Source organism: Emys orbicularis, chromosome 8, assembly GCF_028017835.1.
Source record: "Emys orbicularis isolate rEmyOrb1 chromosome 8, rEmyOrb1.hap1, whole genome shotgun sequence".
NCBI classification, from domain to species: domain Eukaryota; kingdom Metazoa; phylum Chordata; order Testudines; family Emydidae; genus Emys; species Emys orbicularis.
The window spans coordinates 64,109,656-64,398,013 of record NC_088690.1 but is presented as its reverse complement, the minus strand read 5'-3'; the positions used below and the strand labels follow the sequence as shown (position 1 = coordinate 64,398,013).

Genomic DNA, 288,358 nt, shown 5'->3' with positions numbered 1-288,358 from the left:
AATAGCCTGGGTGCTGATTACGCCCAGCCAGACAGCCGTGCGATTAGAAGAGCCCAGTGGGACGCGCTGTGAATCCAGGAGGCTTTGAAAGCTAGGTTCCTGAGTGAGCAGGGTAACCTGTGACTATTAAGTTTGTTTACAGAGAAGCTGAACCTGCCCCCGTTTCTTTACCCAGTGAATGTTCACTATCCTCTCCAGTTACATACCCCGTTCACCCCGTTCTCCCCCTTCCAACACACGTTTAAAAATAAAATCACTTGAAATTTGTTAATGAACACCGTTTTCTTTATTACTGTTTTCGCGGTAAAGTGTTGAACCTGGGAGGCAGACTGTGGTGGGGAGCGGGTGTAGTGTAGTGATGCAAAGAACGCTTCTAAACTCGAGGAATGACAGGCTCCGCACTGGTGGACTGGTTGTTTCAACGGAGCCTGCCACCCCTCCTGTTCGGGACTCTGTGTGTGGGGGCTATGTGACTTTGTGGCAGGGGGAGGACGGTTACAGATCCCCTGCTGCGTGGCTCTGTGATCCAGGATAAGGACCGCTGCATAAGATCTCTAACCGCCCTCCCCCGCCACAAAGTCACATAGCCCCCCCCACACACACAACATGAAAACCACCTCCCAGACTGACCAGGGTAACTAGTGAATGCAATGTGTGTGTGCCCTGCTGCTGAACCTGCCCCCGCGTCTGTACCCTGGTAAAGGTGACTGTCCTGTCCAATTACCAACCCCCTTCCCCCCCTTCAAACAGACTCTCCTCTAAAAGAACATGATGGAAACAGTAATTAACAGAAACGTATTTTTTATTAGCAACTACACATGAAACTGGGGGATGAAACTGGGACGGGGGCTTGGGTGAGGCGGGAAGGAAAGGACTTATCAAATTTTGGGGAATGAGAGCCTTCTGGTACTTGAGCAGTCTGCAGGGGTGGAGTGAGAGTTTTCACGGACTCTGCCGCCCCTCCTTCTTGGGACTTTGGGTGAGGGGGGTATGGGACTTTGTGGCAGGGGAGGGCGGTTAGAGATAGACTGCAGCGGGGCTCTGTCCTCCTGCCTCCGGTTCTGCAGAACATCCACAAGGCGCCAGAGCGTGTCCGTTTGCTCCCTCATTAGTCCAAGCAGCGTTTGAGTCGCCTGCTGGTCTTCCTGCCGCCACCTCTCCTCCCGTTCCATGTGTGATCGGTGCATTTGGGACAAGTTCTCCCTCCACTGGGTCTGCTGGGCTGCCTGGGCTCGGGAGCAGCCCATAAGTTCCGAGAACATGTCCTCCCGTGTCCTCTTCTTCCTACGCCTAATCTGCGCTAGCCTCTGGGAGTGTGATGCCAGGGTAGGTCGGGAGACAGTCGCAGCTGTGGGATGGGGAAAAGGGAGTGAATTCCTCAGAAAGATAAATTTTTTTGTGAACAAAGAACATATCTTTCTCTGTGAACAAGACCATGCACAGCACCTATCACATGCGCACTCAGGACAAGGTCGAATTTTCGGCCCTCAGTGCCTGGGGTCTTGCAGTGCAGATCAGACAAGCGGGACAGGACAGCGGAATTTGGGTAACAGGCTGACATGGTAAGCCGTAGACTTGTGGCTGCTTAAAACTTTAATAATAGCACTGGCCTCCTTTCACGTTCAAAGCAATGCCAGTCCCTGCCTTGCCAGCAATCCGGCAAGCATGAACTCTGCCCCTGTCCCACTCCCTCGCGGCTGTCCCAGGGAAAGATCCCTGTATGCTGCTCCTCTCCCGCCTCCACCGCGTGGCTGTAAACCGCCAGTTACAGTTCTGTAAAGGAACAGGCAAGCAGTCCCAATACTAACATTCCCCTACCTAATTCAAAGCAGGTCACCATGAGCGACATCACTCTGATGAGGATTTCAGAGACCGAGAAAGAAAGGATGCGTCGGGAAAGCCTGCAAAGACCAGGGCCGTATGCCGCCATGCTCTGCAAGGCAATGATCCCCGAGTACTTGATTGTCTCCTGGCGTGGAAACGTTTCCTACCACGGAGGACCCAATAAGGCCGTTCTCCCCAGGAACCTGATGCAAAGGCTTTCCAACTACCTCCAGGAGAGCTTCGTGGAGATGTCCCAGGAGGATTTCTGCTCTATCCCCGGACATATAGACCGGATTTTACTGTAGCTGCACTGGCAGGGACTAAACAGTAGAGCGCCTAGGGCAAACCAATCATGCTAAACCGGACATTGTTAGATTTTTTTCCAGTAGTTGCACTGCCAAGGACTGAAACCTTAAGCGCCTAGGGCAAACTAATCATGAAAAACCCATTGTTAATATTGTTAATATTCCTGTTCTGTTAAAAATAAATGTTTACATGTTTAAAACACTTACTGACTGATCCTTCCCCTGATTCTGTGTCCGGGTTAACGCCTGGGGATGGTTGGTAGGGGATCTCTGTAAGGGTGATGAAGAGATCCTGGCTGTCGGGGAAATCAGCGTTGTAAGCGCTGTCGACTGCCTCGTCCTCCTCATCTCCTTCCTCATCTTCCCCATCTGCTAACATCTCCGAGGAACCGGCCGTCGACAATATCCCATCCTCAGAGTCCACGGTCAGTGGTGGGGTAGTGGTGGCGGCCGCACCTAGGATGGAATGCAGTGCCTCGTAGAAACGGGATGTCTGGGGCTGGGATCCGGAGCGTCCGTTTGCCTCTTTGGTCTTCTGGTAGCCTTGTCTCAGCTCCTTGATTTTCACGCGGCACTGCGTTGCATCCCGGCTGTATCCTCTCTCTGCCATGGCTTTTGAGATCTTCTCGTAGATCTTTGCATTCCATCTTTTCGATCGCAGCTCGGAAAGCACGGACTCATCGCCCCACACAGCGATCAGATCCAAGACTTCCCGATCAGTCCATGCTGGGGCCCTCTTTCTATTCTGAGATTGCATGGCCATCTCTGCTGGAGAGCTCTGCATCGTTGCCAGTGCTGCTGAGCTCGCCACGATGTCCAAACAGGAAATGAGATTCAAACTGGCCAGACAGGAAAAGGAATTCAAATTTTCCCGGGGCTTTTCCTGTGTGGCTGGTCAGAGCATCCGAGCTCGGACTGCTGTCCAGAGCGTCAACAGAGTGGTGCACTGTGGGATAGCTCCCGGAGCTATTACCGTCGATTTCCATCCACACCTAGCCTAATTCGATATGGCCATGTCGAATTTAGCGCTACTCCCCTCATTGGGGAGGAGTACAGAAGTCGAATTTAAGAGAGCTCTATGTCGAACTAAATAGCTTCGTTGTGTGGACAGGTGCAGAGTTAATTCGATGTAACGGTGCTAAATTCGACATAAACTCCTAGTGTAGACCAGGCCTAAGTTGTAAGTCCACAGTCCAGAGAATCAGGGCAGGAAAGGGGCAACATGGGGATGTTTCAAGGGTCTTTATACCCTCTGCCATGTCCTTGGAATTTTACTGTCCCAAAACAAAGCTCACAGCACAGTTTATGGAAAATTACTGGCACAAGATGCAGTCCAGGGTCACATGAGCAAGTCACCTGCCCTTACATGACTTGCTGACTCACAGGGGCAGCCATTGGCCAGTTGGAAGCTAAGGTGTCCATAGAAAGAGCCATCTGGGTGGAATGAGTTTCTTCTATGGGCCATTGTGAGAGTTAATTGCCTTTGATGGGCCATCAACACCTAGCTGTCTGGCTTCAATGCAGTTATTACCTTGTGGGTGTTACCCCAGGAACAAACAAGTTTGGGATACAGATCTATATAGCCAATATTAATAACTTCAGATACAGTGATGATACATGGATTTAAAAAGGATAGTCATCTTTAGCAAATCATAACTCTTCCATTGACGCCTTACATGATATACTTTATACAACTTTTGTTCCAATTGTAGATCAGTGGCAATATCAATGATATACATGGTCACATTTCAATCATACAGCACCACACTGTGTCACCTTAACTCAGTGGTCCCCAAACTGGGGGGTACACCCCCTAGGGGGGTATAGAGGAACATTCTGGGGGAGAGTGCCAGGGCCTGTGCTACCCCCCATGGGGGGAGAGGAGGGAGCGCCATCCAACCCTGCTCTGCCCCTAGCTCCGCTCCAACCCAGCCAAAGTCTTAAGCCCTGGCTGTGGCTCCTGGCTACAGTCCTGCTCCCAGCCCTGACCGCGGCCCTGCTCCGAGCCCTAGCCTTGCCCCCCGCCGTGCCCTGGCATCGGCTCCTGGCCCATCTTCTGCCCTAGCCCCGACCACAGCCCCACTCCTGGCCCCAGCTGCAGCTCAGGTCCTGACCTTGGCCCCTGGCCCTGACCGCGACCCTGGTCCTGGCCCTGGCTCCTGACTCCGGCTCCCAGTGGGGTTGGGCAGATCGCATTATAGGTGTGGGGTGGGGGGGCACAACATAAAAAGTTTGGGGACCACTGCCTTAACTCCTCATTTCTTGCTTTTCAGTGGTTTCAGTTTAACCACAAAAAAACCACCACAAAACAAACACATTTTCACGGTTCCCGAAAACAATTTGGATGAAAAACAAAATATTTTTGTCATTTATAAAACTAAGTTTGTGACTTATTCTTTCACAGCTGTAGTACGCAGTCATCCACTTGGGCTAGAACCCTGTCATTTGGCGAAGGAGTACCATTCCCAGACCTAAAGATGAGCTCTGTATAGCTCGAAAGCTTGCCTCTCTCACCAACAGAAGTTGGTCCAATAAAAGATATTACCTTCCCCGCCTTGTCTCTCTACATGAGTTGATAGTTTCAAAGCTGACTAAGTCTTTGTCTACACTACCACTTTTGTCGGTAAAACTTTTGTTGGTCAGGGGTGTGAATCCCCCCCTCCCGACAGTCTTAAGTGTTATAGACAAAAGCGCCAGTGTGGATAGCACTATGTCTGCAGGAGATCCTCTCCTGCTGACAGCTACTGCCGCTCGCTGGGGGTGCCAGCAAAGAGCGGCTACGCGGGAGACCTTATAATGGCACAACTGCAGTGGTACAGCTATGTCGCCGTAAGGTCCGTAGCGTAGACATAGCCTTAGCCACCCAACTCCTGATGCTTTCAGCAGGAGCAGTGTGGTTGAAACTCCTAGTCAGCGTTGAACATCTCCAGCACAAATGCCTTTCAGTGTCCCACTGAAGGTAGATGTGATTGAGTTATGGGCCTTGAGAAGCAACCATTGTGTGAGTGCAGTAGAGCGTGTCGAAGGGTTAGCTGGATTAGGCAATCTTCCAAGCATCAGCAGGTAGCACTCGGCATGTGGCTGAACTCCACACAGGTGAATACCCAAATCCTAACTCCCTGAATGGCTGCAGATGGGTTTCAAAATTATTGAAAAATTATTAAATTATTCAAAATTATTGTGAAGGGCCTGATAAAACTGTACCTGCTACAGCACAGGGGACGTGCAATATTCAGGGAACCAGAGGCTGGGACTTCTAGGCTCATCTCTTCTAGTGATTGGTCTTAAATAATACCATGTACTTCACACTGTCCTATCTTGCTCTGAAGGAGGGAGATGACAAGCATTACACTTTTTCAGAAAGGAAAGCTGAGGCCCAGCAAAGTTTCATGACTAGCTCAAGGTCACCTCCCTTATTGGCAAGTCCTATAGAATGTGATCAAATGTAATGCTATCAAATGTAATAGGGAATCAGATCTCTATGCAATGACCCAGAAGCCTAAAGAAAGGATCACATTTCCTATTCCGATCTAGGGATTTTTAGAGTAATTTTTTTGCTATGCTTTCCATTTACCTTCCTAAATCTCACTTCAGGATTGTGTGTTTCTGCATGAGTTGATGGCAATAAAGCTATTAAGAAAAAGGCAGTACCGGGAATGCAGGGAAAGCCTTTCCATTCAGATTTAGGGATGTTATCTTGCTGGAGAAACAGACTCTCTGAGATTTGGCAGGGGAATTGATTTTCAGATTTTTTGTTTTAAAAATACCCAAGCATTTGTAAGATTCAAGTCAATATATCTTTATAAAAAGCTTTTTTTGGTTGCTCGCTTCTGTTTGAACTTAAACTGAGTGGCAGTCTTAGAAACGATGTTTTGCATCGCTCCAAGTGTAGTGATATATTTAACTAACCGCTTCCCATCTATCAGGTATTGTAGCAACAGCAATTGCTACAACGAAAACAGTTTGTACAACCTCATTGAATGTTAGGCCCCTTTGGGACTGGATCTGATTCCATTCATCCTTGGGTATGTCTCCTTTCAATGTGTGGGCCTCTGGCACTTAGCAAAAGGGCAGGTCCTCATTGATAAATGCGTTTACAGTTCTTCCACTGTTCTAGTTCGATTGAATGAATGAAGATCTTTTGCAACCTAAAGTCATGGAGGCACAGACTGCAAAGCCCAGGGCAAAACCAGATTGTTTGTCAGTCTAAGACATTGGCACTATCAGTGGGTGAATTTCAGACTGTTCTGCGGTACAGTTGGGTAACATCTGATATGTTTACAATGCAAAAAGACCCTGGCAGCAGAGTATCTCAAAGTCAACTGATTTAGGCTCACTGCGCTCATGCTGCAGGGCTAAAAATAGTAGTGTAGATATTCCTACTCGGGCTGCGGCCCACCCCTCTCGCTGGGTTTCAGAACCATGGCTCCAGCTTCTCTGAGCCTCTTGGGGCTGCTCAGTTGAGTCAGAAAACTCATGAGAACAGTAAAGCCAGCTGAGAAACCAGTAAAAAAAAAAACCTTGTGCTATTTTTTCAAAATGTTGATTAAATTGTTCAAAAATTGTAAAGCTTCAACCAGCTGCAGAGCAGCCTCAATCATTTCAATGAACATTTCCATTGCAACTATTTGTTTGGGTGCTGATTTTTTTTGGCCAACATTAAAACTTTAGACAAAAAAAAAAAACACTATAGAAAAATAACATTTTTTGAAATTGTTGACCAGTTCAAGTACAGGCGTTTTAACCTACCACTCAGATCGGAGCACCATGGTGCAGAGAGGTGCATGGAGGAAAAAAAGATAACAAAGCTTCTTACAAACGGGTTGGAGACTCAATCAAAGGTTGGAGCTTAGAGCAATGATTCATGTGGATCCTTGATTTTTTTGAGCTGGTTTGGCCATTTTTGATTCTACGTTAAACAGGAGGCAGGTCTATTGAAATTATACATTCAGCAGAAGATGGGGAATTCAAGATGGGCTCCATATCACCGACATCGCTCAAGAGTGAGGAAAAGTGCAAATCACAAAACGCCTCCTGAAGCCACTTCTGACATAAAAGAAATCCCGGTAAAGATACTGGCTATGAAGGGGAAGGAGCGGCGCTGGGGGTGGGGCCACAGTTCAGGCGCCGGTGGCCCCCCCCCCACACACACACACTTTTAGAGAGCGTCCACCGCTCCTGATGCTTAGGCTGAGCTTTCTTGTGTTCCTTTTATTTCAGGCACCAATAAAAGACAAACGGCAGCACGGAAGAGGGCTGAGTATGTGTATTAGCCCAGAGCCTGTGGTGTGAGATAGGGGAAGGGAAGGACTGGGCTAATTCACACATGCATAGAACTGAGACTAGAGTCTGGCATCTATAAAGATCAGGCCGAGAAAAGGTCATGGCTCAGGAAGGTTGGTTTGTCACACCCTGAGCCAGGACCCTTCTTCCTCATAGCCTTCTGCATGGCAGTCTACCTCATTTTGTCCTTTGAAGGGGGCAGTAAGGAAAATCCACTATCCCTTTCTCCCAAGGCCTGGGAACCATCTTCAGAGAATGAGGCCTGTTCACTTCACCCCCCAAATAACTTCTCACCCCACCGGGTAACAGCAGGACGGGGAAACCTTTCAGATCAGTGAGATTATTGGCCTGACAAGCGCTACAGGTGTTTATCAATTCCAAAGCTAGAAGGGATGACTGTGATCATCTCATCTGACCTCCTGCATAGCACAGACCAGAGATCTTCTCCAAAATAACTCCCAGAGCAGATCTGTTAGGAAACAGCCAATCTTGATTTACAAATTGTCAGTGATGGAGAACCCACCATGATCCTTGGTATGTTGTTCCAATGGGTAATCACTCTCACTATTAAAACTGTGCCTTTTTTCCAGTCTGAATTTGTCTCGCTTCAACTTACAGTCACTGGGTCACGTTAGACCTTTCTCTGCTAGATTGAAGAGCCATTGTAGGTACTTATAGACTGATCAAGTCACCCCTCAACTTTCTCCTTGTTAAGCAAATTAGATAGACTCAAGGAATTCAACCACTATATGGCAGGTTTGCTAATCCTTTAATAATTCTCATGGATCTTCTCGGAACCCTCTCCAATTTATCACCATCCTTCTTGAATTGTGGGCATCAGAACTGGGCACAGGATTCCAGTAGTGGTCACATCAGTGCCCAATGCAGAGGTAAAATAACTTCTGTACTCCTTCCCGGTGATCCTTGGCTGTATAAACAGGCATATCTCATTAGCCCTTTTGGCCACAGCATTACACTGGGAGCTCCTGTTCTGCTGATTATCCACCAGGACCCCCACATCTTTTTCAGAGTCACTGCCTCCCAGGATAGACTCCCCCATCATGTAAGCATGTTGCCAGTCTGTCAGAGACAGGTAGGACCTATCCAGGACAAGGTCACGCACCATGTTTGGGATTTGATCCCCTGTGTCCATTTATTGATACTCTCTGTTCCTGACGCAGGGGCAGGTGCCTCCATAGTGCAATTTCATCTCTCTCCTTTCTCCCAGGGTTGGGCAGAGTTTTTCCTCTTTGCTTTTCGATGAGACATCTTTTGTGGTTCCTGATGTTTGAGGAAGATACTCTTTCTCGCATGCATGCCCTCGTGTTTGGGACATTTGAGTAAAAAAAGCATCTCTCTGTCTCCCTTCCATCACACTGGAGACACAGTTGCTCCTGTCCTCCCGATGACCACCTGTAGTCTGTGGTCACAGATCCTGTATTTGACAAGAGCTCACCTTAGCATGGCACATGTCACTGGGGTGAGGTATCTGCTAGGGTGGTAGTTCTGTGCAGGGAGCTGTACTGGCCCAACTGTTGCTGGCTTTGATTTGTTGCTCCCAATGCCTGATAAATTGGTTGGTCTAGTGGCTGGAAACACTTAGCCTTGCTGCTCCGGCCATTTAAGTGCTGTAGGTCAGCGATGCCTGTTAGGGCATTTAGAGCAGGGGAAACACATTAGGATCCACCAGGACTCAAGGGAAATCCCCTCAGTGGGAAGACCATGGTCATTATGCAAATATACAAGACATTATTCATTAGGTAAGACAGCAAAGCATTGTGGGAAGACTGTGTGCCCAACACTCTCCTCCCTCCTTCCCCCCCCCCCCAACACACACACTTTAATTCTGGTCTTTGAGTGGCATTTACTTCCTCCTTCTTCCTGCGCCCCAGCCAGCAGCGGTAAAGGGCAAGCGGAGTGGTGCTGAAGAAAGAATGTAGGGCATCCGGCTGGGGAAGTGGAGCAGGATAACACCTGGAGGAGTGGGAGGGAGCCTAGAAAAGTGTGTGTGAGAGAGAGACCGAGTGAAAAGAGTGGGGAGGGTAAGCTACTGTCCCCACAGTTCTTTGCATTTTTCTCCTCTATATGTGGCACACTCTGAAGAAGAGATGGTCCCAACAGACTTGTGAGTTTTCTTCTCCACACAACTTCCTCCTGGGCCAAGCCCATCAGCACATGATGACAGGTCACACAGACGTCTGTGATGTGCTGCCCAGAACCAGAGCTCCCTTCTTGTTTCTAGAAGCTGTAACTTGCCTTTGGTTGTTTCAGACCCTTAGAACCATGCAATGCTTCACTGGATGGCAGGTCTCAACTGCTGTTGGCCGTGACTGAATAATTGACAGCCTGGCAGCAGGGCAGCTACTCCAGTTGGCTTTCCTCCACTCTTGGTTCCCCTGAGAGGGAAGAGGTAGCCATTCAAACCATAAATAACTCCTCTTACCTTGAATTCCCAGATCCACACTCATCTATTCGGTATAAATAGAACTTTTGAGGCAGATGGATGTGATGGGAAATGACAGGTTGTCTCTGGAGTTTTGCACTCACCGGATTGCAGAGGAATCTAAAAGCAGTGACTGACAGCAGCAAGCAAATGGCTTGCATCTAAACTGGGTGCATCAGGGCCACCAAATGGCATCAGAAGGACTGAAGGCCCAGAGGAGTTTCTGGCGACATTGTAGGATACTGTGCCCCTCAGGTTCCCTTTCTTGCTTTGAGTCCGAGACTGCTGCACGGTTATAAACGCAGGGAGAGACCTGCCAAGACAGAATTTGCGTAGGTCTGGTGAATATTTTGTACCAAAATCCAGGCCCTGCCGTACATTCGACTCTACCAAGCCCCCTCACCAACATTAGGAGCTTGGTCTGGTAGACAGGCCCGGAAGTTTTCACAAGAACATGTCTGGGTTTTGTCAAGCTTTTTTAGGTTTTCACTGAAAGAGTGTTGGTTTTTGACAAACGGGAAATGCTTGGTTTGTTTTTTTGATGAAAATCTGAAAATTTCCATGAAAACCCTTTCGTTGTCTTCAATTTGTTTTTGTGGAAAATTATTTTTCACCAGCTTTAAGGCTCTGTTCATGGATCACTCGCCACTGGAGGAGGATTAAAATGGGACACTGGAGCAACCCGCTGACACTCAGGATAGGAACGTCTGTTTGCAAAGCGATGTCAGAGAGGTCATAGGCCAATATTTTCTAACTTGGATGGCTAAAGAACCCAAATCCATGCATGAAATGGCCTGATTTTCCAAAGTGCTGAGCACTTGACCCGAGTTCCCACTGAAGTTGCCACTAGAAACCAGGCCCCTTTATTTAGATTCCTGCATATGGATTTCGGTGCTTTAGGCACCCGAGTTTGAAAATGCTGGCCTTACTGCATCCTCATTCCAACTCAGGATTTTAGCTTCAGGGGTGGCCATGGGCAGTAGGTGCCGACTCCATGGGTGCTCCGGGGCTGGAGCACCCACAGAAAAAAAGTAGTAGCACCAGCAGCCCCCCAATTAGCTCTTCTCCCTCCTCCCAGCACTTCCTGTCCATCGGTGGGCCGCGCCAATCAGCTCCCTCCCAGCACCTCCCGCTCACTCTGGATCAGCTGTTCAGCAGTGTGCAGGAGGCACTGGAGGGGAGGAGGAGGAGGAGCGAGAGCGGTGTGTGCTCAAGGGAGGGGATGTAATAGCGCGGGGTGGGGGAGGGAAGAGGCGGGGCAGGGTGGGGCTTGGGAGAAGGGGTGGAGTGGGGGCGGAGCCTGAGGTGGAGCGGACGGTCAAACACCCCCTGGCAATTTAGAAAGACGGCACCTCTGCCATGGGCTCTTGGCGAAAGTGCAGTCCAGGCGCTTATCTGAACAGCTGTTCTGCATCTTACCTATCTAAGGTATTTACATGGGCCCCCTCACCCTAGTATCTGAGCACCTCTCAGCCTTTTTTTAATGCATTTATCCTCACAACAGGCAGGGAAGTGCATTGCACAGATGGGGAACCGAGGCACAGGGACGCTAAGTGACTTATCCAAACTCACACGGGGAGCTTGTGGCAGAGACAGCTCCCAATTCCTAGGCTAGTGCCCCAATCAGTGAATCATCCTCATGCTTTGCCCTCAATCTCAGTGCATTCGATTTCCAGGCTACCCAGCACAGCCTGGTCACCCCAATGCACAGCCTGGGTTCTTTGGCCATATGCCCAGAGCCCTGTGCATGGATGTTTGGAAAACGAGAGGCATTTTCTACAGTGCCCATGTGGCTATTTCTGATTCACCTTCCCAGGGAACATTTTTTTCCCCTGCATGTTTTCCCATGACGGTTCTGTTGCTGACCTTTCTGCTCTGGCAAAGAGGAGTCACCAGAGAAGCACATAGGCTGCGATTCTTCTGCTCTCACAAAGGCTGGGATTGTTGGCAGCTCTGCGCTGGAGAAAGTGTCTGACTCAGATCTCTCTAGCTGGGCTCCGAATGGCTTTTCTGCCTCAGGCTATCTCGGCGTCATAGTGGGCCTGTTGTTTTTGCCCCTCCAGTATATTAAAAAGTGCATTGTTGAAGCAGAGCGTGAGTCAAAAGGGGTGTGCTGGGGGCCCCCCGGACGAGCCTTGCCACGGAGCTGGGAAACTGAAAGGGTGAGCACATTAACGGCTGCTTGCTGTAGGGAGAAGAGGAAAACGTTGGCGCGTCAGAGGCCATCAGAACGATGGTGCATGGGACAGTAGCTCCATGAGTGCCGTCGTTAATTTCAACAGCGCACAGAATAGCAGCAGACTCAAAGAGCCACCCCCCTTCACCTAACACGGAATTATTTTGTTGGGTTGTTTTTAAATGAAAATATCTGTAGTTGAATCCTCTGACAGCAAACTTGTCCCCCCCCCCCCCAGTCATTTTTTATCATCAGCGTTTCACTATGATCAAAGAGGGTTTACCTGGGAAATGAACCCATTCCTCTTCAGGTTGGTGTGGGGGGGAGGGGGGGCAGCAGGGTAGGAGGGGGGGCCTGGAGGCTGGGAGTGGGGAATCTCTGGGGCTTTATCTCCACTAACAAACTTCATCTTGGTAAGTCACCACTGGCCCTGGCTATGACATTGTGGCTGCCACCAGCTGAGCTGCACCTGTGGTGAGTTAGGATTGAAGGCTGCTAATGGTGGCCCACTACACCTTCCCCCTTCCCTCAGTTCCCCTCCCCTGAGAGATTAGTTCAGCGGTGCTCCAGCCAAGCCTCCTCCCCTCTAGGTTAAATCAAAGTCCAACCAAATTGATGTCCCTTATTTATATCCCCACCCCTTTCCCCAGCATTCCTTGCCTGTGATCTTTGGGAACCAGAATTCCCACCATGTCTCCTGCCTTGGCTGCAACCAGAATATTGCAGAGGTGAACGTGAACCCACGATGTGTAAACTCCCAGTGTGAAGCAGTCGTAGCAAGACAAGGAGCAAGGAGATAGAGGGTGCTGGCGATTCCTTTTTTCCTCTCCTGATGGGAGAGCAGAGGAGGGGATGGTTTTGTGGGAGCACTGCACTAAACACCTGCCTGGCAGGCGATAATTGCGGCGTTCCAGAAGAACGCCAGCGGAGCCCACTGTCAGCCTGGTGAAAGTTTGCTATGGCCTGGTGAAATTGCTAGAAGTGCTAGACCATGAATCACTGAGGTCCCTGGCCAGCCCCGTTTGGAAAAATCAGGCCACCTTTATTTAGGTGCCTAGAGACAAATTGAAGAGCTGAACCTTAGGCATCCAGGTTTGAAAACTTTGGCCTTTACAGTGCTCTGAAGCAGAGAAACATTAGTAGAAATGTTGCTGCTGTGGAAATTGGGACACAACGTGCCACGGGAATTCTGAGAGAACACGGATTTCCTGATTCCTTGGCCTGTGCTTTAACCACAAGACCATCTTTCCTCTCCAGGGGGCTCTTAAATATCACACCAAGGTGTGGCGGGGCGTCGACTCACTGGCGCGGTGCCTCCTGCTGGTTGTCCAGGGAATTCGCTCTTTTCCAGCTCCTTAACGCCCTCTGCCGGCTGATGGCCTCGCCTGCCACTGGCCCCGGGTCCCTCCCAGACCCCGGTGCCCTTTGCTCGGGGGTTCTGCCCACCGCAGTACCCCCTCTCTCTGGGTCTCCCCTCCCCGGGGAACCCCCAGCCCCCTATCCCCACCTTGCCTCAGTGGCTACTGCCAGTCTCCATCTAGCCCCCGCTCACTGGGGCAGACTGCAGTCTGTAAACCACTCATCATCGGCAAGGGGGGTTGGACCAGCTGCCTCTGCTTATCTCTGGGCTGCCCCTCTGCAGCCCTAGTACCCTTCTGTGGGCCCTTAACTCGGCCTGAAGCCTGGGGCTTTGCTAGGCTGGAGCTCCTCAGCTCCCTCTGCCCTTCCCCAGCACTGCTCCACCCTAGGTACCCTCCTCAGCTTCCCAGGCAGCCAGGTCCTTCTCTCTCAAGAGGCGAGAGAGTGTCCTCTTGAGCTCCTGGCTCACAGCCCTTTTACAGGGCCAGCTGTGGCCTGATTGGGGTGTGGCCTCAGCTGTGGCTGCTTCCCCAATCAGTGTTTCCCCAGCCAGAGCCCTCTCCAGGGCTGCTTTTAACCCCTCTAGGCAGGAGCAGGGTGACCACCTCACGACACCAGGATTTGATGGGTCTCTGCTGGCATGAATGTAGTTCATCTGTTCTGAATTTATGGATGATGGGACGTGAATTCCTCCTGTACTGTTGGGAATTCAAGGTCACACCATGCCTTAGTGGCAAGGTAATTGCCCTCAGATTTTCAGAAGGCCATGGGGCTGATCTATTGCCACACCATCGTGAGTTATTAATGGTCTCCCGTCCGGACATGTGCAGGCCAGAAAATGAACAGGTTTTCCTTTTCCTGTAGATTTGCTAGAGTTTTACTAACTTAGAAGGATAAATGCAATTCACTGATTTCATTCACTGCTCCATCGTAATTTATTTAGACTGACTCTACTGGATGATGATCCCTGCTAGCAGGCAGGGAATCCAGGGCAGGGACCCATGTGGTACCGGGGTCCCAATGGCTGTGCTCCCCAGCGGGAGTCCTAGCTGGGCTGTCCACCCCATCTGCTCATGCTGCACCAGTTCAGCAGCTTGTCTTGCTTGAGAGCCTCTAACCATGCAACACAGTCATAGAGTTGAAGGCCAGAAGGGACCACCAAATCATCTAGTCTGACCTCTTGCATATCACAGGCCACCAGCACCACCCAGCACCCACACACTAAACTCAACAACCTAAAAGAGACTAAAGTATTCCAGCCCCATGGAGACTAGACTACTACATGCCCCCAGGCAGAGAACAGGCAGGACCGAGGTGTGCCAGTGCCCGAGGCATCCCGCAATGACAGAGGAATGACTGAGGGCTGGCCTACACAAGGAAACTAGGCTGGTATAACAACATCGCTCAGGAGTGTGAAAAATCCACACTGCCAAGCAACACAGTTAAGCCGACCTAACCCCCAGTGTAGACCGCGCTAGGAGAATTCTCCTGTCAACCTAGCTACCTTCTCCCAGGAGGTGGATTATTTATGCTGGCCCGAGAACCCCTCCCATTGGCATAGGTAGCATCTTCATCCATAGGCTACAGCAGCTGTGCTGCTGTAGCGTTTTAAGTGTAGACAAGCCCTAAGTGCATGATACCAGAGCAACCCACACACTACAGAGGAAAGCGACCCTCCCCCCCCAAGGTCACTGCCAATCTGACATGGGGGAAAATCCCTTTCCCCACCCCACACGTAGCTACCAGTTAGACCCTGAGCATGTGAGCAAGAATCAGCCAGCCAAGCACCCAAGAGAAAGGACGCTTGGTGCCACCTCAGAGCCCCGGCCCTCCCTGCCCTGTGTCCCATCTCTAGCTGTGGCACATCCCTGAGGCTTCAGATGGAGACGTAAAAAAACCAGCTAGGGTGTCCCTTAGCTGAGTGTGTGTCAAAATAACCTCCTACCGCCAACTGTGTCTCATTGAGTAGGTAATTCCCTGGCAGCTGGACACACAATGGGTAAAGCTGCTGGAGATACTTAGGCAGACATAAGAGGATTCAGTGACACTGCTGATTAGTGTCCAGGGCCTCATTATGAAGGGAGGAATTGAAGGTCCTGTGATGTTTAAATGGACTTGGAATTATCTCCCCTCAGTGTCCGCTTCTGCCTGCATGGGCTGGTGCGTTCTGCAAGGTAGGAACTGCCCAGGGTCTCTCCTGGGCCTTGTTTTTAGTTCAGTGCTTCTAGTGGGTCCTTGGCTCTGCGTACTTAGGAGGAGCTTTGTGTCGCAGGATTACCAGGCCCAGTGTGGGCTTGCGGTGGAGGTGGACAGGGAGGTGGGGTGAGGGTACTGGGAGGAAGGGGGCGGCTTTGTTTACAGGTATATTTGTGAGGCCGTTGTTTGAACATGTTGTGGTTGGTAATTGCATTAGCTGGGGGGGGCTAATTTCATTAGCTTGATGTCAACAGTTATCTCTCTCAATGAGGCAGTGGTGAGGTAAAGGGCAAGCCTGGGTTGAGGAGTCGAGGAGCGGGTAGCATGCTGGCTTCCTTTCCTCCCCCATCTTCCTGGGGGCAGTAATTACAGCTTTGGCTTTTATAATTTCCCCTCCCCACTCCCAAGGGTGCAGCAGGGTGAGCTCTGAATGGGAAAGCAACAGAACAAAGAGAGAAGGTTGAGTGAGGGGAAGGATGGTCCAGTGGTTAGCTCACTGCCTGGGACTTGGGTGACGGGTTCATTTCCTTTGTGACCTTGGGCATGTCACTTACTTGCTGTGTGCCTCAGTTCCCCATTTGTACATTGGGGATCAGAGCACTGCCCTCCCTCACAGGGGTGTTGCGAGGATAAACCCGTTAAAGATTGTGAGGGGCTATGACGAGGGTTGGGGGTGCTATAACTGTCTAAGATAGAGCCCACTTATAAAAATAAGCAATATGTTCCACGCCACATTTCCTCCCAAAGGCTCTTGTAACTGGCCAGCTGCCTGGAAGGGTATTTGCATTTATGAGGAATCTGGTAGAGCCACTGATGGGATGTGATATTTCTCACCAAAGACACTAGAAAAGCTCTATGAACTCACACAGGACCACTCTCTCTTTAAGAAGAGATGGGATGGGGAGGTCAGATCTTTTTTTTTTTTTTGAATTCTTCAGAAACTCCTCAATTAGATTCTGGTTTTGGGAAACCAAACCCAGGTTGGATGGCATACGGATGACACTTTATCCGAATGCCTAGCTTTCAAGGCAGTGGGATAGGATGTTTGTCTCTGTTTTTAAAGGTCTTGTCCCAAGGTCTTTAAAGGTCTTGCTTGAATAACTTCGTGGAACTCATTGGGTCTAATGTTCTGCTCAATTACACTGACTTACAACTGGTAGAGTTGAGTGGAGAATCAGACACTCTATATCTGCCTCAAAATTACAGGGCCTTGAGCATCCCCTGGATCGGAGCTAGACATGGGCCCGAGCTGCAAACTTCAGAGCCAGATTTCTTACAGATCCTCAGCTGATGCTAATCAGCATTGCTGCTCTGAAGTCAGTGGACTCTTGTGGCCACAAGACTGGAAGAGCAAGCTTCACTGGCTGCAGGTTGGGATCAGTGTTTTGGTTTTGCTTTTCCTGGATGTTGATGATGGAGCCTGAATCTTCGTCTTTACTAAAAAAACAAACAAACGAACAAAACTGACACTATTCTGCAGCAATAGCTCTTTGTGCTGTTTCTTCGAGAAGTGTCACTACGGCATTTGGGGCTATCTCTGCAGAATACTGGAGTATTTGTTATTTAATGCAGAGAGACCAGGTGGGGGAGGTAAGATCTTTTATTGGACCAACTTCTGTTGGGGAGAGAGACAAGCTTCCCAGCTTATACAAAGCTCTTCTTTGGGTCTGGGAAATGTACTCAGTGTCACAGCTAAATAGCAGGTGGAACAGATTGTTTAGCATAAGTAGTTAACTCATATCTCAATGGACCATCCAAGGTGAAATGGCCCGTTAACACCCCTTTGTCATAGGGGGCAAGGAAAAGCAGGGGAAGGCAGCTGTGGGGGGCGGGAGGGGGCAGTGTTAGCGGGCTATTTAATGCAGGTCAGGCCAACTTAGATTAGATCACCCATGCTGCTGTTCTCAAAACCTCCACTGACTGATGTAGGCCAGTCTGTTCAAACTTGCTCAAGCACCTAAATAAGTGGCCCGATTATTTCGTGGTGCTGATAATCTGCAGCTTCCATTGAACTAACTGGTACCTAAATATGAACTGACAGGCGGCTTTGAGCACTAAAGACTGAAAATATTGGCCTTAGTATATAATAATATCTTGAGATGCATTTCTCCTGGCTTTCGTGTGTGTGTGTGTGTGTGGGAGAGAGAATGTGTGTAACTAAGCAGACAGATGCTAACCTAGATCCACTAAAAATCAATAAAGTAATCCACTTACTACTTTGGTCCTTCCGCCTTTTTAAGGAGCTCAGAGTTGTTTTGTTTTCTTCTCTCTCTCCTTCTTTCCAGACTCTGAGCAAAAGAAAGGCTTGGCTAGATCAGCCTCTTTGCTCAAGGCTGGTCAATAATGTAATTCCCCACTAAAGCTTCATTAACTTAAGTTAAGGTTGCCCAGATCTCATGCAAGCACTAAAAATCAATTTGACTACTAAAAATTGGCACAGATCTCGTGCAACCTCTCCAAAGCAAGGTAACCCCGTTCAAGTCCTGTTAAAATCCAACCTCGACTTGCACTCTTCACCACCTAGACTTTGCAGTAGCCAAGTGCCCTCACATGCTTCCCAGTTTCACAGCAGACTTGTTTCCAGTTCTAACACAGAGCCATTCACATAGCACACACCCAGTTCTCCGAGTCACAGGCAGATGTACAAAATTAACTTGGACCTTAGCAAGGTTAAATTCTCTCACCCACAGAAGCATTTGTGGTGTTATTTGTACAGGAGAAATATGAGGCTAGAAGCCTTCCGGTGGTGCAGCAGGAAGTGCATCGGCACTGTAGCTAACTGCCCCCGTGCCCATTAGATGGGTTCTGTGCAGAAATCAGTAGGTGGAATTGTATGGTCCCTAAATCAGTGGCAGTCTGATGTATTTCCTATGGCATGTCAGACACAGGCTGCGTTCTGACAAACCATAGCAGCTTTGGCAGAGGGAGCGCCTGCCTCTAGAGCAGACCTGAAAGTAGAGCTGGTTGGAAAATAGGTTGGTTAGTTGTTTTCCCACGGAAAATGTTAACTTTTTTGTTGAACCCCCTCTCCCCCCACTAATTTTTGTTTCTGTTTTCAGCAAGTGAACACCCACATTTTTTGCTTTTGGCTGAGAATTGGATGTTCAGGTTTGATGAAAAATGGAAATTTTTCAGAGAGCAGGTGCTTTTCAGCCCCCCCAAAATAGTTTCAGTTGAAAAACCCAAATTTCTGTGCAAATAAAGTTTAGCTGGAAGATTTTTCAACCAGCCCCACCTTCAACCTCCATTTCTTTGGCAACTTGGCCAACAACTCTCTCTGTCTCCTTCTACCCATTTCTCCCAGCCTAGCCCCTCCTAGTAAGAAAGGGCCATTGAAATAGGGGGGAGAGGGAAAGAGTTGGAGGCCAAGTTGCCAAAGAAGTAGAGCTTGCTGGTCTGCTACGAAGGCTTCCTCTGTACAAGCCTGGACTGGCACTTACCAGACAGAGAACAGGGTCAATGCTCAGCATGGAAAGCGGCGGTAAATGCTGAAGAACAACCCTGGGGGTGTCTAAGGTTCTGCACTAGGACCAGTGGTGTTTAAGATACTTGTCAATGATGTGGACAAAAGGATGAGCAATAAGGTAGCGAAACTTGCTGATGACTATGGAGATGATTTTGTCACGGTAAAACTAGGCAAAATTCACAGAACAGTCATGGTAAAAATGTACAAAAATCAGGATATGGTCACAGCAGCAAACAAATGTGTAACAATTTAACAATAAAGTATTCCAGTGTAACGCGGAGCCGTTGACGCTGACCCATGGGCTGGGTGGCCCATTGAGGTGAGTCAAGGGGTGGAGGTGGTGCTTCCTCCCTAAGCCCCGCTGCCCAGGGCTGAAGCCTGAACTCGCGGACCTGTGACCTCCATGACAGAATCGTATCCTCACTGATGACCCAACATCAGTTAGGTTAGTCAAAACTGGAGAAGATGCAGGGACTCCAAAGCACCGAACCATGCTAGGAAATAGTGCATCATGATAGCAGATAAAATTCAGTAGAGACAAGGCAAAGCAGTACATACCAAAATAGAATAATGACATATCCATGTTCCTGGGTGCTTTACAAGCGATAGGCGTTCAGGAGAAAGACCTTTCTTGTGAGCAGCTTGGTGCTGGTTAAAAACATCACAATGTTAGTTTCTGTATAGAATGGGATAGAATATAATGCTGTCATATAAACAGATGTACTCTCTTCTGGAATATTGAACCTTTACTTGTCTGCATTTCACACAAGTGGCACTTTATAGCCCCGATACAGCAAAGCACTTAAGCAGGCCTATACTTGTGTTTCCCCCCCCCTACTGAAAGCTAACCGTATTATATTGTCATTTATGTTGCTACATACATACAATAAAATAAACAGGCTGTAGAAGGAGGCCATAGGACTGCTGATGTATTGTTGAAAATTTTGATTTTTAAAAAATGTTCTGTCTGTCTCTGTGTGTGTTTTTCTCAGATTTAATGTTGGAATGACATGTTTTTGCATTCAATAGAACCTGTGCAGAATACAATTTTCTATTCCATAGCATAGACTCCACTCAGCTAGAATAGATCTAGTAGGATTAGTATTTTGCACGGATTCTATCTTCAGCTACACCTTTTGCTCCAAATGCTCATCTCAGTAGCCCTTTGTTGTTCTGCAACACAGTGGCACACTTGCAAACACAGACACACCTGCACTTCCAGACACACACAGTTACGTACAGGCATTGGCTGATACCCGCTGAAATGCACACACCGCCACATACCCAAAGAGACACACCAATAGATGCTGCCGCGCACAGAGTACACAGGGCCAGGATGCCAGTGTTTTCTTTTTAAAAAGGGTTTCTCTAAACTCTCTGGTTAAGGCTAAAGGAGACACTGGGGCCTGGGGCTGTCTGCAGGCTGTGGAAGAACTAGAACTGCAAAGAGTAACCTTTCCCTCTCCTGCCTGCAGAACGCCTCAGGGCTGACAGCACCAGGTCTGCCCGAGTCTAGTTTGCATATTATTAACTTCTCCCTCACTATTGCTTGCATGTCATGTGTTCCTTCCTCCGCAGTCTCCCCGCGCAGCAGCCGCAGGGTCAAGCAGTGTAGCTACTAGCTCTCCTGGCTGAGCCCTGGTGAGGTGAACCCATAGCACTGGACTGTGAGCTGCACCCAGGTCACTCAAGGCTTCCCTTCCCTCCCATTGTTCTCTTCCTCTTTCTGTCCGTCTGGAATCATAACAACCCCTTCTCCAGTCAGGCAGGGCTGTGCCCATCACCGCTGATTACAGAGCTGGCCAAAGGGTGTCACATTAGGTGGGGTTCATTTCTTCCTGACTACCAGAGGGCCTCGGGCCCTGGTGCACCTCAGTCCCTCCTGTTCTCTGGCCGTGACTCACCATAGTTTAGTCTCCTGAGGATTCTAATCCTTTGATCTTCTTCCGGTGGTTGGCTGGGTGGCCTATGAAACACAGGAGGTCAGACCAGACAAGCTGGGGGTGCCTCCTGGCTTGGAACTCTATGTGACCAAAGATGTGTTTCCCTGATGGGGGCAGTGCTGTTTGCTGACCCGCCTGGCTTGCCTGTACTATGCTTGTTTTTAGAAGTAGGTACGTGGGTCCAGATTCATCATGCCCCTATCAACACTTGCGCTCATCCTACATTCTGTTCTACTAAGGTACCGCACACAAGTCAGCTTGTCTCAGTACCTCAGCCCACCTATAAATCCCCCAATAGCTAACGTCCTGTTACCTCTCTTCCCTTGTCAGGATTTGAACAAGGGCCACCAGTGATCAGAAGCCAGTGCATTAGTCCACTGCACCCCCTTGCCTCCCTCCCTCTGCCAGGGCTACCTTCATAGGGATCTCATCCTTCATCCAAGAATTAGATCCGTTCTGCCCATCTCTAGAATCCAAGGAGCGAGAGAAGCCAGGGACTCCTGGAGTGCCGAGCCATTGAAGTCAACGAGCTGAGGAGCTGGCTCCTTGTGTTCCTTTCTATTGTACACGGTTCATTTACTCTCTGGGGAGGGGAAAGGTAGACTGATGAGCTGAATATGTCTGTAATCGTGTTGCAGCCCTACGGCTGCTGGCAAGTAGCCAGCATGGTCCATGATGTCCGAAAGGTCATGCAACTTTGATTTAATCCATTTGCTCATTGATTTATCCCACCAGGCTCTGTTCTTGGCCCCCTCTTCTTTCTTTCTTTCCATTCCTTGGGTGATCTCATCTGCTTGCAGCTTCAGCTACCATCCTTGTACTGAAACCCTGCAAATCTACTTCCCCACCCTCCGTGCAATCCTGCTGCCCAGCCTGTCTTTGACATTTGTCAGATCACTTGCTAGCAACATGGCCTGAACTGAATTATCCCAAGCCCTCTTCTCTCCCGCACAGTTCCTGCCACTACAAACAACTCTGCCATCACTCAGACCTATAGCCTGAGAGCCATCTTTGATGCCTTGCTTGACCCATGCATCCAAGCTACCTTTAGAGCTTACTGCTGCTTCTTCCATAATAGTCCCAGCATCTGAGCTTCTCCTCCTAGCCATACAGTTAAAACACGTGCCCAATCTCTTCCTCAACCTCCTCATCATATCCAGCCCTTCTCCCCTCTGGCCTGCCCTGCACCCACCCCACCTCTAGTTCATTTGCACCACCATCTAAGATCCCCTTCCTATCCCATCACTCTGGCCAGTTCACACGCCACCCCTACCCTGTCTTAGAATCTCTCCACTGGCACTTTCTTGTATCATTGCCTCAAATTCCAACTTCTTGCCTTTGCCTTCACAGCCCTCCACAGCTCTATCCCTCCTTGCTTATGTCTCCTAACACATCACCCTGGCCTGCTCCACTCTGCCAGCCATGACTGCTCGCTCATCTGCTGCTTCTACTACCTCCTGCTCCTTCAGATCCCGTCTTCAGCACCCTCCGCTGGGATGCCTACTAGAATTTGGAAATGGCTATGCTAAGGGGCAGTTGGGTATAGCAGATATAGACTTAACACATGCTGTATAATATGTATAAATAGGGCCCTACCAAATTCACGGCCATGAAAAATGCATCACGGGCTGTGAAATCTGGTCTTTTGTGTGCTTTCACCCTATACTATACAGATTTCATGGGAGAGACCAGCATTTCTCAAATTGGGGGTCTTGACCCAAAAGGGAGTTGCAAAGTTATTTTAGGGGGGTCATGGTATTGCCACCCTTACTTCTGCACTGCCTTCAGAGATGGGTGGCCAGAGAGCGGTGGCTGGTGGCTGGAGAGCGGTGGCTCACCAGCAGCAGCACAGAAGTAAGGGTGGCAATACCATACCAGGCCATCCTTACTTCTGCGCTGCTGCTGCTGGTGGCTCTGCCTTCAGAGCTGGGCTCCTGGCCAACAGCCACCCCTCTCCAGCTGCCCAGCTCTGAAGGCAGCACTGCCGCCAGCAGCAGTGCAGAAGTAAGGGTAGCAGTACCGCAATCCCCTCCCCCCACACATAATAATCTTGTGACCCCCTCACAACTCCTTTTTGGGTCAGGATCCCTACTATTACAACACTGTGAAATTTCAGATTTAAATTGCTGAAATCATAAAATTTATGATTTTTAAAATCCCATGACTGTGAAATTGACCCAAATGGACCGTGAATTTGGTAGGGCCCTACATATAAATATTGCATCACTCACTCTTTCTGTGTTGCTTGGCTTCTTAGATTGTAAGCACGTTGAGGCAGGGTCCGTGAATGGGCAGAGCTTTGCACAGTGTCGGAGCCACTGATTGCAAATAAACAAGGCCAGGGTTTTCAAAGGTGTGTAAAGGAGTTACCCACCCAAATTCCATTGAATTTCAGTAGGAGTTGGATTCCTAACATCATTAGGCCCCTATGAAAACCCCATCCAAAATAAATAAATAATTGCTTTGTAAAACCTGTTTGAAAAACCTTACAGTGCTACATAAAACCAAATTCTAGCATTCTAGTGTCTAGCACCTTGAGGCCATTATGATGGGCACCCAATGGATGGATGGACTGTAGGAACTTTAGTTTCCTATACCGTGAGTGTGACCTTTTCCCTGTCACAATTATAATCCTATATGTATCAAACTGTTTGAAATTTTGGGGGAGGAAATGCATTATTCCCCATCCCCTAACCTGTGTGTACTTGTCTGTCCATCTGTCTGCGGAGTGCAATCTCGTTAAAGCAGGGATTGTTCCTTCCCAAGTGTTTTGAAAGCATCTTCCACAAAGCAGGTGCTACTGTAAATAAATAATAATAATAGTAGTTACAATAACCTTCATCACATTTTTATTGGTGCAAAAAACCACAACCCCCCAAACAATTTCATTCCCCTTCCCCTTGAATTTCTGACCTATACCGGTGCTGTCATACATCGATTGTTCTCTTAGCTGGTAGATTATGCCACCAGGATAGTGCAGTGTGAATTTGCAGGGAGCTGTAACAGCTGAGTGCGGAAGCCCAGCCCTGAGCTGAATCGGAAAGCAGCAGAACAACAGTATGCCAAATTACAGACGGCAGCTGCTACTGTCTTGAAGATACTATGAAGTCTCTCGTCTCGAGGATCTCTTCTAGTCTCGAGGAGGCAGCTGCCCTGGCATTGTCAGAGATTCCATGGTATCACAGAGCACTGCCCCAAGCTTGCCAGACCGTGCTGAATATTAAGGATCTTTGAAGTCGGAGGAGAGGCAGTTGTATTAAAAAAAAGAAAGGGATGAACTGAAGATTAAACATGTATGGGAATTATCCTCACTTCATTAAGTTTCCTGCTGGCTTTGGCAGTAAGTATTACACTTGCACTTGCAATCTTAGCCTTCTGGGTTAGATAGACAGACCGTTTAAATTGCCAGAGTACGTGAATGGGAAGTATTAAAGCATTTACCTAGCTTCTAGATAGCCATAACCTTACAATGGTCTCTACATGCTTGAGAGTGAAACTGTCTTATTATTATGAACCCCATCAACTGCACCACAACTGAACTAGTCTGCCTAGAAATTATGCATGCTTCATCCAAGCCAGAGAGGAATTTTTCTCTAAAGTTTGGCATAGGTTGGACAAGACATTTGAAAGATGCATGTACTTATTTGTGTGTTCTGTGAATGGTGGATATTAATCAAAACAATAGGATAATATCACATAATTATCTTTCCAATTGGACTTCTTTACCTGTTTGTGTTTTTGGAGGAAACAAATGATTTTAATACAGCAGTTTTTCTTCAAAAAACCCCGCAGAGAACATTCTCTTTTCTGTCCAGCACAACTGCCCCCACCCCCTGGACACTGATAAATAATAGTCTGACACATTGACAAATGTAGCAAAATGGGACTTCAAGCGAAGTGAGGCAGGCGTCTGCAATGGACTTTGGTTATAATTTGTGATGCACCGTGATATGCCTCATGCCAATGGGAAACTCTGAGCTGCAGGAATCAGAACTCTTGCAGGGACTATAGGCTTTGAATTTCTTGAGGTTGATCATTTTTGTTATTCTGTGTGTGTGAGCGAAGGAGACGAAGGACAGCTTTCAGCTGTAGCCGCTCAGTTTGGGTGCCAAACGTAAGACACAATGGGCCCAATTCATTTTTGCCCTGCAGTTGGTGCAGGCACTTATACTAGTGCAGAGTGGGTATAAAATGCTGCCAGATCAGTATATTTGTGTGTTACACCTGCTTCGCATTAGAATAAATGACCATACGCAGAGCAGAGTAATAGTGGATCAGATCCATTGTGACTCAAATTGGGCACTCAAGTGTATGCGTGAATGAATGTTTTTGGGGGTTATTTTTGTGACACCCACAAAAATCAATGCAGCAGGCATCTCAAATTGGGCATGTGCCCAAAAATATTGGGCACTTTTTGAAGATATTGCCATTAATGGGTTGAATGTACTGATATGTTGTACCATGGATTCTCAGCCTGGCATCTGAGTTTCATAGAGACATTGGGAAGAGGTGTCTGAGGCTTTGTCTTCACTACCCGCCGATCCGGCGGGTAGCAATCGGTTTTTCGGGGATCGACTTACCGCGTCTAGTCAAGACGCGGTAAAATCGATCCCTGATCGCTCTGCCGTCGACTCCGGAAATCCACCTCGGCAGGAGGCGGCAGCGGAGTCGGCGGCAGCGCGGCAGCGGTCGACTTTCCCGCGTCCTCACCGCTAGGTAAGCCGACCTAAAATACGCAACTTCAGCTACGGTATTCACGTAGCTGAAGTTGCGTATCTTAGGTCGGAACCCCGCTGCAGTGTAGACCTAGCCTGAGGCTACGTCTTCACTACAGGGGGGGGGGGGGGTCGATTTAAGATACACAAATTCAGCTACGCGAATAGCATAGCTGAATTCGACATATCGCAGCTGACTTACCCCGCTGTAGGGACGGTGGCAAAATCGACCTCTGCGGCTTCCCGTTGACGGCGCTTACTCTCACCTTCGCTGGTGGAGTAAGAGCGTCGATTCGGGGATCGATTGTCGCGTCCCGATGGGACGCAATAAATCGATCCCCGAGAGGTTGATTTCTACCCACCGATTCAGGCGGGTAGTGTAGACCTAGCCTGAGTTAAATGGGAGAGGGTCTTGGCTAGATGGGAGGTGGTTAGGGGGCCGGGGACCACTGTGTTCCATTATACAAAGCTCTGGAGAGGTTTTCATTTGGCTCTTCCAATATTTATATTTAGCATTTCTCACACTTAAACTTTCCTAGTGACTGCTTAAAAAAAATCAGCAATTAAGTGACAAAGTGAAAGTGTAGATTGTGTTGTGAACATTTAACGTAAGTATGCAAATTATTGCTAATGCAGGGTAATTCTCCAAACATGTACCTTAAGTCTGTAAATGAGTCCAAACCATACTTTGAGGGCACCTATGAGGTGTCTATATAGCAATGCATAGCATCGATTTCTCAGCTAGCAGAGTTATATGAGCTAGTGTCAAGGCTCGCAAGTTGAAGTAGCAAACCTTTTTTTGTCTTCTCGGGCCAGCTTACAGCTCCACTGAAGTCAATAGCTTCATATCACTTTACACTAGCTGATGATGATGTCTCCTTGTTTTCACGCACCCTTAACTTGTCCAAAACATTCCCCTTTCAGTCTGAATTTTTCTATGATTTGGTTTTGGCAGAAAGGGGAAATTTGTTTGGAAAATCAGAATAAAATCCATTTCTGAGTTGTGGGAGGGGGAACCCATACTTTTCCCATTATTAAAAAAAAAATCACACCCTTGTTTTTGAACAGTGACACAGCCAAATAAATGAATAAAACAAATGCTGAAGTTTAAAACGGGGTAGGGCCCTACTCCTGAAGTGAGTTCCACCAGGGCATCGCTTTCTGCTGCCAAGGAGTTTGGGGCGACAGTTGTTAGTGAGGTTTAAAGGTGAATGAAATTGTTTGAGGAAGAAGAGAGATATTTTTGCTCCACCCACGAAGATCAATGCAGCTTTTATTATAATGGTGTTTTGCACCCTACCAACAGCTCAATACTTTAGGGAATTTAATTGTGATAGGGAAAAGGTAGCACTAGCATTGTCTGAAACCAGTTTATTTCATCTGTTTGTCCACTTTGAGAGGCGCCTGTCGATTGAGGCATGATAAACTGTGATGCCAACTCAGCAGTGGTTGAAGGATAGAATAGAAATTGGCCTTTATAACACCTTAATTTAACTCAATGGGTTTGACAGCGCTCAATATCATTATTAATAATTATTAATTTCTTTGTATTCTAGCAGCTCTCACAATGTGTTAGGCACTCTACACTGACATAGAGAGAGACCCACACAAAGATAAATGCTTTTGGGATTGGGGATTGAATGGAAAGCTTTATAAGTGACTGCAAATTCACTTCAGAGAATACTCAATGAGCCGTGCGTGTTGTTTGACAGCATATTCTCCCTGCCTGTGAGCGGATGGTTGGGTAGGAGCCTGGACGGCTGCTGGGACAATTTGTGAATGAGAGACTGTGTCTGACTTGAATTGCCAATCCTGAGCACTCAAAAACTCTTAGTCAGCTCCGCAGAATCATGATTGTCTTTAAAATGATGATTTTAAAGAAACAATACATTGGGAATTCTTTTTATTTACCCTCTTCTTTATTTTTTTGGAACCTGTGGGGTCCATTTGAGCCATATTTTTAAGCTCTTCTCTGCCACTCTGAAGATTAGAAACTTTTATTATGAAAGCTGAGATTTTTATGTATTCACGTGACTCCAGGAGTTGGGGGCTTTAAGAAACACACCAAATATTGCAAAGCATGATCAAATCACAAGAGCTGGCAATATTGCTTATTTAAACACACATAGCAAAGTTCTCCAAAACCCTGTCTCAGCTTCAGGACCAAGAGGAAGCAATGGCTTTGTGTGTGCAGGGGAATCGTAAAAGCTGCAATTTTAGGATCTGTCAGCAATGTTTGTTGTATTCTACATATTTTGCACACCCTTATGGGAAAGCCCTATGGAATTTAATAGGGAGGAAATCAATAGGGATGTATAGAAATTAAATAAGGCTTTAGGATTTATTAGAAAACAATATTCTCTCTCTTCAATTGTATCACCCAATAGCATTTAGTAGACAATTATATTGCTGCTGTAGGAATCTGTAAGGAAGGACTCCCTGATCTGGTCATCAGCAGAGATCAAACTTTGGCCCTCTAGTTCTTCAGTAAAGACTACTATCAGTTGAGCTAAGGGACCAAGTTGATTAGCTGGGCCAAGCAGCGAACTGCTGTGGATCAGCCGCACAGGGATACAAACACACATGGTCAATGTGTTATGTATGGGTTGCTTTAGTAAGTTGTTATTGTTTATTAAATTCTATAGGACTTGCACATAATGGTTAACTCTAAACTTTCCTTTAAATTAAGGGGGGGCCAGTGTCACATGGGAGCTTAATCAATCATGGTCCTTCTTCCCTAACTAATTTGCATGCTTCATTTCCATTAGTGGTAATGAGTCGGCGTGAGGGGGTCTGTAGATGTGTCAGGGGTTCTCATTGGCAGATTGCTCAATCCCCATTGTCACAGCTTTTTAAAGGTTCCATGGCCATACTCTGGCTCTTGGGCTCCATCAGAGGGGAGCCCTGCTCTGAATGAGCTGTTGGGCTGACAGGTGTGGGACCCCTGCTGGGCTCTGCTTCCTCTGAAGCATGTGGCCGTCAAATGGGGGATAGGGATGATGCCCCACACTTCCCCGCTTATCTACCCTGCGCCTTCACAGCCCTGCTCCTCTGCTCTGCCCTGCTCCTCACATCCCTAGTCGTCCCCCCTCCCTGCAGTATCCCCACATGGCTGCTTCCCCGCTCCTCTTGGCTCCCCACAGTGCTGCTTTCTGGTACTGGGGGAGCAAGGAGAGTGTTGTGGGGATGGGGGGAGAATAAAGCAGCTGTATTGGATGCAGTGGGGAGATGGAATGGGGACGCAGGGATGTATGTGGGCCTAGCGGATAGGGGGGCTCTGATAGGGGTACTGGCGTTATGTGAAGTGGGGGCCTAGGGAGTCCAGTGCCTGAGTGCCGATGTCTTTGCATTCTGAGGGCTCCTCCAGGAACGTTGTCCCCATCCCTGCATACTGTATAGCCCCGTTCTCCCCGCAACACACAACCCTCTTCCCCTCTAGACCTCATGCACATTTTTGGTCTCCACCCACTGCCCTTGGCATTGCTACTAGCCCCTTCCTCCCACGCATATCCCCTACCTGCACCGACACCATGAGAGAAAATATGGGAAAAAAAACACCCTAATTTATTTCTAAAAATTGGTTTAATCTGCGATCACAAGCACTAAAATGTCTTCCTCATGATTGCACGGTATCACTACAAGGCAAAGGTCTGGTGGTTTGGGGGCCCTAATTGGCCATTTCCAGACCTTAACATGGTTGGATTTCTTGTGGCTCTGAATTTCCTGGGTTACTAATGCTTGTTTTGGGGATAATTCCCACCTCCCTGTAATGTTTTTTTTTAACCCTCAGGTTACTGATATGTACTTTCACCCTTAATATCACCTGTATTCCATTCACACTAGCAAGGCACAAATTTTTAACAATGAGTGTCATTAACCAGTGGAACAGCTGACCCAGCGATGTGATGCATTCTTCATCGCTTGGACTCTTTAACTCAAGATTGGAGGTCTTTCTAAAAGAGAGGGTCCAGCTCAACCTGGGGTTGATGCAGGAATCACTGGGTGAAATTGTACAGCCTGTGTTATGCAGGAGGTCAGACTATATTATCACCATATTGCCCCTGCTGGCCTGAAATCTCTTTGTTTTAATGTCATTTTTTGCTTACATACATAAGCAAATCAATCACTGTCTTTGAAGGCGAAACGCACTGCAAGTGTGAAATATTATGAATGATTTATCATTAGGTATTTTATTGTGAACATTTTCTGTTTAATAATAAAATAGCCACTTACAAACCACTTGTAATCCAGAGTTAGTTAGCACACCTTTCCCCCCAGGCAGCATACGCAATTGTTTGGCCACCATAAGCAGAGTTTTTTCTGGCTGTGAGTTAATTCATTTATTGTGCAATTCCACTTATTGGGTGTGAAAGGCTAATTGCAAAGTGGCTAAGCAGAAAAAGAAGGTAATCCTGATATATTTAGGGCATGTGTAACTAGGATATCATGGCAATTATGTACTGCTGTTGTCCTCTCCTGAACTTTTGTTTCACCCTTTGCTAAGCCCAGGCAGTTTTGTCCTTTCTGAAAAAAATCCACAGCAACACTATCAAATCGGGACTATTGTTATTAAACCACGAACTTTAGATCTTATTCGTAGCTGCCGGTCACCCTGAGAGTCAATACCATAAAACTGCTTAGCGTACAAATATTTACATTAATACCAAAGACTGAAGGACAATAGTGAGCATGTCCCATGAGGAGCCAGATTTTCAAAACTAATCTGCCAGAAATTGGGACTGTGAAGAGGTGGCTGGATATGTGGCTGGACACCTCCATTAATGGCTGATTTCCAGAGGCAGATTGGGCAAGTACATCCAGAGGTAGCTAGTTCAAAAGCTGGCAGGTGGTAGCAATGCAGAGAGAGCTGCAGTGGTCAGAATTGCTGCATGTGCTGCTGTTGGATAGAACCCCACAGAGTCTGTCTAATCTACCTCCAGTCTGCCTAGAGAGTGGCAGGAAAAAGCCAGAAACAGTGTACAGCTTTTACCAATCCCATTTGCACAAATTGTGCATGCAATCTGCATACATTATGGAGTAGATGCCTTACTGTACAGCCTGCCTCAAATCCATGAGTTTCTGTCTGCCAAAATCTGCCAATACCCATCTCATCTCTCAGTCCCTCAACTCCTCTTCCCTGTCTAGACCCCTCACTCTGGGTCAGCCTCTTTGCAGCTTCTGCTACATCAGCAGCCCTGCCAGAGGCTAAGCACTCTCTCCCCTGGGGCCTTTGAGTTGTTTCTCATTGGAGTAGGGAGAAGGCGCTGAGGGTCGGCAATGTGCTGGTTGACTGGCAGGCGAGAGTGGAAATGGGGTCTCAAAAGCTGGCCGTTTCCATGCTAGCCATTGGGTAAAACCCAGCAACACCACCTGGCAGACAGGGGAGTCAGGAAACCAGAGGTGTCTGTCTACCCAGTCACTACCAGCTGTAGGTGAGATGTAGTTGGCCCCCCTGAACCTCCCAGTGATGTTGCCCTTAGGAGCAGTGTTTGATGAGTTGAGGGCCCCTATCAGCTGGTTTCAGAGTCTCCCGACCAAGGCTGAGGAGCAAAAGTGGTAACCCCTTTGCTCCCTGCCTGTCCCCTTCCCACCAGGCTATCAACGTCTTCCTCAGATCTGCAGGATGCCTCCTCAGCTCTTTCTTGCCTGCCCCTGTCTCTCTGAAGCTTAGCTGCCTGCCTGTGAGATGAGGATGGTGACACTTGCCTACCAGGGGGTTGGGAGGCTGAATGTGTCAATGTTGGTAATGTACGTTGAGATTCTCTGGTAAACTTGCTTTATTCCATGCAGACCCTCGGGCCTTCACCCAGGCCTTCCGTTCTTTGCCGGTTTCTTGCTGCGGTCTTAGAGCTTGTCTATACTTGTGGTAGCATGTAGGGTTCATGTAGCTACATGACACAGTGAAAGTCAGATTGCATCCAAACTCACTATGATGTGTAGTTACATGCGGCAGTAAGAGGTTCCGGTAGCCAGGAGGCAGCGGGACGCTATACTGCTAAAAATAGCACAGAGGTGGGCGCTGCTTGGGCATGTAGAGAGCTGTGTGGAGTATGTACCCAGGGGGTTCAGGCCTGTAGGGCCTTCTGCTCTACTCTACTTGCCTAAGCTGTGCCTCACCGTCTATACTGTTCTTTATACCCCTGCTATATGGGCATGCCGTGTCTGTACCCTACACACCACCATAAGCGTAGACCTACTCGTAGCTTCTTCCCTAGTCATGTTGATAGGTTTCCTTTCTGCTTCTGTTGTATGTTTCCAAGTTGTCCTGGGTCTACCCTGTCACCTCTTGCTCTGGAGAACCCAGTCCAATGCCTGTCTTGTTACGTTGTTTGGTTCTTTCCTCCAGGGGTGTCCTAGCCACCACCTTTGTCTTTCCATAATTTCCTGGCTTATCAGTTGTTTTTGTCCTCTTCCAAAGCCCTTAATCTGTGATCTTTTTTATGGCCAGCTGATGTGGAGGATTTGTCTAAGGCAGCTGTTTGTGAAAACTTGCAGTTCAGGTAGTAAAGGTACTGGGGGAGGTGAGAAATCCTTCCTGACCATTGCAGGAGCCAAGATGTGACATTTGATTGCCCTAATTTCTCTAAACCAAAGATACTGTGGGCCCATTCTTCTCTAAGTGGGAATAACCAACACAGAGGAGAGGAGATGTTCCAATTCGTGACATGTCCTTGAACTCTGTTTGGGGAGGGACAGAATTCCCTGCCTCAGGGAAGAAGTGAGGGTTGACTTGGTGGATGCTCTGGGGTTTCACTATGGAATCACTGAAGCCCAGCTAAAACCCAGAAGAAACCTGTCCATTGTTGAGCTTGGTAACAAAACAGTTTTTTTCTACTTCAGCGATCCGGTACAGCCTCAGAGGCTCTTATCACAACGATTCCTGCAATATTGTGGGAATTTGCCTTATTTGCAAACAACGCCTCAAAGAATCATCAGCCACGTGGGTCGCTCCATTAGCTGTCCTGCTGCAACGTGTCCTCCTAGACACAAGGTGTCGTCTCATGTGATAAGGATGTTCCATGGACTCATCCATTCTCACTGTATAGGCTGGGAGGATCGGAAAAGTTTTTTAAATGTACACGTTTTTATTTGTTAAAAGGATACATGTGATAAAGAATATGGCTCCAAGGGGTGCTGCAGTGGCTGTCTCATTTGCCGCTGATGCTCGTTGGCATACTCGCTCGGAGATGAGAACTATTTGGCTTTGCCACAAAGTCCCCTTTATAAGTACTCATCTAGCTTGGCCTGCAGCCATGCCGCCTCAGTCTGAAATCTTGTCAGCTCTCCCAAGTTAAATAGGGTTAGGCCAGGTCAATCTTTGACTAGGAAAACTCCCAGGAAAACCCAGGCGCTGCAAGCAGCGGTGCTGCAAACGATTCAGTAGGGGGCATTGTGGTGCTGGAGGTGCACATGCCAATAAAAGTCTCTAAAAAAATCAATGCTTTAACATGGGATTTCCATAGCGTATACCTCCAGTGGCCATAGATATACGTTCAAATGCTACAGCCACAGGAGAGATTCTCTTGTACCTTGTGTGCTAGAGGGTTGTGGTGTTTGGAACAGAAGGACAAGAATTCTCTGGTCTCTGCAGCTCGAAGTGGTGGTGGCCACACATTTGTAACGGAACAGTGGATGCCTCTTGTAACTAGCAGGCCAGGACATAACAAGAAGCAGTGGCTGGACAGATTCAGATTGGAAATAAGGTGCAATGGAGTAATTAACCATTCAAATGATTTACCCAGGGATGTGGTAGACTCGTGAGCATGTGTGAAAGCCTTTAAATCAAGACTGGAGTTCTTTCTAGAAAAGATGCTCCTGCCCAACCAGAAGCGACGGGCCTGATGCAGGAATTGCTAAGTGAGGTTCTCTGGCCTGTTTTCTGGAGGAGGTCTCACTCGATGATCAGAGCGGTCCCCTCTGGCCTTAAAATCTCTGAGTTCCACTCTTTTGTGTGGGAAATTGCTGCCCCCACACAGTGCAATGGTAGCCAAGGCATAGCACACGTCCTCTGAAAACTGCCAAGGGCAGTGCTCAAAATGTCAGTTCAGGTTCACGCTCCACAGGATGTCACCTTGAGCCACACAGTTACTGGCACAACAGACTGCCTGCAAAGCCTCTGGCTTCAAGAGAGCCCAGTCCTGCTGCTCATAAGCATTTCAGTCGTCTAGGTGCATCGGTTCAGCTCATGCCGACTTGGAGTTACAATCTTTACCCTTTGACTTTTCCAGTATTGCTTCTCCAAAAGGGCAGTGGGTGCCATGCACTGGCTGAGATCAGTCCCCAATTGGGATCAAATTTGGGAAAAATTTGAGCCACAGTTTGTGCCCCTGGTGCATGCAATAAATAAATAAATAGAAGAACCAGGTGATTTTGTAAACAGCTGATTTGGGGAGAGGGCTGTTTCTTGGAAACCCCCAGCTTAAATTATCCCAAACGTGGTCTGCTATTCCTACTCTGCACCAAGATGAGACACAGCAAATTTCAAGACAATCCCAGTAAGAATGTGGACTTCAGAGTGCTTAGAACGGGCGACCTTTACAAAAAGCGATGCTCAACCTGAACTCCAACAGAGCTGGCACTGTGCTATAATTCACAGGCGGGCTCAGCCTCCTACATTTTTCTGGGACGAAGCCCAAATGTGTTACTGCTGCCTGCAGGATTCCTGAATTTTATTCTCCACCCACTTCAGCCAATGAATAAAAGGCAGCTACTGTATAGCGTCAGGGAGAGGAGACCTTTGGGACTGTGAAAAACAGGGAAGGAAGAGAGAGGCCAGGAAATCCTTGATTTGCTGATCGTTCTGATTGGCTGCATGGCTGCTCTTATGGTATAGCCTGAGTCACAGCTGGAGATGCCATGTCCGCACTGCTAGCTTGAGTGACGCTAGCACAAATCCAGCTACCCGTGATGGGAGACACATGCCCAGCTGCAGTGTAGACATCCTCAGAGTGCCGGAGAGACGTGGCTGAGCAGGGCAGCTCCTGTGATGCTGCAGAGTGGATCTGAACTTTAGAGTGGAATGGGCTGGAGGGGACCAGGTCTTTTCAATGGGACAGTGCAGATCTGAGCCTGGAGAAAGGAACACTATGGGAAATGAGAGGAACTCTGGCCTGAGCAGAGGAAGATGGCAAAAGACGGAGGCAACTCAGCAAATAGGGTTAGCATGGTTTGAGCTGGGAAACCCAGCAGAGAAGGAGTTGGGAACACATAAGAGCTGCTGTGAGCTCCTCTATATTCTTATCACAACAGTGCACCATATTTTACTTCTAATGGTGCCAAAGGAGAATGCAGATATCTCCACAACTCAAACAGGCACGACCACCTGGGGAAACTGTCTTCCTTTCCTCAAGCTTATTTTATTTTTTCTTCTAACCATTGCACGATCTACTCAGATTTCCAGGGTGTGTGAAAGAAGGTGCTGTATAACATCGCTTTCCCCCTGCGATGGTCATCTGTCATGGGAAGTATGCATTATTTATTGAATAGTAGAGCTGATGCATAGAGATTGATGCTGCCCTTAGTCCTGTAGGATTGTGTAAAAAACAATAACCTTTCTATAGGATTGTTTTAAAACCATCCTGTAGAATTTAATAGAGAATTTTCTCTCTTCTATAGAATTTTGTTGGATGGCTATAAAAACGTATAGAAAATGTCTTGTTTTCTGTTAATTTCTATGAATGAAATCCTGGCCATTTTGAGGCCAATGGCAAAACTCCTCTTGGATTGCAGTTAGCTTTTAGAGTCCTTTCAATAGAACTGTATTACATTTTGATAGCACCCTATTGGTTTTATCCTGGTTATTTTTTCTACAAGACTTTCCCATAAGGGTGGATGCCTGTCAAGCAGTATCAGAGGGGTAGCCGTGTTAGTCTGAATCTGTAAAAAGCAACAGAGGGTCCTGTGGCACCTTTAAGACTAACAGAAGTATTGGAGCATAAGCTTTCGTGGGTGAATGCCCACTTCATCAGACGCGTCTGATGAAGTGGGCATTCACCCATGAAAGCTTATGCTCCAATACTTCTGTTAGTCTTAAAGGTGCCACAGGACCCTCTGTTGCTTTTGTTAAGCAGTAGACTCAGTGGAAGGTTCCCACACTTCCTGCGTCTGAGAAGCTCTCTCTTCTTGTTTTGACCTTCCCACTGTGTTCTTCTGTGCACACCTCCAAGGATTTTCTTAGTACTTTCTGGTCCTTTGAGAATCAAGACCTGCTGTAAATATTTTCTAGTTATGTGTCAGATAAGGCACAGTTGTCTTGGGAAGCAAAGTCTTGGATCTCTTTCTCCATAGAAATTAACCATTTCCAAGATATATAGTCTCTTAGAAGCAAGCTACAAATGATTTTTTAAAAAGAGCTTGTGCCCTTTTTGCTTCATTATGATACATAAAGAAAGCCCGAAAAGATCCTTAGAAATATCAGGACTGGCAAATCTGGTCACCCCTAGACCTACTGGTGGACTTCTAGAAAGTCTCAGAGATGTTCCTTATGGGCTTTTACAACTTAATTGAAGGGACAGTCGAATCTTTAACACAGCCATCCTTTCTCCCAAGAGTATATTAGGTATTGGACATTAAATGGTTAAATAGACATTAGCAAAAGCAAACTTGACAACAACAGCCTGACTAAAAAAGTCTTGTTTCTCTGGTCAAGTGCTCAGCTTTCAGTGACTTGTCACTTGTAGTGCTGTAATTTCCCTAGTTTCCCATTTACTATAGACTCTTCTGGGATAGAGAAGACATACCATCCCCCACTCACACACTGGCATGCACTTATATCAAGACCCTCACACTTACATGTACTTTTGAATCCCTGAGCACACATATGCATATGCTCATGTATTTGACTGAATCTGTCTCCTTTAGCAGCTTCACTCCTTTGAAGGTGTCTGGGAAGCAATCCCCATTTATGTTTCTGGTCCCTAGATAACAACAAGGATTAGAATTTACAAACTCAGCGTCTGGGAGAGGCATCTGATATTTTTACACATGTCAAGAAGCAGGCAGGTGTGCAAACCCTGCCAGTTTAATCGGTTCTAACTCAGGTCCCTGCATTATATGCTTGTTTTGGTGCACGGTGCGTTTGATATTTGTGTGAGTGAGCGTGCACATGTGACTGCCCTCTGATGGGTGGAATGTGGCTTGTGAATAAGGGCTGCTCTTTTAGCTCACTGAATTTGGACACCTTTGCTTTGTCCATATGGAGGATTAGTCACCTGTGTAGCACACCTATGTTGCGGCAAACTCCCGGCGTAGAGTGCATTGGTGTAAATCGTGACTTGCACTGGTGCAGCCTAAATTGGGTTCAAACGGTTTACATGGGTGCACCAGCACCACACCAATAGCTAAACCCGCCCCCTCCCCTCCGACAAAACCTGAGAATCAAAGCTTTTTGTTCTTTTCCTGTGTCTCAGTAGCTGGCTGGTAAAGGTGGTACCATAGGTCATGCTGGCCTTAAGCTGTAATGTTATTAAAATGTTTAAAATCAAGTATTTATTGGCTTTCCTGTCAGGTATTTTTCTGCCAGTAGGGCAGATTTTAGCCATCGCTAATCTCCTCCCCTAGCCCCTATCTTTTTGCTGTAGCAATGTATTTAATCTACACATGAATTTCAAAACCAACTGTTGCTGTCTGAGGCAGACAAATGTGCTGTAATTGCCAAGACAGGCAAAGTACTCACTCAACACCTCCCTTTAACTTCAGCATTTAAACATTTGATCAATGACTGAAAATAAATAAACAAACAGACCCAGTCCTGGATCTGGAACTTATTGGAGCTGCATTTACAAAGGGCTGGATACTTTTATGCTCGCGCTAACCACATTTGTAGTTATCCATGCTCAGACAGGATCACCAGACTGCGTGCTGCAGAGTGTCAGCTAATCTCTGCAGGAGATGGGAAGAAATGTTGTGCACTATTGCACCGTTGGCTCTCCTTCATCAGGTATCGGCCACTGCCAGAGGCAGGATACCAGAATATCTGTGGTCTCTTCCAGCATGGAAATACCTGGCTGTGTTCCTGCAGAGTATTCAGACGCTAAAGAGTTAACATCATTGTATTGCTCTTGTAACTTGTGTCCAGCCATTCCTGAGCTAATAAATGCTACAGAAGGATAAGGGCTCAGTTCATCTTTTTCTGATGCTGGTGTGAATCAGGAGGCACCCCACTGAAGTCAGCGGAGTTACACCAGCGTGAAACCAACGTGCGTCAGGGAAAATCAGGCCTTATGTTTGGTGAGTGGCTGCAAATCTAATCTGGAGTCCAGTAAATATGAAAATTAAGCCAGGCTTTCCTGTAGGAGGGTGAGAGCTGGGGCAGGTAGATCTGAGCTCTTTCCCCTCCCTGAAACTGCAATGGGGCTGGGATTCTTGTTTTGCTCAGCCAATGGCCTGCCCTTCCCCTTCACACTGATACATTGCAGTCGGGCAGAATTTCCAGGATTCACTTGTCATGTTTCATTACCTGACGGACAGACTCTGGGACCACGTTAGCCTATTTTAAATGTCATGTGTACCAAAGTCGTCGGGAAAGGCTGAGATTTCAATCCCTGCAGGCTGCTGCTGGTGCAGAGGATTTTTTCCCCTGGATTTAGTGTCTATTCACCTCCACAATAACATCATAGTCTCTACAGCAAGTCATCTTCTTGCTGGGCCACTTGACTCTCCCCATCCCCTCTAGGCTGAAATTTTCTCTTTGCTAACTGAAGGATAAGAATAATCCTGCTGTCCCTCTGTGGAGCTGTTACAAGTGTCAGGGCCTTGTTGATCAGTTTCCTGTTGGAAAAATCAGGGATGTGGAGCCTGAGTACTTTGCTAGTGTAATTTGTTTTATTTACGCTACATACACCTGTCTTGGAAGAGGGGTGGTCGCAAACTGCACACAGACCATCCCCTCATTCAGGATTCTCACCCAAACCCCATTGCTCAGGTCCCAGCAAAGAAATCTGCACCAAAAATTGACTCTAGCGAGAGAGGTTAAGGCTAATGACAAACACTCTTGCTGTTTGCAACAGCTCCCCCAAACCAACCACATCAGCAAACCAACTACAGTGTTTTGTCAAAGAAGGTACACTGCTTGCCTGCTAACAAAAAGAACGTGTAAAACTATGTGTTACAGCACCATCTAGTGATTGCCACCATAACAATGCTATACACGCTATACTTGCATAGCAAGATGGTTGGGCTGTGATGCTGGAGACTTAGGTTCAATTCCTGGTTCTGCCACCCACTTGTTGTGTGATCTTGGGTATGTCATTTAGTCTCGCTGTGCCTTAGCTCCTTGTTTGTAAAATGGTGGCAATAATGCTTCCTGTGTCTGTTTAGACTGTCAGCTCTTCAGAGCAGGGACTATCTCCTACCATGTGTCTGTACAGCACCTAGCACAGTGGGGCCCTGATCTTGATTGGGGCCTCTAGGCCTTACTGTGATACAAATTACGACATTTTCACTTGAGAATCTTAAAGCACCTTACAGATGCTAAAGCCAAACACCTCAGGAGTATTGTCTCCATTTTACGGATGAGGAAGCTGAGGCACAGGGAGGTGAAGTGACTTGCCCTGGGTCACACAGTGAGTCAGCGGTATTGCTGGGACTAGATCTTAGGCGTGCCCCTGACTCCTAAGTGTGAGACTACTCTCTTAATTTGTGACTGGGCAAAACTCCCATTGATTTCAGTGGGGTAAGGATCTCATCCCTATGCTTCAGTGTGGTGCCACTGAAGAGGCTAATAGATAGCAGCAGCTTTTGATTGCTGCTAACCCCATGCTGATGAGAACCAGTGGGTCACAGGGTTTTGGGTGCCAATGGTAGTTCCTTGAGCCATCCGTTCTTCAGGTTCCTATAAGTCATTGTGCATTAACAGTAACTCAAACAATGCAGCTGGAGTCCAAACAAACCTTTCTTTTTGCCGTGTGCTCCACAGAAGCCTGTCCGAGCAGCCACAAAGTTCCGTGAAGGGTAGTTCCTTGCTCAGTGTCTAGAGCTCTCTCACGTGTGGTTGATCCCCATCATTTTCCTTTTGACCAACCAGCAGTGATAGTCTCCAGCCATGTAGACAACCGGGAGCTCTTGCTTAGTCTGATTTCTTCACTGACAATGTCTTGCCTGACACAGCCAAACCGTTTGCAGTGTTGTTGTAGGCGTGTCGGTCCCAGGATATGAGAGAGACAAGGCGGGGGAGGTAATATCTTTCATTGGAACAACTTCTGTTGGTGAGAGAGTCAAGCTTTCCAGCTTACACAGAGCTCTTCTTCAGCTAAATACACTTGGCCTTGAACGACTGTTTCATAGTGTCAAACCCTGACACAAACCATCTGCCATATCCGTTCTTGCTCTGTGTTTAACCACAGTGTCATACTTCTGCAAGCGCAATACCATTCTTTGGCGAGCTGGTGGTTTTCTGTACTTTTTTTTGTCCATGATTGCTTTGAAAGGCTTGTGCTAAAACTCCACTGTGAATTTTCTACCCGACAGCGCTATCTCTCCCTGCCCAGCAGACCGCTGTTTCACGCTGCTCTTTTCAATCTGTGCAGAGTTGTATTTCCATGGATGGGAGAGACTTGGACATAAGCAGAAAGCCAGTGGTGTTTTGCAGTACAGTAGTAGCAGCCACCAGTTCTCTCTTAGATGTGTCCACCAGAACGATTGCCTCTTTATTTAGATCATATTACGCCAGTGTTTGCCTGCATTGGCAATCAGTTTTTTCATTTGGGTCAAAGTAATGTCTTGCTGGGTGTCTGATTGAAACACTGACACTTTCAGAAGGAGATTTTAGTGGTGACAAAACTCCTCCAAGGTGCGATGTGAATGTGGAGAGGTAAAATCAACATCCTTGACATCTTATCTAGCTCTACACGATTCCCTGGTGGCCTCTTCTTAGTGATTGCTGCTATCTCTGCAGGGTTGGGCTTGATAGCCACTGCTGAGTCACGTGACCAACATATTTCTCCTCAGTTGCTCTGCTGATGCTTTGGCTGGATCTCACTTGATCCCCTTTTCTCTTGTTCTCTGAAGCCAGTCACCTATATGGGTGCTCACTCATACACACATGCACACACGCACGGAGACATTTAATGGCATGCAGTATTGCCAGCCCAAAAGTCATGAGTCAGTCCCCCAAACTCATGAGATTTTTAAAACTTTTTTTTTTATTTGCCGTCTGGATTTTGAATCTTTAGGGTTCATGTTTTCAAGCTTTTCTCTATAGTCAGGAGAGCTAGAAAGTTACTTTTTTAAGCAATGCAAGTGGAGATTCTCACATATTAACATGACTCCATGAGCTGGAATTTAAAAAACAACCCACAAATGTTGTAATAATTTTTTTGGTCTTTCATAAAAACTGAGATTCCCCCATACCCACAGAACTCTGAGAGACTTCAAAAAAAAAGTGACATCCTTGATAAATTTGCGAGAGGTGGCAACACTGTCTGCAAAATATCTCATGACCACAGATGCACAGTGGGGTCTGTGCTGCTGTTATGCGCTTCTGCCGATAAGCGTTACAAAAAGTGCATGCTTGAAAAGGTGCACAAAGTACCGGGGGCAGTTCTTCCCTTTTGTCACTCCGCAGCATTTCCTCTGCCACAGCTCTCAACACCAATGTATGTCATCACCAATGGCTGTAGCCCACAGAGCTCAGTGTGTCTTTAGTCCATTTTCTTTTTGAAACACTTCTTAGGATGAATGAATACTGAGGAATGAGCAGGTGCATCCATACCGCCCTTGTGGGTAGAGATGATCTAAATGGTTTCTGTTTTTAATTTTGTAATTTTTTTTAATTGTTTCCATTTCACTGGGTTCAAAAACTAAAAATAAAAAATGCTATAAAAACAGTTACCGAAATGCTTATAAATGCTTCTTTTTTATTTTCTGAAAACCAGTTTTTTTGATAAATGCAAAATTTCAATAACATTTTGGATAAAAATTATTGCAGAAAATTTTAGGGGAGACCAAAAAATGTAGATGACGTTAACAATTTTTTCACCGTTTTTATTCTTTGGGTGGAAAAAACAGCCTTTTTCTATAAAAATTCAGCCCATTTACTTTGAACAAGTACAGCCAGCTCTACATGTGGAGTATTAACTGTGGTTAGCAGTGTGCTTTCTTTGTCCAGTTTTATCTGCCATCTGGCACACAGGATGCATCAGCCAATTTTGTTACCTTATCAAATGTAATCCCGTTGCTTGACAGTTCTGTTCCGGTCTTGTGGATTTAGGCACTGTCATAGTTCTAATGTGCATGGTTTCTGCATGACCACCAGGAAGTTTATCCCCTTGGTAGGGTCATCTAACTTGACAATTACCCCTAAATTTTCTATCTTCAATTTCTTCAGCCAATAGAGTGAGGTCCACTTTAATCTCGTTTTCCCCAGGAATCCTCCCTGATCCATGAAATACGTATTTGTATTCTGTCTTCTGTCTTAGCAGGCGTTAGCGACATTGGACCTGGGATCTTCCCCATTGTCATTATCAGTTTGATTCATGTCAGATCTAGGCATAGGGGGGAGGGATAGCTCAGTGGTTTGAGCATTGGCCTGCTAAACCTAGGGTTGTGAGTTCAATCCTTGAGGGGGCCATTTAGGGAACTGGGGTAAAAAAATCTGTCTGGGGATTGGTCCTGCTTTGAGCTGGGGGTTGGACTAGATGATCTCCTGAGGTCCTTTCCAACCCTGATATTCTATGATTCTATGCTTAGAGACTAGAACAGTGGCAGTGCATCTGTGTTTGTAGTGTAGGATATTAGATATTTTGTCCCCTCACTGTCCTCATACCTGGCACATCCCATGGCTCACTTACCTAATAAAACAATTTATGGGTGGGTGTTGTGAAGGATGTTCAGAGCTTTACTGTGTATAAACTGATTTGTAATTTTTTTGGACGAAAGGGAGGAAGCTTGGTCTTGAGGTTAAGGCACTGGACTGGCATTCTGGAGGCCTGGATTCAATTCATGGCTTTCCTAGAGCCTTCCTATGTGACCTTAGGGCTCGTCTACATGGGGAAATGGACTGGAATAAGCTATGGTAGAAGAGATGCTTGTATGACCACTCTATTCCAGAATAGAAGTGATTTTATTCCAAAATAATTACTCCCCTTTGGAAGCACACTAATTATTTTGGAATAAAGTGACTTTTATTCAGAAATAAAGAGTCCACAAAGGGAGCTATTCCAGAATAGCTGTTCCAGTCAGTTTCCCTATGTGGACAAGCCATTAGTCATTTAATCTTCCTGTGCCTCAGTTTGTTATATATGCATAAGGAACAATAATACTTCCCTAGCTGACAGGAACAATGTGAAGATAAATTCACTGGTGTTTGCAAGGGGTTCAGATACTGCAATGATGGTGACTGTGTAAGTACCTGGATAGATAGATAGATTTCATCATTTTATCAGACCAAGGTACTCATTTCCTATAGCAGCGAGACTCTCAAAACTTTTAACACACATTAATGAATTAAGCCTCCCAGTAACCCTGTAAGGCACAGGTAAACATTATTGTCCCCATCTGCCAACTGGGGATAACAAGGCCCAGAGAGGTGAAATGAGCTTGCCCGAGGTCACTCAGGAAATCTGTAGCAAGGCTTGGGACTGAACTCTTATTTCACAATGTATGGTCATTTCTCTTCACCGCACGAGCAGCCTTAGATTTGCTGTCTGATTTTCCATCTTTAATGTTTTCTGATCTAGCTGGCCCATCTGTGGTCTGCATTACCTACCATTAACCTTTCAGTGGAGTGGTATTTCTTCTGTTGGTTTCTCAAAGCAGAACCTTCATGCCTAGAGTATTCCACTCTGAGTGGAGAGATGAGGGTGCATAGAGGAAAGGTCATCACAACTGATTTTCCATGGCTGGCATTGTGGTTCTCAACCGGGGTCTGTGTACCCTCGGGGGTACGCAGAGGTCTTCCAGGGGGTACATCAGCTCATCTAGATATTTGCCTAGTTTTACAACAGGCTACATAAACAGCACTAGCGAAGTCAGTACAAACTAAAATTTCATACAATTACTTGTTTATACTGCTTTATATACTATACACCAAAATGTAAGTACAATGTTTATATTCCAGGTGATTTATTTTATAATTATATGGTAAAAATGAGAAAGTCAGCAATTTGTCAGTAATAGTGTGCTGTGACACTTTCATATTTTTATGTCTGATTTTGTCAGCAAGTTGTTTTCAAGTGAGGTGAAAATTGGGGTATGCAAGACAAATCAGCTTCCTGAAAGGGGTACAGTCGTCTGGAAAGGTTGAGAGCCACTGGCTTAGAGCATGACTGTTGGTTTCTGTTGGCTTTGCGAGTAAGGCAGCTTTTCTTCTTTTAACATTGCTGCAAAGTTGTTTATGTGACAGTGTTTGTTATTTTACCTGAAGTAACAATCAAATCTGATTCAGAGGGAAGCTGCACAATAAAGACGGGAAAAGGTCAGCTTCCTGAATAACATTAAAGACATTTGTCAGAGTCAAGGAGGACTGGATTTTGCCGTTATCAACCCATTTCAGATTTAATTCTGCACAGGGAGGGGAAAAGGTCTTTGTCAATTCTTACTTTTGCTTTTTGGATCAATTCTCCCGGTGGGAAAGGAACACATACCAAAAGGATACAATGACAACCACAGAAGCCTTCAAGACAAAGAGAGGTGGTCTTGATTAATAGGTAGAGCAAAGGCATGAAAAGCAGGATTTCTGTGTTCTCATCGGAGCTCTGCTACCAAAGTCCTATGTGACCTTAAGGGAGTCACTTCACTTGTTTCTTCCTCAGTATCCTCAGCGGGGGATATAGTGATTCTTCAGCTGGAAGAGAAATTATAAGGAAAATGTCCTGTTCCCTAATGGTTTCCAAGTAAGAACACTTTCCCCTCAGGAGACAGGCCCTTGACTGTTATCTAACTCATTCCTTCTGTCCTCCAATCAATCAGCCTGTTCCAAACATGGCACACTTTCCAAAAATGTTCAGCTCAGAGAGATCCATTTATTGTTTTTTGTGTTGTTCAGTTGGATTTAGAGGAACACGGCTGACTTGTTCTAGTTTTAAATGCAGAAAAATGAAGGTACTTTTCAGACTCTGTGTATCTCGGTACTGTAAGTACTGTAACTTGAAATCTTACCCAGAATCCATTGCACTGATTTAGCTTGAGATGTCAACCAAAGAGCTTTTATCAGTACCACATTCATTCAGCAGAAGAGGATAATGATATATGATTTGCAAACTGGCGTGAGTTTTCAATTCCGGCTTTTTTGGCACTGATTATCTTAGCATATCTTCCAACATGATAGTCAAAGCAAAGGTCATAATAAGAGTCTGAAATAACTCTTGAAACTGGAGCATTTTGATACCAAACTAAATGGACAAATGACCCAAACAGTATCATGGGAGGCAAGATACGGACTAGATGGGTCAAGGGTCTGATATACGGCAGGAGGTGAGATACCAGTGATCTGATGTGGAATTGCAGGGGGAAAGATGCTGATTAGAAGGTTCAACAATCTGCTCTTGGTTGAGGAGGGGTGAAATGCAAGACTAGATGGGTCAGTGGTGTGGTCTGGTATGGCTGGAGGCCAGACGAGGTACCAGACAAAATGCCCCAATGGTCTCAACCAGTGCAGCTCCTCCTTCCTTTCTGTATACACTGCCATGGGTGTGTGATGCTAGCAGACCAGGTGCCAGCTCATGCATAGGCCTCATTAAACACTGACAAATGCATAGCTGGAAACCAGTCTGGTTCACCTGTGTGTTAGCGTTTTTAAAATGGGCATTGGCTTTATAGAAATGTGTTTAGTGTTCGGACTTTCTGAACGGTTTGTGAGTTGCTGCCTGCATTAATCTCACTTGGAATATCTGTATCCCATGCTCTAAGGTAATATTTAAGTGTTTTGCTCTGTAACTACAAAAGTGTTTGCTTTGAAACTGCAAACCCCTCCAGTCAGACGAGAAGCCTTACCGAGTGTGAGATACTAGCTTACCACAAGAGGTGTCGCCTCCTGCCCAGCAAAAGAAGGCCCACAGACATCAGACAAGTCATCCTGGAACAGTGGACAAAATACTTTGTTGATTGCTCCACCAACACCCAAGAAGTGGAGACCTGCACAAACCCTTGTCCCATCAGGTTGAGCTCTGGGGGAAGGGGATAAAAATCCCTGGAAAGAAAAATTACTACCCTTCTGCTGTTTGGACTCTGAGGGGCAAAGATTCCTAACATAGGCAAAGACCCCTGTGCACCTTGGACTTCTAGGGAGAGGGCAGGACTTCTAAGGAGAAGCAAGGGATCCCCAGCTGGGCAGCTTGGGTCAGCTCTAAAGAACATAGAGAGCTCGCGCATTACAGCAGCTTCTATCATTGTTTGAAACCTAAGACTGTAACTCATTTGTGAGTATATATTTACCTGCTTTAACCTTGTAAATAACTGTCTTGTTTCTTTTCTTCGGGCAGGTCGACACTAGAAATTTACAGCTGCAGCTGCACTGCTGTAGCGCATCTAATGAAGACGCTCTAAGCTGACGGGAGAGAGCTCTCCCATTGGCTTAATAACTCCACCTCTGCAAGAGGTGGTAGCTATGTTGGTGGGAGAAGCTCTCCCACTGACCTAGCGCTGTCTACACGGGCGCTTAGGTCGGTATAACTACCTCGCTAGGGGGTGGATTATTCACACCCCTGAGCGATGCAGTAATACTGAAGTAATTTTGTAGTGTAGACCAGGGTTTAGTTAATAAATCTTTAGTTAGCTTACTATCGGATTGGCTACAAGTATTGTCTTTGGCATGAGATCTGAGGTAAATTGACCCGGGGTAAGTGACTGATCCTGAATATTTTTGTGATTTTTGGTGTAAGGGTCCATCTATGACAAAGGCAGGCTCACCTGGGTGACAAGGCAGATCGGCGTACCCAAGGGGGCTGTCTGTGACTCCATTATAAAGGCTGTTAGAGTGCTTGAGGAGTTCACCCTTGATACCTGGTTGGTGAAATCGAAGTATAGAACTCACAACCAATTTGGGGGTTGCGGCCTGGTTTGTAGCAGTTTGCCCTGAGGTTGGCACTCACGCTCATGAGCCACTCCTACAGGGTGATCCAGAGTATGACTGATATGGAGAAGATATTGGTCTGTTTTCCCTTCCCCCTCCCTTTACTAAGGCTTTTCTCCTGTGCTTTTAGATTCCCCCGTTCACACCAGTTCTACATCGGTGAGCTCATCATCAAGCTTTTCCCCAGGGAATTCAGTGGATGGCCATCCCAGCTACATGGAGGCTCCAGTGAGTGCTTCGAGGACTCTTGCGTCTCCAATGAACACGATAGGGTCGCCTGCAAGTGCGCTAGGCTCGCCATACAGAGTCATCGCTTCGTCCATTGGATCTCATTCTGTTTCCCTGTCTTCAGCTCCTGGCATGAATTTTGTGGCGCACACCAGCCCTCAGGTGGGTACCAGCGACTCTGTGCTTTTGCTACAGCTCATTGTGTTTCTGGGATGAATGACTGAGTTTGAACACTTAGTTTTCAGCTGTGCATGTTTAGCCATTTACAAGGATCTGACCTAAAGAGGCCCTCTGATTGTTCCTGAATAACTCCCATTAATATGGACAGGGAGAATAGGCCCTTTTCTATTTAATTTAGAGCTGGGTGAATAATTGATTTTTCAGTTTGGTGGCAATTCCAAAAAAATGAAAGAAAAACAAAGTTTGGGTTGAATCAAATCTGAATTCTTTTGGAATTTTTTGGGGAATCAGGTTTGTTCCAGCTGGGGGCTGAGAATCTGGGTCGCCTACACCCCGGCTGAGAGCGCTAACCCCTGGGCTTCAGGGGAGGGGTAAAAGATTAACAGAATCTCCTCCTCCTCTGGCCATTTTGGGGCCGGGCAAAACTATTTGTGTCAAATTCGCGACTCGTTTTGGGTTGACCAAAACTGCATTTTTGGTTTGATAAAGTATTTGTTCGAAAACTTTCACCCAGCTTTAATTTAATTACATACTGCATACTTCTTCAGCTTGTGTTTGAGTTTAATAATACTGTTCAGAGAGTGACAGTCAAAAATATTCACAATTTGCAACACTGATGAAAAATTGTCTTCGAAATTTCAAATTCAAATAAAAAAATAGGAATTTTATTTTGCAAAGTTTTTTTTCCAACTTTTTCAACCCGTTTTAGTTATGTGCCTATAATTGGCCCTGGCAGGATCAAACCGTAGAACAGTGGTTCTCAAACTTTTTTTTCGCGGACCACTTGAAAATTGCTGAGGGTCTCAGTGGACCACTTAATGATCTTTCTGAATGTTGTTTGTACTGTTAGCTAATTATTGTAAATAATAATTAATGTTTTTTTGTTCTACATATAAAAGCACACAACTCATATTTTAATATCAGTAGTCTTAGCTTTCTAATGCAATGGGTGTGCTCTCTCCCCCCCGCTGTGGCAGCCCTCGAACAGGGGCTGGGAAGGAGGGGGTTCTCTCCCCCACCACAGAGCTGAGGCTAGGAAGGAGGGCCGTCTCTCCCTGGTAGCTGCAGCCCTGGAGCTGGGGAAGTTTCCTCTTTCTCTGGCTGCCACAGCCCTGCACATCCCAAATTCCCCCACCCCCTCTTATCACCTCACTGCCCCCTCCCACCTACCCCCTATTCCCCCCAAGGCCACCACCTGACCTTACATGTGCGTCTTCTCCAGGGTCCAGGCTCGTAATTAGTGGAGCCATCCCTGCGCGCACCTTAGAGGGAACCACCTGAATGGAGCTTGCAGCCCAATGGTGGTCCATGGACCACAGTTTGAGAACCTCTGCCCTACAGCATGCTTGTGATTGCTTTGTTCAGTCCATTGTTAAATACATGCCCTGGCTAAAACTGGCAGGTGAGAGGCTTAATGGCAGCCATGAAGAAGTATGTAGGTGTTGCTGATTTGTTATCATACTAAGCTTCGTGTGAACCCTATTATTTAAAAACCAATTGTCCATTTCCGGCCTACACTCCTTGATGGCATCCCTGTAACTGTGCTGAGATGATGAGAGATGCTTTCTGGTGTGACCAGGGGCACTTTGTATTGGCTTGGAAGATGTTTCGATGCCAGTGAAGACAGCTCAAGAGTGGACTGAAATACCCCATGTGGTAACTGGGCTTCCCAACTTAATGCCAACAATGGTGGGTCTGATTCCCAGTTACACTAAGGCCCCATTAGGCCACTCTGGCCGTATAAAGGGACTATCAACACCCCCCCCAGAAAATCCCAGTGCAGGGAACCTCCCTGGTCTAAGGGCTCCCGATCCTCAGAGCTGGCCTAAGGGATCCACACCAGCGCTGACTCCTGGCCCCTGGCGTAGATTGGTCGTGCAGTGGCCATGCAGTGCTCTGTGGTTATTCTCTGCTTCCCAGGGCTTATAGGGAGTCATGGGAAATAGTTTAAATTCCAGCAGCCCTGAGGTACCTCTAATTTACGCCAGGGATCAAATGTGCACATAGTTCCAGAATATGAGGTGGCTTAGAGACCCTCCATCTCTGCCCCAAGTGCAGGAACAGAGTAACTGAGAACCGGGTCCAGGGTATTTTGCATAAGTGAAAATGACTGGCTGGAGTTAGCCTGGGGTTAATATTCAGCACCAGGGACAGGTCATGAAGGAGCAATCCCAGAGAGCCAGGCACAGCAGAGGGAGAGAAATGCTGCTGAGTGACACAAGTGAGCATTAAATTTACCTGCCCGTTGCACATTCTCCCAGGCAAGCAGCTACTATGAGGCTTCTGTACACAAATTATCAGCAGTAGGAAAGGCACAGCTGGGCACAAGTGGCCTTGTACTGGGCTATACGCTTAGGTTCCTCTCTTTTTGCCCCACCCGCCTAATCTCTGGTTAAGCACGTGCTTAAGTGCTTTTCTGGATCAAGGCCTGGGGGGGGGAGGGGGGCGAGGACATGGCCTGGGCACGGTTTATGCATTTTATTAGCCTGTGTTTGGAGCAGCTGTGTCACTCACAAGTGGTGAGTTGTGCACGCCATCCCGAAGGAGCACCAGTAACACCTCATTCATCTCCACGCATCATGTATCCCCAGTAGATGCAGGGGGGGATTCTGCGCTCACAACAGGGGAAATGAGGATTAACGCCACTGAAGAGACTGGGCCTTGTTCTCCAAGCACTACCCTGGTGACACGCTGGTGTTACTCCGTTGATCTTGACAGCATGACATCAGTGTGCTAGAGCAGTGCTGTGGAGAATCAGGCCCAGTGGCCTTACACTAAGGGGGCTGCACCTTTGGCTGTTTTGTGCCCCCCCCCCCCCCCGATAGCTAGGAAAGAGCTGCTTCTGCTGTCTTTTGCATTCAGAGACTGCAGCTGCTCTTGGCTCTGGGGCATGGCTCCTTGCCTACCCTCCTTAAGACACACCTGTCCCAGGGCCAAGGACAATCTAGCACAGAGCAGTCCCCAGAGGGCCCCTAACACCTTGGGGGAAGGAATTTGCTAAGCCGTTGGGGTTTTCCATGCACCCACCATTTCCACAGCCCTTTCACCTACACACCGAACAGCCCCACAGTTCATAACAGAGAAGGTTTAAGTCCTCTGGTGTCTTTCAGCGATATACTTCTTTATCCCTGACTCCAGCCTGTCCTGGGTCACTTTCTGCAGCACAATGCAAGTGCTGCCAGCTCTGACTCTGTAGTTACGCAGCTGCACCCTGCTCCGTCTCTTCAGCCTGGCAAAGGGAGTATTGTTAAGTTGTTAGTGCAGGGGTGGGGAGGCAGGACTCTCGGGTCACAGTGCTGGTTGGGCCACTGATGCACTGTGTGACTTTAGGCAAGTCACTCCTGTCACTGAAAGAAGGATCATAACTGTAACCTTCTTCCCAGGGTGTTATCTGAACTCCCACTGCATTCTTGGCTGTATAATCATACTGTAAGCATGCAGACTCACCCCTGTGGCACCTCCTACTGGTCTCTCAGGGAATTAGCTCAATTTCCAGCCCAGAGCGTCCTCTGCAGGCCAGTGTCCCGCTGCTGCTTGGCCCCCGTGTCCCTCCCAGGATTCGGGTGCCCCATTATCTAGGATGCTGCCCCCTGGCAGTACACCCCTCAGTCTCAGGGTCTTCCCTCCCCAGGGAACCCCCACCCCCTATCCCCACCTCGCCTCAGTCGTAGGCTACTGCCAGTCACCAACTAGCCCCCACTCCCTGGGGCAGACTGCAATATAAGCCACTCATCACAGGCAAGGGGTTTTTGGACCTGCTGCCTTTCTCTATAACCCAGTACCTCTATGGGGCCTTGGACAAGGCCCTGCAGCCTGGGGAGTTGCCAGCCGAGAGCTCCCCATCCCCTCTGGCCTTTCCCCAGTCCTGCCTTACTCTAGGTACCCTGAGCTTCTCGGCAGCCAGGCCCTGCTCTCTCCCAGCCTGGAGAGAGGCTTCTCTTGGGCCTTTTGCTCACAGCCTTTTTATAAGGGCCAGCTGGGCCCTCATTAAGCCAGCCACAGCTGTGGCTACTTTCCAATCAGCCCAGCCTTTCCCCTGCCACAGCCCTCTCCCAGGGCTGTTTTAAGCCCTTAAGGGCAGGAGTGGGGTAACCACCCCGCTACACATAGCTAGATCCTGTACTGTATTTTTCATCCATAGATCTCAAAGCACTTGACGAAGGAAGTTGGTATCATTGTCCCCATTTTACAGATGGGGAAACTGAGGCCCACAGCAATAAAGTGACATGTCTAAGGTTACTCAATGGCAGAGCCAGGATTAGAACTCAGGTCTCCTAAGTCTCAGCATCCTAGCCACGAGGCCACAGTAGAATCACATGTAAAAATTGGGAGGGCGGTAGTGTCTCTCGCCTCATCCTTGGTGGGACCACTGCTAGAATATTGTGTGTGTGGAGCAACTAAAAATAAGGGCATGGAAAATAATATAAAGATTCAAGAGGCTAAGACTGACTAAGCTATATTTGTATAGTCCAGAAAAGAGAGGGCTCTGGGACAGGACAGGATAACAGTGTATAAATAGCTTCAAGGTAACATAAATGGAAGAAGAGAATTATGCTCAGATGATGACAGGACAAAGGCTAATGGCCTGAAACTAAAAGGGAAGCTTAGGCTGCATATTAGGTAAATGTCTGTAAGTGTAAGGCTAGGTCTACACTACCCGCCTGAATCGGCGGGTAGAAATCGATCTCTCGGGGATCGAATTATCGCGTCTCGTCGGGACGCGACAATCGATCCCCGAATCGACGCTCTTACTCCACCAGCGAAGGTGGGAGTAAGCGCCGTCGACTGGGAGCCGCGGAGGTCGATTTTGCCGCCGTCCTCACAGCGGGGTAAGTCGGCTCCGTTACGTCAAATTCAGCTACGCTATTCGCGTAGCTGAATTTGCGTATCTTAAATCGACCCCCCCCCCATAGTGAAGACCTGCCCTAAGAGAAAGCAGGTGGTAGAAAGGCTTCCCGGGGGAGGTGGTACAGGGAACATGACTACAGAGAAACAAGGACAAGTTGGATTAGATTGTTCTATAGTGTTTTGAGATCCTCAAATGCAAATTACTACAGAAATGCAAAATTTTACGTCGCTTCTAACATGAGCTACTTGGAATCTTTTATGTCAAAACTCTCCCCCCCCTCACCCCCCATGAAAAATGGCCATTTTCCAAACCCCAAACTTTAGTTTTATTTTAAATGTTGTTAATCAAAATGTAAAAATGTGAAATATGTTCTTTCCCCCTTTTCTCCTGTGGAATGCAGTGGGGTGAATTATATCTGGGGTTCTTTTTTCCTTTTGCGCCTCTGTCGCTTTTTCAAAATGGCCTCAATTTGTGACCAGCAAGAGAATGGCAAGAGAACAAATGAAAAAGTGGGGAAAAAGAAGCGAACCTGGATATTATTAATTCGATTATATTCAGTGGGATGGGGAGGCAAAAAGATGAGGGGAAAGGGAATATTAGGAATTTAGTCCATATTAAAATAAAAAAAAAATCAGAAAAAATGAAATTGTTCTGTCAAGCCTGGAAAGGGACCCAATGGTGACATTTCTGCATTTTCCTTTTTTTTTAAAAACTAGCTCTATTCCTAACAATAGCATCCAAGTGTTAGAGTATAAACATCTGGGGCCAGATCCTTGACCCTGCTGAGCCAGCTCGGTGCCATTCCTATGGCAGCAATGCTGATTTACAGCTGCTGAAGGTTTCCATACACCTTTGGGATGAGCTGTGAATGAAGGTCCTGATGGCTTGAGGTTCTTGGAAGTCCCATGGTGCCTTTCAGAAGGGTAGTGGCATCCAGGGATGCTTCCAGACCTACTCTACAGTAGGGGGGAGAATCCCACCTAAGGGGTTTGTTGGCATGAGGAGGTACAGGCAGAGAATGCATCAGAGGGACAGCAAGTAGTGGGGAAAGCTGTCACATCTCTTCTTGAACTTCAGCTTGCTCCAGCTACTGCCAAGGAATGGGGGGAAGTGACTGGACACTGCTTTGGATCTGCACACACAGCTGCCTGCCTGATGCGTGGCCCAGGGCGAAACATGTTGGAAGAACCAGGAGAGTCATTTTTGACAGTTACGGCCATGAAAGGCCAGACATCCAGCTGGGAGTGGAGGTGGAGTTGTGGGGAGGGGAAGAGTCATCAGGGACCTTGGGGAAAGCAACACGGTGGTGTGGGTTAAGGTGGACACTTTGTGTGAGTGGAAACCAGTGTATAGGAATGGGGACACTCCAGACCTGTTTCCTACTGCCCCACACTTTGAATTTGGAAGCCCATGAGAATATTGTTCCACCCATAAGTGTGTTAGCCATAGTGTCTTGGTCAAATTGCATCCTGGTTAATTTCATCCTGCCCAGGGCCGGCTCCAGGCACCAGGCAACCAAGCACATGCTTGGGGCGGCACCTGGTAAGGGGCGGCCAATCTTGGGGTGGCGTGGGGCAGCGCGGTGCTCGGGGGGTGGGGGGGGTTCCGGCAGCGCGGCGCTCGGCGGGGGGTGTTTGGCGGCGTGGTGCTCCACAGGGGGCGGAGGGTGTTCGGTGGTGCGGTGCTCATTGGGGGGTGTTTGGCGGTGCTCCGCGCGGGGGGGGCTTCAGCAGTGCAGCGCTCCACAGGGGGCAGAGGTGTTCGGCAGCGCGGCGCTCGGCGGGGGTTTCGGCGGCGCGGCACTCCACGGGGGGCGGGGGTGTTCGGCAGCGGGGCGGGGGCTGTTCTGCGGCGCAGCGCTCGCGGGGGTTTCGGCGGCGCAGCGCTCGGCGGGGGGTGTTCGGCGGCACTCTGCGCGGGGGAGTTCAGCAGCGCAGCGGGGGGTGGGGGGTGTTCAGCAGCGCGGCGGAGGCGGCGGTTGTTCGGCGGCGCGGCGCTCGGTGGGGGGTGTTCGGCGGCACTCTGCGCGGGGGAGTTCAGCAGCGCAGCGGGGGGTGGGGGGTGTTCAGCAGCGCGGCGGGGGCGGCGGTTGTTCGGCGGCGCGGCGCTCGGTGGGGGGTGTTCGGCGGCACTCTGCGCAGGGGAGTTCAGCAGCGCAGCGGGGGGTGGGGGGTGTTCAGCAGCGCGGCAGGGGCGGCGGTTGTTCGGCGGCGCGGCGCTCGGTGGGGGGGGGGTGTTACGGCGGGGCGGCGCGCTTTTTTGCTGCTTGGGGCGGCAAAAAAGTTAGAGCCGGCCCTGATCCTGCCTGCCTAAATTTCTTCTGTAATTTCAAGTAGAAGAGTCTTCTGCACTTCCTGGCCTAAATACTTGTATAGCCTTGCGTTCTTAACCAGCTGCTGGCCTGCACCCCAGATGTGGCTGCATTTCAGTGACGGGTGAATGATTATATTTGTACAGTAGGATATTTCAGGATGAAAGTTGCTGCTGTTACTTTACTGGGGCAGAACTACGGTCAAACGTTATTGCACAGGGGGGAAAAGGGGAGTTTGAGTCCTTTCTTCAGTGCCTAGGATAAATCCAGAAGCAGCTTCTCTGATCAGGGCAGCAGATCTAAGCTGTCATGTTGAGTTAGCAACTCTGAAGAGTGCACTTCACTTGTGTTCCCTCTAACGGAATGAGACAGCTGGACTTCAGGGATTCAGCAGGCAGGCTGCTAATGGATTTGGGTTCAAGCAGTTGTCCCAAATATCACACATCATTGCACTTAACATGCAGGAACCAAGCTCCAAAGACACTGATGGCTAAAACCTACCCCGCCCTTTGCTGCTGTTGTGATCTATGAGTGCAGCCAAAGAGAGGAAAAAATCGGGATACCAATCCCCACATAACATTTAAAACCATAAAGAATTCCTCTCTGTTCAGTGTCCTGGTGGGAGAAAGCCACCCAGAGAGGGGGGGCTGCTGGAATTTCTCTTGTTCTTTCCACTTTTTGAATGAGGTTAGGGCTCAGCACACTTGGGTTTATTACCGTCCATTCATGGGGGCGAGTCCTCTGTCAGGCAGAATGTTTCTTGGGAACAGGGGTGGTCAAAGAATTTCAGCCAAACTTTTTCCAGTCTTCTCCTTCATTCCTTAAAAACAGCAATGTCAGATTGTCAAGTCTAGGTTGGCGATAATTAACTGCCTCGGGTGACATGGATTGGATGGCAAAAGTATCGCAGGGCTATCACTGCTTGAAACATTGGTTGATGAGGTGTTCAAAAGTTTACAGACCATTTCCACAGTCACAAGCAGGATTGTACTTCAATCCTCATTATGGTGGGGGCGGGCACATCTGCCAATGCAATGTGCAGCGATGGTTCAAAATTGACCATGGGCATGAAAAGCCCATTTTTTTCCAGTGAAAAATGTCTTTTTCACAACACAGAAATTTTCATGAGAAACGTTCCATTTTTAATCTTTTTTTGGTTGTTTTTTGTTGAAAAACCAAAACCCTGGAAAACTTTTGGTTTTCAAAAACGAGGGGAAATTATTTTCAATTTTTCAATGAAAACCGGAAAAGTTTTGACAAAACCGAAAAATGTTCTTCATCTTTGACATTTTTCATGGAATATAAAATAGATTTTTCAAGCAATTTTTGAAAACCAGTAAAAAAAAAATTGGGATTTGAAAATGTTTTTGTTTTAAGAAGGGAACTTTCATGGAAAGGGCATTTTATTCACAAATCACCATCACTGTGGACTGGAACTCCACCAGCCACTGAGCAATTAATGCTCGGATTGTCTGATGGACAGGGCCGGCTCCAGGGTTTGGGCCACCCCAAGCAGCCAAAAAAAAAAAAAGCCGTGATCGCCATTGCGATCTGCGGCGGCAATTCGGCGGAAGGTCCTTCACTCCGAGCGGGAGTGAGGGACCGTCCGCTGAATTGCTGGACCTGCCGCCCCTCTCCGGAGTGGCCGCCCCAAGCACCTGCTTGCCAAGCTGGTGCCTGGAGCCGGCCTTGCTGATGGATAAAATGCTTCATTGCTAAGCAGTTAGCACTTCAAGCTGTAAGCAGCAAACTCTTAGCCAGTTTCCTAAATGCTAAGATGCTCTTGGAGTTGGGATTTAAATTCCAGCTATAGAACGGTGTCCATGCTGCTGTTCTATGTGTAGTGTTAGAAACAGGGGAATTCCCTTGCCTCTGGTATGTCGGATTATCACCAATGTCTGCACGCTTGCCTGGAGCTTGCACACGCACTGATCTGCTCCTGTGGCAGCTTGTCATTTTCCTCATTGAATCCTGCCTGGAATGTGCACTCTGACCTGCACAAAGGAAAGCTCTCTAGCCGCAGCAGGCAGTGCACTCTGAAGAGAGCAGGCCGGCTGCGCCAAGCTCCCTTTGTAAAGCCCCAGAGGGATGCGAGAGACACCTGTGTCTCTGAACAAGTCCTGCAGATGTTGCAAGAGGAGGGGTTGACGTTTGGAGCATACACGTCTGCCATTCGCCCGTGCTTGGGTCTCGTGGATACGGAGGCTATGGATGCTTGACACATTTTACACAGACGACCTGCCAGCCTGGGGGGTGCATTCCACAAACTCATCTGCTGCAAGCTGAAGCAATGCCATAGTCACCAATTCAGGTTTAGAGCACAGTCAGAGAACACAGGGACATCACAAATGACAGAACACATGCTAGAGCTTTATCCTGTGTTAATTCATGGATTCAAAGTGTCCCCATCCACTGAAGGATGTAAACTGGCTGTCATGCGCCTATGTTCTCAGTATGAAAGAGCTACGGCTCTGCAGGCTGGAAAAGGGCTTCCCTTCTACTGGTGTTCCAAACTGAGCTGAGCCATAACAAGAGGAGGATTCAGACATGCTCAAAGCATTTTCTGTAAAAGAAGAAAAGTCAATTTCAGCAGCTCTAGATTTAAAAGCAGCCCTACAATAACAAACCTCACAGGAACTGGGAAAAAAATGACTGAGATAGAAAGCAGAGCTGGGCACGATCAGAAATCAAACCTGCACATCCAAACACTCTAGGGGTATTTGAATTTGGAGCTAAATTTTGCAAATGGCCCTTCATTTCTATAATGGACCAAACCAAAACCATGGGTCCAAAGACTCCCATGCTTTGGAGTTATCCATTGCCTGCATGTTGTTTCTGACCACCTCTGTTCCAGGATTGGTGTATATACATAAATAAAGCAAGTTACAATTAGGCTAGGCCTGAATTCCATTTGCCAATTTCTCCTCCACTGGAAGCTGACCTGCAAGACCCCAGATCCCTCACCACTTGGCAGGTGGGGCAACATTGACAAGATCATTAACTTCTTAAAGTGGGGTGCATGTGTAAATGTGTGTTTTTGCTTTTATTTCTTCAAGGTGCAGGCCAGAGTGGGTCAAAAAATGAACTAATTTCATGAAAAAATTCAAAGGGTTGTTTTTTTTTCTAGCATTGTTCAAACTGGAGCCATGTTTCAATTTTTTAAAGAAATTATTCACAACACTTTTTTAATCAAATATTATTTCCATTTTTTGTATGAGAAAACAGCATTAAAATGGCTAAAAAATTTATATATCAAAAATCTTGTTGTCGATGAATGAAAAAGTTTGAAATTTTGTTAAATTTAAAAATGTCAATAAAAAGGAGAGCTGGAACATTTTTGACCCAATTTCATTTGGTCGAAATACACTATTACATTGAAGCTGAAAACATTCCCTGGAGAGGAATTTGTTTCTGCTAAGTTTTCCTCTGGAAGGTTTTTTGGGTCCCGGGCAATCTGGTGAGTGTGGTCATTTCTGAGTGGAAAGACAGAGGCTACGTCTACACTACCGAGGGATCGATGCTGCTGCGATCGATGTACCAAGGGTCGATTTAGTGGGTCTAGTGAAGATCCGCTAAATCTATGGCAGAGCGCTCTCCGGTCGACTCCAGTACTCCACTGGGAATGAGAAGATGAAGGTAAGTCGACGGGAGAGCATCTCCCGTCGACCCAGTGCGGTGTAGACACGTAGCTGGAGTAACTTAGGTCGACTTACCGTGGTAGTGTAGACGTAGCCAGAGTCTCACTCTATAACCCAGAGGCTGGGGTATGGGCAGATCAGATTCAGATGTTTGAGTTAGAGTGATCCAGGATGTAGGCTCTGAATCAGGCAGAGCAGCGGCTTGGAACCTGGGTCTCCCCCAGGCCCATGTCCCAACCACCCGTTTGTGCTGTGCTGGGATTGGAGCCCTTAACCCAAAAATCTTTCCTGAACTGAAAATGTCCAGAAGGTTTTGTTTTTGTTCCCAGTGAGGAACAAACGACATTTTGAAACCTTGAAAATTGCCGCCAAATGGAATTGGTGCCCTCCAGACAGCTCTCATCAAAAATCACGAAACTTTTCATGAAAAATTGCAACAATGATCTTTTTCTTTTTAAACCTTTTTATTAAACAAAAGACTGTTTTGTAACAAAAACACTTTTTCAGGAAAAATGCCAACCAGGTCTAACCAAAAATATGTCCCGATGTGTATCTGGACAGCCCCTAGCACAATGTTTAGATCTTTGGACACTACTGCAATGTGAATCTTAAATAACCATAAATCAGGCTTGTCTCTTGTAAATTCCTCTTTTTCTAGCTCAATGTCATGAACAATGCCAGCAGCTCTGAAGACATTAAGCCCCTGCCAGGCCTCCCAGGGATTGGAAACGTGAATTATCCCTCCACTAGCCCAGGGTCCCTGGCCAAACACATCTGTGCAATCTGCGGGGACAGATCATCAGGTACATGATTCCGATTAGCTATTTCAGTGGAGCAGCTTTAAGCAAAGGGAGCCTTCCCTGGGCCGTGACATGAAATTTGCATAGGAAGCAACACTAACGAGGTTTGTTGAGGGATCTTGCTAGAAAATACTGATGCCACAATGACACGACCGGGTTTATTTTGCAAATTTCCTGCACACAGCTCTGTCAATGCACCTTGCCCCTGAGCAGTAGCATTATCGTTTTACCAATGCACATCTCTACCGAGCCCTCTAGCACATGCTGCTCTTCCTGTCTGGGCCCCTAGCGAGCATTGTACCAATGCACCTCAATCCTGGCGGGAATATCCCAGACCATTTCTGCCCCAAGTCCTGTCTCCCCCCCACCCATCCCTGTCACTGCACCTCAATCTTGGCCTGCAGCACTCACTGTTTTTCCAGTATGACACTCTGTACAATTTGTACTAATGCACCTCCACTGCAATCTGCAATAGCCCGACTATTCCAATCCAGGGTCTCTCTTGGCCTTGCTAAGTATGCTGAATGCTGCCTATTTCTGTGCTGATTTTGTGATGTGCACAAACAGGGACTAGGCCGAGACCAGCAAAAAGCATTTCTGCTGCCACCCAAAGTCAGGACTAAAAAGCAAGGCTCCAAAACTGCATCAGTAGAGCCATTCCAAACTCCTCCCTCATCGGTCTTATTTAAAGGGAACCTCTGACTAAGGGAAAAACACAGTACGTTGATCTGTGACTTCTTCTCCTCGTGTTCTCAGGGAAGCACTACGGGGTGTACAGCTGTGAAGGCTGTAAAGGGTTCTTCAAGAGGACAATAAGAAAGGACCTTATCTACACATGCCGCGATAACAAAGACTGTCTAATAGACAAGCGTCAGCGCAACCGCTGCCAGTACTGCCGCTATCAGAAGTGCCTGGCTATGGGTATGAAGAGAGAAGGTAGGTAGTAATATACACCGGGGTGGGTATATAAATACACATGCTGGGTGTTAGTTTGAGGAAGAAGTGGACTCCTCATTACGTTCCAGGACTGGTGGGATTCCAGACAGTGGCAGGTGGTATTTCAGGAGAGCTTTATAGACAGTCTGAGGACACACCCTTTCCTCAGCCCCTAGCTGCGCAGGCACCCAAAGCGCAGCCTCATCTCGGATTTGGAGCTACGGGTCCCAGTTCTGCTCCAAAGGTTCTACTGTCCAGGCAGAGCATCCTCGCGTACTGCTCCGCTGCTGCGTCAGCCCTTGGCTGGTTCTGATTCTCATAGCAACCCAAGCCCTCTCCTTTCCGGAAAGGTAGATGGTGGCCTCCCAGAGGTGTCTAAAATCTATAACGAAGTTCATCACAGCTTCATGCTCTGAGGGATTCCTCTTGGCAGACCCACACACAGTGGAAACCCATGACCGAGGTTTCCTCCCCTAGTATGTGTCTGCAACAACCATCAGTTTAGTCATTACCAGGGAGCATTAGAGCTAAAGCAGGAGTCGCTGCAGCTTGTGCTAAAGGACTAAAGCCCAGAGCCTGAAAGGTGTTTAGGTGCCTAACTCCCATGGGGACATCCCTTGGGAGTTAGGAGCCTAAATACCTTTGAGGATCTGGACCTATGTCCACAAGGTCGGAACTGTAGCAAGATGACTTGCATCCTCTGTGGATCAGGCACTGAGCACATGCCACATAAGTTGCACCGGCTCTGCGTGGCCCAGCCATTTCTCAGAGGCCTATGTTAGATCAGCCCTTAGGCTGCTCTACATGTAGAAATTGGCTTGCAGGTAATGAGACTGTGCTAGGCCCAGGAGCGGCGCCAGGGTTTTTGCTGCCCCAGGCGGCAGCGCTCCTCCTCAGAGCATTCGGCGGCGGGGGTTCTTCCGCTCCGCGTCTTCGGGGCGCTTCCGCAGCAGGTCCCAGAGCAAGTGAAGGACCCGCCACCGAAGCGCCCCAAAGACGCGGAGCGGAAGGACCCCCGCCGCCAAATTGCCGCCGAGTACGGCAAAATGCCGCCCCTCAAATCCTGCCGCCCTAGGCAACTGCCTAGGGTCGCCTAGTGGAAGCGCCGGCCCTGGCTAGGCCTTTCCTTTCGCACACTGCACTGATGTCTCAGGTTCAAGCGCCCTGTGACTTTCCCAATGTCCCTCTTGTCCTCCAGGCCTGGTTCTCATTATCAGAGAGGGAGGGAGTGGCGTTTAATGAGGACAAGGTCAGGAGGGGCCATTTTAGGGAGGGGGGAAGGTAATCCATTTGGACGGTCCCAGGGTGAGGAGGCAGGTGGGCTAAGGGGTCAGATGGGACAGCATCATGGAGGGTGTGGTCACTGAGGGAGATGGTGAGGAGGGGAGGGGAAGAGCTAAGTGGTGGGAAAGAATTGGGGGTGGGGAAGGAGAGTCCAATGGAGTTCAGATGAGGAGGAGTGGGAAGGGGTTAGAATATCATGATTGGGAGAGAAGCCCACCGTTCTTGGGGGGCAACTTGGGATGTGAGAAAAGGAGGGGTCATGGCTGGAGACCCTGGCTGCAGGGCTTCGGCAAGTACCAAGGAGCAGGAGATGAAAAGCTCATGGGTGACCCTGATCTCATCTGAGATGGAACGAGCGTTCCAGAGGGGGCAGGAGGGATGGAGGGAGGCGGGGATGCGGGTGAGGATGTCAAGGCAGGCACCAGTGGGGCAGAGGAAAAGCGTGTGAGAGGTGGGAACGACTGGAGGGGGCAGCGAGGCTGAGTCAGGCGATACCGAAGGTGAAGGAGGGTGTGGAGGTGGGATAGGGAGTGGTAGGGAAGGGGAATGAGACGGGGAGATAGGACCCAAGGGAGGAATAAAGCTGGGAAGAGGGTGGGAGGAGAAGTGGGCAGTGCAGCAGAGGATGAGAGAGTCAGGGGCATTGTGGACATTGCTCAGATTGGTTCATCGCCCCTATGACTCAGCACCAATCACTTAGGTAGAGAAACCATGAAGCGGTGGCTTCCTGTCAATCAAGCAGGCTGAAAATCAGTTATGCAGAATCAGGCAGGCAGGCAGAGCTTCGCTAATACGGGGCATGATCGGTGAGTTAATCAAGTAATTAGACAGGGAATTAATTATGCAAAGACCAGCTCAAATAGGCAGGAAAGGGGAAATGTGCAAAGCAGAAATCCAGCTGCAGGGTGCTGAATGATTGGGGCAGGGAGTTACCCAGCCAGGCCGTCTGGGAGATTAGTGAGTGTCCCGTGGCTGATTGGAGCAGTTTCGGAGAGAAGCAGGCAGCCAGTGGGTGCAGTGATGGTGGCTGTGTCTCATGCAAGCCCTGTAAAGGGAGGTGCAGCTAGGCCAGCCGCAGGTTTGTGCAGGGGCAGCATGGCCATTGCTCCACCCCTCCAGGAGGTGCCACATCCCCTCCCCATGTGTGCTGAGCCAGCCCTCCCTTCTCTCCTCCTCAGGGGGAGCCTTGTGCTGCAGGCAGAGCTAGGAGGGAGCAGCCCCTGTGCCCCAAGCAGGGCTGGAATCACTGGGCTAGGGCGCTGGGCAGGAGCGCAAGACGGAGGAGAATTCATGCACCTGCTTCTCCACCCTTGCACGGCCATGCAAGCAGCTGGGCACAATCTGGCCATGAGTCAGGAATGTTAATAGAGAGCTTGATCCAAAGCCCGTTGAAGTCAGTGCAAAGATTCCCATAGATTTCACTGGGCTTTGGATCAGGCCCTTAGCCAGTCGCAATGTCCTTTCAGCCAGCATTGCAGCCTTGTACAGGTGCAATTTGGGGATGAGGCCCTTACCTGCAAAGCTAGGGGGGCTGTATTTGTGCTCACAAGTACGTACGGTTACTCTCTGCTGCACACTCTAAGCAAATGGCGGTTGCAGACTGTTGGGCGTCTGAGCACGGGGCGAAAGGAGCATGCTGCCCTTTCCCGCTTCTCCACACTGAGAGCACAAATGTCTGATGACTCTTCATGCTCTAGCTACAAAAATAGCTGCCTTCAGAGCACCGAGCTGAGCCCCTTCCAGCTGGAACGACGCAATGAGCCATACAGCTCAGTCCAGCTGAGATCTGACCCCGTGAGAGCCTGCACGTTGTTCTCCTTGTCCCTTTCCATTGTTTTTGGTGAGAACCCTGTTGCTATAGTTTCAAAGGACTCCCTTTCTTCTCCAGCCCAGAGCGCGTGTCTGGAGATACTTGGGGATGCACAAATAGCTCAGGAGCAGCATCCTTCCACTTCAGCAAAGCGACTGAGTCCGCCTGCACTTCCCCAGCTCTGCTGAGCCGCCAGAGCAGAGTTCTGCTCCAGTGACTCTCCTTTCAAAGGAGATTTGCCCTCCACCCCCACCTTCAGAAGCATTTATTCCCTTTTAAAGTAGGCATGAACAGCCAGCCAGCTTCACAGGTGTCTCCTGGTGTAGGGAAAAGACAGAGCCAGCTGGTATTTATACAACACCGCACAAGTAGGTGGGTGCCGTACAATCCTGGCCGTTTCAAACCTGTTGTTATCCTCCCTGTGGCAGGCAGGGCTGCTCGGTAGTGCCTCCTTCAGGGCCACATGTGGTATTGCAGCCGTTCCTCACCTTAGTTGGCAAACTCTGGCCACCGGCTTGGCGCAGGGGACGCTTGGCGTCAGTCTATGGACAGAAACAGCCATTCAGGATTCGTCTGTCTGCACCTTTAAACAAAGAGGGAAAAAACTATCCTTCAAAATACAAGAGCTTAGCTGCAGTACTTAGGGCAAGGCCCTAGCCTGGACCTGGGTTCTGGGTTAACTGAGGAGAAAATCCTCTCACCCAGCCCTGCCACTACCTTCTTATCTGGCCTGCTGGTTCTGGACTGGTCAGTATTTACTCCTCTGGAACATTGTGTTGCTGGTCACTTGGTCTGAGTGGATTTTCCTTGGGTGGGATGTGTGAGGGCACTGATGGCTCCAGCCTGGGGGCGGAGAAGGCCTGATAGACCCTGTGACACTCACCTCTTCTCTTGCTTTGACTGAGCAGAAGGATAGAGCAACCTTCCACCACTGACCAGCTGTACCACTTTGGTCTCATTTCAGTTGTGGGGTGTAGTGTGCGGGGGCAGGTGGTGTTGGCGGCCTGTGATATACAGGAGGTCAGAGCACATGATCCGGTCATCCCTGCTGGCCTTGATTGCTGTGACTCTGTGACACTGGTGTCAAGGGCAATTGTGCCTTACAGCATAGCCCGTTTCCTGCTCAGGGCATGATCAGGCATGTTAGAACTGGATACTGCTGTAGCAGGGACTATGCAGGCCTCACAACGGCAGTTATACACTCGCCAAGAGCATGGTTGGTTGGTTAGGATTATCCCTACTGCCCTTCAGAGCCAATCGGGGCTGATCCTAAACCAGCCAGCGGGAATGGGGGCACTGATGGGACAAACTACGAGAGACAGGATGCTCCTGTCCTTCTGGGGATGAGTATTCTGCCACTGCACTTCTCCCAGCTGCTGTTGTCATGGTAAGTGAGAGGCTGGGGCATGGATGCAGCCTGCTGTGTGTGAGGGCAGGCCCACACCCCTGACCACCTCCTCTCTCTAGTACCCCCTGTGATTCTTTACGCTGGAGGATGCCTGTGCTGAAAATCAGTGTAGCCAGCTGAGCTAGCACAAGGGAGCACACAGAAGAGTCCCCGCTCTCGCCCCACTTTCCTCTGCAAGGGGAGGGACAATCTAGCCCTTGGCGAGGTGGCCTCAGAGCCAGACGGAGGGTAAGGCTGAACTGGAGCTTTGCCCTCTATCTTTAGGCCACTCCTCTAGTGGCAGGGTGATTAATGATGCTCTGTCTCAGCGGCTTAGTGCAGCCACTGCCAGCGGGCGGTTACGCTGCCAGTTGTGAACCAAAACCTAATTCCAAGCACAGCTCTCCGCACCAGCCAGGTGCCAAGTGATTTCAAGGAGTTAGAAATTGCTGCTGCTTTCTTTTAAAGTAATTATAATGCTAACAGCAGGCTGCGTGCTGGGGGAATAAACTCCACAGACAGACAGCATGAGAAGGACCCTCTGGAGGATCTGTGAGATTGCCCGGGGTTTGCTGCAATAGTCACTGGGGCTTCAGACAGGTTCCAGGACTTACGGGACAGGAAGAAGTTGAATATGGGATCCCAAAGTGTCGGTGTTCATGGGGCAACGGCAGCTTCCCATGAGACAGAGACAAGTGCTGCCTAGCAGAACTGGAAGATATTGATGGGTGAACCTCAGGAAGGTCAGAGTTTGGCCAAGCATCCAAAAGATCAGAAGCTGATCAGAACCTTTCCCAAACTCTCTCAGGAGTCAGGGCCCCGCTGTGCTAGCCGCTGGGTACACACGGCCCCGCTCCAGAGAGTTTACAACCTAGGACCACAGGTGGATGGGCCAAGCAAGCAGATGGGGGAAGCACAAGGGAAGAGGGAGACCATTATGACTAGAGTAATAAGCAGCAATCACAGCAAATCAGGAGTGAAAGCTTGACCTGAGTGAGGAAGGATGGTTCAATGGTTAGAGTGGTTGTGGCCAGAGCCATGTGATTAGCTAGCACACCTGCCAATTATGCATAGGAGAAGGTCAGGGCAGAGCTGATTCCAAGTGACAGCACCGCTTCTGTTGGAACCCGTGCCATGCAGATTAGCGGTTACATCTCATTTGTTCCCCCCAAACGGGGTGAGGAATGGGTACTATGCATCACCACCTCGCCCATGAGTGCTGGAGGGGACCTCACTAAAGCCCATTGCAGGAAATCTCCTCATTAGCTTCATCTCTGCAGAAAAGTAATTGTGCAGAAAAATGTGGTATGTTAACATAAAAATCTGGTCATAACATGACAGCTACCCAGATCCCCAGCCCAGCCCTGCTCCGCCCCACACCGATGCTCTTGCTACAACTGCCTACAGGGTCACGTGTGAAAAGATCTCATCTTCCAGTGCACACACATCAAAATCAAAGCCAGGGCGCCATTTAATTATCATTAACATTGTTTTATGTCACACCGATTGTCATTCTCCTTTAGAGTAAAGGCGTTCGTGTCCCTGCCCAACGGACATTGAGATTAGACTGCTCAAGAGAAATACTTTAGCTGGGCAAGTCAGTCTGTCTGTCTGTAAAACAGGAATATAATACAATGGGTGTTGGGAGAAAAAGTACATTAAAGATTGTGAGGTGCTCAGGTACTGTGGAGATGAGGGTCATCTAAATATCTAAGATAGAACTGATTTGGATAAATAAGAACTGAAGCAAACCTTTGCCTCAATCTTTCGCCAAATCTTAGACCATAGGTTTTCCATGGCCGTCCTCATTGTAATCATGTCAATTTACACAGGCTGAATATCTAGCTTTAAAGATTTTTTAAAAGATTTCATACATTTGATTTTAAAAATGCCTTTAATAAAAATATTTGTGCATTTCTGAATGTTCAGCTGAGCTGGAAAAGGGTTATCTCAGAAAGACATCTCTTATGAAATTCCCAGCCCAATTATGCAGACCCAGGAGAGGCAAAGAGTTTGAATAATGCTTGGCTGAGCACCCAGATTTTTTCAGGTATTTTTCAAAACCATCCTGGTCCAATGAACGTTTTGAGGGTCATCCATTATCAGGCACTTTATTGGAAATATCCTTGGGCAACATTTCCCTTTACACACAGAGAGACCTTCAGATGCTTCCAAGGAGATCTTTCCTGACACACCGGACCACGTGGTGTCAGGTTTAAGCCATGTTTAGAGCTGATACATCAGGACAGATGTGATGGAAATTAACACTGAGTGACAACCGTAGAAACAGACCAGACTCTGCGATAGTCCTTGGGAAGCCCATCTCTTAGCATTTCCTAGAGTGGGGTGGGGGAATATCAGAAAAGAGAACCCCCACTTCCCATGTTTGGATTCTGTGGTGCTTTTATGTTAAGAATAAAATAGACATGCATAGGAAGTGCGGTGGGAGTAACTTATATCTGTGGCATTACACTGTTATCAGACCCCGCAAGAGAAGGCGAGTAGGTCTGTAGAGGAAGACTGTCTTTGTTGGTTGAATTCACAGAGTAGTTCAGCCTGGACATACCCTAATCAGGAGGGAGTGAGATGCCTGTCTCCGCCCAAGAGAGCTGACAGCCAAAGGAGCCAGAAACCTGAGAGTGGGTTCCCTTGCTGAACCACTAGGGGGAAATACATGTGCAGTTGCCCTCAACTGAGAGATGGAATTCATTTTTCATAAGATGGACATTCATGGAGCACCTCCTTTCCCACTCTTCTTCACAAGCCCCACCTTCTCCTTGGCAGTTACTCCTGGGATTTCTGGTGGCCCTGTGAATGGGATCCCTGGAGAGCCGTTTGAGAACCGCTGCTGTCCGTGCTAATGCTCACTCAGTACAATGTTTGTGAGATGATATAATTATCTAGAAATAAATTTTCCTATTTTCTGCCAGTTTCATTTATAGATTCCAAGGCCAGCAGGGGCCATTGTGATCATCTGGTCTGACCACCTGTGTAACACAGGCCAGAGACCTGCCCCCGCAATATCCTAGAGCAGATCTTTTAGAAAAAACATCCAATCTTGATTTAAAAATTGTCAGTGATGGAGAATCCACCACAACCCTCAGTAAATTGTCCCAGTGGTAAATTACTCTCAGCGTTAAAAATGTACACCGCATTTCCAATCTGGATGACACTGGTCCTAGCAGAGGGTCTCCCTGCATCACACATTTTGGAGCTAAGGCCCCAAATTTCAGGGATGTTCAGTGCAGCTCACTAGAGAGAGGGGCCATTAGCAAAATTTGAACCTGGATCTGCTCTTCTCTAAAGCTCTGGGTTGTTCAGTATTGGGGCTCATCCTTAGCTGTTGTGTAAATCAGTGTGTAATGGCAGGTGTGGCAATTTAAATCCAGAAAGAGAGACACGTAGACAGGCGGGTTGAATGTGTATTAGCATCAGCGGCTAAATTAAGTGAAAAGTGCTGTGTTGCTTAGCTCATGCTGTCACCTTTACTTGGCAGGTTTGATGAGTGTATTGTTTGCTGAGCTACAATAAACACATAACGTACGTTTGTGGGTTGCAGTCTCAACCTGCTTCACTCTCTTGTACTTCCCCAGGGTCTATTCAGTGACCAAGTTGCTCTTTGACTGCTAAAGGCTGAGCCGCACTCTTTTAAATGATGGATTCCAAGTGCCTGACATACTGCAACCAACTGAGGCAGCTGCCCTGACAAACTTCCCCATTGGATCCTTGACATTTGCAAATGCATCCTCTTCTGCTTTTGCTCCATGGAGGGTTGCCGGCTGTTGCTCTCATACTGCCCCGCAGGAATAACAGCATGTCACTTCTCGAACAATTGCTTCTCTGTGACTTTTGCGGGCTGCTTTTCCAATGCAACGTTCTAGTGAACAGCGATGGCCCCAAGCGAGAGTCATTTAGCTGAACTCTCCCGTATCCTCACAACCCCCAACAACTTTGAGGTTTTAGATAAAAGTGGGCCTTTCGTTCAAATCATGCCTGGCTTGGGGTTTGCAAAACCAAATCCGGACATGACGCAGGCTTGCCAAATTAAAACCTCTCCTGGTTCTGTTCACCAAAAGAGTTTGATTGAGTGGTGCCCGGCACATTTCACAGTCATTCTAAACCCACTGCCAGGCATGTGTAACACACCAGCCTTGTACGAATGGTCATATTTTGCAGTTGTGTTGCACTGGTGTTAATGATCATAGAATCATAGAATATCAGGGTTGGAAGGGACCTCAGGAGGTCATCTAGTCAACCCCCCTGGTCAAAGCAGGACCAATTCCCAACTAAATCATCCCAGCAAGGGCTTTGTCAAGCCTGACCTTAAAAAACTGTAAGGAAGGAGATTCCACCACCTCCCTAGGTAACACATTCCAGTGCTTTACCACCCTGATGACACAAGGTGTGTGGTAATGATCAATCAAGCCCATAAAGTCTGCTTCCAGTATTACTATGTCAATGGAGCCTTGCATCTTGCTGCCTCTGTTTTGTTTCCTATCCTCCTCACCAAGCTCTTCAGTCGTGGGTGGGGTTTTATCCGAGGGATCAATCCCGCTGCTGTTGCTGAGTTAGAAAGATGGGAAGCAATGCCAAGCTCCCGTATGGTACAGAGGACTGTTCTGTGTTCCAGCTGTGCAAGAGGAGAGACAGAGAAGCCGAGAGCGCAGCGAGAATGAAGCCGAGTCCACGAGCAACGGCAATGAGGATATGCCTGTGGAGAGGATTTTAGAAGCTGAACTGGCTGTTGAACCAAAGACGGAATCGTACAGCGACGTGAATGCTGAGAACTCGGTAAGTGTCTGCTTAAGTCAGGGCTTTGCATGCGGGTCAGGTTCAATGAAGCCACTTGCAGCTTGTGATGGCAACGTTCTACCCTGTATTTACAACTGACAGCAGGTAACTGATTGATGGGGCTATATATCCAGGAAGGAACCACCGCTGGGAGTGAGACGGGCGTCTTGCTTGTGGCAGCTCCAGATCAAAGCAACGTGATTGTTAACTAATTCCAGGATCTGCAGCAGAGTCACTTTCCAATGGCCATTAGTGAGTTGCTGTGGCTGACAGACTGTTTAGTAGGACTGGCCAAAAATTAAAGTTTCTCAATGGAAGTTTTCATTAAAAATTTGAATTCTGATTTAAAAAAAAAGGCAGAAATTTCCCAAGAAAGTTTTTACAGAATCATCAACAGTCATCGACCAGCTATTTACAAAAAATCATGTGGAAAGAAAGTCGCAAACCACGGGTGTGAATTTCCCCCCCTGTTTTTTCAACCAACTCAGCGTTTAATAATGAGTAAGGCCGATCTTGAAGTCTACCGTGCTCTGGTGCGCCCTGCTGATCTGGGCACTGCAGTGTCTGGAGCACAGGTGTTCTGTTAAATTGGCATCTGTGAGATGGCGGGTGGAATTTGGATGAAAGGTGTCTGATTTTATTAACTCATTTTTCTGAGTAGAACAGGACTGTTGAGCTTGTTCAGCCACTGGCCAGGACTGCCAATGGTGGAGTGATGTGGACGGTATAGTGAGAACTAGACTGAGACTCAGTGTCTTATTTCACAGAGGACACTGAACAAACAGGGAACAGTTTGTAATCAGCTACTAACTTTGGCTGGATTTGAACTGGCACCCTAGAAGTGTAGGTAATAAAGAGGCTTGGAAGGATTCAATTTTTATCAATGTCAGTTAAGGTTAATTTTGCCGTACACACACACACACAGACTGATGAAAAAATATTTCCATCGATGATGATCAAAATTTCAGATCGGCAAAGGAAGGAAAAAGCTGCTTGAAAACTTTAGAGTTTCATTTAAGGATATTTGCATAGTATATTTTGACATGTGATGTTGACAATTTGTGTTTTAACAGTTATAAAGCTTTACCTTTTTATATCAATGTCGACTATATTAAATAATTGTCTAACCCCCCCCATTGTCTGATGCCCCATAATTTACTGCAACTGTGAAAATTTAAATAGATAAAAATAATAAAAAATGCTTACAAATAAACCGATATTATGAGTCAAAATTATAAAAAATATAAATCTCATTCTGCCAAACCTAGTAATAAACCAGAATGTTAAATGCACATTTTGAATTGTAGCTGGCAAAGGATTTGATCATCTTGATGGTGATTCTGAGTAATATTAACCTGACACAATATTGGCTGCAGGGAACAAGATTATTGTCACTGATTTGCTGAAATTCTCAGTGGCACATTCTCTTTCTTTATATCTTTCCTTCCTTAGACAAATGACCCTGTCACCAATATATGTCATGCAGCAGACAAGCAGCTCTTCACCTTAGTTGAATGGGCCAAGCGAATCCCCCACTTCTCAGAGCTGACGCTGGAAGACCAAGTGATTCTTCTGCGGGCAGGTAAAATTCCTTGGTTCCCAGCATCCCCAAATGCTCCTGTTTATCTGAATCTTGCATTATTCCTTTGTTTCTTCCTACAGCATCCTGGAGATGTCTGCTGATTTCTTGGCCCCTTGGGGTGCTTTAGTATGTCACAATGTTATCCTCGGGCTGCCACCTAATGGCTTTGTCCTGGGGAACAAAATAATTGTGGTAAGACACAGCACCAAACACCATGGTGACAGTATCCTCATGTTCTGTTGTCTGTGGCCTCATGTATTGGTGCTACATAGCAATGTTGCAAGGTCCATAATAAAACAGGGGCTCTTTAATTGTGCCATGAGCCAAACTGGCAGAGCTTGGAAAACTGGGCCTTAGCAATAAACTACCAGCCTTGGGGCTAGTGGTGCAGGCATTGTGAGGTGCTAAAGGGGTGTGCAAAGGGTCTGATCCAAAGCCCATTGGAGTCTTCCCATTGATTTCAAGGGGCTTTGGATTGGGCCCCAGTAACTTACTAATGTCATCTGGGCAAGACTGGCTGCTAACAGAATATGGCTCAGTCTTTCTCTTTCCTTGTTCATGAAAGTGTATTTTGTTTGGTTAATGGAGCTACGGAATGTGTCCTTCCCCTGTACGAAAAAACAGCTTCTAGTATAAGGATAAGAGAAAATTGTAGGGACACGATTTTAGGAAGAAGCAGATTTTTTTCCCCAAACATTTTTTGTTGTTGCTTCTCCTGTGTTTTCTGGGCTCTTGGGAAACCTGCCCCTGTCCCCTCCTGGCTGTCCTTTCGCCAGCCGTTGGGCTCAGAAATCATGAGTCAGATTCCTCCCGCCCCGTCACCCTGAAAGCCATTAGTTTCACCTGGGTTCTGAGTTGTGCGCCTCTCAGGAGATGCCTCCTATCTTCATTTTCAGGGTCCAGTTCATCCCTACCTGTGTGCACAGAAACGCTGGCTACTCAGGGGGGCTCTGCTTGCCCTCCCCTGCCCCGGCATGAGGGAGCTGCCCTTCTAGTCCTCTCCTAAGCCCTGGGGGTGGAGAATCTCCTTATCACACTCCTGTCCGTCCCTCCCAACTCCTCTCTGTCAGCCTCCTGGCCTCACATTCCCCCTCGGGGCTCCCCCACAGTCTCCAGCCCCCCACATGTCCCAGCATCCTACTCCTCACAGTCCCCCTCTCTGCCTGCCCCCAGCCTCCCCTTTCAGCCCTTTGTTAATTACACGGGAGGGCTGGGATTTCCCAAGATGCTATGGGGCTGAAGACACCTCTCCCATTACATCTCTGCAGAGGGACTGGTGTAATGGAGCCCGCACTGGTCCCTGCATGCAGCCCTGATTTAAAGGGACAGTGCCCTGTGTTTCAGTGGGGAGCTGCTGGCATCGCACATGCACCTGTCTCTTGCTCTTGCAGGTTGGAATGAGCTGCTCATTGCCTCGTTCTCCCATCGCTCGGTGACCGTGCAAGATGGCATCCTGCTCGCCACAGGCTTACATGTGCACCGCAGCAGCGCGCACAGTGCCGGCGTGGGCTCCATTTTCGACAGGTATTGCCTCCGTTTCTCTGCCATCAGCTAGAGTGACATCTGTTCCCCTCCGTGCAAGGTCACGCCTAAGGGAGACCTGCCACGTATTCCTGCTAACATCTCCCCTTGACACTGGGCCTTTGTCCCCAGGTGTTTCACAAGCCACGTACGCAGCATTGCCCCCATGTCATCTCCATGGTCCCCCCCATAATAAAGATGATAGCAGCTTCCATTCCAAGCTAGATCACCATGTTTCTTAGCCTCCTATTCAGCTGCTGCTAATGCAGACCCCACAGCTGGGCCATGCCTGAATGCACCAGCCTAGAGAATGGTTATGCCAATAAATCTGTAATCTCACAAGAGTCATCTGAGTGCTTTGCCAGCACTGATCTATGGAACATTCCACCCTAGATCGCCATGGTGTTGCATTTAATGCTAGATGCAGACCTTGCCATCCATACGGTCTCTGTCTGTTTCCTTGTGTCTCCGATGTGCAGAGTTCTGACAGAATTAGTGTCTAAAATGAAAGACATGCAGATGGATAAGTCTGAGCTGGGATGCCTGCGAGCCATTGTCCTGTTTAACCCAGGTAAGTCTTGGTGGTAATGGATGCTTCAAGGCTCTTTCAGGTACCACCCTCAAAGGCCCCCTCTAATAATTCTTATTGGCATTCAGCAACATCCAGGGGAGATGCTTTCTGGATTATTATGCATCCTCTTATTGTTATGGTCATCCATACTATGCTGTGTCTGTGAGTGTGTCCCACCACAAGGTGTGCTTTCACCATTACCATCTACTAGGAGGAAGGTCAGACTCTCTCAAGGGTATAGGAATATGTCACCCTCTAGTGGCTAAATATGGTGCATATGCTACTGCTCTGATTTCTTTAGAGTGTGTTGAGATCACGTTGCCATCTGGCTGCTGCAACCTCCAGGAGATGTAAGCCCTAATATGGCTTGACAAAAGTGAGTGTTACTGATCCATGAGAGGACCTTCCCTCTTATCCCATGACTGTGTACTTTGCTTAAGAGGCTTTGGTGAGGAACCTTGTCAACGGCTTTCTGATCATCCAAGTACACTATATCCACTGGATCATCCTTGGCCACATGTTTCTTGACCCCCTCAAAGAATTCTGATAGATTTATGAGTTAAGGCTAAGATTTAGTCATGGGTATTTTTAGTAAAAGTCATGGACAGGTGTGACGGAGTCCCAGGGGAGCCAACTGAGGTCACTCAATTAGGGTGAACTGCAAAGAATGGGGCAGACAAATCCCAAAGCTGGTGGATATTCCAATACTTAGATTTACCAAACCAGCACAAAACAGCTTCTATAATACCTCACTGGTTACCCAGAAGCCAACAATACATTTCCCATAAAGTAACCCAGCCTTAGGCCTCCACCCAGACACCCAAGTCAAATATGATGAGGATTACTGAAAATCTTATTTATCATATAAAAAAGTTCTACCAATCCCAAAGGATTGGACACATTACCTCCCAGGTTAATGAATATTTCAGATCTTACCCAAATACACGCTTATAGCCAATTCTTATTAACTAAACTAAAATTTATTAAAAAAGAAAAGAGAGTGAGTATTGGTTAAAAGATCAATATACATACAGACATGAGTACAATTCAAACCCAGCAGGCAATTCATTGTGCGGTTCTCCTGGTCATCACAAACTGAACTATCGATATTTCTAATAATAAAATACCCCCATTACTAGGGTGACCAGACAGCAAGTGTGAAAAATCAGGACAGGGGGTATGGGGTAATAGGAGCCTATATAAGGAAAAGACCCAAAAATTGGGACTGTCCCTATCAAATCGGGACATCTGGTCACCCTACCCATTACTATTACCTGTATGTTCCTAATAACAGGGGTCCCCTCCCCCAGAGGGGTATACTCAGTGCAAGAGGATACCATGACATCACCTGAAAGGAGGGACCCAACTATGGGATTATTTCTCTTTGCTCCACCTTTATGTTCTCCTTCCCCAAGACTTTCATCCTCAACAGCACAGAGACTGTCAGACCGGGGGTGGGACCGTTCTACTGTGACCCTGAAAGTCTCCTCTGTGTACCTATCTGTCTTCCTCAGCTCCTCCAGTTCAACCACTCTGGTCTCCAGAGCCTGTACTCAGTCTCTGAGGGCCATGAGCTGCTTGCACCGAATGCACACACACACCACCTGCCCACAAGGCAGATATCATACCTGCTGCATTCAGCACAATACACTGGATAGCCCACTCTGCTGCTGGATGTCTCCCTGCAGTCTTTGTACTCTTGCAGGGATTTGTTTTGTTTTGGGGGATGGGCATTGGCCTAACCTTACAGTATGTTTATTATGTGTATATGCCTCTCTAAACTCCCATTTGCTAGCTCCAGTGGTCGCTCAGGAGCTGGCTTTTTAACCCCTGTATTGTAAAGAACACATCTCATGTCACCCTCCCTGCAAGTTGCTACCAGTTAGTTCCTTGGACTGCTGACAAAAACAAGCATCTAGTCCTGAAAATCCAGAAAAAATGTTGTGTCCTAGGTTACAGGGCCGGCTCTGGCTTTTTTGCCGCCCCAGGCAAAAAAGCCTCCGGCCGCGCCCCCCCCCCCCCCCCCAGCGCGGGGGGGGAGGGCGGCTGGAGCCCTGGGAGGAGGGTGGAGTGCCCAGCCGGGGCTCCGCTCTCCCCGGCGGCCAGAGCGCCGGGGGGAGGGCGGCGAGCCCCGGCGCTCGGGGCTCCGCTCTCCCCGGCGGCCGGAGCCGGAGCACTGCGCCGTCCCCCTCCAGGTGCCACCCCAAGCACAAGCTTGGTGGGCTGGTGCCTGGAGAAGGCCCTGCTAGGTTACCAGGTGCCTGGAAAGAATGTGCTTAAATCTCAGTATCAATGAATCACTGTAGTAGCCTTATGAGCTACATCCAGCTTCACTGAATCTGTAAAGAAAAAGAACTAATCATTACCAGGTTTACAATGGTGCCAGGGTGCCAGAAGAGGGTCGGCGCCTGGACCATGGGCCCCACTCGTCTCTGCCTCTTCCCCACCTCCCCCCATGTGAGCAGCAGGCAGGCAGGGCCTCAGGGGGAAGAGGCCAAGCGGGGGTGGGGCCTCAGGGTGGAATGGGGAGAGGGGCCACAAAAGGGTAATCCAACCCTGGAACTAATCATTGACAAAGAACATGTCCTGGCTCTGGGTGAAACCTAGCTTGTGCCCTACCTCAGTACTGCATCCAAAGCATTGCTCACAAAGGAACCTTTCCATGATATCGTACATTCTGTAGGTGTGGAAGAGGAGGCCGAATTCCATGCCTGGGTACTGGGCATTTGGTAGGTAGCACTCTTACCTTTCTTTCATGCAATATCTCACCAACCTAGAGTGGGGTCCCATTGCGCTAGGTGCTGTATGCGTACACATGGCAGAGCTGAGAATCTAGAGAGACAGGGGGAGAAACAGAGAGTTGTCCAAGGTTGCAGATCCAGGTATGGAAGCCAGCTCTCATCACTGTCAGTTCAGTGCTTTCTCCATCAGACCACAGTACTCCCCCCAGTGTGGTGGCTGGGGTACTGTGCTGCTGGAATTGTTGCCCTCTGTTCCCTTGGCCATCTCGGTACCGTGTAACAGAACCAACTGTGCTACCTGCAGAGACCAGTTATGTCCACTTGCAGGCTCTATTGGAGCAGCACAGGGCAGCCTGGGGTGGGCTCATCACTTTGGAAATTACAGCCTTACTTCAGATCACTTCATGCTCCAGAGCAACTGCTATTTTGTATGGAAAAGAATGGTAGGTTCAATCCCCAACCCATTAAGATCATTTCAGTGTGGTGGGGAATAGATAGACAGATATTATCTTTGTGTGTGTGTGTGTACAAATATATGTAAATATGCTAAAATCTACATAAAAAGAACCTGATTTAGGGTGCAAAAGGGAAGCACTTGAAAGTTAGGAAATATCCGATTTACGGTTTTTCACACACAGCCTTGATTCTGTCCAGCCTGTGCGCGGAATGAGGCAGCATGAGATCGTATCATTAAAGACTGTGTCATAATGCACACTCAGAGACTGTCCCTAACTATGTGTATGTACAACACCTAACACCCTGGGGAAGCTGTTAGGTGCCATTGTATAATATGACAGATAATGTTAATGAAGAAAGTCTGCCGGAGGGGAGAGACTGCTGCCAGCTCACAGGAGCTATCTCCAGCTCTTTTCTAGTGATTGATCATCTTGTTCAGCTGTGAACCAAACGAAGTATGAAACCTCAACTCTGCAATGATTTCCTTCTTGCTTTGGGTTTCTCCCTGGTACAGATGCCAAGGGCTTGTCCAGTCCCTTCGAGGTGGAGTCCCTGCGAGAAAAGGTCTATGCCACGCTCGAAGCATATACAAAGCAGAAGTACCCTGAACAACCTGGAAGGTAAATATAGAGTAGTACAGCGCTGCATCTCTGTCTCTAGCAGACACATGTGGCACGCTCCCTGGAGGTGTGGAATAGTGAGATTTGCACCAGTCACAGTTCCGAAGCAATTCTTTGTTCCTCCTCTGACAGGAGTGCAGGAATCTGTGGAGAGCTGGCTAGAAAATGTTTTTTCCCTGCTGGAAATTTGGATGAACAGTAAACATTGTTCCATTTCACCGACACTTTCAGTAGAATAAAATGACTTTGTGTCAGCAAAATTTCAGCCCCAAACTGGAGAATTTTTGGCTGAAAACCAAAAAAAAGTCTGGTTTTGGCTGAAATTTGTTGTTTCTCTGATGAAAAATCATAGCTGGTTCAAGGAAAGAAGACATTTCTGTAACCCACCTGATCCTATCTCTGGTCCTCTACACCAGCAGTGTCCTCTTGCCTTTGGCTCTTTGCCTTCATGTAAACCACTACAGGAGCCCACTGCAATTCGTTCTCCTGGGTTGTACAACACTATCCTCTCCTGGCTAGTTTCTAGAAATGCTGGCACACATAACAGATCATATTGCTATTTAAGCTGCCTAAGAAGCAAAGTGCTGCCAGCATTGCGATTTTTGGCTACAGATTTGTGTGCTACAGACAGGAAGTGGGACATGGATAAAGGTCAGTCAGCTGTAAATGTGGCCACGTTTGGTCCATAATATAAAGGAAGCGGGTGGGCAGAGGAGGATGATAATAGGCTATGAAGGTTTTTTAGGGGCCATCCATTTTTAAACAGAGTTCAACAATGATTTCAATGGCATGTTTTAGCTCTAGATCACTAGTTCAAGCCCTCGCTGGCGGAGACTCCAAACTCTTTTTTGCCTTGGAGGTTTGAAAATGTAGGATAAAAATTTCTCCCTCTTTTGTTCTCCAAAGACATGCTGGTTTTTACCAGGCAAGAAAGAAGATCCACCATCCAGCTGTCCCCATGTATCCTGCTCAGCTGCTGGAATTTGCCCAAAATGTTCCAAATAAAGAGAGGGGTTTGTAGTGCTTTTAACACAGATGAGTTGAGTCCCTGGGATTCTGATCAGATTAAACAGAGGAGCAAAGGAACTAGCAGCTGAATTAAGTGACAGGCTTTTCCACTGTGAGATGAAATTATGAGAAGGAAAATGTAGGGTGAGCATCAGACAGCTTCCAGATGTATTTGTCTTGTGAAATAATCTCCCAAGGGACGTCATAGAATCCCTGTCTTATTTAAAACTAGACTGGACAGAACACTAGACCATGTAGTGAAATATTTTCGGCAAATAGTAGATTGCATTTTTTGGGGCACTGAAACTCCTTGCAAACTCAGGCCAAAATCGGCAAATAGTATTGGCTGAAAAAAATACTAAAAAAATTTTACCCCCCCCCCCACACACACACACACACCGATTTTGGAGAGAGTAACTGAAAAAAAAATCAGTTTCTGTTTGAATCTAACTGAATTTTTCTCCGGGATTTTTCAGTTCATCCCCTGAAATGGAAAAAAATCAGTTATTTGCTCAGTTCTGTGTAGCAGTGTGGGGGACAATCCTGCATTGACAGGGATACAATGCTATGGCTGTACAGGTACATGTTGAAGAGGCAGTGTGAGCTAATGGATAGGGCACTGGACTGAGAATCGGGAGGCATGGATTCTGTTCTTGGCTCTGCTACTGACCTTGGGTGAAAGGCTTCACCTCTTTGTTTCCTTTCCTTCACATATCTTGTCTATTTAGATTGTAAGCTCTTCAGAGCAGACGATGCCCCTTACTGTGAGTTTGTACAGCCCCCGCACAATGGTGCCTTGATCTTGGTTAAACTCTACTGGAATAATAATGACAATAGTCCTTTCCCATCTCTAACTTCTGTGATTCCATGGCATATTCTTCCAGATTTGCCAAACTCCTCCTCCGGCTGCCGGCGCTGAGATCCATCGGGCTGAAATGCCTCGAGCACCTCTTCTTCTTCAAGCTGATCGGGGACACGCCCATCGACACCTTTCTCATGGAGATGCTCGAGACCCCACTCCAGATCACCTGACCCTGTCGCTGGGAGGGAGATGGTAGAGGACAGTTTAGGATATCGTGGACCCACATCAGCTCCTGCCCAGTCTCCTTGCCCCTGTCCTGTACTGCGACAGCTTGTAATCAAGAGAGAGGCTTTATAAACCCTCAGATCTTTTTAGGTGGGAATATTTGTACAGAGACGAATTGACTCATCAGACCCTCTCCTTGCCAGCTGTGGAATCGCTGCAGTTTATCAGAGCGCTAACAAGACCCTTTCCCCCTGTACATGTAATCGGTTTAAATTATTTTTTCACTCACAATAAAAGCAAAAAAATAAATTAAAATAATATATAAGAGATCGGCCTGGATCAGAGCCGAGTGTGTGTTATTCTGTCACACTAGGATGCATTTGGCACAGAGTTTGGGAGAGGGAAGGGGCCGGATAACCTGGGGCTTAGGCATGGGCTAGATCTGAAGCAGCACCCTGGGAAACAGTTACTGATGTGGTCCAGTGGATAGCATGCCAGGCTAGGACTCAGGGGATGTAGGTTCTGTTCCTAGCTCTGCTACTGACTTGCTGTCTCCATTTCCCTGCCCACCCTTTGTCTAGCTTGTAAGATCTTTGGGATGTGTGTGGGGCCTAGCCCCAGGAGGTTCTGAGCTTGGCTGGGGGCTCCAGGCATTGTTTGCTGCCATCACAGCTTCTCTGGGGAGTCCCAGATTAGTTCCTAGCAGAGAGGGGGGTCCCCACCACAAAAGCACTAGCTGCAGGGGTCATCTGAGCAGCTATGCTAAGGATTTTATTGTAGCAGCACCTAGAGATGGCCGTGGAGATTGGGGACCAGACAAAGGTCTTACAAGGTGGGAGAAAATCCCATTTTTACAGATGGGGAACTGGGGCCCAGAGAGATTCAGTGACTTGCCCAAGGTCACACAGGGCATCTGTGGCAGAGCCAGGAATTGAACTCAGCTCTCTTGAGCCCCAGTGCAGCACTCTGGGTACAAAACTGTCCTCCCTCTCTTCCAGCATTTGGTACCTGGAGCACGATCTTCCCTCTCCTCCTCAGAAATGGCTCATTTTGTCGGGTGGGTGTGGGTCCCTCATGGGCTGGGGTGGAGGGAGCCTGCACAGCTGATGCCCCTTCTGCCTACTAGCCCAGCCAGGCTTTGCTGCAGCATCCACCAGTGCAGTACCCGAGTCTAGAACTTCAACTCGTCTGGTGCCAAATTGCACACGATCCCGGGAAGGACACCATCACGTGACCCTACTCTCTGTGCTCACATCGCAAAACCCCCACAGCTGCACCCTCTCCTCCCCACACAGGCCTGCAACGTCCCACAAGCCGGGAACCAGCCTGCAGCAGGTGAGCGCAGACAGGGCTCGCCTTCAAGCGGCATTCCCTAGCTGGGGGCCTGCGCAAAGCCTGAGCCTTTAAGCCCTCCGCTGCAAAACACCAGTGCCCGATCCACACCCAGCTGAGTCCACGGGACCAGAAGCCATGCCCATGGGCAAAATGGCTGCCACTCGATGGCTCAGGAGCCAGGATGAGACGCAGGGCCTGGGAGGGGCAGCAGAGACACTGGGAAAGGTGGGTGAGAGGAGGGGGGGCGGCAGGGCACTGGGAGGAGCAGGAGGCAGATTTAGGCAATGTGAGGGGTGGAAGCGAGTGGAAAGATAGTGATGGGGGAAGGGTTGGATGGCAGCCCCCCCAGCCTGGGGGCAGTGATGGAGGGGGAAGGGAGCAGGTGGCAGAGAAGAGGCTGGGTGTAAGACAGTAATAGGCAATGGACAGCAGCAATCCCCTATCTCGGGAGGGGCGGAGAGGGTACGTGGAGTCAGCAGCTGAGCAGCCAGGGAGATGGCGAGTGCAAAGTAAAGGTGGCCTGTGCAACCTGCAATTCTCACCCACGCCCTGGCAGAGGCGTAGAGGGGAGTTCTAACCACTCCCCAGCCAGCCTTGTGTCAGCAGCGCTGCTGCCACCACAGCGAGACTGGATTGCCAGGGCCCCGGTGAAGGTAATTACCCAGCGGAGACTAGCACTGAGCCCATTCATCGCAGCCAGCCTAGGGGGCTCCGGCCCTCGAGGTAGGGCTTGCCCCCGTTGTACTCCATTCATGAACATCACTTGCTCTGGCTGGCCATTGTTAAGCTATTGTAAGCGGCTGAAAAGGGGCTCGGCCTTTCTCAGTTGGAAACTGGTCTGAATTAAAGTGCACAATGCAACCAGTTGGCTGCAATGAGGGTGGGTGCATTGGGCGGGGAGAGGAGGGGCAGTCATGGGCTATGCAGCTGTTTACCTCTTGAGGGGGCTGGTTCAAATGCAGGCAAATGTAGGGCTCAGGCTGCAAGGTGCTGAGTGCCCTGGCTGCCCTAGGCCAGTATACAGGAGTTGTATGGCAACGTGGGGGGAGGGAGGGAACAGGACCCACAGTTGAGCGCCCAGTGGCTTGCAGGCCCAAGCCCTTACTGTTGCGGGAGCACTGTTATTCTCTGCATGGGGTTTGGCCGCAGTGGTCTCTGGAGATGAGCCTTGTTCCTTGGCGACGGATGTTCACAGCGCCCAGGTAGCACTAATGGGCACCTTTGTGGGCAGTCCAGGCCCTGGGGCCTGATCTACTCCCTCGCCTGAGTGGGGTCCCTCCATGCTAGGGTCAGGGGGGTATGCATGGAATGTGCAGGGTCAGTGCCCATGCTGGGCCAGTTCCGTGGGTGCTGCTCCAGTGTCCTTGCCTAGCACTGGCTAACAGCATCCGTCTAATGGCTTTTCACTCAGCCGAAGTGTGTAACCAGGGCAGCCCCAGTCCGGGGCGAGGCTTAACAATTGGAGCCAAAGCCCCAGCTTCCTATGGCAGGAAGGATGGCTCAGTGGTTAGGGCACTGACATGGGACCCAAGGGTCCGATTACCTAATGTGCTAAGGTGACTTTGGGCATGTCACTTAGCCTCTCTGTGCCCCAGTGCCCCACTGTACAGTGGGGACGTTAGCTCTGCCCTGCCTCGCAGGGGGTGTGTGAGGGTAAAGATGATGAGGTGCTCAGACACTAGGGTGATGGGGGCCTGCTGGGTACCTGGAGAGACAGACACTGGGGTAATGCCAAAGAAAAAAGAGCTACTTGGGTCGTGCAGCAGCCTGGTGTTCTGAAAGATGGGCTCTGCCTCCACCAGTGGGTGCTCTGGTTTCTGCAGGTCCAGCCTGAGAGCCCTTGGGCCTGGTTTCTGAGTGTGCAGAGCAGCCCTGACTCCCAGTGCGGGCGAATAGAGCTGCATGCTGGGCGGTTCCTAAGCCAGCCAGTCCCCCCAGCCACTCAGCTGTCTGTCCCTTAGCAGCATCTTCAATCGTGACTAAAAATGCTGTTGTTAGAGCAATGGCCCCATTCTCCCCACCTCCCCCAACCCAGGAAAAGCTCAGCACGGATCAGAATAATTCGCCTGGCTTTAAATGTGACATGGCATAAGGATCAAGTACTGGAAACCCAGTGGCTAGTGGAAAGAAATGCAGATGGGCTTTGCTGGCAACCTCCTGGGTCCACATAGCAGAGGGCCTCGGTGCAAGAAGCCACCAGAGCCCTGGTCCACCCCTGACCATATACCTCCTACTATCACCAACATGTAATCCTACCAACATGAGCTGGGCTTATGCTTCCCAGACTCCAGGCAGCCGTGCTGCCAAGGGAGCAATCAGTAAAGGAAAAACCAGTGCGCTGAGAACACCTTGCAGTAACACTAGGCCATTCATTCTCATGGCTATTAGGCCATCCAACAAATGTGCTGGCATTTAGAGCTAGGGGATATTTGTTCGCAGGGATCCTAATATTTAGATGAGGTCTGTACCCACCCCCCTCATCCCAGCATGAGTATTGCCAACCCTCAGAATTCAAAAATCACGAGCCAGGGCCTCAAAGATCATGAGATTGAAACAAAATGTTGAGTTATCTGTATTTACCTTTGGGGTCTGGTTTTAAAGCTTTTCTCTGCAACCATGAGGGCTAGAAACTTGCTCTTTTAGTTTAAATGGAAGCTGACAGTCTCACATAATCCCAGGACTCCAGGAGCTGGGGCTTTAAAACACCAAATACTGTGAGACTCATAATAAAATCACTGCAATCCTGACTCAGCTTCCCACCAACCCTCCTCCATCTGAGGAAACTGAATCAAAGGGCTAGACTTTGCCACAACAGTTAACTCAAACTACTACACTGGAGTTATTCCACCCAAGATAGCCTAGCAGAGCCTACTGAGTGACTGGATTAGCTGCTGAGGCGCTCCAGCTGCTGCATCCCCACACAGCTGTACTAGCTGGAGCATCGGCAGCAATTAAGGTTCAGTCTGTGATGGGCCAGCTAGTTTGAACTGAAAGCACCATGGAAATTGAACTACCCATTCTGGTGTGTGGCCAGAAGTTAGGTTAGAAGTCCAGCAAACACTGCAGTGAAGAAAAGCCCCAAGTTTCTAGCCCTTTTGAAGAAAACCTTCCACAAATAAAGTGGGGGCAGTGACATCTGCCTGTCTGCAACCAGCCTGAACCATGAGCTCTGGGACAGCTGAGGACTGATCTGTTCTGATGTGCTCCTCCTAGTCTAGTAACGATTATCCCCAGGGAGATCGCTGTGCTATTAAAGACTCCGAGCCTGATCTGGGAAGCTTCAGTGACTAATCTATTAGTTTTATGACTGTGGCCCTGAGGAGCCCTAGGCAGAGGACCAGCACAAACACAGAACAAAAACTCTACACAGCCCCTTGGCTCCTTTTGCTTCCTCCAGACACACAGTACGTCCTCCCCAGTCTATTGTACTTTGGAGTGATCTGCTCCTGGGAGAACTTCTTACCCATCAAGTAAACGCTGCCAAAGGAAGACAAGAATGTGAGACTTTCCCCTGAGCTTCCACCATGGTCACTGTGCTCCATGATAGACAGGCTTACAAAGAACCGCCCTGAGGTCATGTCTACACTGCACACTAAACCTTGGCTCTGATTCAGGTATGAGCCCAAACTTCCCTTCTGGCCACACACAGATCAGTCTGACTCTGGTCAGCAAGCACTCAGGACCCAGATCCTAGGACCCTGCTACAGGGGTGGGTCAGACCCCAAGTTCAGCAATGACTCACTCCAAGCCCTGTCATTTTTGCAGTGTGGACGCAGGTGAAGCCACAGGCCCAAATCAGAAGGTCTGTGTAGTGCCATATGGATGCATTGGCACAGCTGTGAGAGCCAGGCCCAGCAGTGTAAACCTGGGCTTGGAAACACAGAGTCCACAAGCATGGGTTTAAGTGTGTGCACTGTAGACATACCCAAGGAGGGAGCTGAGAGACAAATACTAATTGCTAGCTCTTTAGGGCAGGGACTGTGTCTTCTTGGGTGACTGGAAAGTGGCTAGCATAGTAGGGGAACGTTATTAACTGTCTGTTAATTATTTAATATCAGCCTTCAATGCTGATCTCTCCTGGCATCAAATATGTTTAGTTTTAAATACTTTCAGTTGTTTTCCACTAGGGGGCTCCCTAGGACACATCTTTCCCGGTTTGATTTTTCAGGCACTGAAATCAGCATGTACTAGCAGGCAGTCCTCACTAAGCTGGCTACCTTTAACAGAGGCAGGGGTCAGCCTTCACTCCTGCTGCAGCTGGGTCCCCTAATCCGATTTCTGGTCTTTAGAAGCATTACACGGCAATGGAATGGCTGCTGAGCCCTTTCTAATTGCCATCGCCAACAACGCTTGAGGAGGAGGAGAGCTGAGGGTGAAGAGAAAAGCTTGCTGAGGTGTTGGGTCAGATTCTCGGCTGGTGTAGATCGGCGTAGTGCTGATGAAGTCTGTTTACACCTGCTCGTGGTCTGGCCCTGTATGGGGCGGGGGGCACAAGAGAGGAGGGAGATAAAAGCACAAGGAAACTTTCTCCCTTCCCTTGTGCACTAGAACCCAGCACAACCTGATTCTTGGGCTCCCCACCTACAAGGGTGGGGGGAGTCTCGTGTGCACAGACTATACCCCAGAAGTGGGAAGGCACCTGGCCCTGCCCCATTGCACTGACCAGCAGCGCTCGGCTGTTATGGGGCGGGGGGCAGTGGTACAGTGTTATGGGAAAGGCGGGAGCAAGGCCTGCGCTGGCACCCACTCCCCCAGCATTCCCTGGAGCATTGTGACTGGTTCGGGAACAGCATCCCCTAGTGAACAAGAGAGATGGAGTTGTTACCCCACCCCCAGTCAGCTGGCAAGGTAATACCCCCTAATGGAGAGCCCCTCCTTACTTGGTGTGGGCCATGGGTTATAGACACTTCTTGACCTTAGTTTTGACAAATGTTACCCTAGCTGTAAGTCAAGCATCAGTGATTCTAGTACACAGTATTGCCAGGGCCAACCAATCAAAAACCATCCTCATCATTGTTATTATATCATTGCAATAATGCCTGGGAACCCCAGTCATGGACCATGACCCCATTGTGCTAGGTGCTGTACAAACACGGAACAAAGACAGTTTCTGCCCCAAAGAGTTAATCATCTAATCTAGTCAGCCCTAAAATATCATGAGATTGGCTTACATTTGGGATTCTTATCCTTTGCCTTCTGGTTCCTGACCCATTAGGGGTCACATTTTCAAGCTCTTCTTTGCAACCAGGAGGCCTAGAAATTGACCTTTAAAAAAGATTCTCATAATCCCATGCCTCCAGGAGCTGGGGATTTAAGAAATAAAGAAAGACTGAATATTGTGAAACTTGCACTGGGAAAGAGTCTAAGAAAAGCTAACAAATGCCACTTAAAAACTGCACTACCCCCCCAAAAGGGGTAGCACTGGGGGTTTCTTTCTAAATGAGTTAATTAGCATAAATGAGTTAAAGAAATGAATTCATTCTCCAAGTGGAGTTTATCCTTGCAGAATAATATAGTAAACCTATAAATTCATATACAGCTTAAATAATAATAAATATATGTATGGTTAATCAATTCCCCCTTTGTATCCTGCCCTGCCCAGACATCATTGAGAGGCATTGGGGGTCTAGAGATTAGAGCAGGGACCTAGGTGACAGTAAATGGAACTGTAAATCTGCAACTCAAACTTGTCAAAAGTTGTGGAAGTTTTGAAAAGTTACAGTTGCAAAAGGGTAAAAGAAAAGGGGGGAGGGGGGAATTAGACACCAATCAGTCTACTGCATTCAGTGGCAAAAACAGGGTGAGGGGGAGAAAGGGAGGGAAAACCCAACAAGCAGAAAATGTGACATTTCAAAAATTGAAATATTTCCGTTTTGATGGAACCCCTCCCCCCCCCAAAAAAAATTCAAAATAACCAAGAACTTTTCACCAAAGTTTTCAGTTTTAAAAAAGACCTTTTTTAAATTAAAAATAAAAGTTTAGCACAAACTTCAACCAGCTCTACATAAGAGCTATGACTGAGACTCTGGGATGTTACTTATCCTCACCTGTAGACAACACAAAGAACCAGCCAGCTGAACTCTTTCTGAGTTGCCAGGTTTGTTGGACGTATCCCTAGAGGTGTCATCACATGACCTAATCTTTAATTCCTGGAGACTCCAGGACAATCCTAGAGGGTTGGCCATTCAGCATTATTGATCAAGACTGCTGTGCTCAACCAGCTCTCTCTTCTGTTGCTCACTGTGACTGGTTTGTTAAACAGGGAAGAGACAATCATAGATAGGTCATTTAGTTCACTCCCCTGTATTGAGGCAGGACAGTATTATCTAGACTATCCCTGTCAGGTGCTTGTCAAATCAGTTCTTAAAAACCTCCAGCTCCAGGCTCATCTTTTCTGGCCTTTTCACTTCAAGAACTGTTGGCTTCCAATGGACTGTCTCCCAACCGTTGAGCTGGTTTTTGATTATGAAGTCCATGTCTTCTGGATTTCCTAAAACCCACCTATAGTGGTTCAGATCTTTCTCCAGCTTGTTTGCTTAAAGCAAGTAGCATTGATGTTTTGGAGGCATTATCTATATCTGACTTAGCAAGAGGACGTGGCCACTTCTCAGACATGTGGAAGTCTGCCCCTTCCTTAAGCTATCTGTGGATGATGCAATGCTTGCTGTTTACTGCCCGGTCTCTCTCATACACAAACACATCTGCAGAAGATGCTGGAGAAGATAATGTACTTGGATGCCAATTACATCCTACATTTTAGTCAGGGTGTAGGCCTCTCTTGAGGATTATGATCATTGCTGTGTTGGTCATAAAGGATCTCTTGCTGGTGTTAAATTGGGGTCAATGGATTCATATGGCCAAGATTTTCAAAAGCACTTTGGCCTAGGTTCTCAAAGACATTTTGTTGCCTAACTCCCATGTATTTCAATGGGAGCTAGGTGGCTAAATACCTTTAAGGATCTGGGCCCTTGTGATGTTGGGTACTCCATGTTCGGGTGTCCAACCTGAATCACTTTAAAGGGGTCTGAATCTCAGAGGTGGGTGCTCTGCATTTCCTGGAAATCAAGACCCTTGGGTGGGTTTCAAGTCAGACACCCAAAATGACCAGTCACTTCTGAAAATCTTTGGTTCTTCAAGTGATGGTCCCTATGTGTATTCCACACGTGCATGGGCACCGTGCACCGGAATCTGGAATTCCTTCAAAGCAGTGTCCATTGACTCGCACATGCTCAGTTGCTCTCCTTGTTCTCCCATCTGAGAGGTCTCCAGTTTCTTCTTACCACACATGGTGTGAGTTGGCATCGTGTCCTCCTTCACTATTGCGGAACCTGTAAAAATGTAATTGTAGCTAGTTTATATCTTAGCACAGGAATTCTAGTTAGTGTATAGTTTAGAAGTAGAGTAAAATACCACCCCCAGCTGGGGGGAAACCCTTCTGGTCCCAGGACTATGCCTGGGGTCCTGGTCTTCAAGAACTGAGACCTCCTGCCTTGCTCCTTCTCCATCAGCAACAAGCATCACTGGTGCCTGTACTGTCTGGGTTAGGCATGTATCTCTGCTAAGTGCAGTATTTATAAATCCTTCTCACCCAGAACTAGAGAGGCCCATGAACTCCGTCTGAAAAAGTTCCTGATGGAAGAGGCTTTCTTGTGTTTTGGTCATATGCTAGATTTCCCAAATACTGATCCCACTGAACATGGATTATTGCTTTGATTCCAAAGGGGCATTGCTGGTTTGCCTGGAACTGCCCCCAGGGGATTCTGCTCTACCTAGAAAGCTGGAGTCTGACGGTGGTAATGAACTACTAACTAGTTGCCATCACCTAGGATTTGGTGTGTTGCATCCCTCTGGGTTTGGCCCTAACTCTCATGTTCTTCACATGATTCTTAGTAAGGCCATTTCTAAACACTGAGTAGGGACACATCCCTTAGGGGAGTTCTCTCCTGCAGGAACAGTATCTGTAAATTATGCTGCTATCATCACCACCAGAAAAAAACCCAACAGCAGTAACCTGAGCACTAAAGTCACACATCTCTGGTCACAGGAGAACACAGACACTTCAGTAGGAGAGGTAGTGTTGCCTAGTGGATACAGCACTAGACTGGCACTTGAGACCTTGATTCTATTCCAGGCTCAGCTGCTGGATGACCTGGGGCAAGGCATTTCACCTTTCTATGCCCCCGTTTTCCCATCTGTATAATGGGGATAATGCTACTGACTTCTTTTGCAAAGCACTCTGAGATCTACTGGTGAGAAGGGCTAAAAAAGAGCTAGGGATTATTGTTATTGTTACAGACTTCTTAATTCTGTACAGTGATTATAAACCAAGATGATTAAGCACCTTAGAAATACCTGAGCGCTAAATATGCAATATTTAGCAATAATACAACTGTACAGCTCTTGCTCTTGGGATCCTGAATATTTGGGCTAGAAGAATGTTTGGATGCTATTGCTGGAGCGCTCCGATCCTCAACCCCGGGAAAACAGAATTCTTGCAGAAGGGCAAAGGACACCATTAAAAATAATTTAATTAAAAAAAAAACACCTGTCAGTGCAATAATCAAACTTTCCAATTTAAAGCATTCAGAAGTCAAAAAAATGCCAATAATAATGTTCAACACAAAATCTTAACTTAAATGTGTGTGCTTTGATGCTGTCTCAAAAATCTCTGATCATATTCCACTTTTCAGGTAAGACATACCATAGGATTTTTCCTCACAATCTTGGCTATGTATAACTTGCAGAAACTTGTGATGCTTTTTTTTTTCAATCCTTCTATATGTACATTCATTACAATGACATTATGGTTCAACATGTCCTTATTGACACTGATCAAAATGTTCAAGTGTTCAATAATTGTGGGGCTTCACTTTTGGGGCCTGTTTCTGAGTGGTTTAGTGCTTAGGGAGGTTTCTGTAGTCTACAGAGCTCATAATGTTGCATGTGATATAACTGTGTAAATGGAATACAAATGGAGTATGAAAGATCACCATGTCATCATCTCGTCCCCTCCCCCCTCCTTTTATGTCTATCTATGCTATAACACTTTTCTGTTCTCACTGTCTTTTGAGACTCAAATGAGTACCAGAGTCATGACACCTGGGAATCAGTTGGGTTACCTTACCAACACATTAGCCAGAAAAGACAGAGGATGACTGCCCTGTTTTTCATCCTCAGAGGCCAGGTGAGGCTTGTTGAGGAAAGACGAGATTGGGGTCAATTAGGATCAGATAAATGCAGCTCTCCTCAGGGTGGTGCAATTCCTTCATGGGAGGTTACTGACCTACTGAATCTGAATGTTGGGGTTAAACCTTGGAGAACTGCAGGCTGGAGAAACAACCCTGCGGGGAAACTGAATTTTGACTTTGGGGCTCTTGTGTTTTGAATGTTTTGGTTCATGTCTGAGCTGGGAAAGGACAAAGAAAACTTGTATTGCCCTTGAGAGAGTGAGACAAAGCCCTTGTGACTTATGTTGGATGAAATCCACTGTAACGCCAGGTCAGTTGGCAGCAGCCAGGATCAAACCTGGGACCTCTGAAGTTTAGTGCCTGAGCCTCTATTGCATGAGCTAAAAGACATGTCTCTTAGCCAAGACTGTGGCAGACTCCTCAATCTGCAGCTGCCACTAGAGGAGGACAGTGCTATATCAAGCAGGTATGGGTTACACCACCACACCACTTGAGACATCTGTGTGATGGGGATTCAACTTGAGGTACCTCTGGAAATTAGGTGTTCAGCGACTCAAGTAGGGGCCCCCTTAACTGGAATGCTGTACATATCAGCAACTTGAAAATGTGGACCTCAGATTTCCTATATAGCTAAGTCACTTCTCAGGAAGTTTGGTATCTTAATAACTTTGTCAATGCCCATATACTTATAGATTTGAAAGGCCAGAAGGAGCCATTCTGACCCTAGTCTGACCTCCTGTGTAACACAAACTAGTGCATTTCACCCAGTGACTTCTGAAGAGAGACCAGCAACTTGTGCTTGAACGAGAGCATCTCTTTCTGAAAGGCATCTAATCTTGATTTAATGACCGCATGTGATGGAAAATCTACCACATCCCTTAGCAAGTTGTTCCAGTGGTTAACTACCCTCTCTGTTAAAACCCACGTACTATTTGCATCTTTACTTAACAGGGTAAACTCATTTTCCTGTGCTGACAGCTACATCTCAACTGTTATTTTAATAATAAGTATGTCCTAAGCTGCGTCTCAGCAAAACACACCTGTAGAGTTGTAACTGTACCCTGTATTCATAGTGCATATTTGAGGTGATCTTGTCTGTCTCTTTTATGGTAGAAGTTGAGCTAAAGTGCATTGTTCAGGTGACATCCTCAAACTGTAGCTCTAATTCAGGAAAGCACTTATGACCGTCCTTAAATCCATCCCTATTCAGGAACGCAGGAACAATGCTTAAGTGCCCTTCTTGAATGAGGGTGCTCATGGCCAGTCTTATTAAAAGTCAGGTGTGACTTTCTCTGACTATTCAATACACTTTCTTTAAAATATTACTAAAGCATCAGTGTGCTCCTATTTCTACTGGCCCGCTGTCTGTTCACCATATATATCTATTCTGTTTCTTTGTGAATTCTTAACTTTGGGGTTCTTCACTTGTTTCTTCCTGGTTGCAGTTAGAAGCTCCCCACCCCCACCCCCGATAGCCTTGAAAGGGGTGGGGCTTCTAGCCACAACTGAAAAGGGGAGGGGTCAGCTCCTGGAAAGAAGTCAGTGGCCCCTCCTGAATCAGAGCTGTAGTTCTAAAATAGCAGTGAGGAAAGGCAGCTGTCTCTTCCCCGCAGAATGCATAGCAACCCAGGGCAGGGGAGGCAGAAAGGGAAGGCCTTCCCTCCGAGTAAGAAGAAAGATTCAAGGGGTCTAAGGACACAGCTGCCTCCGTTTAGGACACACCTGTGGCTGGGTGATGAGAGATCCGGGAGCAGGTGGGGGGTCTGCGAAAGCACTTAGGTGCCCCCAGCAGGATAATGGGATGGTCTTGATGATACTTCTACTGATGCAGCAGCAAGAGGATCCCACTGTGCTAGGTGCTGTACAAACACATAGCCAGTCCCTGCCCCAAAGATCTGACAGTGTAACTCTGGGATGGAAAATGCTTTGTGCCTTTATCCGTAGAAGTTGCTACCAGCACCCTGTATTATAATATGCCCTTCTCTATCCCTTTTCATTCAGGAGTCTCTCAGCAGCTGCCAAACATCTGAACTATGCCTCACAGCCCCCTTTGAGGAAGGGAATAACACCTCCACGTTTGCAGATGGGGAAAATGTGTTGCAGAAAGTTTGTGACCCAGCCGCAGTGTCAGAACTCAGCAGAGTTCATAAATCATGACTTCTACCTTCCAGGCTCTGTTGTCCTATCTCTGCCGGATGGCGCTTTCTCCCTTCCTTTTCATACTTAGGCCCCGAGTCGTGCTTAAGATCAAGCACGGACGTCAACAGAAGAACTCATGCGGTGAACGTGTCACAAATGCTCAAGTACCTTGCTACATCAGGCCTGGCAGAGGGAAGTTGCTGGGAGGTTGCATGAGGCAGACTACAGACCTTGGCATAGCTCCCAAGTGTGTCTGTCCAGAGTGAGGCAGGGGTGTTTTTTCTCAATGGTGGGATACCACAGCATAGCCTGTGCACAAGTTTCTGTGCTCAGGGCGCATTGCCTTTGTTTATTGATCTCACAGTCACATAGTAGTTTAGCAACTGACTGAGTTTGTAGCTGGTCCTTAAACTATTTTCCTCTAAAATCTATCTAGTTCAATGCTCCTCACTTTCAAAAAAAAAACAACCCCACCTTGGGCTGGTTCCTCAGCAGCTTGTAAATTACCATACCAATGGAGGGGTGCTGATTTACACCAGCTGAAACTCTGGCCAAAGGAGAGCATGTTGTTGCTATATCTATTACCTTCCCTTCCCATTTGTACTCCCACCTCTGGATTGGTTGGATGTATATGAATTTTAATAGGGTGTGTTTATGATCGTCTTTTTATTTTGCAATGTTTTGATGGTGCTGTAGACATCTTTTTAAAGATAAATATTACAATTTTCCTTTTTAAAAAATGAAACCAGGGAAATTCCATGCAAAATGATATGTTAATTGTAACAACACCTAGGTCTAATACAGCACTTTTCATCCATGGATCTCAAAGCACTTTACAAATGGCGTTGGTATCCTCATTCCCACTTTACAGATGGGGAAACTGAGGCACTGAGCGATGACGTGACTTGCCCAAGGTCCCCCAGGAGGCCAATGGCAGAGTCAGGAGTAGCACCTAGGTCTCTTGCCCCTGGCCAGTGCTCTACTATAAGGCAACACTGCCTAATGTAATGTTATGTGTCTGCTCTGAGGGCCACAGCTGTGAAGAAACAGAGGTACAATTGATTTGGTATTACACATGTGGATATGCATTACAATGCAGTCTTTAAGAATGTCCTTTTTTCTCCAGTATTGTGGTGTTATACGATTTTCTCCCCATACGGGGTTAATGCCACCTTAATTCTTCATTTCCTGGCTTCTCTAAAAGGGCATAAGGCACCCATAAGGGCTCTGCTGAATCAGCGCCATGCACCTGACCACGGCTTCTAGATCCTGCAGTGCGCTGTGTATGCAGCACCCTGTCAAGCTGTTAACTCTGAGAGAAGAAGTATAGTGGATGGATCCCTGTAATTTGTGTGTAGGGAGATACACCTATACCTCATTTAGCTGTGTGACCTGGGCAAGTCACTGCTCCTCTCTGCCTTAGTTTCCCCTCCCCACCCTTTCTTTGTCCTTCCTATTTAGAGTATAAACTCCCAGGGCAGAGACTGCCTCTTACTATGTGTTTGTACAGCACCTAGCACAGTGGAGCTCTGATTGCAGCCCAGGGTCTTGCAGGGCGACTGTAACCCAATTAACAGTACGTATGCAGCCGTCTCCCGCTGCAGTTTTCTCCTTATTTTACATTGGATCCAGTCTCTGAGCCAAATTCCCACTGATGCCAATGAGAGCACTGCACAAGTAAGGATAGTTAGAAACAGCCAGCCTTGTGCTCCCCTTGTCCCTGCGCGTGGTGGTAGCCTGTGCCCACAGTGCATAAAGGGGCATGACATGGTGGGTGCCCCCACATGGAGTTCAAAATTGCTCGGTTGGGAGAGGGCAGGGCGGGGAGCGCCAAGCACTAGCAGATTCTCTCCCCTTTGTGTAGCACCCCTTTCCAGTGCCGCCCCCCCTCCATGAGGGCTCGGGGGCAGCTGGCACTCAGATCTCTGTGAGAGCTACTTTCTCAAACAGGGAGCAGGAAGCCAGCTGGCTAGAAGCAAGGGGACTGTACCAATGCCCCTGGATTCTAGGAGCTCCCCTAAGACCTGTGGGTTTCAGATGGATGCATCTGGGCCTCTCTCCTAGCAGGTGTGAAGCAAACTCTGCCCCACAATGAGAGAAACTTCAAGCAAACTCTGCAGAGTGAAACTCAGCTGGCTTCAATTTCCCTGCCTAGGAATCTCTTACATGGAGGAGAATGGGGCCCTGGGGAGGAGTCAGGATTTGGTCTTACATCCAGAGTAGTTCTGAATTGCAGCCACCTCTGGGGCCCGGGATGGCCTCTTACCAATGCACCGGCCAGGGGAGTGAAATGTTGGCCCAATTTCTCTTTCAACCTGCAAAGCACATGCAGTAAGCACCCTTTGTAAAGTGCTTTGAGATCCATGGATGATCCAAGGGGCCCATTGCTATGACGTGCCACAGACGCTGTACCCAACACCCTGATCCATCCCGTTGGGGTGCAATATCCAAGATCAATGGGATTATGAAAGCGCTGGCACAATTCATACATGCAAAGGAACAGCGCAGAGAGTGAGCCGTTAGCGTCAATCCTTCATTGGAGGGCTTCACTGCACAGCATCACTGGGGGAGCACTACAGTAGACTTAATCAGTGCCAGTCTAGCTGAGACGGGGTAAGCAAACACAGATGTCTTGTCTAAACTAGGGCTCTCACCAGCAGCACTACAATGGTGGGACTCCAGTGGGGGAGAGTTCCTGGGAAACGCTAGCAGAGAGCAGGCTTTGGTCCCATTGCTAATGACTTGGGAGTGTAACTAATAAAGTGGGAGAGGCTGTGACCAGGTCACTGATCTTTCAGGGGAAAGGTGGGAGGGAGGAGATGCAAGAATGGGGAATCTTTAGAACATTTAAAGCTTTTTCCTTTCCAGGTGCCTTGAGCCAAGCCGTGCCTGGGCCATCGCTGCTAGAGCTCCCCTCCTCACAGCCCCCTAGGGGGGTACAGAGGAATGTGGGGGGAGCAGTATCTGTGCATCACTACTTTCCCCTCACACACGTTTCTTCACCTGGAGGAAGCAGGGAAAAATCTGAGCACCCCCCCCCCCCCCGGCAGCGCTCCCCTGCCAGCTGGGAGCAGTTTCTGACACTACACCGGCAGTGCACACCTCTGCACTGCTGCACGGTGCCCCCTTGACCATGGTGTCCCCAGGCAGTCGCCCGCGTGGCCCACCCCTAAAGCCGGCCCTGACCGGAAGACGCATCCTAATGTCTAGTTCTTAAGTATCCGATGGATCTTTTGGAGAACTTTCCATTTAAAATGTTGCGACTGAAAACAAATATTCAAGTCTACTTTTGGAGAAGACTTTGAACCGCCCCCACTTAATGAGATTTACAACAAAAAACTACAACTAATTTTCCCTGAAGCCGTGCATAGCCCTACATGTTTTTTGCACATTAACAATGACTGCGGCAGAAGCCGAAAGAAGTTCCAGCAAGCCGGCATTCATCAGAAACTGCAGACCATCTATTCTGTGCCAGTCACCATGCTGTCTTGTCTATTGAATGTGAACTCACAAGAGAAATTCACTTTAGTGAGGTCGTTTGTAATAGTGCAATGAAAAAGGGCAGAAAGGTAAAGTTGTAAAGTGATAAGACCGATCTATGCCATTCCAGAACTAAGACAGTATTTTCTTTCATTAATTAGTTTGTCTGTGTGGGATGGGATGGGGGCCCAGATTATGAATTTGCTCTGGGCCCAGCAAAATATTGTTTGGAGCTTGTATCCTGCCTGAGGTCAGAGAGAGATGCACTGTTGTCCAGTCACCGGATGAGGCAGATGAGGTCAGTGTAACTGGAGAACAGAGTTCCTTTGCAGGTTCCTTTCTGAGAACAAGAAGATGCTTCCAAATACTTCTGAAAGGACCAATTTTTTAGACAGCACCAGAAAGTGCCACATTTCTCAAGAACTATAGTCAGGTATTCAGATCCCAGAGCCACAGAATTGGCCGAAGACTCCACACCTTGCCATGCAAATTCAGCTCCAGAATCATAGTTTTTGGGGTGGGGGTTGGGAGTCTAGCCCTTATGGTTGTGTTAAGATAACCTTCCAATCACCCACTATGTAACTAATGCAATCCTGTCTGCCTGAGTCTGCAGTCAGCCCGAAAGGCTGGCTCTGAGAGGGGTGAACAACCCATTCATCTCAAAGGGGTGTGAGGTTTGAAACTCAATGATGGCAATTTCAGTGTGAACACTGTCATCCGGCAGACCCCCGAGGACACCATCCGGGAGATCCTGCAGGACGCCGCCAAGATCGACACATCCCTGCTGGCGCAGTGGCAGAAGATCAATGCCCTCAACACCTTCCTGATCCCCCGCATCGCCTTCGTCATGCGAGGATCCGCCGTGACAAAGGTGCCCCTCAACAAGGCGGACAACACCATCCGGCAACTGGTCAAGAAATGGTTGTCCCTGCCCCGGAGAGCCAGCAACGAGCTCGTATACGTCAAGCACAGGCACGGTGGTGCCGGCGTCCCCCGTATGGGAGACCTATGTGACATCGTGGTTGTCACGCACGCCTTCCGCCTCCTGACATGCCCGGACACCAAGGTGAAGAACGTTGCAACGACCGCCCTACATGCCGCCACCGAGAAACGAATCAGCAGACCTCCCTCCGACCGAGATGTGGCCACCTTCCTGAGCGGCTCCCTGGACGGCGACTTCGCCCGGGACAGGGGCAATCTCGCCTCACTGTGGTCCCGCGCCCGCAATGCCACGCGCCGGCTGGGGAAGCGACTGGGCTGCCGCTGGGAATGGAGCGAGGAACGGCAGGAGCTTGGAGTCCTGATACCGCGGATCGGAACGGAGGACAACACCATCGTCACCCCCGGAGCCAGAGGCGTGCTGGAGAGATTCCTGAAGGCCGCCGTCCACGCGCTCTACGTGGACACCCTGAAGAAAAAAACGGACCAGGGTAAGGCCTTCGAAGTAACCAGCAAGTGGGACTCCAGCAACCACTTCCTCCCCACGGGCAGCTTCACCCTTTTCGCCGACTGGCGGTTCATACACCGCGCCCGGCTGAATTGCGTCCCCCTCAACGGTGCCATCCGCCACGGGAACCGGGACAAACGCTGCAGGAAGTGCGGGTACGTCACCGAAACCCTGCCCCACGTCCTATGCTGTTGCAAGCCCCATGCCAGAGCCTGGCAGCTGCGCCACAACGCCGTCCAGGACCGCCTAGTGAAGGCCATCGACCCGTGCCTGGGAGAGGTCACTGTCAACTGCGCCGTCCCCGGCACCGACAGCCCGCTGCGCCCAGACATTGTCGTCACGGACGAGGTTGGAAAAAAGATCATCCTGGTCGACGTAACGATTCCATTCGAGAACAGGACCCCGGCCTTCTGTGAAGCCCGAGCCCGCAAGCTCGAAAAGTACGCCCCCCTGGCTGACACCCTGCGGACTAAGGGCTACGAGGTGCACACCGACGCTCTGCTCGTTGGGGCCCTGGGTGCCTGGGACCCATGTAACGAACGCGTGCTGAGGACCTGTGGGGTGGGCCGTCATTACGCGCGGCTCATGAGACGCCTAATGGTCTCGGACACTATTCGTTGGTCCCGGGACATCTACACAGAGCACATCACCGGCCACCGCCAATACCGAGAGTGAGCCGGGGAGACCTCGTGCACCTGCAAGGGGGAAGAGACCTATAACCCCCCCCCCTGCTGGACTTTATCCCCTGAGCCCTGAACCCACCGAACCTAACTGAATCCCACCACGTGGGGGTCACCCCATCCCCATTACCCAGCCCACTTACTTATACCCATGACTGTCTCTACTTTATGTATGGGTGATAGACCCTCACCACTTGTCGGCTGTATCCTGATCCCGCCCACCGGTCCCCCCCCCCCCATTGGGGACATTGCAGTCTGTATATATTATGTGTGCTGCCCAACTCCAAAACACTAACATTCCCCTTATACTCTGTATGTTACCCCCAATGACCAATAACTGATGCCTCAAATTTTCTGTATTGTTTATTTTTCAAATATTCTCTAATAAAATTTAACTGCTGGTTATTTTAGCAGGCATATCTAGCAAATGTGCTAACCCCAAACTGCCTGCCACACTTCCCCATGTCAAATGCCAAAACCTCAGCTTGCCCCTTAACCAGCTGCCACTCCCTTCAGCTTCCCCCTGATAGCATCTACACTTATGTATTTTCAACACAATACTCTGCAGCACACTAAAAATTACACATTTGGGGGCAGAATCTAATTAATTACATTTAATATCAAACTAGATATCCCAAGGAGTATTGCACTGAGTGTATTATTTATTTTCATATCTCAATCAACATCAACCTCTATTTCTTACTTTATCTGACCCTGCCACCAAATTGCCAGTCTGCTGAACAAGAGCGCTGCAGAATCCAGGGATTTTGCCACGGAGTTTAGCTCCAGCTTGCCACAGGGTATCTAGGGCCTTGGCTACAACTTTGTGTCCAAGAAAGACCCAGCATTAATGCAATGTTAAGGAAAATGGAGAAACCCACCATTAAAAAGTCTGAAAATACAGTGTTGAGGTTGCAAGTTTAAAATGAATTCTGCTCTTTCATTTCATAGTTTCATAGATTTTTTAGGGCAGATGGGATCATTAGCTCATCTAGTCTGACCTTCTGCATAACACAGGCTATTAAACTGCACCCCTATGTTAAGCTGAACAATTTTAGTTAGACCAAAGCATTTCAGTCCTTAGGAAACTAAACTATGTGCCATAGGCAGAGAATAGGAGAGACCCAGGTGCCACTTGCAATGGCCAGTAATTAGCTAGGTGAGAGATGCCCAGATGATACAAATTGGTGAACCATCCCCCATTCTGCAGAGGAAGGTGAAACCCCTCCCCCCCTCCCCCCAAGATCTCTGCCTATCTGATCTGGCGGAAAAATTCTTTTCCCGCCAGTGGAGTTGGAACAATGTGTGTAGTGGGGGTGCTGAAAGCCATTGAAGCAAACTGTAAACCCTGTATGTGATGGAAATTACTTTAAACCAGGGGTGTGGCAGCATCTCTAGTTCCACCATCCCTGTTCCTCACCCCAAATCTAGAGACTCTGGACGTATGAACAAGGCACACCTGCCAGGCGAATAAAAAGAATTCTTTGTACCACCTCTTGTTCTTATGTGTTAAATTATTGTGAGAGGTAGCAGGGCTGGGGGAATAACCTGGGACTCTGGTTACCTAGGTTCTCATCTCAGCTCTGCCTCTGGACTGCCATGTGAACTTGGGCAAGTCATTTCACCTCGAGGTGCCTTAGATTCTCCTCAAACCCATCCTCAGTCTTGTTTGTTTAGCTTTTAAGATCTTCAGGGTTAGGGTAATCTGTCTGTTACTGGTACATGGTCAGAAAATGGATTTTCTCTCCTATGACAAATGTGGAGATTTTGAAAAAAAAAGTTGTCCCAAATTGAAGTAAAAAGCCAAACATTCAAAAAGCATGGAAAAACCAAATAAAAAAATTGTTTGGGGCCAATCAAAATATGTTGGTTCTAGAAATGTGAAACATTTCATTGCTAGGGGGATTTGTTTTTATTTGTATTATATAGATATATTTCTAAAATACAATGCAAGATGAAAAGGCACTTTGCAATGAACCATCAAAACTTTTCAGTTCAAAAATGTCAAAATGGGATGTTCAACATTTTGAAAATTGTTTTTCCATTTTTAAAAACACAATTCTCACCCAAATTGATACATTGTCATGAAAAATCGCAACTAAGTTAAAATTTCATTTTCCAGAGGAAAACTGTTTCAAGGAACATTTGCTAATCCATTCTACTCTCCACAGGGTCTCAGACAATGGGACCCTGACATCTGTTGGAACGTCTAGGCACTACTGAAACACAACTAGTGGAAATATGCCTTGTCTTTGTACTATTATAAGTGGTTGATAATCAAAATGTGATATAATTAAATGCAAATAATGCACATTTAAAATGGCTCTGAGAAGTACTTAAAAGCCAGGAAATGCTGGGGTTAAAGTTGCCTGTACAAATTTAAATGCCATCTTAAGTGTATGTAAACAATAGTCTTTAATTAAGTGATCACAGATGACGTCTCAAATAATATATAATGTAACATATTATTAAGGAATGTAATGTAGATGCCATGGATAAACATGTTTAATATCTTGTAATATATTAGTATCTTAATTTTTTCCGAGTTCATTATCTTAATGTTACAGGATATCTGGACTGACTTGGGTTTTTTAAAAAGGGTTCCCCCCCCCCCCCAAGCATGACATTAAATAATGGTGTGAACACTGTGCATCCAAATTTCCCTCTTTGGATGAAGATACATTTATGCATGATCAAATAATAACCTTATCAGTCCATATAATAGCAGTATATATTATAATTTATTAAAGTGTATCTTTAATATGAAGAGTTGGTCCAATATTTCTTTCCTGGCAGCCTAGCCCCAAGTTCTTTAGCGAAATCCAAAATGTTTTGAGTACTTTGCAATACAAAATGAAATGATGATAATATTGCAAAACGGTTTCTTTAATTTCCTATAGCAGATGAAAACATTTATACTGATAACTTTCGAGGCAGGGTGTATTTCCCATTAAGACGGTATTTCTAACCTGTCAAGGTGCAAACTGATTTTATTGTTTCATTGTCTGACATATGTGTTTCCCAAGAACTAATTATTTCCTTGTATTAAATAATTACAGTATATTTTCAAGATATTAAACCTTGCATGTTTTGGACACAGCTGCCCTTAAAATGAATGGGAGATTTACTTAGCTCCAGATCAGGCAAAAACTGAATTCAGACGTTAAAATTTGGCTCCGCTTTGCTGTCCTGCGTCTGAAATATGTTGCCTAACTACTTTTTCCTGGGTGCTTTCCCTATCGATGATTATCAGGCACTGTTTGTACAGCTGAAGTAGGAATACAAAATGCTACACACGTCTAGTTAAAGGTGTTTTTTTTTAAATGTAAGATATACAGTATTAGTCGAAGAATAGCGCGACCCTCAAATTAAAGGGTGAAATTCCGGCCCCACTGAAGTTAATGGGAGTTTGCCATTGATTTCAAGGGAGCTCGGGTTTCCCCCAAAGATTGTATCCTAGTGCATACACTGGGATGCTAAGATTGCACATTCGACCTTAACTTGAGCATTTCCCGGCTGTGAGTGGTTAGATGTACCACCCTAATATTGCATGGGTGTAGGGTCCCCCCCCCCACACACTATTAAATATGCATGCGGCGTGGGTGCTTTACACGTCTTTACTGCACCCTGTGTCCTCTCTCTTCATTTCGGAGCTGTGTTTGCAGAGACAGGGAGCAGGCTAGTATGGAGAGAGAGAGGGTGCGGTGAGGCAGGAGAGTTGCAGATGGGGAGGAAACTTAGAGATGAGACTGGGAGGTACCAGAGTCAGGAAATGAGACCAGCTCCCGCAGCAGGGAGAGAGCTAAGCCCCGAGCTCGCTTTCCCCCAGGTTAGCGCAGCGTAGGGCCCGAGGAGAACTGCTAGGGGAAGCCACCTACCCGAGAGAGAAGCAGACATATGCCAGCAACTCCGGTCAACCGCCTCCCGCTCACCTGCAGCTCCCCACCCCGAGGAGCAAACACAGCTGCCCCGGCCGGGTTCGCTCTGCAAAAGCGCAACCCACCGGGAGAGCGGCCCGAGTCGGTCTCGGGGCAGGAAGGCTCTGCCGGCCCCTGGGAGCGAGGAGGGGGCAAAGCCCTGCCGAAGAGCAGCCGGGGGGCTGCAGCGGGGGCTGCCGGCCCAGGGGAGGAATCGGCCTTTCCTCCAAGGCCCCCCAGGCGCGTCTGCCCGCACGAACCAGGGATTCCCCCTTTGCGGCTACTTTGCAACTGTCCCCCCGCCGGCCAGGTAAGCGAGCTCTGCCTTGGGATGGGGCTGGGCGCAAAGCGAGGGGGCTTTGGGGGGCTCCCAGCGGCTTTCTGATTGCCCTGGGTCCCTCTCGGAGCGGTGGTAGAGATGGATCCTCGCCTCGCCTGCAAAGAGGGGATGGAGCTGAAGCGGGGTCCGCTGGGAGGGGACCAGTTGGGAAGATGCAGCCCTGGATCCCCGGAGGTGGGGGCCAAGGGAGTTCTTGCAACGAGCCAACCGTCCCAGGACAAAATCTGATCGAGTAGCGAGCCCCCCCCCCCCCCCGCCCTTCCCCTCTCCCCCCGCCTTGTCCATTTCGGCCCCAGTCCGGCTCTGGGGTGCGTCTAAGCGCTGCGTGTCCATTGCTGTTTTGCAGCCGGGCTGACTCCCATCCCGGTCCCTCACCATGTTAGACGGGTTGAAAATGGAAGAGAATTTGCAGAACGCGCTGGAGACCTCGGCCCCGTTCTCCTCCTTGCTGGGTAAGTTGCAAGAAACTTCCCGTGCTGATCTCGCCCCAGGGTTGAGGGGGCCGGGAGGGGGACCCCGCATCCCACCCGTTGGACAGGGAAAAGAAAAGGCTTCTGCGTCTTACGAGGGCGTGAGGCGCTGCGCAGCTCCTCTCCCCTTGCTGCCCCGGTAAGAGACCAGGGGTTCGGCTCGGTTTCGTGCGCTCTCTGGGGCAATGGTTGATTTCAAGCCCCTGGTGAAATCTGACGTCCCTCCAGCCGCGCAGATCCAGCTTCCCCCTGAAATCTCGGTCCAGCCTAAAGCTGCGGTTAAATTGGGCCTTTTCTTCCCTGCCCTTCCCGCACTCCGCTACCGAATGCATGTGTGAATGTGCCGCTCACGTTCTCAGAGCGAGAAGGCAAGAAATCGGATTTAGCCAGAGCCTCAGCAAAAGTTTGCACGATTTCACTCCGGTGGGCACGCGCCCTGGTTCCAGTGACCAAGAATAAACAGCCCGGTTAGGTGCATACATTACCCCCCTCCCCCCAGTTTAGAACTAATTTCCCACCTGTGAGAAAGTTACAAATAAAATCAAGTGTAGAAGAACCAGGGATCGAAATCCGCAGCCTTTGTGCGTGGAGCAGGCGGGGGATTCTGCTTTTTTCTTCACCCGGGATTGTCTTTTGTTTTTGTTAAACAGGCCTTGAAAAATCAAAATAAAAACTATTTGAAAATTGCCTTCCAGAATATTAGGCTAGGATTCAGGAAAACGGGCGATTTTTCATTGAATCGTTTGTTTTTTAATTGTCTTCCCCACTCGTAAAAGAAATGAAAAATATCCAGCTAATTTACGATGTTAATGGATTTTTAAAAAAGAATGAACCTTTTAGATCTCTCTCTCTTTGTTGCTTTGATTAGTAATAATAATAAACATAATAATTACAGTGTTGGAAATCACAGATTGGTGCAGATAGCATTGTGGAATTTATACCGATGGAATGTGTACAAATTTACCATCTCAGATACCATTCCTGTTATTCTATAGCGCGTTTCTCTATATTAGTTACACTAATTTTTGTTTCTAACTATAGATCTATAACACAAAAATGTAGTATGTGTATATATATAAAACATACATATATACTCACAAATATAGTGTGCACATATAAGATATATAGACTACATATTTGTGGAATCTAAATCTATCTATCTATCTATCTATCTATCTATCTATCTATCTATCTATCTAGATTAGTTTAAGAGGAAAATACCCATATTTTGAAGAATGTTTAGTCCTTGTAAGAAATACCTAATTCCAGAATAGATGACTTAAAACTAAATTCGTGTTCAAGTACCACAGTTCAACTGTTGATAAAAAATCTTAAAATTCAAACGAGTGAGATTTCTTCTTTTAATTAGCTGAAGTGTTTTCTTTTTCGTCTTCATTTCACTTCTCTATTAGCACGAGGCACAACATTTCCCCTTTGATGATATCTGCTTCTAGTTTTTGTTGATTTATAAATTCTCTCCTTATCTCGTGAGTCAAACGGGTTCCTTTAGGATTATTTCGACCCCAAACATTTCATTCTTTTAATGCCACTTTTTAAAAAAATGTGTCATGGCGGGGGATAGCTCCTAACATGGGGGCGGGGGGCGCTTTCGTGAGCATAAACACGAATTTAAATAAGGAAGGTTAATTCTTTGAAAAACTAACCGCTTCCCATCGAGATGTTTATCTCCATAGTGGATTTCCTGCCGATCATCTTTTGCCATCTTTGGGAGGTCAAATATTTTTGTTATTTTCCTACAAATTCGTTTAGGGGAAAAAATGACAAAATATTCTTGAGACTCGAGTCTGACTCGCACCCGCTCAGTTGCGGAGGGGACACACCAGACAGCGGGCAGTGTATTTTCTCGCCTGTGTCCCCCTTGCGTGGTGTATATTTCTAAGGCGCGTGTATGCAAATCCCACGGGTTTGTGTCAGGGAGGCCTGGGAATCCTTGCTCTGGTGAAATAAGTTCACCGGATCATTTCTCTGCCCAGAAAACATCCCCTGCCGTTGGAACGATCGTTTTGGTTTGCTCAGGCCCCCCGCTCTTCCAAGAAGAGGCACAAAAAGCCCAAGGAGCCTCTGGAAGTGGCTCGTGACTCATGTGAGACCCACAGCCTGGGGTCGTTGGGGAAGGGAGGCCGGGGGAAGGGGCCTTTTTGCTGCCCATGGTGCCACCCCTCTCTGTGTTTCTTTGGTCGCAGGCAGAGCCGTGAGCCCCAAGTCGGTGTGCGAGGGCTGCCAGAGGGTGATCTCGGACCGGTTTCTGCTGCGGCTCAATGACAGCCTGTGGCACGAGCAGTGCGTGCAGTGCGCCTCTTGCAAGGAGCCTCTGGAGACCACCTGCTTCTACCGCGACAAGAAGCTCTACTGCAAGCTCGACTATGAGAAGTAAGTTGAGCGCGATCGCCTCCGCCCCGGGCGGCAGGACGGACGGACAGATCGGCCGGCCAGCCCCCACTCCGGTCCTTTCAGAGCGCGATCTCTGCCCGGAGAAAGGCCTGTCCTGAAGGCCGCAGGTCCGGGTCTGATCAGCGGGGAGAAGCGATCTGAGAACGGAGCTGCTGGGCCGGGGGAGCGAGGGCCGGTGCGTGGCAATCAGGTGCATCGCTTTGCTTTGCAATGCCCGCAGCTGGAGCGCAGCCACAGTGTGCCCGAGCCTCCCGCATGCACGAGGCTACCGACGGGCTAAGGGCGATGCCCAGCAGCTGGCCAGGGCGGGCTTCGCTGCACGGGACTATTTCCCTCCGTCGCTTCTCACTCAGACGCGTCCCTAGTGTCTGGGCTGCGGCTCTGTGTTCGGGACACTCTGGGGGCGCAGCCGGACCCCCAGCGGGTGAGATTGTGTCTGTTTCCTGTTGTGTGGAGCCCACCGCCTTGCTAAGGCTAGAGGGCGGGGGGACAACTACAAGTGTTGCAAGGGCTGCAGTTTCAGAAGGGCCCTGTGCACTCGGGAGCCCGTGGAAAGCCAACGGGATTCGGGTTCCTGAAAGGCCTTAAGTGGCCCCTGGAGCGGGTGGATTCTTCAGGGGCACACAGGCTGTATTTGCCACACAGAACTCTGCACACACACTATGTCCCAGCGGGATATCTGCTGGGTTGTTCCACACCACTTCCCCAAGCCCTTCTATGTAGCTTTAAAAATGGGGATTCCTGGTTTCTTTCACATGATCTCAAATGCACCCAAAGTATTTATCTAAGGAGCTTACCAGCCCCCCATCACTGCAGTGTCTGAGCACCTCCCAATCTTCCGTGTGTTCGCCCTTACACCCTATTGCACAGATGGGAGAACTGAGGCACCCAGAGATTAATGGCGAAATTCTGGTCCCATTGGGCTCAATGGCAAAACTCCCATTCACTTCAGTGAGGGCATGATTTCATTCTAGGTGACTTAGCCAAGCTTCCACGGGGAATCGAACCCGTATCTGCAGAGTCCCAGTCTTGGGACTAACCCTGCAGGGCTGGAAAGGTGGGGAGAGGGGGCACCTTCTTGTTAAGACGAGGAGTGGGGCCTTGCTCCTGATGTCTTCACCCAGGCAAGACTTCTCTTGACTTCAGCAGGAGTTTGACTTGGGTGAGAACCACAGGATGTGGCCTTTTGTAGGTACTGGTGTGGAATGGGAGTCCCTCTTGTTCTATTTCCCATTCAAATCCTTCTGCAGTGCTAAAGGCAGGGCTGGGGGGATGTTTGGAGAGCAAGGAGCTTTCTCCCCCAGCATAGGGGATGGAAGCAAGAGTGGCCCTGGAACTGCTACTTTCCCACAGACACAGCACCCCATGGAACCACCCTCCCCTCCAGACTGCATTGCCCCAGGGACCTCTTGATGCCAATTGGGCAGAGGGGATAGATGGGGGTTTACAGGGATTCCCTGAATCAGGTGTATGCATAATAATTCACCAAAGGGCGGCAAGTAAGTTCTCTGCTGAGAGCCAGTAGCTCACTGGTACCGTAATCATTGTGTGATGTATCTACAGATAATAGTTAAGAAGTTTTGTATCTACTCTGGAAATTATTCTCTTAAAAGCATTGACATTGAAAGCAGGTCAACAGAGGTGACATTTCCCTCTCTCTCTTATTCCCTGGGTTGGGCTCCCTGTGGCTGCTAGGGAGGGCTTGTGATTCCCTGCACAGCTCCTCCAGGCCTGCGTGCTGCCTTTTACTATGGGTGCTACCTACATGGCAGAGCTGGACCCCCAGGATGGCCTGCTTCAAAGCCCGTTTAAAGCCAATGGAAAGAATCCTACTGCTTTAAAGGGGTTTTGGATCAGGCCCTTGGCAAACCAGGAAAATGGGGCCAGATCCTGCTGCCACTAAAGTCAGTAGCAGTTTTGCAGGTTTCTCAGTGTTTAATGCTGGGGCTCATTTTCCCAGGTTCTACGAGTTGTTTAGTTTGTGTCTTTGCAGGGGTGTGCTGGTGGGAGGCCGGCCGTTCGTCCCACATTAAGCCGGACAGCCCTCTTTTTTCCTATGGTTTTGTCCCCTGTGCCGTATCCTGGATGGGCAACACCAAAGAGCGCACCACTCTGCCCCAGGAGGTGTGACCACGCATGTGAGGTCATGCCAGCGGCTCTTCAAAATCTCGTCCTCTGGGTGGCAGGGCGGGGTCACATAGGTGAGGGTGGGCCCATGCCCTTCCTGGAAGTACCATAATGTCCAGTATGCTGGAGATGCATCAGTGGCCACCCAAGTTTGTGGGCCAGTGGGCTTGTTTAACAGGGCACTTCCCAGGAGTCAAATGTTCAGACTTTTATGCATGAGAATACTACACATATTGACAAGCCCCATGATATTCATTCAGAAACACTGGAAATGTATCTGATATATTAGAAAACTGAGTATACTGGCAAAGTTCTTCTCTCGCCATGTTAATAAGGAGAGTGTATTCTAGGGCAAAGCTTATATTTCGCTAAAGCGGCTTCTGTAACTTCCCTTTAAGGCCTGTGTAGAGGACATGAGTTTAATTACTGCAGCTACAAGTAAAGTTTGAAGCAGAATTTGTGAGAGTGGAAGCTTGGCGTTGTTTTCAAACGCTCAGGGAAACAAGGAAAGAACTCTCTGAAGCTGAAATGAAAGGAAGAGGTTCAGCTAAAAAAATTAAAAACGGTTGTGTTTTTTTTGGTCTCATGCCTTGATATGTGTGTGTCGTGTTAATCCATTGGTAAAAATATAGCTGCAAGTTTTAGTACTTTGTGGGATTAAAAGCAATGTAACGTGTCCTCTTTAAAAAAACAAAACAAAATGAGTCTTCAGAACATACTTCCTTGCTATTATGGTAGTGAAGGGAAAATATGATGAAATGTCAATATAAACACCTGCCTAAGTTGCCGTACGCTTGGCTTTTGAGGTTGTGCCTTATATATGTCTGTTTTCATGGCTTCTGAACGTTTAGCTAGAAAAGGGGCCCAGTCCTGCTGCCTTTACTCATATGGATCTACCTTATTGAAATAAGATGTCACAGTGTAGTCACTGAGCCAGATTTGCAACTGGGGCACATTGCAATAGCTCTGTTGAAATGCACCGAGCAATGCTGATTTCCACCAAGTGGAGGGGATCTGGCTGACTGGGACTCTTTGCATGAGTAAGAACTACTTGGGAAAATGGTTCCAACCCAGAGATAGATAGAGAGATACATACTCAGAAATATATACAAATGAAAAGCCAATTTATTGTGAATATACCCACTTGATCTAATTATTAGATGGTTTCATTTTATTACTAACTTTTTACTAGAAATAAAAAAAACAACTCGTTGACAGTATAATTATAAATTAAATTAGTTGTTACCTCATAGACTCATAGACTCATAGACTTTAAGGTCAGAAGGGACCATTATGATCATCTAGTCTGACCTCCCGCATGATGCAGGCCACAAAAGCTGACCCACCCACTCCTGGAATAATTCTCTCCCTTGACTCAGCTGTTGAAGTCCCCAAATCATGATTTAAAGACTTCAAGTCGCAGAGAATCCTCCAGCAAGCGACCCCTGCCCCATGCTGCGGAGGAAGTATTAAGTATTAAGGGCTCAGTCCTACACCGTTGAAGTCAGTGGGAGTTTTGCCATTGAATTCTGTGGGAACAGGATCAGACCTTTAAGGAGGTGAAAAATACAGAAGTTAAGGGAACACAGCAGAATGGAGACAGTATGAGTTACAATGGGTATGCAGATTGTTTTCATACAAGATAACCAGATCACGTTAATTAGTGTGACAGCATAGAGAAGAGCGGGGAAAAAACCCAAAGATCTCTATACTCTTTCAGTTTCTTTTAGCTGTATTGAGATTTCCCACACTTGTATGTTTTTAATAACTATTTTCCAAACCTACTAATCTTCCTCTCATTCTGCTTATAGTTTGGTTTCTTCATGTGCCAGATTTAGTGACAATTGCTTAGAAGATATATTCTGGCTGAGATCCACATAGAGATGCACACAAACAGGCCCACAGTCTTGATATGTATTGTATTGGCATTATTAGCATGAAATTAACGTGGAGAGAGCAGTTAATATTGGAAACATCTAATTATTCTAAACTAATCTATGATTCTGTAATGGTTAGTTATTATTGTAGGTGATTTATAAGTTAGTTCTGTTGGCTCAGTTTCCAAAGGTAAGCTCCTAAATATTACGTCCAAAATCTCATCCAGGGGTACTTAAATGAGAGTTTATGAATGTAAAATAGTTGTTTATTGGCCTAGACCTTCTTCCATACAAATCAATGGCAAAGCTCTCGTTGACTTCAGTGCCAGCAGGATTGGATCCCATGGTGAAATCTTGGTCAGTTGAAGTCAATGGGAGGTTTGTCATTTAACTCAATGGGGCCAGTATTTCACCTATGTGTCTAGATGCTGATTTAAAACAAAATTATCCAGATGAGGGATTTGGACAAACTTTATGGTGGCTTTAAAAAACATTTTACCTAAGAGAAATAGTTACATTTCCCCAGTATCTGCAGCATTTCTTTCTGCTTGCAATGGGATTCAGATTTCATTCATAAAGAGTTTAGAAATGAGTATTAGATGTTCTGGTATGTATTTATGGACGGGTATAAGCACATCAGTAGAAAGCGTTACAGATGGTTCTAATAAGAGCAGGTTGGGGATTTTTCAACTAAATATTTTTCACCGAAAAACGCCAATTTGCGAAGCAGCCTCGGGTTCAGTGAAGCATCCGACTTGAAAAATGTTTGGTTTAAAATAAAGTTTCCGTTGCTTTGAGTCGAGGCGACTTTTCCAGATTGTGACTTTTCGGCCCAATTGAAGATGGGGAAAATTTTTCAAAATGTCCAAAATTGGCACAGGGCAGGAAAACCTTTTCTTCCCAGCCTGAGTTATGACCAACTGATTTATTGGCTCTATAATAATTGATTAACCATTTCTTAAAACATCTATTAATCATTTATTACCCCTTTATAAAGCTTTTATGAATGGCACCTTAACGTAAAACATGAAGGGGAATCCATTAACAATTGCAAATACTGAAGTTGCCTAAATCCAAATACTCACATAAGCACTAATCCTGCCATTCAGTACACAGCACTAAGCCCTGGGTATCTTGATAGCAGAATCAGGGGGAATAATGAATGAATGACATTTAATACAGTAGTGCCTACCGACCAACCAAGATAGGGACCCCATTGTGGTAGGGCTGTAAAAACAGAGTACTAGACACTTCCTGCCCTGAAGAGGCAGACTGACACAGGCTAGGGGGAAAGAGAACAAGCCGAGGGACGATGGGAAACATTATGTTAGTTCCACGATTTTTATTTGTGGTAGTGTTTAGTTAGGAGGAGTTGAGCTGGGAATGCTCATCTTCCCCAAACTCTCCATGGCAGGGAATTGTGAAGCCATTAGAAGGCTGTGACTACAGCCCTGAGGCAGTGTGGGGAGGAGGGGGGAGCCTTCCCTGGCTCCCTTCATAGCCTTCTGCATTAAGCAGGGCTGATGCAGATACCATTTCCTTGGTGCAGAGGGGCTCCTGTGAAGCCACTTTGCCTGTAATACCCACTGCACTGCCCCTAGGCAGGGCCCCAAGTATTGCTCACCTCATGGTGCAACCAAACAAGCCAGTATTTAGATATTCTTACTCCCTCTTCATTTGGCATAGCGTTCTCTTACAAATGCCCCGAATGTCTCAGGAATTTGCAGAATTTATTTTAGTGCTCAAGGAAGATATTTGTGGTGCGTGTGTGTGTGTGTGTGTGTGTATTTGGCCTGGGTCACCTCTTTTTCTGTTCATGAACAGACCCCGATTTCCTCCACTTGACTAGCTCATTAGAAATTATTTGCCCACTGATTTCTCCGAATATTGCCGGGTCTGCAGATGATTTGCAAGCCGTTCATTGCAAGCATTTGAAATTTGAAACTGGTGTCCTTTGGATTGGACACAGAGGTCAGCTGGCATTGTTTCTGTTCCCTGAGTGGATGAGGGTGAATCTTGGAATCAGGTTTGCACAGTGCATACTTGTGATCTCGGGGTCAAAATTCACTTTCTGGGTGAAATTTGCCCATGTGCATAGAGCCAGCCCCAGCTAATTAAGGTTCCATTTATAAACAGCAACTCTGAAGCCTTATTTTGTGAACTAGCAAGTCTTAAATGGTGCATGGCACTTGTGCTGGCCATCAGCACAGGCGTGAGTTTCACCCAAAGATGATAACGTTCTGTGGAATGGGCCCTGACTTGGAATCCAGGGCCTGCGTCTGTTGAAGTCCAGGGCGTTTTTGCTTTAATGGGAGCAGAATCTGGCCTCAAGTTTTCATTGTTACTTACATGTGTTTGTGAATCAAGCCTAGACATTTCCCAGTGCGGGTGAAATTGATCATTACAGAGCAGTTGGGGTCAGACATTTTAGGAGCAGTGCGGAATATTGGTGTCGGTGTAACCGACTGCTGAGCCTGTACTACCTGTCCTCCTTGTACCCAAACCACAGAGCATAGGAGTCTGTTACAGCCTCCACCCCAGGGGGCTGGCTCTTTAGCTCAACTGTAGCAGCTCAGGTTTCAGGTCTGGATGTCCCTGCTTCAGTCCCCAGTGTGTTATTGGCCAAGATAGCAACCATGACACTATGATCACCAGCCGTTCACACCAAATCAAACTGTGCGCAGCTCAGTAAATCTGAAAAGATTTTGGAAAACCTTTCCTTGGAAGAAATGACCTTGTTTAGAAAGGGAAGTAGGTTGAGAAAGTGAAGTCTGAATTTCTATATAGCCAACGACTGGCAAAATTATTAAAGGCCTGATCCAAAGCCCATTGATATCAATGAAATGTCTCCTGTTGACTTTGGATGAGGCCCTAAACTGGGGAGGGATGCCAGTTGCAACTGGGATGCATAGGTGCCATCTTTATGAGTTGCTGAGGGATGCTCGACCCCCTGCTCCACCCCAGGCCCCGCCCCCACTCCATCCCTTCCCCCAAGCCCCTGCCCCTGCTCTGCCCTGTTCTGCCCCCTCCCCCAAGCACACCCCACCCTCGCTTCTCCTCCTCCTCCCCCTCCCCCAGCACCTCCTGGACGCTGCTAAACAGCTGATCCGTGGCGGGTGGGAGGTGCTGGGAGGGAGGGGGGGAGCTGATCTGTGGGGCTGCCGGTGGGTACTGAGCTCCCACTATTTTTTTTCCATGGGTGCTCCAGTCCCGGAGCACCCATGGGGTCGGCGCCTACGCTGGGAAGTTTTTGGGTATTAAAAACGTAGATGATAAACATTCTGGATTTCATCATTGCTGCGGAGTTTGGGTTGGTATTTTTATTTATTTTTGGGGTACAAACACATTACTCACAGATCAAAACTACATCTGTAGTTGCTCATATAAAGCTGCACTTGTGAAGCCAGTCACAGCCGTTTGCTTTGGCTTTTAGTTTTTATTTTTTTTGGCACAGCTGCTGGTAAAATGAAACAGAGGGGAAAAAATAACACTCAGAAAAATAAGAACCATACATTGACAAGCATGTTAGTTTCTTGTGGCTCAGGGGCTGAAAATCAGAGCCCTTGAAAGTTTAATGTGTATCTAGGCCCAGCCCAGAATTAAACAATAACCGAAAACATTTCTTTTTCAGAATCCGCCCTCTCCCCCCAAATTTAATGAGCTGGGACACTGTTTGAGACCCTCCCTTTTTAAATGTAAACAGACTTTACAAGGTAAAAACATGAACATGATTTTATGTGGCAACATTAAAACAGCACACAATGGTATTTATAGTGTGAGAAAATGACCTAGGAGAAAGGATAGGGAACCAAGGAATTGTGGGGCAGATTTTCCATTGACTTTCGGTGGGATTTGTGCTCCTAAATCCCTTAGTGAAATATTTATATTCTCCTTAATGAAAGGAAATGTTTCTTCTTATTTAGTCTCCAGGTGGCTTAGGTGTTTTTTTTTTTTTTCTCACCTGCAAGGAACAGAAGCTCTGGGGAGAAAAAAGCCACCAGCCCCTTGATTTTTCTCCATGATATCACTCTGGTTTGCATTTTAATACTAGTGTAAAGCAGGGCTGGGAGTGCCAAGTTGCCTCCTCCAAAGGGACAGCGTGAAGTGCATGCTGCTCCGACATGGCTTGTGGGAAGGGACTGTTCTTCCTAAAGCACAATCCCTCCTGCAGCTCCCCATGGGCCACCGCAGGCTGGTGGCTTAATTCAACAAACTGGGCCTTATCCTTCTTGGGCTTCCTTTTCTGCATCTGTGCAATTGGGTTAATAATCCTGCCCCTCTTCGTAGGGGTTCTGTTAAGAATAATGTGCCGGGTCCTCTGGTTCAATGATTCACCCCAGCTGGGGATCTGGCCTAAAGTTTATAAAGCTCTAAGCACTATTACTGTTGTCATTTTTTCTGGGTACTAAGTAAATGGAAGATACTTCTCCAAAGAAACTCTATTCACAACCTGTTGCAGGGTACATTGTTGGGTTGCCAACTCTCATAGCGTAATCTCTAGTCTCCCAATATTACATGTTTTATTTGAAGCAGCAGGTCCTGGAGTCATGTGATTGTGCAAGCATCTCAGCTTTCTTTCTTGTTTTTTTTAAAGTAAGTTTATAGCCTCCTGGTTGCAGAGAAAAACTCAAAGCAGTGACATGAGTGGTCCTAAAGTCTCAGAAGCTGGAAAACAAATACGAACCTCAATGTATTTGGCTTAAAAATCCTGGGATTTAAAAAAAACAAACAACTCATGATGTCAGGGGATCTGACTTGTGATTTTTGAACACTTGGGGTTGGCAATACATACATAGTGAGAGATTTAAGAAGCTCAATCTATCTAGTTTATCCAAGAGAAGCTTAAGAGGTGACTTGATTGTGGTCTGAAGGTACCTATAGAAGGAGAGATTTCTGGAAGTAGATGGTTCTTTAATTTAGCAGAAAAAGACATAACAAGATCCAGTGTCTGGAAGCTGAAGCTAGACAAATTCAGACTAGAAATAAGGTGTACATTTTTAACAGTGAGGGTATTTAACCATGGAACAATCTACCTAAGGGTGTGGTGGATACTTCATCACTTGAAGTCTTCAAATCAAGAGGGGCTATCTTTCTAAAATACATACTGTAGCTCAAACAGAAGTTATGGGCTTGATGCAGAAATGACTGCGTGACGTTTTAGACCTGGGTTATGCAGGAGGTCAGACTAGATGATCACAATGGTCCCTTCTGGCCTTAACGTCTATGATGCTCTGAATAAATTAAATGAGAATCTGAGGCTGCTATTGCAGTGGATGAGAGGGGAAGTGGTTTAACCCATCCTCACTACTTATCTCATTTGTTACATTACAGAGTAGCAGACTTGCTGTGTATAATCAACAAACCTAATTGCACAATTAGCTGCAAATCACATAACTGCTCCCTCAGCCTACAACCTTTAGGAAAGGGATTCCACTAATACCTTCCAAAAATGTAATTATCAAGCACAGTAACACCAGTATTAAACAATTAGTTCACAATGACATTTCTTGTCAGGAACTTTATCTCAGCATGAAGGGAAAGGAGAATTTGGAGTCTCAGCATGAGCTAATGATGCACTTCAGGTTTTTTAAGGATGAAATCCTGATGCCATTGAAATCAAGGGGGGGTTGCCATTGACGTCAGTGGAACCGGGATTTCACCTTAGCATTTTGTCTGGTGGTTCTGTTGGTCACATTCTGATGTTTAGGGTTGGCATGTGCCGAAAGCCTGGAGCTGCATCTGAGATCCAAGTTCACAGTTTAGAGATTTCTTTATAATGGGCCCAGCTTGATCACTCTGAACCTATTTCAGTCACACAAGTTATGGGTTTGATGCAGAAATTACCAAGGTACGTTCTTTGGTTTGTATCTGGCAGGTCATGTGAGATGATCATAATGGTCATGGGAATCTATAAGCAGACTAAGACCTGGGTTTCTACCCTCCAAGTTTAGGAGTGTTTTGGTCCAGGATTCTGATTCTGCTCATTATAGATATTCTCCATTGCCCTGCAGCTGTGCAGAATGAGGGCACAATGGATTAGAGGTTGCAACTGGTGTTTTCCTAAGGAGGGGGCCCAGAGATCTCCCTCCCCTGTCCTGCATCCAGCCCTAAGTTGTCCCTATGTACTCAGCCCTGAGCTCTCCCCCTGCTGCTCCCCCATACCAGGCCTGAGCTCTCCACACTGCCTCTGCACCCAGCCACGTGCTTTCCTCCGTGCACCCCAGTCTGCACCCCTCCTCCCCTTTTGCCCCACACCCAGCCTCATGCTGTCCTCCGTGCGACCCAATCTACACCCACTCTTCTCCTTCTGTCCCACACCGAGCTCTGAGCTCTCCCCCTGCACCCAGCCCTGTGGTCTCCCCGCCCCACACCTAGCCCCAAGCTCATACCCAATGAGGCAGTCAGGCTAAAGAGCACCATCCGCACCAGGGGTCAGGCAGTTCTGAGAGCCCTAGACCCCCTCCTCCTTCTGCGTCCCTGCTTCCCCAGGCAGCACCAAAAGTCTGGATCCAGTTCTCCACCCTTCTGGGGTCTGGGGGTTCCAGACACCCCCTGCTTCACTTCTCCCTGGGGGTGGGGAGCTGGTACCTATGGGCACTGGAAGGATTACAAAAGTGTGGGAGGAGGCAAGCCGGTGTGTGGAGTTGCAATGCCGCTCAATTTTCCATCTGTGGTCAGGAGTCAAGGGGTGGGTGGTCTGGGCCCCTTTCCCCCTCCTCCAATTATGCCCGCCAACTAATGTATTTTGTCTAGCGCCCAAAGCCTCTGGCATGGGGCAAAGGGGGAGCATTTAGAAATTTCTGTTTGAACCATCTGCTTGGTTGTTAAAAGAGGGGACGGCCTCTGAGAAAGCAGAGTTTCACCCCCATTTGTAGGGCAGGTAAGGGTTTATCTGACTGGGTTTCAATTATCCTTCCTCCTGGAATAAAACCTTGCTGACTGTTTTCAGCAGAATCCGGGGTCCCGCTACACCAGCTCACAGTCATTTCTTTCAGTGTGAAAATTTAACAATGAAACAAACCAGCTAAATGTCTTTTAAATACCGGGCCATTAAAAAACAATGCATGTGCATTGCCATTATTCTTAAGGAGAGGTTATTAAATTAATGAGTGCTAATTATGGGAGGGTTTCATGCTGTTTTAGTTTATGGGGAACATACTCTGGCAACCGTATGTCCGTGGGGTCTTTTCCACATGAATGGGAGTGAATAAAATGGGAAGTTGGATGGTAAAATCAGAGGCCCAGATCCTAAAAGGTATTTAGGTGCCTCAGTCGTGGGAGTTAAGTGCCTAAATACCTTTGAGGATCTGAGCCCAAGCTCCCTGAGGCGTTAGACATCAGTGCAATGCAATTCTGAGGCCCAGCCCAGAGAAAGGGGAGGGGGAGCAAAGATATGCTAATGTGGGGCAACACTAGGAGGGGTGACTCTATCTTGGAGTCCCTTGGCATGTGCACCTGCGGCTGCACCCCTTTATTGGGTTCATGTAGCCCCCCAAAGGTTGTGCAGCTGCCGGGGTGACCTTTGATGCCAGTTATTTCATTGGCTAGCTTGCATGCCTATAGATAACTTGCATGTGATCCTAGCCATTCCTTTGCAAAGCCCCGTGTGGATGTAGTGCTGGCCAGAGGCATGGGGGTGAGGTCGGATTTCGCTCATGAGGTCCCACCGAGTGGTGGGAGCCAGCGTGAGCGGGCAGGACCTTGTCCCTTTCTCCCCTCAGAAGAGGAGTGCCCAGTGGGGAGCCAAAGGAGGCTTGTGTGGGGTGGCCAGGGCCCACAGAGGGTGTGCAGCTTCTGGGCAGGAGGGAACTGGGGTGCTGCTATAGGTTGGCATGAGCCCCATGAACTCACCTTCCCTCTATCTGCCCCTGTTCCCAGCCTGTTCACCCTTTCCCACCAGTAGCTCCTGTCACCCCTTCCCCCAGCATTTCCTCTGTGTCCCCCACTTTCTCCTCCAATGATTTCTGTCCCCCATTTTCTACCCTCACCAATCGCTCCTCATTCCATCCCCTTTCCTCCTAATGGCTGGCATCCCCCCTTATTTCCCTTCATATCTCTTTATTCCCCCCACCCCAGCCCCTGATCCCCCCTCTCCATTCAGTATACTCCCACTGTGCCCCAGGCCTGCCCTGGCCAGCATCACAGTTCTGACTGCTCCTTATGCCCTTCTGGAGCATCGCGTGTCTCTGGGGTGGGTGAGCCTGGAACATTCCCTGCGTCTCCTGAGCTCAGAGACTGCAGTTCTGCCAGGTTCTTAGGCAGTGGGAGGTCCAGTGCACCCTTCCCAGGTGTACTGTCAGGCAGAATTTGGCCCTGAATAAGGAAGAATGCAAAAGGGAGGCCAGGTAATTCTATACTCTGCTGGTCTGTCTCACCTGCTTTTCTTGTTTGCATTACGAGGCAAATTCAGCTCTCAGAGTGAATCCGGATCCAGATTGTCACCTGTGTAGCTAACAGCTGAATCTGGCCCTGAGCCTGCCAAGGGAGCATTGATGGATTCGACAGTTGTTGTACCAGTTGAGGTACTGGGAATGGTATCTTTAAGTGGTTTAGCTTTGCAGATAGGAATTCTGGGGGAGGGCCATGGCGGAAACCCACGTTCTGTTACGCAGGGGCAGCTGGAATTGGGACATGCCAGATCAAGAGGGTGTCTCTCAAGTGTGTTGGGCCGGGAGTGATTGCTGGACCCAACACAAGCCCAGCCATTGTGTTGGGACAGGCCAGAGTTTGATGTGGCTGCTGTCAGGGCTCCTTTTATTAGCCAACCATAATGTGACGACAACTAAAAATACAAGGAGTGCTGCTTGCCGTTCCTAGCCTGTAACTCGAACCACGTGAAATGGCTCCTCTCATCCAGTGTTCTACTTTAAGTAGCCTATTTTAGAAGGGGAGCAAATAATAGACTTGGATTGTTGCCCCTTCACCCCGCCCTTTAATTAGATTTATGCCTGACAATTATCATTTCATATAAAGGGCTGGGAGTGATGGATACTTGGCAGCCTTAGCACTGGGCATCCTTGCCTGCAAATAAGACAGATAAACACATCATCTGTCCTTCATTGCCCGGGACATACCTCATCTTGGATCCTTCTTCCTCCAGTCCTCAGAGACCTGCTTTCACCTCCTTTTTATCACTGTAGAATTATGGACATGCGATAGGCTGAATTGTGAAACTAAGCTGACAGGGATTGTTATCAGTGCTGGTAAAGTGAGTCCAACATTGATTTAAGCTTCTTGTGCTACTAGCTTTCAACTGCTTCTTATTCTGGGACTGGTTTTTTTATTGTTGTACCCCAACAATTCACCCCCTTGTTGGGTTTGGGATAGGTTAGAGCTGGTTCAAAAAAATCAAATGGTGACAATATTTTTTTCATTGAAATTTCAGTGAAGAAACTAAATGGAAACCAAAATTGTAGGGAAAGTTTTAATGAACATTTCAATTTTCAATCAGCTGTAATGATAGCATTTACTTGTGATATTGACTATCTATCATCTATCATCTATCTTCTAGCTAATCTGCTCTTCACCCGCTTTCAGGTTCTACTGGGATATGTGAATTTTTTAAATAGTATTTTAACATAACATCAAGCTTTCAGTTGTGATGTGAAATGCTTTATCAAAATTATGAGCTTTGCAGCATGTTCTAAAAGTAGCCAGACTCCAGATTACTCTGATCTTCTCTCGTAGCTCCCACTACAGCTAGACCCTTTCAACTGATCAACATTTTATTTTTGGCTCTCCTATACTCTCCCTGGGCTTTGTAAGCGGCATTATCTCAGAGGAGCTCAGCTGTCATGTTAGGTCATAGATGGAGATGTAGTTGCTGATGCAGAGGTGTCCTGACCCCACTGGTGGCCATGGAAAGTGGGATCAAGTCCTTGAATTGGACCCAGAGACAGAGAAGCAATCAGAACACAGGGATGACGTACTTATGGCCGCTTATCCTGACCCAGAGGAAGCCTCCACCTTGCTTCCAAGTTCAGCTTCAGACACAGTGGATTACAGTAAACCAGTAAGGAGGTGATGAATGTGGCCAGAGTTTCATCCAAGAGGAAGGAGTGAAGTCTCCTATACAATGAAGACAGAAGATGGCATTTCTTGATGCTGTTGCTATTCCAGAGTGTTGAGTCCAGAAGGACCCCAAGCCTTCATAGAATCATAGTAATGTAGGGTTGGAAGCGTCATCTAGTTCAACCCCCTGTGCTGAGGCAGTGGCATAGCACTGTAGTGAAATGGGGCCGATGTCTTTGTTGGGAGTGAGGGTCAGTGTCCTGGCTAATGCTACAAAGCATCTTCCCCTTCTGGCCAGTATCACTTGTGAAGTCTGAGACAGCTTCACTGTTATGGGCATTGGGCCCTCTGTGCGGTGTCAATGGCCATGTGGGCAGAAGATGTCACCCAATTGGAGCAGAGTCCACTGGTCTTGCAGCCTCTCCAGGTGATCTCATATAGATATTGAAGAGGAGGAGGGGGAGAGGTTAGATCCCTCTGGGGCTCCACAGTTGAGGGCTTCTGAGGAAGGGAACAAAGCCAAATAGAAGAGGAACAGAAATTAACAGGAGAGATGCAACGTCATTGCTGTGTCATGAGAAGAATGCTGGGTATTTTTCTCTTGAAAAACCTCCTTGAAATTTCCCGCACTCCCTTATTCTGTGACAATGATATTGCTTCTGGATGCAGAGCTACACAGCCTTATCTAGGGAGACTGTTGACATACCGGCTCTTTTTATTTACTACCGGCCAGATTTTGCCACCCTTACACTGACTAGCGCCTTATTCTCCAAGTAATTCCATGGCAACTAGTGCAGTTACTAACAGAGTAAGGTACAATTCCATGTGAATCAGGATGGCAGAATCGGGCTCTGAATAAATAAGAATTAATTAGAGCTAAAATTAGAAGATGCATATTTATTTGAAAGTGGAGCTGGTTGGAAAATTTCCAGTGAAATGGTTTCCAATCTTTTTGAAACAGAACATTTTGATTTTCTGTTCTGAAAGGACTTGTGGTTACAATTTTTAAAATTTTATATGGTATACTATAAAAATAAAAAAGACACAATGAGAATGAAATGTTTCGATTTCATGCCACAACTTTTTTTAGTTACATTTTATGGGAAATTTCATTTTTGTTTTGTTTTGTTTTGTTTTTTACTTCCTTTTTGGAACAGATTTTTTTGGCATTTCCAACCAAATGAAAATTCCGGTTCTCGCCTAGCTCTATTTGAAAGTGTAAACTATAGTTGTCCTTTTTTTATGGCTGACACTACAAAACTGCAAGCAAATTGATAAATACCCTATGGACAAAACAAGCCAGCCTTCTCCCTAATACATGGTACCACAGTTCTATCCTCATAGGAGACATTTAAAACCAGACTGAACAATTAACTACAAAAGGCAGGGGACAATCTGACTCCCAGTAAATGGACCAGAGGCCCAGTCTTTCAAGGGCTCCTGAAGTCAATGATGTTCCATTCCACGGGGTTACTAAGATCATCAAACCCTAATTGATCTACAAGGGCTTTTCCATCTTTGACTTTCCTGATTCTCTGAAAGCACAGGTTAGTTACCAGCCAAATCCTGCAGTTCTAATTCAGGCTTGATGGCCCAGATTCTCAAAGATATATAGGCTCCGAAATGCCACTGACATCATTTAGGAGCCGAAATACCTTTGCAGATCTGGGCCAAAGTCAACAGGAGTTTGGAGGGTGTTAGGACTTCAGGATTTGTCCCAGTATCACTAACAATTGCTGCATTGTTTTTCACTATCAGTTGGTTTTTCCATGGGCTCTCTCATCATCTGTCCTGTTCAGAATCGCTTGATTAATTAAGGGCTAGATTTTTCAATGTGCTGAGACCCGTCAGCGCTCATTGAAGAGCTTGCAGAGTTGGAACCTACTTTCTTTAGCTAGTGTTTGACTAATACAACACTACTTGTCTACGTAGATCAAAATAAAGGGGATGGAGTCATGTTATGTCTAATACAAGTGATTCCTTTCCTGATTTTTTTGATCAAATTAAACAGGGGACCTTAGTAATCAGTGATGAATGAAAAATATTCTCTGTCCTTGTGGATCAGAAAAAATTCTAGGATTCAAGGCAACTGGTGGTTCAATTCCTGGCTCTGTTGGCACAGACTTTGAGTGACCTTGGGCAAGTTCTTTAATCCCTTCTGTGACTCAGTTTCTCCAACAGTACCATGGAGTTAATATCCCCAAAGGGGTGTTTGAAGGGTTCATTCAGGAGGGACTATATTTTTTGTTCTGTGTTTGTACAGCACCTAGCACAATGGGATTCTGGTACAGCAATACCAGTAATAAATAATAATACTTCACTATGGTTTGAAAGTGTGCCTTGAGCACCACAGATGGAAGGTGCTATATAAGTGCACTCCTATTATTTCCGAATCCCTATTTTTGCAAAGTGACCTAGTTTTAATATGGACAGAAATATTCCATCCCCACCCAAAATTGCCAATTAACCCTCGCCTAACTCACCACTCTGCTCCACCTGAATTTTTAGCCCACCCCCATTTTCATAGACTCCTCCTGGCTTTATCTGGAGCTGCTTTTCCCTGCGATCCCGGGTTCTCCTCTAAAACTGTTAGGGAAGCCGCATCCGCCCCAGATCGGAGCTTTATTCTCAATGTTGTTGCCATGAGATGGTTTGCAGCCAGAGAGGACTGGCTCTGTACAGCAGGGACAGCCACAATGCTAACTTATTTAGTGCTCTGACCTCTCAAGATGCAATGAGCTGAGCGGCAAGGCATTTGTGTGAGTAAGTTTAGTGTCTCTGCTCCTCTCCAGGGCATAAATACCTAGAGGAGCGTAGCATGTTTGCTGGGTATTCCTCAGACAGTAATTGTAGTCTCTGAGCCCATCAGGGTTGCATGTATTGATTCTTCACAGCTGTCTCCCTGTCGCTGCTGTCTATACATTGTCTCCTTCTCTCCTCCCCTCCTGGGCTTCATTTCCTAATGCCGCTCTTAGGGAGATCTTTCTGTCGTTGACAGCGGAACAAATCCCTTTTAACACAACCATCACTCCTTTCTCCATTGTCCTCCCCCCTTCTCCTTCACCCCCACTGACACCGTGCAAATCTCCCAGTTGCGAATCTATTCCTTCAGAATGATTATAGCTCTGAGTCACGACGGGATGATGCGCCAGGGGCAGAACTCAATGAAAGAAAGAAACTTTCCCCCCACCTGAAGAAAGCAAAGTGCGAACTAAACACAGTGATGAGCATCTTATCCAGGAGGTCGTGGAGAAAAGTTTCATTGAATACCATTGTAATTGTTGTCTGTCTCGCTGGCGCATGTCCCTTTACCTCATTTTTATGACGTGGGGCTATTTGAATGAATCTGGAATTTTGTTTCTCAAGGGAATCTTCCTCATCCAGCTGAATTCAGAGATGCAAATTATGAGTTTATTTACACTCCGTGAAATCCTGTCAAAGCCAACTGGGTTGCACCGGGAGAATTAGGCCTCGAATCTCCTGTTTGCAACGACGGCTCATTTGAAATGTTTGTAATGAAAAGCTTTTTTGGTAGGAAAAATGGCCCTTTTTTCAAATACAGTTTTTCACAAATCAAAGCTGTCTAATTTTTTTCTCCAAAAAAAAAAAATGTGGTGACATTTTTTAATGGATGTTTCTATCCAATTTTTCTTTTGGAAATGTTAATGAAGTTTTTCTTTTACTGGAAAACAGGTCTTTGGTAAATGAAAAATTTCAATAACGTTTTCAATAAAAGTGTTGATTAAATTTTGGGGGGGGTGGGGAACAAAGGAAAAATGGGTCAGTTTTTTTGAACCCTGTGTATTTGAACTGTAAATTTCAAAATTTCTTGTGAAATTCGATTTTTATCTGTATTGATGCCTTTACAAATGTCTCCACACCAACTAATTTTGATTTAGTAGATTCATAGATTTTTTTTAAGACTGAAAGGGGGCAATTATCATTATCTAGCCTGAACCTCCTGTATAAACAGGCCAGAGAATTCTACCCCTAATTCCTGCATTAAGCCCATATCTTGTGGATGAGCTAGAGCATGTTTTGAAGAAAGACATCCAATCTTTTTTTTTTCCGGTTTCAGAGAGGATTCTGGTTTACAGTTGGGACTAAGCAGCAGAAATAGATTAAACATATTCAGACACACCTTCATATGAAGCAAAACGATCCTTATTAATCATTACAGATACTCATCTTTAGGATTCAGTGCTGAACGGGGAGAGCAGAAAGAACTCAGTTCACTTTGGTCTTCTCACTTCTACATTGTAGGACACTCCCCAAGCTGAAGGCAGGGAGGTAGCTTATAGCATGAAGACAGGGGGAGAGGGAGCTCCAGGGAGCAGAGAGAGAGGCAGGACCAATTGCTGCAGGCATCAAAAACTGCAACTGACACACCATGTGTCTTTTCCCCCTTCCGAGGTTTATTTTGTGGAAACAGAGACAAGAAATGCAAGCAGCCCCTGGAAAGCCAGTCACTAAGGCACTGGTGGCTAATCAAAAACAACCATGCAACTGAGTTTCTAAAGAGTAGTTAGAGAATATGGAGTATAGGACATATTATGGGCACCAAATGCTTCTGCTTCTATTAACCTCTGGTGACGTGAAGCCCAGTTGTGCCTATCCATAACATATTGTGATTGAGCAGGAATGAGAGTCACATTGTGCCCTAACCACACCCTCTTCTCCCCCAGCATCTCAGGACAAAGATGCGGATTAGAGGTGCCTGGGCGGGATTGAATTTCTACTTTTCTGATGCATGGTCTGGGGCAGCACCATGCATTGCTCACTTTCTCCCTGGAGCCCCTGGTCTTTGCCCATAACACACAGTGACATTAAACGACCACCCTGCTCTGGAATGTAACAGTACCACACGTTACATGACTATTGTGCTACTGGATACCTAACCTGCGTAAACATGGGCTCCTTCCCTTTGCTGTGCAGTGCTCTCCAGACCGGACAAAGGGGTTACAAGTGTGCTAGGAGCTTGAGAGAGACAGAGATGAAATATTTAATTATGCATATCTTTTGACTTCTCCGCTGACAGTTAAAGAGCTGGAGCCATATTAAATGTATCCTTTTAAATGGCAACATGGCCGTGGTGCATTGGTAGGAAAGCCATTAGCGGTTTAATCTACTTAATATCTGCTCAGGTAAATGCTGCTCCACTGTTCTGCATCTATAATTATGAAAGGCTTAAAGGGCAACCTCAATGGACCAGCTTAAAAGTTTAATGACACTTAAAGTTTTATGGGTTGGACTATTAAGACCAAGCTTGTTTCAGCTCTGGCCCTGAGAACGTTGGTTAACCAGAAAGAAAGAGAGACTTTTTAGTGCACACATTTCCTCTAGGATGTTAAAACCCGCACTTATAAAGTTGTATTAGGAGAATGTAATGGGAGAGGACCATTACACACCATAGATGAGGCATGGGCTCTGTGTAGGAAAGTGGACCTAAAGGATGTAGACTTCCCTTATGGAGCAGGGAAGGACTCTTCCCATTCTCTGGTCTGTGTGATGCCAGAGATTAGACTAGCCTTAGAATCTATGGCTCCAGGAGGGTGGATTACCAGCTCACTGCAGTTTACCAGTCTCTGATGAGGTGATTACCCCACATTGGCAGTGACAGGGGTAAGGGGAGCCAGCAAACCTAATTAGCCCATTCTGTGGCATTTGGAGGGGAGTCAGGTAATTAACGATTAGACCCAGCTGGGGAGAAGCAGACTGGGTGGTTCCTATAGAGGAAGGACTGCACAGCAGTAGGGAGAGGAGGCACAGGACAGAGATGATTGGAAGTTTCTTCTCTCTGGGGAAGGAACCACAGAGGGGCCTGTAGGAAGGAGCTTGTACCCTGGGACTCCCTGAAGCGAGAAACTGCTGGGGAAAAGGAGACTTCTAAAGTGGGCCCGGGAGAAGAGAGACCCAAGGGTCAGTGGTTTGAGAGGATCTGGGCCTCCAGGCAGAAAGCCCTGGGATGCAGCCCTCTTTAATAGAGTGAGGAAGATCTCTGCGATGTCTGGGAGAGAGGCCAAGAGCCTGTGGAGGACTGAGCCCGGGAAAGGTGGTGGAGTCTCTGTTCCTTTGAGTTCGGACATTGTTACCCTAGAAGGGGTGAGACTCTCAGTGTGACGTGGCTGAAGGGCCCAGACCACCAAAGTCTGGAGGAGGAGGGTTAGGAGTGGAGCTGCAGTGCTGGGTCTCACCACAAGGAGATGCTCCGGGATGGTGAGTCTGTGGCAGGGTCATTTTCATCTTTGTCTCTGAATTATCCAATAAAATGTGCACTCCTTTGGGTCAGTTCCTCTCTGCAGTGAAACTGTCCAATCTGTGAGGGATGCAAATGAGTCCTGACCATTTGGTGGTCCACATGAAATGATTTGGTGGCCTCAGTCCAGTTCCTATGGAAACAGCTGTCCATATCATAGAAAGCACCATCAGGGAAGTTCTCTCTGCATGAGGACTGCAGGCAGGGCCGGCACAACCCATTAGGTGACCTAGGCGGTCGCCTAGGGCGCTACAATTTGGGGGGCGGCGACCGCGGCGGTATTTCGGTGGCGGGACCTTCCGCTGCCTCTGTGGGGGGCGGCATTTCAGGGCGGGACCTTCCGCCACCTAGGGCGGCAGAAAAGCTGGCGGCGCTTCTGACTGCAGGACTGAATCCCTGATTTGCACGTTTGCTGGCAATCTCAGAAACGAGGCCCAGGTCTGAATGGACAACAGAGACTGATCTCTTCTCTCGCAGCCAAGAACTGATCCTTTCTTCCATGGCAGGATGAAGGCACCTTCATAGGACAGCGGGGAGAGGGGAGGGGAGGGGGTTGAGGAGAAGATGTTTCATGGTGGACTTGTTTAGAATTCTTAATTTGATTGAATTTTCTACTAGTGACTGGAACTGAATGATGCTTGGATGATGGTGGATTGTGAGGTCATAATGGTTATGGTGATTAAATACTCCCTGGATCTTTTTACAAGGGTCTGGATAATAGACCTGGTATCATGGCTGAACTGCAGCTTAGCTTATGCAGTATCATTCTTTTCCATAAATTGCCCTTGGAGTTTGAAATGAAGACTTGGGCCCAAATTTTCAAATTAGGATGCTTGAAGTCCAACACCTAAATCCATCATTAGGCACCTTGGTACAATAAAAATGGCCTGATTTTCTGAGGTGCTCAGTACCCAATTCTTCTGCTGACTTCAATAGCTGCTGAGGAGGCTCAGCACCTATGAAAAGGAGCCATTTGTTTCTGAGCCTGTCCTAAGCCACCTTTGCAGAAAGTGCTGAGCACACACCTTCTGAAAATCAACCCCCTTTAAGGCATCTCAGAATGGGCACCAAAAAACAGAGGGACTCAAACTGACTTGTCCTTCTTGAAAATCCTGGCCTAAGTGCCTAACTTCAGGTATCCAATTTTCAAAATCCTTTATTCTCCACTTCCCTTCCTGAAGTGTAGTGTTACTGGTAGAGATTGGCTGCTGTGTTTCACCCCAGAGGCAGCTGCATTTCAGTTGGGGTTAGACTAGATGACCCTTGCAGTCATTTCTTACCCTATGGTTCTATGAATGATTCTCATACAGCATGTTTTATTGGTGCTGGGTGTTGGGCTCCTGCTGGGTGATAGATGCTATATATAGATATATGCATGTATTATTATTATTTATTATTCATCTAACTCGAAAATTGTAGAAAAAATTGAGTGACTGCACTGATTATATAATCTGCATTTTTCCATAAGGATTAGTGTTCAAGAGCTGAGTTTTCTAGCTGACAAGCCTTTGGCACAGAAATAATTATAAGCTCTTTTTGCTTTGTGTTTGTTAAGCAGTTCTGAATGATTTTATCCCACTGGGCTTAAGAAACGTGCATTTCCTTGGTGCCCCTGAAAATATGTAAAACCCTTCATGTTTTAACTATAGTTTGGTTTTAAAAAACAGGGCTCATGATCTGGCATTTCCTGGCTAATGAAGCCTCAGAAATGGATCTTAGAAATTATAGATGAAGGTCCTATTGGGTCCTATCTAGCCCATCCCTGGAGTCCATTGCACGATTATTCTCTACAGCGTATTCTCTAGTGGTTTTGTTCAATCGAGTGATAGAGCTTTAGGTTGTTTGTTCAGATCCACCTACAGTTTTTCATTGTTCAGTTGCATGAACTCCTCATTATTCCCTGATACGACTTACTAACCAATTGCTCTTCCTCCATGGCGTTTACAGCCTTCAGATATTTGTAGATGGTTATCATCCTCACACACGATCACCGTCTGGCCAAGTTACATAGTTGACATTGGCACCAAAGCCTATTGAGGTCAATGGAAAGACTCTCATTTAGAGCTGGGTGAAATTTTTCAGATGAAACTATTTTTTTTTTTTGGATAAAAAAAATTCAGATTTTGGGTCGACTGCAACATTTCATGAATTCATGTCAAATCGCCCAGTTGTTTTGGTTGAAAAAAGAAAAAAATCAGAAAAAACAAATGTTTGAACATTTTCAGAATAAAACATTTTTGATTTTTTTTTTTTGGTTTCCAAATGACTTTTTTGTTTTTAATTTGACTTTAATTTTATTTTTTTTTAAAACCCCTCAAACTCAAAACGGAAACATTTCCTTTCGGGTCAAACTCAACAATATGTTCAACCTTAAACAAAATTTTTCAACTTTTTTGGCTCCCCCTCTCTGCTCTCCCCCACCACCAAAAGTTTTGGATCAATCTTCACAAACAGGAGCTATTTCCCCCCATTGCCATTGATTTGGATGGAGGCTAGTGTCCTAATTCCCTTTTGTGCCTCTGAAAATTTCCTTCTGAATTTTCAAATTTGAGTGCACAGAGATAGACATCTGGGCCAAGATTTTAAAAATGGCAACTTAAAGTTTAGCTCATAGCGTGGGGGTTTTCAACAGCACCTAAGTGATTAAGGAGCAGAAATCCTGTTAACTTTTAATGGGACTCATGCACTTAATTAACTTAGGCACTTTCAAAAATCCTGCCCGTAATCCTAGACGTTTGTTTCTAAATAGGTGCCTTGGTTTTCAAAACAGCTGAGCACCCAGCAGCTCTGCTTGAGCTTTGGAGATTATGGCACTTATTGGAATGTCCAAAGATGAGACTTACTTTAGGCACCTTGTCTTGAAAATTAGACCTTACGTTTGAAAATTTGTCCTCAACTCACTTGCAGACTTTGAAACTCAGCTTGAAAGTTCCCTTTCCTTCATAGCAACTCCCTCAGTGGGAGGGGCTTTGGGACAGCATCTTTGTAAGATGCTACATAACTCAGAGTTGAGCTCCAACCAAGACCCAAAGCCCCCTGAACTTCTCACCTGAGATTTTCAAAGCCACCTACGAGATGTGGACGGCTAACTCCCTTTAATTTTAATGGAAACTGGGTGTCCAGATGCCATAGGTAGCTTTCAGAATCTCTGCCTGAATAGGTGGATGATAATTCTGTGGCATCATACTGTGTTGTTGTTTCCCCTGTGACCCTATGTCTTGCCCTCAGGGGTATTTAGATATTGAAATCGGTGGGAATAAGGTGCCTAAGTACCTCAGAGGATCAGGGCTGTGGTTCTTATGGGATGCCATGGGAATACTATTGTCCTGTTATTTTTGGCTGTCTTTCTGCATTGGCTGCTGTAGATCAGAAGAGACAGACCCAACAAGGATCTGGACCAGATGACCTTGGTCACTGATACCAGTAGAGATTCCGGGGAGGTGAAATGAATGTGCTGGTGAGTTCCTCATGTGGGATTACACGGTTGGAGCCTGGCTAATATTCCTGATGCTTATAGATATCCCTGAGTTATCTGGAGGGGGAAGGGAGGAGAGCTGCCTGCCTGGAGGGTATTGAGAAATATGGAGTCTTAGAGATGATCATATTGAAATCTGAGCTAGTGGGCTTGCTGCTGACAGCTCAGGCATGACCCAAATCCCCCTCCATCCCTCCCTTTTAATCATTCTGTGCATCCCACCCCCACTGGAAAGGTCTGGGTTTGAGTGAACAGTGTGTAATATAAAAGGGCAGAGCCGGGCCTGGAGGGACCAGAGGCTGCATACACGGGCTGTGTTATTGCTTCCTCTGGCAGGCCAGCACTGAGGGTCTCCACTGGGATTACTCACACAATATTACTGCCGTCAGTGGGGTGGGGAGGGGAGGGTCCCAGCCATGCTCTGATAATAATAACGCCGCTTCCCTCTTTTATTAAGTTGGGAAAGTCTCTGTTCATCATGGTAAATGCCCCAGGCTTGTCTGGGTTCCTCATTCCCAGGCTCTTGCGGAGAGAAGGGCGAGGGGCTGGCATTTGAAGTAATTAGAGAGAGTCCATTGCAATGAAGTGCACAGGCCAGAGCCGGGGATTAGCCAGGCGAAGGAGGCGGCTCGCTTGTTTCCCAGCCATCGCCTCATGACCAGGGCTGCTGCGACACTGGGGGCCACACTGGCTGCTCGCATGGGAGCCCAAGGGCTGTTCATACCTTTGTGTAGATTCCCTCATGGCGTCCGCTCACCTCCCCAGCATTTGAGCAGGGATGGCTTCTCGGGTGAGCTCACCAGCTATAGAGCACTGCCGTTCTGTGCTCACCCCACCCGCTCAGGACCCAACTCCTGCTCTTCCTCCACCTTGTATTTCTCCGCACACACCATACAGGGTCCTCTCTTCCCCCTCTTTTATTCTCCCTCAGGATCTCCTACCCCTCTTTCCCTCTGCTTCCGCCCCAGAGGATTACCCCTCTGCCAGAATCTCTCTCCTTCGCTTGGGTCCCTGACTCCTTCCATCTCTTCAGTCCCTCTCTCCCTCTCCCCCCAAGCTTTCCCTCGTTCCGTCTTGTGATGTCCCAGGAGAGAGGAAGACCTCATGGGAAGGAGACAGAGGGTTGAGCCCTCTGCATAGGAGAGGGGGAGGGTGGTGGGGCCACTTCTCTTGCTGTCTGGCCTCCACCTCATGAGGCCCCCTTTACATTCTCCAACACCCTGGTGAGCCAAAGGGGTGGGGGTAGGCCCCTGATGCTGTGGCTAGAAAACTCCAGGCCTCCAGCAAGCTACACCTTAGCCTCTTCTCTCAATCTGCGGTGAGACAGGAACAGACAACCTGGAGGCGGTGGAGCCAGGAGAAGGAAAGGATACTGCCCAGAAGGATCCTTGCTTTTACTGAGCTCAGGCCTCTGTGTCTTTGGGACATTTGTCAGCTGTGTGTGTCTGTGATGGCACCACCAGGCCAAATGTACCATGGAATACAGGGGAGCTGGCAAACCTGCCCTGCTATTGACTCAGGTGTAGGAGGGGCATGGTCAGATCCCAGGTGTTCTCCAGCTTGCTGCAATTCCGTATGGATTGCGCTCAGCTGCACGTCTAGACACTTTGAATCCAGCTAAAACATTTGAGCAGAGCAGGGATTACGTGATCAAGTTTCAGCCCGTGTTTAGAACTGGTGTAAACTTTCTGGCCTGAGTTGAACTGACATTTCATGGGAGATCACAGGGTATTAAGTGTAGGTTCTTGGAGATAAAAATAGCAGGCTTCCCAAGCGCCTTTTCTGTCTTATCATCTCTTGGGTCACGGGTGTGCCCCAGCTCTGTCGTCTCCATATTGGCTCCCCAAATCCGATCTTTCGTTAGTGCCAGAAACTTAGTACACGCAGTTATACGAGTCACACCTCCCTCCATGAAGTTGTAGCCAACACTAGCATCAGAGATTTCATTCCTTTCCTCCTGCCCTAATTTGCCCTCCAAATCTCTTGGTCAGACACTTTTTAGCTCTGCCTCCTGGCTGGCTGCTACCTCCCAGCAGTCTTTGCACATCTACGATTGAAAGGTCTGACCAGAAAGGCTTCTGGGATACATGCACTAGTCAGTTGACTGGCATGCCAGTAGGCTTTGCACTCACCAGCTGTGGTCTGTTGGGTTTGCCAGCATGCCAGGAGCCAGGGAGACTGCCAGATGAAGAGAAGTGAGCAAGGTGCAGCCCATAGCAGAATGTATTGCATCCTGGGGTGGCAAGGAATGCTCCCTGGATTACTCACATCAGTACAAACCCCACACTAGGCAACAAGGGGTTAAGGAATTACTTTGGGTCCAGCCAGCCCCGCCCCGCCACACCTGCAGCAAATGCGCCATCTGGTGGAGGACTTAAAAGACAGGGAAACAGCTCATTTGGGGGCAGACCTGGAAGAGAGCAGACCTGCAACCGGCAACCCCAGCAGTGCAGAGCAGAGGGAAGGCCGAAATCTCTAAGATAACTGCCCCAAAGGGCAGATACAGTCAGAGAGGGAAGCATTGCCTTCTCCCTCATATATGAACCCTGGACATCGGTAATCCCTTTTAATTCTCTTGGTTTGGACTACCCCAGGAGGGGAGAGCCTTGGACTGAGCTGGCCCAGAGGGGGACGATAGGAAGTGGCCCAGGGAGTGCAGCCTAAAGCAGCCTCAGGTGCCAGATCACTGATTGCCCCAAAGGGCCCGGGTTGGAGCTCGGTGGAGTGGGAGGGCCCGGGCTCCTGTACCAACAACCCCCAGCCAGTCACGGGGCATAGCCCTGACCACTAGGCCATGCTTCCTGAACAACCCCCGAGTGAGGATACTCATTAGGAGACATCTCAAAGAGGTCCGATTTTCAGAAAGTGCTGGGCATCCATCCTCTGAAAATCAGGGCCTTTTCATGTGTCTCAAATTTGGCACCCAAAATCTCCAGTCCCATTTGAAACTCTTGTCCCTAATGTTGTAAAATACCATTTCTTCCCCCCCCCCCCCGCCCCCATGGTCCCTTGCACATACAAGGATTGTACTGATATCACCCTTGGCTGCTTTTTTTGTTCCCTGATCGCCAGATTCATCAACATATACACCTTGCCGGGTACCATATGTCTTATTTGTCTCTCTCTTGGAAGTGGGGTGCTGTATATGTGAAGTTGAATAGATTCTATTATATCTAGTCTATTACGCTAGTGGGTGACTATTGACTGGTTGCCAGGAATTCTTCCGGTGTGTTTCAGAATACTCTGACACCTGAAATTTGTCCTCAGACTTCACATGCAGACCAGCGCAAGCATGGGCTGGGACTGCCCATCCCAGTAGTGGAAGAGCAGTATAGCTAAGGAGTTTGTGTCATTGGGGTGCCAGCCTGACAATGAATCCCACCATTCAGTGGGATGTTCAAAGCTTAGCTCCCTGGGATGGTGTGCATTAACCCCACAGAGGCCGGCAAAGGGTTAATGGGAATCTGAGCCCCGTTAGCCCACCTGGGTTGCACCCGGAGGGCGTCAGGCTCAGTTCAGTATCAGACCCCACTGGGGAGGAGCTGGGTGGCTGCCGTAAAAGAAGGAGTTCAGAGCAGCAGGGGGAGGAGGCCCCGGGGTCAAAAGGTCTTGTGCTCTCTCCTGAGGAGAATGCCATGGGGAGAGGTGGGGTGGGACTCCTCTGCTGGGTGGGGAGGCTGAAGAAGGACCCAGACATAGGGTGTAAGAGAGGAATATGTTATAGAAGCCAGTATTAGCTTGTGTGTGGAGCCTTTAGGGAGGGGGCAGGACTCGAGGGACATGGTTTTGTAGGTTGGTGTCCTGTCAATGGGGTAGAGGACAAAGAAGAATTGGAAGAGAGGCTAAAATCTCAAACCTGTATGGGATGGGCGGGTGGGCGTTGGTGCTATTGTTTTGTTTGACGTCCCTTGGTGAAGAGACTGGAAGGAAGACCCCAGGTGGTGCTAAAGACTTTTTGGTTTGCTACGAGTTTGAAGGACACTACTTAGGATGTTAAGGACACTGATTCCCTGGAAGGGACAGGACTCCAGAGGGGCCTGGCCAGGTACTCCACTAGGTGAGACCAATCACAACACCACAAGGAGATACCCTGGGATGGTAACAACAATGCCATGAAGGGGCGCTCTGGGTCGGTGAGGTCTGATATTCTCCCACTGAAATTAGCTTAGGTGCTCTTGGAAACTCCACTATTAATCTCTCTGTACCCCAGTTCTCCATCTATAAAATGGGACTAATAATAACACTTCCCTGCCTCACAGGGGTGCTGAGAGGCAAAGGACGCTATACACTGTGAGCTGCTCAGATGGTGTAGTAATGAGGGCCATATAAGTACATCAGAGAGGCGGTGAACTCACTATCTGTGGTTTTCCTTAAGAGCTGACTGCGAGAGAGAGAGAGAGATTCAAAGCTAAAAATAATTGCAAGAAAATCAGCATGAAGTTATTAAAAACATGGCTTTGGTCCACACCTCACCTGAGTTTTGCTTTGTGGCAAGGGTTTGAATGAACCCAAAAATTAAAAGTCAAGGAGGTGAAACACAGGGATCTCCCCTGAGATTTGCACTTTGTAACTGAATTTTGCAGAGTTTGGATGTGAAACCATAAATTCAGCCCAGGCTTATTCTAAAGGCCCATGAACCTTAGTGGTCCTTTAGGCGAACTTGCACGGAAGCTATGTCTACAGTGTGCCGTAATGTGGACGACGGGGGTGTTAATTGCAGTGCGCCCAAAGTGCGGCACTGTAACTCCACCGTGTGGATGCTGCTAACTCGAACTAAAAGGTACCTAGTTTGCGTTAACGTTGTCCTTTTGATACAGGACTATGTGAACGCGAGCTAGGTACCTTTCAGTTTGCACCTGCAGCATTCACACAGGGGAGCTACATGTAGCACTGTGGTGCGTGCTTCAAGTCACCCTCCCCCACCCCCCCGTAGTCTGAATTGCAGGGCCGTGTAGACAAGCCCTGATGGAGTTTGAGTTTGTAACAAAACCTGAAACTAGCAGAGTTCTCCCACTGTGGTTCCATGGTGTTACACACCGCTCCAGTCAAAAAGGATTATAACAGGATCCTTGCTATATTCCTGTTCCTGCACTGAGACATCTGCGCCCATGCAGAGCTCACTGTAGGACTGGGGCCTGTAAAAATGCCCAGGAGTTGCTCCAGGGGTGTGGAGGGTTTCCTCTAATTGCAGTGGGGAAGGGTGGCATGAACCACCCTGAGGTACCTGTATTAGTCTTTCCTCTTCTACTCGGGAAGCCCCACCACCACATTCCACTAAGGATCCCATTGCTGTATTAACTGGACTAGCTTGCTTGCTTACCAGTGACTTACCTAACTTTCTAACCACTAAACCTGGCACTTGGGCATACTCCAGTAGCTGTCTGAAACTCCCTTTAGAAGGCTTACAGACTCAGAGCTTGTGAGTATTATACATGCTTTGGAACATCCAGGCTTCCAGCACCTGACACCTGGGGATGTCTTTCAAGCTTCCTTGTGATGCGACAAATGGCTGAACCTGTCTGTCAGTTTGGGACTGAGTCAGTGGTTGGATCAAAGCAGGTTAATGCTACGTTCTCTCATTCATAAGGGAAGGTCAGTGCTCGTGGAAGGTGCTGCCTAGGCATCCTTGCAGGCTGTACTCATCTATTCATGGGAATGGGTGACAGGGGATGGATCACTTGATGATTACCTCTTTTGTACCTTCCCGCTGAAGCACCTGGCATTGGCCACAGACAGGATACTGGGCTGGATGGACCATAGGTCTGACCCAGTATGGCCTTTCTTATGTTCATTCATGTGTGCAGCAAGGTCAACAACAACGCATGCTTCCTTCTCCCCTCAGAACCTAGCCAACCCTGTCCCTGACCTGGAGGGACCACCTCTAGGGGAGGCCAGGAAATTCCTTCTCTGTATCCTTTTAACCTTTGGTCTCTTCTGAAACTGCCAACATGGGGGCCAGTTGTGGTGGTGGTTTTATTCAGTTACTGGGAAGGGGCCTGAAATCAGCCCAACTCCCCAGCTGGTGCTGCGTCTTGGAGACTCATCACATTAAAGAGCATAGTTTCTCCTCATTGAAGGAAAAGAATATGCTGAGAAATGACAACACCTGGCTCTTATTCAACACGCTCCATCTGCAGAGCTCAAAGCATGGGGCAGAGAAGAGTATGACCAGCCCCATTTTACTGAGGCGGAAACAGGCACAGAGCAGTGAAGTGCCTGCTCACTCAGCAAGCTGATAGCAGAGCTGGGGAATAGAGTCTGTGTCTAGAGAGGCAGAGGAGTAGGAGGAAAGGTGAGAAGTTCAGCCTTGGAGAGACTGATTTGGAGGGGACAACTGGGTACCCAGGAGGAGATGTCATGGAGGTAGCTAGAAATGTTGGTGGCTGGGGGTAGAGAGGGGGACTTAGGGATCGTTAGTGTAGACATGGTTGCTGATGTCACCCTGAGGGGGCATTCAGGGGAGAGCTGGGTGGAATGGACCTCAAAGGATGCGAGGAATAGGGAGGGTAGAGTTTCTTTGAGAAGCAGCAAAGGAGGAGGGGAATGGAGTGCACTGGATGCCTGTAGGGTCTGCGGGGTTAGTGCTGGAAGGGTGGGAAAGGAGGCCTGGGAAAGAGCACGAGGAGGAGAAGATGGGAATGGAGGATGGGGAGACATCATTCGAGCAGAGGAGAAAAGGAGACTTGTGAGAGTGAGAAGTGGGGTGAGGGGAGGGGGAATGGAGAAGGCAGGCAGAGAAGCAGTGAAAGAAGGAGATTGGCCCCCGGGAGTATCCCTGCTTATAACTGATTGGCTAGCTAAAGCAGCTGTTCTAAGCAGCTCTATCTTACAGCCTTCTTCTCCCGTTAGACCTTATGGCAGGCGGCTCTAGTTCTAACTACTAGGGCCCTGTGAAAGGACAGCAGTGGCCTCCATGTGAATCTCTGAGACCTAGGCCGCTCTGGAAGCAGCAGTGCTCCTTGGCCACGCTGCTGTGAGATCTGGATGACCTTGAAAAGGCAGTGGGGATGCCAGGGAGTCACTAGAAATCTTTGAAATGGGGGATGATGTGGTCATGCTTCTTGGTGTAAGTGTGTACGTGTGAGCAGCCCAAGACTGCCAGAGAGCTGTGGGGGAGGATCAGCATGGGAGTTGCTTCTCAGTCTGGTCTCGCTGCTAAAGGGGAATATGGGGCCAGCTTGTGACTGGGATACAGTACAGGAGCTACAGCCCTGCGGGTCGCCTGCTTTGGCTGAGTCCTGTGGTAAAGTGTCATGGATCTGTAATCCCGCTGGAGCCCCCACAATCAACTTATAGATGGTAGAATAGAGTCTGCTTATTGCTGGTTTCCAGCAAAGACTTTAGGTTCTGATGATCTATTCAGTGACTTCACCATTTATTTCTTTCCTCTGACTGCGAACCTCTTAAAGAAAAATAGTACCTTCCCCAAAACAACCGGGAGAGTCTTATCGCATTCTTAATCAATAAATAGGCAGTTTAGGCCTATTACTGTACATAACAATTCTAAGTACCTTTAGGATGTCTTATTAAATCGGAATTAGTGAGGTTTAAAATATTAATGGACAGTTGGCTCTCACCAGCTCTCCTGTTACATGAAAATTTCATTTGTAATTTGGACAAGACTTGGGATGTGCTAGGAGACACTCGTAGTACAGCTGTACAGGAGGGATACTGGGTAGTTCTCTCAGGCCAAAAAATAATCGAGGCCAGGGGCTATCTAGAGATCATGCGTGAGGGGTTGGGGATGGGATATGCATGGCCTCTATGCAGCTGGTTTGAGTCTAAGCCGGGATGGTAGTGAATGAATATCACTGCTGTCTGATGGCTGTTTGGTGGCCTGTGTGAACTGAGCTGGTCAGGTGTTTGTGTCATGAAACCAGAGAACTAAACTGGTGCTAGTAGGTGCTTTTGTTAGTGGTTTCAGCGGAAGAGCTGATGTTTTTCAGTGGGACATGGGAACTGAACCCCCTGTCACTCTCATAGATGGTCCTTTGCGGTCACAGTTGAGCCATGTGGGTACAGAGTAGAGTAGAAGAAGCTTGTATTGTTGCTATCCATGAGATATACCCATTCTGTGGCCAATAAGAGGACTTTGGCCGATATTTTCAAACATGAGAGCCTAAAGTTGCCTAATCGTTGGCACCCAAGTTCAAATACGTTGGCCTAGAGCTACCAGCCTGGCACATCATCAGTCAAGACATCTACATCATTCTTTTAGAAAGATGCTGGGTTGCCAACTCTACTGATTTTTATTGGGAGACTGGTGATATCTGGTGTATTTCGTTTTAAAACCCCAATCCTTAGAAGACACGTGATTAGGTGAGAATCTCAGCTTTCATTTTGAGAAAAAGGAATTTCTAGCTCTGAGAGCTGTGGAAGAAAGCTGGAAAACATGACCCAAATGCATCCTAAAGACTCAAAAGACAGAAGATAAATGTAGCATTGGCTTAAAAATCATATTGAAGATGCCAGCTGTTCCCTGAAATGTTTGACCACTACTTTGTGACTCAAAACTCCCATGAAACCAGAACCAAACTCCTGGTGGTGGTAGTGGGGAAATGCCATCAGGTGTAATCATTGTTAGGCTTTTCCAAGTGAATTTTGGGCTGATGAAGTTTCTGCAGCTGCCTCCAATGATTAGGGCTACAGTTTTCTCATGTATCAGGGGGTAGCCGTGTTAGTCTGTATCTACAAAAACAACAAGGAGTCTGGTGGCACCTTAAAGACTAACAGATTTATTTGGGCATAAGCTTTCGTGGGTAAAAACCTCACTTCTTCAGATGCATAGAGTGAAAGTTACAGATGCAGGCATTATATACTGACACATGGAGAGCAGGGAGTTACTGCCATCTATTATTGGGAGTGGACTACATCCACCCTGATTGAATTGGCCCTGTCAACACTGGTTCTCCACTTGCGAAGTAACTCCCTGCTCTCCATGTGTCAGTATATAATGCCTGATCTGTAACTTTCACTCTATGCATCTGAAGAAGTGAGGTTTTTACCCACGAAAGCTTATGCCCAAATAAATCTGTTAGTCTTTAAGGTGCCACCAGACTCCTGGTAGTTTTCTCATGGTGGTCATGGAAACCATGAATTTGATTAAAGTGTGTGAAATGCCCCCGAACCCAATGTCGTTGTGACTTGGCACATGGTGTCGCAGTGTCACACAGGTTTGACCCATCTGCCCCTCTGGCTCAGCTGACAGAGGGGTGGAGGTGCCAAGCCTGTGTGGCACTATGACCACGTGTTGGGTTGCAATGCCTGGACTGGGGAGCTGGGCCCAGGTCCACGGGACAGGAGCTGCCCCTGTGGGGTGAAGTGCAGAGGAACAGTAGCCCATGCTAACACAATGTGGCTCTCTGTCTCTCTTACCCACGAAAGCTTATGCTCCCAATACTTCTGTTAGTCTTAAAGGTGCCACAGGACCCTCTGTTGCTTTTTACAGATTCAGACTAACACGGCTACCCCTCTGATACTAGAGCACATATAGAGACTTATGAATCTGCTACTGTCCCAAGCTAACAGAGCTGGGCCTCTAGTTTAAGCAACAGCGGCTCCTGCTTTTACATCCTTAGTTCCCTGGCTCAATCCCTGCAGGCTACTCCTCCAGCTTCCTCCATGCAACACATCTGAACTTTGACCAGGAGGAACCAGCTCTAGAAATGCTTTTGTGGCAACTATTAATTGCTTCCTGAATTTGAAAAGCATAAACACAAGAGCTTGCCAGGGAACAAGTTAGCCAGTGGATAAATGCTTTGCCATTAATGCATTGTTGACCCTGAGGATGATGCGAGATCCATGAGAGCTCTTAAGAAATTTACCAGAAACCATTTCAGCGGAGGTCGTGTGTTATAAATCCTTAACTAATGGGATGAAGGGAATGAGACTAGATAATAGTTCGCACAAACTGTCTGGGCATGAATCTCCATTGAGGATCTTTAGAGCATTATAAATATGACATTGTGATGCTGGGCTTTCGTGCACTGTTATCCCAGAAACTAACAAGTGCTTTTATACATCCTGAAAAATGAGATGATCCCAGGCACGTCTAGGGTTTGTTATACACACTGCAGTAACAAAGACCAATACATTGCCCTTCTATGGAGCATTGCATCCAAAGCTGTAAAAGCCCATCACAAATAGTTACGTATCGTCATGAATTTCAAATGGTCGGGCACCTGAATGTGTGGCATTATTTTCAGAGGCGATGAGAATCCACTAGCTTACGCTGACTTCCACAGAAGTTGTAGGTGCTTGGTCCCTTCGAGATTTAGATAATAGACCAGGGGTGGCCTAACTTACTGATCCTCTGAGCTGCATATGATAATCTTCAGAAGTTCGAGAGCCGAGCGCACCTGCTTCAGCCCCATTGGAGGTGCCTGCCAGGACTCAGGGCTTCAGCAAGAACAGGGCTGAAGCCCCTAAATCCCCTCCACACCGGGCAGAAGCCCCTAGCCCCACCACCCAACAGCAGGGCAGAAGCCCTGAGCTCCCCTCCCCCAGTCTGGTAGGTGGAGAATGGGGAGCTCCGCGAGCCGCACTTTAATTGTAAAAGAGCCGCATATGGCTCGCGAGCCGCAGTTTGGTCACCCCGTCATAGACCCTTGTGAAGCAATAGCCAAAACTTCAGTTCAGTGAGCCAGGGAGTTTCCTAGATTTTCCCACTGGTACAGTATCAAAGCACCTCACAACATCCCAATTAGGTGAGGCAGCATCATTATCTGAATATTACCAAGGGGGGGACTGAGGCACAGAGAGACTAACGGCCTTGCCCATGGGGGTACTAAAGGGGGTGTGACCAGAGCTCCTGAGTGATGGCATCCATTGATTCCCAGAACACCTGGGACTTGCTGATACCGAGAACTGCGGGGCAAGAGGACCGAGCAAGACCTGGTCTCTTTGCCCTTCCTGAGGGACAAGAAGCAGTTTAATTTGTGAAGGCCTGAAACTCAGGATGGACTCCCTTTCCTCTTGCCATCTATCTGTCTCTCCTGTCAATTGACAGAACGTTCCAAAGCTTCTAGTAGGTCTGAGCTGGGCCCCCCATTGCCATCTCTCACCCCTGCCTGGGGATGCTGAGTTATTTCACAAGGGGGTGTTGGCGTGTGGAGAAGTTTGCTGCCTTCACTCCAGAAAGCATCTTCTGTTTGCTTGCTACCTTTGTCAGTTTGCTGCTACCACCCTATGTTTTCATTTTCTTTGGAAGGAGAGGGGAATGAGCTGGAAACACTGAGCATGTGCAAAAGGGGGATGTCCAAATTAGGTATCCACCCAAACAGGAATGCACTGTGCGAGGGAAAGAAGAAAATATTAGCGAGATAGGATGGCTTCCTGGACTGGTCATGGGGTAGAGGTGAACAGACATGGGATACAGGGCATTTCATGTCTAAGTTACAAATTGAAATCCAGACCAAGCTGGTGTTGGGTGGGGCCAGCTACTGCCAGGTTTTTAAGTATATAGCTCTAGTGCTTGTTGGGAAGTAATTTGTTTTCCCCCCTCCCTGCCCATGAAAAGTTTTGACAAAAATTTTAGATGGTCAAAAAATTTCAGTGGCCAAAAACACACACTTTTTAAAAATGGAAACCTGATACTTTTCAGCAAAGCTGGTGTGTTTTTTTACAGGAAAAATTCCATTTAATCAAAAGGCCATTTTTGATTAAAAAATGAGAAGTTTTGATGGAAAGTTTTTATCTAACCCTACTTAGCACCCACATTTGGAGCAGATTTTCCAACATGAACCCAAGACATTGATCTCTTTGGAAAATCTAGCCATGACCATCTATTCCGTGGCCTTTGAGTACAGGGAGTCTCATCTGATTTGACTGGATTGGTGCCCACATCATGAAAGCAACCTACCATGAAACCACCAATCACAACTGACCCATGAGCGGCAGTCTCACCAGAGAGGTCTAGGGCTGAAAGGGTCACAACAATCAAACTCCCTTGGTGTCTCTCCAAGGTTAAGGCCTGTTGGTGAACAGTATGGGGCAAGTTGGCAGTGCCACAACTTGTGCTTGTACCTGTTTTGTAAATAGAAGACATTGGTCCCCATGGCTGTTAATCCAACACCTTTTACTTGGGGTATATGGAAAACTGTATTAAAATTGTAGAGCTATCACTTTAAATGCTATGGGGTTTCCTGGTCCTGATTGCAGATTAGGGGGCTCTATAGGGAGCAGCAATCTGGAAAGAAGCAGCCTAGAATAACGTAGGGTAATTTGTGCCTCTCTACCTTTTGGAACAGTCTGATTTGTCTCTCTTTGTTTTTGGTGACTGTGTGATATCGTTCTAGATTCTAGGAATAAAAGTAGGGTTTCTTTGCAACCTTTCAGCATGATAAACAGAAAATACTCTGTTTTTTCTGTGTGAAAGCTGTGAGCGTAACACCACTAGTACTAACATGCTCTTTAAAAATGCAAAAGAATGAAGGCTGTATTGTATTAGTGAAATAGTCTGGGGTGGTAATAAACAATGGCGCCTACTCATGCAAATTAGGAACTTTACATTCAAGTGTAATTTGCACACATTCATTGATGATTGACTATTGTATTTTACTAACAGCGTGCGTTGACTTTCCGGACATGTACCCTGCCCCAAAGAGCTTACAGTCTAAGCAGACGATGTTAGACCAATTTGCATCTAAAATGGGGACATGAGAGAGAAATTCTCCACAGGGGCAAAAAGCTTTTCCCAAACCCCATTAGCCATGTAACAGGCAACTACAAAGTGGGAATTGTATCCTGACTTAATGGAGCATGAATAAATGACAGAGTTCTAATTACAACTTCGCCGATGATGTGCTGTTTGTCACAAGTGTTCAGATCAAAACTGGCAACGGATCTTGGGTCCCTTTTGAAAAAACTTCTGAGGAACAGATCTGTGCCTGGCTTGCACATCTTGGAAATGGGAAGTACTAGGGTCAGGGTAAGGTCCTAGGATCACTCCTCATGGACTAACATTGCTCCACTGACTTCAGTGGGACTTCCCTGTTGAACCCCCACTACACACAGATTTTATGCCGATGTAGCTATTTCAGTTGGGGGGAGGGGCTGACTTTCTACCAAAATAGTTAAACTGGCACAACCCCTAGTATAGATGCACTTTTATCAGTACAAAGTACCTATAGTTTATTCCCTGTTCTCTAGGGGAACAGCTCTACAGATATAAGGTATCTTTATACCAGTATAACTGCATCCACACTAGAGGAAGGGTGTTGAATCGTTTCAACTCCAGCAGTATTGTTAAAGTAGTACAATTGCTGTGTAGGGCTTGAGAATTGGGCCTTAACTGGGACTGTTATGCTATGTCTACACTACCGCCGGATTGACGCTCTGGCGATCAATGCACCGGGGGTCGATTTAGCGGGTCTAGCGAAGACCCACCAAATCGACCCCAGATCACTCTCCGGTCGACCATGGTACTCCACTGGGAATGAGAAGAGTAAGATAAATTGCCAGGAGAGTGTCTCCCGTCAATCCAGCACGGTGTAGACACCGCAGTAAGTCGACCTAAGGTACGTTGACTCCAGCTACGTTATTCACATAGCTGGAGTAGCATAATTTATGTCGACTTACTGCGGTAGTGTAGACAAGGCCTTAGGATCCATTGGTCAATGTCTGCACAGGGCTGAGGCTGTTGATGTTGAGTGCTATATAAGTTGTAACTGTTATTATCCAAACAAGTAGGAGGATGTCATCCTATGGTGAGGGGGGGAGGGGGATTCTGCTAAACATCTGGGCCCTGATCCACACTTGGTGTAAATCAGCATAACTCCATTGGAGCTGCACTGATTCACCCCAGCTGAGAACCTGGCTCTCCATTCAGCTCCCTGCTGCTTAGCTGGCAGGATTTGCCTTTAAAGGAAACCTTTCATGTGGAAAACCCCACGGGGCTTGTGATAAAGGAACCTAAACCTGAACAGAACTCCAGGCCAAACAAGATCAAACAAAGAAGGCGTCAGAAGAGCCTTAAACCCCTCCAAGTATTTTGGTGACTCCACCCGGTCCCATCCCCTAACCTGCAATGGCAAAGGAGACTCAAAGAATTCCCATGAAGGTGGGTGTGACAAAAGCAGTGAGTGACTTAAGCTGCCTCCAGGAACGGCTGAGGTTTCCAAGGGCTCAGATGGCAGCTTTGAAAGTCAGCTTCGTTTATTTATTTAAATCTCTTGCTCCTGAGATACATATCTCATTTTGGCAAGGGTGCCAGGTGGCAGCAGCTGTACGGTATTACTCCAGCAAGAACTGTAAAACCGAGGGCATTCAGGCTAAACCAATTTCTAAAGCACCTAACTAACCTCCACAGCCCACCTGCAAAGTAGGTAAGCTCCATTTTACGGATGGGAAAACATGCACAGAGAGCTTAGAATCAACTTGCCTCAGGCCCCATAGTGAATATCTGTCAGAACCAGGACTAGAACCCTAGAATCCTGCTCCTCTAACAGCTAGACAAGACTCCAGCACTGAGCGCTCACCATTGCTTTTCACTTTCACACCCTCACTTCACTCTCTAGATCATAAACTCCGCAGGGCAGAGATTGCCTCCTACTGTGGGTCTCTCCTGCACCCAGCATGTTCTGAGGTCTCTGTATTATAACTAATAATAAACTTGACAGTGACAAGTCTTTGTAAGATGATGACTGGGAAATTTCTCCAAGCCAGATGTCCTGGGTGCCTGTTTCAATGGGCCAAGTAGCCTGTTTCACCTTTCTCAGGTGGCATCCTCAAAAGCCTGCCTCCCTTTGCCAGCCGTAAGCTATTGCAGGGAAGGGAAGAACATGATATGGGTTTGGATCCTATATACAAATCCCAACCTGCTTTTGATCTGTATTAACAGGGATCTCAGTAAAGTTCTCAGACACCGGCTGTGCAGTGAGTGAGGCCATTTTTGTGTGGAGTCGTCCCATCTACAGCTCCTTTCCACTAGATCTGAACTTAGAGATTCCAAGGCCAGAAGGGACCACTGTGATCATCTAGTCTGACCTCCTGCAGAACACAGGCCAGAGACCTTCCCCAAAATAATTCCTAGCACAGATCTGTTAGAAAAACATCCCATCTTGATTTAAAAGTTGTCAGTGATGGAGAATCCACCACAATAATTGGTCAATTGTTCTAGTGTTAATTACTCTCACCGTTAAATAATTACGCCTTATTTTTAGTCCGAATTTGTCACCATTAATCTTTCTGCCGTTTGATCATGTTAGACCTTTCTCTGCTAGATTGAAGAGCCCACTATTAAATATTTGTTCCCCAGGTAAATACTTATAGACTGTGATCAAGTCACCTCTTAACCTCCTTTTTGTTAAGCTAAATAGATAGACACAAGGAGCTCAATCATATAAGGCAGGTTTGCTAATTCTTTAGTCATTCTCATGGATCTTCTTGGAACCCTCTCCAATTTATCACCACCTTTCTTGAATTGTGGGCACCAAAACTGGACACAGTATTCTAGCACCAGTCACACCAGTGCCAAATACAGAGGTAAAACAACCTCTCTCTTCCTACTTGAGAGTCCCCTGTTTATACATGCCAGGTTTGCATTAGCTCTGTTGGCAACAGAGCCACACTGGAAGCTCATGTTCAGCTGATTATCCACCATGACCCCAAATCTGCAAACTGTCCTGCCGCCACTCCCTAGTGCCAGAAGTCCTCTCCTGCTGGTCAGGCTGTATCCTGCCATAGCATCCTTAGAGCTAGCACTTCCTTTCGCCTTCCCTTGTACCAAGATCCTTATCTTGCATTCATAGGCATCACCCTTTTCTGCTGCCAGCATGTCTCTCCTGCCTACCCTACCTTTGTATGTGCCTATCACTGGGGTATATAAGCACTGAGGGTGAAATCCCGGCCCCATTGATAGCAGTGACACAACTCCCATTGAGTCCCATGGAGTCAGACTGAGAGCTGCTGTTTGGTACGCAACCATTCTTAAAAAGTTGGAATCATCCAATCCCTAGTTTTAAGCTGTAGATCCACTAATATGTGCTATTGGACCGTGGGCTTGATCCACTACCACTCAGCTTCAGTTCTTCACCAGTGTAACCCCAGTGAAGTCAGAGTAAAATGTGGTGATGAATCAGGCCCTACCCAACTATAACTGCAGACAAATCTGGGTGGGCATTTCAGTCTTGTGCCAGGTATACACTAGAAACTTTTGCTGGATTAGCAATGTTGGTTTGGTGTGAGGGAGGGAATAGGTCAGTTCTATGCTGGCCAAAACCCTAGTGTAGACACAGTAATACTGGCAAACAACGTTATTTTGCTGGTATAGCTTATTTCGCTTTGAGGAGCCAGTATAAGCTATAATAGCATGAGCACTCTTGTGCATCTGCTCTTGGAAGGATTGCTGGTATAGCTGCAAATGCTTTCTAATGCAGTCCTGGCCTAACTCATTCCTGAACTCGGTGTGCTAGCTGTTTGCTCCACTCCAGACAAGGCGAGAGCAGGGGACGGTTCACCCCCTCTCGGGCGAGTGGAGTAGGCCGGGTTCCCAGCTGCAGCGAGGTGGCAGATGAGGTGCAGGGGACACTGGGGTAGGGCTTAGGTTGTTGATGTGAGGGTGGCTGGAGTAGAGACAGTTCTTTTGTCATGCCCCTTACTCTGGGCGGGAGGGGGAAATTAACCTTTCCCTGACTGCCTTAAGAGACCCATGCACTTACCTACTTGGGTATGTCTACACCGCAGAGAAAAACCTGTAGCGCTGAGTCTCAGAGCCCAGCTCAATTGCTTCGGGCTGAGGGGCTATAAAATTGCAGGGGTGGGAAAACTTTTTGGCCTGAGGGCCGCATTGGGTTTCGTAATGGCCTGGCCCCCTGCTCCTATCTGCCCCCCCTGGGACTCCTGCCCCATCCAACCCCCCCCCCGTTCTCTGACGGCCCCCCCCGGGAGCCCTGCCCCATCCACACACCCCCGTTCCCTGTCCCCTGACAGCCCCCGGATCCCTGCTGCCCTATCCAACCCCTCCTCTCATTCCTGACGGCCCCCCCGGGACCCCTGCCCCTGACTGCTCCCTGCCGCCCCATCCAACCCCCCCTCCTTCCTGACTGCCCCTCCCCCCCGGGACCCCTGCCCCCATTAAACTCCCTGTTCCACCCCGACCACCACTCCGAACTCCCCTGCCCTCTATCCAACCCCCCCTGCTCCGTGCCCCTTTACCGCACTGCCTGGAGCACCGGTGGCTGGTGGCGCTACAGTCGTGCCGCCCGGCTGGAGCCGGACCACACTGCTGCCACCACCACGCAGCACAGAGACCAGGTCAGGCTGGGCTCTGCAGCTGTGCTGCTCCAGGAGCTCACAACCCCACCACCCAGAGCATTGCGCCGGCAGTGGAGTGAGCCAGCTAAGGCTGCGAGGGAGGGGGCTAGCCTCCCAGGCCAGGAGCTTGGGGGCCCAGCAGGACGGTCCCCCGGGCCGGATGTGGCCTACGGGCCGTAGTTTGCCCACCTCTGGTGTAGACACTCGGGCTGGAGTCCAGGCTCTGAGACTCGCCTGAGCCCAAACACTTCCACTGCTATTTTCATCCCTGTGTCCCTGAGTCAATTGACCTGGGCAGTGAGACTCAGTGTTTTATTGTAGTGCAGATAGAGCCTGGACTCTTACCCAGGTGCTACCCCTAACACCACTCCTGCCTACATACAAAACCCTCCGTAACAGGCAGGGCGTGCCCATGGGCTGGAGAGACTGGGGCTAGGCCAGCCTTCCTTACAGGATGAGCCCATCTGAGGGGAAGCAGGTATTTCAATCATCAAAGCTGCAGGGATGGGGTGGGGGGAGGAGTCAGGGAATCCCAACAGGAGAGGGAAGCAGAGCTAAGCTCTAGCCAGTGAGGGCGGGGGAGTGGTAGCTGCAGGTGGAGCAGATTGACACAGAAAGAGCTCTGGCTGTGGCTGAAGAACCGGCACTAAGTAGGAAGGGTTGAATTGTGGTTTGGGGCTGTATACTGAGGGCTCATTGAGGGTTGTTTGGATTACTGACTTTAGGGGAACTTTATTTGATATTAAATCTGCCCCAGAAAGGGGGGCTTTAGCCCCAACAGAGATTGTCTGGAGAGCTCAATGGGGCTACCAGGGGCAGGGTGCCTGTCACATGACACCTGGCCATGAGGGGGTGCTCAATTAGTGGCCACACTCTTATATCCTCTAACCTGTGTTTCATGGTGCTTTCAGGCTGGGCTAGCTGGCCTGGCTGGAGCTCAGGTGATGCTTTTGCTCTGGCTGGTAACCCTGCCCCTTTGCAGTGGGGAGGCAGGCTAAATTACTCCTATGTCAGTAGTCCTCCAATGCCTTCCCACAATTCCCCCTGCATGCCCAGAAAGACAGAAGTTCTCCCGCAGTTCACTGGGAAGGAATCACAGGAGTGACTCAGCTTCCTGTAGTGCAAAGAACCATGGGAAGTGCCCCCAGAAATCCTAGTGACATGCATGAGAAAGCACAGCACCCGTGAGAACACAATAACTCAGGAGGGGCTTTGCACTCTGGCTGTTACATCTGGGCAAGGCTAACTAGGGTGTTCAGAGTAGGGTTGCCAACTTTCTATTTGCAGAAAACAGAACACCCTTGCCCCATCCCCTGCCACACCCCTTCTCTGAGGCCATGTCCCCTGCTCACTCCATCCCCTTTCCCTCCATCGTTCGCTCTCCTCCACCCTCGCTCACTCGCTCATTTTCACCGGGCTGGGGCAGGGTGCGAGAGGGGGTGAGGGCTCCAACTGCAGGCTCTGGTGTGGGATGGGGGATGAGGGGTTTGGGGTGCAGGAGGGGGCTCCTGGCTGTGGCAGGGAGTTGGGGTGCAAGAGGGGATGAGGGCTCTGGCTGGGGGTGGGGGCTCTGGGGTGGGGCCAGAAATGAGGGGTTCAGGGCTGGGGCAGGGTGTGTGTGGGCTCTGGAGTGGTGCTGGGGGTTGGCGTGCAGGAGGGGATTTGGGGTGCATGCTCCAGGTGGTGCTTACCTCAGGCAGCTCTCGGGAAGCAGCGACATCTTTCTCCGGCTCCTAGGCGGAGGCGCGACGTGGCTCTGCGCGCTACCCATGCCTGCAGGCGCCACCCCCTCAGCTCCCATTGGCTGCGATTCCTGGCCAATGGGAGCTGCTGAGCTGGTGCTGGGGGCAGCACGCAGAGCCCCTGTGGCCGTCCCTTTGCCTGGAGTCAGAGGAAGATGTCGCTGCTTCCCGGGAGTCATGCAGAGCCAGGTAGGGAGCCTGCCTGCGCTGCCAACCAGACTTTTAACGGCCCAGTCAGTGGTGCTGACCAGAGCTGTCAGGGTCTCTTTTCGACTGGGTGTTCCAGTCGAAAACTGGACATCTGGCAACCCTAAGTTCAGACCCAAGCACCAATGACCAGGGCTAACTCTGCAATGAAGGCACAGCCTTAGTGTATATGCAGTGATGAGCTGCCAAAATCTTAACAACCCGTTCCCTATAAAAAGTTCTGATTTAAGGGATCTGCCACAGTATGTATTTTTTGTACCAATAGGGTTACCATACGTCCGTATTTTTAAATTTTAAAAATTCCTCCCGGACGGTGATTTAAGAACCCAAAAGCCTGACATGTCCGGGAAAATACGGATGTATGTTAACCCTACCTAAAGTTCTTTTTTAAAAAGATGGGCCTGAACTAGAAATGAGCTGCGTTTCACATGTGTGGGTCCCCACCACTCTCTGGGGTGTGTGCACATGTGTGGATCCCAGCTGCTCCTTGCCCTCCTCATTGAAGCAGGTGTGCAGGGTTACTGCCCTGGGAATTGCAGGGCACCAGTGGACGTGGGGCCGGCTGCAGACAGGGGCGTGGGGCAGGGCTAGCTGGAGGCAGGGGGTGCGGCAGGGGCTGGCTGCAGGCAGGGCAGGGGGTGCGGGTACTCACGCGGAGAGCGGCTCGGAGCAGCCCGAGCAGCAGGACGCAGCCCAGGCCCAGCAGAGCAGCCAGGGACCCACCAGGCAGCAGCGGGAGCCCCAGGACCAGGAGTCAGGGGAGCAGCAGCAGCAACAGGGCCAGGCGGCAACCCACATGGCTCCCGCAGCGCAGCGCCCCCTGCGGCCGGAGGAGGAATTACACACTTCCCGGCCAGAGCCCATCAAAGCCGCAGTGCCCCATCCTCGCAGGGAAGCGGGTTAACAACCAGTTCGAAAACCGCTTCAAAATTTAACAATTGGTTCGCGCAAACCGGTGCGAACCGGCTCCAGCTCACCACTGTGTATATGCCTGCTGTGCAGTATGCTGTTGAAATAGGAATGTACCACGCTGGCGGGAGGGGAGTACTTTCCTAATGAAAAGGGAATGAACCAGTTGCATGAGTTTTAAAGCCGTTGAATACCTAGAGCTGTTTTTGAAGTCAAAGGGAGCTGTGGGTCATCAATTTTGGAGAGAACAGGTCAGAGGAGAATGATGTTAATAATACTTTGATAGATAGTGCCCTTTGTTTTAGAATCCCAATGCATTTTACAATAGTAGGTATTATTAACCTCATTTTATAGAAGGAGAAACTGAGGCAGGGAGCTGCTCAGTCTAACAAAGCAAGTCAGGTCTCCTGCCCCTAAGGCCTTTTCTCTAACCCTTAACCAGTGCTGCCTCCATTCTCTCTACTGGTGAGAGGGGGGTGCATTGTGCTTTTGGACCAGGAGTGGGCCATGAAGAATAGGATTCCCACTCCTGATGGCAGAAGGTACCTATGGAAAACCAGACTGGGTTTGAAAGATCAGAGGGTCAAGAGTTAGGTCTCCTAGTTCAAAACCAAATAGCTCCAATTTTGATACATTAGCCCAGTGTCCCAAGACTAAGCTTTTCAAAGATTTAGGTGCACAGTCCCCATCGTAAGTAATGGCAGTGGCAGACGCACATACAAATAAGGAGAGAAAGAAGATGAAAGCAGTGAATGAGAGAACAGTTAGATGCAGAGCTTGAAACATTTCGAGGGCACTTTGTTTAGAAACAGTTGAGCATGTGCATGAATTTGACGTACATATCCAAATTTGCGCTTCTTAAAATATATCTTTGTGAAAAGGCTGATCCAACAAGGGATTTGCCAGAGCAGGAGAAAGACCCAAGAAATGGATCTAACTGTGTCTCAGGGTGAAGAATGGGATTCAAAAAATCCCGCAGGCCTATAGTAAGTTTTTGGTAACACCCAATTTCCCTGTATTATATCATCCAAAAGGGGCTAAACTCTGGCTGGTGAGCTCCAAATTCAGCAGCGGGTTGAAACCAGGTGTCTCAGAGGTGAAAGGTCAATGCTGTGAACCCGCTGCACTCACTAAAATGGACACACTGACCGTTCACCTTGAGCAGATGCAATGTCCTATTTGGTCCAGTTTTGAGTGTTTAGAAATGTCTTGCTGAGATCAATTTGGGGCAGAATCCATCAAATTCCAGGATGTGGGCACCTGAGTCCAATTTTCTGTCTCGGTTAATGGACACAGGAGCATGATGCAAAGTTTAAGTCCATTGTGTAAATGTCTAGTGGCCAGACTGCATGGTCCTTCCCCAACTCCAGGCTGCTGGGTTTGTTTCTGGAGCTTTGACTAGGGTTCCTGGCTTCATCTTTTAATCCATAAGAAGCTGCCTAGATGCAACGTGCACCTGCCCTCCCCCCCCATACTGCCTATTTTTTGTTGTTTTACAAGGAGCAATGGGATTTAAGGCCATTTTCTAGAAGCTGGAAGATCAGGACTCAGGTTACACAGCAAGTCAGTGTTTGAACCAGGATTAGAGCCAACAGTGCATGCTCAGCATCACTGTTTGAGGGTTGCTCCTGCCATACAAAGCAGAGAAATTGCCAGAGCCATCTAGCCCAGTCCCCTGGCTCTGACACTGACCCACCCCAGAGTCTTCAGAGGATGGTGCAAGAAACTCCATAATAGAGAACTATAGACTAACCAGCCTATAGAAGAAATGTATTTCTAACTTCTGTCAGTGAGAGGCTAGTTATTCCGTAGTTCTCTGTGAAGTCTGAGAGTTTCTATTCTTTTTCTTCTTCCTGCAGTGTAACAAGGGGATGTTCCCATTACCCTCTAATCCTGTGTTAAACTCCTATTAGGTTCTTGACCCCAATACTATCTTGTGGCAGTGAGTCCCACAGACTAATAATGAATTGTTTTAAAAAGCGTTCCCTGTCCACATTTCCTTCCGCAAAGCTGACCAAGTGGCCAAAAATTTCAAACTTATCTCCTTAAAGTTAGGCACTTAAACTCTATCTTTAAGGACCTGAACAAGGGCTCAAACACCGGCAGCTCCCTACAAAAATCAGGCTGTCGTGTATAGGATACTCTCCCTTTTAATTCTTGGTGAGTCCACTAGTGGTACTCACTGTGTTCTGTATTTCAGAAGCCCTCAGAACCCAGTCAGAGCAGCAGTGTGTGTAGGTAGGTCTTGCATGTTTGTGTATAGTTAATAAACAACTGTGCCTATAACTGTGCCTATATGGTTTCTTCATACTGTTTTTGTTGTGTAAAGTGCTGTTTTTAATTTAAGCCCCTAACTATGGATTTTTGATGGATCACTTTTAGGTCTCCACAGTGTGAAAAATTAATATCTCAGTGACTGTCGCCTCATCTGTAAAGTGGAAATAATGCTTCTTTATAAAGCTGCTTGAAAAACAAGGGGGAAAATTCATGAAAAGAAATTAAACAAAAATAATTCCCTGTTGTCTTGGTGGCAGTTGGTAATAGTGTTTGGAGGTGGTGGTTGTTTTTTGTTTTCGCTTTGGAATGCTTCAACTGGTTTTACTTATTTACCTATTTCACAGAGGCTGTGTCTCCGTTAGCAGCAAATAGGTGCTCAAATGAGCCAGCTGAGTTAACTCACTCCAGGTAGAATCCTAGTGAAGAAATAGCGGGCTGGAGTTTCCACACACACTAGCGGGTCACAGTCAAGTCTGCGGGGGAGCCTAGTTAACGTGTGTGGAAACTACAGCCTGCTATTTCTTGACTAGGATTTTTAGCTCAAGCAAATTAGCTCAAGTTAGCTAACCTGAGTGAAGAACACACCTTGATTTCCTCGCAAAGAGAAGGCTAGAGGGGCTTGGAGGATTGGTCAGTGCTTTGAAAGCTGTAACAGACTGTAGAAAAAGCACTGTGCATAGGTCACCCACTCATGTCAAGTGTTCCCAGGAATAACCCTATGCCAGTAAGGTTGCGCAACCATAACTCCCTGGAGTCAAGGGCTGGTCTACACTGGATTTTTACATTCGTCTCCCAGGGGTGTGAAAAATCCACACCTCTGAGAGATGTAGCTCTACCGACCTCAGCCCGGTGTAGATAGTGCTAAGTTGATGGAAGAATTTGGCCGTCGACCTAGCTACTGCCTCTCAGGGAGGTGGATTACCTATGGCGATGGGTATCGGTAGTGTCTACACTGAAGCACTACGGCAATGCAGCTGCACTGCTGTAATGTCTTAAGTATCAACAAGGGTTGGTCCATCCTGGAGCTGTAATTTCCAGCTTGGGTAGAAATACCAGTGCTAGCTCTGCTCGAGCTAGCCGCTAAAAATACAAGTGTAGCCACCCTGAGTCTGAGCCCATCTGAAACCTGTGCTCGAGCAACTAGTCCCCTCCCCAAAGCTTGCAGTGCCATGGCTACACCGGTATTTTTAGCACTCTAACGTGCTCAGAGCTAGCGTGGGTCTGTCTATCCAAGCTGGAAATTACATTTCCAGTGGCTGTGTAGACATACCCTTTGTCCAATGCTTTCTAAGAAGAACAAGGAAGCAGGAAGCTGCTCATAAGTTGAGAAGCAATTGGAAGGGTTGTCGAGAAGGAAACTTGGCAGATGTGTCTTCCTGCAGAGAGAGAACATGATTAATGGTACAAAGCAAATAAGAGAGAAGGTACATGGACTCTCAGATTTAGCATGTGTGTTACCATTGCACCGAGGAGACCTAGTCACAGACCAGCAGCCCCTTGTGCTAGGCGCTGTATAAACACAGAACAAAAAGACTCAACGAGTTTACCATCTAAGCAAAGGGCTCAGCTTTGAGCGTCAGCTAGATGCTTTGGCTGAGGACCAGTGTGCTGTGTGGCAAGCTAGGTCTGCGTTCTGCAGCAGAGCTCCTGGTTTCTAAGGGGCTCCAAGTTTGAAAAGCCTCTGGCCAATCCCAGTATATTAGAAAATGGAGCATTCTGGTGAATTAAGAATGCACCATGGAAATGAGCAATACCATCAGCACCATAGTCTCTGTGGTGTTTATTCTGATGGTCAAGGTCGCTACGTGTAGTTTTGCTGCCTTCCTATTTTCAAATGTTGTTTTACTGTGGGATTGTGTACTGAGGATGTAGAATTTCGTTGTGGAAGTTGCAGGGGGAGGAAGCTAGAGTTTTGGCAGCTCGGTGAGGGATGCGTGACAAGTGGGAGGTGCTTTTGAGTTTTGGTAGGCAGGAGGTAGTTAAGGCTCTTTGCACTGTGGGGAGGGTACATTTCCTGTTTCCCTCCCTGCTGAGCAGGGCTTGGAGGTGACTTTACATTTTAGGAAGGAAGGCTTGAACTCTTCTTTCCCCACCTCAGCAACCATGGACAGAATCAGCAGTGAAATAGTTAGCAGCATTGACATTTGTCATCATTAGGCTTCAGTGTTAACCTGCCATTGCTATGAATGGGGGCATTTTACACCCCTCTTGGAGCTATTGTTTCAAGCTGTCTGCAGACTCAGGAACATAACGCTGTTTCGATTTCCATTCTGTTCACAAGTATAGTGGCAGAAAGATGAGGTTTTTGCTGCACAGCTCCCTGGTAGGCTGCAGATTCTGCAGCAAATTTTAGGATGGCTCATGGAATACACAGGCTTAGTGGTCATAGTGGAATATGTAGTCCTCCTGGAGCCACAGGTTCAAATCAAGGAAGGATTGGCTCAGCACTTCAACCTCATGGGAGACTCTCCACATCTTTGAAACTGATGGAAGGCGTCCACAGAGTAGGGATCTGCATGTGGGGAGAGAGCAAGTTAGGGGTCAGGCCTCAGAAATCGGGTTTGGGGAATTGGTATGCTGTATGCATCTCACTTGACAACCACAGAAAAGGTAACCTATCCCTAGGTTGCCATGGAGACCACACAGGCAATGTACAGGTTCCAAAGGCTGAATCGCCGGGCTGCGTCCTGTGGATTTTCTCACTGGAGGGGGTAATCTGGCCCCATGTTTCCCAGCCACCAGGAATCTTAAAGACAAGAGTTTTTATGGGACGTTGCAAACTTCCCCGCCTCAAACACATGAGCTAATAGTTTCCACAGTGAAGCAGAACACTCCCCACCCTCCAGTTCTCTCAGGGTTAGCTGGGTGGAGAACGTTGCTGAGCTGGGCCGCTAAGAGCATGGGATGTAGGCAGAAGAGCGATCCGACAGCATCCTTGGCTGGCTTGCTTCTGCCGCCATGAACCTTGGCAGCTTGGGGTATCTTGCACCGACAGCTTTGGGTAATTGATCCATGTGTCGGAAACTAGAGGGAAAGCCTTGCAATAAGCATCCAAGCAGGATTCCCAGCCCTCAACCGCAGCGCATGCCAAAGGCTGTGCCTTGAGCTTACTGCTTATTGTCCCCATTAAACTCTCCACATCAGTCACTTTGTCAAGCTATTTTGGTACTAATCGTTTCCAAATGGAGTTTGCGGTCACCAGCAACATGAGGAATGTCTTCACTTGGGATCTCTCTTTGGAAAGTGATTTTTTTTTTAAACAGCTTATTTTTCCAAATAGGATTGGGAATAGCATTCAAGATGTCGGTGAGTATCAGTTAATGTCACCTCAAATAATAACCGTGTCTAACAAACACAAAGATGGTGGTGAAAGGATTGCTGGGCCGTGTTTTATCCAAGCCATGTTTTAGTGTTGGTTACTAGAGATGGTCCCAACCCCAAGGCCCAAATTCAAACACCTTTAAAACTGGGGCGGGAGGGGTGGAATTTGAACCTTGATCTCAATTTTGCAGCTGGCGCCATCTCTGTGACATGCTCCAGATCCAAACGCTCCTGAACTTAAGGGGAAGGAGCGATTAGCGTCTAGCTCTAAATGTTGCAACTTGATGCCTTCTCTGATCATCCATATAATAAGATTGCAGGATTGTCAGCAGTCTGTGCATCACACTGAAGCCTAGAATGGCTCTGGACTCAGTATGTGATGGAAACAACCACAAGCATGGTTCAGAATAGCACTGGGTTCAATCAGTGGATTTTGCGGTCTGTTATCATCCCATTTTTAAGTTCTCAGCCATTTGGACTTTACAAATTACACCCGGCTGGGATACAGCTACAGTAAAGCATGTATTCTATGCCAATGCAAGAGTCCTAGACCACTGGGCTATCGGGTAACTCAACCAATCACCACCCTTACTCTGCAGCTAATTTGCATGCAGCAATTTCATTGGTTGTATGAGGGAGGCGGCACAGATGGTGGTTTACTTGGCCCAGCTGCCACCAGCAGAAACCAACACAAATCTCCCAAAAAGAACGAGAAGTCCTTGTGGCACCTTAGAGACTAACAAATTTATTTGGACTAAAACCCACTTCATCGGATGCATGCAGTGGAAAATTCAGTAGGGAGATATATATATACACAGAAAAAATGAAAAATGGGAGTTGCCATACCAACTATAACAAGACTAATCAATTAAGGTGGGCTATTATCAGCAGGAGAAAAAAAACTTTTGTAGTGATAATCAGGATGGCCCATTTCAAACAGTTGATAAGAAGGTGTGAGTAACAGTAGGGGGGAAATTAGCATGGGGAAATAGATTTTACTTTGTGTAATGACCCATCCACTCCCAGTCTTTATTCAAGCCTAATTTAATGGTGTCCAGTTTGCAAATTAATTCCAGTTCTGCAGTTTCTCGATGGAGTCTGTTTTTTGATGGTTTTTTTGTTGAAGAATTCCGACTTTTAGGTCTGTAATTAAGTGAACAGGGAGGTTGAAGTGTTCTGTCACAAAACTCCCAGTACAACTCCCTAGACACAAATCAACACAACCCTCCCGACACACATACACACACACACACACAAACCCCAAACATACAGCTTCTCACAGCAGCACACACCAACATTCACCATCTGCACAAATCAACACAGATCTCCCACCACAAAGCATCCCCCCCACCAATACAACCAGCACATCCAACGACACACAAGCACACACAAGATCCCCAAACATCCCTTTGAAACCCAGAAGGTCTGTGGAGTCAGTGTGAAGTGAAGGGATTAGCTACGAGAGTGACTGAGAGCTCTTTTTGTTCACAGTATCACCAGGTTCGATCATCAGTGGGATTTTTGATCAGTTACCATCCAGTTAAGTTCATTTTTTGCTTTTTTTTCTCTTTAATACGTACAACTTTACAAATTGCACCCATGTGACAGCACGGGCTTTCAGCTACTAGTTAATTAATAACTGACATGCCCTGGCCAGGTGTAGAGACCTATTGATTTATTAGCCCCACTAAACTTTTATTGCTTTCTACTTCTACTGGTAGAACAGATCAAATACCACTTGTGGTAGAAAGGATGGCCTAGTAGATAGGGCACTAGCCAGCGTGTGTTGGGTTCAATTCCTAGCTCAGACACAATCTCCCTGTATGACCTTGGTTGAGGCACTTAATCTACCATGTTTTTAATCTGTAATATGAGGGTAACACTTCCCTATGAGGGATGTTGGGAGGGGAAATCCCTGATTGTGAGATGCTCAGCTACAGGTGGCTGCAAGGGACATATTAGATAGAATCGGTCAAAATTATTGTGCTTGTGTAAGCATAAGATTATCTGCTCCATCTAAGAGGAGGGTGGGAGAGGGAAACTTGTGCTGCAGCTGCCCTTGTTGTGTCTCTGAGCAGGAGTTTGGAGACCGAGGTTCTGAGCCTGGTTCTGCCAGTTCCATGCTAGGTAAGCTTACATGTCTCACGTAGGCTGAATTTTTAAATGTGGGCACATTAAGCTCCCAAATCCATGTTTAAGCTCCTAATTGAAAGTGGCCTGATTTTTCAGATTTGCCTAGCATCTGCAACTACCATTAAAATGAATGCAGTGGCATCCCATTTACTCCATCCCTGGTATAAGCAAAGTTGCTTAAACTAGAAATGGAGAAGAATATTTAGCTAAACCAGTCCAATTCCCGTGCCAGTTGAGGATTATTCCTTAAGGTAAATTTTTTCCCCTAGTGTTTTGTCCAGGCTGGCTATAAAGGTTCCAAAGGTTGGGGCTTCCACCACATTCCTTGGGAGATTATCGCACAGCCGAATATGTATCCATGTAAAGAAATCATTCATCTCCCCATTTCACACATACCCCCTTTGGATATATGCAAAGAGAGATCATAACTATAACCTTTGCTTAGCTAAGAGATACGCTGTTAGCTCTTTAATCCTCCTTTGTAAGTTGTTTCCCACCTGCTGATCATTTTTGTTGCTCTTCTCCTGAATTCCCTCCCGTTTATCATTATCTGTGTGTTGCCAAGAGCTGAGTACAATATTCCAGGTGTAGTGACATCAGAGCCATGGAGACAGAGAGCGCTTATTACCTCCCTTCTCCATGGCATAATGCCTTTGCATCTACAGCCCTGTATTGCGCTGGCCTTTTTGCAGTCATGTCACACTGCAACCTTATGTCTGTTTTACTGTCCACTATCACCTCTGTCTCTTGCAACCTTCCTGTTTCCCAAATTTCCCCTCCTAGTGAAAATCTGGGCTCCAGATTATTTCCCCACAGATGTAATAGCTGCATTTTCCCAAGCTAAATTTCATTTGTGTTCTGTCCATATTTCTAATCTCTCTGGGTCCCTTCAGATAATTTTGCTCTCCTGACTGCTGTGATTATCTTCAAATGAAATTAGTGTGCTATTTACACCTTACTATAGTTGGCTGATGATGTCAGGTAAGACTGGTCCTAACTTTGATCCCTGTGGGATCCACTTCCCTCAATTATACATATTGCCATTTATCACTATTCTACCCTTTTTCTGCAGGGCTTTAGCAATTTTCAGTTTACAAATGAATGTTCCTATTGTATTGATCAGTGCAGCCAATACAGTGCCACCTACTGGTGGAGGTATCTTAGGGTTAAATTGGTATGGTCTTTGTCTTTGTTTGGGGGGGTGGGGAAGTGAAGTCCTGCCTGAGTTTGCTGGAGTTGTTAGTTGCAGTGTCACAATGAATCCTGTGATTTCTATAAGTGAGTATGACGATAGCCATCCAATTAGAATTAATCTTTCAGTAAAGATTTAGTGAGACATCAACTGCTTTATTAAAATCCAAGGGCCATATCATCAGCTGGTATAAATTGGCATAGCTCCACTGCAGAACTATTCTGACTTACACCTGCTGAGTTTCTGGCTCAAAAAAACAGATTACATTGCACTTCTTTTGGTCCTTTTGTAAGGTGCATTTGAAGTGCACCTTACAAAAAAATTGCCAACATTAATGAACGCTCAAAAAAACAGATTACATTGCACTTCTTTTGGTCCTTTTGTAAGGTGCATTTGAAGTGCACCTTACAAAAAAATTGCCAACATTAATGAACGCTCTCTCACAACTCCCTATTAGGTAGGTAGGTATTTCCATTTCACAGATTGGGAAACAGAGGCAGGGTAAGTTGACTTAGCCAAGGTCACACAGCGAGCCTGTGGCACAGCCAGCAATACGATGCATTCCTGTATTGTAAGTTTCCTAGTAATAGTAGGGAGATGATCATATGCACTGGCTAATACAGTAACAAAAGTATTTAAGCATATTGTAGGGACAGAGGAATTTTCAGACCTGTGGCCCATCTAGCCCAGTGTCCTGTTTCTGACACTGGCCAGCGCTATGTGCTTCAGAGGGAGGTGCAACAATGGGGGCAGTTATAGAATAATGTTCCTATTGGTGACATTTCTTCCTTATCACAGCCGCTTGTTAACAACCTACTTATACCCTTATACAAGAATGTTTATATCCTTTCCCAACAGGTTTAAAATGAATCCTACTCCTGCTAATCCCTAGGTCTTATGTAGTGATTTTCATCCATTGCTCTTGAAGCGCTTTACAAAGCAGGTCGGTATCATTATACCCATTTTACAGATGGGGACACTGAGGAACAAGGCAGGGAAGTGACTTGCTCACAGTCATGGAAACTATCAATGTCCTCATTATCCATGTAAATGTCCAGTTCTTTTTTTGAGTGGTGCTAAATGCTTGGTCTCAATGGTAGTGGCATTGAATTCCATAGGCTAACTGTGTGTTGGGGGGAAATGTATTTCCTCTTTTCAGTTTTAAATTTGATCCCTCTCAGTTTCATTGTATGGCCTATTTATTACGAGACCGGTGCTCCTGTTTACCCTACCTTCCTTCTCACTATCATATATCACTATATCTTGCATACCTCTGTCTCCTCTCAAAACTAAACAGCCCAAATGTCTTACATCTCTCTTCATACAGAAGTATCTCCTTTTCTCTAATTTTTGTCACTTGTTCAAATCACAGTAACTTTTTTGCGACAGCTCCTCATCATCCAGTCGGGTAACAGAACAGATATCATGTGACTTATCTAAACACACATCTCAAATAGCAATTTGCTGATACTGGATATTCAAATCAAATGTGGCTTCTGACCAATTGCAGTTAAACTGCAGACTGAAATTTGAGTGATTACAAATAGTGGGGGTTGGGAAAACAACTGATAAAATACAAACTCTTTGCAGACCACATGCAAAGAGAATATGGGCTTTAATCCACCAAATAAATTATGCATTGTGACCTGTTCACCCAGCTGTTGTGATGACTCAGGAGAGGCCCTGAACCCACAATGAACTAATAACCATATGGTTTGAATGTGCTTTAACACACTGACCTTGAAGTGAGTGCAAGGTTAAATAGATCAGTAATATGGACCGAAAGGCTGATAACTGCATCCCAGTGTCTGCTTGGAGAAGGAAGGGGCAGATAGATACATGTGCTTCCTGAAGGGGAAGTTTGCACCACCACTGCCTGTGCCCTATGCCATTCATGGATAATAGTATTGCCAAACCCAAGTGTTCACAAATGATGAGTCAGGCCTAAAAAATATCATGAGATTGACTTAAAAATCATGAGATTTAAATAAATATTTGAGTTCTTTTTATGTGCCTTTAAGGAATCACAGTTTTAAGCTTTTCTCTGCAACCACATAGGCTAAAAACCTATTTTAAAAAAATAGAAAGCTGAGATTTTCACCTAATCACTTGCCTCCAGGAGTTGGGGCTTTAAGTAAAACACCAAATATTGCAGGACTCAAGATTAAATCACCAGACTTGGCAACAATGAGGCTGTCATCTTTCACCAGCTCAAAGCAGACATTTAGAATGAAGTGAAAGCAAGGTAGCGACCACGCTGCCTGACTTTAATAAGTCTGTGGGGGTGAGTGCACCCTCTTTAAATTGGAGATATGGGCCTGAACCCCAAACGTTCCCAAAGTTTAGAGGAGTATCTGCATTTTGCAACTGTCCCCTCCTTCTATAATGGATAATGCCTCTATCTGAACAGCCCTGTACTTAGGGAAAGTTCAGATCCTGAGTCAAGTGTGGTGTCTTTGACCCCCTCTCTGCTTCCACTGAACTGCAGCATCATTTTGAGTAACAAACCTGGAAACAGCCAGGTTTCCCCAGGATTACGCTTTCATAGCCAACTCTGAAGACAGCCCAAACTGGGGGCTGTACGTCTCTAGAAATCAACAAGTGTGATGCCCACAGCACTGCTTCTAATACAGCCTGTATTATTCAAACTAACAAGTTAACTTCCAGGGATCAATAACTTGAAAACAAGAACTCCTGAGTCATCATAAGCTGCCTTTCCCCCTTTTACGTTTGAGGACTAATTTAGCTGTAGATTTTTTTTTCAGTGCATCTTTGGCTTGGGCTGTGAGTTTTGACACTGCTGGTGCATATTTAGCAGAGAGTTCTGATTTCTTTTTTTTTTCCTTTCTTTTTTTTCATGGTAAGCTGTCAGGTTGCAGGCTCCGTAAGTGTGTGATCACAAAACATGCTGTCACATTTCTCTGAGTGTAGCATAAAACTGTATCATTTCACTGCAAATAACTCCGCATATTGCATTGTTTGACTATCCCTGAAACAACCCTGCAGTCACTGTGCAGTCATTTCATATTCCTCTGTCACATCAGTTTTCATTTGCTGGTGTAGCAGCACAGTGGCTTGATCGTGAATTCAGAATATAAACCCAAGTGTTAAACTGAGACATTAGACAGTAGCAGAAGTGCATTCAATTCAGATAAGAAATACCCAAAGTGTGGATTCTGAGTATACAAACTGAAAGCAAATTTTATTTCTTAGCCTGCTGCATGAATCTCTGTTGCATTTTCGCAAGAGCCGGTTGAAAAATGGGGGGTGGGAAATTATTTAAACTTTCAAAGTCGTTTTTGGTTTGCAGGTTCAAAATGGAACAACTTTTTAAAAAAGTAATGATTTATTTATGAAAATGTTTGAACTTCCTCAACTTTGGGAAAGTTCCAACTTGGCAAAATTAGAATGCTCCATTTTTCCTTTTGCCACTCTAACTTTCCTAAAATTGAGACAATTTTTAGAAGTTACAGACTGGAAAAATGAACAAAGAAAAAGTTAAATAAAAACCCAGACATTGTTCAGTTCATGGCAAAAAAGGTGTGAGGGGAAAAATATGAAAGTTTGAAATAAAAAAAAAAAAAGGGTTTCGGAAGCCCAAAACTGTACAAAAATTTCAATTAAAAAATTCCCAGAAAACTTTTAATTTTGTTCAGAAATCTTACACTGAAAAATAGAAACAATTGATTTTAAAAAATTGACCTTTTCCTCCAAAAATGATGTTTTTGACAAAATCCCATTTTCACCAGCAGGGCCGGCTCTAGGCACCAGCAAACCAAGCACGTGCTTGGGGCGGCACATTTTCAAGGGCGGCATTCTGACCATTTTTTTTTTTTTTTTGCTTCCCGTGGCAAAAGCCTAGAGCTGGCCCTGGCAGCAGCAGCACGTCGTGCGCGGGGGGTGCCCTGGGGCCGCTCCGGTTCGTGCCGCGGGGGAGCAGCGCCGCACCTTGTGGCTGGGCCGGGCAGGCTCCGAGCCGGGGACACTCGGACTGGGGGCCGCCCCGCAGTGCACATGGAGCCGCCTGCAGGTGCTGCAGGGCGGCTGCCCCCCAACGCTGCAGCCAGGGCTGGGCAAAGCAGCCCGAGCCACCCAGGGACTGCGGCAGGGCGGCCAGAAGCAGCAGCAGCAGCAGGGCCATAGAGGGCGGGGCGCTGCCGTGTGGAGCCCGCGTCTCGCTCTCCGGGACTCCGCTCCCTCTGGGGCTACCCTGCCCCGGCTCCTCAGCCCCCTTCTGGGGCGGTCCCCCGGCTCTGCCCTCCCGGGTCCCAGCCGGTCCTGGAGGCAGGAGCCCTGGCTGGAGGGACCCTGGGCTGAGGCGCGGCCCGGGAGCCCCGCTGCTTACCCCGACCCTGCCAGCGCCGGACCGGCTGGAGGCGAGGGGGGAGTGGGCGGAGTCAGCACTGCTGGGGCGGCAGGGGGTGCGGTTGGGGGGGGAAGAGAGAGCCCAGGGCTGGGGCATCAGGGAGTGTAGGGGGGGGGAGAGAGAGCCCAGCACTGGGGCGGCAGGGGGTGCAGGTGGGGTGGGAGGGAGAGCCCAGCGCTCGGGCGGCAGGGGGTGTGGGTGGGCTGGGGGGAAGAGAGAGCCCAGGGCTGGGGCGGCAGGGGGTGCGGGGGAGGGGAAGAGAGAGTCCAGGGCTGTGGTGGCAGGGGGTGCGGGTGCGGGGGGGAAGAGAGAGCCCAGGGCTGGGGTGGCAGGGGGTGCGGATGGGGGCGGGGAAGAGAGAGCCCAGGGCTGGGGCGGCAGGGGGTGCGGATGGGGGCGGGGAAGAGAGAGCCCAGGGCTGGGGCGGCAGTGGTTGGGGGGGGAGGGAGAGCCCAGGGCTGGGGTGGGGGGCAGCCCACAATTTTTTTGCTTGGGGCGGCAAAAAAACTAGAGCCGTCCCTGTTCACCAGGAAAAATGAAACCAGTAACAAAAAGTAACCAGCTATGTGTTCAGAGGAGAATTTGACTCTGGATGAATATACCCACTACTTCTTGTTGTATTGGGAGCCAGTCCCCAGTGACCTGTAACAAATGGTACAGGAAACTAGTAACCATCCCAAATGGGCAGGACTGGGGGTAAACTGAGGCACCCAACTCCCATTGAATATCAGTTGGTTGCCTAAATCCTCTAGGTGCCTTTGAAAATCAAGGTCTTAAATCTCATCTCCAAAACCTTCTGTGTCTGTCACATTATTCCCAAAGTGCTGTGAAATGTTCACAGTGTGATCTGCAACCAGACAACTGCCTGGCTTGGGCTTTCATTACAGAGCTAATTAGGATGTTCAGATTTTTTTTTCCAAATAAGAACTTAAGAGCTGCCAGACTGGCTCAGACCAATGATCCATTTTGCCCAATATCCTGTCTCTAATAGTGGCTCATACCAGAGCCTCAGGGGGAGTGTACAGAGTAAGGCAATTATGGAGTGTTCCCTGTCTTCCCCTCCTGGCTTCTAGTAGTCAGAGGATTAGGGTTTCCCTAAGCATGGGCTTGCGTCCTTGACCATCTTGGCAAATAGCCATTGATGGATCTATTCCCCATGGACTTCTTTTTTGAGCCCAGTTATACTTTTGACTATCACAACATCCTCTGGCAATGAGTTCCACAGGTAAGTTGTGCATTGGGTGGAAAAAATGCTTTCTCTTGTTTGTATTAAACCTGCTGCCTATTAATTTCATCAGATGAACTCTGGTTTTTGTATCATGTGAAAGGGTAAATAACATGTCTCTAGTCACTTTCTCTAAATCATTCATGATTTTATAGACCTCTATTATATCCCCCTTAGTCATCCCTTTTCTAAGTTGAACAGCCCTAATCCTTTTAGTCTCTCCTCATATGGAAACCATCTCATACCTTTGATTATGCTTGGTCCCCTTTCTTGGAACTTGTTCCAGTTCCACTATATCCTTTTTGAGATGGGATGACCAGAACTGGACACAGTGTTCAAGGTGTGGGCGCACCATGGATTTTTATAGTGCCCTTATGATATTTTCTGTAGATATTTGTGCACCTGGGACTGTTATGCAGGGCTAAGGTCACAGGGGGTATTGCCTGGCAAAGTCAGGCTAGGAAGACAAGCATCCCTACATACAGCTCTGCCAATGCACCTCCAAACCTGATATTCAGCACTCTCTGCTGTTCCAGTCCTGAGCCTGATAGATCTCTGACAATCCTGACCTGCAGCCCTCTTACTCTTTCACTGCTGGTCGTTTCCTTAGCAGCCAGCCAAATATTCCAGCAGAGTCTCTCGAAGTAGCAGAGTTCATTTCCCCTCTCTTAAAGGACAGCCTCTAACATTTCAGTACCGAAGTGACTGCCACGTACATGCGGAGCAAACACACCTGTTTCATCTTTCCAAATATTGCTTGTCCATCATGATGACTTGCTCAAAAAATAGCTGAGTCCAGAGCAACTGCGTGCTCTGACAAAGGGGACATCTGTCCCCTCCCATGCCATGGATTTTACAGTCACCTATGCAAGCACCAGCTCTCCAGAACAATGTAGATCTCATTTCATATGTCAGAGACCCAAGGATGTTACCTTGGAGAGGGACAGTGCCTGTTCCGCCTCTGGAGGATCCCCCATCAAATGCTGCATGTAGCATGGTCAGCTTGCAGGACCTGGTGTGCAATATCCAAGCACCCAGGTATTCTGCAGCAAGCTGGGTTGTGTTTATACAGTGCCGACCTCAATGGGGTCCTGGTCCATGATGAGGACTCCTAGGCGCTATGGAAATACAAATTAAATAATATTGTAAACCTCCGGAATGGCAGACTTTAGGTATATTCTAAAATGGAAGCTTGCAGTGAATTAAACATGACACAGAGTAACACAGTCCCTACAGGATCTCTTAAATTACTTATTTTGAGGTTAGCATCAACTTATTCAGCCCCTAGAGTTCCAGCATGCTGTGGATATTTGTACTAACTGGTTTGTAAGGGTTGGCAGAGGGAAAGCTGAAGGTTTTAGTAGCTGCCCTAAGGAGAATTGGGGCTTCTCTCATCCCCAGCCAGGTGTCAGGCCTTTGGAGATTATGGGATAGACACATTAACTGGATATTTCTGCTAAAATCTTCAGTGGAGAAACAGCTAACAAAGTTGTCATTGTTAGGCTCCAGAGTTAACACCCAATTACTATGCATCAGCCAGTTCACACCTCTCTGACTGATTGTTTCAGGCTCAGAGGGACAACACAGAATCAGTTTACACTAAATTCACCTTCAGCAGTTTACCAGAAGGGTTAGAAATGTACTTTTAAAAAACAGTAAGGCCATTTCTACACTAGCGGGCTTACAGCAGACAGCTGTACAAATGCAGCTGCACTACTGTAAGAGAGCTTGTGTAGCCGCTCTATGCCGATGGGAGACAGCTCCCACATCGACATAATAAAACCACTCCCACGAGCGGCGGTAGCTAGGTCGGCGGGAGAAGCTCCCCCGTCAACATAGCGCTGTCCACACCGGTGCTTAGGTCGGTGTAATTTATGTCGCTCAGCGGGGTGGCTTTTTCACAACCCTGAGCAACATAATTTATACCAACATAAGTGGTAGTGTAGACATAGCCTTAGATTGTGAAGTACCATTTTGCTGCACCAGGTGGATCCTGTGGCAAATGCTGCAGGTGTTGATTGTGGAACCCACGGGGCCTTGGTATTCTGCCTATGTATGGTGCTATCATACCTGTATCAGCAAAGGTTTCTAATGGAAGGATGTTTCTGGGCAGCCCATCAGTCAAGTCGCAAGACCGTCCTTATATAATTAGAGCTTAATTGTTGCCATTAGGCTATACAGATTTGTTACTCCCAGAGGGTTGCAGTAGATAGTGAATGCAAAAAGGGCAAAGTGTCAGGTTTTTTAGCTAATTAGGGCAGCAATTGTATTCCGTCATAATAGCATTTGTTCTTTATGACCATGCTGTGTCAAGGGGTTAGTTTTGTAAGCCATGAAATCACTTTCTTCAGAACCTCTGGTCATCAGGACCTCTCTGGAACGTAAAAGGGAATGAATTCCTGAAACCTTCTCTGGTGTGATTCTGTGGACGTCAGTAGAGGTATACCTGGGATGAATCTGGTCCCGTGTTCTTAGCAAATTATATTTCCATCTAGGGAAAGATGAGGGAAAGAAAATATCGGGACACATGGGGAGGGAGGGGTACCCGCCAGAGCAAAAAAAAAAAACCAGCGCTGCCGACGGATATCGGGACAAATTGCGTCCCGACCGAAGATCAGTCGGGACGCGGGACAAACCCCGAAATATCGGGACGGTCCCGATTTTATCGGGATGTCTGGTCACCCTATTTCCATCCCTTGGGGCATATTGGTTTTTTTTTAATAGGGTTACCTGAGAATACTGGGCTTAACATGCTAGTTTGTTGCTGTCGGGTCTGGGAGCAGAGCCAGATATAGATGTCTTAGGCCTGGTCTACACTAACCCCCCAATTCGAACTAAGGTACGCAACTTCAGCTATGTGAATAATATAGCTGAAGTCGACGTACCTTAGTTAGAACTTACCGCGGTCCAGACGCGGCAGGCAGGCTCCCCCGTCGACTCCGCGTACTCCTCGCGCCGAGCAGGATTACTGGAGTCGACGGCGAGCACTTCTGGGTTCGATTTATTGCGTCCAGACAAGACGCGATAAATCGAACCCAGAAGTTCGATTGCCAGCCGCCGAACCAGCGCGGTAAGTATAGACAAGCCCTTAGAAAGACTGGATTTGGATCCTCTTACCAATTGCTTCCTTGTCCCTTCCTCCGGTCTCCCCATCCACTCCCCTTCTTGCACCATTTCCTTCCTTCCTGAGCTATCTTTAATGTGCACTGTTAGTTCACAGTCATGCCCCAGAATCCTTTGCCCTAGTTGCAGTAGGGCTTCAAAAGAAGTAAAACTCTGGTCACTGCAAGGGATTCTGGGGCGTGTCAGAACTGAAGGTGCCCCCACCCCGAACACCCAGTGGAGCTGAAACAGGCAGGGCAGAAATACTGTAGCCAGCAAAGATCAGGTTGGTTATTTGGCCTGTTGGAGCATGGCTCCAGCAGCCCCAGCACTATGAAGCTATTCCAAAGCCCATTCAAGTCAGTGGAAAGACTCCCATTGACTTCAATAGGTTCTGGATTGGGCCCCATACTGGCAGTGTTGCCCGAGGTGCCACGCCCAAGACATCTGGCTACTTCACCTGTGCCTAAGATAGCCTTGGGGAGCAAGGAAGTGCTGGCTAGCTCTCCGTTTGCATGCTGGAAATTCACCCTGCCCCTTGCACAGAATGGGAGATGCTCAACAACCTTTGGTGGAGCTAGCGGTTAATTTGAACGATCAATATTTGTTTTGTAAATGCAATCGGAGGAAAAGAGGGATTTAGAGAGCCAGAAATTAAATTGACCTGTAAAAATAGATACTGAGTGAAGCGAACCCTTTTCCTGCCAAGCAAATATTTAGAAAGGAGAAGCAATAAAATGAATAAGCATCAATGTAATATCCTGATGCCGAAGTCTGGCGGGAATAGCTACTACAATCGATGCACCGATAACCCCAGGGAAACTTGAAACTGGAAGTTTTGTTCTGGAAACAGATTCATTTTCCTCTCTCACATGCTGCCTCAGACTAGCTCATGCAGCACTAGCAACTGCTGCTGGGAATGCTCCTTAGTGGTTAAAGACCTGGGCATGAGATCTGGACTGAGCTGTGTTTGTAACTAACCTTGAACTAAATCTTGTTCTTGGGGCCTGATTTGCAAAAGAGCTCCAGCACACAGCAGCTCCCATTGCTCTCCATGATCATGTGGGGGGCGGGGGTTGTCCATTGCTCTGTGTGTTTTGGCAGTGTGGGGGATGTTTGTGTGGGGGGATTATCCATTCCTCTCTGTGCGTGTATGGAGGAGGAGTAGGGCAGAGAAGCAGATGAAAATGTTCGCTCTGCTCTGCTCACCAGCAATAGACTTTCTCCCAGGAAATTCCAATACTTCAGCATTTGGTTTGGTCCTGAATTGGAATGGAAGGTTGAACTATCAATTTTAAGTTCTGAAAATTTCAATTAGGAAATGGTGAAATGTTTCATGGGAAATGTGGTCCACCCAAGGAGCTCAGCCCTTCTGGGGCCTGAGGCATCCAAACTACAACTCCCATGAGGCAATGTGGCACCTGAGGGAGATGCACTTGAATGCTGAAGTGACTCAAAAGGAAATGTTTCAGTTCAGTTCGACCCAATAAACTGAAATGTTTAGATTCAGGTTGAACCGACTCAAAATGAAATATTTCATTCTGATTTTCCTGATGGGGAAAACTGCAAATTTTAACTTTGCAGAAACTACATTTTCTGCCCCGTACCCTGCTGCAAAAATCTAGCGCTTCGCACTTTTCAGAATCTGGCCCCAACTGTGGGTGCTGAGCCCTTCTGGAAAAGCTGCCCTTAGTCACACCAATATATGAGCCCCATCCAAAGTCCATTGACATCAGTGGAATCTTTCCTTTGGCATCAGGAGTCGTTGGATGAGACTCTAAATCCAGAGCTATTCCTCTGATATCAGGAATGACTGGATTTGTACTGTTGTAACCTTTAACTCTGAATTTCTTGGCTTTCAGCCTCATCCATTCCCTAGAACATTCTACTAAGGATTTCCCCCTTCAGTTATTGATAGGGAGGCAGTGTGGCCTGATGGGCAGAGCACTGGACTGGCACTCAGACCTGGGTTCTATTCCTAGCTCTGCCATGTCCTGCTGGGGGACCTTGTGCAAGTCACCTGATCGCCCCATGCCTTCGTTTCCCATCTGTATAATGGGGATAATGATGCTTTGTAAAGTGCTCTGAGATCTATGGATGAGAAGTGATCTATAAGTATTACTAGTTACAGCTTTTTCTGTAGGGGAAGTGTTCTTTTCTAGACTGGATGCCTGTTTTCAGGGTGTAACCAGCCCTCAGTGGGTCACAACTGAGAATGCCAAATTCAGGATGAACTGCTGAGAAATAAGGCAGATACAGCCCAAGACTGGTGGCTAATTCCCCATAGGATGTACCAAACCAGCAACAAAAGTAAACTCCTGTTTCACCACACTGGCTAACAAGAAGACATAAAGGCAGTTTGCTCAGGCATTCCAGTTCTTATATCGCAACCAAAACCACTGGATTCAGAGATGAGTGGTTCTTTACAACCAGTCTCATAAAATAAAAGGTTCTTCTGATCCCAAAGGACCAGCCACACAGCCAGGTCAATATATAATTTACCCCAAAATCACGCTGATGCCAATCCTTTAGTATCTAAAATCTAAAGGTTTATTCATAAAAAGCAAGAAAGAAAGGTGAGAGTTAAAATTGGTTAAAGGAATCAAATACATACAGTAATTGCAAAGTTCTTGGTTCCGGCTTGTAGCAGTGATGGAATAAACTGCTGGCTTAAGTCAAGTCTCTGGCTGCTTCCAAATCATTGGAAGTCCTCAGTCCATTAGTTAGAATGCTCCCATTAGTATAGTCCAGAGGCTGGAGCAGGATAGAGGCAAAATGGAGGGGTTTCCAGGGCCTTTTATGGTTTCTGCCATGTGGAGGGAAACCCATTGTTTCAAACAAAAACCTCAGCACAGCCAGTGGAGAATCACAGGTGACCAGATAGTGTTTGGAGTCACATGGGCAAGTCACATGTTCATGCCCAATTTCACTCAGTCAGGAAGCCATTACCTATATTCCAGACAGCATGTTTACAGGACAGTCCACTCAGTGTAGATGGGAGTCTCCCATGGTCCATTGTGAGTTAATTGTCCTTTTGAGGGGCTACTCAATTTGAATAGTCCCTTGAAGATGTGCTGGCTAACTACCTTGTGGGCGGTACCCCAGGAGCAAACGTTTGAAATCAAGGTATAGAGCCAATACTTATAACTTCAAATACAACAATGATACATGCATACAGATAGCATAATCACAACTAGCAAATCATAATCTTTTCATAGACACCTCACTTGATAACCTTTGTACAAGATTTGTTGCAAATGTATAACAGCGGTTGCAACAATGATCTATATGCTCATATTTTAATCAGATAACGTCACACAGGGTCACTTTGGTTATGTTTACACTGCAAAGAAAAACCTGTGGTGACCTCAGAGCCCAGATCAATTGACTTGGGTTTGTGGGGTTCAGGCTGCAGGGCTACAAAGACCAGTGTAGATATTCTCACGTGGGCTAGAGCCTGGGCTCTGAAAGCCAGGGAGGAAGGGTCTCAGAGCCAGGCTCCAGCCCGAGCAAGAACGTCTACGCTGCTATTTGTAGCCCTGCAAGCTAAAATCAATTGACCTGGGCTCAGATGACCTGTGCTTGCCAATTAGTGGGGGGACAGAATGAGGGCAGCCAGCTTCAGCAGTGTTACTGAGCATGCTCAGTCTGTGTCATCCTGTTCAGTACAAGCTAAGCAGCAAATCTCGGAGGAAGGGGGGGAATCACATGACTCTGTATGCCCCTCCCCATGCATCGCCTCTGCCAAAGCTCTGAGACTCAGCACTTTGGGTATTTCTTTGCAATGTAGACGTACCCTTTGATGCTGGCCTGCCCTCGCTGGTTTGATATTGTTGGATTGGATAGTCCATGGCAATTGGGTTTGTTGGGTGATGTGTGAAGAATGTGCCATACAACTCTGGACAGCTCATGCAGTCTCTCACTTGTGAAAGCTGTGCCCACTGACATATTATTTTAGGGTTGCGTCTTGCTTTTGTGCTGCTGACATTGCAAAACATCATTGAAGATTTTTGTTTAAAACGCACAGAAAGAATTCCAGAAAGATCTTGCAAAATGATATTAAGGCAGGGAGAAAAGGTGGCTTAAATTTATTTCCATTCATTCACAAGCATGTTCCTCTGGCACTTCTGTGCTTCTCTTTAGCTGAATTTGGGTAACATTGAAACAGGTTAGAGTGCTCTCTAGTGCACAGATCTATGAACGAAGGATGCCTCTTCTGAGATATTTAGATCTGCAGTGCAGCTTTGTTTAAGAACCACTTCACTTGGCTTGTAAGTGATACCAGAATAGTTGTTTTTTCCATTTAAAAAACCCCCCCCACACACACACGGCTGAGTTGATATTCATGAAAATGAAAGATTAGATAATGAAGAAATATTCTAACGGGAAATTGACAACTCCATTTTATAAGTCCCTTGCTTGTTTCTATAGCCCTTTCCGATGTTTTTAGCTCTTTGTCATGTTTGCTCTAAACAGCTGGCTTGTACGTCAGGCTCAGTTTACTCTGTTTAGATTGTATACAACTGAGCGAGTTTTATAGCAGCCAGCTCATAAGGAAGTGACATGCCAACGTGACAGGATATTGCCTTTCATATAATTAGAATGCTCTGGATTAACACATCTATAGCCAGCCGGGCCAGTGCTGGCAATGATAATGCATCATAAATTTTAAATGCCTGAGAGAGGTTTGTTTGAGGAGCATTACTGACTGAGCATGTGTGATCCTGTAGGCAGAGGTTTAGATAGTCCTCCAGGAATATACATCTTCTGCTTTAATGCAGTCCTTGATTGTAACCTTGGAGACATGAGAGCAGTTTGGGATCTGGTTCTTTAACCATTTCTTCCTGCTCTCATTCCGCCAGCTCTCTGGTGTCACTGGCACCCAATAAGACTGGTAGGACAGGCAGCTGGAGAGCCCCACTTGAAAAGAAACGAGTTGTTGTCATTGCCAGGTTGGCTTGGCTTGGTGTTCCCTGTTTTCAGCATCGCTGGCCTGATAGGCAGATGTGTGTGACGGGGAATCAAAGGCAAACCCTTCTCAAGCACCATCAGGGAACTGGATCATCACTGTTAAAGTTTGCAGGTGGTACACAAATTGGGGAGTGTTAAATAATTAAGAGGACAGGTCACTGTTTCAGAGCGATCTAGACTGCTTGAGCCCAGTTTACCAAGCAAACAGTATGCATTTCAGTAGGGCTAAATGTGAATGGATACACCTAGGAGCAAAGTGCATAGACCATACTTACAGGATGGTGGATTTTATCCTGGGGAACTGTGACTCTGGAAAAGATTTGGGGGTCGCGGTGGATACTCAGCTGAACATGAGCTCCCACTGTGATGCTATGGCTGAAAGAGCTAATGCGATCCTCGGACGTATAAACAAGAATCTTGAGTAGGGCTAGGTCTACAGTAGAAAGTTAGGTTGACCAAGCTATGTAGCTCAGGGATGTGTCTACATTGAAGAGCTACAGTGGTGCAGCTGCCGCTGAGCTGCTGCAGCAGTTTTAGTGTACACATAGCCTTGGAGGAAAGAGGTTATTTTATCTCTGCATTTGGCACTGGTGCGACCGCTGCTGGAATACTGTGTCCAGTTCTGGGGCCTGCCATTCAAGAAGGATGTTCGTAAATTGGAGAGGGCTCAGAGAAGAGGCACGAGAATGATTAAAGGATTAGAAAACCTGCCTTATACTGCCAAGAAGCTCAGTCCATTTAGCTTAACAAAGAGAAGGTTAAGGGGTGACTTGATCGCAATCTGTAAGTACCTACAGAGGGAATAAATATTTAATAATGGGCTCTTCAATCTAGCAGAGAAAGGTCTAACACGATCCAATGGCTGGAAGTTGAAGCGAGACAAATTCACACTAGAACTCAGGTGTAAATTTTTAATGGTGAGAGTATTTAACCATTGGAACAATTTACCAAGGGTTGTGGTGGATTCTCCATCACTGGCCATTTTAAAATTAAGATTGGAGGTCTTTCTAAAAGATCTGCTCCAAGAATTATTTTGGGGCAGTTCTCTGGCCTGTATTATTCAGGAGGTCAGACCTGATGAAGATCATGGTCCCTTCTGGTCTTTGAATTTATAAATCTATTAACCTCAAAGATCTCTGAACTTTTTACTAACAAGAATTAAGCCTCCGTGCTAGGGCTAAGTTAACATTTTTCCATCAGCACTTTTTTTAAATGGAAAATTGGGTTTTGATGAACCGAAAATTTTCCTGGAAAGTGTCTGCTTTTCCTCAAAATCTTCGGTTTTTCACCAGAAACCTGTTTGGCTGATAACTGAATTTTTCTGGCAGGTTTTGGCCAAAAATGTTCATGTTTTGAGTTTTCATTTCTTTCAATAAGTCAAAATTTTCTGGGGGAGGGGGAACCTCACTTTCCAGCCAGTTCTACTCACAACGGCCAAAGGAAGGAGGTGCTATTGTCATATCCATTTTGCGAAGCGGGAAACAGAAGCCCAGAAAGATGAAGCTACTTGACCAAGGCCAAAGCATGAGTCAATAATAGGATTGAGGAGCAGAATCCAAGTGTACCGCCTCCCAGTCCTTATTTTAACCCCCAAACAGCAGCTCCTATTTCACAGCATGGGACTGTGCTGAAGAAAATGGAGTGCCCCATTGCTGGAAGGTCTCTCTTTTAGATGAGACCATAAACTGAAGTTCCTTCCAATCATTTCTGGCCCAGTTAAAGTTTGCCGAGTGCTTTAAAGAGAGAGGGATAACCTAGCCACTGGCCCTGATTTTGGTGCTCATGGGAGTTGAGCTGTTTTGAAAGCTTAGCCATGCCCTGGTGCACACGTTTACCCAGCTGGTGTGGAAAACATTTTTTTCCTGATCAGAAACAGAATGAAAAATCTGCATTGAAAATGTTTTGGTTTTCCCAGGGGAAGCTTCCTACCAATTCAAAACAAAAATGTTCATTTAGAAAAACTGCAATAAAACAATTGAAGCTGAAGCAAAATGAAAATGTTCACTTCAAAATGTTGCTACAAAACAAATGTTTTCATTTTAGAAATTTCCAAGGGCGGGGGGAGGGAGAGAGAAATTCAGTTTCAATAAAACCCCATTTTTCAGCAGGAAAACTTTTGGCATGCAAATTTTTGAATTTTCTACTCATAAGCTTTTCTGAAAAGTGGCTTAATTTGGATGTGGCAATGAATTTTGTAATCCAGGAGACCTTAATACTTCTGGTGGATCAGCTTTTGCCTCATATTCACTTCCATTAATCTCAATATAAACAAAAGCTCTGAAGAGGAAAGTTGAAAAGCTCCTGGGGGTACATTTAAATCAGTCCTTTCTAATAATGTCTGTCGGCCTCTCTGTGGTAGCTACCGCTCCCCCAGGAGAGGGCATGTGTATGCAGCTCTGTGGCGAAACACGGAAGGGTGTAATTAATTCTGACCTCTGGCTCCTGCTTGCTCTTTCCTAATATTAAATTTGACTAGTGATATTCTGGTTTTCAATTATCTTGGCTTTCTTGGGGAGTTTCCTGCTAGTAAATTGAGTTGGTTCAGGCTGTGCCTTCTGCCATGCAGAACTGTAATTAGGGAAGCGGCAGGCTGGGGCCAAATCCTTAGATGATGTAAATCAGCAGCGTTCCATAGACTTCAATTGATGATTGGCACTGGTGGATCTACAGTGATTTTATACCAGCTGAGGATCTGGTACTAGTACAGGCTTTATATTACTATAGACCAGCTTGTCCTAACTTCGTCCCAACCCTGATCCAAGTGCTAGGCAGTTCAAGGTGAGAGCTTCAGCTGAGATCGCGCCAGCTTTTTGTGGACATGAAAGATCTCATGATAGGTCCCTCAGAGTAGAGATTTGCACCAGGCTTTTGCCCTCAGCCAAGGATTTCTTTCCTCTGTTGCTTTTGTGAATGTGGTCTGTCTAGCTATTGCTTTCCCACCCCAGAGGCAGTCGCATGATTCCTGTGTGCACAATAGAGAGACTCCCAGATTCTGCCCCCACTTAGTTCAATGGGGGTTCTGATGATTTATTTATACAGGAGCAGGCCCATGGCTTGTAAACTGTTATGGGGCTCTCAGGGATTAAAGATCCTATAAAAATATAAGTGATTATTATTCTTACCCATTATCCTTATCAGTAAACGTTAATATTAGAAAACACTTTGCCACGCCCTGCCTTCAAGGTGATGTTTGCTACTTTGTGTTATAATCAAGGCCTGAAAGTTGTCAGGTTTTTAAGTTTTTTGTCTTTTAACACTGAAATACGAGGAACATCAGCTGTTCCCTGGTTGTCCTGGGAGGATCATTGGAATGTCTTAGGTTGTTAGTTCTGACACCTTAACCAAAGAATGGGGACAGAGAGGTCCTTTCTCCAACATGTTAATTAGACCTTTAAGTTCAGGAGGATTCAGCGGAAAAAAATAAGAGTTGTAAATAGCCAGGCAGCAAAAAATCCCTCTCTCTGTTGCTCATCTTTCAGTCCTTGGGTTTTGTGATCTCACCATTTCACGAGTTCTCTAGTCACCATCAACCTCGTCGAAAGCAACCGCTGCTGACAAAGGGGTGCCCCCTATGAAGCATTGTTGATGCAGGGGTAGACAAGGACAAGTTGTTTCCTGGGTTTGGTTGCTAAACCCTTGCTGAGCACAGTTTGTAGCGAATCTTGCAACTGACCATGAGTATTTTGGGTCATGTGGATAAGCCTAGAGAATCTCACACAAACTTCTGAAATTTGGAAACGTTTAGACACCGTGTTGTTAGATCTATGCCATGCTTATGCACTTTCGAGACCAACCATCAGCTGGTGTGCATTGGCATAGGAGCTCCACTGGGTTCAACAGCACTATGCCCAGGGGCAGGTCTGGCTCCTGGGTTCTAGCTCTGGCTAGAACTGGAGACGTTGCTAGCTACTGAGAGGCTGTGATTGTGGTATTTTCCTCAGGAAGGAGAAGGGCCAGAATTTGGCGGCGCTTCAGTATTGAAGGCATCACCTACCTTATTCAGCAGTTTGGAGACACCCAAAAGCTTCCAGGTGAGCTGGAGTCTGAGTAACCAAGGTGGCAGTTTTGCAGAGTTTGAAGGCTTGAGCTCAGGGTTTTCCTCATCCTCATTGCTGCATTCAAATCCTGCAGCACGGACAGTCCCAGTTATAGAACTGAAGTGCCTTCCTCCTGCTGGCTTAGCCACCTAGTCCTGGGGGAGCTGGCCAGCAGTTTTTATGGCCAAATCCTGGCTCCAAAGGAGATGCTCTGATTTATACCAGTGGCGAGAGCCTGGCTCTAAATCCAAGTCTCATTCATCTTAAATATTTTGAAACAGCTGGGGAGTTAGCCCCGAACCCCTGTAAATGGGTAAGCAAGGTTCCATGAACAAGACCTTGTTGTATATGAATCTCTACAGTGTAATGCCATGGGAATCTGCCTTACTGAATTTGGCAGCCCAAGAGGTTTGGGCAGTGCAGATTCAGCTGAGGAAATTTGGGATGATTGCTCAGACCTCATCTGAACTTTGAATCTTTTATGGTTCACCTGAAGTGTAGCAAAGGGCTCAAAATTCAGATCAAATGCTCCAGAGTTTGGAACTGAGATTTTGGTTCACACCCATCTCCACACCAGCAGCTTGTCTGCAACGTTTTAGTTCCACTTAGCACCATCGCTCGTTACCCTTTCCAAAAGGGAGACGCCGAATTGCCAGAGCTCTCATGCCATGGCTGTGACATGCGAGAGGCTAAAGTTAATGCACTTGATAAAATAATACGATTTACCCTCGGTTGCTAAGTCCCCTCCAAGCATGAGAGGATGCATTCTGCTAGCAGGAATGAGGAGGAACTGAGACAAGGGAGCTGGGGGGGAAGGAGGGCAGCTAAAAACCACACTTGCTGCAAAGCAATAGAATTCCCCAATAAACCAGAATCTGCTGAGAATACATTTTACTAACATGCAGCTGAGTTGGCTGCTTTTGTTCTGGGGTTTGTTAAGCATTAGCTAAAGAATGCGATGGTCCAGCCTGCTCGGTGTGAAACCTAATTCTTCCCCTTTCTGGAGCCATGGCATGGAGCGCTCAATTTTTTTCTCTCCATAGGGCTGCAAGCCCTCCGGTACTCCAGCCAAAAACCACTCATATTTTAGCAAGCTTAGCTCCAGCCTGGTTGCCAGGCAGTCAAGCGAAACACTTGTCCACCCCAGGGGGAGGGGACGCAGACGTCGGGGGGGAGGGGAGGGAAAGGGTCATGCTAACGACTCGGAAAAACATCCCTCCTTAAAGCCATTTGGGAGGGGTTTTTTTTCCAAACACCTTTGGATATTTTTTTCCCTATGGAGAGAAAATACAAATAGCAGCAGTTGCTATGGGTTAGAAAGGGTTAAAGTTTTATACCTATTTGAGCTTGCACCGGGGTGGAATCCTCCAGTGAACCCCTTGACTTCACCGGAGCCAGGATTGCATCCTAAATTTCTGTTATCTATCTTCTAGAGATGGGCCACACTTGACCCTTTAACCCCATTTCCCTCACCCCTTAACCAGGGGGTGGGATTGCTCTCCCTGTGCCTTGATTCTGCAAACAGCCAAATTGGCCAGAAGTTTTGCCAAACCCAACCCACCACCACCTCCTCAGTCCAGCTGAACCGTAGAGGAAACCGGAACGGCCGTGAAAGGTGTTGAGTTATCAGCCCTGAAGACTGATCCCTCCCCTGCCTCTCCCCCCGTCACCACCATAGGTCCCCTCTAACCCCCCTGCCGGGATGCTTTCACCCGGGGCGAGGGGTGCCGCACTCGGAGGGCAGCTCTGTCTCCATGGCGAGGAGTTGCTAACAGGCAGGGTGGCTTTGGGGCACAGAGGCCTGTCCACTAGGAGCCGGAGTTAGGCCCATGAGGGTTGCCAAAGAGACATTGGAGGATAGTGACTTTTGGGAGGTAGGGTTCGTAGCAGTGACTTGGTCTCCAGCCCTTCGGAGTTACCAATCCCCAAAACAGCTGTATTCCCCCCGCCCTCCCGATACAATTCTAATGGGAAAACATGCCCCTTTTCTTGCCGTGTCTGTGTGTATGTACCTTATGCAGTGGTGTTGTCACTGTGTTGGTCCCAGGAGATTAGAGAGACAGGGTGGGTGAGGTAATATCTCTTGGACTTAGTTTTGTTGGTGAGAGAGACAAGCTTTTGAGCTACACATGAGTAGAACCATAGGTTAGAAGGGAGCGCAAGGGTCAGCTAATCTAACTCCCTGCCAAGATGCAGGATTTGTGCTATAGTAGCAATCTTCTACACAGGACCTGAAGAAGAGCTCTATGTAGCTTGGAACCTTGTCTCTCTCTCCAACAAAACTTGGTACAATAAAAGATATTACCTCACCCACCTTGTCTCTCTGTATGTATCCTACTCCTTTGGTCAGTATTCTGAGAGACAACATGGAGGGAGATGTTTCACTTGGGCCATTTTGATCTTTTGATGATTGTATTTCTTTTCTGACAGAACCAAATTTTTAAAGGTCCCAGGTTCTATGAGAGGCTCTCATACATGCCCTCAAAAGCGGGTAGAGGGTTTATGTGACACATTCATTCCCCCTGCATTCCCCTCCCCTAGCAGTCGGACAGAGGTCTGGGATAGCTTGGGAGGTGGAGACATGGCATGATCAGCATGGAGGGAGTGTGGTGGCTGATAAAGGAGGTTGGCAGCTGGAACTGAGAGAGAGAATACCTGGCCTCTCAGAGGAAAGGAGCCAGGGTCTCTGTGTCCTACCTTCTGTCACCACCTTCCCCTCCCCCCCAAACAAAAAAGTAGAAGGACCCCCAGATTCTTGCTAGGCCAGTAGCTGCTGCACTGTCTGCCACTCCCGCACTGCTAGGGGAGCGGTCTCTGCTTGGCGCCCCTGCTGGGCAAAAGGTGGACTCAGCACAGTGCAACAGGTGAGGTCGCTCCTGCTGGGTCAGCACGACATAAGGACAGCTGCAAATCTGTGTGAGTGCAGCCAGTGTGAGTGCCTGGAAGGTAGCGTTGCCAGTTTTGGTTGGATGTATTCCTGGAGTTTTCATCACATGATATAATCTTTAATTAAAGATTAATCTTTAAATCCTGGAGACTCCAGGGCAATCCTGGAGGGTTGGCATCCCTACTGGAAGGTGGTTTGGGGAGGGAGTCGGGCATTAGCAACCTGACACAAATTGGAAACCTGATTCCTTTTATCTGCCAAGCCTTCCCTGAGCGTATCGTCACAGGTATATTGTCAATATAATGAAAGCTCTGCACCCGTCTCTCTCCCCAATTCATATGTACCCAGATGCGTGTAGAAATAATGCAGAGAAGGAAACACACCGTAACACCATTACCATCTTCTCCCAGCTTAGGCCAGCATGATCTGGAGGTTCCCTACCTGGAAAGCAGAATCTGGCTGTTTCTTTCAATGAAACCCTGTTGTGGGCCAGTTCCTCAGTTGCTGAAATCTGGTGTTGCTCCATAAATTCGTCGAGCTATGCTGATCTACACCAGCTCAGGACCTGGCCCCACGTCCCTGGTTTGGAGCTGTGACAGTGAATGAGAAGGCAACCTGATGCCAAGACAACTCAATCCAACATAATTACCTCCTGCAGAGCAGTTCCGCTAGTTGCCTGCTGCAGTCTCCACTGGCATCTACTCCTGTCCTTTTCGCTCTGTACATCACTGCCACGCTCGTCCCCAGGGAGATCTCTGCTCTCACCAGCTGCCTTCCCACTCCTCTGTCTTGCATGTATTCAGATCTCTCTCCACAGCACCTAGGTGAACATTACCACATGCATGCTTGTGCACTGCTTTGAACACACATGCTATCACACCGTGGCACTTCCATACTCGCTCACATACACACCCATTCACGCTAGTGCCTCCATTCACCCAAACACACACATGAGTGTGAATGTCTTGTCATCTCTCACTCATCAGTGGGGAGTTATGCCAGGGCCAGTCCCTAGGCAAAAGCTGGCCAAAATCTGCTAGGGAGTGTAGCCCCTGCTTCTTACCTGTGTGCCAGGTGCACAAAAGGAGCAGGCGGCAGGCATAGCATTCCCTCAGCTGAATTGTCCAGGCACAGATTGGGAGCACACTGCACCCTCTCCAAGGGTGGAACAGCAGGTACGTGGATGCGCGCTATCTGGGATGCATTCTGGCTGAGTCAGATTAGGGACCCAGCATGCCCCACTCAGTTGCCAGCATGGAGAGCCCCCTGGCTGCATCATTGCAAATTGAGCCACAAGTGGCCAGAGATGCTTGTTGAGAACTCCTGCCAGCAAATGGGTGTCCAACGTAGTATCTAGCCTTCAGCTTGCCACCTTAGGTGGATGTGTCTTACATTGGTGCTGGAAGGAAGGGAGGGGGACTTACCTTGTGGGAGGTATCTGGAGTACTAATGAGCAAAGCAGGGGCTGCTCTCTAGTCTTTATCAATGGGTATTGGCCTGGAGAGGAGGAAGAGAGACTATTTAAATAACTTAGTGTGACTTAAATAACTAAGGGTCTATGTCTGGAAAGGAAAAACAGAAGCACATGCTTGGTCTTGTTATCCAGGGACATTGTGCCTGGAGGATCCATTCACACTATCGCAGCCTTCCTCCAGCACAGCTCCTCGTTCTTGTCCGCACTGTATGCAAATACAACAGCTCATGAGCTGGCGTCCCTTTCTGCAGCCTCCCACGTACAGCAGTGGTTATTCTCTCACACAGCATCAGCGGAGCTGTCTGCTGTGCAGAGCTGGCTAATGTTCAACTCTGGGGCTGCAGGGGGAGGGACATGAAGGAATCTGTAAGAACGAGCCAGTCGAAACCCCCTTGGTTTTTTGTTTGTTCCTTAAGAACTGGCTGTGGAGAGCCTTTTGCTGGACTGCCTGCACAATAGATGTCTCTGCCCCAGAGATGGGTTAATCAGTGTTTGCTTGGCCTCTGGACTTGTCCTGTGAAGGAAGGAGGGTGGTGCTGAAAAGTCTGGCACCTGCAGGGGGGGAGAAAGCAGAGGGAGGCCAGGCAGGCCTGGGGGAAGGGAAGCAGCCCCTTCTGCTAAGTACTATTGTACTGTATACTGTCAGAACCAAAAGTCCATCTTCGTTGCTGAACAATTCCCCACAGCTCCTAATTCACGGCAGTTCAAGAGCTTGGCTTCTGCACCATCGCCCCTGTTTCCTGGGGGAAGAAAATACTCGTGTATAACCCACATTTTTGGTTGTTAGGAACGGGCTCGTGAGGTACCATTGTGACCCCAATCTCAACCCCCCCGCCTCCCATTTCAGCATGATTTGGGACTGAGGGTGTGGTCAGGCATGTTATGAAGAGAGACTATTTGCAAAATTGGGCTTTTTGTCTGGTATTGGATTCTGAACAGCGCCAAAGGGGCCCAGGTTCATGCTTCAGATCCATCTCTAACTTAGTGCTGATTGAAGGTACCAGGTTGTCAGCCCTGGAGGTTGACTTGCTGTTTTTTACCCCCAGAAGACGTACAGTCAGGAAGTGTGATTGCAGCAAGTGTGGATCAAAGCTAGCTCCAGTAACACTAGCCATGAAGCCGTGGCTGCTCTAGTATGTAACCAAGCTCCTGAGCAGACAAAACTAGTCCTTGCAGCTGCCCATCCTGCCATGGCTTCATTGCTGTGTTACCCAAGCTAGCTTTGATCTAGTTATGTCTACATGTGCTGCAATCAGACCTCCTGCTTGCAGTGTAGACATACAGCAAGGGCAAGGATTCCAGCAGTCCCTCACGTGTAGTACTCCGCCCCACCAATGAATCCTGAACTCTGGCAGGTCCATCACTTTGTCCCTTTTGTCTTTTCGGTCCTTGGCCCCACTAGGCATGGGATCGAAATAACTGATTCATTTCCATGTTGCACCAAACACCCATTTCTGATGGGCTGATCTAAAATGACCCATCCTGACCTTTGCCCAAAGCCAAACTGAGACTTCTTGAGTTACTGGGTTGTTTGACATTATAATGGTTGCATGCCTCTCTGATCCACATTTCTGCCACTGCTTTCTGCAACCAAGTACTGGAAATCTGACAAGAGCAAACCAGGTTCAGATATATTGTCTTTCTTGGTCCAAAGTAACTGCAGTGTACATGATCACAGTGGTCCCTTCTGGCCTTAAAAGCAATGAATCTATAACAGGGCTGAACTTGACCCCTCTTTTTTTTTTTAAATAACTTGCCCCAGACAACTTCAGACAGACACTTTTGCACTTCTATCCCAGTGGTTTTAAAGCTTCAGGTCACGACCCAATCGCGGAATGCAAGGGTTGCCTTGCTCAGCACTGAGGGACCCTGGTGGCTGGCCAGTAAAAACTTCTGACACCATGCTCTGCCCTGGAAGCGGCCAGCAGCAGGTCCGGCTCCTAGGCAGGGGGGGCCACGAGGCTCCGCATACTGCTCCCACCCCATGCACCTGCTCCGCACTCCCATTGGCTGGTTCCTGGCCAGTGGGAGCTGGGAGGGCAATGCCTGTGGGTGAGAGCCGCGCAGAGCTGCTTGTGCGCCTCTGCTTAGGAGCCGGACCAGCTGCTGGCCGCTTCCAGGGTGCAGCGCAGTCCGTGGTACCCGGACAGGCGGGAAGCCTGCCTCTGAACCCTGGCTGTGCTGCTGACTGGGAGCTGCTGGAGGTAAGCCCATGCCCCAACCCTGCGCCCCAATCCCCTGCCCCAGCCCTGAGCCCCCGCAAACCTGGAGCCCCCTCCTGCACCCCAAACCCCTCATCCGCAGCCCCACCCCAGAGCCTGCACCCCCATCCAAGAGCCCTGACCCCCCATCCCACACCACAACCCCCTGCCCCAGCCCAGAGCCCCCTCCCACACCATGAACCCCTCATTCCCAGCCCCACCCACAGCCCTCACTCCTGCACTCCAACCCTCTGCCCCAGCCCTGAGCCCCCTCACACACCCCAAACCCCTCATCCCCAGCTCTGTTGTGTCATGGGCATCAACAATTTTCTTCAACTGGGTTGCCAGAAAAAAAGTTTGAAAACCATTGTTCTAACCCATACCCACTCCTTCCTCTTAAGTAACATGGGCTTCTTTTCTCCCTTTCCCAATTGCTGGTGCAAGGCTCTTCCCCTCTGCAGCCAGTGCCATCAGTAACAACTTCCTCGTAGCTTTTCACCTTGCCTGCTCTCCATCTCCTCTATAGCGTTTGGATGGCTCAAAAGGGTGAAATCAGCTGACGGGATTTTCATCTCTGCATCACCTGCTTTGAATCCTTTGATACTTTGAGTCGTGACCAAAAGTTACTACAGACTCAGGTAGAGCTGGTCAAAAAATATCAATTTTTCTTGGCAAGAAAATTCAAAAAAGATTTATTGTTTTCATTGGTGGTGAAATTTCCTGTGGAAAATATTTTGGCTTTGCAATGAAATCCCCAAAATGAAAACCAAAAACTTCTGGTTTCCCAAAAAAAGCATTTTTTTGCCAAGAATTTGTTGGGTTTTGGTAAAAATGTTCAGAAACTGAAATCCAAACTGGACTATTCACTGAAAACCAAAAAATTTGACAGAAAAACCTTTTGGTTTTGTTTCCTTTTTTTTCCCCATGAAAAAACTGAAAAAAATAATCAAAAAATGGAATGTTTTTGGCAAAAACTTTCTTTTTTGACAAAACAGTCTTCTGTCATCGAAATTACCATCAGCAAAGAAACTTCAGCCAGCCCTAGTCTCCCGGCTTCTCATTGTGCTATGCAGCCAGGTGCTTCCACCCCCAAAAAAACCACAGCTGGGATTAACCAGCCCCTTTGTCAATGCAGGGACCGAAAACTGCGTGGCACATGTAGCCCATAGGACTATGTAAGTAAGTATGTAAGTGTAAGGGGGAAGTTTGTCCATAAAGACACCAGCCAACCACAGAAACATGAGCTAACACCAGCTTTTGGAAAGAACATCCAACCACAAGAGTACCATGGCAACGAATTGATGTGTATGATAATAAGTTGAAATCATTGATATACTAACCTATAGAACAGGCCTGCACAACTCGTAAAGCGGCGAGGGCCATATTACTCCAAAGAAAACAGCTGAGGGCCGAAAACCCCCGGCCCCGCGGAAACCCCCCCCGCCCCCCCAGCGCTGCCCGGCCCCGTGGAAACAAACCCTCCTTCCCCAGCACCGCCCCGCCGAAACAGCTAAGGTTTGGGGGGGAGGGGGTGTGATACTTTATTAAGAATTTTTCAATTAAATCAAACAATTTTTTTAATTATTTTAATTTTTTTTATTAATCATGGAAAAATGAGAAATATCTGTTCCGTTGAAAGAAAACATTTGTACTTTTCATAATTACCTTGCAAATTTAATGAGAAATATTACATCTCTTTTCGGCAACAAGTTTGTCGCATTCGGGGGGGTCATATTTGAAGTGGATATTTTCATAATGTCTTCCAAATGGTCGTCAGTCAGAGAAGAATGTTGCTTGTTTTTATTCATGTTCATGATGGAAAATGTTTGTTCACATATGTAAGTGCGTCCAAAAATGCTGAACGTTTTCAGTGCAACTTCATTGTCCAGACTTTTGTAGAAGTCCCACAAGCTGCTTTCTCTGTGCTTATTTTGGTAAACTGCCGAACACTGAAGTTCAATAACCTCCAACTGCAAATCTAGTGGCACTTCCTCTGGATCCACAGAAAAGGGATCTTCAATCAGCTTCAACTGGATGTCTTCTTCTTTAGACAAAGTAAGTCTTCTGTCAAATTCTTCAATCAAAAGAATGATGTGCTTTGCGTATTTTTCTCCTAACTCGGCGTGTTTGTGCTGAGGGATACGCTGTGCACAAGTGGGAAAGTGACACATTTCACCTTTTGACAGCTGACTTCTGAAAAGTTTCAATTTCATTTTGAAAGCTTTCACTGCTGCACACATTTGAAATATAAGTTGATTTTTTCCCTGAAGTTGAATGTTGAGATCATTCAGGTGTGCTGTAATATCACAAAAGAAAAAGAGATCTTGATTCCAGGACTCATTTTCAAGCTCTGGGAATTTTATTGGCCCATTTTCTAGGAATTTTGCTACCTCCTCTTTCAAAGCAATGAAACGGTGGAGCACTCTTCCTCGACTCAACCACCTCACTTCTGTATGGTAGATTAAGTCATTGCACTCGGTGTCTACCCCTTCAAGAAAGGCTCGAAATGTCCTATGTTTTAGTCCTCTAGAATGGATGTAGTTTACAATGGAAACTACCACTGACATTACATGCTCAAATTTTAAGACTTTGCTACACAAAACCTGCTGATGTATAATGCAGTGATGTTTGGTTATTTCTCTCCCGATAAATTCTTCAAGAAGAGTAACTGCTCCAACATTTTTTTGGCACATAGCTGGAGCACCATCAGTACAAATGGCCACCAAGTTTGTGAAATCTAATCCCGACTTATCATTCATGCACTTTATCACTTCACTGGAGATTTCTTTTCCGGTTGTGCGACCAGTCATGGAGCACATGCCAGCAAGTTCTTCAGTAATTTCAAAGTTTTTATCAATACCTCTAATAAAAATAAGAAGTTGGGCGGTGTCTTTTAAATCGGTGCTTTCATCCATAGCTAGGGAGTAAAAGCAGAATTCACTGACTCTCTGCTTTAACTGATCACTTAGATTGGTAGAAATGTCAGCTATTCTTCTCCGTACAGTCATGCGTGATAGACTGACATTCTCAAATATTCCCCTCTTTTCTGGACATAACTCAGATACAGCAATCAACATACACTTTTTTAATAACTCGCCTTCTGTGAAGCATTTCCCAGCAGCAGCAATTTCCTTAGAAATTTTAAAGCTTACTTTAGTAACTGTATCGTTCTCAGTGCTCACTTTCTTGAAAATTTGCTGTTCTCTACTAAGGTTTTTCGCTAAACTGGCTGCTTTAATTATTTTTTCATTTGGGCTCAATTTGGCAAGATTGGGATGCTTAGTTTCAAAGTGCCACCGAAGGTTGTATTCTTTCGGAACGGCTAACGTTTCGCGACACACGAGGCACAGTATTTTGTCTTTGGAAATAGTACATAAGTATTTATTTGTCCATTCAGTGTTGAAAACTCTGTGCTCTGATTCTATTTTTCTCTTTTTCTTTTCACTCATGGTATCCATTATGAAGCTCAAGATTTTGTTGAATAAATTCACACACAAGGGAAACACTCACAGTCACACACAAAGAAAAGAGATATGTCACGGCGCATGGCACACTAGCAAGGCACTGACGATGTGTGGAAGCCTGTAGGTCCAGGGGTCACTATATTACTGCACACAGCAGTCAATCAATGCAGTTGTAGATAAATCTCTGCATTATGCATTTTTGAATAACTTTTATATGACTTTGTATTGAACCTTGGTACTATGTTATAGCGGGCTCCTAAGATAGTATAATTAAGGTAAAAGAAAAATTTCTTCTGTGCAAATTTTTGAAGCAGAGTTCAAATTTGTGTGCCATGAGGGAAATGCGCCCAAGTTAGTAAAATGCTTATACATTTAAAAAGTTTTAATTTGCAATTTGTCAATTTATATGGGTTTTCAGATAGACATCATAAGTAAAAAAAGAAAAACAAAAGTTTGTGTTTTAAATTGAAAAATTTCCTAAAAAATATCAATAAATGATTATCAGCCAAGAATAAGATATGTAATTACAAATGCATTTTAATTTCCTTATTGGTCGAAATGTCAAAGACGGCTAAACTAACCTTACTGTTTTTCCCTGCGATCTTTTTCATTTGCCCATTCAATATAAACTCTGTCCAGATCTATCAGTCCTCAATCCAGCTGGTAACTCTTAATACACATCAGCACCCCACACAGAACCCCCCACTCGCTAGTTTCCCAATACACACAGATTTCTCCTCCCTCCCTCCCAGTGCCCTTCCCCACAGCCCCACCACCACAACTAAACAATGCCCCACACAGACCCCAGTGCCCTGACACACACAGATCTCCCTCACTGCCCAGCACCCCCCAACAGGCCCCCACTGCCTAGCACCCCAAAACACACAAACCTCCCCCACTGCCCAGCGCCCTCCACACCCTCACAGCCCAGCACCCCCCGCACATCTCCCAGACACTCACTCCACCACACCCTTCCCCCTTCCCTGGCCGCACTCACCAGCCCTGCTGGGAGGTCTCTGGCTCCTAGGGTGAGAGCGGCAAGGGGAGTCTCCAGTGGTGAGCAGGAGCCGGTTCGCACCGGTTCGCGGGAACCGGTTGTTAAATTTAGAAGCCCTTTTAGAACCAGTTGTCCTGCGCGGGACAACCGGTTCTAAAAGGGCTTCTAAATTTAACAACCGGTAAGTTGAAGTGACCAGGACCGTAGCTGGGAGGGAGCAGAGGGAGCGGCTGCTCCCCCTGAGCACATTATCCAAAAGTGGCGCCTTAGGAGCCGACCCCGTGGGTGCTCCAGCTCTCCTCCCCGCTCCCCGGCCCCAGCTCACCTCCGCTCCGCCTCCGCCTCTGAACACTCTGCCCCGCTTCTCCCCCCCCCCCCCGCTTCCCGCGAATCAGCTGTTCGCGCGGGAAGCCTGGGAGGGCAGAGAAGCAAGCGGTGGCTTCGCGCTCAAGCCCAGGGAGGCGGAGATGGAGCGGAGGTGAGCTGGGGTGGGGGGAGCCGCCCGCGCCACAGCAGGTAACCCGGGGGGAGGGGCGCGCAGGGGAACTGCTCCCCGCCCCAGCTCACCTCCGCTCCGCCTCCCTGGGCCTGAGCGCGAAGCCGCCGCTTACTTCTCAGCCCTCCCAGGCTTCCTGCGCGAACAGCTGATTCGTGGGAAGCGGGGGGGCTGCAAGCTCAGCCTGACCCGGTGCTCCAGGCACTGCGCGGTGGCGGCGTGGCCCGGCTCCAGCCGAGCGGCGCGGCTGTAGCGCCGCCAGCCACCTCCAGGCAGCGCGGTAAGGGAGCAGGGAGGGGCTGTTGGATAGAGGGCAGGGGAGTTCAGGGGGGTAGGGGGGGTGGATAGGGGTCGGGGCGGTCAGAGGGCAGGGAACAGGGGGATTGAATGGGGGCAAGGGTCCCGGGGGGCAGTCAGGAAGGAGCAGGGGTTGGATGGGGCAGTGGGAGGCAGTCAGGGGCAGGGGTTCCAAGGGTGGTCAGGGGACAGGGAGAAGGGGTGATTGGATGGGGCAGGGGTCCCGGGGACAGTCAGGAATGAGAGGAGGGGTTGGATGGGGCAGCGGGGGGCAGTCAGGGGACAGGGAAGGGGGTGGATGGGGCAGGGGTCCCGGGGGGGGCATCAAGGAACGCGGGGGGTTGGATGGGGCAGGAGTCCCGGGGGGATGGGCCAAAAAGCGCTCAGGACGGGGGCGGTGGCTGAGCCCCGTGTCCCGCTGGGGGGGGGGGGGGGGCGAGGGCTCCGTGCCCGTGTCCTGCTAGGGGGGAGGGGGCGGTGGTGGCGCGCGAGGGCTCCATCCCCGTGTCCCGCTTGGGGCGGGGGGGGGGGGGCCGGCAGCACGCGAGGGCTCCGTGCCCGTGTCCCGCTTGGAAATATCCTTGTGCCGGCGTCTGGTCGGGGGGGGGGCCTGAAAGCCCCGCCCCCGCAGCTCTGATTGGGCTGGACTCAGCCGCCCGCATTGCTGGCTCCTGTCGGCGGGCGGGCACGCCACCGGGAGCTGCCCCAGGAAGCGCCGCCACGCCAGCCTCAGGACTTTGGCGGTGATGGTGAGCGAGCGGTTAAAGGGCGTCCCGACCGATGTGCGGTTGGGACGTGAGACAGATGTGTGCGTGGGGTTTAGAATCCCCCCGTGGGCCGCACAGTGAGCCCCCACGGGCCGCATGCAGCCCGCGGGCCGTATTTTGTGCAGGCCTGCTATAGAAGGACACCTCAACATTAGTAGGGTGAGGAAATACAAATATCAGGTAATCACTTTGATTACCTGTTCTATCATTCCCTCTGGGGCATCTGGCATTGGCCACTGTCGGAAGACAGGATACTGGGCTAGATGGACCTTTGGTTTGACTCAGTATAGCCATTCTTATGTTCTTAAGGAAGAGGGGAGAAAGCCCTACTGAATATGCATTAGGCATAGTGGCATCAGCGTAATATATTATGAAAAGTTACATTCCAGTCTGTGGGCAGGAGAAGAGAGAGATGTAGCCCTTGGGAGGTGCCAGGATGATGGCCACTGGTGGTGACGAAGAAGGTGATGGTGATGAGGAAGACAATGGCTAACTTTTCAGGTTCTGCAAGGGATGGCATGAGTATATGGATGTGTAGATGTACATGCTGTAGTCTCTCTATCTACCTTACTGAGTTAAAGTGTTTGACTTTGCTAAATGTATTAATAATAGGGCTGTCAAGCGATTAAAAAAATTAATCACGATTAATTGTGCAATTAAAAAAATCGTGATTAATCATGCTGTTAATAATAGAATACCATTTATTTAATATTTTTGTATGTTTTCTACATTTTCAAATATATTGATTTCAATACAACACAGAATACAAAGTGTACAGTGCTCACTTTATATTTATTTTTTATTATAAATATTTGCACTATTTGCAAAAGAAATCGTATTTTTCAATTCACCTGATACAAGTACTGTAGTGCAATCTCTTTGTCATGAAAGTTGAACTTACAAATGTAGAATTATGTACAAAAATAACTGCATTCAAAAACAAAACAATGTAAAACTTTTGAGCCTACAAGTCCACTCAGTCCTACTCCTTGTTCAGCCAATCACTCAGACAAACAAGTTTGTTTACATTTACGAGAGATAATGCTTCATGCTTCTTGTTTACAATGTCACCTGAAAGTGAGAACAGGTGTTCGTATGGCACTGTTGTAGCTGGTGTCACAAGATATTTATGTACCAGATGCGCTAAATATTCATATGTCCCTTCATGCTTCAACCACCATTCCAGAGGACATGTGTCCATGCTGATGATGGGTTCTGCTCGATAATGATCCAAAGTGGTGTGGACCAATGCATGTTCATTTTCATCATCTGAGTCAGATGCCACCAGAAGAAGGTTGATTTTTTTGTTTGTTTGGTGGTTCGGGTTCTGTGGTTTCTGCATTGGAGTGTTGCTCTTTTAAGACCTCTGAAAGCATGCTCCTCACCTTGTCCCTCTCAGATTTTGGAAGGCACTTCAGATTCTTAAACCTTGGGTCAAGTGCTGTAGCTATCTTTAGAAATCTCACATTGGTACCTTCTTTGCGTTTTGTCAAATCTGCTGTGAAAGTGTTCTTGAAACAAACATGTGCTGGGTCATCAGCCGAGACTGCTATAACATGAAATATATGGCAGAATGCGAGTATCACAGAGCAGGAGACATACAATTCTCCCCCAAGGAGTTGAGTCACAAATTTCATTAACTCGTGATTTTTTAATGAGCGTCGTCAGTGTGGAAGCATGGCCTCTGGAATGGTGGTTGAAGCATGAAGGGGCATACAAATGTTTAGCATATCTGGCATGTAAATATCTTGTAATGCCTGCTACAGAAGTGCCACACGAATGCCTGTTCTCACTTTCAGGTGATGTAAATAAGAAGCAGGCAGCATTATCTCCTGTAAATGTAAACAAACTTGTCCGTCTGAGCGATTGGCTGAACAAGAAGTAGGACTGAGTGGACTTGTAGGCTCTAAAATTTTACATTGTTTTGTTTTTGAATGCAGTTATGTAACAACAAAAATCTACACTTTCACGATAATGATCTCACACTTCAATACTTGTATGAGGTGAATTGAAAAATACTATTTATTTCATCACTTTTACAGTGCAAATATTTGTAATAAAAATAACAATATAAAGTGAGCACTGTTCACTTTGTATTCTGTGTTGTAATTGAAATCAATATATTTGAAAATATAGAAAAACATCCACAAATATTTAATACATTTCAGTTGGTATTCTATTGTTTAACAGTGCGATTAAAAATGCGATTAATCACAATGTAAAAAATTAATCGTGATTAATTTTTTTGAGTTAATCGCATGAGTTAACTGTGATTAATCGACAGCCCTAATTAATAAACAATATGTAAATACAGAAGAGTTCCTACAATGTGAGTGTAGCAACCGTGCACATCGGGGTTCCCCACTATATAGTAACTTTAATAATACTGGGCCTGATCTTGGGACAAGAACCTATCAACCCTCAAAGTGATAACCAGGAATTCTTAAGCAATCAATATCATTAATACATAATCTATAGATCAGGCTACAGATATGGCACCCTAATAGGGCCAAACTTCGCCCTTACACTCTATTTCCAGTTTCTCAAAACTTAGGGGTGACCATTAGATCATTTATCTGTGCCAAAATCCATAGGCCTCATGCTAAATGGTGAATCCAATGGCTTACAGGATTCAGGCCTGTAGGTTCCTTGCAATACTGCTTAATATAATAAAGGCAAGTCAGTGAATATAGTAAAGGCAAGCTAGTCCTATGGGCTACAAGTATTCAGACCGAGCTTCCTGCTTATCCCAAGCAGTGGTCAGGATTGAAGCACAGTGCCAGGAGACAGGGTAAAGCTGGTGTATTGCTGTCTGTGCTAGATGTCTTTGATGCAGAATCCCCCAGACTGTCAGCTGCCACCCAAGAAGAGGAGAAATTCCCATCTCAGCTGAGTGCCTCTCTTTCCCCTTGTGCCCGTCTACCTTTTAATTTCTCTCCCTCCACTCCTATTAAATATTGAACTCTGAAAAGCTTCTGGGGTGCAGTTGAGCTGCAAGACAGCTCTGCCGAATAAAGTTGTAATGCATTAGGCATTCAGAACTGAAGCAAGCCTATGAATCTTTTGAGATTTGTCCGTCACTATTTAATAATGGAATCCCTGACCCACCACAACCTGTGCTAGAAGGCTACAGAGGCCATTATTCATATGCTACGCAGATAGCTAGTGTGCGGGCAAGACAGCAGCCTGGAAGCGCCTGTCAATCACACCCCCTCTTATTGTGTCACATTAAAGTGTTCTCGGAATCTCATTGCAAATGCCTCATCCCTTGTGAGAAACGTTAGCTCGCTCGCCAAACACCATCTTCTCCGCCAGCCCTGCTTTACACTTGGTAACTCCCCACACTACAATCCCTGCTGAGGACGCCAGCAAGATTTCAGCAGAGGATTTTCCCCTACCCCGGTGGCTTGGACAACCCACCCAATCCATACCTGTGTGCATGGATCCCCTAGAAATCTGATCCTGCTTTATTCCACCTCTTGGGTTTACTGGCATTCATCAGAGCCTCTGATTTAGGTTTTTTTGATGGTGAAAATGGACCAATTCACTTCTCATCCCATCCCCATTGCTGTGCTCCATCAGTATTGATGGAGAATTCACACACTCTGGGGTTATGTGCATGGTGAGAGAGAGACCGTTCCTGTCGCCGATAACTCATCGGCTTGGCTGCATGAAGTGAGCCAACAAGGTTGGCTGGTGTTCTGGCCGCTGCAGTAACCAGAGCTTGATGGGCTCTTGAAAAATGGAGCTGTCTGCAGGAGCAGTAAATGTTTGCAATTAACTTAAATATGTGGTAGATTTTGTGTTTGTCTGTCTTCCGAGCAGAAGAGCCAAATATCTGGCACAAAATGCACCCAGTGTGTGTCATTCACTCGTCCTGATCAAACCACAGGGTTATCAGAATTCGATGGAAGCTCCTCCTGAAACACCACTTAATCAACAATCGAGATTGCTTCAAAGCCTCCTGATACCATTCACTAAATCAGCACCATCTCCATTTCAATGCTGTGTCCATTAGAGTATCTGAGGTGTCCCACAGCAGAAGTGGCAAGTGTTTCACCTCTCTCTCTCTCTTTCCAGTCTCGGCAGTTGAGCCTTCCTCGGGATGCTGGTAGCTTCTTCCTCAGCTTTGCTCTTTGTCTGGTGCTGCAGTGATTCAGAAATCATTTATTATCACTGTTCTCCTGGTTGTATTAAATTTATCCACATAGGTGGAACCTGCTGAATATGCCAGATCTTCAGCACTTCACAAATAGTAGTAATAATATAGGTTGGGATGCATCTGAGCATACCTGGGAGGTTCAGGCAAAATCCACTTGCCATGCTGCTAAACGTTCTAGATCCACCCAGGTCACCCCCCCTCCCCCCCCCCCGCTGTGCTGCTGAATGTTCTAGTCCCACTGCAACAAACCATTGATTTATATGGAATGTGAGTGGACAATTGCAGCTCTGTGAGTGCACGACACTCCAGCAGTGGTGGGCTGAGGTAATATTTTTTTGGTGTAGGCGGTAAGTTGGAAGATCGCTATGACTTACGAGACAAGTGAGGGATGGGGGTTTCGAAAGATACTCAGCTGTTGGGCTGGCTGGAAAACAGTCGTTCCATTTTGTGAAAAATTGTGAGCTTTGGGCATTTGTGTTTGTTCTGCAGCAGAATAAAACTGAGACTGTTTGAAATTTTTCACAAAATAACCCAAGAGCCCTGCCCCAGAATAGTAAATAGCCTAGTGGTTAGGGCACTCAGCCGGGACAGGTGGGACTGTGGATCAAGTCCCAGCCATGAATCAGGCAGATCAGGGACTTGAATAGATCTATTAGAATTGTTTGAGGGGGTCAGCAAGCATGTGGACAAGGGGGATCCAATGGATATAGTGTACTTGGACTTTCAGAAAGTCTTTTACTAGGTGCCTCATTAAAGGCTCTTAAGCAAAGTAAGCTGTCATGGGATAAGATGGTAGGTCCTCTCATGGATCAGTAACTGATTAACTGATCTGTAATTGATTTAAAGAAAACAAAGAATAGGAATATATGGTCAGTTTTCACAATGCAGAGGTTAACATTGGGGTCCCCCAAGAATCTTTTCTGGGACCTGTGCTATTCAGTGTATTCATAAATGATCTGGAAAGGGGTGAACGGTGGGAAGGTAAAATCTGCAGGTGATACAAAATTTCTCAAGGTAGATAAGAACATAAGAATGGCCATACTGGGTCAGACCAATGGTCCATCAAGCCCAGTATCCTGTATTCTGGCAGTGGCCAACGCCAGATGCTTCAGAAGGAATGAACAGAACCGGGCAATTATCAATGGATCCATCCTGTTGTCCACTCCCAGCTTCTGGCAATCAGAGACTTAAGGACTCCCAGAGCATTGGGGTTGCATCCCTGACCATATTGGCTAATAGCCATCGATGGACTTATCCTCCATGAACTTATCTAGTTCTTTTTTGAACCCAGTTATACTTTTGGCCTTCATAATACCCCCTGGTAAAGAGTTCCACAGGCTGACTGTACGTTGTGTGAAGAACTTCCTTTTGTTGGTTTTAAACCTGCTGCCTATTAATTTCACTGGATAACCCCTCATTCTTGCATTATGTGCAGGGGTAAATAACACTTCCTTATTCATTTTCTCCACACCATTCATGATTTTATAGACCTCTATTATATCCCCCCTTAGTTGTCTCTTTTCCAAGCTGAACAGTCCCAGTCTTCTTAATCTCTCCTCATATGGAAGCTGTTCCATACCCTTCACCATTTTTGTTGCCCTTCTCTGTACCTTTTCCAATTCTAATATCCTTTTAGAGATGGGGTGACCAGAGCTGCACGTGTAATGCCAAGAGACCCAGGTCATCATCAGCCGGGATCAAACCTGTGATCTCTGCAGCTTAATGTATGAGCCTCTACTGCATGAGCTAAAAGACATGTGTCTCCTAGCCAAGGCTGTAGGAGGCTCATCAATCTCTAGCTGATCTAGCCACCACTAGAGGGGAACAGAGTGCCACACGAAGCAGGCATGGGTTACACACGCCGTTTTCAAGTTGTGGGCATACCATAGATTTATATGGTGGCATTATGATATTTTGTTGTATTTTCTATCCCTTTCCTAATGGTTCCTAACATTCTGTTAGTGGTTTTGACTGCCGCTGCACATTTAGTAGATATGGTTAACAGAGAACTATCCACAATGACGCCAAGATCTCTCTGGATTGGTAACAGCTAATTTAGATCCCATCATTTTGTATGCATTGTTGGGATTATGTTTTCCAATATGTATTACTTTGCATTTATCAACATTGAATTTCATCGGCCATTTTGTTGCCCAGTCACCCAGTTTTGTGAGATCCCTTTGTAACTCTTCCCAGTCTGCTTTGGACTTAACTATCTTGAGTAATTTTGTATTGTCTGCAAATTTTGCCACCTTACAGCTAAGTCTAACCTAGTATAGCCATTTTTATGCCTACTACATCCTGAGCTACTGGCTCTTATAGAGTGGGTTGTATTATCTCTTTGACCAGAAATTCCATTCTGGATGTGAGAAACCTAATTGGTACTTCCTGATCAAGAAGGCAGTGGGTGGTTACAAAAGCTGTATAAAAAATGCTCCTGTGGGTCCACTGAGAGGTGTAGCTATGGGTAATAATAGACAGGGCCGCCCAGAGGATTCAGGGGGCCTGGGGCAAAGCTGGGGAGCTGCGGCGCTTGTACTTACCCGGCGGCGGTCATCTGGGTCTTCGGCGGCATTTCGGCGGCGTGGGGCCCTTCAGTCACTCCGCGTCTTCGGCAGCACTGAAGGGCCCCCTGCCAGCAAAGACCCGGACCGCCACCGGGCCAGGGCTCGTGGGGCCCCTGCAGGGCCCGCGGCCTGGGGCAAATTGCCCCACTTGCCCCGCCCTCTGGGCGGCCCTGATAATAGAACCTAGCTCTCACATAACCACTGTGCTATGGTTTACAGCCCAAGTCATTCATGTTTAGAAGCTCATAGGTTCAAGCCTTTGATTCACAACAAATGGTACAGGCAGGGGTGAAAGTAAGTCCAGTGACTTACCGGTACACTGGGGCCAGCTCTGGCCCCCAGAAGGGGCGGGGCCTAGGGCGGAAGGGGCGTGGCTGAGGGAGTCAGAGCCAGCCCCAGCCCACCCTGTAAGGTAAGTGCCCCACCCCACCGGGGTAGCAGCAGCAGCCCGGGGCTCTGGGGGCTATTTAAAGGGCCCAGGGCTCCCCTGCTTCTACCGCCCCGGCCCTGTAAATAGCCGCGGGAGCCCTGGGGAAGCAGCGGGGCTCCCGCGGCTATTTAAAGGACCAGGGCGGCAGAGGCAGCTGGAGCCCCAGGCCCTTTAAATAGCCCCTGGAGCTCCCGCTACCCCTGGGCTCCGGGGGCTATTTAAAGGGCCTGGGGCTCCCCTGCTTCTACCACCCCGGCCCTGTAAATAGCCGCCAGAGCCCTGGAGTAGTGGCGGTGGGGCTCCGGCGGCTATTTAAAGGCCGGGGCGTTAGAAGCAGTGGGAGCCCTGGACTTTTTAAATAGCCCCCAGAGCCCCGCAGCCCTACCCCAGGGCTCCAGAAGTGGGGCTCTGCTGGCAATTTAAAGGGCCTGGGGTTCCAGACCCTGCTGGGAGCCCCAGGCCCTTTAAATTGCCCCCTGGGGAAGCTGGGCCACCCCGGTACGGCAAACCGGCTCTTGCTGGTATGCCATACTGGGGTGTACCGGCTTACTTTCACCTCTGGGTACAGGTACACTCCCGGGGAGGTGTCAAGTTGTCAGAGGTGTCGGCCTTCAAAAAGGGCTGTTAAACCGCAGCAGAGGTGGAAGGCTGCTTGGTTTCAGTAAAATAAATGAGGTCCCATTGCTTTTTCTGGATGGTTAATTTGCTCTTTAGTGAGCCTGCCCCCGACAGATGGGAAAGATTCCTACTGACTTCAATGGGTTTTGGATCAGGCCCTAGGTTTGCCCTTGCTATGCACTCCGCCACTTTGTGTATAATCATTCGTGCTCCTCGCCCTTCGTCTTGGAGGAATAGAAAGCAGCAGTGCATGGAGAGACTAAGGGCAGGCCTACACTACAAAACTTTGATGAAGACTTTCTAAGCCAATGGGAGAGAGCTCTCCCGTCGGCTTAGTTACGCCACCTCTGCAAGAGGCGGTAGCTATGTCAACAAGAGATGCTCTCCTGTTGACGTAGCGCTGTGTACACGAGGGGCTAAGGTCAGTATAACTATGTCACTCAGGGTATGTCTACACTATGAAATTAGGTCGAATTTATAGAAGCCGGTTTTATAGATATCGGTTTTATACAGTCGATTGTGTGTGTCCCCACATAAAATGCTCTAAGTGCATTAAGTCGGCGGACCGCGTCCACAGTACCGAGGCTAGCGTCGACTTCCGGAGCGTTGCACTGTGGGTAGCTATCCCACAGTTCCCCCAGTCTCCGCCACCCAGTGGAATTCTGGGTTGAGATCCCAATGCCTGATGATGCAAAAACAGTGTCGCGGGGGGTTCTGGGTACATGTCGTCAGGCCCCTCCCCCTCCGTCAGAGCAACGGCAGACAATCGATACGCGCCTTTTTACCTGGGTTACCTGGGTTACCTGTGCAGACAACATACCACGGCAAGCATGGAGCCCGCTCAGCTCAGCTCAGCTCACCGTCACCATATGTCATCTGGGTGCTGGCAGACGTGGTACTGCATTGCTACACAGCAGCAGCTAATTGCCTTTTGGCAGTAGACGGTGCAGTATGACTGGTAGCCGTCATCGGCTATCTGGGTGCTGGCAGACGTGGGGCTGCATTGCTACACAGCAGCAGCTCCTTGCCTTTTGGCAGTGGATGGTGTATTACGACTGGTATCCGTCATCGTCATATTCCTCAGTGAGTTCAATCAGAGGCACCTGGGCAGACATGTTTTGTCTCCTGGCCTATTGAACCATCTTGACGATGATGGCTAGCAGTCGTAGTACAGCATTTTCTGCCAAGCACCCAGAAGATGCCAATGGCTATCAGTCATGCTGCACCGTCTGCTGCCAGCTTAAGATGTAAAAAATAGATGGACCAGATATGTTCTGTATTCATTTGCTTCCCCCTCCCTCCGTGAAATCAACGGCCTGCTAAACCCAGGGTTTTGAGTTCAATCTTTGGGGGGGGCATTCTGTGTGACAGTTGTTTGTGTTTCTCCCTGATGCACAGCCACCTTTGTTGATTTTAATTCCCTGTAAGCCATGTCGTCACTCGCCCCTCCCTCCCTCCCTCCGTCAGACAATAGTTTCGCGCCTTTTTTCAGACCAGATGCCATAGCACTGGGATCATGGAGCCCGCTCAGATCACCGCGGCAATTATGAGCACTATGAACACCACGCGCATTGTCCTGGAGTATATGCAGAGCCAGAACATGCCAAAGCAAAACCAGGCGAGGAGGCGATTGCAGCGATTGCAGCGCGGCGACGAGAGTGATGAGGAAATTGACGTGGACAAAGAACAGGCCCCAGCAATGTGCAAATCATGGTGTTACTGGGGCAGGTTCATGGCATGGAACACCGATTCTGGGCCCGGGAAACAAGCACAGACTGGTGGGACCGCATCGTGTTGCAGGTGTGGTACGATTCCCAGTGGCTGCGAAACTTTCGCATGCGTAAGGGCACTTTCATGGACTTTTCACATCTCTGAGCGACGTAGTTATATCGGAGTAAGTGTGTAATGCACCCTGGGCATTCTGCCTTCCACAGAACCCAGAACGTGTGGGGGAGTGGGGTGTCTCTGCATATACAGGAGGAAATGAAATGGAAGCAGTTGCGGGAAAGTTTGGCAGGAGCATTTTTTGTAGAGAGAGAAAGTAGTTGTTAGCACTCCCCAAATCCTATTAGAACCATTTCCAATGTTTCCTGTCAGATATGATAAGGAGCATTGTTATAAACCATGTGATCTTCTCAACAACCAATCAGCATCCAAAAATCCCCGCCAGTCTGAAAAGTTCCGAGTTTGCTCTAGGTGGTGTCTTCACCAACTCTAAAGACCCTGGTGAATAATATGAACTGTGCAAAATAAATTGATTTATAATAAATTATTTCCTGACAGCTAGAGTATGGAAGGGCTCTTTGATTCATGATATGGGTGCATCATTAGACAACAAAGGGGAATATTAAGCAATGAATAAGAGATTGGTGGTATAATAGCATCTTCAAGTGTCTGAAGTGGGTAAGCACCAAGGAGAGAGAGCTGGGAATGGAAGGGGTGTAGCTAGGAGAATATGCCTCAATGTCTGTCTGAAAAGTGTTCAGACAGTGAGCTCTATTATACTTTGTAATAGTTGCCCAAGGAAAGTTGTGGGTCATTTAAAACTGGACTATAACGTGCTGAAGAACATGCTGGAGAGCAGTCCTCCATCGACTCTATTCCAAGCAGTTAGGTAAAGTGACTTGTTCGATGTCATGTTGTAGGTCAGTGGGTGAACTGAGATTAGACCCTAAATCACCTGACTTCCTCACCCAGTCCCTTTAACCATAGGCTGCGCTGCCTTTTTGGCAGCAAATAGCCTGAGGGGCCAATTACAGTAGATTCATGTAAACCCTTTCCCTGTTGTTCACTTCAAAGAAAAACTCCCCATCTGCATGTTAATACCCGAAATGAGATTAGGAGACAGAACCGCTTCGATAAACTGGATCAAAGTATCTGGACGTTCTCTTGTTAAGAAAGAAAAGCAGCAAGATGGTTCCTGGAGGTTCAACCAGTAGGTGGCGCTGTTAGTGAAATACCTTATTGAAATGAACCTCAGCCGCACCTAGCAGAGCATTAAAGGATTTTATGATGAACATCTCTGCTGTGGATAAGCAAGCTCTGTGACCAGTCCCTGTCTGGTAGAGGAACATGGTACGGAGTCAGGAGTAAACTAAAAACAGAAACAAAAGGAACATAGCTACAAGGTTTGCAGCATCTCCTCAACATGCACCTCTTCACTGCCACAGAGGATGTCACCTTTGACAAACCTTCACAATGCACAGCCTAGACGCTGTATTTTTGCAAGATTTCAAATTGCAAACTCCACAGAGAAACTGGAGATATACAGGTATCTTCTTACTTCCCTGCAGCATAAATTAAAGCAGAGCTTATCTTTAAATCCTCTGACTTTACTGAAGACGGTCACAAAGATGACTATGAAAGGGTTCTGGCTATGTTTGATGCATACTGTATACCTCAGAGACATGCAGTTTATGAAAGAGCATGTTTTCACCGGAGAACTCAAGATTAAGGAGGGAAATGTTGAATGTCTTTATAAGAGCTCTGCCATGCATTGGCTGAAAACTGGTTTTGGGGAATACAAAACATGAAAATATCAGACAGGCTGGTTATTGGGTTAACAGATAGAAACCTTTCACAGCAGCTACAATTGAAGAGAGATTTGACCTTAGGCACAGCTTTACAAAAAGCAAAGCAGTGTGAGCTAGTGAAACAGCAATCCTAGAGCAACTTGAAAAACCTGCAGTGAGCTTACAAACTGTAAACAGACACTTGAGTGTGAAGTCATTATCATAAAGCCCCTGAAACAAGGAGAAAGAACTCCCAGGCTATGAGGAACCAGTTCTAGCCTATGTGCACAAAGTGCAGAAAAAATTAGATCCTAAGAGATGACGCACGCCCATCACAATGTAATAAATGCATGAAATATGGACATTTTGCAGCTGTTTGCCACCCCAAAGGAGTCAGGAAACTGACTTGTCTTATGGACAATCAAGAGCCATTGTTTCTGGGATCTATCACGTGTGATGACATAGAACCTGCCTGGAGAGTGAAATTGAATATTCATGGCAAGACAATTGACTTCAAAATTGATTCAGGAGCTGAGGTCAGTCATCTCAGAAGGGACTTACAATCACCTTCAACCCTTCCCAGAGCTGAAGTCACCTGACATAGCTCTGACTAGCCCTGGAGATTCTGAACTGCATGGGCCAGTTCACCACAGAAACCACTTACACTCTGAATGCAAAACTTTTGTCTTTGTGTGTGATCAAAGGACCACAGACCAACAGCCTTCTCAGCCACAGCGTGGCAGCCATGGATGGACCTAGTGGGAAGTACCAGAGGGGTAGCCGTGTTAGTCTGAATCTGTAAAAAGCAACAGAGGGTCCTGTGGCACCTTTAAGACTAACTAACTGTTAGCCTTAAAGGTGCCACAGGACCCTCTGTTGCTAGTGGGAAGTGTGAAAGAACTCGATGGAATGTTTGGTGATATTCAGGGGTACCATTTAGGGAAGGGGGAGTACCTGTCCCCCCTGAGTTTCATGTCACATTTGGGTGAAGTTTGCAGCAGGAGGGAAGGTGCTGCCCCTCCTCCCCCTGATGCCCTGCTCCACTGCCATCTGCATCCGCAGCACTACAATGGGGCTGCCATTGACCAAGTTGTTCAGGACTCAGAGCCTGCCTCCTGATCTGCTGCGCAGAGCCAGGCAGAGGCTGATGTTGGGATGTCCCCCTCCCACTACCCATCATGTACCCTGTCTCTGCTGAGCTGGGGTGGGGGAACAGGGAACCTCTCTGTGCCACTCAGGAGTGGGAGCTGCAGCTGCTGCTGCTGCAAGCATTCAGGTTCTTGAGTGCTCTACTTAAAGAGACACACTCCCCCCAACACACTCTCTTTTTCACACACACACACACACACACACACACACACACACACACACACACACACACACACACACACACACTTGTGTTGTAGTTGTTGTTATAACTTGGTACTTCCTGTCAAAATTTGCAATGCACATATATTCTCTGTAATTTTATTCTTTCAAAGATCGTTAAGGATTACAGTGCTGTTATTTTTGTTTTTTGGCTGGTCTGTGCATTTCATAATTTAATTTCTCTTATGCTTAAATTTAATTCTTTGAGTAGTGAGTTCTAAAATGCCTAATCTGTCCTGGCTGGAATAATTATCATTATTACTTTTATTACCATATTGTGCTTTGTCATTCATTATTTAAAGTGGTACAATCAACTAATAGTATCCTTCTAGAATGTAAATTTAACTTGCACTCACCTTAGCAGGGCCAGTTTAAAAAAAAATAGCTAAACACATAACTTTAGACACTGGGCAGATGAAGGTTGCTTATTTTCAAATTGTATTTTTAGTTCTATCTGTAAAATAACTTAAAATCTGTATGAAAATAAATGCAGTTCCACGACTGATACTAATAGTAATAATGGAGTCAAATGTTAGTGAATCACATACATGATTGTGATTGGTAAACTTAAATGCCAAAATAATTAGAAAAATTAATTCCTTTTCTTAATAAAAGATTAAAAAACCTTAATTGCTTATGTTAAAATTAAATAAATATGCTTTTAATGGAGTGAAAAACAATTGACTAAAATAGAGTAGATAATGGCAGTAACACAGAGTGTGTCTGTTAGAGGAATTAGGCAGATTTTATTTTTATTTATCTCTACTAAAGATAGTGTACAAAGTATCAAACTTGTGCTTCTGAAATCTGTGTTAAATCTCCAGAATTGATACTTTAAGGTTTGGGATTGGGAATATCTTGCTACATTATCTCCTGATTGTTCTAAATTTACATATAAATTTAAAATGTGGCTTTAATTGGTGTTTGTATATATTTTTTCTTTCTTTATATAGGAATTAGACACAGTGCTCCTGTCAGCTAATTTCTAAGTTATCTGCAAAAAAACCTAGAGTTCTCAGGTGCCTAAGTAGCCCCTGGAATCACAGTTAAAGTTGTCCCCCCCACAAAGAGAATCTGAAATGGCACCCCTGGTGATATTGGATTTTTTAAAGGAGAAGTGGTACAAATCACTTTAAGAGATGATGCTGAACCATATAGTGTACATGCACCTCACAGCCTACTTCCCCCATTACGTCATTAGATAGAGAACTTGTTAAAGAGACTGGAGCTGATTTGCATAATTGAGAAAATCTCTGAGCCAACAGCATGGTGTACCCCAATGGTACCAGTATAAAGAAAAATGGAAACATATGAATGGGTGGATCATAAAATACTTAAGTTGTGAGAGAAAAATCTATCCTCCTAACACTGGATGACTGCCTCCCCAAAGTGAAAGGAGCTACAATATTCTCCAGGAAGGATGCTGTGAGTGGATTTTGGCAAATTCCTTTAGCCAAAGAAAGTATTAAACTGACTACATTTATCACACCCTTTGGGAGGATTTGCTTTCAAGGATTACCTTTGGGATTACCAGTGCACCTGAAATTTTCCAAAGAAAGATGGCAGGATGGTTAATGAGCACAAATGGAGTTGTAGTTTTCCTGGATGACATTGCGATATATGGATCTTCAATGGAAGAACACAGCAAAACCCTCAATGAACTCCTAAGCCTAATCCATCATTCTGGACTGAAGCAACACAAAAGAAAATGATTTGGGAGTCGGCAGAAAATGAAAGTTTTTGCGACAGGCAACAAACAAAGATGGAATCAGTCCTAGCCCTGAGAAGTTAAAAGCAATTCGAGAATTGAATGCACCAATGAATGTACCAGAACTGAGATGTATACGGGGTATGGTAAAATAGTTTGGTCAATACCTACAAGACCATTCCACAGTGACAAAACCACAGGATGAACTATTCAAGTCCAACACATCTTGGCTATGGGGCCCAAATCAAGAAATTGCCTTCAAAAAGAAATGATCTCAGCCGTTCCAGTTCTGAAGTACTATGATGTGAACAAACCCACGATGGTCAGTGCGTATGCAAGCAGTTATGTTCTCGCAGGTGCACTGTTGCAACGACATGGCTCTGAGTGCAAGCTAGTTGCCTGTTGCTCTCACACACTCACAGAATGAAAAGGAGTGCCTGGTAAGCGTATGGGCATGTGAACACTTTTACAGGTTTTTGCATGGACTGGACTCGTTTACACTGATAACAGACCATAAACCTCTTGTAACTTTCATCAATGGAAAAGAGCTAGATCAAGCACCACTGAGATACCAGCGTCTATTGCTAAAGGTTAATGCAATTTAACCCAAGTGCTAAATATGTCTCTGGGAAAAATCTGGTTGTTGAACTCAATTACCCGTGCGCTCAAAGATGGGGTAAAAGCATACGTGGATGCATACAGACCAGTGTCAGAAAAGAGACTACATGACCAGCTACAAAAAGCAACCTCAACAGAGACGTAACTTCAGGACATTCTAAGTTACTTTAGGGGCAGCTGGCCAAAGTATCATAAGGAAGTGACGAGACTGCTTTCTGGAGCGTGGACAATTAAGCGAGTCAGATGGACTCATGATTAAAGTCACTTGCATTGTAATTCCAAGGGAAATGAGAGGAGAAACCTTATCCGGGAAAGAATCAAGGATTAACTAAATGCTGTGAATGGGCTAACCAGTCAACATGGTGGCCGGGTATCAGCAAGGACATAAAGAATAAATTATGCGCATGTGACGATTGCAGAATTAACAGACCAATGCAAAGAACCTTTTTAATAACAACACCTTTACCAGACAGAACTTGGAAGAAGCTGCAAATTTATGGAAATTCAGAGGATATCATTACCTGGTTGTTGTGGACTATTTTTTCAGGTATATAAAAATATAATATACTTGAAATACATGTTGCACTGTTATCGAGAAAATGAAGTGGACTTTTGCTCATTTTGGTATTCCAGAACTTGTGATGGACCATAGACCACAATTCACTGCTGCAAAATTCTGTCATACTGAACAAAAAATGATTTTGATCCTATTACTAGCAGCCCACATTACCCTCAAGCAAATGGAGAGGCTGAGAGAGCTGTTCAGACAGCCAAGAAAATGCTACAGCAGGAAGATCGATTCCTTGCTCTTCTGAGTGACAGATCAACACCAATAGCAGCTCTTGGATATAGTCCAGCACAGCTCCTTGTGGAAAGACAATTCAGACTGTTTTCCAAAGTTGGAATGGTAGTTCTGTCTCCAAAGTGAAGAGAGGAGCCAAATCAGATAAAAAGGCTAAAAGAATTTATGAACGCATTTACAATGGACATCACACAGAGAACTGCTAGGTCTAGAACCTGGTGACTGTGTTCATCTCAAACTGGATGGAGAAAAAGGATGGACAACTCCAGCTGTCAAAAAGAAAAGGAATTCAGCACCCAGATCATATGTCATATGTCAGTGGAGAGTTCAACAGAAACCATTGACATCTACAGTTTTTTCCGCAGAGAGAACAATCAAAAGAGCAAACTCTACAGGTAGCAGATGCAGAAAAAGAAATCAACAACTCAAGGATTCTGGACCGACCATAGCCTGTTGTTGAAACTAATGGACAGCCAGATGACCAAGTAGTTACATGTTCAGGCTGCATAATTAAGAAAGCAGTACAATTCAGAGACACTTAACAAACCAATACATACTGAACTTCAAAGACAGAGTACAGTGTAAATATTGTAAATGGTAGGAATGTCAAAATTAAAGGGGGAGATGGAATGGAATGCTAAAACCTATTATACTGTTCAGCCACCGTGTGTGTGTGTGTGTGTGTACAAATACCTTATTTAAACAAACCTCAGCTATACCTGGCAGAACATTAAAGGATCTTAGGATGAACACAGTTGGAGTGTATACGCAAGCTCTGGGCCCAGTCCAGATCTGGTACAGGAAAATGACAGTTCCTGTTTCCAAAGTGTCAAGAGCCCAACATTTCCGTGGGATGCTCTGACCGGGTGGCGTAGGTGACTCAGGTAGCTGGCAGTGGGTGACAGATGGTTCTCATGTGGGCAGCACATGGAGGGACAGCTCTGTTTCTGAATCGGAAGCCTTGTGTGTTTCAGTTGACTGCCACACAGTGACTGAGCGAAGGAAATGAGACAATGAGCATCTCTGGCCACTTGTTCCTTGTTCTTCATTCCACTGTTGTGGAGGAGAGAGAGACCAGACGCTGAACGGGCACCAAGGCTACAATTCTCCTCGTGCTAATGGATTTGAAAGAGTTAAATTTGGCTAATAAACTCCAGCCTCTGGGGCCTGATTCTCCTCTGGTTTGATGCCGCTTGAGCTCACCCGATCTCGATGGAGCTACTCCCAGCTTTAAACCACTGAGATCAGAATCTGGCAGCGGGTGGGCTACACCCTCCTGTGTGCACAGTCTGACGCCTATGTCAGACATTCGGACAATTCCCTCAACCCCAAACCGCCTTCTATGGTGGAATGAAGGAACCTGACAACACGTGCTGCTATTTCCTGCGACACTTAGTTCAGCTGTGAAGGATCAGTGTCCAATATCCTCCCGCAGCTTGGATACAGCATGTTTACAGCCCCCAGAGGAGCCATAGCTTACCGTGGGGTGTCTGAGAATTGGGGGGGGGGGAGCTGATTTATGCAGGCATTTGTCCCACACTTTCTCTGACAGAGTGCTAGCATCAGCATACTTGCAAGGTGACTATTGCTCACCAAGCATTTATCGAGTGAATTCCCTCTCTCTCCCGTCATAGCTTAGATAATCCTCGTGTTCGGGGAGGCACTGAGCACGTTTGGAGTGCGTCTAGGGGTTGGGGGGGTTTGCAGTGTGTACTTTCAAGGGGTAAAGCAGGGCCTCGCTACCACACAGTAGGTGGGCCTGGGACGGGGGACGGCCTGTCTGTTGGCTCAAGAATGATGAGCATCTACTGGCTGAACCCTCCCGCTGTAAAGCGGTGACAGAAGCTACTACAGATTGGAGGAACCTGGTAGGGCAGATCCCATCTATCTATTCCTCCATCCCAATCACCGCAGAACCCCACCCTTGGGTGCCCCCTGTTGAGGGGCATGGTGCAGGGCCTGGCATGTGGCCCATCAAATGTGGGTTCCATTGTGTCTGAGGATAGTCTGTGTGCTGCGATGCATCAGCCAGACCCTAAAGCAGTGCCAGTGCTTTTCCCACCCTGGCCGGGGGTTAGCTCTCTGTGTTGTAACATGAAGAGCACAGGATTCGTTCTCTGCGCTTGGATTCTCTTTTTACAGTCCACTTAGTCCCTATCCCTGGTCTCTTTGCGTCTTGTGGCAGCAGGAGAAAGGAGGGGTTTGGGGATTCCATGCTCCGCTGCTGGTCCTCCTCGCTCTGGCCTGCAGGTGTCGGCGGGCCCATGAATGAAGCATGTCATTTTTCTCTCTCCCAGGGCTGGCCAGCATTGGAAGGTTTTTGTAGGCAGTTTCCCTCTTAGGGTATGTCTATATTGGAATTAGACACCCACGACTGGCCTGTGCCAGCTGGCTCGGGCTCAGGCTAATTTGCTGTTTCATTGCAGTGTAGACGTTCTGGCTGGGCTGCAGCCCCAGTTCTGGGACCCTCCCACCTCACAGGGTCATACAGCCCAGGCTCAGTACCGAACCTGAATGTCTACACTGCAATGAAACAGCCCCTTAGCCCGAAACCTGGGAGGCCGTCAGCTGGCCCAGGCCAGCTGCAGGTGTCTGATTGCAGTGTAGACACACCCTATGTCCCGGTCCAGTCTCCCCAGGGTGGTCGGAGTGGAGATCTCAGTGCAAGCAACATGTTCAGCTCCCAGTCTCTCACCAGCAGGAACGGATGGGCTGCAGAGCAAGCACACCCAGCCTCTGCTCGCCACCTCTCTCTGCCCGGAGCTGGGCAGGTTGAGGAGACAGAGGGCCTGCTTCGTCATTGCACCACTCCAGTTTCCCATCAATAGATCAGATTGACACCGGGGTAGAGCTGGAGCAATACACTGGCCTGGAGTGAGATGGGAAGGGAGCATTTTGCATCACTGTGCAGTGCCCTCTGTGGCTGAGCAAGAAACTATATGGCTGGGGCTGTGACAGGGACCCACCTCCTTAGCAAAGCAGGGATGGCAAGGGGCTGCAGGCGCAGAAGGGGAGGAAGGATGCAACATTTGTTCTGTGTAAGTAAGAGATGCAGGAGGCTCCCAACTTCAGACGATTTCTCCTTACCATCCAGCGGGATCACTAACAGGAAGGGAAGCGCAGGCTGAGTGTTAATTACATCGGGAGCTTTCTAAAGGGTTTCCCCCTCCTCCTGCTCACCTTGGCGGAAACAGCTGGCATGTGGCGTGTTCAGCCACTGAGTCAGTTGTGGCACCCGGTCAGCTGTGCGCACATCTGGCTCGCAGGTGTTTGGTTCTGTACTTCGAAGCTTGGCAGATACTGGGGGAGTTGGGGTGTGTGTGTCCCCAGTGTTACCTACATATGGAGAGAGACTGAGGTTAATCATCTTCCCCTCCCTTCTCTGAAGACAGGTTCAGGGCTGATACTGTCGCTTACTCCCCTCCCCTTGCCTGAGTCAACATGATGCTTTGAGAGAAGAGGTTAATGAGATTGGCACAGATGGCACCAGCTGCTGTGGGCTCTGAAGTGCTTGTTGACTCCCCAGCAGTGTTTGTCCCAATCTCTTGACAGTTTATTCAGCTGACATGGGCGGGGTGGGGGCCGGGCAAAGGGAGGCAGAAGGGAACAATGAGCCCTCAGTGTTGCTCATTTAGGGAGCGTTGCCGGCTTGGGCCGGCTGGTGAGCCCAGTGTCCACACTCAGCGCGTGAAGACTAATAGTCAGCAGACTCAGGAGTGGAGAGGCAGGTGGATACGGTGCTTGCTTGGGAGTCCTGGGTTCAGTTCCCGGTTCCAGCCCAGGTTTTCTATGTGCCAAAGCAAGGCACTTAGGGCCAGATTTTCAAAGGCATTTAGGCAACTAAAGATGTAGGCCGTCGCCTAGTGGAAGAACTCCCCAAGTGCTTGACTCCCACTGATTTCAATCTGTTTAGGTGCTTTTGAAAATACCACCAGGCACGTATCTAGTGCTCTAGGTGCCTAAATACCTGCCCGTTAGTCTCTCTGGCCCAGATCCTCAAAGGTCCTGAAATCTGGGCCCATTGGTTTGTCTGGGCCTCGGTTTTCTACCTGTGAAGTGGGGATAACAGCACTACCCTATGTCACAGGGGGGTTGTGAGGCAAAATACGTGAGTGTGTGGTGCTCTGGTGATGGGGGTCTGTCTCTGAGCCTAGGATTGATAGATGCTAGAGGTGAGGGCATGGGAATGTCTTCGCAAGAGCTCTCCTCCCCCCCGAGATGCTCTGTAGCTCCGTGAGGGGCAGCTGAGATGTCTCCCCGTGTTGGCCATTCCCCAAGCGTATGTCTGCATCAATAGCTAGCAGATGATGCACCAGTAGATGGCGCACAACAATAGGCAGCCTAGCTCCTGGATTTTATTGGACTAATAAAACACATTGGGCAGTGCATATGGCTGCCTTTGGGCAGCTCTTTACCTCAGCTCTTAACAGATAAGTGTGGCCTTCAGTCCAGCTGTTTTCTGTGGCCTTGTGGGACATGTATGGCTTGGGAGCTCTCTCAGCTGGCTATAGCACATAGATTATATCTGTCTGCATATACACACCCCCCCCATACCCCTTTTTATAGGTGCTTTGTCTCTGTCTCCTGGGGATCCATAATCTCATCTCTAGGATCCCTATCATGTAACTGGGTCTGCACAAGCGCTGTGTGGGTGCTGAGGTCCATCCACATGGGTCCAGTTGCCAGGACCATGGCCTAGAAAGGTGCAAATTAGCACAATGTTTTTTTGTTGTGGTTCCTTTTGTTTGGTGTGATTTCTTACAGACACCCCAAATTGGGCTTGATGCAGAGTGACTATTTAGAGATTTTAAAATGGGTGTGGGAGGGGGCAGAGGGAGGATTTCTGTGTATCTCTATGTGAGCCCGTCTTTGCTGTCTAAAACAGGTCCAGGTTGTGCTCATTTTCTCTCCAAAAGGGTCTCTGAAGCACTCAAAAAATGGACAGAACACAGCCTTAGCAGACGTAAGTCAGCCTAGCTGCACTGATTTCAATGATCCTAGGCTGACTTACACCAGCTTAGGATCTGGTCCAATGTACCTGAGCAACTGTTTTGGCCTACAAGCTTTCACGTTGGTAATGAAATCTGAAAATCCCAATGATCACAGTGGACCCTTCTGCCCTCGGAACCGATTAATCTATTTTCTGGTAGTTTCTGCATTTTGCTGTCAACGTTTTGCACACATCTGCTCCTCTCCTTGTTGGAATGAGACTGATTCAAGACTGAGGCATTTCATTTCCTCTGTGTGTGGGGGGGGTTTCAATTGATTTTTTTTAAAAGTATCTACTCTGACGACCTGATGAGGAATGTTATCATCTGGTAAAGTCTGCCAAGCTGTTCATGGGAAACCCAGGGAAATATGAAGTATCCAAGGGAAGTGGCAAATTCATCATTGCTTGAACTCTTTCAGTACAGGTTGGAGGCTTTTTAAACACCATGCTGTAGTTCAAGCCCAATTGATTGGACTTAATTAGTGTCATGTAGTAACGAAGAATTAGTCTCTGGGTATTTATGCAGAAGGTCAGACTAAAGGATCACAATGGTACCGTTTGTCCTCAGTATCTATGAATGTCAGGATCCCAGCTATGAGATGCAGACGGAGGCCAGAGGGGGGCTCGGTAACTAGGTTCTGAGTTCAGTCCAGGGGGTCCAGGCCAGAAGCAGCAGTCCGTACTAGTGTCACGCTGTAGGGCAAGGTCATGTTTGAGGTCAATGAGCCGCACCGGGTTGGAGCCAAGTAGGTCAGCTGAGTATGTGAGTGGAACAGAGGCAGGGTGAGAAATCAGGAGTGGAGCAGGGCCAAGAACCACGAACTGGGACCAGGAGCAAGACTAGGAGTGTGCAGCAGGGTCTGTCACAGCAGCAAGAATGGGGTCTAACTAGTTTCACAGCCAGCCTGCAGATGTCTTCCCTAGGCCTTACATAGCATGCCTGGGCCAATCAGGGAATCCGGTAGGAACTGCCAGTCAGGGCCTCTGTGGTAGAACATCCAGTAGTATTTGAGCCCTTAGGGCTAATAGGCAGCTGTTCCCCACTCAAACAGACCTGTTTGGGTGGCGGTGTGTCCAGGAACCAGAGAGCCAGGTTCCAGACCCCTGGAGCTTCACAGGGAACTTGTAAAATACTGGTAGGGTGCCGTGAAGATGAACACATTAGCTTATGGTGCCTGTGTTTCATGAACAAAACCAAGAGGTAAGTGCAGACCATAGACGCTGGTCTCATCCCATGGACACAAGTGGTACACCACAGTTTGGGAAGCATCTGAATGACACTCCGAACCCCCCTCCCAAGAACAACCCATCATCTTCTGTTTTCTACAGTTCTTTTAAACACTTTTCAGTGTGCGGGGAAGTGCTGGTTTGAAAGCCCAAGAGATTAAACACCAAATGGGCATGTGCCTAAACCATGCGTTGCCAGAACAACCTACCAAGATGCAAACCTCACTCTGTCTCCATGACCTCTCTGCTGAGATTAACATCAGTGGCTCCAGTTGTGATGTGATCTGTAACTGGACTCTTACCAGCATTTGTATAGGCCCCTTGAAGGCCATAAAATGGTCTGAACTTGGCTGACTTTGAACCAGTGATCTACAGGTGAAAGGTGGCCTAGTAGGTGTGAGCACCAACCAACAGCCTAGTCCTGGAAGTATCCTCTACCATGGAACCACCCACACAGGTTACCATGGTTCTTGGACAAATGGAGGAAGTTGAAATGCAAAGGCAGGAAGCCGGAGGACACATTCTCCTCAGAATCCAACCAATGGCAACATAAGGAATTTATACAAACTCAGGCAATGTCTCTGGTCCTCTGCTCTACCACAACACCCTCCAAATTCCAGCCTTGGAAGCTGTTCCGAATAGTCAGTCAACCAAAAGCCCACACTGTGTCCGCTCTATCCCAAGCCCAGCCACTGCCTGCAGTGAGCAACTTTCCTTTCTCTTTTCTAAACAAATCGAGTGAACCCATCGCAGCCTCCTCAGCCGCATGATCAATGAACCTGTGCAGAAGAAGACTCACAAACCAGACACTTCATCAGAATTGGGCACAGTGCTTCAGCTGCTGGAGCTCAGAGTGAATTCTGTGGCACCATCTGGCACCTGTACCCTGCCCCTCAGGGGTGATCAAATCCAGCCTGCAATGCTTGGTTCCTCTGCTGATAGAAATAGTGAGCTTCTCCCTCTGGGAGGACACCCTGAGTCACCCTGAAACACTCAATAACCCACCCAATTCACAACATGCCACTGACTGAGTCTCAGTCCTCTCCTTCTGGGGCAAGATCCTCAGGAACCATTGGAACCATCTGTCAAGAGTTGTGATGGATTCTCCATCATGGGCAATTTTAAAACCAAGATTGGATGTTTTTCTAGAAGACCTGCTGTACTTCAAGGAGGAGTTATTTCACAGAAGTTCTCTGGCCTGTGTTCTGCAGGAGGTCAGGCTACACAATCGCAGTGGTCCCTTCTGGCCTTGGAATCTATGAGGCAAGACAACCTGGATCCTTCAAAGTCATCTTCAGGCCATTGTTGTTCGCACTGCTGGACTTCCTCCTCAAGGAGATGGGTTAAGCAGTATCAGCATCTTTGTCTGACTTCTGAAGTGCTAACTCACTTACCAGATCCAGAAAAAAAAAAAAAAAAAAAAAATCACCATAATTGCACTGAAATGGCTTTCTTCACTCCTTCCCAACAGATTAGGTGGGCGGGCACCTCCTGCTCCCCAAAATCTCTGCCATCCAGAATTGCACAAGGCTTGGTCTTGTTACCGCTCCTCTTACGTACCTTAGTACAAACCTCAATGATAGAGTGAGACAACATAGGCTGTCAACAGTATGCTAAGTATCCTTTCCCTCCACTGTGTCCTCATATCGTCCAGGGCTTCAGGGAGGTTCAAGGCAAGATGGAGAACAGCTGGCTTAATCAGAATCCTGGGAGGACTGAAGTAATGCTAATTGGGAGAGGTAAATAGTTGGAGGTGTTGTCCAAAGCTATCACCTCTCTGTCGACTGTGCATTCTGGCTGGCGGGTAAGGGAGTACGCAGTCTCAGGGTCACACTGGATTCACCACTAACCCTGGTGCATCAATCAGCAGCAGGCACTAAAGCACCTTCTCTCACCTTCGGCCAACCAGGGATTTTCAAAAGTACTCAGCATTGACCTAACTCTGCTCCCACTGATGTCAATGGACACTTCACCACTGACTTGGCTGGGAGCAGTTGGGTCAACCCTGACGTCTCCACCCATTCCCCTCAAATGGAGACCCAGCCGCTGTAATTCATACATGACTGGACTCTTGCAGCTCTCAGTCCTCTGCCTAGATGAGACATCCAGAAAGGAAAAGCGCATGCTGATCAGTGGAATGAGCCAAAGAACACTTCACATCCCAGCATGCCGCATCCAGCACGGGCTGTCTGTGAACCACAAGATCTAGTTGAAGTTCTGCTGCCGATTTTGGAAACCCCAGAGGGGCTAGGCCATTGTGATTTCAAAGACCAGCCTTTGTGGCAGCCACAGTCGTTGGGTGTGTATCAAGTAGAGATTCAAGAGAGCAGGAACCAGAGTCAACACCTTCTCAAAAGCAGCTGAGAAGAGTCCTACCCGTGATATTTTCAGGTCATTTCTGTAAGACACGTCTTCAGCATAGCATTCCCCAAAGAGCAAGAGAGGAAGAAGACCTGGCAGCACATGCAAAATAACAGCCTATGACTGAGCTGAAATCAGGATAAAGAAATAACATCATGTTCAAAATCAAGGCCCTTGATTACACCTGGAGTAGGTTGGACAAATGCACAGACTGTGCGCTGGGTGGTTCTCTGCATTTTAACCTTGCTCAGCACTTAGGTTCTTTGTAAATTAGATCGAGAGACAGATTATATGGGAGACTCTGTATCCCATTCCCTTGAGTCACCTCGTCCCCCTGTAGAGCTGGCCTCCTGCGGTAATGACAGCTATGCCAATAGGATGGGCGTTGGTGCTAATTGGTGGCAGCTGCCGTTGCTGTTATGTTTACACGGTGCACTTGAAGAATTGATGCCAATAAACCAAAGCAGCCTTGTAATGTATGGCATTAATGGAAATAGCCTGGATCACAGCCCTTCTCTCCAGAGATGTGAATAAGCAAAGGGGGCAGACTGAAGACGAAGGGTGATTTCTGTGGTTCCTACACTGAATGACGGACAATAGTCCACATCCCATGTTAATGAGGGGGAATAGCCACTTGTAATGTTAATGGCTTTATGAATGGGGGAATGGACTTCAGTAATATTAACCAGGGATACGCATCCACTACAAAGGGAAGTACACACCGTTCATATTAATAGAGGTTTCACCCACCATACCCATGGGAAGCTCACCCCAATAATGTTAATAGGAGATGGAACCTATTCTTCTCAGTGTGAGTCTCCAATAGGGAGAGTCAAGTGTCCCTGTTGAACAGGTGATATTCCCTACTAATGCTAACAAGACTTATTCCCTCTCTTGAAAGGGGAAAAATTCCATTACAGTTAGTTAATAATCTCTTGCTCTTATGACTAACACCTATTACTTAATAACCACTAGCACTTTTTCATCTATAGATTTCAAAGCACTTTACTTAAGAGGCCAGTTTCATTAGCCCCTTTTTACAGACAGGAAAACTGAGGCACAGAGCAGGGGCACAACTTGTCCAAGGTCACCCAGCAGGTCAGTAGCAGGGTCAGGTCTTCTGAGTTCCAGTCCATTGTGCTATCCACTAGGCAAAAATAAATATGGAGTACGTTTCATGCTACATGACAGAATCGCGGTCATTAAAGATGGGTAAAACAACCTGTTGTAGCCTCAAATGCATCATCCTACAAGGGCAAAACACCGGATATGCAGCTGGTGTAAATTTATTAAAGCTCCTTTGAAGTCAATTTACAGGCTGTGCTGCATTGAAACATCTATGTCCAAATCAGGAGGACAATACAGTCCGCAATATATTACACGTTCTGAATTCAAAGACAAAATTTTAGCCATAATTATTATTAGAAATAAATGACATTTTTCAAAATAAAAAGTTTAGTCAAAAATGGTCTTTTTTATCAATTGACAATTTTTGTGACACATTTTCACGTTGATTCAATTTTTTTTTCTTTATTTGATGAAACTGGAACTAAAAATTTTAGGCCCTGATCCTGCAAACACTTCTGCAGGTGCTTAACTTTCCTAGCAGGTCAGACCCCATTGGAATTAATGAACCTGCTCAGGGAGTAAAGTTGAGCACGCGAGGAAATAGTTGAAGAATCGGGGCCCAGGTCTGTGGTTTTTCTTTTCTTTTTTCCTTTTGCTGCTCTGTAACTTTGGCAAAAGTGTTCAATTTTTTGTAAGTGTCAGAACTGCAAAAGTAAAAATGACATGAAAAAAAGTGGGAAAAAGAGAAATATTGATGACATTTTAGTCCATTCAGTAGAAAAAAAATTAAAAAGGGAGAGATAGGAAATAAAAAATACCCAATTCTGAAACACATTTTTTTTTACAAAAAATTGAACATTTTCCCAAACAATGAAAAATAATTCAGTTTTTAAACTTGCCAAACGAAAATGGCTTTTAAACTGTTGTTTGCAGTGTTGTAGCCGTGTTAGTCCCTTGATATGAGAGAGACAAGATGGGAGAGAGATCTTTTATTGGACCAACTTATATAGGTGGAATAGACAATCTTTTGAGCTACGCAGAGCTCTGCATTCCTTGTGGGTAGACATAGGACACCTTTTGGACCTAATACAAGGCAAAGATGCTTATGATGTGGTCGGGAGTTGCCTTTACCTTTAACTCATAGGATAAAAAAGTATGTTTCCATTTAGCTTTTATCAATTAAATAAACAAAACCCTCGTGCCTTAAAATTTGGGAAATACATAGTTAAGGAAATTTCAGATAATTTCATTTCAGTATCCAGAAATATTTTTCAGCACTTCTAGCTTTTATTTTGTGTATCTTAGTACTTGTTTTACTAATTAATGAACCACAGTCCACTACCGACCTTAACTCTGACTTTATTCTTGTTAATATCTTGAGTATAAATAAACTAAACACTTCTATTACTTCTGATAATTAGTAAGACGGACTTTGCTACACTCTATTACCCACAGAGATTAGAAATGTATTGCAGTTTAATTATGGTATGTACTTTTTTTCCCAAACACTTTAGGTAATTGAAAGTTGTGAATTACTTAATTTACATAATTCTTGACTCCACTGTTTTCTTATTTGTCAGAAGTAAGCACCGTAAAATGGAGCGATGGGCCCGTGGATACTACAGGTTCCATCATGCAGTGCTCCACCTTGAACTGATGGTGTTATGTTCACGGCACACCCGCAGAAAAGTTAGATTAGAAACATCAGATAATCTTGCTGGAAGATTGCAGTGTAACATTACTTTATTTCTCAGTGGTCAGAGCAATAACACACGAGAATCCCAAACCAGAGAAAGACAAAGCAGGCTGCTCCCTAAAACAGGGACACAACTCACCCCGCCATGTTCTAGGCTGGCTCCTTCCAGCCTGACTCTGCCTCTCTGAGCCCTGGATCTCATGCTTCACCAAAGAGTCATCTAGGCTGCAAGCAGGACCAGGAAACCCCCCAACTCTTAAAGTGATAGCTTGCAATTCCAACACAGTCCTCAATAGACCACAGAGGGAAGGTGGAGCATTGGACACTGGGATTTTCAGTGCAGGCTCAACAAGCCACTGTTCCATATTAAAGACGAGGACAGGTCTGTTTAATACAGATTTGGCGTGTCCCTCCCATCAGGGACAAGGTGGTAACCAGCAGAAGGGGTCACGGTGCCCCCAAGTTGGCAGCCCCACTGGAATGTGTTCCTTCTCTCTCTCCTGCCAGGCTGTTCGCTGTGAAGTGCGGCGGCTGCTTTGAAGGCATCGCACCCAGCGAGTTCGTCATGAGGGCCCAGAAGAGCGTCTACCACCTGAGCTGCTTCTGCTGCTGCGTCTGTGAGAGGCGGCTGCAGAAGGGCGATGAGTTCGTGCTGAAGGAAGGCCAGCTGCTGTGTAAGAGCGACTATGAGAAGGAGCGGGAGCTGCTCAGCCTGGTGAGCCCGGCTTTGTCGGATTCCGGTAAGGGGGAACCCGGAGCAGAGAGGAGTTTGTGGCCTGTGCTGTGGGGAGTGAGTCCAGGCCCCCGCAGAAACATGCCTGACTATTGTTATTGATTTGTATGACCCTAGCACATAGGAGCCCCAGTTGTGGCCCAAAACAAAAAGATGGCCCCGGCCCCAGAGAGCTTATGAGAGATGGACCCCAGCTGGGACATATAAATCCAAACTGAGAACCACTCCAAGCTGTAGGGGTGGGTATGTAACCCACGATAACAGTATGGCTGCTTTTCCCACTTGAGTCATGTAATGAGACTCCTTCTTGGCTCCTGTGTGATGACTGAACCCATATCTCTGCCTCTAAAGGCTCCAGCTTCTATTTCTTGCGTCCAATAACATTAGCTTGTAGGGAGGAGCAGGCTTTTAAATCTCTAGGTGTGGTCTAGCCACTAGAGGGAGACAGAGATTACCATGGGAGCCCCAGTCGTGGGCCATGATCCCGTTGCGCTAGGTGCTGTACAAACACCAAACCAAACAACAATCCCTGCCCCGAAGGGCTTACAAACTAAGCATAAGCCAAGAGACAACCAATGGAGACCGACAGAGGTGGGAGCACCAGGAAGTGAGATTGCTCCGGTCCGAATGATTGGCTGTGGGCTCTGCACACCCACAGCTGAACCGTTATTAAGATTTCTGTAGGCCTCATGGCAGAGAGGAGTTTTAATGAGGGATCCAAAGGAGAATAATGTGTTAGTTTTGTGGCTGTTCGCAGGGTGCTTCTCCAAGCACAAGGAAGAGCAGGGAAGAAAATATCAAGGTGTGGGTTTGAAAATATAAGTAGGTGATGGAGGCTGGAAGTGGGTGATGGAGGCTGGCATCATGAGCCAGTCGGAGGTGGGAGTCGACCTTTCACTACTGGATGAGATGGAGGGTGAAGAAAGCCCATGGAAGGTCTCGAAAGTGCAGACAAGTAGCTTATGTTTGATACAATCAAGATCTGGGGCTGGATTGTCACTTCCCAATCTGTCTGAGGCAGAGATGGCATGTAGCTGCACTGCCCCAGGAACAGACCCGGGAGGAAGTGCTCTGCTGCAGATATATACTCCAGCCAGTGTGTCAGAGGGGTGGACAGTGGTTCAACTGTGGGTCTGCCCATTCCCTGCCCCTATCTACCTACTCCTCCACCTGCAAGGTGGAGGAAGAGTTGCTCCGTGGAGACTCCTGCAGTAATCCATGATGCAGCCTGACTCCTCTCTGCGCTATCGTGAAAGCAGGTCACACTCCTTCCCTTGATGGACTGTTCATTGATAGGTTTTTACACCATCCCACCAGCTCTGACTGTATTTTACAAAGGTTATGCAGAATTATGAACACGCAGAAGGTTTGCGGGACTTGGAATGTTGAAATGATGGAGAGATGCCTTCCCCATGTAGTGACAATAATACTTAGCAGCTTACCTTGGTAGATCTCTTTACAAAAGTGAGTTAAGTTATTATAATGAGTATGTATTATTGTGCAGACATGGTGGGGGAGGTAATAGCTTGTTACTGAACCAACTTCTGTTGGTGAAAGAGAAGCTTTCAAGCTTACAAAAAGCTTAAGAACTTCAACTGATTCCGGGCCTTATTATGCTGAGTGCTGTACAAATACATAGTGCAAATGTCCATAGAGCTGTGCAACAAACTGATCTTTTGGTTCAGTGGCGGATCTGAAAAATAAATTTAAAAAAAATTTCGGGTTGACCTGAAATGAAAATGTTTTGAACTTTTCAGTGAAAAGAAAGTTAAAAAAAAAAATTCATTTCAGATCTAACTGTTTCTGTCAACCCGAACCAAAATGTTTTGTTTAGTTTCTGAGGGTTTTAACCTTTTTTCTTAAATAAAATGGAAGTAAATTCAAAATGAAAAGTCATTTTGAATAGAAAAATCAAAATATTTTGTCTTGAAAATGTTGAAACAAAACATTTTGACTCTTTTGGAGTTCTCTTCCTTGTTTCGACCAAAGCAATTTGTTTTCCATGAACGAAAGAACAGCATATTGGGTCAGACCAATGGTCTATCTAGCCCAGTATCCTGTCTTCCAAAAGTGGCCAATGCCAGATGCTTCAGAGGGAATGAACAGAACAGGGCAATTATTGAGAGATCCACCCCTGTCATCCAGTCCCAGTTTCTGCAAGTCAGAGGATTAGGACACCCAGAGCATGGGGTTGCATCCCTGATCATCTTAGCTAATAACCATTGATGGCTGTATCCTCCAGGAACTTACCTAATTTTTGTTTAACCTAGTTATAGTTTTGGCCTTCACAGCATCCCCTGGCAATGAGTTCCACAGGCTGACTGTGTGTTCTCATAGACTTTAGGTGAGAAGGGACCATCATGATCATCTAGTCTGACCTCTTGCCCATTGCAGGCCACAGAACCTCACTCACACCAGTATTGTTGTGTTATGAAGTTCTTTCTTATGTTTGTTTTAAACCTGCTGCCTATTAATTTCATTGGGTGACCCTGGTTCTTGTTACGTGAAGGAGTAAATAATACTTCCTTATTCATTTCTACACACAATTCATGATTTTATAGAGCTCTATCATATCCCCCCTTAGTTGTCTCTTTTCCAAGCTGAAAAGTCCCAGTCTTTTTAATCTCTCCTCATATGGAAGCTGTTCCATACCCTTAATCGTTTTTGTTGCCCTTCTCTGTATCTTTTTCAATTCTAATGGGGTGACCAGAACTGCACACAGTAGTCAAGGTGTGGACGTACCATGGCTTTATATAGTGGCAGAATGATATTTTCTGTTTTATAATCTACCTCTTTCCCAATGGTTCTTAATATTCTGTTAATTTTTTGACTGCTGCTGCACATTGAGCAGATATTATTTTTAGAGAACTACTCACAGTGACTCCAAAATCTGTCTTGAGTGATAACAGTGAATTTAGATCCCATCATTTTGTATGTATAGCTGGGATTATGTTTTCCAATGTGCATTACTTTGCATTTATCAACATTGATTTTCATCTGCCATTTTGTTGCCCAGTCATCCAGTGTTGAGAGATCCCTTTGTAACTCTGCACAGTCAGCTTTGGATGTAACTATCTGGAGTAATTTTGTATCATCTGCAAATTTTGCCACCTCACTGTTTCCCCCTTTTTCCAGATCATTTAGGAATATGTTGAGCAGTACTGGTCCCAGTACAGATCCCTGGGGGACACCACTATTTACCTCTCACCATTCTGAAAACGGACCATTTATTCCTACCCTTTTGTTTCCTCTCTTTTAACCACTGATTCATGATTTCCTCTTATCCCATAACTGCTTATTTTGCATAAGTGTCTTTAGTGAGGGACCTTGTGAAAGGTTTTCTGAAAGTCCAAGTATACTATATGTACTGGATACCCCTTGTCTGCATATTTGTTTGACCCCCTCAAAAAATTCTAATAGATTGGTGAGGCATGATTTCCCTTTACAAAAGCCATGCTGACTCTTTCCCAACAAATCCTGTTTATTTATTTGTCTTGTGTTCTGTTCTTTACTATCCTTTCAACCAGTTTACCTGGTACTGAAATTAGGCTGACTGGCCTGTATTTGCTAGGATCACTTCTGGGGCCTTTTTTAAAAATTGGTGTCACATTAGCTATCTGCCAGTTATCTGGCACAGTGTCTGATTTAAATGATAGGTTACATACCACAGTTAGTAGTTCTGCATGAATTTGTGAAATATTTTGATCAAACTGACTATATATTTAGTTTGGGGGGGGTGGAGTTTTGTTTGAAAAATTTTGCCCAGGTCCAAAGCCAGTCTCTGCCACAAAGAGCTTCCAATCTAAAAGTAAGTTTTAATATTAGGCAGCGTGACCTAGTGGATAGAGCACTGGATTGGGAGACCTGGGTTCTAGTCCCAGCTCTGCCACTGGTGTGCTGGGTCACTTTGGGTGAGTCACTTCCCCTTTCTGTGCCTCAGTTTCCCCATCTGTAAAATGGGGTCTAAGGATAGTAACCTCCTTTGTAAAGTGCTTTGAGATCTGGGGATTAGAAAAGCTAGGTATTTTTATCATTATTTCCATTTTTACAGAGGGGAAACTGCGGCACAGAGATATGACGTACCTTGCTCAAGGCCATTTGGTGACTCGGGCAGAACTGGGACTAGCCTCCAAGTCTCCCAAATTCCCTGCCTATTCCCTAGCCTCTGAACCACGGTAAATAGCCTGACTGCAAAACTGAGCCTGACATACCCCGGATTTGGTGACCTTGCGGGCATACGGCCAAAGGAGCTGTTTGATAGGATGTTTGGAAAGGGCTGAGGGTGTGATTCCCCAAATGACGAAGGGCTGGGAAGGAGTTTCGGTAGGTGCGTGGCTGGCTGAGTTCCTGTTGAAATGGTGACTTTAATGCTGCTGGAATTTGATTGTGCTATTAATGATGTGTTAGGGTGCCAGAGCCTTGGATCGGCCTCTTTCATTATTTTACACATAAATGTTTAACATTTCCTTTAAAAAAAACCCCAAACCCTAAATAGGAACAGTCCCGCAGCAAAGGCTAGAAAAAGAAAATGAACTTTAAGCAGAAATATTTCAGTTAGATGGGGTGCAGTCCCTAAAGACACCGTCTAAGAGCAGGGGCAGATAGACACATGCCATTTGCCTGTGTCTTGCAATTGCATCTGATTTTCCAAAATACTGTTGGCTTCCTGTTTGAAACATGTTGTCAGACGATAAGGTGCTAAACACCTGGAGGCCGGTGCCCTGTGAAAGGAATGGCCGGCAGTCATTTGTAGCAAGTCTTTGTCGCTGTAATAACAGCTAGCTCTTCTGTAGCAGATCTCAAGCTGTAATAACAGCTAGCTCTTCTGTAGCAGATCTCAAGGGCCTTTGCAAAAGAGGTCAGCATCATTTCACAAGCGGGGAAACTGAGGCACGGAGCAGCGACGTGACTGGTCCGAGGTTACCCAGCAGGCCAGTCGCAGAGCTGGTAATAAAACACAGTCCTAGTCTAGTGCTCTGTTCACTAGGTCGTACTGCCTCCTCTAATAGCTGTCATTATCCTCTGGGAATGTCCCTTTCCAGTACAGGTGTGATGAAGATGGACTGGGACTTTTCTCTGTACTTGTAATGGAGGTGGAAAATCATTGCAGCTGTTGTAGTGAGTGTTGGGTGTCTTGCTGATTTCACTGTTGGGGGAGTTGTATGTTTTGGATGCAGCGGTTATGGTGAGTGAGTATCCAGAGAATGAGTGAGATCCCTTATAGCTAATGGATCTCCTGGAGAGAGAAGCTGATATTCTACAGATTTGGATGGCCCCTATTGGAGGGCTTCCATGCCCTGTGATATTGAGTCAATTAGCATCACGAATGATGAACGCCAACAGCCGAGGGTGCAGTTGCAAGTATTGTTGCTAGAAAGTCAAGTAGATGATTGTCCAATATTGGAATGTATGAATTGGAAACATGGTGCTGTGAGAGTGCTGAATCAGACCTTGGAAAGTCAACTGGCAAAAAATCCCTCTCTCCTCCACTTTTAACTTACTGGAGATAAATATCTATATTTATTGAGGAACAAGCGAGCCAATTCAGATAAAATAAGAACCAACAGGAAGCCTCACCCCAAAAGTGAACCAGATCTGATTTGTGAGGGGTTGTTGTTTTTTGAGGTTTGAAAAAGTTTGGCTAACTTTTTCCCAGGTATTCCCAACAACCTCGGCTTTGCTTACAGTACTTCTAGCCCAACCAAAAGGAGTGGCAGAAACCTCAGGGGGAAAAAAGTCTCTTCCTATGACAACTCCAGCCAGATTCTGGAGACCCAAGAGATCTGGAGGGTTGGGACAAACTTCAGAACAGGATCCAAATTTTTGAACCTATCCCCAAAGCAGACTCAATCCCTAAACCTTTAGTGGCGGTCCGCCATTGCTGCTTGTGACGTGACTGCTTTGTAGCTCAGTCCAGGATGTTCATCTCTTTGCTCCTCCCATCCGATGGGTTCAGTAGCGGGATCTCACTGAATGTGGTGGTGTGCATGTGACACGGTGACTTTGATTTGTGATGCCGTCTGGCAACCCAACATCTCAATGCGCCTCTTTCGAGGTGGAGTGAAAGGGAAATGGGTGATACGCTGCCCTCTTCTGGAGAGGGATGGCTTTGCACTCACCGTGGCTGAACAGCTGTGTGAACCAGTGGACTGCTGCCATGCCCTGTGGAAAGGAGACCGAGCTGTAAGCCCCAAAGCAGAGCAGTGCTCCAGGAAGGTGGGGTAATACCATGTCATGTGAGAAGAGGACGAGGCTGTGCTTCTGCAGGCAGAACCACAGTATAAGCAGAGCTCCAGTGCAGCCTTTCATGAAAGAGTCACCCATGCAGTCTGGCCAGCCACCTCCGTGCTCCTTTAACCTCTTCTCAGTCCCTAACTCTTCTCAGGCTGCTGGCCTGATTTCCAGAAGGGCTGAGCAGCCATAAATCCCAGTCAAGGCAATGGGAGCTACAGGCGTGAAACCAGAGAGTGCCCCCCCGCGAGGTTGTGACTCTCCTTCACATGGTTTCCTGTCTCTCGAACTCACTTCGGGTGGAGTGAGACCCTGAGGCCTTGAACCTGTCACCACAGCAGCTTTCCCCCAGTGCCAGGTGAACCCCATCGAGATCTCCAATGGAGCTTGGTCCCTGACTTTCCCTGTGCTGGAAGGAGCTGTGAAATTAAGAGCTGCGTGTCCAGCCGGTGGCTGCCTTCCCAAAGGCCCTCCAGAAATGTAAGAGGCTGGGAGGGAGGGACACAAACTGAAGGCCATTTTGTGAGAAAATGCAGATGAAAAGCAAGGCTGTGGAAGCCATATGTTCTCTTTAATCTCCCAAACCCTTGCTTCAATTACTGCCTCCCCTGAGCTCCAGCGGCCAAGCCTAAGTAAACAAACCCTTCTGAAAGAAGACCCTGGTTTCCAATTAAAAGTGTACTAACATTTCTCCTCTCCCTAATTCCCTCCAACCAAAGAATTTTTTCATCTCCGCGCACGAAATCAAGTAGCCCTAGATTGCCTCCACACCACCCGGCTCTCTTCCCCATTGAGTTGTGGGGTCACCCAGAGGTCACCACAGACAATATAAATGGCCCCCAGCCCTTTCCCATGTGACGTCAGGAGGAGCCTTAAAGATTAATTAATTCCTACCTCGTTCACGGAAGGCTTTAAAGGCAGAGTTAATTAAAAGTATTACCACACTAAATCCGACTCAACTTTTTTTCCCCACTCAGATGGATTCTTGGAGCAGGTGTTTGGGGAGTTTGGTCCTCCTTTTCATCACTTGCAGAGTAGAGCGCAGAGATCTGTTTGTTTTCAGTGGGTTTTTTTTTAATGTCTTGAAAGCTGTAGCGGCTCCATTATCATCCACTGAGCTGCACTTGTCAGACACTAACAGCAAAATGTCCTGCTGCACTCTAAAGTCATGTGGTTAGAAATAGTAGCCAGATGCTAGCTGGGAAATAGCATCAGGGCAGTAGAACACCTACAGGCATCGTCATAAGATGCTCTCAAGCACTCAGCCTTCTTTGAGAGAGAGAGAGAGAGAGAGAGAGAGTTTTATTGCCATCACCTCTGTGGTGGGATATAAATGAAGACAACAGGGTCACTTGTCCCGAGCAGAAAAATCTCAGGTTCCTTATTCTTAAGTCTCCAGCAATGGGCTGAAGCCACCAAGTTCAGATCTTGGGGGGTTCTTTTAGGCCGTATATAATTCTTGATAAATTACACATAGTGTTAGGCAAACATGAATAGGTTCTGAATAGAAATGGGCTTGACCCCTTTAGCTTTGGGAACGTTCAGATCCAGCAGCAGTTTCTTTTGCAGAAGCTGACATAACGCTTAGTGGAATATAGCTGTTTATATAGGCATCGCTTTACCGGCTACTGAAATGCAGCCATCTCTGGTGTGGAACACTCCTCCCAGGTGTCTAACGGCACAGTATTGCTGCACAGTGGTTTAGGATGGGCATAAGAATGCCATGTGCAGTTGGAACTGCAGGCAGAAGAATGTAATTACCCACGCTGGAATGTAAGCAGGACACTGGCGTTAATGCAGCATTACACATACACAAAGTGGCAAGGAACCAAGAAGTAGCTAGCAGTTACATATTGCATCTGAAACCCAGTGAGCAAACCCCCTTCCTTCGTTTCCCAGTAGCCTGCAAGGAGAGTGGGTTTCTTTCTTGGAGAGGGAGGGAGAGAAAACCCCTGCAGCAGCAGCCAGAGATTGGTGGGAATTAGTGTGACCAGTCTGCCCCCTGAACCTAAGCTGCCTGTGGGGTGGGAAAGGAAAGCAGCTGCATGCTGCTAATAAAGCATGTTGTTCCGTGTCGGCGGTGCCTATTAGCCACACCAGGTGTGTGTGCTCAAGGAAGAGTGGGGCTGGAAGCATGCAAAACGGCAGGGGTGCCATAGGGAACCAGTTAAGTACAGTGGTTAGGTAGCTGCGCTGTGACGGCTGCTTACCACACCAATCATAGTCTAGTTCCCTTGTGCTCCTCCCATCTGCCTGTCCTATCCCCCTGCTGGCTCTTGCACATAGGCACTGTCTTTTTGTCATGTGTAGAGCCCTGATCCTGGACTCAGGCCTCTAGGCACAGCTATAATAATAACAGCGATGATGATGATGATGATATGCCAGCTGCAAAATCTCTCGAGCAGTACTGTGCCACTCCTCTCCTGCTGACCAGGGCCGGCTCTAGGCACCAGCAAACCAAGCACATGCTTGGGGCGGCACATTTTCAAGGGCGGCATTCTGACCATTTTTTTTTTTTTTTTTGCTTCCCGTGGCAAAAGCCTAGAGCTGGCCCTGGCAGCAGCAGCACGTCGTGCGCGGGGGGTGCCCTGGGGCCGCTCCGGTTCGTGCCGCGGGGGAGCAGCGCCGCACCTTGTGGCTGGGCCGGGCAGGCTCCGAGCCGGGGACACTCGGACTGGGGGCCGCCCCGCAGTGCACATGGAGCCGCCTGCAGGTGCTGCAGGGCGGCTGCCCCCCAACGCTGCAGCCAGGGCTGGGCAAAGCGGCCCGAGCCACCCAGGGACTGCGGCAGGGCGGCCAGAAGCAGCAGCAGCAGCAGGGCCATAGAGGGCGGGGCGCTGCCGTGTGGAGCCCGCGTCCCGCTCTCTGGGACTCCGCTCCCTCTGGGGCTACCCTGCCCCGGCTCCTCAGCCCCCTTCTGGGGCGGTCCCCCGGCTCTGCCCTCCCGGGTCCCAGCCGGTCCTGGAGGCAGGAGCCCTGGCTGGAGGGACCCTGGGCTGAGGCGCGGCCCGGGAGCCCCGCTGCTTACCCCGACCCTGCCAGCGCCAGACTGGCTGGAGGCGAGGGGGGAGTGGGCGGAGTCAGCACTGCTGGGGCGGCAGGGGGTGCGGGTGGGGGGGGGGAAGAGAGAGCCCAGGGCTGGGGCGGCAGGGGGTGCCGGGGGGGGAGAGAGAGAGCCCAGGGCTGTGGTGGCAGGGGGTGCGGGTGCGGGGGGGAAGAGAGAGCCCAGGGCTGGGGCGGCAGGGGGTGCCGGGGGGGAGAGAGAGAGCCCAGGGCTGTGGTGGCAGGGGGTGCGGGTGCGGGGGGGAAGAGAGAGCCCAGGGCTGGGGCGGCAGGGGGTGCGGGTGGGGGGGGGGAAGAGAGAGCCCAGGGCTGGGGCGGCAGTGGTTGGGGGGGGAGGGAGAGCCCAGGGCTGGGGTGGGGGGCAGCCCACAATTTTTTTGCTTGGGGCGGCAAAAAAACTAGAGCCGGCCCTGCTGCTGACTAATGCAATCCTTGGATGAATAAACAAGGCGATATCGAATAGGAGCCAGGAGGTTTGTTAACTCTGTGTGATACTGACCTCCTTTGTAATGCACTTGGAGACCACTGATGAAAAGTGCTGTGTAAGAGTGAGGGGTTAGTTAGTTAGTTAGTTAGTTAGTTAGTTAGTTGGCACTGGTTCATTTGCTGCTGGATACGGTGCCCACAATTCAAGAAGGATGCTGATAAATTGGAGAGGGCTCAGAGAAGAGCCACGAGAATGATGGAAGGATTAGAAAACCTGCCTTAGGCTCAGTCTATTTATCATAACAAAGTGAAGGTTAAGGTGTGATTTGATCACAGTCTGTCAGTATTTACACGAGGAACAGGGATTTGATAATAAAGGGCTCTTCGGTCTAGCAGAGTAAGATATAATAAACTCCAATGGCTAGAAATTGAAGCCAGACAAATTGCAACTGGAAATAAGGTGAAATTTTTGACAGTGAGGGTCGTTAACTCTTGGAACAACTTACCAAGAGCCGTGGTGGATTCGTCATTACTGGACATTTTAAAATCAGGATTGGCTGTTTTTTTCCTAAAAGATCTGCTCTTGTTCAACCACAGCTATTGGACTGGAAGCAGGAATTAATTCAGGCAAGTCCTATAGCCCGTGTGATGATGCAGAAAGTCAGGCTACATGATCACAGTGGTCCCTGCTGGTCTTAAAATCTATGCTCTATCTCGCTGAAGCCTTAATGATCATTATCAGTTGTATTGTGGCAGCCCTTCGCAACCCCAGCCTCAGCGTGAAATGTGCTTTCAACCCAACACCCAGGAGTAGAATAGAGCTTCTCCTCATTTCAGTTTCCCAGGATCCATCCTTGGCTGTCCAGCAGCTGCTGCAGACATCAGGAGAGGAAGAGCTCAACACACAAACATTGTATTATTATTTATTTATTGCTATTCCAGTAGGACCTACTGATCCCAATGGAGGTCAGGGCCCGCACTGTACAGACATATAGCAAGAGCCAGTCCCTACCCCCGAAGAGCTGGTAGTCTAAATAGCCACAACAGAAATAGAGTGGGAAAATGAACCATTAGCTCCACTTTGCAGACGAGGAACAGAAGGATCAAGTGACTTACCCAAGGTGACATATGGTGTCTGTGGCAGGGCTGGGACGTCAACTCAAATCTGCTGAATTGCAGTCTAATGCTCTAAACACAGAGCCATCCTTCCTCCCTTTGCCAGGAACAACTTTTGCCTATTTTGCGAATACACTTTTTGTAAGTCTGGATGATGTTGAAGTTACGTTTTTCTAGCGCAATCGACAGAGAGGTCATGAATGGGTGTGAGATCCTCACTGACTTTCTAGAATTTGTGATTCAAGTTATGTCCACTGATAGAGAAATTCCCTGGTCCCGCATGAATGTATCTTCTGTGGACTGCTGCTGCCTGGAGTAATTCCCAGTTTTCTAGACTGCCTTAGTAAAGCATATGCAGTGTTGTTGTAGCCGTGTTGGTTCCAGGACATTAGAGAGACAAGGTGGGGGAGGTAATATCTTTTATTGGCCCAACTTCTGTTGGTGAGAGAGACAAGCTTCTTCAGGTCTTGGAATACTGCAAATACCAACTGGAACAGATTGTTTAGCATAAGTAGTTAACACACATTTCAAGAGATCATGCAAGGTGAAGTAAGGTTTGACTGTTTCTTATAATTAATTGAAAGAGGAACAGAAATATGTCTGCAAATCTGGGCATTTCAATGTGGCCCATTCTATTTCAGAGCCCTGCTTAACCCCCCTGATTCTTACTGTGGAAATGGGCCAGAGAGATCACAGCCAACAGCCTGCTTTAAATTACAGCCTGCAAGGTGTGGCGCGCAGCTGGAGTTTCCCCAGACCACACCCATGTCTGTCAAAGACCACATCCACCTTTTCTGGCTTCAGTGCAGACCTCCTAGAACTGCTTTTCAGCTTGCATTGCACCGACGCGGAGTCAGTCTCAGCTCCCCATGAGCAGGGTCCCCACCTTGTGGGCACATGGAAACATAGAGGCTGTGAGACTCTTCCCAGATCCTCTAAGGTTGGCCTTAATTACTGCCATTTTGCTTATCCCTACAATGAAGCCCCTTCCAAGCCTTCCCACACTGTGCGTATCATGTTGTTAAAACAAGCCACTTAGCTTCATTATAGGTGTAATCACCATAAACACTTCCCCAACGGATCCTAGAGGAGCTTTGCTGGAAAGGTTATGATTGATTTACAGCACATTAGAGGGGAGTTCGTACACAGTAAAATGGTCATTTTACAAGTGCTTTCATGGTGCTTCTCTGAGGATTAATAACCGAGGTTACCAATACAGTATTTAAGTCATAAATAAAGTCTCTTAATTATGCAGCACAATAAAGTGTTCATTGCATAGCATCTTCTGTGCAAGCTGTGTCCCAAAATGCCACACTGAGTTAAGCATCACAAAGCAGCGTGGGACACAAGGTAAAGAGAACAATTGTGGGGAGGCACTGAGGGGTGAAGAAATAAAAGCAGTTTGGGCTAATAACTGAGAAATTAAAAAATGAAAGGGATGTTTTGTTATAGAAAATTACAGTGGGGGGCATTAAAAATCACTAATTAATGGTTTCAGTTTTCAAAAAAACATGCCCACGTCATGGATTACTATTATTTTAATCAAGATAACTTCAGACTTGGAATAAAAACGGTTTGAAACAATTTCATAGTGCTTAGTGATTTTCAAAAGCATTTCAAATCCCTACCTCTGTGGCTTCTGGTTCAACCATACGGAAGCAGAACAGGAACGCTGGTGGTTACCTTCCTGCTGCAGTCTCTGCTAACTTGCTGTTCAGACATCACTTAAACTGGTGGGAGAGCACCGTGGATTTGTTCCCAAGTAAACGAGCAATAATAAAATCCAGGAGGTGTCAGTGAGTGGGTCACGGGAGACTACCATTCTGTACCTCACTCTGCTACTGACCTACTTTGTGGCCCTGGGCAAGTCACAGCCCCTCTCTCTTTTCTTGCCCAACCTTTTTCTGCCTTGTCTCTCACTTTGTGTCTGTACAGCACCCAGCACAAAGGAGCCCAGGTCTCGGTTGGGGCCTCTTGGTACTACCATAAAATAAATAATCCTAAAATGACTTTTGGGCTTGATCCTGCTATATGATGAGTGCGCACTACAGGATACCAGGTGCTCTCAACTCCCACTGAAGTATTGCAAGTCCAAAGACTCATAGATTCCAAGGCAGAAGGGACTGTTGTGATTATCTAGTCTGACCCCCTGTATAGCACAGGCCAGAGAACTCAACCCAAAATAATTCCTGGAACTGATCTGTTAGAAAAACATCCAATCTTGACTTTAAAATGATCAGTGATGGAGAATCCACCACAACCTTTGGTAAGTTGTTCCAGTGGTTAATTACTCTCTCTGCTAGATTGATGAGCCCATTATTAAATATTTGTTCCCCACGTAGGTACTTATAGACGGTCATGGAGTCACCCCTTAATCTTCACTTTGTTAAGCAAAATAGATTGAATTCCTTGAGCATATGTCTACACTGCACTGTAAGCCCAGAGTTAGTGGGACTCAAGTCATCTGACCCAGGTAGAGCATCTACACTGATTGTTAACCCTACGTTGAGAATTTTCAAACCTGGGGCTCTGGCATCCACACTGCAGCACGCAGACCCGAGTCAAACCAACCATACCGCAGACTCCCTACTGCTCTCTCAAAATGTGGCTGCTCTAGGCCTTTGACCGTGGTGCACTATGGGAAAACTTTACAGTGCACCCAGCACGTTACAGGAAGTTTGAACAGCCCACCAACACTGCCAGCCGAGCAACAGGGAGAAGGCTCCTTTTCAAGTTCTCTTGCTTGTACTTTCACTCCTGTGTCAGGAAACGGGCAGAGCTTCTGTGAGGCATTGGTGGGCATTTCGGCTGTGTTTTCTGACCCACCAAAGGCATCTGACAGAGCTCAACATGGAGGAGGAGGAGATGTATCCAGGCATGGCAGACTCGCACTCGCTCATGCTGCTCATGACACTAAATATAGCCGCTGATGTCTCCTAGGTAGGCTGGTGGGATCTCATCATCATGGGGACCTGCGATGACCAGCAGTGGGCCAGAACTTTTGCATGAAGAGAGCTACATTTCTGGAGCTTTGTGGGCAGCTTGCCCCGACCGTCTGGCGTAAAGACACACATGAGGGCACCCTTCCCAGTCCAGAAGCGGGTTGCTATAACCATCTGGAAGCTGGTTACACTAGACTGCTACAGGTCTGTTGCCAACCCAGTTTGGTGTTGGAAAGTCAATTTGCAGATAAATCAGTGGTGGACATTTCTGAGGCAATCAGGTGTGTGGGTTACCCCAAGGCGGTGGGCATTAAAGATATTCCTGAGGTAATTGCTGGCTTTCAGAGAATGGGGTTTCTATCTGCGCTGGAGCCATTGGTGGGACTCTTGTCCATAATTTGACCTCCACAATGGTACTACCCCACTGTTATGCCAGCCCTCGTGGACTACAGAGGGAGATTTAGTAATGCCAATGTAGGCTGCACTGGAAAAGTTCATGAGACCAGGGTTCTTCGCTGATCGGGAGCCTACGTTCATGGACAGGCTGGGACACTATTCCCACCACATGACATTGTCATCAGTGGAGCTACTGTCCTCACCGTTGTTCCGGGGGACCCTGCATTCCCCCTTTTGCCTTGGCTTATGAAACCATACCCTAATTGCAAAGGCCCTGGCAAAAGATGGTTTAATTATGCTCTCGGCAGGTGAAGAATGGTGGTTGAATGTGGTTTGGGCAGATTGAAAACCCATTGGAGGCGGCTACAGACCCATTTGGAGGCCAGTGTCATCAATGCTGTCCCCCTCACTGTGGCTTGCTGTGCTGCTCCCAATCTTTGTGAAGCCAGAGGTGAGCCATTTCCCCCTGAAAGGACATGTGCGGGCGAGGGGCCACTGAACCGATACACACAGCCAAAAAATGCAACTACCACAGCTGGAGCTGGCTATGCCCAGGCAACAGAAGTCAGGGATGCTTTGTGCTCCCTTCCATGTTATGGGCGTGTACGGCCCAATGGAAGAGGGAAACTAGCACCTTTATGAATGTGCTTGTGGGCGGGAGGGGATGGGATTAATTGATTTGGGGGGGCTCAGTGCTGCAGGGGTGCTGGTTACCATGCAAAGTACTTGCGAATGACAAGACGACTTATGAAATGGGTGGGGGCATGATTCACAATGTGGATTCGTATAAGGGAGTGATTGAAGTGTGGCTTGCTGAACGGAACCAGATAGAGGCTTAGGGTCTGCTTACTAATTCCTAATTGTCCCTCATCATGTGTTCACCTTTATTTCAAATTGGATTGTATCATGAGATGCAGGGACAGCAATAAACTTTCTTGATGACATAAAAAGCTTTAGTTGTAAACATGTATTAAAACCGTACAACATTCACCCATTGCCAGGCAGGCAACACCATAACACCAGTTACAACAAGATCTTTCTAAAAGAATAACAACAAATGAGCATGAAGTGCAAACTGTGAAACCATGTACAAGACAGAAACCCCCTATCATGCCATGTTCTCTGCCCCCCCCCCATTCTCCTTTCCCTTCGTTCCCTCTTTTCGCACACTTAACACCGGGGAAAGGGGGTGGAGGCATCCCCAGGAGAAGGGGGTTCAAGACTAAAGCCTGCATGGGACTAAGTTGCCCTGCCCGGCTGCTCATGGGACTGATTGCATGGGTCACCCAACCAGGGAGTTTTCCGAGCTGTTTCTGAACTGAGGATACGTTGTAGGGGACATGGTGTGGGAGAGGCAGCAGGAGCCAATGATCTGGCAGCCAGTATAGATATGAGCCGCTCAAACGGTTCTCTCTGCTGAGCAATGTCCGCCTCCCTTAGCCGCTGTTCCTGTTCCAAGAATTGGGAAGCAAGTGCCTGCTCCAGCGCTGAAACCCTGTCCTCACTCTGTGCAGCCAGCCGGAGTCTTTCCGCTTGCCTCTCGCCATGGCTTTTCCCTAGTCGCAAGTCTTTGGAACTGGACCTGCTCGTTGGCCCTATCCGGAACTTCAACTGTGAGTTCATCACGGAAACACTTCCTCTTGGAACGGTCCATGGAGGTATGTTGGCCCAGGCTTCTGCTGCAGTGTGGGCAAGCTGTGAAGGTGCTGCAGCCGGTAGACGTCGAGGGGCTTGGAACAGGACAAGACCCAGTGGGTTATTGTCTCCAATAGCTCAGTGCAGGAGCACAGAAAAAATCCTTGTGGAATTTCAAGGACATAAAATGTTACTTTTCCAAACTGAACCTCAGTATATTGTGAAAGGGATACTTCAGTCTGGAGTATCTCCTTGGACACAGCCTGCGGGGCAGTAAAATATGTGCAGAGACCAGGGTAAGTTAAACATTCTAAGCTTTCTTCTGGTCTTCGGGAACTTCCCGTGTTCCAAGACTTACTGAAAATTGACATGAACAGTCCAGAGAGCTCTTCAGACAGCTCTTTTAAAACTCTTGGATGCGAATCTTTCAGACTTGCTGATTTTAAAATGTGGATTTGATAGTGGAGTAGACAGAGTTGGCACCTTGTAGGAAGCACGCAGGCCTGTATTTTGTATAGTGTCTTTCTTTTAAGCTGTAGCCCAGAATTCTGTACTTGCTTAGAAAATTCCGTTATGGAATTGAATAATAGAGGGGGGGAGGGGGGCGGATAATGAGTTTTTCAGTTCACTGAAAAAAAAAGGATTGGGGTTGAACTGGAAATGAAATTGTTAGAAATTTTTGGCAAACCATAAAGTTAAAAAGAAACAAAAAATCTTCATTTCAGTTAGAACAAAATGATTAGTCTCAAGAAAATAGAATCATTTTTGCTTGTTTCTAATAAAACAAAGGGACATTTTGAAACGAAGAGTCATTTTGAACCAAAAAGCAAAACATTCAATTTAGGAAAAGTCAAAATGAAATGTTTTGATTTTTTCAGAATTTTTTTTTTGTAGTATTTTCGACCCAAGCAATTCAGCAAAATGAGCCCAGTTTGGTGAAACTTTTTGATGTGGCTGAATCTGAATTTTTTTACCAAAAAAAAAAGTTTTGGTTGAAAAATCTCAGCCAGTTCTACTGAATAATAAATTAATATTGACATCTGTTGATGTAAAATTGACATTAACCCAAGAGGTAAATATTGACTAATATGTCCTGCATGGGAAAGAAGGGCTTAGGCGGTCTTAGGCCATTTGTACCATTAGTTGGGTGGCAGGAGATAAGCGCCCAGAGTGGATGGATCAGTGAACTGGTCAGGCGTGCTAGGAGGTTGGCTGCTGTATAAAATGGAACAATGGTCTGCTGTGGTATAGAACGGGTTTCAAATTAGACAGACCAGTGATCTAGACTGTTGGAGCAAATCCCATGAGCTGTTAGTCATGTGGAACGGCTATTCCAACCCATACCTCTCAACCGTCCTGCATTGTGCAGGGCGTCCCACGCCTGGCCCCGATTTTTAAAGTTGTCCTTCAGTCCTGTGCATTGGCATTGCGAAGTCCCGATTCGGCTGCTCAGCCAGGTTCCTGTTTGTGAGCTGCATGTCTTGGTGCGTGATGTCGTCACACCTCGCATTCGCAACCAGTCACTGCCACTCTGCAAGCAAGTGGAGCAAGGGACGCCTTGAGGGCTTCCCTGCACTGGGGGAAGGTGCCCAAATTCCTCTCGGAGCCTGAGATCAAGGGCATCCTTCAGGCACCCGTGTTGGCTCCCAGGGCCAAGGAAGGGGCAGCCGAGCAATTGCTTAGCACCTCCCTGGACTGCTCTTCAGTCACCTGCTTCCTTGAATAGTTGGACATGGAGCTGCCTGTGCTGGAGCTGGGCTGGCTGGGTTTCTCCAGTGGCTTGGACTGCAGGCTCAGGTGAGTGGAGGCACATTTCCAGTCCAGCTTCGGGGAGACCATCTGCAGCTGCAAGGATGTGGTTCGCAGGCAGATCCGTTCTGCCAGGGAGGGGGATCCCCTGCCCATGCTCTTCCCTGCAGCCAGGGCCATCAGCATCCCTGGGGAACTGAGGGGCCACTTCATTGATCCACCTGCTCCCCTTTCCTATGAGCTGCAAACTTGGATCAAGAAAACTGGAGTTGCCATAATACCTGCCCCGTCACCTCACTCCACAGTTTGGAGCTTGATCTTAACTGTATGGGTTCATCCTAACATTCTTTCTGTATTATTGTATTTCATTAGTATAAAAAATCACTAATTTGTTTTAATGCTTTGCTCTTCCAAAGCCTGTGACACTCATGGTTGAAGGTAAAGGCCAAGAACCAGACTCTAAAGAGACAAGCGCTCACATTATTTTCATCTTAGCATCTTAAGTATGCTTTTAGTGCACAGAATCATTATTTAGTTTCATCATAATAAGTTCCAGGCTATTTGTATGCTTGTACTTTGATTTACAAACAAACCCAGTGTGTCCAATAAAAAAAAAATTGTCCCTCATTTTAAAGTGGGTTGTCCCTCATTGTCTCTCATTTTGAGTGTCACTGTCCCTCATTTCAGAGTCTGGGGGTTGAGAGGTAAGTTACAGCCTTTGAAAATACAGTGAATTCATCGGCTGAACTCCGATCCGTCTGTATTGCTCATGCTGCCAAAATTACTTCACTTCCTGCTCTTCTGTTTGGACAATTCAGCTTTTAATCTGCCACCTGAGGCACTAAGCAGCGAGTTTATAAATTGTTAAGTATTTTAGACCTCCAGGGAAAAATGTCCAACTTGTATGGCTTCAGGCTCCACCTCCTGTCCTTGTGTAGAAAGTTCAGCTTTCCTCGAAATGGATTTATAAATCATCATTCCTTTTTCTAGTGCTGACACTGTTGTCTCAAGCAAGGTTCCACAGGTGTCTAGCTCTCACAGGATATAACCTTCAGCGGAGACTGCTTACATCATAAATTGGTGGTGTGAATAGAGGAAAAAAGGGGACGAGAAAACCCCCCCTCAAATTCCTTCCAATCTTTAACAAATATATGAAACAAGTTTAAACTTCACATGGCATTAATTCTTGTTTTTCCCCAAGTGCCTGAGTTTGGGTGGTTTTATGTCAGAGAAGAGATGTATGCTCCTATTGCCTACAGTTCTGCAAACATCGAGCGCTAGTCCTTTCATCTCGCTTTCACATTGTCAGGTTAAATTATGAAGAACATCTAGACCAGGGGTCGGCAACCTTTCAGAAGTGGTGTGCCGAGTCTTCATTTATTCACTCTAATTTAAGGTTTTGCGTGCCTGTAATACATTTTAATGTTTTTAGAAGATCTCTTTCTACAAGTCTATAATATATAACTAAACTATTGTTGTATGTAAAGTAAATAAGGTTTTTAAAATGTTTAAGAAGCTTCATTTAAAATTAAATTAAAATGCAGAGCCCCCTGGACCGGTGGCCAGGACCCGGGCAGTGTGAGTGCCATTGAAAATCAGCTCACGTGCTGCCTTTGGCACACGTGCCATAGGTTGCCTACCCCTGATCTAGACCTTGGATTTGGGGGTCAGAGCCTGTCCCCTCTTTATCTCTCTGTAATATTTGACTGCTACAGCATTTTTAGTTCTTAAGAGAAAAGTTCTCCCACATGAATTCTAGGGAGAAGCTTCTATGGTTTCATGTTTCACCTTGGATGTATTCCTGACCCAAAATCATAATGTCCTGTTATATAAACTCCATACGTACACATTTAAATCTGGCCTGATCTATGATCTGTAAGTGAATGCACAGCAATATCTTTTGATCAGTCAAGAATGGCCTTGCCCTTCTTTTGTATCAATATAAACTGTCCAGGCACAGTGTGTGATGATGAGACCCACAAGACAACAACAGAAGGGTGGTTTGAGGAGGTCATTGTACAATAGAGACACAATACAGTGGATAGTCCTGGCTTCTAGGCCCAGCTTTACCCCGATCTGGTGTGTGACCTTGGTTAAGTCACTTCATCTCTCTGAGCCTTAGTCTCACCATCTGTAAAATGGGAATAATGATACCTTTGTAAAGTGCTTAACACAAGAATCTGGAATTATGGGAAGTGTGGGTTGGGCCTCCATAGCTAAGGCTGCATCTAGACTTCCATTCTAAGCCCTATTATGGTGTGACCAACCCGTGTGATTTTATTATGAATCTCACAATATTTGGTGGAGTTCATTTCACATAATCCTGGAATTCAAACTTGTGAATTTCCCTTTGTTCAAAATGGCCACCACTTCCCCTTGCTTTCAACAGGGCTGAAGCCAAACCTCCCCCAGTCAAGATGGCAGTAATTCCACAATAGCTTTGCATGCAAAAGTGAGGCTGCCTCTAGTGAAGATGGCCGTCCCCTCTGCTTTCAGTGAAGCCAGGCTGCCCTCAGGGAAGATGGCTGCCACTTTGTGATTAGGAGGCTGGATAGGAAACTATGAGGAGGCAGGGGAATGTGGAATCCCCAAAGTCTGTGGTGGTTTGGATCAAATATACATGGTCAGATGAAAGTGTAAATAAATCTATGTGAGGTTTGGCGGGGTGGCTGGGGAACTTGCAGCAAAAGGTCTTTAAAAAGTGTAGATATATGGTTCAAAGGGTTCAAAAGTCGCCAAGTGATTTAGATGCCTAAATCCCATTTTCACAAGTCACTTAGGAGCCTAAAACTCATTGAAAGTCAATAAGTCTCAGGCTTCTAAGGCCAAGTGGGAGTTGGGCACCTAAATCCCTTTGAGGATCTGGGTGCTAAAATGTACAGTTCAGCTAAACCAAGACACACCGCCCAGAAAGCTGGCACGCTCTGTCCATCACCTTTATGGGCCTGCTTAATTCTTTCAGGTAAAAGTGACGATGAAGAGAGTCTATGCAAAATGGGCCACGGTCCCGGGAAAGGCGCCGAGGACAGCAAGGATCACAAGCGTCCCAAGAGACCCAGGACAATCCTGACAACGCAGCAGCGGAGGGCATTCAAAGCGTCATTCGAGGTCTCCTCCAAGCCATGCAGGAAGGTACAATGATAAGAGAACCGTCCGCATGTTGGAGATGTCGAGCCAGATCCTCAGCCGGTGTCACTCCATTGAAGCCACTGGGGTGGTGCTGATTTACACTGGCTGAGGATCTGGCCTGCTCTGTTTCTGTTGCATATGTGTGTGTGTGTGTGTGTATGTGTGTGTAACATGTACTTGTGCAGCCAGACGTACCCAGGGAACTCAGCTTTCCAAAGCACCTCCAAATGTGAGCAAATTTCCCAGCTGTGCATGCAAGAAGAAATGAAGGTATGTGCTGTAAGTGTAAATATGAACGCCTTGTGTGCGCGCAGCATGGTGGGTAGTTCTTTGACTCTGGGCCGACCCCCAAGCTGCAGTAAATCCTCCTAGTTCCACTGAAGTCATTGGACTGACACCGATTTACACTTGCTGAGTCCCAGTCCCATGCCCTGTTCACTGGGGGAGGGCGGGTGGAGTTACTGCTGTCTGTGGCACACATGAAGTGCACCTACCAGTGCCCCAGAGATTCCAAAAATCTTACGGAAGAGCCTGCTTATATCTCCCTGGGTGCTCAGTATCCTGGTGGGAGTCAGGTGGAATGGTATCTTCCACGAGGAAGATTAACAAGTAATATCCTTTCTTTGGAGCGGGTTTGCTTCGTACCACTGATGCGCTTAGCTGGGGGAAGCATCGTCTTGTAGTTACGGCACCGGCACAAGGCTCAGCAGAACAGGTTTGGTTCCTCGCTCCGCTCCAGACTTCCTGTGTGAACTTGGACAAGTCCCTTGTGCCTCAGTTCCCTGTCTGTAAAATGGAGATTTTAATTCCCCTTTGTCTTGTCTATTGAGATTGTAGTCTCTGTAAGGCAGCGTCTGTCCCAGACACTGTGTGCTAGGTGCCGTACAACACATAGTAGAGGATACGACCCCTGTCCCCAGGACTTTCTGGTGGAAAGGATCTCTTAGATCAAGGGTTCTCAACCTTTCTCTTTCTGAAGCCCCGCCAACATGTTATAAAAACTCCATGGGCCAATTGTGCCACAACAATTTTTTTTCTGCATATGAAAGCCAGGGATGGCGTTAGGGAGTAGCAAGCAGGGCAACTGCCCAGGGCCCCACACCACAGGGGGCCCTGCAAAGCTAAGTTGCTCAGGCTTCGGCTTCAGCCCCGGGTGATGGGTCTTGGGACCCCAGGCTTCAGCCCCGCATGGTGGGGCTTTGGCTTTCTGATCTGGGCCCCACCAAGTCTAACATTGGCCCTGCCTGGTGGGCCCCTGGACTCCTGGTTGAGAACCACTGACTTAGATCATCCAGGAAAGTTAGAGGTGGAAAGGATCTCTTAGATCATCCAGGCTATTTCCTGAAAAACGGAGGATTGTTTCCTTCCTATTGTACATTTCTCAGTGTTTTAAGTCTAGTTTTTAAAAAAGTCCCAAGCACCTGCAATTTCTGCTCAGATTAGGTGTTTGATGGACCTTAATGTCCTAGAACTTCATGAAGTTGAACCCAAAGAAAGCAGGAGATCTGATCATTGACTCCAATAACATCGATTCAGTTGCTGAGCAGTGCGTCTGTCCTGGTGATTCCATTGGACAATATATCCCTGACTCCATCCTCACCCAACTCTGAGATTCATATTATCCTCCAATTGGCGGTCCTCCTGGGCCAGCTACTCGGCTGATGTAAATCAGAACAAGTCCATTGAAGACAATGGAGCCACGCCAACTGACACCCGCTGGGGATCTGGCCCCTTCTCTCCATTCCATCATTAAAAGGGCCTTTTCCCACCAGTGCTCCGGCAGATAGATTTAGAGTTACGGCTAAACGGCTGTGTTTTTTCAAGGCTCGATTACAGTAATTGTTTGTTATACGGGGCTCCTTCTCATCACTGATCGAGGCTAACGGCTCATTCAGGCTGCTGCAGATTCCATTCTTATGGGCATGGAACTGCCCGAGGACATTACTTCGCTGCAGAAATTGTTGCTCTCACTACCTGTCAAGCTAGACATTGATTTTCTTTAAAGTTCTTCTATTGTGTTTAAGGTCCTGAGTGGCTGTGGGCCAGATTATAGAACCTATCTCTGTTCTGATGTTCCCAGCCAGTTCTTATGATCGGAAGCTGCAGGTAGCTGGACTGGGCCTGGCTGTGATCTTGCGTCCGTGGAAGAGAGAACATCTTACAGTCACGTGCCCTATCTGTGAGGTTCTCCACCGGTCGCAATAGGAGGTGCTCAGTCTGTCCCACAGCTGAAACCTGTCTGGGATTCCCCAGTACTACAGCCCTCCCACCAGCCCCATCTGCCTACCCTCCCACACCTTGGAAGAGCCTGGACCTTCCAGCATGAGCTGAAGGTCAATAAACTCAGGCTCTGGTGAACTGATGGGGAAGCTGGTCCATAGCTGAGACCCCCCACTAAGAAGGCCCTGCCTCCAGTCACACCCAGGCTCAACAGGAGGAGTGCTTGCTCAATGCTGCTGTATGATCACATGAGATAGACTTTGAGATAACCAGGACCCAGTCCATATAGGGCCAGATTGTATCTTGCTGGCTCTGTCCCACTGGTGGGGAGCTCCATGGGCTCCTTCCAGATCACACGGGGGTGTAGCTACTCCGTGCCTTAGCTGCAAGGGGTGGTGAGGGCGAGAGAGGGATGCATGGCCCCCATCTCCTCCCTGCCCCCTTGGTGCAGCTTGTGCCCCTGGAGGAGCTAGGAGGGAGCAGTCCCTGTGCTCCCCCAAACACAAGCACTGCACTTGTGCCCCGTCCCCACGTGGGGATGTGAGGGAGAGGGCAGGCACCAGACATCCTTCTCTCCCCCCTGGGCCCCTGTTCTGGGCCGGGGCACGGAGTTGGCATTAAGGTGAAATCCTGGCCCCATTGGCATCAATGGCAAAACAGCTGTGGGGAGCAGGATTTCACCCCCAGGCTTCATAGGCTAAACTAAATCCGTTAAATTCCAGCCAGTGCAGACTGGGGACTCATCCCTAGGCATTTGATTGCTTGTGTGTACATGTGAGGCAGAGAGCGAGCTATATTGTGTGATTCCTTATTCTTTATTATTTTTACTACGGAAGCACCCAGAGGGCCCAGTCAGGGATCGGGGTCCCATAGCACTAATTGTTGTACATGTAGGTCATTTAAAAAAAGAGTCCTTACCACAAAAGGCTTACGGTCTAGACTGATCACCAGACCCAAGAGGGAGAGCAAACAAACTGAGGGGCAACTGTAGGAAGGCAGAGAAGATGGGGATAGTGAAACAAGCACTTCGTATGAGAAGCAGCTCACAGCTCACCATCTATGTGGCCAGCTGCAGGTTTCACAGGCCTCGAGGCAAAGCCTCTACCCAAAGGGATCTGGAGGGGATGGTGCAGTCCATGGTTCTGTCTCTCTGAGATGGCTCCAGTGGTAGGAAAACGCCCCGCCAGCAGGCTGCCTGCCAGGCCTCCTGGGGACTGTGTGAACTGAAGACTCCCTGATGTTCTGGGTCACCAGGGTTTGCCTGATCGCTGTTTCTCCTCTGGAATGAAACTGCAAAGCCACTGGTTAAAAGACTGAGGATGTCTGCTGTGTCGTTTATCCCAGGTCAGAGAGACGCTGGCAGCCGAGACGGGGCTGAGTGTGCGAGTCGTGCAGGTTTGGTTCCAGAATCAGAGAGCGAAGGTACGTAACCTCGGGGGACGATATGGGGTCTGGACTCAGTGACCCAGGAGGTCCCGCCGGCCCTATATTCTCCTGAAAAACACTGTCCTAGAGCTTTGATCTTGCCTCCTCCATAGATTGACTTGTTTCAACCCTCTGCATTCCTTTCCTTCCTGAACAGATGAAGAAACTCGCGAGGAGGCAACAGCAGCAGCAGCAAGATCAGCAAAACACCCAGCGGCTCAGTTCAGGTACTGCCCAAGAAGACCACCTAACCCCCTTGCTGCATGAGACCCCCATGACCACTGTCAGAAATCACAGAGAGGCTGCACGATGCTGCCCACCCCCCCAAAATGCGGCACTGGTATTCCCAGTTCAATTGCAGTGCCCACTTTCTGCTGCCCATGTACCGTTTCCTGGCCTAGAACCCCAACTCCTATAGCTGGGATCTCCCATTCTGCTGCAAGACAGGCCCCCACTGCACTTCAGAACTCTGCCCGGGATCCCCCAGCTCTGAGGTGTGTTACCCCCAGATCCACTAGCCCAGGCGTTCTGAAACTGGGGGTCGGGACCCCTCAGGGGGTCATGAGGTTATTATGTGGGGGGTCGCGAGCTGTCAGCTTCCACCCCAACCCCGCTTTGCCTCCAGCATTTATAATGGTGTTAAATATAGAAAAAAGTGTTTTTAATGTATAAGGGGGTCACACTCAGATGCTTCCTATGTGAAAGGGGTCACCAGTACAAAAGTTTGAGAATCACTGCACTAGCCCATTGTAGAATGCCTTACATGCATGGGGGAGTCTCCCCCTTAACCAGCAGAGCTGAAAATGTTACTATCCGTCATAAGATAAACAGCTCACTTAGAAGCCCAGCCACAGCATGAGACTTGATAATCTCTTTGCAGCAGTGAGTTCCACTGGTTGTTTACATGCTGGGTGAAGTAGCGTTTCTTTTTATTACATGGCTTACAGCATAAGGGCAAGGGGCCGGCAAGGGCAGCTAGTGTGGGAAAGGGGGTCAGGGTTCTCACTGCCGCAAGGGGTGAGGCTAGGAAAAGGTGGTTTGGCTTTAATTAAAACAGAGACGACTAAGGGCTCGGTGCTTCTCTGAGAACCTGCCTAGTGCACTGGGCAGGCAGGGGTGGGGGTGGCAAAGCTGTTCCTGCCAGCGAGGGAGAGATTCTCATTTCTGATAAGGCCCCTTGGTGCTGCTCTGGGAGTGCAAAGGAGCCTGAAGGGGAACGGGAATGGCCCCCTGGCTGGTGCAGAGCTGGTGAAAGGGCTCTACAACAGTCCTGATCTACACCCCTGGGCAAGGGGTGTTTTTGCACTAGGGAATAGGAGGGAGGGCTACGCTCGTGGCAGGGGGCAGGAAGGGACATGGCCAAATCACACTGCTCTTCATCTGTTCTCTGCATCCCAAGGCCCAGGGGGAGTCATGGGAAGCCGAGAGTCAATTAGAGCAGCCCCGAGGAGGCTCTAACTTACACTGCAGGGCATGGTGGCCCCAGAATGACCCCAGAATACATGGTATGTGAAGGTGACTTAAAGCCACCTTTGTATTACCCCTCCATCCGGGCCCCAAGCATAGGGCTGGAGTGACTGACAGAGCATTCTCCTGGGAGCATGCAGGGCTATGACTTGTCCAGAAGTCTGGAGTGGACGGAGCCTGACAGACATCTCTGCCCATTTCTGCAGGAAAGGAGGGATGACAGCAGCACAGCACAGAGAGACGCTGATTCTGGCCAAAGGGGGCCAGAAGCTTAGGTGACAGGGCAAGAAGGGGGGAGCTGAGTCCTGGCGCTGGTGGGGTAGAGTAAGGGGTGCCACCGTGGGACTGCAGGCTCAGGGATATGTGTGAGAGAAGAGCCCGGAGGGGTGAGAAGGGACCCAGCACTGCTGCCTGGGGATGGGTTTGGAGTGCAGACCTGTGTAGCAGCCCAGGGAGGTTAGAAACAGGGGGGCCCTACAGCAGCATTTGGCTCTGACATCAGTTCTCCCTTGTCTTACAGCTCAGACAAACAATGGTGGGAATGCTGGCCTGGAGGGGATCATAAACCCATACACCACATTGGCCCCGCCACAACAGCTGCTGGCTATTGAGCAGGGCGTCTACAGCTCGGACCCCTTCCGGCAAGGGCTCACCCCGCCCCAGATGCCAGGGGACCACATGCACCCCTATGGTAAGAGCCTCTGGGAAATTGCAGTGCTCATCTCTAGGCACCTCTGCAGCGGGTCTCTTTCCACCCGCCAATACAGGGCCAGAATGGAGATTCCATCCTGACTTACACACACACGCCAGTTCTCACCTTCCCCGCGAGTCTCCACAGCTGGTGAGATTGGCGCCTTCCCGAAGCACATGCTGCCTTCCAGAGCTCCAGCTGGAGTGTTGTGAATCAGCAGCGCCCCCTAGTGTGAGCAGCGGCTGAATGCCCACACTCCAGCCCTTTAGCTCTGCTGGGGGACAGCGCTATGTCACTGCAAAGCACTTTGCTAGGACTGTCCATCGCCAATAATACTTCAACATCGTTTGTTTGCCTCACTTTAAGGTGCTGAGCCCCTTTTCCATGACCTGGATAGTGACGATACCTCACTTAGCAACCTGGGCGACTGTTTCCTAGCGACTTCAGAAGCTGGACCGCTGCAGTCAAGAATGGGAAATCCCATCGACCATCTGTACTCCATGCAGAACTCCTATTTCACTTCTTGAGCCTTGTCTGTGTCACCTGGCCAGGCACAGGTGCCTGTGACATTACAGGCTAAACCCATTTCAGATATGGCGGGCGAGGAGTTTGTGTTGCTGGAATGCTGTCAGACAATATTTTATAGCTCAGTATTTCCAAAGACTGAATAAGTTATGGATCGCATAGTGTAATGTTTTTATTAGAATCCTAGTATTAGATACTAAGTGTTTATTAGAGCTGGGCTGCTAGGTGTTTTCAACTTGAAATTTTAACAATGGGGGAAAAAACAGGTTAAACATTTCTATGAAATTTTGACATTCTCAATCTCCTGTTTACCCCCCTGTCCGGCTATAGAAAGGGTTGATTTAAAAAAAAATTATTCATGTATTTATTTATTTTTATTTTGAAATTTAGACTGAATTTTGATGGAGAAAGAAAAAAACAGGGAACACTTTGTGCAAAGTTTTCACAATTCTGTTACCCACACCCTCCCCCTGCAATTTAATGGGATTTATTTCAGCAAAGTTCTCTTGCCTGCGAAATGCAAGTCAGACAAGATGATTGCATCGAGTGACCTTCTGGCCTTAGAGTCTCTGACCATACGATTTCAGTCCTCCTGTAGAAATGGTCCAAAACTTTTCAAATTTTGCAATTTTGGCAAAATTTGATGAAAAAACGGGGAAAATTTCAAAGAAATGTTCGCCATTTTTTCCCTGTTTCTCTACCAGCTCTAGTGTTTATTGACAAAAACAGGGACTTTTAATATAGACATTCTCATGCAAGTTTAGACATCTAGAAACTCCTAATCTGTCTCTCACTAACTGGGAAACTCCTGGGAAGAGGTAGGTATGTTTGGGTGTGTGCCTATGTGCCTGCACATGGGGTATGTGTGTAAATGTATGTACTCCACAGACACACCTGCATATAGTATCAACAAAGTTTATTCCTAATTCTATCAGAAATGTACTGTACAGCAAAAGTAACTTTATTTTCAGCGTGAACCATATTTAAGGAAATGCTTGATGCACTTAAGTTTTAAGACAATAATTTACTTTTATAAAGGTTATGTTTAGTTTTCAAAAGCCCAGCGGCAGGGAAGGAACACTCAATTCCTTGCAGTCGAGAGGTCTTTGGTGCTTTCCATCTGCTTGGTTGCTTTTAAAGGTTGGTTATAATCCAAAGAGTGTCCGTGTCAGTCATTGGAGCCTGATCCTGGGCCCACTGAAGCAAAAGGCAAAATTCCCATGGACTTTAATGGGGCAGGATCGAGCCCTGTATCTGCTCTGCTCCCTCTGTGTCTCTGAGTCACAGCTGCTGGCGTCACTGACCATCTCAGGAGTTTTCCATTCCTAGCCCAGTAGGAGCCAATAAAGCGATGGAAGAGTGAGATGGAATATGTTTTGCCCCATGCATCATCAGCAAGTGGATTAGCCCTAGACGACTGCAGATCTGGTGACCAGCACAGGATCCCAGTTCTCCCAGTAAGGACCTGATCCAAAGCCCATCAAAGTCAATGGAAAAACTCCCATTGGTATCACTGTGCTTTGAATTGGGCCCTAGAAGGAGAACGGGAAGTAGTTTTTCATGATCTTGGGGAGAGTCTGCAGATCCTTGTGTGAACGTTTACAAGGGGCTGTATTTGACCTTGGGCCAACCCTGATCAGCTAAGCTCAGATGGCAGAATCGAAGGGCTGGTCTACACTGGGAACTTACAGCTGCACAGCTACGCATAGCTGCTGGAACTAGGGGTGCTGCCGCACTCCCTGGCTTGAAGTGGTTTCCATCGTATCCAAGGTTTACAGTTTGGATCAATGGCTCTCAGCTCCCCCCACTGTAAAAATTGCTCCAGCCCCCCTGCAGCTATGTCGCTCAGGGGTGTGATAAATCCACACCCCTGAGCAACACAGTTAAACCGACCTAATCCTCTGTGTAGACAGTGCTAGGTGGATGGAAAAATTCTTCTCTTGACCCAGCTACTGCCTCTCGGGGAGGTAGATTACCTATGCAGATGGGAGAACCCATCCTGTTAAGCACAGATAGTGTCTACTCTGAAGCGTTGCAGCTGTGCCACTGGAGTGTTTCAAGTGTCGACAAGCCTTACATTGCTGCTGCAGCTGAGCACAGATGGATTTCCAGTACCCAAGCGGGAAGTGTGAAGCCAGCACTTCGGGTTTGTTCATGCGAATGCTTAGTTTGCGGCCAGCTGGGGTGTGAATCTACACTGCACTAGCTGTCCATGCGGACCCTGCTGTCGGGCACTAACCGTTTCCTAGTGCATTTTAATCTGCTCCAGTTGCAAAGCAGGCTAGATCAAAATGCACTTACAGAACCTTTGGTGCTCAGCAGCAGGGTCCAGACGGACACGTAGCTTGCAGCAAGCCCAGGTGTCAGTCTACTCAGCATTAGCTTGCCGCACCCTAAGTGTTTGCAGAGATGAGCCCTGAGAAACACCCTCCATTTGGACCTGATCCAAAGCCCATTGACATCAGAGGTTTTCCGATCGAGCCCTTCATTTGAAAACAGAGGTTCAACACTGGATCCACATGAGCTATTCTTCCGCCTCTGGAAGAGAGAATACATATGGAGCCTCACACGGTCACTTTTCTTTAAGCAATGGGTTACCCTGCTCTTTGCTTCCCCAGTGCAGCACAAAAGCATGAAATGTCAATGTCCCAGTGGTCTTTGGGACAAATCAAGTGTGGGAGGGCTGCCTGCTTTCAACCCAAGTGCTCCATTGAACCGCTGGGGAAGCCGCGGGCACCTTGGCAGAGTTTTTCTGAGAATCAAGCCCTGTGCTGAGGCAGGTGCAGACGAGTCCTTATCCTATTATAGTTTATGTGTTGTGTAATTTTGTGCTGTTGTTATGGATAAATTATGCAAACAACAAAATGTAAATGAATGAAAGTAACTGTGGTGCTGTAGTTTCCGGCTAGCGGCCATGTTAAAGACCTGACACTGAATGTAACGGGGGGCTGATGGATGAAAATGACACACCATCGGAAGTGATGTACGAAGATTAAATTAAAAATCTCCGCAAAGTGGCTGGTCTCTTTGTGTGTGAGATGTTCTGTTTACTCTGCAGTTATCAGAAGGGTGGGGATGTCAAGGAGGAAGAGGAGTTGGGCAGGGCATAGTGAGATAAACTGACCAAAGAAGGATTTAGACTGAATAGTAGGCAATATATATATATATATATATATATATATATATATATATATATATTTAACAATGAGGGCTCTTTCGACAGGGGAATAGCCACTCATTAAGAAGCAATCAAAAGTCCACAACTGGTCTGTACCTCTGCCTCCCACTCAGAAATAAACCAGTCGCTGCTTTCCAACTGGAAAGCCCCACTAACTGGCATTTCAAAGTCAAAGGGGTAACATCAAACGGGACAAAACCCTGGAGAATCCCTGCCAGGGCTGGGGAAACGTGGTAGACAAAACAAACTATAGCAATAGGGATTTTCCATCTCTAACTCCTGGGATGTTACAGCCCTACTCTGTTGCATTGCCTGGTATTTGCTCACTTTATGAGGCCTGAACCAGAGCCTTTGAAGACTTGTGGGAATTTTTCCATTCACTTCTTTGGGCGTGGGATCAGGTCTTTCTGCTGCTGTCTTTTGGTAACCATTCATTGAAGCACTTTGCGCAACTCATTGTTTTCCTGCACTGGCTCAGTGGTCACCATAGGATCAGTCCCCCCTTATACGGAAACCACCAGGATCCTCACTTGCATGTATTCGGACCATTGGTTAGCTGTCTTTTAAAGCAAGCGGTGGTTGTGCCTTCCTTTAACTCTGGCAAGTTTGGTTTCAAAACAGACAAGTGGAACAGGGATTGTGTCTAGCTGAATCGGGGTAGTGCTTAGCACAATGGGGCCCAGATCCCCCCTGTTCTTGCCTGTTAGACGTGGGGCTGACACACCGGCTGTGTCCTGACAGTGGTGCTGCAGGTAATTCAACACGTATTCCACGCCCTGCACCGATATGATCTCGATCACAGGTAAACGCTGTCAGAACTGCCAGCCGCACCAGGGAGGTTTTAATACTAACAAGGTCACAGAAGGTCTCTCTGGCTGTTCCTATGTCTTTCTTTGCTGCTTGTATGGCTGCCTGGGGGGAAGGCAGCGAAGAGAAAAGCACAGAGGCGGAGGAAGTTGGGGACAGGGATTTCAATTCACCCCTCTGCAGAAGATTTAAATCGTGCTTAGACCTTATAGTGGGTGAACTTCACCCCGGGTGCTGAAGTGAGAGACCAAACCCTACAGGGCTGGTGGTGAGGATCAGGGCTGGCTGAACTGACACAGATAAAACAAACCACCTCCTAACCAAAAACCTGAAGCCTTTGGAAGTTTAAACTGAAACATCTTCATTTCTCTCTCTCCCTCCCCCCCCCCTTTTCAGACTGGGAAATCAACAGGAGTTAGATGCCTAATACCTTTGAAAATCTAGGTCTTGCTTCCTAGAAATAGCCAAATGTTGCAGACCAAGGAGGCTGGGTTGGTTGGGATATTAGTCCAAGCAGCTGGGTACTTGCTGGAACCTCTGGACTTCAAGGGGTTCAGTAATCATGGCTGGAAGGAGTTATGGAACAATGCCCTAATAATAGGATTGCTTAAAGAGGCAGGAATGAAAGGAATCTGGCCTTAGGCAATGATGATCAAAACCTTTCAGATCTCCTCTGAAAAAGACAGGTAAAAGCCACTATTAGCTAGAGGCCAAATCGTACAGACAGCTCTCACTCCGGTAAAACTCCCATTGAAGCCAGCTGGAGTTTCACCTCAGTAAGGGCTTGGGCTGGTGTTTTCAAAGCCAGGCATTGAAACCCTACTGAAATTCAGTGGGCGATGGGCACCGCCCTCCTTCAGCCTCCTTTGAAAGGGCTTGCGGTAGGCTGGGCCGCTTGGGCTCCCAGATCTGGCCATACAAATATAGAAATGTCTGAGGTGGGTTCGCTACTGGCCATATCAATGTATTTCAGAGCTTATTCCCCATTGATGATATTTCTTTGTAAGACAGCGATGCTCCCAGTGGTGTGTAGGGCACAGCAAGCCCTGGATTGCAGTGAAAATATGGTTTCTTAAACCTGTCCTCCACCAGAAATGATTTCTAGGCACGTGGCAGGTCTTTCCTGTGCCTTCTTCAGAGGTGGCTTTACAAAGCTGCTGGCTAGACTGCTTCTGATACCGCCAACAGCCCCTCAAATGGCCCTGCTCAATGGGACGATATCTCTTCTGGCCTAATGAGCTCGTTCCTTTTGCCCAGATTGTGGGTCTCGGCAAGTCCATAGCCACAGCAGCCCAGATCTGCAAAGGTATTTAGGTGCCTATCTCCCACTGAAATCAATGGCAGGATGGCACCTCAGTACCTTTGAGGAGCTGGGCCGTTGTCACTTGTTATCAATCTGCACCCTCCATTTTGCATTGGGTGGCACCCATGAAGGTGCATAGGCATCTAAACACCAGACTTAGGTGCCTAAATCCCAGTTTTGGTTCCACTGTGATCCGCAAAATTCCTCATAAGCATCTGGACTCACTGGCTGCCTACATTTTTCAGAGTAAAAGTCCCCTATATTCCCTGGTGGTCACGTTCCAGTCTCTGGGCATGCTCACTCTTAGGGGTCTGGCCCCCTAAGCCCAGGGCGATTCACAAACCAGGGGAAGTTAGGAGTTCACAAGTCTAAGTTATGGGCAGGGCCCGATTTGGCAAGTGGCCTCTGAGCACTTGTACTGGATTAGGTCCCCTTCAAAATGCAGGGGGAAAAGAGCAGGAGGTATGGGTTATAACTCCTAGCCTAGTAGTTAGAGCACTTCCCTGGGGTGTAGGAAACCCAGTGCATTCCCCCTCTGCCTGATGGGGGGACAGGATTTGAACAAGGGTCTCCCACCTCTCAGGAGAGAGCACTCTAACTCCTAAATTATGGGATGCTCTATGCAAGTCTCCCTCAGCCTCTCCTGGTGAAGCTGTAGCACGCTGGATAACTAAGGAATGAGTGATTGGAGCAGGGGGACTGGACCCAGAGTCTCCCACCTCCCAGGTGGGTGCCCAATCCACTGGGCAACAGAGTCATTGTCTGGCCCATTGTGGATAAATACATAAATAGTCATTAGGCCAGAGAAAGAGAGCAAGACAGCATGAAGACGCTGAAGCCTGGTGGTTTGGGCACCTACCTAGGAGGTGGCAGACCCTGGGTCCAGCCCCCCTGCTCCAATCACACTTTCCTGATTTATCCAGAGGGCAACAGTTTCAACATTTATTTTTTATTTATTTATAACAGGAGAGACTGAGGGACTCTTCCATCAGAATCTACTAAAGCTCACTGGTTAGAGTGGGCTGTGCAGGAGTAATAGACCTCTGTCTGAATCCTTTGCCACCCTCCCCCCAAGTCTGAGGGAGAATTAAACTTGGATCTCCCTCATCCCAGACAAGTGCTCTCATGACTGGGCTGAAGGTTCTAAGGTGGACACCTCCTCCTCTGGCCATTTTGTGAGGCACCGGGTAGGCACCTAATGCATTCCCTCAAAAAGTGCCTTGGGCACCTAAGCCCCCCGACTCCAGACAGTTCGTGGATCTCAAAGTAGAGCTAGGTCCCCTCCCTGAAGCCTGGATTTAGGCGCTCAGCTCTGAGGGAGGGGAAGGGCTTAGCACACCCCTTTCTTGGTGGCACCTCTCAGGTTGTCCGCCTTGCATGCTGGCTTTTGTGGATTGCATTCTAAGGCGCCTCTCTCTCCCCATTCATTGTACAGGGAGCCTTGGTGCCTAACTCAAGCTTTGTGGGGTGCAGTGTTGTTCCTGTGAAGTTCTAGACACCTCAAAGTTAGGCACTGTGATGCTCAGCATCTCAACACCTAAGTCCCTTTGTGGATCCCACCCCTATAGCTACACTAGAAATGCTGCAGCTGCACAGCTGTAGTGTAGACACTGAGGACTTGTCTACACAGACACACAGCTGCCCTGCTGCACTGATTCAATGTAAGCATTACCTACAGTGACAGAAGGGATTCTCCTGTCAGCGTAGTTAATCCACCTCCCCAAGAGGTGGCAGCTTGATCTATGGAAGAATTCTTCTGTCAACCTAAAAAGCGACAAAGAGTCCTGTGTCACCTTATAGACTAACAGAAATATTGGAGCATAAGCTTTCGTGGGTGAATACCCACTTCGTCAGATGCATGTCAACCTAGTGTTGTCTACACCAGGGCTTAGGTCAGCTTAACTACGTTGCACAGAGTGTGAAATTTTCCACAACTTCTGAGCGATGCAATTAAACCAGACTAATTTGGTAGTGTCCCCCTGCCTTTGTGACTGCCCTTTTGATTGTGAAACTGTTCTGAGCCCTCCCCTTGGCTCTGTCACCTCCTCTAGAGCTGAAAACATCAAGAAGTGTCAGAAGAAATCCTTCCACCTAGCAGAGGGCTAACAATGGAGAACAATCAAGAGTCATTAAATTAGATGATCTTCTGTTCAAAGGGAAATCCCTGGAATAATGATCTGGCTGCAGTGTAGAGAAACCAGTTTGATCAGGTGGGCCATAGCTAAGCAACAGATCACCTGAAGAGGGACTTGAAGCCGCTCAGTGGTCACCTGACAAGGGCCTGGAACTCTACAAAAGGAAGGTGCTCTCACTACCCCATCCATTTTAGAAGCAGGTTAGAAGCAGGCAAGGCTATGCGGAAGGAAGGGTCCTGAGATCCTGAAAGGACATGGACCAGCTCCCAAAGCACTTTCAGAATGGTGAGAAAACGGAGGCAGGGTTTTACGTGAAGGTTTTGTTGCGTTTCCATAGATCTGCATATCTCTAGTACTGTCAGAGAGTAACATGTGTGTGTGTTTAGAAATTCCTTTGCAGAGTCTCTTTGTTACTTGCTTTTACTGTCATCTAGCCCTTGAACAAAGGAACAATAAACCAGATTTGGTGGAACTCTGGGAATGTGCAAAAGCTCCTAAGCAGGCTTGGGAGAGCTGGTGCTACTTTCAGGGCCTAGACAGTTGGACTGTCCCCAGCTCTCAGAAAGGGATGCTACACAGAGAATCTCCTCCCTGAGAGAGGGTGGAGAGATCCAGGGTCACTGACAATGCTTAGACTCTGCCCAGCCCTAGCAAGACCTGAGCATGACGAATCCAGGGGCTTGGGTCCAAACAAGGAAATCTGCTGAGCATCCAACAGGGGAGCCCCTCCAAGGGTTTAAGAGGGGCCTATATTTTTGGGTGCCCAATTTGAGCAACATTAAAGGGGTCTGAGTGTCAGAGGGCACATGCTCAACACCTTCTGAAAATCAGACCCCAGGATGGTATCTCGAATTGGGCATCCCAAATCGCTGGTTTCTTTGGAAAATCTTGGCCAGGATTCTTCTAGCTGTCTTTCCTATCCCCATGGCATAGCCTTCTCTCCTTACGTTTCTGGGAGACTACAGCCCTCTGCTTTCAACAGAGCAGGTTCAGCTGTACCGTGCAATGTACATGTTAGGCAAATCCTGATCCTCTGGCCCGGAGGAGGACACAGTCCCTTTCATTCTGTGTACATGGACTCTACCCCAAATGCTCAGGTGGGCCATAACTAAGCAACGGATCACCTAATGAGGGGGTTTGAAGCAGCTTAGGGTGGTCATCTGATAGGGCTCTTTCACTGGCTACCTCTCTACTTTGACCCTTGTCCCCTTGTGGTGGGATGATGGGATTGCGGGAGCACCAAATGTCTGCACACCAATTTTTAGCTTCTCCCCTCCTACTCCCCCCCGCCCAAAAAACCCAAGTCAGTTGACCCGGGCCAGCTGCAGGTGTTTAAGTGCTGTGTAGACATATCCTAAGTGGCCAAGGAGCACCAGCTGCAATGGTGACCGTTGTCTCCTAAGCAATGAACTGAAGCCCATCAAGTCATCTGACCTAGGGGAGCCAGCAGTCAGCACATGACCGACAACTTTCAGCCCCTGTCGCTATCAGCCCTCTTATCAGCTACGTGTCAGGTTAAAACTTCGCTATGGCCCATTACTGATCTCCTGAGTTGTCCAGTTCACAGGGAAACCTCTCCATGTGAGGGGCACTTTTGTGGTGCTAACCTAACACTTTCAATTCCATTTCTGCTTAGCCTGCTCCCGGCCCAGTTAGTGCCTTGTTTCCTTCTCTGGGTCGGACAAACTACAGCCTGCCACCAGATTGAGAAGGAAAGAAACGGGGGGTTTCTCTGGGAGTCTCCTACAGAAACCAAGTCATTCCCGTTTTACCCAAAGCAAGGACACTGAAGGGGAAGGACCGGGCTGCGACCTTGGTGTCTCAGTGGGAACACTGAATTAACAAAGCCCCCAGTGTTTTCAGAGGCTGCTCCATGGCCAACCGAAGATCAAGGCAGAGATTACCTTTCAGGTGAGGCTACTGATTAGATGATATTGATAGGAAGGAACTAGCTAGCTCTGAATGACATTATGTTAATTAATTTGCTTCCAGTGACGAGTTTATACAGGACTTGGCCAGCGGTAGCATGGAATGAAGCTGAAATAGACTCAGCCGAAGTCAGCTGGAGCATGTGAGCTTCTAAGCAGCAAAGGTCCAAGGCTGCGCTGTCCAGAAGCACGTAACAATGGGGGCAGGAATTCTGTGTCCAGAACAAATACACTCCAAATTATGTGTCAGATCCTCAGCTGGCTTAAATCAGCATCGCTCCGTTGAAATCAATAGAGTGATGCTGATTTAGACCAGCTGAGGATCTGGCCCTAAATAGACCCGAGCAGTGGAGAAAAGCAGCGGTTGCTAAGTGGCATGTTTGGGAACCCAGAGGTTAAACTGCAAAAAGGAGAGAGGAGGGGGTAGGTAGAAGCTTGCCAGTTCTGGTGGCTGCAGGTTGTCGGTGGGAGGACACTGCGTTGTCTTGTGTCTGTGTGGGGAAGGGAATCAGTGCACCTGAAGGAAGCTCATAGCCAGACATGGGAAAGTGATTGTATTTGTGTGTGGAGCTGTGTAGGGGAATTCCTTGTGCTTCCAGGTGGTCTCCTGCCCCTCTCCACCTCGAGGGGTGGGGTGATCTCAGTCCTTGGTCTTGTTCCACGAGGGAAGGTGGGAATAGGGTCTCCCTTTTCCCCAGGAGGGGAGGGAGAGCTGGAGGCAGAAGGCTTTGCCTCTTTTCCCCCTCGGGAGAGGAGGGGAGGTAAGTGGGGGACTCCGATGGGGCAGCTCTTCTCCCTACTGGCAGGAAAGGTCTGGAGCCTCATGCGCTCCATAGCCAGGCACCAGCTCTGCCTACTGCTCCCTGTTCAGCTTCCCTCACCTGGTGAGGCCCAGTTTCAGCAGCCAGCAAGAAGGCAGAGCTCCATGAGAGGAGCTTCCCAAGCCCAAGAGAGTGACAGAAGCGGATGGTGCTGGAGCTGCAGAAAGGCCTTAGGGTTTTTGCTGTGGCAAAACAGCGAGGTTCTCACTTCCCACATGGCAATGGGGAGTTCTCCATTCCGATGGAGGATCAGGTAACTCACATAACCAGTCCAATACGAGCGTGGGCTCCGTCTGCGGAGGCGGTTGGGCAAACAGGTGCATTTCTTGTCTCCAGACCAGGATGCAGAACTGATTCTTAAAGAATTTGAGGACTGGGTTAGTGGACAGGGAAGCATTAAGCAAAATGTCATGAGTCAAGTAAAATCCGGTCTCGTGCATGTGGTACAAGCAGAGATTCCTGAGAGTCTATGGCTACCAAATCCTGCGGGTCTTGCACAGTGGTGCCATTGGTATCCGGTCCCTGGGGGTGGAGGTGGTGGATAAATCACCATTTTATCTCTTTTATGGTTTAATCATTTGCCGAGTGTCTTCATGTTTATACCAAATCCGAGTTTTTAACTCCTGGGTGTATTTTCCAGCACAAAGCACCATCCAGTGCTAGAAAACCCTCTACTCCCTTAAAACCCTTTGTATCAAGTGCAAGGGGTTGAATCAATAGCTTTGCAAACTCTTCAGGTGCAGAAGTGATGCTGGGAGCCAGATCCTCCGGTAGTGAAAATGGCACAACTCTGTTGCTTTTGCTGAGTTCCATCCCTTGAGGGTCTGGCTTTCTATGCACCGTTTCAGCAGGAGGGAAAGTTCACTGCAAAGTTTTATATAAACCTGTGGCAAGGGAAATGTGCAATGGAAATGCAGACAAAGGGCCAGATTCTCACCTGGTGTAAATGGGCAGAGCGCTCGTCAATAGAGCTGCAATGGCTGAGGTGCTGCTCTTCTCTCAGCATTGGTCATCTAGAGGTGACCGCAGACCTCCGACAGTCGGTGGTTTCCAGGTTGACATGTATAAGGTCACAGACAGAAGATGAGTGTATCCAACTGATCAAACACTGTTGGGCCTTTTAACAAAGAACCCGGATTCCAGATACCTCGGCTCCCTCTAGGCTGCTGCTTACGAAGAAGGGCTCATATTTCTCCTTTGGTGATCTGCCCATGAAAACGAGATGGATTCCTTTCACGGGGCACTTGATGGGGTGAATTCTGTACTCGGAATGGCGTATATCCAGACTGTGACTGGAGTTACTCTGAAGGCACGTGGGTAGAATGAAGAGCAGGGTTTGGCTACAGTAGTGATGGCCAACAGTTGACTGGCAAAAATTACGTGCAGTCACAGAGAGCAGCTTCTCAGGGAAAGAGCAATGGCCTGCTGTTCCTCCTCTGGTTTTATACTGCTGTGACTCCATTAGCTTCAATAGCTCTGCTTCTGACTGATGCAAATGTGAGTGGGACAGACTGCAGCCTCCCTTGGGTGGCCCATGCAAAGGCCGTCTGGAAGGACAGGCTTGGGCGAGTGCCAGCCTGCCACCAAGATGTTCCCCACCAGGAGCAGTGCAGCAGAAAGCAGGCATGGAGGGTGGGGAAGAGCAGGGTATAGGAGAAGCCGTGGCCTTCCCCACCACAGTAGGCACTGGCCAGCAGGAGAGACCCCAGGTCCCTGTGAAATGGAAACCAGAAAGTGCATGTAAATAGCAGCTGCTGCGACCTGTGTCTGTAATGACCATCAATCACTCCCATCCTGAGATAGTGAGGTGGCCGGTACGGAGCAGTGTGAACAGCAGTACCCTAACACCAGGTGCCCACCAATGCACCCTGGAGCCCAGGTACTCGTGACAGCCATCAGCAGGGCTGCCCAACACCCACAGCTCATGGGGTACAGATCACGGGTGGGAAAATCAAGAATAAGAGGCCTGTGCGTAGGAGGCATGACGCGTCTGTGACGTGAGCCACTGCATCACAAGATGCTGTCCATACACGTGCCGGGGAGCCAGCTGTCTTTTGTCAGCACCACTGAGCCCCAGGCAGTGAGCCGGAATCCAGCTTAGGAATGTGCTGCACAGCTGCCAACTAACATGGGCAATACCAAAAGCAGGGAAAAGAGCAATAACATTTCTAGGGGAACAGGCAGCACCGCCTATTACAGTCGCCAAATGCTGTCCGTTATAAGACCCTGGTTTCAGGGGTTTATAACTTTACCAAACTTTAACTATTTGGTCTAAAATATCCCATGCTGGGTGTCTGCCTCAGGGTGAATTTTCTTTTTAAGTTTCAGATCAAACAATTCAGCTGTTTTCGAGACTAAGATTAAGGGGAAAATATGTATTTTGCCCATGTTGAAAAATTCTGTTCCATTGAGAAGCTCTAGCGCCCCCTTGCTTTGGATCAGGGAGTTGGAATGTGTCAGGTGGTCACTGTGGTGTCAGGGATGTGCTTTTGCCACCGCTGGAAAATTTAGCCAAGTTATAAGCCTCTGAAACATCTCAGTGTGCACATGCTCAGTGGGGACGTGTTAGAGCACGCCACCTATAACCGCTGAAGATTCCTTCTTCACTGAGCATGCTCCATCACCTCACAGCTCCTAGAGCTGAACAGACTGCACGCACTGTCCCCATAGAGCAACTGAGCATGTTCCCTCCTGTGGCTGCAGGGCAGAGCAGGACTTGGCTGCTGTTGCTACTCCTGGCTGCTGCAGTGCTGGGCACTGGAACTAATAGCACTGAGAGTGTGTCCTGTGCATTTAGTGCTCCCCCTGCTGGTACAAAGAGCCAGGAGAGAGCAGCCCCACTGCAGTGCAGAAGGGTGAAAATGAACAGGTGGGGGCCAGTGGGAGAGGGGGCACAAGGACCAGGGGATGGGGAGGTTAAATAGGGAGAACAGTAGGAGCTGGAGTGGGCAGATGGGAGCACACAGGGACAGAGACATGCTAGAGACAAAATAGAGCTGTGAAACCCACTGTGAAACCAAAACGTCTCAGCCCTCCTCTAGTCACTGGTCCACCTAAAGGATAACAGCCTGCTACTGCTACCAGTTACTCTGTTTTTTAAAACAGGAAATTGCAACCTTAATATTGTTTAATATAGTTTTTGGATGTAAAGTCACGTATTCAAAAGTTAGGAAATGCCAAAATTAAGATTGTCCATTTAACCTTAACTTGACCCCCTTGTGCATAAGCATTATGATTGTCTTTAATTACATGGTCACAGAATATTTTTTTCACAAGACCCCTGCCTCATTCAGTGCACAGGATGGACCTGCTCTGGGCATAAATCAGGGTTGTGTTGTGAAGGAGGCTGTTGTCTGCAGGACCCCTGCTTCATTTGTTGCAGAATTGGGAAGGTGTGTCATGAATGAGGCAGAGGATTGTAGGAAGAAAAAGGACAGTCTCATGGTCAAGGCAGTTGAATGCTACCCTGGAGAACTGGATTCTATCCCTGCCTCTGCCACAGAGTTACTGTGTGATGCTGACAAGTCACGTACACCAAACTTTTCACAGGTGGTCACTGATTCTGCTCCTTGTTTTCTGGGTGCCCAACATGAAACACCTGGGGCCAGGTTTGTCAAAGTGCTGAGCACTCACAGCTGCAACTGAAGTTGACTGGAGCTGTACTTTGAACATATAAAGTGGCGCAAAATTGCTAATTTCTCTGAAAAATCAGGCCAGGCGAGTCTAAATTAACTGGCATGCCTGACAATCTTGGCTTTAATCTCCATGTGCCTCAGTTCCCCCCCCCCCCATCACAGAGGGGTGTGTGAAGTGAAATTAACATTTGTGAAGCACTCAGATACTGTGGTGACAGCACCAGAGAAACACCCAGAAGGAAACGAATAATTCTGTGTTCAGTGCAGGGGTTGGATGGCATGCGGTAAATAAGGCACAGGGCTGTCACAGTTTCATGGCAACTGCACCTGTATCTCTCCCCTTCGTGGCCCGCTCCAGGAATGCCCAGTCAGATCTCAGGTCTCCAGGCATCCCATGTCTCTAGGTAAAGACCCTTGACCCACTCCCTTCTGAGTGGGTTTTTAAGGCTGCACAGCTCCCTGCATTACACTGTGCTATCCCCAGCAAATCAGACTGCCTAAAAGGAGCACCTGCACTTTGCTTTCTCTCCGAGTATGGTGAACAGCATATTGCCAGCAGTTACAAGTTCCCACCCAGCTCTTTCTAAACAAGCACATTTATTCTTAAGGTAAAAGCATTACCGAAAAACCATATAAAAGTTCCTATAAATGTACTAAGAGCTTACCAGAGGTCACCCCTCAGTCTTATGGGGCTGTAGTCAGCCAAAGTTCTTCCAACCCTTCTGTTTGCTGGACCAGAAGGAAGGCCCTGAGTCAGTTTAAATGTAACCTTTGTATAGCAAAAGCCCTTTCTTTGTCTGTTTTTTCTGAAAAACCTAGTTTGAAGCAGTATATACAAGCTTCCCCGGGGGGCGGTGCCTCTCTGGAGGTGTTTACAACCTGAGTGATTCATCTCAAATGCCCCCTCCCTGTCTGTGCATTGGGGTTGCAATATCTGTCATGGTGGGGGGCCCACAGTGAATGTGGAGGATAAAAAGAAATATTGAATAACTAGCAGCTCCCTGAATGAGGCAGGGGTCCTGTGGAACAAATAGTAGGTGATCATACAATTAAAGACTCTCCGAATGAAGACGTACAAGGGGGCTGAATTAAGGTTGCACTGGATGGTTTGGGGGAAAGTAAAGAGATCTGACTCCTTAAAGATCTAGGGTAAAATTATCAGAAGTGACATAAGAGCCCAAATCCCAGTGAGGGGGGGTTAGACTAGACGAGGGCGTTAGACTAGTTGATTCTTGCAGTCCCTTTTAACCCTATGATTCGATGACTTTCAGTGGTCTAAGTCATTAGATACTTTTGAAAGTTTTACACTTAATGAAAGAGGGAGTGATTGGCCGGGAATAGACGGACTAAAGGGAAATGATATGAATGAGGAAAGAAGGGTCAGCTGTGTTCCCATATAAACGAAGACAACGCAAAATGTGTCAAATATGATGGAGAAAAAAGAATCTTCTTATCCGTGATCTAATTCAGCATGACTTCAATGGAGAGAACTTGGCCAAGATATTAAAGGCCATTAATATTAAAGGATATTAAAGTGATTCTACAGATCATTCATTGTGCACATTTTGACTATGCACTCATAGTGTGCAGCAACCTTGGGCTGAAACGCACCAAGCCATCTCAGGGTTGTGGATGCCTGATTTCCATTAAAATGTGAGGAATTCTGTGCTCAGATCCCTAAAGTGGCTTTAAAAATCTCAACCCTAGTTTTTCTTAAAGAACATCCTTGCCCCCTATTTGTCAAATGGTGCTTATGATGTACAAACTCTCAGAATAGCAAACCATAAAGCACAGACACTAAGAAATGTTAAAAAATCAAATAACAAACCATCTTCCCTATCATAACACCCAAGAGGGTATTGTACGTTATGGAACAAACCCCCGACTGAAGAAGAATTCACCACTATGCTCTGCTGACAAAAGTTCTTTACTCTTCCAAATATGGATTTAAAATTCATCCCATTCTGTTTAAATAGTGCATCTGTCCGCTTCTCTCTCTCCTCTTTGGCAGTGAGGAGCTGCTGCTGTGTAACTTAGGAACATTTGCACAGCTTTTACCTTTTTCAAAATAGAAAAGAGCAAGGCCAGTGGTCTATTGGCTTTACATACCATGTACTGCACGACCAGCCTTGGCTCCTATTGGCTTCAGTGGACTTCTGAATCAGGACCCATAAAAGAGGCATGAGACTCAAACTCCCAGGGTCTAACTATAGCCTTTCCTGAATAGCAATCACCATTCAATGAGCTTTTTGGTTTTGCTGTAGGGATGATCTAGTCCTAAAACAACCCATGGGAAGAACTTTCTCATCCCAGTGATACTTTTGGTAACATGCCTATATTTTAGGGCACTCTTTCATGGGAGGGTTTCAGAGTAGAAGCCGTGTTAGTCTGTATCCGCAAAAATAACAGGAGTACTTGTGGCACGGCTTCTACTCTGAAACCTGTCATTATGCAAGGCACTGCATTTAGCCGTATGGAGTGGAAATCCATCAACTTCATGATAAATTTGTTAGTCTCTAAGGTGCCACAAGTACTCCTGTTATTTTCATGGGAGGGATAGCTCAGTGGTTTGTGCATTGGCCTGCTAAACCCAGGGTTGTGAGTTCAATCCTTGAGGGGGCCATTTAAGGAACTGTGGTAAAAATATGTCTGGGGATTGGTCCTGCTTTGAGCAGGGGGTTGGACTAGATGACCTCCTGAGGTCCCTTCCAACCCTGATATTCTATAATCTGCTGATGCCTGCCTTCCTCTTCGGTTCTTACAAACAGAAGGCCAGAGTGCCTTACACCATGACTAGTCCCATTGAAATCACGGGGCAAACTCTCGCCCCATTGACATCAATGACAAAATTCCCATTGACTTCATTGGGGTCAGGACTTCACTCAGTCAGATCCTAGTCAGTATGAGAGAGGAGATCACAACCTTGCCCACAGAAGCTATACATGTGAAGATACTTGTCTGCCATGCATTTGTAAGTGTCCTTCCCCCAGTCCCTTTCAGTCCCCATGTAGGCCAAAGAACTGTTTAGCAGACTAGCCCTTGAGTGTCATTAGAACTTTTTGGCATCTTGGCCATCACATCCCTGGTCCATTAGACAAGAATGATGCAATTAGTAGGTCTGAATTTCAGTAATTCTCTTAAATAATATCTTTTGGTGCATTGTGGTTTATTGCATCTTTTTTCTCCTCAGTCATAAAAGTCCCATCAAGCAGATGCTAGTTGCTTGCTCCCGAAAGCTTTTAAGTGCAAACAAGCTTAGTAAAGAAAATGGAATAATCCCTTAATTAATAATTCCTGCAGTTTAACATCTGTTTCTTTGATTTTTTTCTCTCTATCTCAGAATATCAGCTACTGCACTGTCCATCTCACCTCAGGCTCATAACACTCAAGGAGCTACCAAATGTTTACCGTGGTTTCTCATTTATCTGGAATGAAAGGCTAGACAGACAGATACATATGGTGACTATATAGAGAATTCCGAACTCAGCAAGTAAAACACTACCCAATTAAGTACTAATGAGTCTTTATAAATGTGTTTTGATCCCAACAGGCCTCACAAAGCCCACTGTGTATTTAGATTGGGGATGAAGAGTCCTGTTTCGCTCCATCAACCCAGGGCCACCCTAGCTTAGCCACTATCTGACCGCATGCACTAGGCCGAGCCTGGCTTGATAACATCATTTGGAGTATAGTAGGCACATTGTGTACAGGAAGAGATCTGGTTACCTGGGAACCGCTCAATGGAGGCTGAGTGCAAGATGACAAGAACGAGGGAATGACTAAGTAAAAAAGGCATTAAAAGAGATTGGTTTTGAAATCCTATCGGATTGTCCTTTAAGGTGCTTCCCAATTCATCAGCCCGATCACTGTTGTTAAACTCTCTTCATGCAGAGGGAATTTGGGGAGTACCTGAGGTTGGTTTGAGAGCTCATTCTATAGGGGTTTACAGTAGGAGATTTGCCAGTATGCTCGCTGCTGCTGTGCTACAGTAATAATGGAGCATGCTGAGCATAGCATACACGGGGAGAGAAAAGTGTATTTACTATGCTATGGTAAGGCTTCCTTTTCACAGAAGCAATCCCCTATTTGCTGCCAACCTGGTTCCACTCACTGGTACCTGCAGCAAGACTGGGGCCCCAATAATCATGTTTAACCTTTCCCTCCCCAAATGTCAGGTAGCAGAAAACCATTTCTCGTTCACTTCCCAAACACTAGCCCTGCTGGCTTATTCTGCTCCGGCCTCCACAAATGGGTCTGGCCTCTGACATGGGAAAGCAAAAGTGGGGGAGCTAAAACTTCACTCAGTCCTTGGTCTCTTTGCTGAGGCACCCAGCGCTGGGGAGGAGTAGGGCCAGTGCCAACAGACAGGCATCTAAAAGGAACAAGACTAAGGTCCTAAACTCATTTTGCATTCAGGAGGCCACAGAATAACCATCAGATGGTGACATTCTTCAGCCACTACCGACCTAGGCTGGATTGGAAGTGGACTTGTACCAATGTCAGATTTGCTGGTACCAAAGCTCCCCATGTGATCGCGTGAGTAAAACAGTACTGCAGGGGCTAATGCCATGTGCATCAGCATTCACAGCATAAAACAAGGGCAATGCTTTGTAACTGTAGTCTCAATAGCACAGATGTTGTAGGACCAGATCCTTTGTTAATATGAGTCAGCATAACTTCATTGAGGATCCTGTGCTTAAGAGGCTAGCTTGAGATTCAGAAGACCCGAGTTCAGTTCCTTGCTGTGCTACAGACTTCCTGTGTGACCACAGCTAATCACCTACCTGTTCTGTGCCTCAGTTTCCCCATCTGTAAAATGGAGCTAATGCCACTGCCCTACCTCAGTGGGATTTTTGTAAGGAGAAGTACACTAATGGTTAGTATGTAGTAGGGTAATGGCAGCCGTTCATACTCATTTACACTAGCTGAGGATTTGGCCCAATATTTGGAAAAGTCATCAATATTCTTCAATAATTTATGCACGCAATGGGTGCTATGCCACTAACCTATTCAGTGCTTTTTGGGGTAGAAATTTTTTCCCTTAAGGATGAGTCCTACTGAATTTAGTAACATTGAAATCAAGAGGGTTCTTCAGAAATGACTCAACATCTCTGGAAATGAACAGAGAATGAGGTCCTTCCTGTACAGCTGGTTTGAACTTTCCTTTAGAATTTTACAGCAGAAAGATAATTCTCCATTCAATTCTATGGGATTGAGCACCAGCCTCTCTTAAATTACACAGGGTGTTTCCATCAAGAAGTAGTATCCTTTATAAACAGGCGATGGGCTCTGGCAAGTCTGGAAAAAATAATCTTGAAACGTGTAAGTTGCAAAGACGTGCCAAATGTTAACAAACATAAGCCAACTACTAAGATGCAGAGGAGTGAGCATCTGAGTTGAGGTTAGTATTCACAATGCTTTGGTGTGTGTTTACAAATCACCAGGGAGAAGACCTCTCAGTGGTTGGTCTTTAAACAGAACCTTCAGTGTAACTTTACACTTCTCTTCATGGAGGAAAACTAGGGTATAAAATGCCACCTGGTGAGTTACAGCCTCTTTATTCCAGGTTTTGCAATTGTTGTTTAACACATAATGGTGTGTAACTGGTGTGAATTGGCACAGCTCACAGCCTGGAGAGTGTTGGACAAGGCAGAAAACTGAGTCTGGGAAACATGGGGGCAGGAGAAGATGGAGGAGGTGCCAGGGGAAATGGGGGGGGGCTGGAGGAGATGGAGGGGTTGCTGGAGGATGTGGGGGGCAGGAGATAGGGGGCAGGACAGGTGATGAATGACTAGAGGAATTCTGAGTAAAGCTTGTCACAATAAGTGTGTGGCAGGATGCTTGTATGTGCAAGGTGAGTGCATATGGGTACAATGCGAGGATGTGGAAGTGGCTGAGTGGATCTGTGGGCTGAGCACAAGTGTGTGCACGTGGGATACGCTATATGTGTGCACACAGGCAGGGTGAGGTAGGGCCAGCTTGGTCTGAATGTGTAGCTAAGTGGTGGGGAAGAAGTGTTGGTGGAGGGCATGTGTTGTGTTTGTAGAGATGTGTCACGGCGTTGGGGTAAGAAGAAGGACCTGTTGCCAGAGTGACTCAGCTGTTTTTATCTTCTCCCATCTTTGCAAGGATCAGATTTTGCAGGGCAGCTTCATGCCCTGAACTCTCTGCAGCCTGCTGAAATGAGGGGAGGGTTGTGGTTTTTAATCTCTGCCCAGCAAGCCCAATTTGGGGCCATGAGTAGGCAGGGGCAGGGCTACCCATTGTAGAAACTAAGCTGCCTCCCTCAGACTGGCCACACTTATTTGCGAGCAACAAAACACATCTCCACTTCTTCCCTAACCCCCGAATCTCTTCCTAAGGCCAAACTGCTTCTTCTGGGAGTGACTGAGGCTAAGAAAACGATACACCATAAATCAAGATTAAAACAGTGAGGGTGAAATTCACCCCATCACTTAATTCCTCTGAATATGGGGGGCAGGGGTGGATTCATGGTCCCATCTCTTCCCATCTCCCTTCGCATCTGTGTGTGTGGAGGGAGCAGTCTCTGAGCTTAACTGAGGGATGTCAGTTGGGCAGGATGCACAAGGGGGCAGGATCTTTGCGTGCACAGAAGTGAAAGGGCCTTTCCCAACCTGGTCCTTATTTAATATCCCTGAGACTTTTTTCAAAGGGAATCAGGCACCCAACTCCCCTTGGCTTTTGGTGGGAGTTGGAAGCCTAATGGGTTTAGCCCCCTTGAAAATTTCAGACTGTTTATAAGACACTTACTGATAGGCCTCTAGGCTCTATGCAACTAATAAATATTACACTCCCAATAAATGTGCACTGCTTCCGACGTGACTGTAATTGTCAGAATGGAGTAGTCAAGCCTACAAGCCCTTGGCCCCTTAATCTGCTAATGGGTGAAAGAAGCACAGCCCTGTTTGAGATGGCCTTAGTCAAACCAGCAAGTACGCGACAGAACAATATATTCTAACCCTTTCCAGAAAATAGCGCTTCCACCAGGGTGTGACGTGTTTGCTCCTTGCTGATGTTCCCTGGAAATCAGACTCGAGGAGTGACTGGTGATTGCTTTTAACAGATGGCTTCAAATGGCCATTAGCAAAGGTACTGATCTTTCCAGGAGCTGCTGCTGCTGTTATTTATATGATAGTGCTAAGTAAGAACCGGGCCCCATTGTGCTAGAGGTTGTACAAACACCTCGTGAGAGATCATCCCTACGCTGAAGAGTTTACAATCAAAATAGATAAAGACTGGGAGGAGAAACAGAGGCGGAGAAATGATAGAAATGTAGGGCTGGAAGCAATCTCAAGAGGTGATCTAGTTCATCCCCCCCAAACCAAGACAGGCGTGCCTAGACAATCAACTCACCTGAAGTCACACAGCTGGTCAGTGGCAGAATTGGAAGTAGAGCCCACGTTTCCTGATTTCCAGTCCAGGGTCCTGCCCCATTACGGTGCATTGCCATCAGCAAACGAAAGGAATCAGAGCTGGAAAAAGGCCTGTTGGGTTATTCAGCGTACCTACCTCCAACCAAAGCAAGATTGTTCCCCACAGCATGTGATCTGAAGTGCTCTGTCCAATCCAGCTGTAAATGATTTATCCTACCCCAAGGCAAATTGTTCATTTTCTCTGGCTATGACCCATTGTGTACTATGTTGCCTACATTTAAGGGATTGTGCTTCTCTCTAGCCGCACGGTCCTGGGCCGTTATCTCATTGAGCTTAGAAAGTAAGGACCCAGTTGTGCAAGCTTTCCTTGGACACTTAGACAAGTAGCCCCAAATGCTCAGGGATCTGAGTGAGATGTGGAGAACTAGGCCTGATGTAGGTTACAATTTGGTCAGTATTTACATGGAGGACTATAAAGGAAAATCCAGTGGTGTTGGTGGTTGAGTAGCTCCAGCTCATCCCTCTGTCAGCACTGAACCCACTTCCCCAACCTGACGTTTCTATGCTGCTGAAGAGGGAGTCCGAAGACTAGGCATCTAAATCCTTGATGTCATTACATTTCTCTGTGTCAGCTGAGGAGTGCTGGACAAATTGCAGCTCAGGCATTTACATTCTCCATCCCCAAAATTCCTTCTGTTTCTATTGCGGCTCTTGCTTCACCTGGGAACTTTTGTATAGTGTTGCAAATGAAAAATGGATGTCACATGTTACCCCAGAGATGGCTGCATTTCAGTGGTGGGCAGAATCATCCCTGTACCACAAGACCGGGAGACCATGAAGATGGGCAAGATATAAAAATATCTATACAGTTTGTGAAGTGCTTTGGCACCCAACATAGTTAAAGGTGCTATTGAAATAGACTCTAGTTGTTCTGCCAAAAAGCAAATAATATGGTGCATTCTGCCTGATGCCCAACAATTAGTAGAAATGGGGCTATGCCACAAAGTTGGGGTCCCAATCTAGACTCCTCCAAAGTTCAGCAGTGTGTGGATATGGGGGTTTGGTTCAGGTCCGTCTCTGGCACAACATGATCCAATGGCTGGAAACAGAAGTCAGCCAAGTTCAAGCTTGAAATTTGTAACAGTGAGGGTAATTAACTGATGGAAAACGGTGGATTCTCCATGTGGAATCTTTAAATCAAGATTGGATGTCTTCCTAACAGATATGCTGTAGTTCAACTGCACATAAGGGGACTTGAGGAGGTTCTTCGGTCTGTGTCATGCGGGAAGTCAGACTAGATTATCATAATGGTCCTGCTTGGCCTTAGAAGTCATGGCTTTTAAGGCCAAAAGGGAGGATTATGGTCTTCTAGTGAGACCACCTGTATAACACAAGCTAAATCTAGGAGTCTGGGATGATTAGTTGATAGAACTGCCCACATCAAAATGATTTACAGAGTATGAAAAAAATTCCCCATCAGGGCTAGGCCATCCAGCTTCTCTCATCGCTGATGGGTTTCCGACTACTTGAAAATGTAAATTATTCACATTCTTGACTGGGCTCAGGTGAGCACAGGTGTGCTAGTCTGGTCCCCCCATGCATTCCACTCTACCTTCAGGCAGACAGACCCACTATTGTACTGCAGGGAGCAGGGTGTCCAATGCATATTCATCAGATGCATACAGGGCAGGAGATCAAATGCATATTAGGGGGGAAGGGGTTGTGCCACAACTCACTAGAGTCCAGGGAAATAAGGACTGCAAGCCTGTGGACATTGAAACGTGTAATCTGGTTTTGCATAAGAAAAGCAATTTACAAGCCAAATCATTTTTTCCCCTGTGACTCTGCAGAGTAAATCAGTTAAATGAAGAAGGAAAATATAACCCTTATTCCAAACTCCCCATCCCCTTTGGCTTTCACACTGATTAGACTCTAGAGCTATTTAACACATTAAACTTCTTATAAGGTTTCTGTCAAGAAGGATTAGCAGGGAGTTGACAGATTTCTATTAGGGCTCCCGTGAACTTTTAATACCCACCAATCAGATCTGTGTGTGTGCGTCTCCCATAGATCCTTATGGGTTCTATTACTTTACATTACCTCCATAGCTGCCATTACCATATATTCTTGCAAAGTCGCACACTTGTATAAGCCCCACCACATCCCTTTGTCTAAAGTGCCAAAATCAAGAAAAGGAGCCCCAAGCGGATATGATCCTAATGTTTACCTTCTCTCCAGGGACTTGAAAATGCTTCAAATACATTAATTAGGCTTCCCACCATCCTGCTGAGGAGGGTATTGTTAGGACACAAACTGTGTTATGACAGATGGTTTGGACTAGCGGTGTCTCAGGTAGAAAAAGCCCAGGGGCTGGAGGAGGAGAGGGGAATAGAGTTTTCTAAAATGCTCCAGGATCAAAGGGGGACAGACCAGGTGATTGGAGACCAAGAAGTGAAAGGGGCTGTTCCTAGGTAGCAGGGCAGCGAGAACTGAACTGAGGTTTCTGCAGCAGGATTACCTGTGTGCATTTTGGTGCACCGCTGCCTGAGAGTATGTCTATACTGCAATCACAGGGTGTGATTACAGCGCAAGGAGCCACACCAGCACGAGCTTTCACTCTGGTAGCTCACAGTCCAGAGCAGTGAAGCCGTAGCAGTTCACTTGCTTTAGCAGGGGCTGTTCAAACCTGCCAGGAACCCTCTTTTTTGTTGTTATTTTTCTCTTCAGGGCTCAACTCAACTACTCTGGGATCAGAGCTAGCTCCACGAAAGCCAGCTCGGGCATGTCGACAGTCACATCCCATGACTGCAGTGTAGATGTACCCTAAGATCAACAAGGCTGACGTACATCGTGTACACAAACACAACGTGGTGCCTCCTATAAACAATTAAATTACCCGACATCAGCCGTACAAACCAGCCAGCCCTTGGAGGAGAGCTGGGCTCAGTCTTGACCCTGCCTTAGCAGCTAACTCTCAGCCATCCTGAGGAGCTGGCTAATTAGTGACCCCAGCTGGGTGTGATGAGGCCTAGTTAGAAAGACTGACCCCAGCTGTGGTGGGGCAGCAGGTGAGCGCTACTTAAACAGAGCTGGGAAGTCAGTAGAGGGGGAGCCTCTCGAAGGAGCAACAGGGGGAGTGCCCTCTGGAGGAGTCTGAGGAAGTCAGGGTGAGTTACCCTCTGGGAACCCTGAGTTAGGGCCTGTGACAGGAGCTGGGAGATCCCCAGAATTAAACTCTGGAGTCCCTGGTGAAGGGAAGCAGCTGGGGAATCCTGCTGGGGAAGAAGCAAGACAAGAGATGCTCTGCCAGGGCTAAGAAGCAGAGGGCATCAATGGCGCCTGAGAGGGACAGAAGCACTATTCATTTGGGCATGTGATTTGGACTCTAAGTTGGACCTTTGTTACCCCGGAAGGGGAGTGAACTGTTGCGTGACTTGGCTGGAGGGCCGAGCCCAGAGAGGGAGATGGGAGAAGACATTGGCTGGGACTGGCCATTGTGGCCAAGGAAGTGGCTGTGAGCGGGAGCACAAGAGGGCAAGTCCCCTGCAACCCCACATTCAGACAGCATGGATGGCCCCGGAGGTGAGGATGTGCCTTTACGGTTGGATGTTGCATCACCAATTTCTCTAACCACACAGACGGATCTGCTGTAAGGCCCCCAACCTGACCACTGCTTGCACAAGGGGTAAGGGCATTGCTTGAATTCTGTTGGGGCTTTAATGACTTTTTTTTTTTTTTTTTTTTTTGGACAAATTTGAATTTCAACCCCCAAAATGTCTCTTTGCCAATGAATAACGTCGTCCCCATGTCATTGCTGGTTTTTGACGAGCTCTAATTGCTCTCTCCATTGTGCAGAAGGGCGCAATGAATCACAGAAGCGATGGGCCAAGCGATGCTCACTGGGAGGTGTAGTGACTCATACTAGTAGTCCCATTGACAAAACTGCGTCTACTCGTGCGTGTAGCTGCTCACCTGTGCCAATGAGGGGTCCAGAATGTGGTCTATGATTTTAACTAGTGCACACAGCACATCAGCGGAGGATCTGGGAAAAAAACCCAGGAGTCCTGACTGCAGGCCCTTCCTCTAACCACTCCCAAGGGCTGTCTGGTTTAGTATGGCTGAGTTTGCACACAGAGGTTGACTTGTCTAGGATAATGTGCCATTGCTATATGCTGATATGACATGTTGGGGACAGGGATGCCCTTGCAGGCCTGATAGAGGGCTGTTGGGTTTTATTTCCCAACACTACAGAGAAACATTCATGTGCTGTTAAAGAACTGATGTCATTGGCTGTTTTTTCACGAGACCATTTAGATTGATTAGATTCTGTAAGATGTTGAGCTTGTTGGTTTTAAGACACTTTGAAATGTTGTGCTAGTGCAACAGAGCAGTGTCTCTGACAATCTTGCTTTCATAGCAATTTGCATGCTGTTAGGTCTGGCTTTGACTGGGGGAATGCAGTGTTGCTAACTCTCACAATTTTACTGTGAGTCTCATGATATTTGGTGTCTTTCTTAAAGCCCCAGCATCTGGACTCGTGATTACATGTGAAATTCAGTGTAAAAAAAAAAAAAAGTTTCTAGCCCAAACGGTTGCAAAGGAAATCTTGAAAACATGACCCCAAATACACCCCCAAGGCCGAGAAACTGGCAAACACCCCCCACCGCCAAAATTACTTTTTTTAAAAAAATCCCATGGATATTTAAGGGACTATCCTGAGTATTTTTTGAGACCTGGCTCATTATTTTGGAATGATTACGGCTGCCGATAGTAAATGTATCACCCCTGAAGTACAACTGCATGTATTCATCGTTCTTCACAATTCTCAGTGTTTCATCTACTGGGAAATAGGGATTCCCCAGTGGGGAATTCACCTCCTACAAAAATCTCAGAACTGTTGATTAAACAATGCCTGTTGGATCAGGTGTCTGCCTTGGGCCTAGAGGCTTGTGAACCTGAAACTGGTCCTGGGTGCCTCTATAAATGTCCTCTTTCTGTCTCGTGCAATGTAAAAGGCTTGGCAAAGTCCTTGTCACTTCTCCATTATCTTTATCATTCAGCAAGAGGTTACAGCCGACTTGAGCATCTCAGCAGCTCTTTTGTTGGAATTAATGAAGTCTGCTATTCTGGCCTCTTGCCTGCGTGCAGCATGTGGCACCGACTAGGCAATGTGGCTTGTGCAAATGCTGTAGCTCTCGGCCTCCAATCCACCCAAGCTTCAAAGATACGTGACTGCAGCCTTTGCAGCTGGGCTGAGGCTACATGCACGTGATTCCTTGGGCCAGGGGTCTGATCCAAAGTCCAGGTAAGTCAAAGGGATTTAGGTGCCTAACTCCCCACTGATTTCAATGGGATTTAAATACCTTTGAGGATCTGGGCCTGGGAGTTGTCTGACTTCAGTGGGCTTTAGATCATGACCCAGATCCAGGCTCTCGCAGTGGTACAAAGTGACAGGGAAGCTGGAGGAGGAGTCCTACACAAAGGAACCTCTGCCTGGCATAGAACTACTGTGGCTCTGTTCTCTTCTGGTCTCCAGAACCGGGATTATTTCTTCATTTCCAAGAGCTGTGGGCTTGGCCTGCATACTTTGCACCCCGGTGAGACCTGAGTCTGCTCTGTGTTATACAGGGAACTAGCTGTGCCTGCTAGGAGATGGGCAATAAAGTATCTTACTGCTCCCCTTCCCCCATCCCGTGCTGTGCTAAATACAGCTCCAACAGGGCCAAGATTGGGACTAATGGGGTTTGGAAGATTGACTGTGGGGAATAGCGAATTTAACCACACGTTTGTGGGAAAACTTGTTTTTTTGCACTCTTCGTTGAGCTTTCGCTGGCTGACAAGCGAGGCCCTGCGCTCAGCTCGACGGCACATCCCTGTTGTCGGTGTTCAGTGGGGTCGGTTTGAAAACTGCGTCCAATCTATTCCAAAATTTCAGAGACTGTTCTAGACATCAAGGGGCAGAAGCCTAGTGATCTGGTGAAAATGGGAAAACCAGAAAAGCCTTCTGTCGACTAAAATCAGCGCTGGATACAGGGGTTGGGCAAGGCCGTCTCAGATCTGTGGCAGAGGAGCAGAGTCCCTCTGGATACAAGGGTGAGGCAGTGACTTTAGGGTCCCTCACCCCACTCCAGCCAATCCCCCTCAGCCAAGCCACTTGCCCCCCCAACTCCAGCCAGCCCCACCCCCCATCTGGGCCTCTAGCTTCCACTCTCACAGACCCCTTCTACTCCTTGGTTAGAACCCTATTGATTTTAGTGAAAAGCAGCCTGATTTTAGGGGAAATCAGACTCTATTGATTTTGGTGACATTCAGAAAACCAGAAAGTTTAGACTGGAGTGGGAGGGGAGGGCGAGAAGGCTAGCTGTAGTGGGGGTGAGAGCCCGGCTGGGTGTACATAGGGTTGCCAACTGTCTAATCACACAAACCCTTGCCCCTTCCCTTCCAAAGGCCCCGCCCCTACCCTGCCCCTTCTCTGAGGCCCCGCCCCACTCACTCCATCCCCCCTCCCTCCATTGTTGGCTCTCCCCCACCCTCACTCACTTTCACCAGGCTGGGGCAGGGAGTTGGGGTGCAGGAGGGGGTAAGGGGTGCAAGCTCTGGGAGGGAGTTTGGATGCAGGAGGGGGCTCAGGGCTGGGGCGGGGGGTTGGGGTGCAGGCTCCGGCCAGGCAGCGCATACCTCAGTTGGCGGGAAGTGGCCAGCACATCTCAGCAGTCCTTTGGGGGGGCAGGGGGCTCCATGTGCTGCCCCTGCCCGCAGGCACCACCTGGCAGCTGCTTCCGGGAGCCGTGCAGAGCCAGGGCAAGTTGGGAGCCTGTCTTAGCCCCAGGTCCCCGCTGCACCGCCAGACTTTTAGCGGCCTAAAATCTCCTGGATTGGCTTCAGTAACTTCCGGGAGATAGAGCCCAATTCCGGGAGACTCCCGGTGAAACTTGGAGGGTTGGCAACCCTAGATGTACAGCTTGGTCTACATAAGCAACAATGCATGCAACTCGCTAGCAATAAGTGATGGAAAACAGGAAACGAGTAAATTCAGTTTTTGTGTTTCGTACCGGGGATGGGGGACACAGCTCTGTGCTTAACCTGCAACAAGACTGGGAGAGTGGTCCTCCAACTCTGAACCTTGGCATGATTAAATTAAAGAGACAGGCAAGAATATGCAACTACTTCCTCTGTGGTTAGGAGCAACATGGGAGGCTGTCTGGTGAATGGTGACGGCTGATGGACCATAGCAACTGGCGTGTTGAATCAATGCAGCAGGTAGGGGTGAAGTGCAACCTTGTCCTAAAATCCTCCAACAAGGAGCCTGCTATTGAGGATCAAAGACAATCGTATATGATTGTGCTTGTCTCAAATAAGACTGAGACAAGCATGGATGTGGCAATATCTTTTATTGGACCGACTTCCATTGGTGGAAGGGGGACACTTTTGAGCTTCCCAGAGCTCTTCTTTAGACAGATAGAGGTGGTGTAGTTTGATATCATGTTGCGCTGTGTAGTAGGGCAGTACTTAGAGGTCTACATCTCTCTCTCCCGCCTCCTGCCAGTGGTCAACTAGTTACATTGCAGTGTTGCCAGTTTAGTCAATTTCCAATCCCCCTCCCCTCCTGTAAATTCGAACATCCCCTTTAATGTCAATTCCTGGGGAAAACCTTGCTGGGGTTGTACCTACTGCTAGTGCGAGATGGTCGCTGATCCCATGAACTTGCAATCTAATTAGATAAAGGCTCCTGCAAGTGTGCCTACCTGTGTATACCTCCACGTGCAAGCTCACGCGCAGGTACGCGTCACATGTGAGCAGAAGCACTCATGCTGAGCACCCCCTATTGACTGCACTGGACCTAGTGCAGGGCTGTAGAGAGGAAGGGCTGTGCGAAAGGGAGAAGAAAGCCCAGCTGCCCTGTGTCAGCCCTGGCCTGGCCGCCTTGGCTCGTGTTGTGGAGCTGTCCGGCTTGAACTGGGTGAACTCAGCCTGCTGCGCTTAAGAATAGTTGATTTTATTGCGCAGCAAAATGCTTTTGAAAAGCTTGGCTATTATTCTCCAACTAGAAAAATCCAACCCCCCAAGGCGCCTTTGAAGTGAGCTACCCAAATGAAACCTGTGACATCAGAGAGATAGCCGATAGGCAGCCAAACAAGGCTGTCTTTGAGCACGCCTTGGGGCCATCCAGCACATGCTTTACACCCCACCTCTATAAACTGGAGATGAAAGATGCCCCAGGCAGCCGGCCTGACCCCATTGCCTCCACTATCTCAACTCGATTGCACAGTGTTTTGCTCAGAACAATCCTTCACTGTCTGCCCACGCAGGTGAATCTCCCGGCTTGGCCCGCCGTTGGGAATGCCGTGAATAGCAGGAGCACTCGGGGGCGGTCTCTTGCCAGCTTGCAGGGAGCTCTTTATTATCCGATGTTGTTCTGCGCCAGGTGAGTGAGGAGCGCTCCATGCGTGCAAAGAGAAGAGTAAACTGATAACTATATAGGTGGGGGTGCAGTGAGAAGGAAACACAGAGAAAGACACAGATGAGGAGGCAGAAAGAGACATGGGGAGGACATGTCAGGGTACTGGGGTCGGAGTAGGGGCAGAGCTCCTGTGTGTGGCATATTTTCTTCTGAACCTGGGAGATGTCACCTCCCCTCCTCCTCCATCGGAGGAGTCATAGGGCCAGGAGTGGCATGAGGAGCATGGGCATTGGATCAGCCATGCTGGAAATGGGTCCCGATGGATAGCGGAGAGAGGCCTCTGATGCCAAGCTACAACCGAAGTTCCAAAAGTTGCCCTCCTCTCCCATCTCGCTCTGTGCACTTTGGCCTCCCAGCACTGAAGCACATGGCCTTGTGTTCAGATGCTCATCCTCACAACCGCCCGATAGGGGGTAGGGAAGGATTGTAGCCTTCATTTACAGGTGAGGAGATGAGGCCAAGACTCATTAAGAGACTTGCTCAAGGGAGTCCATGGCAGAGCCAGGAACTGAACCTAGATTCCCTAAGAGGCTGTGCAGTGCCTTAACCACAGATTCCTAGCTTCCTAGGTTATATGGCCAGAAGGCCCACGTCTGTGGGGCCGACTCTACAAGGGATGGAATAATGAAACAATCTCACCCATTATAGCCCTGGCTCTGAGCTGCTCTGCTCTGGGAGGAGGATTGAAAAGAGCATGTTGATGCCTCTCTGACGCTATTTGAAGCGTTAAGAGCTCTTTGAACCTCTTCTGCCTGTGGAAGACACCTGGAGACAGGTCTCCACTAATGGATGGTCTCCTGGAGATGGAAAAAGGCCAGGTGCTCATGCCCATTGTTATATGAAACCATCAATACTCACTTTTGTTGTTGTTATAATATGCCTTATATTTAGACAGTAGCTCATGCATGTCAAAGGAGACATTGGAGAGGTTACAATCTCAATAAGACTAGATTTTAAAAAAGCAAGGTAAGACCACAGTTCAGAGAAGGAAGTTGGGGGATTACTGAGGAGAAGGAAGAAGGGTAGATGAACATTGGTGTTCATTACAGATCCTGTGGCACCTTCCACAAAAGTGGGAGGATTTGCTCCGGTGTCCTGCCTGTTATGATGGAAGAGGATGAGAACTGATCCCTGGCTCTGACTCCACAGAACGAATAGGTTGGCTGCTCTTCAGGACTTTAAGCATCTGCCCATGATTGGAAACAGGACACTGGACTATATGGGTCTGATCCTGTATCGCAATCCCTATGTTCCCGTGATGTACCAGATTTCAAGAGAGTAGTTCCAAAAGGGTACTTGAAATCCCATAAGATAGTCCCATGACCCCTTGGTGACTTTTACAGGAAAGGTCAAAGATCCAATTTTTCTACGTTCTCAGCCACCCATGTTGAGCAAGTGCCCAAAATTCGCAGTTCTCGCTCAGTGGGAACATGGAAATTAATCGTCACTTGGTCACTCATCCCATTACATTATATTAGATCATTAAAACTCAACTTCATTCCTCAACACCACAAACAAAATATGTGCTGCGATGCACAGTTCCTGTGTTGGGGCTAACTGTGTGTGTTTGAGAATTGGCTGAACCAATACCCCAGATCAGAGAGCTAAGGGAGTGTTCTGATCCAGAGCTGAACTTTACTGCACAAGCCCAGCTCTGCCCTAGTTTGCTCACGTGGATTCATTGAAGTAATAATAGAACTATTTGCGGATGTAAAGTTAGGCATGGCTGTAAGTGTTTGCAGAATCGAGGTCTTACAAAACTTAGAATTCGGAACGGATTCCTCACTCGTTATTCAGTGCAGAGAGGTGAGGTGCTACTTCACAGCTGTTGGCCTTTAGATGAACTCCTTAAATGTTAATGTTAGAAAAGAGACCAAAAAAACCCTGAAGAAACAAACAAAAAATCAGCAAAACAAAGGAAAATGTAGGAAGATTAATCTTGAAAAAAGTAAAATAAAAGGAGAAACAGAAGAACAAAGAAATAGCACTAAAATAAATAAAAAAATAAAGATGTGCCAGTGACGTTGAGGTTTTATTAAGTGTGCTGATCCAGAATGGAATGGTCTACTGTAGGTGAGAGAGGGAAGAGTGATTTGGATTTTGTATATTAGTGTTGTGTAGAGGAAAGTTGATTTAATGGGTAAAGTAGCTTCACTTAGGGCCAGATTTTCAAAGGTGAGAATTAGGTGCTTAGGCACTTCTGAAACTCCCACTAGGCACCTACCTGTATCTTTAGGCACCTAAATATCTTTTAAAATCTGGCCCTCAGTGTCTTGGGTCCTTTATGATAAACACAGATGATTGTTTTGTCTGTCGTGTCTATTTATATAGCAACCAGGGGCTCCTCTCACTTTGTGAATGTACAGAGCCAAGAAGAATAGAGTCTTGGTTGGGGTATATAGGCACTGCAGATAAACAAGCACCCATATTCTACCTAAGACATAACTAAGACCAGCGTTGGCATGTTATCATAGGTGCTTTTTACATGGACCAATGGAATGCATCTATTTCCCCCTGATCCTGCAATTGCTAAATTTCTGTGTTATGTTATCATTTGTGTAGATGTGTAGAATGTTTCTGTATGAAATAAGATCTGGTCATCCCCTCTGTTCCAAAAGAGTCATCAGCTGGGCTGATTTTCCTCCTCCTCCCCTGATTCTTGTAGCACAGTCATGACTTTGATGGGACTACCTTACATTCTGCATTCAAAGGCCATGAGAGTCTGGGGTGCTTTTAATCTATCTTCAGATCTGACCCAGTGTGGTGTTGTCATGACTCTGCATGGCCTCATTGATGGCGCACAATCACGGTGTCACCGCGTTGTGATGCAAATGGGTGAGGACGCCCTGTGAAAGGTGACCACTCTGCCAATCTGCTTGCCTAACTAGAGGTCACAGGAAGGCTGATGTGTCTCTGTGTCATGTACTCTGCCTCCTGGCAGTTCTCAAAAGCCAGCTATTGTAACTGGGATACCAGCTGGAGAGTCGTTATTACTCTGTCAATCACCTGTCTCCTATCTTGCCAGCACACAGATACAACTTCATCATTATCATTCATTACTGCAACAATACAAGGCTCCTGAAAATAAAGCAGACAGGAACTCATTTCTGCAGCAAGGTCCAGGTCTGAGACCTTAGCATAGAGATGGCAGAGCAGAGAATGCCACCTGCTGGAAAGAGGAGGCAAGCTCACCCCAAGGTCACTTTCACCTGGGCACTCATCATATCTGAATCTGACCCAGGTGTGCCTGTCACTGGCAATGCACAGCAGCCTCTGCATCTTTGGGTCCCTCCTACCACATCTATTGGCCTGTCCAGACCCAAATGTTAGCGTGCACTTGAGATGGGGTCAAGCCACAAACCATTAGACCCGAATTTCGAACTCCTCCAAGTTTGAGGATATTTGGAGGAAATGTTTTGGTTCGGAACCATCTTGAGTGGGCCAATGAGCCAAACCGAGGGAAACCATCTATGATTAATGAAGGGAGCAGAAAACAACAAGGAATTTTCTGTTAGTAGGAAATCACAGTCTATAATCGCTGAATTGAGAAGCCGTGGGCAGCCATCTGCAACTCACTTGGCACATCTGTCAAGCCACTTGGCTATGTAACTGAATCTCTCCGTGCCTCCGTTTCCCATCTCTATGATGGAGATAATACTTCCTTTCTCCCATCCTTTGCCTGTTTCAACTGTAAGCTCTTTGGGGCAGAGGCTGTCTTCTACCACTGTATACCATGATCAGCACAATGGGACCATGATCTTAGTGGGGGCCCCGGGTTACTTCTGGTATACAAATAATTAATAACACATTAGGTGCAGGACTCTATCTTAGCCTCAGGATAGCTAAGAAAGAGTTATCATATAATCGATTATAAGGAAATCGGGGATATTAATATCTAGCTATGTCATTTGACTTGTTTCCTCCAGGTGAAGACTGAGAGCTAGACTCTTAGCGTGAAACTGTGTTTTGTGTGATGCTTGTCATATATAGTATTTAGGAGCAATAAGATTTGAGCTACACTAGAACCTCAGACTGATGAACACCTTGGGAATGGAGGTTGTTTGTAACTCTGAACAAAACATTATGGTTGTTCTTTCAAAAATTTTACAACTGAACATGGACTTAATACAGCTTTGAAACTTTACTAAGCAGAAGAAAAATGCTGCTTTCCCTTAATTTTTTTTAGTAGTTTACATTTAACACAGTACTGTACCTGTACTGTATTTGCTTCCCCCCCCCCCCCCCGCTCTTTCTCCCCCGTTGCTGCTGCATGATCATGTACTTCCAGTTCCAAATGAGGCATGTGAACATAACATAAGAACGGCCATACTGGGTCAGACTAAAGGTCCATCTAGCTCAGTATCCTGTCTTCCGACAGTGGCCAGTGCCTGATGCTTCAGAGGGAATGAACAGAACAGAGAATCATCAAGTGATCCATCCCCTGTTGTCCATTCCCAGCTTCTGGCAAACAGAGGCTAGGGACATGTGGTTGACTGGTCAGATCATAACTCTGAGCTTCTACAGCACTTCTCTGATCGCTCTGTCTAGCGGCTGGGTGGATTTCCGTCCTTTCTCCCCAGCCTACTTACCAAAAGAAGACTTGTGTCCTACTATGTCTTATCTCTTCTGAGCCACACCCTCTAGGCTTCGTGCCGACTCTAGAGGATATAACCCTCTCTCGCCAATTTTTGAGCCTTTACTTGCTAAAGAAAATAAGATTGTGGTTATTAAGCCAATAGGAGAATTCTCCTTCCTTGTCCATGCTAGCCAAGAAGCTTGACCTGGCTTCAGTACGCAGCCCTTAGAACTGTGCTTGGAGTGCATAACAATTACCTCCCACCAGAAGAAAGAGAAACCCCACCAGGAGGAACTAGGTCTTATCAAACAATTAGGTAAACTTGATCAAATCCACAACCTCAGCCTTGCATACAGGTGGTTGGAAGGATGGTTTTGGCAGTTAAGACAATGGAGTGAGACAGAGCCATAGTTCCCCACCTGTAAAACGGGGGTAACAGCAGGGTTTTTTTTCCTCCGACCCGTTACCTATTTGATTGTAAACTCTTTGGCAAAGGGACTGTCTCTTACTATGGGTATAAACTGAACGAAGCATGACTTGACCCTCTAAGTGCTACCATCATCGTAATACCCAGTGTCCTAGTTGGTTTAGAGCAGTGGCTCTCAACCTTTCCAGACGACTGTACCCCTTTCAGGAGTCTGATTTGCCTTGCGTACCCCTAAGTTTCTTCCCACTTAAAAGCTACTTGCTTACAAAATCAGACATAAAATACGGAAGTGTCACAGCACACTAGTACTGACAATTTGATTCCTTTCTCATTTTTACCATATAATTACCAAATAAATGGAATATAAATATTGTACTTTCATGTCAGTGTATAGTCTATAGAGCAGTATAAACAAGTTATTGTATGAAATTTTAGTTGGTACTGACTTTGCTAGTGCTTTTTATGAAGCCTATTGTAAAAGTAGGCAAATATCTAGATGAGTTGCTGTACACCTGGAAGACCTCTGTGTACCCCAGGGGTACATGTACCCCGGTTGAGAATGACTGACTGATTTAAAGCACCCATGATTACAAGGCAGCTTTTTGCTACAACTCACCGTGCATGACAGCTTAAACCTTAATGGAGTTTCCCTCTGAGAACATTTTGCAAATGTTCCTCACCATTGTTTTGCAGCCAGATTTTTAATATAGCAGCCCATCCTCGTGGAGCCCTATTCACATTTCATCTTTCAAAGATCAGCTGGTTTTGGAGAGTGAAAAAATGAACTTTTTTTTTTTTTTTTTTAAATAGAAGGAAAAGAGTGGTGGATTTTTTTTTTTTTTTTTTTTTTTTTAATCCTCTCCTAACTTAAAAAAGGCTCAAGGGATTTTTGCTCAAACCTTCTAAAAATGGGAAAAGGTTGTTGTTGTCAAAGCCAAGCCTAGAAAACTTCAGCCCTGATGTTGACTCTCCCAGAAAGTTATGGGCATGTGAAAACAGAAGATTATAATAGAAAACATTTTATATCTTAGCTATAGCACTCTGCCAGACGCCAGACTCTCTATCGAGAATGGGTGTTAGGAATTCAAGACCCACTGAAACTCAGGGTGGTTTCTGCTCCTAACTCCCTTAGGCACTTTATCTTAGTGGATAAATGCACATGTTTGCTGACCCATCAATGGGATCTTTATGCATCTCTAAATGGCATTGATCAAATACATTGACTAGATCTCTCTGGAGCTAAATTTTGAAGCCTAGATCTAATATTAATATATGATCAGATTTAGATACCAAGCAGGCTGGTGATGACAGCAGCCAAATGGGACACTGGAACTTCAGGTCTCTTTAGTCTGTAGGTAGGTAGGCCCAGATAAGTTAGGAGTCTAAATACCTTTGTGGATCTGTGCCATAGAACTCTTGTGTATCTGAGAAGTGAGATCTTTAGGTCTCAGAGTAAGAAGAAGGGAGGGGTCAGTAAGACTGCTAGCTCGTAGAGCAGCATTGTGATTAGCTTGGAAGGAGGTCAGTCACTGGTGTCCATGTAAACAGGAGAGTGTTGCTCTGAAAAGAAGCCCTGAACAGAAAGAAGAGAGAAAATTAGTGGCTCACAGAATGAATGTGTGTTGGATGCCTTTCTAGCCCAGGAGCCTTTCTCCAACAGTAGACCATGCCAGCTGCTTCAGTAAAAGATGTCTAGCCCCCTAGCACAGAATTCTTCCTGACCCTAGCTGGTGATGACCTGATGGCTTGAAGAATGAGGATTGGTAACCGTTATCACTTTTATCCTCATTAACCTAGTTATGGATGGAACTTTTATGATGGAGTCACAGGAGTCAATCCATAGTTCAAGTTGCAAGACAGATCATGAGTTCAGTCTCCTTGAAAAGGCAGCAATTGGAAAAGCCAAAAGGAACTTCAGAGAGCCATTTGCCCAGTCTCAAGAAAGCCAATGGAGACTTCTGGAACAACCTGAGTGTAAAAGACCTTGGAAAAAATAGTGGATCTCCTGCCATAGCTGCATCTTTTGCACGTAGATACTTCTGTGAGGGGGATGATTGTATGACGGTCACACCTGTTTAAAAATCAAAGGTGATATTGGCTGTAGCTTTGTTAGATCTGATCCAAAGATTAGCCTCTGTCTTTTGCGAAGCTCTTGAAAGTTATTTAGCCAGTCATACAACCTCTAGAAGGCATTTAGCCATCCAGACAGCCAGACTCTATGGGCTGTGAACTGGAGTGTGCAAACTATGCACTTGCAGAGGAGATGGACAGAAGCTCCTTGACCTAGGCTGGAAAAGGGGAGTATAGAGTAAAATGAAGGCAACAACAGACTGAGAATTCCATGTCCTGCTGAGGGAGGTGAAGTGAAAAAAGCTGGAGAAACAACTAGCAGTGTCATAAAACAACCAACCAACCCAAACCCCTAAATGAGTACTGGAGGGACGATGGGGTCAGCCTTGTGATTTGAGAAGCCCCAACCTACTAGAATGGGGAAAAATCAGGTCACGAGTTGATTTTTCCTGCAGTGCTATGGCCAGGGTAGGTCGAGTGCTATGAGCACTTGGCTACTTTCCATTCTGGCCCCGCTGTTCAGAGGTGCCCATGGGCTGCAGCAGTAGCATTGGATACAGCACCCTAAGGCAGCAGAACCCCAAGAAGTCATTTGCTTTGTGCTTAAGGCTGAGATGTAGCTAGGTGCAGTTGCTAGAGACCCACCAACCTCCTTTCTACCCTACGTTTCTTCTAGATTCTTTTCCATTCACCTGGTCACACAGCCCAAGCCTGGGCAGCATCTGCCACCCAAGAGAAACCTTGGAACTGGTGGGAGTGGTTTAGTGCATGCGCATCACCTTTCTTTTTCTTCTTCATTAGGAGTCAATATTTTCCCAATAACAAGGCGGCTTCTGTTCTACAGAATCTGCCAATTAGCCATACTGGCTGGGTATATCCATGGCACATGAACAGATGACAGGCTGGCAGGCAGTCCAGCCCCTCCTCGGGAATAAGCCAAGGATTCCTTTAACACAATGTGACAACTAATCTCTCTCTAGCATCTGATGGAGCAGTTTTAATTAACAGCACTCTCCACTCACCCTCACAAAGGGTATAATGCAGGAGTGGTGTGGGCATGTATTGAAATCATGCTGCAGTCCTGTTTCCTGAAGTGCATTGTCACCTACAAAAAAAGACCCAGCTCTGACTTATTTCTAAATTCAGCTCCTATAGTTTATGCCTCCTCCATCAGAATGAGGCAAGACTTCAACCTCTCTCACCCTCTTGCAAAGCTGCGGACACAATTGCGCACTGGAGCGAAGGTGTTTTCACAGCCAGGATGGCACTCTGATAAAGGCCCATCTAAGTTAAGACAGTCCTGGGGCGAGGTGAATGAGGATTATTTGATGGAATTGGAGGAAAGCTGTCAGCAGAAGAAAGCTGCTGCACCACTTCCAAAATGCACTCTGTCTTTATCTGCAAATGAGAAAACATACAGAAAAGTCCATGGGCCTGTTTCTCAGGTGATGTAAATAGGATTTCTATCCCTGATTGATTTCAATGGAGCTACATACTCATTGGCACCAGATAATTATCTGGTCCCATGAGAAGGGAGAGCTCAAAAAATCTGGGAGACCAATAAGTGATTTCTTGCTTAGTACTCTCCAGTGGAATGTGCTGCTTTGGGGGCTATTTGTGCCTTTAAATCTGTATCCTTAACCGTGTTGCCAACTCATGATTCTTCTGTTGAGTTTGGGGATATTTGGTGGCCTTCTTGTAGTCCCAGCTCCTGCAGTCATATGATTACAAGAGAATCTCAACTTTCATTTAAAAAAGAAAAGTGAGTTTCTAGCCCTCCGGGTTGGGTCATGCTGTCAAGCTTTTCTCCACAAGTGCACCCTAAAGGCTCAAAAACCAGACAGCAAATGAGAGAGAGCCAAATATTTATTGTCCGCTAAAAGCTCATGACTTTTTAAACCTATCTCATGATTGTTGGGGGGGTGGGGGGGGGGGCTAGATGTATGGTTTCTGAATGTGTGGGGATTGGTGACAAGAAGAATTCAAAGGAGACAGAAGGTCCATGTGGATAAGCATTCAAAAGTCTGGATGCTTATCCCAACCTCTTGGGTCTAGAGACCTGAGCTAGGAATCTGAGCTGGCTGGAACAGTTTTGACAAAATGGAATCTAATCAAAGCCAAAATGTTTCACAAAGACGTGTTGGTTTTGACAAAGCGTTTGAGGTGCTCGTAACTCTGTAGCCTGGCAATGAGGGCACTGGGCTGGGAGATGGAAGATTCAGGTTCAGGTTGCTGCTCTGGGACTTGAGTGATCTGCCTGCATGAGAGATGAGAATAGGGCCTTGAAGCTGGGTCTCCTATACTGCAGGCAAGGGCACTGATACCAGCATGTACCCCCCTGCTCCCACCTAGCTCAGCATTTGGTCTGAAAACTGACATTTCAACACCACTCTTTTTTGAAAAAAACATTTGAGGGATTCCATGTTTCTTCCAGTGGGAAATGAAAACAAATTTTCAAAACCTTGGAAGCTGCTGTGAAATGGAGCTGTTGTCCTCCAGCCACTCTGCTAGGAATCTCGTGAGGAAAGGCCAGATGTGAGCGTGCTGGCAGGGACAGAGGCGACTCTTGGGTCACTGCTGTGTCCAGAAGGAGCAGTGGATCTTAGGCAGTGTAACGGGCTTCAGCACAAAACACAAGTAATTCCTGGTGGGAGGTGAGTCAGGCTGCCTCTCCTGGAAGGAATATCCAGGGCTCACAAGTGGGAAGAAGACAAGAAACCATGTTTGGATGGGGGAGGGTGGAAAGAGAGACCATCCTGGAAGGGGTACAGGAGCTCAAGTCTCTCTGAGGGTGGGAAAATCCAAGCTTTTGGTGGGGATGGTAACCCCTTCATCCGCCTCTCCCAGTACTTTGGTGCTTCTGATCCCAGACAGTATCGGTAAGCCCAGAAGGGCACAAAAGATGAAAAATAATGAAGTCTGTCATCGTTAGCCATACATTTGGAACCTTCTGAAACTGCTTGGGGTTTCACGTGTTCGTGGTGGGGAAATGCAAGGATTCCAGCTGCTCACGTTCCCATTGGGTCACCCTGTCTGTCTGTCTCTCCAGAGCTGACCATTAGCAAGTCTTTGTTTTATCTCATTAGCGCTAATGCAACCGCTGTATCATAGAAATGTAGCCTGGAAGTAGGGTGACCAGACAGCAAATGTGAAAAATCAGGACGGGGGTGGGGGGTAATAGGAGCCTATATAAGAAAAAGACCGAAAAATCGGGACATCTGGTCACCCTACCTGGAAGGGACCTCTAGAAGTCATCAAGTCTAGTCCCCTGTGCTAAGGCAGGACCAAATCTACCTACACTATCCCTGACAGGTGTTTGTGAAATCCCCATCACTCGAGGCTTTTTAAAATCTCCCATGGAAGCCTTATGGTAAGAGCATTTTTCCTAATGTAATGCCAACAGACCCCGCTCGTCAGTGGGTGGGATTGAACCTGGGACCTCTGGAGCCTAATGCATGAGCCTCTACCGCATGAGCTAAAAGCCAAGTGGCTGTTAGCTAAGGCTGTAGAGCAGACTCATTTAACTCACTCTCTCTAAGTGGTCTTGGTGCCACTAGATGGGACACAACACCACACCCAGAAGGTGTGTGGGTTACACTAACATCTAATCTAAATCTCCCATGCTGCAGATTGAGCCCATTACTTCTTGTCCCACCTCCAGTGGGTATGGAGAACAGTTAATCACTAACCTGTTTCTAACAGCCCTTAACATATTTGAAGACTGTTATCAGGATCCCCCTCAGTTGCCTTTTCTCAAGACTAACTTTGCCCACTTTTTTTAACCTTTCCTCGTATATCAGGTTTTTGTTGCTTTCTCCAGTATGTCCACATCTTTCCATAGTGTGGCATCCAGAATTGGGCACAATACTCAGGCTGAGGTCTCACCAGTGCTGAGTAGAAAGGGCCAACTACCTCCCATGTCTTACGTGTAGCCCTCCCCGAAATGGTTTGACCCTGTACAGTGTTTTGAATGTAACATTGCATTGCACTGTTTTAATCCTTCCACGCACCAATTCCTATGTTTTCTGTACTGCTACACATGCCTCCCACATGACACATTTGCTAAAAGCAGGTGCCAAACATTGCATATAAATAGAATCTGCTGGCACCAAGAAAAGGCTATAGAGCTAGCAAGGAGCAGGGAAAGCATCACTCAGTTCTTGGTGTCTGCTCACTCAGTCAGCAATGAGGACTGGCTAATACCAGAGAGAGAGAATCATGGAGCCAGGAGGAATGGAGGAGACCTGCAGGGCTTGAGCAGAGGTGGCTCATGTTAACTTTTCTAAGTGAATTTATTGTGGGTGAGAGGTGCCCCCTACTTATCTTCAGGCTGTGCAGTCCCCACACCCATTCAGCGCAGCTCAGTACTGAGGCAGAGAGGAGCATGTGAATTCAGTCTTTCTGGCTCACTTGCTCATTGACCTTTGCATCGAGACTTGTAACAAGGGGTCCAACTAGCACCAACAGTAGTGCTGATTTTTTTGTGGAGTGCATGCCCATCCACTAGGAACTGGACTGCGACTCATTTCATGCAAGCCAACAAGAGCCACTAGCTGGTGACCATTTTTGGTGGCTTCCAAAATTGAAAGCCGTGGCTTAGCGGGGAAAAGTCTTCATTTCTAATTACCAGCCCCAGGCCCTCCAGACCCCAGTGGGTCACGCAATGTACTATTAAGTCAAACCACTTTTTTAAGAACTACCCGGGATCCCAAGTCAAGAACAGAATACCGGCATGTGGATGGACAAACCCAAGCCTGACAGCCAAACACCTATGAACTTTGAGAAAGTTCAGATATAGCTCAGGACCGTCTCCAATCTACATTCATGCAGCAGGAGAGGCAAGATCAAACACATTGCTTGTTATCTCCAAGGGCCTGACTTCACCCATCTGTGTTCACTGCAAGGTTTCCGGACAATGGAGCGGCCTTCCATACGCTCTTCTCAGTGGTAGAGCCCATCCACCCTAAGCCATAAGACACCTCCGTCATCTTTGGCGTCAAGTTGCACAGTTTGGTTTGGGTCCACACGGCAACTTTCCTGCCATCGCTGTCTTGTTTCTGGGTCCACAACTAGCCCTCAACCTAATTGTCCCCAGATGTACTCCTGAAACCACATTCTGTCCTATAGTGCCTGGCGATAGGCGCATAAACCAAGTACTATGGGTATTTCTGCAGCTTCCCCTACCTTCCGCAGAGGATTATGAGATTTCTTATGCAAACCCCATAATCCTTTGCTTCAGGGGTCAGTGGCCATTTCAAATCACGGAGACCTGCCTCTCTGTTGAAGGCTGCTGCATCTGACAAGCTTCTGCTTTATTATTATTATTTTATACAATGGATGCACCTAAATGCCACAACCAGGTTGGACCTCATGTCAAAAGCACTTTATTAATTTGACTTTTTAAACTGATTGATTCAAGAGTGGGCAACAATTGTGCCATGGATTAAAATGGAGTGTTTATGCAACAGTGGTGGCCCAATGTGGTATTGAGAGAAATGTTACTCCAGAACAGGGTTTTTAATGGAGAAGTGTAAACCAGGCTAATAGCTGTGCAGGCCAGTCCAGAGAAATGCACGGAAGTGCAATTAATGCTGCTGCTTGCTGATGGATCATCCTGGGACAGGCAGTTCTTGCAAGGTTCTCGCAGTATCCATGCCTGCTGTTCAGGGATGAGTAAGGCATGTCAGCTGGAGAAGAGGGGAGGTGGGAATCATTACTATTTCACTTGTTGGCCCTGCTGTGGGAGATGGGGCTGGAGTGCATCAGGGGTCCTATATCTTCTTCATCCTTTGCATCCTATATGTCTGCATCTCAAACTGCTGTCTTCATCTCCTTTCCTGACCTTTCCTTTCCTCATGCTTCTGCTGCTCCTTCTGCCTCCTCCCTACTTCCATCTCTCCCTCCACTTTCCTCTGGTGGCCTCAAGCCACTCTACACCTACTAGCACATGAGTATCTTCTCATGTTCCCCTGGGGAGTCCAAAAGGACTTCCCTGCCCTCCACCTGGCAAGCTATTCCCCTTAGCAAGCTGATACCAGAGCAGGTGGCATTGGCATGTTCTGGGTATAGCATTAAACTGTGGGGCAGGTTGGCTCCCGGTGGGAAGAATCCAATACCTAGTGGGAGTAATTCACTGAGAGAGGGGCACTTGAGGATGGCTCTGCCAGTGCAGTAATGAAAGCATCTTGTGTTCTGGGTAAGGCTGTCAAGGGTCCACTGGTACAGATTTACACTCAGAATGGTCTGGATTCCTAGGGTGAAATTCTGCCTCCACTCAAGTCAAAGCCAAACTCCCCTTGACTTCAGCCAACTCAGGATTTCCACAGAGCTGCAGGCCAGGAGGAACCATTATGACTATCTAGTCTGATCTCCTGCATGGCACAAGCCGTATAGACTTCAACCCATGCTGACCACACCCAAGCCCAAAGCTGACCCAGCAAGTGGCTGACAGAGCCAGGATTGGAACTCAGGAGTTCCTAGCTGCCAGAGCCCTGTGACCTCTCAATGGCAGGTGCTCTCCCCCCTTCGAACCAGTATCACCCTCTCATGGATCTCAGCAGAGAGGCAGCATGTGCAGTTGCTCAGCAGCTCACAATGTCCAGCTCTTCAGCCGGTGGTGTGAGTGCTATGTCCAGCAAAACAAACCACAGGCTCTTTAAACTTACCTATGGCTTTCAGCCGGGACACCCTCTGCAATGCCTCATGCATGGGAGATCGAGTCCCCCAGAGCTCAGGTGCACAGACTGGCATCCTCGACACATGGGAAAGTGCGATGCAGGGTAGTGTGCTGAATTACAGGAGGAGGGAAGACTAGCTTTACTGGTTACAGTGGCACAGCTAAGAGCGCCCGTCCAAAGAGCAAAATAATTGTGACTAACCAGTGATGGTTACTAGCGCCAGACTAGACGGCTAGTGGAAGGGCAAGTGATATGAGTCACCTGCTTTTAACTATGGGCATGAAGCATGTTTCTAGCGAAGCGTGCCCTTAACCAGTTAAAGGCCTTGAGGACCGGGCCTGAGGCTCCGAGCCAGGATAATGCCAGGGCTGGCCCTGATTTAAAATGCAGCATGGCAGCCGTTCAGCAGCGAAGGGGCTGCCTCTCTCCGAAATAGCTGCGTGCCGGGGTGGATGGAGCGGCTAATGCTCTCGAGGATGCTAAGCACCAGCAAAGCTGTGCAAAGCTGGTGCTGCTACGCAGAGTGTATAAACCCATCGCTGGGCCGAGGGCTGCTTTGTTTGACTATAGCTCCGCTCCTCTGGAGTCAAGGGGGCAGCCGGCAGGCGTTCGACAGACCTGCCTCATCTGCCCGTGTGGCAGCGCAGTGGGGAGCTAATGAGAAGCAAGGTGTGAACCAGGAGCCACACTAGCAATTACTAGCTTGGCAAACTGCTGACCGAGTGCGGTCGGCAGAAGGGCTGCTGCACCGGCAGTCTTGGCATCTCCAGGCTAATAATGAGGTTATTACTGTCCCGCTGTTTGACGGCCTGCATCAGCCTCTGTCTGCTGCGTCTTCTCAGATCCCACTTGTGGAAAGGCTGGAAGTAGCTATCCCAGAAAGAAAGTTTCACCCTTCCTGAGTTTCTGCATGAGACTTCTTAGAGGGGAGATGTATTAAGCCAAGCCAAGATTTGCTTTGGGAAATCAGGAGATGGTGTTGAACTGGTTATTTGTCTGATCTGGGCATATTGTTGTGTAAGTCCCTGTAGGAAGAATGACCTACTGGGCCAAATTCTGCCTTAAGGCAAAAGCACTGGGATACCACTGGGAAATCTGCAATGGGCCTTTGGAGGCAAGACTAGGCATATTGACTTCCCCCCCTTAATCATCAACCCTGTATACTGCATGGAGAAGGAGGGGTGTGTGTGTGTGTGTGTGTGTGTGTGTGTGTGTGAGAGAGAGAGAGAACTATCTATAGTACAACTAGCTATCCACACAGCTCTTCAGTTCACACTCACAGCTCAGGTCTGTAGATCTCCAAACCACAGTTCATTGTCACACATGCCATCTAGACAGAAACGTCAATCTCCGTTTGCTAATCCAATAAAGCTAGTTAATTCATATTGACATCAAAGTGCTATTAACATACACCTTGGCAAGCACGTTGAAAGATGAGCTTGTTTGAAAACTTTGATCTAAACCAATTGAAAATCTTATTTTTATAGGTTGAAGTGCTGTTTTACTGATTGATCAATCAGACGTGGCTCCTGTGGAAAGACATGTAAAATGGCAGATTGCACTACAACCCTTTGTAGAACGACTAGCACAATGGGATCCGCCTCTGTAACTGGGCTCCTAGGCACTACTTGTCACACTGGGGGGTGCAATCCAGACCAGTGGGGGTTGTCACTGCCTGCCCCATAACCTTGGGTGCCTCACAATGCTTTGCTGTTGTAGTTCCCAATCTGGGCCACTCATAATCTGCCAGACAGCATGTAGGTCACCCCCTGAGTGTCTGTGTTCTAGACAGCCCTGATTCAGCAGTCTGAACAACCCCATGTCTCTACAGCCCCACTCTGGCTTCCACCCGCCTTGGTTGCTGCTTGCAGGGTCACCCCACGCTCCCAGTCCTGGATTCTGCAATGTCCCGCCCTCTCCAGGACAGTCCAGCTCTTAAGGTTCGTTGCTCTTGTAAGGAGTCAATATTCAACAGTTTTTGTTACTTTTACCTGCAGTTACCAAACAGTTCAGTTTAAACACAGCTCTGGACTGGTTTAGATTAAAAATAAAAATAAAACAAGTCTATTAACAAAAGAAGATCTTTATGAGAGAGAAAGTTTGATTTGCTTGTAACCACTTCTAAGTGAAAACGCCTTTGAAAGTCAATCTAGCAAGCTTTGGTTCAAGGCTTTGTTTTTCTCACTCCCAGTCTTCCAGCAAGATGGTGACTGACCCTTTCCTTGGTCATGATCTCTCCCTGAGGACTGAAGGTGCCGGGGCCTTTGTCCTCTTAGGTGAAAGAGAGAGAATTTGGGATCTTCTGTCCCTTTCTTTATAATCCGATTGAATGTCTGAAGTGGATTCCTCTGAAGGTTACCCCTCAAAGCAAAGTTTACCCCAACAGTGAAGAAGGTGACATGGAGTCTGATGGTAAAGGAGGCTCCATGCTCTTTCTTCCCCCACCTGCGTTTGCTACAATGCAAATCATTCTGTTTCCTGTCATCTCCTCCCCTTGCTGTTTTGAGGACCCAGTTTACTACTTATATGTAAATCGAGGTAAATGCACCTAGGACAGGCCTGTTTAACAGCTTCTGCCCAGGCAGAGTGGTCTGGTTTTGAACATGTACTAAAAATATCATACGGGGGAATTCAGAACTTTACATATAAAGTTGCTACGTACATTTCACCAGGATATATTAACCACCGAGTTATTAATTTTCAAATGATCCCTCACAAGATCTATTTTGTACAACAGTTATTACAATCTATAGGGTGTGATTCCAGGGTACGTTCGGTCCCACTACTGCAATAGAAATAATTAATAATGTCCATATAATGAATCCTGGGGAGCCCAATTCCACATCTGAATGCCCAGACTGGCCCATAAGCATCTAAAATGGACATTTGTGTGGCTAAATGCTGAGCCCTTGAATGGAGGGCTGAGTGCGCTAATTTGGGCATTAGAGTGTTAATAGGCCCTACAGTGTTGGTATGGCAATCCTGAAACTCAGAACTTTCTTATCAGCCTTTCACTTGCTTGTTTTAACTTTCATCTTAGAGTTGGTAGGATTCTAACAAACTAGGCAGAGAGGAAAGGTGGCTTAGAATAGGCCAGGATATATGCTGGCTAAGGCTTCAGTTTAGCAAAGCACTCAAACAT

At 47.4% G+C, this 288,358-nt stretch overlaps 2 protein-coding genes across 3 annotated transcripts; both read left to right on the top strand.

Annotated features, from left to right (window-relative positions):
• Positions 1-24,286: 24,286 nt before the first annotated feature.
• RXRG (retinoid X receptor gamma) lies at positions 24,287-78,462 on the top strand. Of its 2 annotated transcripts, XM_065409215.1 has the most exons (10): positions 24,287-24,335; positions 46,848-47,107; positions 58,582-58,726; positions 59,480-59,659; positions 68,771-68,931; positions 70,384-70,513; positions 71,905-72,037; positions 72,514-72,605; positions 76,317-76,422; positions 78,315-78,462. In XM_065409215.1, the coding sequence occupies exons 1-10, from the start codon at positions 24,287-24,289 to the stop codon at positions 78,460-78,462; spliced, it is 1,404 nt and encodes a 467-aa protein (XP_065265287.1). The 2 variants fall into 2 exon arrangements, with proteins under 2 accessions (XP_065265287.1, XP_065265288.1); XM_065409216.1 differs by lacking the exons at positions 24,287-24,335; positions 46,848-47,107 and having other exon boundaries at positions 58,591-58,726; positions 68,771-68,937.
• A 22,897-nt stretch (positions 78,463-101,359) lies between these two features.
• Positions 101,360-241,806, top strand: LMX1A (LIM homeobox transcription factor 1 alpha). Its single transcript, XM_065409783.1, has 8 exons — positions 101,360-101,435; positions 103,658-103,844; positions 214,564-214,796; positions 235,310-235,479; positions 239,041-239,118; positions 239,279-239,348; positions 241,109-241,279; positions 241,646-241,806. Exons 1-8 carry the CDS (start codon positions 101,360-101,362, stop codon positions 241,804-241,806), a joined length of 1,146 nt encoding a protein of 381 aa, XP_065265855.1.
• The last annotated feature ends 46,552 nt before the right edge of the window (positions 241,807-288,358 follow it).

Excerpts from the sequence above, each read along its gene's own strand:
- RXRG (XM_065409215.1), top strand. The coding sequence starts at position 24,287 with ATGTATGGGAATTATCCTCACTTCATTAAGTTTCCTGCTGGCTTTGGC. Across the intron at positions 24,336-46,847 it reads GTTTCCTGCTGGCTTTGGCA|ATTCCCCCGTTCACACCAGT; the intron begins GTAAGTATTACA and ends CTGTGCTTTTAG. Across the intron at positions 72,038-72,513 it reads GTGGGCTCCATTTTCGACAG|AGTTCTGACAGAATTAGTGT; the intron begins GTATTGCCTCCG and ends TCCGATGTGCAG.
- LMX1A (XM_065409783.1), top strand. The coding sequence starts at position 101,360 with ATGTTAGACGGGTTGAAAATGGAAGAGAATTTGCAGAACGCGCTGGAG. Across the intron at positions 103,845-214,563 it reads TGCAAGCTCGACTATGAGAA|GCTGTTCGCTGTGAAGTGCG; the intron begins GTAAGTTGAGCG and ends CTCTCCTGCCAG. Across the intron at positions 214,797-235,309 it reads CCCGGCTTTGTCGGATTCCG|GTAAAAGTGACGATGAAGAG; the intron begins GTAAGGGGGAAC and ends TAATTCTTTCAG.